Source organism: Pteronotus mesoamericanus, unplaced genomic scaffold (genome assembly GCF_021234165.1).
Source record: "Pteronotus mesoamericanus isolate MK-2021 breed Mesoamerican mustached bat unplaced genomic scaffold, CSHL_Meso_final contig_130, whole genome shotgun sequence".
Classification (NCBI taxonomy): domain Eukaryota; kingdom Metazoa; phylum Chordata; class Mammalia; order Chiroptera; family Mormoopidae; genus Pteronotus; species Pteronotus mesoamericanus.
The window spans coordinates 15,079,773-15,297,245 of NW_026555060.1; the positions used below are offsets into that span (position 1 = coordinate 15,079,773).

Below are 217,473 nucleotides of genomic sequence, written 5' to 3' on the forward strand. Positions count from 1 at the left end.
GGACAAGAGGAAACAAACAACTTGCTCTTGACTTTTTCTTTCAAAGTCTGGAGCCTCCTGGGGCTTATGCTGAGCTTCTGTGCAACAGTTTTGGTGTGAAAAGCTTGAAGGGACCAAAGTTTTGCCAACTGAAGCCGCTTTTTGGAATGTTGATTTTAAGTCTTTATTAAGAAACAAGAATCAGAAAGAAACTTTGACCCCTCCCCTCTACTTTCCTGCCCAGGAGATTCAGGCAGAGCAACCTGCTTCAGGGTATGGTAAATAAGAGGGCTTCAGGCAGAACTGTTACCTAGATACCTCCTGTGTCACAGTGCCTCTGAATCACCTAGCATGGATTTGCTTAGCATATATATTCTCTTCTTCCTCAATTATCTGTAAATAGCTTGTTCTCACTTCTGAAATCAAATAGTCCATCCCCCCCTTGTTTCTCCTTTGTCTAAAATGTCTTTTTCTGTCCAGTTTTCTTCCAGAAGACAACCATTGTAGCCAGTTTCGTTTGCAAGTTTTCAAATGTGTCATAGATAGCATTAATAATAACATACTGTTCTGCATCTTTCTTTTTTTGTAGTCATACTTAATTTTTTATTTTTATGTCTTAATTTTTATAGAATTTATTTGGATGACATTGGTTAATAAAATTATATGGGTTTCAAGTGTACAATTCCATAATACATCATCTGTATATTGTTTTGTGTGTTTACTACCAAAAGTCAAGGCTGCTTCCATCACCATTTATCCCTTTACCCTCCTTTACCTTCTTCTACCTTCTCCGCCCTTCTTCCCCTCTGCTAATTACCACATACCACACTGTTTTCTGTGTCTGTGAGGAGTTTTTTTTTTTTGCTTAATCCCTTCACCATTTTTCCCAGCCCCCAAACTCCCTCCACTCTGACAGCTGTCAGTCTGTTCTCTGTATCTATAAATCTGTTTCTATTTTGTTTGTCAATTTATTTTGTTCATTAAATTCCACATATAAGTGAAATCATATGGTATTTGTCTTTTTCTGACTGACTTATTTCACTTAGCATAATACTCTCCAGTCCATCCATGCTGTTGCAAAAAGAATTCCTTTTTCTTTTTCTTTAATTTAATATATATAACAGCTGAATAGTATCCCATTGTGTAAGTGTACCACAGCTTTTTTATCCACTGATCTACTGATGGGCAATTGGACCACTTTCAAACCTTGGCTATTGTAAATAACACTGCAATGAACAAGTAGGTGCATGTATTCTTTCAAATTAGCGTTTCAGGTTTCTTCAGATATATTCCCAGAAGTGGAATTGTAACAGTAGGTAGTTAGTTATTAACAAAAGAAGGGAGCAAATGACGTCAGACATAAAGCCTGAATAACTAGAAAATGACAGCTTCCCAGACACCCCAGAGGATAGCCACACTGCCCCGCCAAAGGGATTAACGCCTGTCCATCCCTTCAAGTAAGGAGAAAGGACTGGCTTTCCAATCACCCTAGGGAACAACCAGTCTTTTGATCCAGATTACCAAGAGGAGGGATAAACAACAAGGGGGAAATTCCTCTGCTGAGGCATGCACAATCGAAGCCATATGACAAGGCAAAACTATGAGAATTGAGCCAAAATAGTGACCATAAACGGGAGGAGTCTATCCTGGGAAGAAGATCAGAGAGGATAAAGACACCAAACCCCAAGAGATCCAGGAAAAGGATTGGATTGGTTAAGGGAAGGCACACATGTAGAGCTGGGAACATTCAGGGAAGAGACTGGATAGTTTGAAAGAAGGCCTGCTCTCTCCTTAGCCTATGGAAATATCAAATCTTAACAAAGGCCTCTCTTGGCAGCTCCCATACATGCTTCCTCTCTCTGTAGCAGCAAGGCCAACCAAAGTACTGTGCTGGCCATGGGCTGGACAAGAACAGAGACTAAGCTAGACTACTGAAGCCTCAGATACAGGAGGTATGGCACAGCATTCTGCACCCTAGCTTGGTGGGGACAAGTGTGAGCCTGCAGCCCCAGAGGCTGTACTTCTTCCACAGTAAGACAGAGCTGAGCCACCTGGTTAGGAATGAGACATCAGGCATGGTGTACCTGAGGGCAGTCCTTTGTTTTTGCACAATAAATCTTGTCACTACACCTCAAATCTTCCTATCTGTGTATCCTTGAAATGCATTTCCTGTAATGCTGTGAAAGAATCCTATTTCCTCCAGCAACAGAATCACTGGGTCTTACAGCAGTTCCATTTTTAATTTTTTTTAAGGAAACACCATACTGCTTTCCACAGTGGCTGTGCCATTCTACTTTCCCACCAAAGAGTACACGAGGGTCCCCTTTTCTCCATATCCTCGCCAACACTTGTCATTTGTTGATTTATTGATAATAGCCCAAAATGCCTTATATACCCAATGTTACCTCACTGTCTTTGGAATTTTCATGCTTATGTGAGTTCCCAATATGCATGCATTAAAACTTCTCCTGTTAATCTGTTTTTGTTAATTTGATGACTAGCCCAGCTAAAAGAACTTAGAACATAGGGAAAAATGTATTAATATGTTTTTACCCCCAACAGTTTGATGAGCCTTGACAGAATTCAGTGGCTGAAACATGGCTAACTTCCTGGACTGCTGCAGTTGAGAGATCAAAGACGTCTGCCCACAGCTGGCAGAGGTGGTAAGCATTTTACCTTGTCAGCATCCCTAATCATTTGTCTGCAGGGTATGGTGGAACTTGGAAATCATGAGTTTTTTTCTCTTTTCTAAATTTAAGTTGGCAAGAGAAAATATTTATGGAACTAGTTTCTTGGGCAAATGCGCTTCTGGTAAAAACTTAGCTTGAGTACTCTTATATTGATCCCATTCCCTCCAAAGATGGTCTATTATCTCTGCCTCCAGGATAATGCATATACATTTGGTGGGCAGTCTGATAGTCTATGGATCCAAGTTTAGGGGAGCTTAAACCTTATTCTATTCAAAGAGGAGAAAACACATGACTCCCTGTGTTTAGGTACAGCTGTTGAAAGACAGAGCTCCTCATCTTTCTTAGACTGTCTCTGTGAATGGACTGTGAGGGATGCAGCCTTTGCTTTATGCTGTTTATGCATTTTGCTTCCCAAGTTAGGACGTAAAAGGACATAAAAGGTTTGGGTTGCTGTTAAAGTCCTATTGTCTCCAGGCAGATGATGAATGTTTTGAATTGGAAAAAATTTTAAATTAAAAAAATTTTAGAGTCCTCTCACATTGGTATAATAACTAGCCATTAAGACACTCTTAATAAGTTGGAAGGACAAAAATTAGAACAAAAATCAAAGTCTACTCAGACTCCTTCCTATTTACCTTCAGATATTTGCAGATATTATAATAAATTAAGACATTGAAAGTACAATTGCCCAGCACTTTAGAAGAAAAAGAAAATAGCAGATACACCAAAATATAACATATCTTAAAACTTTTGAATTTGCTATTTAGTTTTTTGGGTTTTGCAGATGCTAATCAGGTTAATTAACATGAAATTTAAGGGGGGGAAAGGCAGAAGAGGAAGTTAGAGATTTCCCAATGAAATGAAAAAAATTTGTGGTTATTGAGATATGTGTATAAGAACTGGTATATTTGAACAAGTTCTAAAAGATTTAATGACTGATAAGAAATTTGAAAAAATTACAAGTTAATTTTTTTTAAGTCCAATAGTAATTTCTAAAAAGTTGTCAAGGGTAAATGAAAAATCTCGTGTCTGCTCTACAATTATTAGTAATTCTGTTTATTTTTATCTCTTTGCAATATCTATTTGTCTGTGTTTATATATGTATAGTATGATGTTTTCTGCCTCCAAATGATAGTACTAGTTTATAATATTTAATTGGCTTAAAAATTAAGTACTTATATAAGTTAGGAAGTAGAAACTAACACAAATACTTTTTAAGATCATATGATTTGAGAAAATATTTGATATTAAAGCTGGTTTAGGTTTGGTTTGATTAAATGGACTAGCCTTTTGGGACTTACTAATATTGAATATACTATTTTTTGTTTTACCTGTGTTTATAAAAATAAGATCATATTATCTCTGTTACAAAATTTGTGAAGAAAAAAGATTGATTGGGTAATAATTTGAAATAGCACAGAATTGTGAAGAACTAATTAATAAACATAATTAAAATAAAAGGTTTTTGATAAAACTTTTCAGCAACAATTATGTTATATTATACATGAGCTTAAACATAGTTTCCCAAATTCTTTTGGTAACTTGAAACTTTAGAGCTTTAATAAGTTCAGGTAAATGATAAAAAATTATTGATTATCTACATATTTCAAAATAACATGCTATACTGAAACATTAATTGTTAGGTTATTCTAAATTTACTTATTTTTGGCTTGTTATTACAGAGAAACTAAAAGATAGATTTGATTCTGATAATGAATATGGCTTGCACTTTCTTAAAAATATATGTACCTTAAGAAGTTGTGAATATAACTGCCAACAAAAGAGCCTATGTTTCTAAAGATTATAATATGTATTTATAAATTTGCCAATCTGAAGAATGCTGATTGTTTACTTTTTAGTTATTACTAGAAATTAAAATTCCTAAGAGTTTAGAATTCTTATTAAGATAGACAAAAAGTATGTTTTTGGTATTAAAAGATATAAGGTACACCTTTAAAAGAAATAGTTTGTACTAAAGTTGGTTATTTCTGAATGAATTTAGAAGCAGCAAAGTAAAAGGGCAGTGGAAAGCTGTGAAAAGTTTGTGAAAGAAACCTTGAAAGGAAATTTTATATATGGCTAATCTGAATAAGATTGGAATAAACATAATTGAGTAAATAAACATAAATATCAAAAGTAGGCTGATACAGAATCAGAGTTTTGTTCTTTCTCAGTTAAGAGGACAAAGCATCTTTTTGTATTATTATTCTGCTCCAGATACTATAAAAAATTTTTCTAAATAGAAAACAAAGATTTTATATTCTATCAGATATTTTGTGTTGCATCAATCAGTTCCTTCATTACTTAAGAAAACCATTTTCTCAATCCTAAGAATTAAAATTTTGCTAACCTGTATTTATGTTTGATACCTTGTATTGTCACTTTGGGTAAATAGATAATATAATATTGTTTCATAATGATATATGATCTTTTTGGTCAAATGTGTCTGGCAAACTTCTCTAGATTCAAATTTTAGGAGACCTCTTCTTACCCTGAAAATGGCTTTGGATTATTCCAATGGGCCCCTGGAATACCTCAAAGATTTATTCTCTCTTTATAAAAAAGAAAGTTTAAACAAATTAGTCCTATTTGATGTGCTAAAATTACATGGGAAGATTTGTCAAATTAATAATAATATTATCACTGAAATGAATATTCTAGAGATTATATAAAAATCTCCAAGTCTACAAAGTTCTGATATATTTTCATTTATAGCTCTAATTGTTATCTTAAAACATTATTACAGAAAAGTAAATTTATTTGTCAATTGCACTATAATCAGATATATAACTTGTGTCATTTTAAATTTTGTCATTAATAGAAATTCATTGTTTTACTCCAATGCTTCTGTAAATATTTATCTTCCAAAAGAACCATGGAGAGGACTGACTTATTCTAAATTACAGGTTTCTGAAAATAAATTTTAAGATTATAACTTTTAACTGGATGAAAACTTATAGAACTGTAAGGAATACTGGGTTCATAAAATGCTGACAAGTCATCAGGATAAAAAATAATTTATTATATGGGACTGAATGAACTGAGGATGATTATAATTTTATGACTTCTTATTTGAAATATTGCTGATTTTTTCAATTGTGTTATTTTTCCAGATAAGAAAATATGTTGCTCTTAGAGCAATTTGGTAAATTATACCTTTGTAAGCAGTAATGATACATATTTTTCTCCTTACTTATCCCTTCAGAATTTGAAAACACTTAATGAATATTTTTTAATGGCAATATGTTTGTTTGCATAAATTCAATAAGAATCTTTTTTTAATAACAGAACACAATTGGTCATTGGTTTTATTAACAATAGTTTGACTGGAATGTCATGTATGAGAGACATGCACAGACTCTGTCTGTCACCAGAAAGCCTTAAAGAATTAAGACTGACTTTGGAGGCTGATTAAAGCCCCTTGTAAAAATGGCCTGGTACCTGGCTTACATGTTAAGCATCAGTTTTTCCAGGTAAGAAATAATGGTTTCTTCTCTGGGAGATGGCAAAATAAGAACCTCAACACATTTGGGGGGACTTCAAGAACCTGAGGAATTCACCCAAATCTATAGGTACTGCAGGCAAAGTCTTATAGCAACTGTGTGGCTTGACTTCTTAGCCTTAGAGGGTAATTAAAGTTTAATCTGGAGATTTCCTATGAAATTCCCGCAAAGCAGGTTTAAAAGAGCCTATATGATGAATTACTATTCTTGTTGTGTTTATGAAAATAATCAGGCCAAATTTATTGAAACTAGACTTACGCAGTAAAATAGTCTTAATTTGGCTATCTTTTTTTTAAAAAGGGGTGCTTTTAGAGAAATTATGTTTCAGTAAAAAGTATAATGCACATTTGTAAATATTGGCTTCTAATGAAGTTGTCTTAAGGTCTTATTTTTCACCTGTAAATTGGACTGGATCCTGAATATTTCTAGTTTTCTTAAATATTTGACTATTACCCTCTGAACTAATGTTTCTTTTTTCTCCCATGCTTTGACTTGGCATTATTGAGACATAAAACTATTTTTTTCTGAAATTACATGACATCAGAAAAATTGCCACAACAGCTCATGCTTAAACAATCTCAGTGACTGATGCTGTGTAAACCATGTAGAATTTACCTGAGAATGTGATGATATCACCACAGACAAACTGCAGACCAGAATCTATCAGAATGTCACTGCCTGCCTTCAAACCAGCACAAAAAGATGAACCTTTTTAAAATCTTCTCAACTGACAGCCTTAGAGACTCAGAAACTGGTTTATAATTTGCTCTGATCATTAATCTTTGTCTTTCTTTTTGTGTTCATAGACATACCTCTTATTAAATACCTGATTGCTTACTTGCACAATATAGGTCTCTTTGGGGACCCATCTGCATCAATGCCTCCTGAAATAAGACTCAACAATTTGGCTGAACTGACTTATTTTCAGGATTGAATGATTGTATTACAGGAGTAAACAGGTTCTTCAGCAGTGTCTTGGGAAAAAGAATTTCAGTGACACTTGTAGAAGGAGTTTAAGTTATAGTTGCGAGATTTATTAGAGTGAGAAATGAAAGTACACCCCTGGAGAGACAGAGAGCAAGCAGGACATAGGGCTACTATTGCCCCCAGGTTCTTGCTAAGTTTTCATAAATTTCCTTGGGTTCAGGAAAAAGCAGGACTTTTATTTCAAGCTATCCAACCTCCTTCCTGGCTCCTCTTGGGCTTGTGCTTATCCTTTCCCCCATCCAACCTCTTTTTCCCAAATTTTCCCAAGCTAGTGCCCATTCCCTTCTTATGGTAACTATTTTGGCTTCTGTTGTGCATGCACTTAGTAGAATAAATTCTCCCTGAATGTCTTCTCCCTCCCCATCCTTGTAGTCTGGTAGACTCCCCAAGGTGACCAAAAAGCAGTCTTTCCCTGCTGCTTGGATGTTTTTGTCCATTTGGGAGAATGATGATGTTTACTTCCCAGGGTGACTGTTCTGTTCATCCCCTCCTCTCTCATTAATACCTAACTAACTGCCCACTCTAACAATAGGATCAATGAAATATGGAGCAAGCTACCATCTTAGCATCTCTAATGTGATACTTTAAAGGTTCAAAAATGGAACTGAAGAGAACCAAAGATTTGCCATCCTGAAGCTGCTTTGGGGGATATTGAAAAAAAAGCTGTTTATTAAGAAACAAGACTCAGAAGGGGCCTTTTGCCCTCCCCTCTTTTCCTGCCCAAGAGATTCAGACAGAAATGTGATTCAAGAAGGAGATCTTAGGACATTCACCTTTGCCTAATTTGAATTAAGTATGGTAAATAAGAGGGCTTCAGGCAGGCCTGTTTGCTAGATACCCACTGTGTCCCATTGTCTTTGAGTTGCCTAGCAAGACTTTGCCTGCCACTGTGTTCTCCTCTTCCTCAGCTACCTATAAATCACCTATTCTCACTTCTGAAATCTAATACCCCATCCCCCCTCCTTTCCAATCTTTCCAAAAGTATCTTATATACCTCACTGTCTTTGAAATTTTCATGGGATTTTCATGCTTATGTGAGTTCCCCATGTGCATATATTAACACTTTGATTTTTTTTTTCCTGTTAATCTGTGTCTGTTAATTTGATGAATAGCCCAGGCAGAAGAATTTAGAAGGTGGGAGGAAAGGTATTAATATTTTTTTCAGCCCCCGCAAGTCCCTAGACTGTTCTTCCTGCTGCTGGCATAAATTGCCCTTCTGCTGACTCTCACTGCCCTAGCAAAAGAATGTTATCTTTGACTACTGATCCCAGGGACCCCAATACTCTGCAACTTCTTTGCTAAAGGAAATCCTTGTCCCTCTTCCCACAGCAAATGCAGCTGGCAGAAGTTTCTCTTCATTTCCAGCCCTTGAATACTGTCTCTCTTGTAACCAACAGAAAAGTGTATAAAGATGTTCATGGAAAGCTCATCCCCATAAGCCAGTTTTTCCTGAGATAACTATTATTTTTTTCTGATCAAGAAAGGGTTCTCTTAATAATGAAGATACTGATTTATTCTCAACTCTTCCCTCCCCACTGATATTTGAAGCTTGGGGTGACCATAAAAATAACTTCACAAAGAAGACTAAGGATTACTCACTACTTATGTTCCTTTCTCACTTGTCCTCCTTACCAAGTAATCTCGAGTTTTTCCTTCCTTCCTTCCTTCCTTCCTTCCTTCCTTCCTTCCTTCCTTCCTTCCTTCCTTCCTTCCTTCCTTCCTTCCTTCCTTCCTTCCTTCCTTCCTTCCTTCCTTCTTTCCTTCCTTCCTTCCTTCCTTCCTGCCTGCCTGCCTGCCTTTTGTGGTTCATTAAAAAGTTGAAGGAAGCAGTAGAGAATGAGAACAGATTAGACTTTAAAATAAACACATTAATGTGTTTTTTTACAAGGTGTGTTCCCTCATCTAGTGATCATAGCAATATGAGATCTACTTGTTTTGAGCAAGTGTCTAGATAGTAGTAAGTTGAGCAAGGGTTGGGGGTGAACCAAAATAATGTACCTCTCAAATGTAATTATTGTTCTTAAGGGCTTCCAGTGAAAACAACAAGTTTAAACAAACATAATATAAAATATTTCAATGAAAAAAACAATCTATGAAATAAAATTCATAGAAATAAGTCAGTGATTCAGAACATATTTTCAAAACACTCTAAATTGGAAGTCCTCAGACATTTTTGCTCACAGCCTCTCAGCCCTCCCAAAAAGAGACTTTGGAAAAGTTATTCACTTTCTCACCTGTTTTAAAGATAACATCAAGAAATTTTCAATATAAGTTTAAATAGTTGCCAAGGACATAAATTTCAGCAGATTGTAAATGTTAATATATTAAACCAAAAGTACACATTACTTTATAAAGTATCTGATGGAATCTAAGTATTTGGACAATTTGACACTCATTTTCATCTACTTAAAAAAAAACATAAGCCTTGGCCAGGTAGCTCAGTTGGTTAGAGCATTGTCCCAATATGCCTTGCAATTTCAATCTTCAGTCAGGGCACATACAAGAAACAACAAATGAATGCTTCAGTAAGTGGACCAACAAATCAATGTTTCTCTCTCCCCACAAATCAATAAATTAAAATATACATGAAAATTTTAGTTAATATTTAGAAATGATATAGCCTTCATTTTTCTTCTTGAATTTATACCCATTCCACTTCTCCACATAATTTCATGCTAATATTACTTATATTTGTCCTTGAAAGTCTTTTACTAATAGTACTATCATACTTCTCTGTGACAAAATAGGTTTATAAATGGTTTCTGGCTAGGATATGGAAAGAAGTTGAGAGATAAATTTATGGTTAAGGAACTGAAGTATCCCCAGGAAGCACTCTCCAGCTTGGTTCACCATACTCAGCGTGGGAGGAGCACACAGCTTGGTTTCTGGGATACATATGGTTCATCCCCAGTGTCAACACTGAGAATTATTCATCTTACCAATGAGGAAACCAAAGATCATAAAATTTTGAGAAATTGGGGATTAGAAGTAGAACTTGGGTCTGACAGACTCTGGATCCTGGGCTCTTCTCAGCGCAACATAATTCTTAGGGAGAGAAGTCAATGTTAGGGTATCTTTGGGTCTTTTTGCTCTTTCTGACCTTTGGCACCTGTGTACAGCACCCTCTCCCAGCCAGCCCTTCACCTTCCCTCATCAAGCATCAAGCAAGGGCTCAAGGTTAGAGATAAGCCAGAGCAAAGTATCTCACTTTTCACAAAAGCTTCACATCCGAATCCAAAGTTAGTCATGGCCTTCCAAGAATACTGTGTCCATTTATAGAAAAGAATCAGATAAGAAAGGGGATTTCCTAAGGAGAAGGAAAAAGGAAATCTAGGGATATCACGTGGGCACATAAGGAGTCCCCTTGACCTATTCTGTGCACATGTGGAGTACTTGCTTTATTAGGCAAACTTGAACTTTTGCCTTGGAAACATTGACAACCAGTAATATAAAAGAGAAATATTGTGGGTCTTCAAAAAGGAGCCACTTTTATGTCATTTGAGGCTTGGTTGGTAAGGAATTAGCTCTACAACTTGTATTTGATCAATAGCTATGACTCCAGATCATATTCCCTTGATGCTTAATGATTTTCTTTTGTTTAAATTTAAATCCTCACCTGAGGATGTGCTTATTGATTTTAAGAGAAAGAAAGGGGAGTGGAGAGAAACATTGATGTAAGAGAGAAACATCTATTGGTCGCCTCCCATACATGCCCTGACTGGGGATTGAACCCACAACCTAGGTATGTGCCCTGACTGGGAGAGATTGAATCTCAAACTTTTGGTGTAGGGGATGATGCTCCAACCTACCAAGCCACCAACAGAACCTGGCCAGTGCTCTAATGATTTCCTTTAAAACCACATTAACAATCCCAGCATACTGTCATTTGAAATAACAACAATAACCATAGAAAACTCTTATATTTAAAATGCATGAGATATTATATTAATTTTAGTCTCATAATTACCTAATGAGCTAGTTACTATTGTATCCCCATTTGACAGATGAGGAAACTGAGGCATAAGAAATTAAGTATTTTTCCCAAAGTCACAAGACTTTCATCAAAGTGACAGAGCCAGAATTCAAACCCAGACAATTGGGCTCCAGGCTGGGTTCATAGCAACTGTAGGAAAGATATACTACTCTGAATTAGAAAGACATCCATTATAAGGAGACTATCAAATGCATCATCAGAAATATAACAGCTGTGGTGGTATCACAGTGTCAACATCTTAACTTTCTTCTTGCCTTTGCTGAAGTTGTTTTTTAAAAAAATGGAATTCAGAGTCAGGTATCCTTAAGATGCAGTAAGTAACATCTGGTCCCTAGGACTAACTACTCTTCACAATCTCTATATTTAAGTCAGATTTGCAGATTAGCACTCACAATGACTCCTAGCACCATATTTACTGGCCAGCCTAATTATGTAAAACAATAGATCTTTCTTGCTGTTAGCAACAAAGGAAGGGTTGGTAAAGTAAGAAACAGATAAGACTTAAGGCAAGAGGGAAAGGCTAGAATTAATTGATGTCATCTACATCATTTGCTTGCAGGAGACAAGAAGTTAAGTTTACTAAAGAGAAACATTATGTACCTAGTCTTTGTCCTGTTTTGAAACATTTCCCCGATAACTCCTTTGACCCCAAACTACAGCATTTCTGGCTTAAAAAGCTCACTCTAAAAGCTCTTTAGACTACTGATTAAATATTGTGGGTTTAACACATACATAATAAATGTGATAAAATGTCAGGAATTTAAAAAGATAAAAAGTCCAAAAGACCAAATGAATGATATGTGAACATATCTTTAGATTAAAAAAAAAAAAAGAATAGATGAGACATTATGCCGAACCCAGCCATTTAAATGCCTACAAGGGGGACAATAAGAGAAGCAGGTGAGTTTTGAATCAGCAAGTAATATGGAAGGTTGTGTGAGATATGAAACTAAAACTGTGGATGGATTACATGCATAGTGCAGTTTCTCTCATTTTCCTTGTACAGCCAGACAAACTGCCTTCCTCTCTATACACACAAACAGAGGAAACAAATTATTTCCAACCTGAGTCTCGAGATTAAAAAGTGCATGTTGGTCACCTACCACAAAAGACCCAAACCATAAATATCACTGGGACATCAAAAATAAAGAGGAGATCCTAAAAGTTTTCAGAGGAAAAATACAAAAAAATAGTTCACTTAAGAAGTACCAAGAATCAAAATGGCATTGAACTTCTTCATAACAATAATAGAAGTGATAAGTCAATGGATCACTGCCTTCAAAAATCTGAGGAATTATTTTCTGACGTAAGAATTTTATATCTAGCCAAAATATTAACTAAGTATAAATACAAGGGGGCACCCCAAAAAAATGAAATTAATATATAAAAAACTGAGTATTTGTTCTTACAGGTTTAAACTTCAGTCACCTTCAAAGTACTCACCATTTGATGAAATGCACCTATCGAGACTTTTTTCCCACTGCTCAAAACAGTTTTTGAACTCATCAACTTTGATGCCTTGTAGAGCTTCTGCCATTTTTGTTTGTTTCACCTCTTCAGCATCAGCAAAATGGTTCCCTTTGAGGACTTTTTTCATCAGGGAAACAAAAAAAGTTGCTCTGGTGAGATCGGGTGAATAGGGAGGATGGGGCACAGGAGTCATGCCATTTCAGTCAAAAACTGCTGAACACTCAATGTGGTGTGGGCAGGTGCACTTATAAATCACCCTTTATGAAAAAAAATTCACTGAAGCCAAATGCAGCCTCTCACAACAATGCCAGCTGGTACACTGATGCAGATGGGTTCCTAGAACACTCACTTAGCAGGGGAAGTCTGTACTACAAGGGGCCCACTCTCCAGAATATAATTCTGTTTTCTGCAGGGAGTCCCCCATGAAATAAAATATCTTGTTAGATATACAAGAGTATAAATCCTAAAATGTTTTATCCTTCAATGCTCTTTTTTCTTTTTTTAAAATAATTTTATTGCATATTTTTCATTACCATTTAGTCTCCTTATACCTCCCTGCTCCTCCCACAATCACCACACTGTTATCCATGTCTATGAGTTCTTTTTCCTTTTTTGCTCCATCCCTCCACCCCCTAATCTCCCCTACCCAATAGCTGTCATCCTGCATTCTATCAATGAGTATGTCTCTATTTTGCTTGTTAGTTCAGGTTTCTTTGTTAGATTCCACATATGAGTGAAATCATAGGGTATTTATCTTTCTCTGACTGGCTTTTTTCACTTAGCATAACGTTCTCCAGGTCTACCCATATTGTCACCGACTAGTGTTCCATTGTATAAATGTCCCATAGTTGTTTCACCCACTCACCTACTTATGGTCACTTGGGCTGTGTCCATATCTTGGTGATTGTAAATAATGAACATAGCAGTGCTTATGTTCTTTCGAATTAGTGTTTGGGTTTCCTTCAGATATATTCCGAGAAGTGGGATCACTGGGTCAAAGGGCAGATCCATTTTTAATTTTTTGAGGTGTCTCCATACTGCTTTCCACAGTGGCTGCACTAATCTGTATTCCCACCAACAGTGCAAAAAGTATTGTCTCCACATCCTTGACAACACTTGTTTGTTGATTTATTGATGATAGCCATTCTGACAAGTGTGAGATGATATCTCATTGTGGTTTTAATTTGCATTTCTCTGATGATTAGTGACACTGAGCATCTTTTTGTATGTCTGTTGGCCATCTGTATGTCCTTTTTGGAGAAGTGTCTGTTCAGTTCCTTTGCCCATTTTTTAAAAATTGGGTCCTTTTTTTTTTTTTTTTGGTGTTGAGTTTTACAAATTCTTTTTAAATTTTGGATATTAACCCTTTATCAGATGTATTGGTGAATATGTTTTTTCCTTCTGTGGGTTGCTTTTTACTTTGTTGATGTTTTCCTTTGCTGTGCAAAAACTTTTTAGTTTGATGTAGTCATATTTGTTTATTTTTTCTTTTGTTTCCCTTTCCTGGGAAAATATATCCAATAAAACATTGCTATGAGCTATGTCCAGGGTTTTGTTGCCTATTTTTTCTTTCTATGATTTTTATGGTTTGGTATCTATCATTTAAGTCTTTAATCCATGGTGAATTTATTCTTGTGTATGGTGTAAGAAAGTGGTATAGTTTCATCTTTCTGCATGTATCTGTCAATTTTCCTAACACCATTTATTGAATAAACTATCTTTAACCCATTGAATGTGCTTGCTTCCTCTGTCAAATAATAATGTAGGTTTATTTCTGGGCTTTCTATTCTGTTCCATTGATCTATGTGTCTGTTTTTATGCCAGTACCATGCTGTTTTGATTACCATGTCCTTACAGTGTAGTTTCATATCAGATAGCATGATTCCTCCAGTTTTATTCTTCTTTCTCAGAATTGTTGTTGCTATGTGGGGCCTTTTGGGGTTCCATATAAATTTTTGAAATATTTGTTCTAGTTCTGTGAAGTACATCATTGAAATCTTGATAGGAGTTGCATTGAATCTATTCCCAGTCATGGTATATGATCTTTTTGATACACTGCTCTTCATATGTTCTTTATCAGAAGAATGCTGAATGGTGTTCTTTAGAAAAATAAGGAAGAAAACCAAGCAATAGAAATTATAAGGACCACAAGATCCAACACAGAATGACAGCTGTACAGGACGCCTAGGTTGAAACATGAGGAGAGAAGGCTCCAGGGAAATTGTCTCTTGGAAAAAAAACAAGAAACAAAAACTTGTTTACACCCAATGTACTTGATTAGGTGTAAAATAGAATTGTAAGGCATATTAGAGAGCTATTGGAGTATTTAGAATTAATGATTGTATAAGTTAAGAGAAAAATTTAAAGTCAATTAATAACTCTGGGAATATTTTTTAAAATTGAATAAGAAAAACAATATAATCATGCTATTCTACTTAGCTTAGCCAAAAAATTTACATAGTCATAATAATGTAAGCTCTGAATGTTGATTTACTAAAAAATTATGATATAAATTAGGAAGAATGTGAATTACTATTAGATTTCTAAAACTATGTTCATGAGTTACTTTAATAAAAACAAAGACTAACTGACCTTAAAAGGTAGAGTACACATGCCATTCCAGGCATGTAGGATGGCAGAGGCTTTGTTCATGTTTGCTAAGCCTTACAGAGACTGCTATGTATGGTGAAGAAAACAATGTAGAAGAAACAAGTCTCTTGAGGTTAGCCAGTGGAAGTGTAACATTTATAAGACAAAATGTACAAAAATGAGAAAAACCAAAGCGTTCATAGAAAAGGTAACCAGCAGTTTATACTTGGCTTAATTACTGAAATAATCACAGAACAATTTACAAGGGAATTCCACAAATAGTTCAGTAATTTGGAGGGTGTATTCTCATACTATGTAGTGATCTATGTATAGAAAAGTAAGCATATTTTATATATGAATATGCATATATGTATTTATAGTCAGTTATATGTGTATGTGTACATGTAAATTTCACATATATTCCAACGCATTAGCAGCGGTTGGTATTATGATGATTGATATTATTTTGAATGATCTTGGATTTCATCTCTGTGCCAGTACTATAATAATTAGGAAAAACACAATTTTTTATTTTTTATAGATGTTTATTTTTTCAATTACAATTTATTTTCAGTATTATTTTGTATAGTTACAGCATAATAGTTAAATAATTATATACTTTACAAAGTGTTCCCCACAGTATTTCCAGTACCCACCTGTCCTTATACACAGTTATTACAATATTATTGACCATATTTCCTATGCTGTACTTTATAACCCCACATCTGTTCTGTAACAACCAATTTGTACTTATTCTCTTTGGTTCTTTCTCCCAATCCTCCAGCCTCACTCCTTTCTGGCAACCACCAGTTTTCTCTCTGTGTCTACGAGTGTGTTTCAATTTTGTTTATTCATTTATTTTTAGGAAAAACACAATTTTTGGCAGTTGTATAACTTTATTTGACAGTCAGCAGTTAGTTCTTATCCACATTAACTGCTTATAGATTTTTGAAAGTGGTGACAGGTATATAGGTGACCCACGTATAGAGCTTGTTTGGTGAAACTTCATCCTCATTATATTTTCTGGAAAACTGCACCCAGATACAGTATGGAACTGTATCCTTTGGGCCAGACAGTTTTGCTGAGCCTGGTGTCAGGGTGTACATCTGGAGTTCCCATTTCCTTCATGGCAAATTTCTGGGCCTCTCTGAGTGCCTGAGGGGCACACTTCTTGAAACCCACTCAATGGATGTGCTTGTGAATGTTGACAGTGTATTCTCTGGTCACTACCTCATTGATGGCTGGATGACCCTTCTTTTCACCATCTTTATTTGTGGGAGCCATTATGCCAGGCCCAAGTTTGAAAGAAAGAGAGCCAGGAAAAAAACAATTTTATGTGAGTTCTTTTTATATGCCTGTGTGTTTTCTGTTTACTTTTCATTTTGTATTTATAAAATTAAAACATTAAGAATTGGAAGAGACAGAAGATTGAATTAAGATGGTTTGCTGAGCAGATGCCTAAAAATGATAGAAAAAGATGACATGTTTAAAATCATAAGCCCACAATATGAAGGGAAACCAAGAAGAGATATTCTTGGTGGACCAAAAATAAGAAGGAATTCCTAAATAAGAGAAGGCAGGCAGGATTGGGAGAGTAGAGAAAGATGTTTTTCAGAAAGCAAAATGCTGTTGTAGAAAGAAGAAATCATTGTGGAATGTTCCAAGCCTTCAATCTCAAGCTTGGAGGTGGCAGTTACAAGGGACAAGAGGGAAGCCTACAGGCAAACCTACGGGTGACTGGTTATGGATGTCAGATTGGACAAGCTCTTACCCTTCCATGTCAAGTAGAGATGTCTGCCTACAGGCCAGAGCAATGAATGTGAGCTTTAGAAGCATCCAGAACTAATGGGAAATCCCTTTCCCCAGATGACTAACTACTGACAAATCCCACCTGACCGTAGGTAGCCACTCCCCTCTGAGAATGCCAGGAAGCAAAGAAATCATTTCCAGACAAGCTACCAGGAGATTCCAGCTACAGCAATGAGCTCACAGCTAAGAATGGTCAATCATTTGAAAAAACCAATATTCTGAAGAGAGGTAAGTGAAGGTTCCCCCTACTCAAAGACACAGAGGTAGTATCATCAGAAAAATAAGAGAAGATATTGCATCCCTGAAACTGAACTGGACCTTTTTTAAAAAATAGCATTTTTTAAAAAATCGATTATGTTATTGCAGTTGTCCCAATTTGTCCCCCTTCCCCTCCATCCACTCAGCACTCCTCACTCCCCCTGGCAATGCCCCCTCCTTTGTTCATGTCCATCGGTCATGCATATAAGTTCGTAGGCAACTCCATTTCCTATACTTGTTCTTAACATCCCCCTGCCTATTCTTTAACTACCAATTTGTACTTCTTAAACCCATCACCTTTTTCACCTGTTCCCCAGACCCCCTACCCCACTGGCTACCATCACAGTGATCTCATATCTATCATTCTGTTTCTGTTCTTGTTGTTTGCTTAGTTTGTTTTTTATATTGGATTGTTGATAGTTATATATTTATTGCCATTTTAATGTTCACAGTTTTGATCTTCTCTTTCTTAAATAAGTCCCTTTAACATTTCATATAATAATGGTTTCCTGATGAGAAACTCCTTTAGCTTTACATTGTATGGGAAGCACTTTATCTTCCATTTGATTCTGAATGATAGCTTTGGTGGGAAGAGTAATCTAGGTTTTAGGTCCTTGCTTTTCATCATTTTGACTATTTCTTGCCAATCCCTCCTAGCCTGCAAAGGTTCTTTTGAGAAATCAGCTGACAGGCTTATGGGAACTCCTTTGTAGGTAATTATCTGCTTTTCCCTTGCTGCTTTTAAGATTCTTTCTTTATCTTTAACCTTTGTCATTTCAATTATGATGTGTCTTAGTATGGTCCTCTCTACAGTCATCTTGTTTGGGACTCTCTGCTTCCTAGATTTATATGTCTATTTTCCTTCACCAAATTAGGGAAGTTTTCTTTTATTATTTTTTCAAATAGGTTTCCATTTCTTGCTCTTTTCCTTCTCCTTCTGGCACCGCTATGATGCAACTGTTGGAACGTTTGAAGTTGTCCCAGAAGCGCCTTACACATCCTCAATTTTTTGGATTCTTTTTTCTTCTTGCTGTACTGGTTGGATGTCTTTTTCTTGCTGTACTGGTTGGATGTCTTTTTCATTGATTTGATTCTTGTCTTTGTCCACTCTACTGCTGATTCCCTATAAATTTTTCTTTATTTCAGTTAGTATATCATTAATTTCTGCCTGAGTCTTTTTTATGCTGTTGAAGTACCTACTGATTTCCTTGAGAATCCTTATAACCAGTATTTTGAACTCTGCATCTGATGGATTGCTTATCTCCATTTTGTTTAGTTCTTTTTTTGAACTTCTATTCTATCATTTGGGCCATATTTCTTTGCTCATTTTGGCAGCTTCCCTGTGTTTGTTTCTATGTATTAGGTAGAACTGCCTTGACTCTGTGTCTTGGTAGCATGGCCTAATGTAGTAAGTGTCCCATAGGGTCCTGTGGCACAGCGTTCCCTATCCCCCAAGCTGGGTACTCGAGGTGCTCCCTCCATGTGGGCTGAGTACTCCTTCCTCTTGTAGATGAGTCTTGATTGCTGTCAGCAATCAGTGGAACGGATTCAATGGAAGGGATTTACCCAGTCTAGACAGCTGGTAGGACTGCCCGTGACCCCAGGCCAGCAACTACCTTCCTCCATGGAGTGCAGGGGTAGTTGGGTGGTACTCCAACTTTGTCTGTAACTGTCCACTGGGCATGCAGGCTCTGGAGTTTCCTGGGTGGTGCAGGCTAAGTTCAGCTTCTACCTGTGTTGTATCTGGGGCCTCTTGGCATAATCTATAAAGTGATCTGCAGATGGCTGCTGCTAGTGCTGGGCCTGGGGCCACTCAGCAAAAGATTCAGCTTTTGCTTGTTCAGGTGGATTTAGGAAGGTCTTGAGCCTTCACCTAGCCCAGCCCTTCATGTGGAAGAGCCACTGTTACCAGGGTGGGAGAGTTGCTTGGGAGGGTTGCTTGGGTAGGCCTCTCAGTTGGGTAGGGTGAACCCTTAGGTAACCATCAGGGTGGGGCTTACCATGTGAGCCAGGTTGATGGAAATCCAGATATCGTGCCACTGCTCTGTGTTTCTGTGTGAGGGAGGGCTTAGCAAAGGTACAATGGCCACTGTCTGCAGTTCTGTCTGTGATGACGCTATCCTCCAGGTTTTACCCTAATGCCAGACACTTAAGTTCCTCCCCATATGTTAGTGGTGCCCTTCAAGCAGCTGCCCCAGTGATGGAGCCCAGAGGGAGTGAGTCTGAGTAAGTCTATGTGAGGTGCAAGGCCCTTTAAGAGGAGGAGCAGAGTCTGTTGCAGTTTCTTCTGCCGACCCAACCCCCACTGGATTTTACAGCCAGAAGTTATGGGAACTCATCTTCCTGGCCCTGGAACCCTATTCTGGGTGGTCTGGTATGGAGCTAGGATCCCTCACTCCCGAGGTATCCCTCCATTTTATATCTGCCACATGTGAGTTTGGGACCAGCTGGTTCTGCATCTTCATATCTCCACCCTTCTGTCCCTTCTACCTGTCTAGATGAATATGGTTTCTTTAATTCCTTAGTTGTTGGACGTCCATACAACTTGATTTTCTGATGGTTCTGAGTGATGATTGTCCTATATTATAGTTGTAATTTTGCTTTGGTTGTGTAAGGAGGCAAGCTGCATTTAAATATGCCTCCATCTTGACTAGAAATCCTCCAATCAAAAAATCAGAACCTTTTTTGAATGGAAACTATTAGAGGCTTGGAAATTAAATTTATGATGATCAAAACTAGAATCTACAGGATCTGGTCTGTAGTTCCCTTTCTACAGCATTTCTAACCATCTCTGTGTTGGGAATTCACTACCTTTTCAAGCAGTCTATTTCATTGTTGGAAAGCTCCAGTTTAAAAGTTCTCTCATAGAGCAAGCTGACAGCCCTGGGGGTAGGTGGGTGTGGGGTGGAATAGAGCAAGAGAAAGAACTCATGGACATGGACAACAGTGTGGTAACTGCGAGGAGGTGGAGGGAGGAGGTTGGTGGAGGTGGAAGAGGTTATAGGGCTGTGGGGTCAATACATGGCTCTCCCACCACCCTCGTTGAGGGTTCACCATGGGGCCCCTGGCCAGAAGGAATGTATATTTTTTGGGAAATGGATGGTAACTTCTTCCTTACCACCTTCTAGGAGTGGCTTCCTATCTTGTGACTGCTTCTTGACTTTTTCTTTACACTGAGGTAATGTAGTTTAGAGTCACATAGGGTACATGCCTCCTCTGCCTGGGACCCCTTAAAACAAATCTCGGACACATGGGGGTGTGGTCCTGCTTGCCAACCCCCCACTGTCAGTGTTCCCTGTAATGGGAGTAATAAAGGCAATGCCTATTCCACCCAGTCCTCCTTGTGGATTTTTCAGCTTATCAGAATGAACAGTAGAGATTCCTGGGCTTGACTTCCTGCATTACAAGGTGGGATAAACTATAATGGAAAATATATGATAAAAGATGGTGACCACTAAAATAATAATAATAAATTAAAAGTTCTCTCATACTGATTTTGTCTCCTTGCCCTAAAACCCATGGTCCTGGATCTCCCTGTGGGGCTTCCTCATCTATAAGAAGCCTTTCAAATATTTACAAACACTTATTACGTCTATCTTTTTAGTCTTCTTGTCTCCAAGCTAAATAATCAATTCATTCAATTGTTTCTCACTTGACAGCTTCCAGAGTCTTTATTTTTCTGCTTACCTTTCCCCTGAGCTCTTTCTAGATTATTCCCAGCACATACGATAAAAACTACTTAAGACAGGCCTAGAATTGCTCATGATATTTTAGATGTGGCCTATTTTCCCACAACAGTATTATTACTTCCTCTGGTTACTCAACTACTATTAATAACATCTAAGCTGACATGATCATGGTGCTTTCCTTAAAGAACTCCAGGAAATGAGTAAGTAGGTCTGTTTCTCTAATGTTTAATACTAGTTTCATCTACCTAGTAAATATTTATTAACCACAAGCTGTGTTCTAGAGACTGTACTAGGTGCTGCTCTGCCTTCAAAGATGAATGTAGTATAGTAGCTGCCCCCAAGAAGTTTATAGTTAGTAGGAAACTCAAGTTATGTATAAATAACCTCCATTGTAGAAAGTGATATGGGACAGTAGAATAATAAAGACTTAGAGCTATGAAATCCAAAGGAGAAACATAATCTAAAATCAGAAATTCTTCCTGATAAACAGTATCTCAGGAATCTGGGATAGAGTTCCTACCGCTCAGGTTCCTTGACTTAAACCCAGTTTGCCCAGCTGCCTCTTCCCTATTCCTTCTCAGTTTCAGTGCTCAGTGTGTGTCCCTGTTTTTTCTTATTGTTCCCTCCTGGGCTTGAAAATGGTGTGGCAGGCCTACTTTTAAGAATTAGCATATCCATCCCTGACCAGTGTGGCTCAATTTTTTGCACATCATTCCTTAAAGCAAAAGATGGTGGGTTTGATTCTCAGTCAGGGCACATGCCCAGGTCACAGGTTCAGTCCTCAGTCAGGATGCTTACTAGAGGCAACTAATCAACGTTTCTCTTCCTCTCTTTCTCCCTCCCTCCCCCTCTCTCTAAAAATAAATAAAATCTTTAAGAAAAAAAGAAGAACCAATCCATCCCACTATCCCACTTCTGTGTAAATGCCCCAAAATATTGAAAGCAGGAACTAGAATAGATAAATTGTACACCCATGTTCATAGCAGCATTATTTACAATAGCCAAAAGGTGAAAGCAATCCAAGTGTCCATTGATGAATGATTGAATAGACAAAATGTGGTCCATACATACAATGGAATATTTTTTGGCATTTTAAAAAGGAAGGAAATTCTGACATGTGCTACAATATGAGTGAGACTTGAAGACATTATGCTATGTGAAATAAGGAAGTTACAAAAGGACAAATACTGCTTAATTTCACTTACATGAAGTACCTAGAGTAATTTAATTTATTGAACCAGAAAGTAGAATATAGTTTAGATGATGGAGAGAAAGGAGAATGAGGATACAGTGTCTAATGAGTACAGAGTTTCAGATTTGCAAGATAAAAATGGAGATGGATGGTGGTAACAGTTGTACAATAATGTGAACATATTTGATGTTACCGATCTGTACACTCAAATGCTTAAAAGTTTTGCACTATGTATATTTTACAACAACAATAACAATAATAATAATAATAATAGTCAGTCTCTCCTTAGCCCTTATATACTACATAATTCAATTCTTCCACCTCTTTTCCTGATTCACAACCTTGCCCTTCCTTCTAAGTACTGTGCTGATGTAGAGATACTCCTGACATAGGGCTGTCTCATGGCTGCTGTGGTTGTGACAAAATATTAGCCAAGGGAAAACTATGTACCCAGAGGAGGGGCTTGTCATCAGGGACCACAGCCAACAAATTCATGCTAGAATTTTCTGGGACAACACTCACATGCCACTTAGAGGCTCCTCTGCCCATAAACCTGCATGGAGTAGGCCCATGAATTAACCATGAGCTTGTTTGGCTCTAATCTGGATTGAACCTAAAGTGAAGGGCCCCCATTCCTATCCTTGCCAACCTGGCATTCTTCAAAGAAACTCATTTTTGAAGGAGGCTTTCTGCTAGCATTTCTTGCTCCACTCCCCGAAGAGGACCTCTCGTCATGGCCAGCAGCCACAGCACCTGCTGTTGGAGTTTTCAAGTCAGTGAACAAGCCAACAGACTTAAAGAAACTGAAATGACTGTGTCATGAAGAGCACTCTATTAATTTATTTTGACAAGCATTGTTTAATTTCAATTATTTATGATGTTTTATTGTCCACTGGAGACTGCCCACAATTCATTCAACAGGAGGCAATTGTCAGAGTAACCTGAGATCTTGTCTGCCTCTAAACTGCCAAACCCTTCTTACAAGAAATAGCCAGTCTTTTCAAGAAAGAAGAATTATTCATCCATTCAATAAATATTTATCAATATTGATATAATTATAAGGTATGTGACAATAACAGGGTTGTGATAATAAATGGGCCTGTGATTGATTAAATGAAAATTTTCTATGGAGGCTGTTTTACTGCAATCTTACAGACCCCAAGGCAATTGTATCTCCTGGGAAGACTGGGAGGCCACTGGTGGCGTTTTGTGGGCTGAAATGTGCTCCCCTCCCAATTCATATGTTGAAGTCCTAACCCCCAGTACCTCAGAATATATTTAAAGACAAGTTCTTTAAAGATATGATTAAGGACAAATAACGTCATTAGTGTGTCCCATGATCCAATATGTCTGGTGACCTTAAAAGAAGGGATTAGGACACAAGCACACACAAGGGAAAGACCATGTGAAGACACAGAGGAAAGACAGGCATCTACAAGCCACAGAGAAAGACCTCAGGAGAAACTAACCCTGCTGACACCTTCACCTTGGACTTCTAGCCTCCAGAATTACAAGAAAGTAAATTTCTGTTGCTTAAGCCATCCAGCCTGTGGTACATTGTTATGGCAGCCCTAACAATAATACACTCCATCATTGCCCCATCTCTTTAACTACTAAGTAATCCCATTCTGATCAGTAATATTGTATCCAAGACACTAAGAGTGAACTGTTTAGAGTCATGAAAGAGCTGAAGAAAAACAGAGCTAATCAATCTTCCTAGCAACACAGTGTGCATAGGAAGAAAATATGGTGGAAGGGGGTGGGGATGTACCATGCCACAGCTCAGCAAGCTGTTGCTCTAATAAAAAAGCATATTTGTTATTACTCTCATTTCCTCCCAGAGTAAGACTCTTCCAGTTCAGGAAGGCTTCCCAGAGTTGGCATTGCTGCATTAATAACTCAACAGTCAGGCATCTATTTAGCACTGTCACAAGTAGCTCACTCAGACTGGGCAGTCTCTAAATAAGGACCTTGCTTTGATTATAGTTTTCATGAACGTGAAAACCTGCAACCTTTAATCCCTAAGAAGGATACCATTTGCAGCAGTCAGAGAATGTAGGTGGTTAGCTCCTCTGGTGTACATTCCTAAATGTCTGCCTGGTGCTTCTCCCTCCACCACCATCTCCAGCACACCCCACTGAAGCCATATGGCCGCATGCCTACTCAGCCCAGCCATGCCAAGATTCAACATTACAGCATCCCGGTTGAAACAGCTCTTGACTCCAGCACATTTCTTGTGCTATGGACTCTACCTGTTTCCCATATTTTCTTGCTAGGATTTTGAACTATCTTCCCAGCTTTTCCCCTAATTTCTTGAGCCCTGTACCCAGGATGCTTCTTAACCTGTTATATTCCATTCTGGCTTTGTCCATGACTGCTTTCCTGACCCTTAGATAGTCCTATCAAATTTTTATCTGTTCACCTGGAAGGGGCTAATGGATATTCCTGTTTCAGGGTTATAAGTCTGATCTTGATTCTCTGATCTAAAACTGACACTATCTTTCCAGACCTAAGAAGAGCTCCCAGGCCAAACAAACTTTTTGTGCTTGTCACCTTTTAATTTCTCAATGTCTGTCCAACATCTAAATACTTCCCCCTTCTTCTCACTTTGTAAAAAAGGAATCTTTGTGCCTAATATAATGGCAAAATAATTTCAATATTTGTTGAAAGTCAGGCAAAAGTTTCCTCCCTACCCCTCTCTTCCAACAGCCTGCTTTCCAGTGGAATATATGTTAGACCATCAGAAAAAATTATTCACAAAATGTAAACTAAGAGAACAACACTTTTCCCAGTTCTGATTACAATCATCCCTTTCTGTTTTAGGGGGCCATCAGCTGAGAAAGCTTAACCACATTTTCTGAAATCAACACTCATCTAAACCCCTCAGCAGCTCTTAGGCTAGGTTACAAGTTTGTTTCTCTCATTTCGCTCCCCATCCTTCCTTGTCTAGTTAGCAGCATTCCTGCCATCCCCTAGAATGCTGGAAGCCTTTTGCTCTTCCATTTCTCCCTACTTTCTTAACACACCCCTTCTCCTTGTTCAAAACAGAAGGATTGTGTGTGCAGAGCTGTTTATGCCCAAGGCTGTGCGTGATATGCTGGGAATAAGGTGGATTCTGCAATGTGTATCATTGTCCTAACAAACATTAATTGTCACTCTGATAAACGGAGAAAGAAAAAAAAAAGTGCCTCAGGGACAATGCCAGGCCCATTTTAGAATAGAATCAATCCTTCAGGCTCATCTCCAGAAACATCAGATTTTTAAAGAAAACAATCCTTTTCTCTCCCCCAAATTTTTACTTTGGTTTCATCCTCCTCTCTTAAAACTTTCTAGGATAGTTCCTCACCGACCTGAACAGAGCATCTCAAGCTAAAACAAACAAAACAAAACAAAACAAAACAAAACAAACACAAAGCCCAGAATGATGGTCTCTGCTATCGTCAAATTCAGGATTAGCTGGAAATACCCTGCCTTTCTGGTCCTGTCCCCCTATCATGAAATGCCATTTTCCCAAGACATTCTTGTAATCCATTGTCATTCACCAATCAGAGAGCCCAGTGGGGTGATATTTAATTCATGTCTGTCAATCACGACACAAAGAAAAGGCCTTCAGCTGGCCACCGACAGAATCTTCTGCCCACAGAACAAAGAGTCGGCGGGGATCTGTGGTCCCAGCCGCTCAATGCGCTCAGGGGCGGGGTCGTCACCGCTGCCGGCGGCGGTGCGTGGTTTCGGAATAATTGAGGTGTTGGAAAAGGCAAGGCAGATTAAAGAGATTAAATCGGCAGTGCATCCCTGTAACAGAGTCTGGAGAGCAGAGAATACGATTGGGACTTTCATGTTTCAGCTCTTCAATCGCAGATCAGCATGTCCTTGGCCTTAGACCTCTGCGGCGAGTCCAAATATTTGAATTTTAGAGTAACTGCTGTGGCCTAACCTTGTCGACTGGGGTTGTATTTGCCTCGTAATTTTTAAACTGACGTATCAGCAAAACAAAGTGGTTGAGATATGAATCTAGTGTATGAAAATGAAAAAAGCTTCACTTCCATGCCTTGCATTTATCTTTGGAAGTTGGAGGGATATGAATAATAAATAAATGAAATGAAACACTTCCGTGGCAATTGTCGGTAACACAAACACAGGATTCGAAGGCAGCAGCTGGACAACAAAGGAACAGTGCCTCACGTTCAAGATTAGCTCACCAAAGTTGTTTTTTTTTCCCCCCCCAAAAACAGTCACTGGGAAAAGTACAGTGTGTTTTTCCTTCTCCCAGTCTCCCTGTGCTAATAGTGGAATCAAAATGGTTTTGTATGTTGACACAAAGTGTGGGGACTTCAACTGATGCTAATAGGTCATGCAAAACCTAATTTCCAGTTTCTCTTTACTGCAAGAAGCCTTTACATATATTTTACACTTTTCTCTTTCAGAATACTTCACATTGGTTCACTCACTCTTCACAAAGGTAAAGAATGTTTTAGCGTTCCCTTTCTAGCCCCCTTATACAAATGGAAAAAGCCAGTGAGGGGGGTGATGCGGAAATGAATGAGGGGTGGGGGTGGGGGTGGGGGAACAAAAACAAAAGCTAGTGAGTTTGGGGATAGGAAGCCCTGGTTTTGAATCTCAGTTCTTTCCATTTCTGGTGTTCTGACTTTGGGAAGATCGCTAACCTCTCTGATCTTCGGTTTCATCTCCCGTTAAGTGGAAATACCTTTCTCGTCGTATTCTCGCTACAGTTAAGTCAGATAACACAAGTAAGAGTTTCTGGTACACAGTAGGCTCTTAGAAACTGTAGTTTCTTCCTTAAGCCAAGAACACTTGACAGCAGGGTTGGAACCTCTGCCTCTGACTGGGATGCCTTGCCAGCTCCGTTTACTCTGGCAGCTGACTGGTGCTGCGTGCTGGCTTTGTTCAATCGGCTGGATGCTGGTCAGTTCCCTGTCTGAACAGCAGCAGTCCCTTCCAGAAATTTCCCTCTCTTCTTCCCTAGGATGTGCTGCCTCTCTCATGGAAACTTGAGATGGGAGGAATTTCAGAAAACATTAGCCCTGTGAGACCCTGGGGCTTCAGTGTACTACATGTTCTTATCGTCTTAGACTAGAATTCACATTTCAGAAGTAGAAAATCTCCAGGAAATTTGCTTCAAAGGTACCTGCTTTAGAAAGGAGGAAGCAATAACAATAATGTTAAATTTATTCTTTTTCATTTAAATGCTAGTCTATATAACCAGCCTTTCTTCAGGGCTTGGACTTTGAACTTGAAGACCTACTTTGCTTTTATAAAATCTCTGTTCCCTCAGTAATAAAATGAGGTGCTTGAATGAGAATATTTCTTGGTATGTGTTTATTCTTTATCTAGCCTCCATTTTTAACTACTGTAAAATAAGGGTAATAATACCTCATAGATGTTAATATGAGATGATATATGTAGGAGAGATAAATCTCAATCCACAAATTCTGATGTGAAAGAAATATATACACATATAAATTTTTAAAAAATTACATACTTTCCAAACCCTGACATTCTGAGTAACTAGAAATTTAATTTCAGATCTTCTTAAAGCTTTCTCACCCATATCCACAGACAGAGTTCCAGGGCCCAAGAAGTAACTGGGGGTGAGGGGTAAAGGATTCTTATCTGTATTTGAGATGCTTATTGCCTTACCCACCTTGGGCCTTTCACTCATTCTCCTGCCATGCTAGGGATGAGACAGTCTTTGATTAGCCTGAGAAGTCCAGCGCCTATGGTCTCTTTCCCTCTCTGAATGACGTCTTGTCCCCTCCGCAGGTCTCTGCCAGTAAACAACACTTATCCCCCATGGCTCTGAGACCCTTATCTTCTTATCGCTACAGTAAATTTTCTACTGTTATGCATGGCAGGAAAGGTCTTCATCGTCTGGTCTCCACCTGCTTCTCCAACACATCTCCTGTCATCTCTTTACATGTATCCTCTATGTGAGCCAGGCCAAGAAACTACCTTCAGCTCACCATGGCTGCATGTTCTCTCATGTTTTGTTGCTTTGCCTGAACTGTCCCTCCTACCTGGAACATCTTCCTATGCACAACTCCCAACCTGATTTAGCTGTTAGTCATTCTCAAGCTTAAGCTCACCTGTCACTTCATTGAAGGAGTCTTCTTTTCTGTTGCTTACAGACACTCCTCTTTCTGCTATCTGAGTGGCACTGGGTCCATTTTATTGTAATGGCCTCTACTTGCCGAAAAGCAACCTGAGTTTTATCTCTGTATCTCCAGCCCCTGCCAGAAACATAGCAAGTGCCCAGTGTAGATTCGTTAACAAGATTTCTTCTTAACAGCAGTCCTATCCCTTAGGTTTCCTAGTCTTCTCTCTTCTCCTAAGAACTCTGGCCCTCTGCACTTGAATCCATGGCAGCACTATCCAATTTCAGCCATTTGGGTATTAATATGACCACCAGACACCTACAGATTTTAATGAATTACCATGTTCCCTCTCCTAGCCTCCTAATTACAGAGCCAGGAAGGGATCTTAGTGGTCAGCAGTCCAACCTCCCATTTGTTGCAGGACTGTCCTTAAGGATGGCCACTCAGTCTGTGCTGAAATAATTCCTAAGGCTTTTCTATTAAGTGGATATAATGGAAGCTACAGACAGTAGCACGTGGGGTGAACATTACCAAGAAAACATCCTGACATGCAGGAGCTGATTCACTCTGTCCATCAGGACAAGACAATTCAGAACAGACAGACGCTGAGAAAAAGGGGATATTCTGTTTTGACAGAGTTTATTTTTCTTTCAAATTACAGTCCTGGTGAAAAGATGCTTGGCTGCCTTAATCTTGTGGGCTGTGTCCTGTGGGCTGATTTTGGCTGGAATTCTGCAGGTGAAATGACTGCCGTCTTCTGCTCAATCTGCGAGGAGCCTTTGTTATCTCCACCGTGAGTTTTGGACTCTTAACAGTTTTTGAAGAAGAAAAAAAAAAAAAGGCAAGGACAGTGGTTCTTTGTGTCTTTCAAAAGCAGCAGTGTTTTCTTGGGCTGGCACGGCCCGGGGACAATGTGCTTCCCTTCGTGCGAGATTGTTTTATTGCCCTGACACACGGACTGGCCAGTGCCAACCTTCACACAGGAGAGAAATGCTGGGTGCCCCCTGTGATGTGAGGACAATTTACAAAGCAGCAAATGGACCTGAGCTTCTGATGATGACTCTCAGTAATACATATTCTCTTATATCCCAGGGAAGCAAGTTTGGAGGAGCACTTCCTGTTACTTGGCTGATTCATGACTCCTACTGCCTCAGAGTCAACAGTGGTCAGAAGCTTAGAGGTAGAGTTTCTAAGGACCTCTCTCACATTTTTCTGAATTTAGATCCATTTTTAAAAGTTGAAAGTCAATGAACAGTTAATCTTTATAAGTACTTATCTGTTAATGCAACTTGAACTACTAGAGTGATTCTGCACCGCTCATTCATTGGTATGTTTAACAGGCATTTGTTGAGGACCAGCTCTGTGCTACCCACTGCGCCTGGTGCTGAGGCAGTGAGAAGGATCATTCCTGTTTTCAGTGAGTTTATAAATGAATGACCGTTCACTGCGATAAGTTACAAAGGGGCACTGGGAGCCACGAGAGCCCAGAGGAAGGGTCATGGAACACAGCCAGTAGGAGTCATGGAGGCTTAGCAATGAATGTAGAGACTGAGTCGTCATGGGGAACAAACAGAAGACAGCCAGGGTCTGACAGGGAGGAAGGTACACTGCATTGTGCAAGAAGTGAGAAAGCGTGGTGCATCGGGGAACTGAACTGAACTCAGAAAGGCTGGACTGTGAGATACACATTCCAGGAGAGTGGCAGGAAATATTAATGAAAATATAGAATAATTTTGAAGATAAACCTTGGGAGCCTTTGGATTTTATGTTTTATTCTGAAGGTTATTGGGTGCTTTGGAAAGATTTTTGCTGGATGGTGCTATGGTCAGGTAAAGCATACAGACCATGAGTCTGGACAATGAAGCAATTCCACACAGGGGACAGCCGCAATGCCAGCCCAAGAAAACAGTGCTGTCAGGAGAGACATAAATGCAGGTTTCAGAAAGCAGGAAATTGACCTTTAAACAGTGGTAGGTGCTCAACAAATGACTGAAGGATCGCTTCTCGGCATTTTGGCTAAGATCAAGTGTATTATCTGTTCTTATCAATTTAACAAATGACTGAAGGAAGGAGCAAATGAATGGTTCTGCCTTCTGGGAAAAGAGGAAGTGAGAATAATCTTTCTTTCATGAGATTTCATATCACTCTCTGACACTTTAAGATCACCAGTCTCATGTTCTCAGACTCCACATCCTTACATCTTTCAACTATTCTCCATGTGATGTGATTCTCCCCAACTGTCCTTTTTAAATTTGTTTTATTTTGCCATTGCCCCTCTGATTAAACTGCGGTCCTGAGAACTAAACACAAAGCTTCAGATAAACTCTGGTCAAAGGGAAGTCTCCCAGGGTGTTTTCATCTGATTGTTCTTTAACTCAGGTTCTTCTAGTTATTTTGGCAGTCACTTAATACTGATGACTCGAATTGTAGATATAGAAATATTTTCTATATGTTTCACTTCTAAGCCGTATCTCCTTCCACAAGAATAAAATAAATCATTAAAATATTTTTCCTACTTGATATATATGGTTTACACATTTCTGAATCAAGAGCAGGGTTATATATTTAGCTATTTTACACCTTAACTTGCTTTCTTGGACCCATTGTTGCAGCTTATTAAGGCTCTATTAGCTACATCTTCCAATCTGATATCATCTACAAACATGATTAGTGTTCAATCAATGCCATAATTCAAATGACCACAAGAAATATGTTCAACATACTGGATCCCTGCGGCATACCAATTAGGAACTTCCCTCAGGTTAATATATTTTAAGCTATGGTGGTGATCCTTAGTGGGTCATGAAACAACTTAGTGGGTTGAAATCAGCATTTTTAAAAACTAACATGGAATAGAACAGAACATGTTGGAGTTTATTGCATGCAGCAAAGGCAAATTATATGTTGTGAAACTTTTGTCTCAGACACACAGGCACACACATATTCTATTAAGGTCTATGTAACACAATCACAGACAGAAATAATATTGTCACATGAATCACATAATTAAAATGAGAATAAATCTTGTTACTTCTTTAAAACATATTAAATAGATTAACATAGAAATGAACAGAAAACTCCATTATCACCCTTATAATTCTTGACTTTTTAAAATGAAAACTCCCCTTGTTGGACAATTAGACAATTCCCTTCCTTTGAGAAGTGTTCTTGAAGCTTCCATGTAGGGTATTTCAGGCTTTCTGAAGAGACTCAGGACCACAACTGGGGTCTCTGAGACTTCAAACCCAGTTCAGTTAGCTCTCTTTTGTTTCTCTGTTTCCCAGTGTTATGTGGCTACATAAGATTTTACTTGGGGGATCCAAGGGGGATGGCAGTTTCCTCTGGATTAAAAAAATAAAATAAAATAAAAATAAAAGGTTGAAGTCTACTGACAAAGATCATACTTCCTAATAAAACTAATTAGAAAATATCTTTGACTTGCTAGGTAAGCATACAGAGAACATATTGGTAGACCAGGAAAGTTCTCCCTTAAGTTTATGTTTGGATCATTTCTCATGACTACTTGTACCCTTCTGTTCAACCTAAGTGATACATTTTCTAGATTCTAATGATAATGTCTTGATTAGCTGTCAGTGTGGAAGTTATCCTTTTGAAGTCAACAAACACATTTCAGTTGTTGGTATTAATAGTTTCCATAGACTCTCTTTACATGTAATCGTCCTTGGTCTATAAGTAGCTCTTCTTACATGTCAAATACACCAGAAATGTTGTGATAGTCATTAAAGTTGTTCACAAATACATATTCTGATCTTCTTTTTTCCAGGCAGACATATGGCATTTATTTGACAGTGCTAGATACTATAGTGCTGCCTCCCCCTTCCCATATTGATAGGGAAATAGTAGTGACAAAGACGAGCAAAGCCTTCTTGCAGACACACATGCCAGGCATATAACATGTGAAAAATAAAGCTTTATTGTCTTGAATACCTGAGACTTGGGATTTATTTGTAACTAGCCCATCTTAATATGTGGTTTATCATATATGTATTTTTCTGTACTTTAACCCATATTTGTTTTTGTTTTAATTTCTGTTTTTGCTCCTATAGTGCTGTCTTGGTTATTCTTCTTATGCATCTATAATGTTTATTGAGCTGTAATAATCTTCTCTTTTGAATTTCCAGTGTTTTTTCTTTTTCTGTGAAAGAGTCACATTGCAAGAATCTTGCTTGAATGAATATCAATAATTGGGCAGTTGGAAGGCATACTTTTTCATTATATTTGGCAAGAAAAAATATACTTCTTTTTAGAGTACCTCCACCCTACAGCTGCAACTCATTACTCTCTACCTAAATGCACTAGCCTAGCCAGAAAGCAAATGTTTCCCATTACAAATGACATTTATCAGCTAGTCTCAGGAATAGGTCTCCTTCAAAATTGATCTAGCTTGGGAGTAACAGTCATGACTCACTACTGGATCCCTCAGTGCTTTCAAAGTGAAAAAATGCAATGGATGATATGATTAACATTGACCTATTGCATCTTTTGTATGTATACATCAACCATAACATTTATTTTTCCAATAAGACACTTTTTTGGCTACCAGTATTAGAATATCTCCCTGAGTACATCTGGTAGTCTTCCATTTGAATTAGTACTTTACATTTTAAAGTTTTTTTTCATGAAACATATTTATTATTATATTTTATTTTGCATTGTTTCCCATAAACCGAATTATAATATGTTTGAATTAATAAAATTCAGACTTTAAACTTGACTGAATGATAGAAAGACCCCAACTTCCATGTGGGCTATGTTCTAAAGTCTACTTTTTGGAGTTAGGTTGACATTTCTCAGATATAAGTTTGAAATCCATGATTAGGTCCAACCTTAGCCAACCAAGGCCAATTTAACCCCTAAAGTAGTTGAAATGTTTGTGTGTGTGTGTGTGTGTGTGTGTAGATCATATTAGAAGTCTAATTGCCATATAACAATGTATGGGTTAATCAATTCTTTGGCATCAAAAAGGCACATACTTATACAGAGAAAATGCTTTATGAAAAGGGAAGGAATGCTTTTTTTTCTTTCTTCAGGTCATGACATCTATGGTTTGCTGACATGTTTTCTTAAAAAAAGAAAAAAAGAGTATGGAAGTATAGGAATATTTTCTCCCCCTTCAGATAGTTAAGGTGAGCCCCTAGAACATTCAATATGGTCTGAGATGGATGGTAAGACAAAAGGTCTTTTTAAGTCAGATATGTCTTTCAAAATACTCATACTTAATATTATATAGTAGCATAAAAGGTATAGATCCATGTTGAAGCAACATAATGCAAAATTAACATGAATGGTGCCTCACCTTCTCATTCTGATTTTCCAACCAGAAAGTATTGACCACAGTGTAATAGGAGTAGTAATCTAATAATATTTTAAGTGAGGTAAGCAGCTGCAAAATTTATACTTCAACTATTCCATCCCTACAGTGACATGGAGACCTAGATTTGAATGACTTTGAAACTCTTATATTTGGAGATGTGGAAAAATTAGTATCTGTTTATTTAGTGATAAATGGTAGGTGGACTGTGTCCTACCATCCTCATCCAGAGATGAGCTAACTCAGTACTGAATCCCCATGGATTTTGTTTTTAGGGATTGTTTTCTCTGTTTTGAAAACAGTAAAATGGCAGCCCACAAACAAGAGAGGAAAATCTGTGACCCAATAAGGAATTTATATGATTCTGCTTTTGACCATATAATACAGTATTATAAGCTCAAGAAAAATATTTTTTCCCTGCTATGAAAAAACAAAAGGAAATAGAGAAAAAGATCAAAACAGGGTTTGAATTGTTGAAATCTCTTAAACAGCTATGCTCCGGACATTTAGGAACACTGAATGCAAACATTTCCATCACTACTTGAACAGTTATAGAGTCAACCATGAGGTAAAATGGTCTTGAGAACATTACCTTATTGTAAAACTTCTTAGACAACAAGTGGAACTTTCTATATGTCTCCAGTATTTAACCTGTTTGCTAAATTGAATAGAGAATGCCAGGCAGTTTGAAAAATCTAGGAAAAGGTGAAGCAAAATGAAGTACAGTATAGGAGAGTAAACAGAGCCCTGAATATTGAGCGGTTGATACTGGTTTTAATTTCTCTTTTATACTAAGTTTCTGGTCATTTTGATGACCAAGACTTAGTTTAACCCTCCACAACTATATCTTATTAAACTACTTGCTCTCTAAGTATTTTTCAGCTTCAGTAATTCCATAGCTCAGTGATCTTTCATTGGTCTACTCAGTCAGATACAGCATTTCCAGATACTAAGGGGTGGCAGCATTTGGTCATTTGTGTCACTCTTTATTAGCAGTAGTAGGAACAGGCACAACTGCCATTCACTGAAAATTTACTGTGAGCAAGATTCTGTACTGAGTCTTTTACATGCATTATCTCACTTAATCCTCAAAATATAACTAGAGATTTTTATGTAATTTGCTCAAGTCCACCCACTATAAAATGACTAATGTGGAAAGAAGTAGTGAATATTGATCTGTTTATCATCTTCTGCTCATAAACTAACTGCCATAGCAGCTTTGACTGAAAACATAAACCTAATATACCCATTTTTACTGGAAATCAGATGTCTTATATGTATTGGAAACAGACTTTAGTTTAGGTAACATTTGGATCCATTCATGGGTGTTACATGCACTAAGTACATTCATAAAATTATACAATATCAGAACTCTTAGGGATCTTAAGTACCATCTAGTGATGTGTTGTCCAATATAGTAGTCATGAGGCATATGTAACTGTTTAAATTTAAATTTAATTAATTAGATTAAAAACTTATTTCCTCAGTCACCAGCCACATCTCAATAGACACATGTGGCTACCATATTGGGCAGTGCATTTATAGAACATGTTCATCATCATAGAAATTTTTCTGTTGGACAGTGTGGCTCTAGTGACTATATTCTAATTCAATATCTTTGTAGCAATTAGAATGCTTTTGGTTCCAAATAGGAGAAAACCTGGCCAAGACTGACTTAGCCAAGGAGTAAGAGTGGGACATTTATTGGCTCACATTACTGGATAATCCAGGCCCTGACCCAGAGGTTCTTAAGGCCAAGAGCGCCCCTACTCCTGTTATCTGTTTATCTCTCGCGCGTCTCCCCTCCCCTCACTTCCTTCTCTCCACTCAGTGCTTTGTCTTCAGGCCAGAATCCATTTGCGGTGATAGTGGCTCTAGTAGTTTTAGAACTTCTCACCCAACCCAGAGGAAGAATTAGCTTTTGAGGTAATTTAAAGGAATAAGGCAACCAACTTCTCAGAAGCCTCATCTATATCTAGTTATGTCTCACTTACTCAAATCTGATGATGTTTATCTCTGAGTAATCATTATGGCCAAAAACATAGGATGTTCTATATGGCTTAAGCCAATCAAGCCCATGCCTAGGTCAATCCTGCTATAATTACTGTAATTTCATGACTAGTATACTAGGGATTAACAAAGAGGTCCCCCTCCCCCAAAAAACCTCAGAGTACTTTAAGCAAAAAACAGAAGACATTTTTGATGGACAACCCCCAAAATTTCCACTACAGCTTTCATTTTTCCCATTTCCCCAAAATGGTGTATAGGGATGTATTTAAATGTCGTACTGTAGGTCATATAATTCAGGCAATAGTATAGCCTGGATTAGGTTTCCTAGGCAGCACACTTTCCACTCTGCCATGGTGGTGCCCCATCGTGATAAATGTATAGAAGATATACATCTTTGGATAAGTATCTTAGAAGGTATAAAACTATTAGATCACCACAGTAAAGGAAATTCAACTTTAAAATTCAACTTTAAAAGCTTTGCTTAGGCCTAAGAAAGATGGACTCAGTGAATGCATAACTTCTCATGTGTGCTACTATATAAACTTGGGTCATTCAATTAACCTCCACTAGTTAAGCTTTTATACCACATTTTTCATAAATGCCCTATAATGCAAGTCAGTACTGTAGCAAGTCATCACATGCTAGAGGTCTCTAAGTCTAAATTAATGTTTTCCAAAGGTCTTTGATACTCTAGACCACAGCGTGTTATTTAGGAAAAGAATATTGTTATCCAGTTTCACTAAAATTGGAAGGAAATACTGCCAATACTCATCAATTACATTTTTTTTCCAGTCTTTCTCTCAGTTCTTAATAAATATGAAATCTGGACCTTATTATTTTAAATTTTTAAAGGTTATATAAATATAGAAAAAAAAGGAATCCTCCAACCTTCTTCTTCCCCAAATATAAATATACAAAAGAAGAGTCCACACAAGTCTGTTTACAATTTAGAACAAAAAAAATAAATTGAAAAACTCATGGTGAGAGTCCAGAATGTCCAAGCCAGTTTTAAGGCAGCTGGCCTTTGAGTTGCTAAGTGTGTTTATTTTTTCCATTCTCTCCTGAAACCATAGTTGCTACAAAATTCCAGAAACAGAACTGCACTGAGTCTACAGAACTTCTTTATTCCATCAAACCCCAGTCACCAAGCTGTGATTAAATGGGTGTGAAGAGTAAAACAGCCCAAGATTCCTCAAATGTCACATATTTGCAATTTGACCAAAATGGAACCAAGCCTGTAGGCTTGTCTCATTACTTTTTGGCAACGGAAAAGTGACTATCCATGAGAATGCTCTTAAAATTGTCCTTATTTTCTTCTGAAAAATGGTACCAATTTATAAAGTAAATTTTAATCCTAGTTAAAGGGGTCAATAAACCCACTGAACAGAGACTCTCGAAGAAGAATCAACCTATCCAAACTTTTGGTGTTAAGATTATACCCTGAGTCAGTAGTTAGACAACTAAGCATACATTTCCAAACATGTTCTCACCTTTATTAGTGCATAATAGAGACCTCTCTCTCCCTCAAAGTGACTACCCCTTTTTTGTGAGGCATAGACATCACCCTTGCAGAACAATAATTGCAACTCTTCTGTGAACTAAATGAACCAACCCTCTTCATGTAATAGAAAGCATTTTAATGAGCATTGATTATGATGGAGTCAGTGCCTCCTATGTATAAATGTCCATGATAGAAATCAGTAGATTCAATATTCTACTTACCAGATTCCAACAATAGATTCTACAGTTAGGACAGTTATTTTCTTGTTTGTCTGTTTATTTGTTTTAGAAGTTTTCGGAGATGACAATAGCACATATTATTGTCTCATATTAGCTACTTATTTAAGACAGGAACCAAGCCTCTCAGCTTGATTATCTCCAATGTTTTTCTTCTCTCTTAGGCAAAAAAAAAAAAAAAAGTAAATTAGTAAGTCACTATCCTCTGAGTCTTTTCATCACTCCTTGCCACACACCTGTGATTTTCAGGATTAATACTTGATTTTAAGGAAAATAGGCATGCTGTTCTGGGCCTTACAGAGCTACAGTGTACTCACAAAAAGTTACTGGTATTTAAATATCTTTTTATGACTTTAAGATAACAACAGTAAGTCATTAATTAGATGAAGTCAGTGAATACATGTATGAGTCTTTAGTCAAGTTTAAACTTCAAGAAATATGAAGCATGTTTAGTTTATTTACAGAATCAAAGGGGAAAATTTGATATATGTCTTATTGTGTGATGCTCTAATAGAAAGAAAAATCTCCTAATACTGTTCACTTACCTATACTGTTACTGTTACTAACAAACAACACTCTATGATGGCAAACAAAGATTCTGAGCCTTACTCCTTCTAAGTTATTGACAACAGCTACTAATACAGAGGACATGGGATTTGAAAGACATGTAGAAAATAAGTGAAAGTTACAATACGCGCAAGGCACAGAAGAAGGCATAAGGAGGGATTCTAAGTAGTTCAACTTGAATGAAATTTTGATTATGAGTAGAGGATTTGAGAAAGCTAAAGTATCTCCATATATAATATATAAATAAAAAATTTCTGTAAAGGAGCCTTCTCTGATCCTCCAGACCAGGGTAAATCTTCTGATACAAAACTTATTTCTCTTTAATAGTGCTCATGATTCTGCCTAACTTTTTAAAAATTTATTCATGTAATGTTTATCTTTCATGTAATACTGAAATTACCTGAAGGCAGCAATCATGCCTATTTTACTCACTCTTGTACTTCCAGCATTTAATAATAAATATCTATTGAATCAATTAACAAACAGAATCAGAATAAAAAGTCTGAATTTAATTGGGGGGTCTTTAAAAGTACTTGTTTTTAGCAGAATGCTATATGCAGAGTTGTGCTTTAAGAAGATTTTTCTAGCAACATGTAGTGAATGAACTACAGGGAGATGAGCATGACATAAGGAGAGCAATGAGGAGGATACTGTGTTAGATAAGACAGGAGGCAAGGTGAGCCTGAACCATGGTAGGGGCATAGGAATTGGAAGGAAATGCATACAAATGATTCTGTATAGGGAAAACCAACAAAATATGGAAATCAGGGATGAGAAGAAATAGAGAAATACATTATATGCCTGATGTTTTAATAATGGGGGATTATGAGAAAATCGCGCCAGTCATAGAAATAGCAACCTATTAAGAAGAGATGGTTTGGGGAGGTAGCTGTCAATCATGAGCGTTGATTACCTGTGAGCTTTCTAATGGATCTATTGATGAGGCAATTGGAAACATCAGTCTATATCTCAGAACAGAGCTGTAAATTAGGGACATAGAGTGAGAATTATCTACCTAAGAGGAATAAAATACTTAGTTCTAGGGAACAATGAGATTGAGGGTGGGGGGGAGAGAGAGAGAAAGAAGAAGATGGAGGAGGAGGAGGAACAGGAGAGGGAAAAAGGGAAAGAAAAGGAGACGGAGGAAAAGGAGAAAGAGGAGAAGAATTAGGAGAAGGAAAAGGAGACCAAAGAGACGATTGTGAAGAATTAACTTCATAGGTGGCAGGAGTAAGAAGTCAACCAATGATATATATAAAAGTTTTCTGGAATTGGGAGTGGAACCAATAGAGTGCTATGTTATGAAAGGAGGGAGCTTGGGTTTACTTAACTGAATACACAGAAAGGTTGAGCAGCACAAAGACAAGAAAGGCCACTGGCTCTGGCCATTAGATAACTAACAAACTTCAAGATGACTCAATTTACTTGATTTTATTCTTATAATAATCCTTTGTGGCAAAAGGGTGGCATTATTATCCTTACTTTGTAGGTCAAGAAACCAAGTCTCAGAAAGTACAAGTGGCATTCTTGAGACAACACAGATGTGAAACATCAGAACTGGGTCTTTAACCCAATTTCATCCCTGACATTGTCTCCTAGTATCATGCTGCATCTTATTCTTTATAATATTCTTCAGAAAAATGTATTCATCCTGAGGCCTATATTCTATTTTTCTTCATTTCATTATTGTTTATTTCCCTAGGAGACTTATAAAAACGCTTGTCTTGGATCCTGTCGGTATAAAAAGCAATATTAGAAGTTGCTGAAAGTATTTTAAAGGACCCAAATTCAACTTTTAGAGCTAAAAATACAATGTATGAAATGAAATGATTCTGGATGGGGTTAACAGCAGATTAGAAATTGCAGAAGAAAAGATTAAGAAATTTGAAGACATAGTAATATAAACTATACAAAATGATATACAAAGAGAAAAAGAGTTTTTAAGATGGAAATATTTACATTTAATAACATAGAAAATATGTATAATATAGTAACCTAGTGCAGTAAATATATATTCAATTTTTTATTATTTATGCTATTACAGTTGTCCCAGTTTTCCTCCTCTGCCCCCTTCCCCCTAGACTCACCTTCCCACAGTCAATCCCCACACCATTATTCATGTCCACGGGTCATGCATATATGTTCTTTGTCTAATCCCTTCACCTTTTTTCAACCAGTCTCACCATTCTCCCCTCTTGTAGCTACAAGTCTGTACTTTGTTTCCGTGCTTCTGATTCTATTTTGCTCATTAGTTTATTTGGTTCATTAGATTCCAATTATAAGTGAGATCATATGGTATTTGTCTTTCACTGACTGGCTTATTTTACTTAGCAAAACAATCTCCAGTACCATCCATGCTGTCGCAAAAAGTAAGAATTCCTTCTTTTTTACTGTTGTGTAGTATTCCATCATGCAAATATACCACAGTTTTTTTATCCACTCATCTACTGATGGACACTTAAGCTGTTTTCAAATCCTGGCTATTGTAAATAACACTGCTATGAACATAGGGGTGCATATGACAAGGACTGTCCTGAAAAAGTCCAGCCATTGTTAACGTAACAAGAATGGTTTGCATGACATTGATGTAACCTAGCAGCCAAGGAGAGTGGAATGCACATACATGAATAATGATGACATCACTATACTAGTCAGTAGGGTCGGTAGATGTCATTGAGTGAGCATGTGTACCATGTGGCTGTCGCATTCAGAATGACTGAGCATAGAGCAATGAATGCATCAAATTTTGACTAAGGCTTGAACATCCCTCCACAGAAACTATTCAGATGATTCAGAAGGCTGCAGCTATGGGTAACTGGTGACGGGCAACTTCATCACGCTAACGTGCCTGCTCATGCATCACATCTCATGTAGAGCTTTTTGGCAAAACATCAAATCACCCAGGTGACTCAGCTCCACTAAAGCCTGATTTGGTGCCCTGAGACTTCTGGCTTGTCCCAAAACTAAAATCGCCTTTGAAAGGGAAGAGGTTTCAGACTGTTAATGGGACTCAGGAAAATATGACTGAGTAGCTGATGGTAATTCAGAAAACTGTGTGAGGTCCAAAGTGCCTACTTTGAAGGGGACTGAGGCAGCATTATCTTATGTACATTTTTTCTGGTATCTTCTATCACCTTTGATGTCTCTATTTTTAATATGGCTTGATACTTTCTGGATGGACCTCATATATTCTTTTGAATTGGTGTTTCAGGATTCTTTGGATAATACCCCGAAGTGGGATCACTGGGTCAAAAGGTAGAAGAAAAATAATTTTTTTAAATGAAAAGAGAATCAGTGAACTATGTGACAGCTTCAAGTGATATATGTGTAATTAAAGTTGCCAAAGAAGATGAGAGAGCTGAAAAATATTTGAAGAAATAATGTCCCCAAATTTTCCACATGTGATGAAAATTATAAACCCACAGATCCACCAAGATCAATCAATCCTTAGCACAAGAAAAAAGTTCATGCACAAAACACTCAAGTAAAAACTGGCAAAAATTGATAGACCTACAAGAATAAATAGACAAATGCAAAAGTATAGTCAGAGAACACTAGGGGAAGTTTTCCTCTTGAATCTAGATGTAAAAATACTAACAAACTTTTATCAAATTAAATCCGGCAACATATTAAAAGCATTATGGTCAGATGAGATTCATTCCAGAATTGCAAACTTGACTTAACATTCAAAAATCAATCAGTGTAATTCACTGTATTAACAATCTTAAAAAAGGAAAACTATGTGATCATTTCAATAGACAGAAAAAAAACATTTCACAAAAAAAAACCCATTCCTTCTAAAATTAGGAACATGATAAGATTGTCTGCACTTCCATTCAGCACTATACTAAAGTTATAACCAGTGCAAGGGGGAAAAAAGACATCCAGATTAGCAAGAAAGAAACCTAAAACTACCATTATTCACAGATGACACAATAGTTTATGTAGAAAATCCAATAGAATCTACAAAATAGAATAGAGCCTAGAAAGAGAAAACACATACACAATGAATTAATTTTCACAAAGCTTTCAATATAATTTAATGAGGAAAAGAAAATCTTTTCAACAAATGGCCCTGGAATTTCTGGATAAGCAAAAAGGAAAAAATAAACCTTGACAACTACTTCAAGCCACATACAAAAAATTAATTTCAGCAGATTGTGAAGCTACACACAAAGCTAGAACTGAAAGTTTCCAGAAAAACACATAGGAGAATAATTGGACTTTATAAAAATTAAAAACTACATTTATCAAGAGATAGAATTTAGATTTTAGAATTTAGAAAATGTAAAGAGAAGTCAGAGACTGGGAGAAATTACATACATATATTTATATTCTATATATTGGGTTAGCCAAAAGTCCATTTAGTTATTCCCATAAAATAAGAGACACGTTTTATTTTCAAAAATAACTTTATTGACTTGGTTATTTTGAGTATGTCGATAAGCTCCTGCTATTGACTTCTTGAAGGTAGAGGCCTGGGGTCCTGCTAAACATCCTCCAATGCATAAGACAGCCCCACAGCAAAGAATTATTTGGCCAAAATGTCAATAGTGACAAGAAACTTTGCAAACCACTTTTGACACGTTCAATCAGACACAGGACCTTCTCCATGTACTGCACAAATCTTTTTTTGTGTTTCAGTTGCACTCTTACCTTTCTTGAAATAATAAAAGGATAATATGCAGAAAATGTTGAGTATTTTCCTCCATTTTCAATATTAAAATGGCTGCGCAAAAATTCACCAATTTTGATAAGTTTTTTTAAGGGCATGCTGATATGACAGCTGTCAAAATACAATCTAACAAAATTGTTTTGAATGAAGTTAAAGACAACAAAGCACTACTAGGGCCATTGTATGAAAAAAGACAAATGAACTTTTTGGCCAACCCAATATATTTAACAAATATATATACATGTATATATTGTATACAACAAATACATACACATGTATATATTGTTATACATATAACAAATGTATATGTAAAACAAATTACTTGTATTCAGAATAATATATACATAAAAACAAACTACAAGTCAATATTAAAGATAAACAACCCTCTTTTTTAAATGGGCAAAAGTCTTGAGCAAACACTTCACAAGGAATACCTCTAGTAATGGCAAAAAACATGCAAAGATGCCCAGCATTATGTGTCACCAAGGAAATGCAAATTAAAACCACAGTGAGATGCCATTTCACATACATAGAATGATTAAAATTTAAAATGACAATATCAAATATTGACAAGATTGTAAAGCTACAGAGACTCTCATAGGACTATAAATAGATGCAACCACTTGGAAAAATGTAAGTTTTAAATAAAGCTAAACATATACCTACTCTGATTTAGCAATTCTTCTATGGATTTAGCCCAAAGAAATTAAACATGGCCACAAAAGGCTTGTATAATTTTATGTTTGACTTTATTAATAATAGCCAGGATTTCGGTCTCCAGTTACATATGTAAGGAGGTTTGGAGTTGCTAAACTATCCTAGCAAGTAAAAGTTAAACAGACTGCAAAATCAACAACTCTTTTTAGACTTGTAAGAGAGCGGGTGGACACACAAAACAAACCACTGCTTCAAGATTGGAGAAATAGACCAATACAGGGAGTGGTCTATTCCACTGGTTAGAGCTGGCTCAGGAATGGAAACTACTGTGAGAACCAGTCAGTGACAGGGAACCTGAACTGCGATTGACAAGTTGCTGGAGGCTCAGTGTGAACTACCATGAGAGTAAACATCTCCAGGAGTGGGGCACAAGATTGTGAAATTGACTTCCAAGATTCCAACCTGGTTTCCACAGTCCATACTGAAGGAAAATCTCTTTGTGCTCCCCACAGGAGGAAGGAAAAGGAAACATTTTGAAAGGGTTCTTAGTGCTCTGTTCTGAGCAATGCTTGCCCTTGGGCAGACCTAGTTAATCAGAGTCTAAACTGCTGGGGTATTATCTGGGCCTGACAACAGGGGGAGAGGAAATACTAACTTCAACTCCACCCTACTCTAGCCATCCTGTCCCACCTATAGTGGGATAAAAAAACAAACAACAACTGAGAAAATCTGTGAAGTTCAAAGTCCAAAGTTCATAAGCTCACTAAAGACTGAGACCTAATTATAAGTCTATAGAACACCTTCCAACCACATTTCTAAAGTCCTATCTACAGCAGTTCCTTTTTGCCCAGTACATGTCCAATTATCAAGAAAAAATTACAAAGCATACCAAAAGGCAAAAAACAAAACAATTTGAAGAAACAGAGCAAGCATGAAAACCAGACATGGCAGGAATGTTGGAATTATCAGATTGGGAACATACAACAACTCTGGTGAAGATGCTAAGGGCTCTAATGAATAAAGGGGATGACATGCAAGAACAGATGAGCAATATAAACAGAGAGCTAGAAACCTTAAAGAACAAAAAAGAAATGCTAGAGATCAAAAACACTATGACAGAAATGAAGACTGCCTTTGATGGGCTTATTTGTAGACTGAACACAGCTGAAGAAAGAATCTCTAAGTTTGAGGATATATCAGTAGAAACTTCTAAAACTGAAAAGCAAAAAAAAAAAAAAAACAAAGAGAGGGAAAAACAAAACAGAACAGAGTATCCAATAACTGTGGGAACTTGAAAAAGTATGTATCTTCAGCATGAACACCAGGGGAAGAAAAAGAGAAATGAACAGAAGAAATATTTGGAACAATGAGAATATCCCCAAATCAATGTCAGATATCAAACTACAGATGCAGGAACTGAGTGTATTCCAAGGACTATATATGCCAAAAATCTACATCTAGACACATTATCTTCAAATTACAGATAAATCAAAAAGTAGAAATCCTGAGAGAGCCAGAGGAAAAAAACCTTACCTGTAGAAGAACAGAAACAAGAATTACGTTTAACTTCTCAGAAACCATGCAAGTAAGAAAAGAGTGGAGTAAAATAATTAAAGTGTTAAGAGGGAAAAAAACCCCACCTACTTATAATTCTGGACCCTGTGAAATTATTCTTCAAAAGTGAAGGAGAAATAAAGACTTTCAGACAAACAAAAATGGAGAGACTTGTTGCCAATAGACCTGTCTTGCAAGAAATATTAGTTCTCCAGAGAGATGGAAAATACTATTGGTAAGAAATTCGAGTCTACATAAAGAAAGGAAGAGCATCAAAAAAGGAATAAGTGAAGGTAAAATAAAAATTTATTTTTTTATTCTTAATTGATCTAGCAAATAACAGTTTCTTGAAAATAACAACACAATCAATTATGTATGTTTATGCATATTGTCTTTTCCACATGTGCCTATATATACATATACATGCTTATAAATAAATGAAATTAATGACAGCAATGATACAAAGGATGGAGGAGAAATTAGGATTATTTAGCGATTATAAGGTATTGACATTAGCTGTGAAGTAAGTAGCACAGTGTTGTCCAAAAGGGGATTGGATTAGTTGTAAACGTACACTTAAAATAACCAAAAACTAGAAACAACCCAAATATCCAGCAACAGTTGAAGAGATAATTATATGGTGCATTCCATACAATGTAATACTTACTCAGCAATATAAAAGAAACTGCCAATATACACAGTATTGACCAATCTCAAAAACAACATATCGATTGAAAAAGACAGTTACAAAAGTGTGAAAACTCTTCCATGCATAAAGTTAAAGAACAGACAACCCTAATCTATGAAGATAAGAGTCAGGAAAGTGGTTGCCCATGGACGTTGAGGGCTGACACTGAAAGGAGATATGAGAGAATTTCTTGTTGTCTTGATTGGGGTAGTGGTTTCATGTGTATATATATTTATCAAAATTTATCAAAATGTATCCTTCAGATTTCTGCATTGTATTCTATATGAACCTTGCTTTAAAAATTAGACAAATATTGCTCTTGAGATCCGACCTACTTTGCAGTAAAATGGCTAAATGCACCAAGGAAGTCAGAATTGTCAGTAAATACGGCACCCATTATGGCGCCTCCTTCAGGAAAATGGTGAAGAAAATCGAGATCAGTCAGCACGCCAAGCACACTTGCTCCTTCTGTGGCAAAACCAAGGCGAAGAGGCGAGCCCTGGGGATCTGGCACTGTGGCCCCTGCACGGAAGCGATCGCTGGTGGTTCCTGGACCTACAACACACTTCTGCCCGTCACAGTAAAGTCGCCATCAGAAGGCTGATGGAATTGAAAGACCAGTAGAAGCTCTACAATTTGAAGCATTGCTAGCTGATAATAAATAGGTTAATTTATGCAAAAAAATAGACAAATATTAACCTTGTTTGGCGACAGGTTATGATTGACAGATTATAAGATTTGTTTGCGTTTCTGTGTATTTATTTAATTTTTTAAAGTAGGCTTCAAATTTCTACTCTGTAAAACATTAAATGCATATCTTTATATAGATTTAAAATGCATGTGTTTTTAAAAGTTGTATACATTTCTGAGCCTTTACTTAATCAAAGAGTTAAAATTTTAAGAAATCATGTATAAAGACTGAGAAACTATGAAACAAATATTACTGAAATGTTGAAAATGAGATGGAATGGACCTCAAGGCTGAAATAAAACTCCACAATAACAAATATAGAGAACACTAAAGAAAGGGAAGAATGATTAAAATTACAAGAATAATTCAACACCCTAAGATCAATCCAATAGAAATCATGGATGTGAATAGCCAACAAGCAATGATCCATTTGGAAGAACATAACTCAGGAAATATGCACTACAACTGTGAGCCCTGCAATGACCTTGGGTCCTGTTCTCATACCACGCATACTTCTCATTCCATGGGACATAAATATGCCTTTCATATTAGAAAGAGGACTATTTCCTATACACTCAGCCTTTCCAGTGGCCATCAACAGGCACAGGGACAGGCATTTGGACAGAAGCTACTTATTTTCTAAAACCTTTATTTTTTTTCTGGACAACTACATATTACTCTCTGAAAGTTTGTTCAGTGAACTCATTAAATGTTGCACTTGAGAACAAGATTCTAATATGAATGTGTAAGAAAATACAAAATTTGAGAATTAAGACCTGTTAATACAACGCAACTAGAATGGGGATGTCACGCCGGCTACAGCCTCTTTATTTATAGTTTGCTTTACGTTAAGGTTGTTTGTTTGCTCTACTTTCTCTATTCAGCTATAAGCAATGTGAGGGCAAGGACTGTGTTTTCCTTATCTGGAGATTAACAGTTATCTACTCTATTGAAATTAATTAAGTTGTCTTTCACTTTTTCCTCTGCATTCCCAAGAGCTCCAGTGTCTCTCTGGTACAGGTCCTCCCAATCTGGCTCCTTCATTACTCTTTTTAGTGTGTTTTAAAGGTGCTTTTTTTTTTTTTTTTTTTAATTCATTCACACATCCCTTACTGATTTCTTCCTTCTTTCCCAAAGAGTTCAACAGCTAAATAGATAAACGTTTACAGTTGAGGTCTGAGTCCTGTTTTCTTGATTTCCTCCAAAAGAAAGAGCAATAAATAAAAGAGGCAAACATGAGCTGTGTCAGCACAGCAAAGCACCTGCAGAACAACTCGAAGTTGACAAAGGCTTACGCAACTTTTTAATGGTTTGTCCCAGACCCAAGACTTTCCTGACAGTAACTCCCTCCCTGCCAAAGAGAGTGTGACTCTTCAATCTGGTAGAGAAGTTGAACATAATACTGTATTGTTGCATCTGGGAATGACAGAATAAAACATGTGGTTGAATCTTTGTCACAAAAAGATGTTGAATGCGGATTATTACAAAGGCAGAAAATGATAATGATGATAGCAACCGAGACATCTAATATATATATATTTGATTTACAGTGTGCAAAGTAGTTTTACATACATTATAAGCCCTCCCCCAACACACACACATTCATATAGCAAACCAAAGGGGGGGACTATAATTTCTTTATTACATAGATGTGGAAATGATCTCTGAGCAATGGAGGTGTGTTCTCAGTCAAAAAGTCATATTCCTCCTTGATATTTCTGACTCCTATGCATTAATTCTGTAATTTAATTTAGATGTCTTTCAATAAATATTTTTGGATCTATAAATTATACAAACATATGTATATAATCTAACTTTCTCATATAAAATAATTTTATATATACTACTACTTTGCACATCAGTGTACACATATTTATCTAATTCACTTTGACAACAACATAATAGCCTATTTTATAGACATATCATAGTTTATTTAATCAATCCCATAGGTATAGCCATTTAGCCAAACACCTGTTCCCTGTGGGGATAGCTTTGTGCATTTAATCACACTCATTTTAGAATCCTGTGTTCTATTTGTTGTAAAATAAATATTAAAATATATGAAGATGCTTCATATATAATTTGTAGATACCCCTTAAAGATTAGACAATGATTAGAAAGTGCTAAGAAATTATTATTATATTGCCAATAATTTGATTGTCCTTTTTTTGTCACCCACAAAAACCTTTTTCCATGTTTACATGGACACAGACAACAATGTGGTGAAGGCTGAGGGAGGGCTGGGTGGAGAGTGCAAAGAGAGAGAAAATGGGGGACATCTGTAATAGTGTCAACAACAAAAAAGTGTATTTTACACTTTAGAAAACATACAAAGTTTTAAATACTCAAAATATTATATTATTATCAACCTTAGAAGAGGAGTAAATGCTAGTAAACCTTGTTTACATCTTGAGTTTTGAATAGAATAATCAGGTTTAAAATGCTCTCACTTCTGTATAGTCCTCTCTTCTTAACTCCTGAAACAATTAAAGGAATTTAATATTCAGAATAATAAAGGAATAAAAAATAATAAAGAAGTTTAATATTAGTAAAGAAAGTGTTTCTTACATAGGCTTAGAAATTCAGAGAATCTGGACTGGATTTACCCTTGAGTTGCAGAAGCACTTGCATCTTCAGACAGAAAGAGTTTATCAAGTATTTATCAAGCATGAACATGGAGTGACGACAGCTGGGAATTGCAAGGAAAAATAAAAATCTCCCAAGTAACACTGACACACCCAGAAAAGGTTATTTAAAAAAGGAAAAATAGATTGGCATTGGAATAGTTTTTGGCACTATTAAGCATCAGAAGAGAATGATGCAAATATTAAAATTTGGTGAAACCATGTAATCAATTTTATAAAATGCATATGATTTCTATATAATAACTAAGAAAATTGATGCCTCAAAACAAGGTAAATGTTATCCCATTTTGCAGGCTGGAAAGCTAAGGAAAGAGAGGCTGCCCAAGGCTGCAAAGCCAGGGTTTGGACTTTGGCTATGCGAGAGCAGAACTTGTCATCTTAATTGCTACTCAATTTTGACCTACCATAAGACATATGTGGTACTTTTTTTCCTGCTGCTGCTAAATACAACTAAAACACTGGACGTTATGTATGAACATAAGAAGAGTATAGGAAGAGATGTTCCATATCTATAGCCATTAGGGAAATGCAAATTTAAACCACAATGACCTATTACTACACACTTAACACAGTCGCTACAATAAAAAATAATGGTAACACTAAATGCTGGCAAGGATGCTGAGAAACTACGTTGCTGGAGGGAATGGAAAGTGGTAGTGTCACTCTGGAAAACACTTTAGCAGTTTCTTAAAAAACATGTAACTATCATATGACCTAGCAATCACACTCCCGCATATTTATTTCAGAGAAATAAAAACTTATGTTCCCGCAAAAACCAGTACGCAAATCTTTTATAACAGCTTTATATGCAAAAGCCCAGAACTGGAAACAACCCAGATGTCCTTCATTGCGTGCATAATAAAACAAAATGTGGCCTATTCATAACATGAAATCCTACTCAGCAATAAAAAAAATAACAAGCCAATGATACACACAACAACCTGGGTGAATCTCCACAGAATTTTGCCAAGCGAAAAACGTATTCCTAGCAGGTTACAGGCTGTGGTTCCATTTATATAACACTCTTGAAATGACAAAAATATAAAAATGGAAGCCATGAATTAAGAAGGGGTTGGGAGTGGGAGAAAAGTAGGGGTCACTACACAGGGGATTTTTGACGTGATGGAAGTATTCCAGATATTGGCTGTTCCAGTGTTAATGCCTGGTTGTACATGATGTTGCCATTGGGAGAAACTGGGCAAGGTCACACAGCATCTCTCTGCATCATTTCTTAAAACAGCATGTGAATCTACACTTTTTCCAAAAAAGCAAGTTTAGGTAAGAAAGAGATAATGTTCCTAAATTTAGAAAACCTTACTGAGACTCAAGGACAACAAAAAAGACAAGTTCAGGTTTACCACTCTAGTATCCTTTATGGCTTGAGGGGTTGATATGGGTGTGGTGAAGTGGGGTGATGCCAAGGCTTAAAGAGGTTCTTCAAATGGAGACGTTAAGAAAATTGAACTCATGAAAGCAAATGAAACGCCTATTAAAAGACACAGCATAATTAATCAAATATTAAAAGTGTTGAAACTAAACATTTGATATTATGATGATTATCTCAAAATACTTCACCCACTAAATGATTGTAAAAACATATTATAGAGACCATTTTCCTCCTCACCTTACCTACCTGGGTAATGCTTACGGCTCCCAACTTGGTCCTGTACCAGTCAAGTCCTTCATACACTGTTGTTTCAAAACAGTTTTTAATTGTGCTTCAATATTTATTTCAAATGTCCATTAAGTTTATATGTTCCTGTGCATGAGAATAAGAAATGGAGGTTCATGTTTTTATTAAAGCCTTTGAAATATTAGAGTTTACTTTATTTCTTAATATAATACACACAAATTAAATTAAATCTTAGGTTTAGAAATATTTTCTATGGAAATAAGGGAGAAAGAAGGAAAAAAATCCCTTTGGAAAGGACAAATATCCTTCTGTACCACTCAGAAAATCAAAGCTTATTTTGATAAGTTTTAGTTGTTGCCTTACCTCATTTTTTACTCTATTCAAAACCAGAATAACTTCCTGTTGCATTGTCAGATTGTTGAAGTGATTTCATGGCGACATCGACCACACGTGCTTTCATGAAGTCTAAAGAGGACAGCTTACGTTTCTGGGCTAAATAAGAACTCCTAAAATGCCTTCTGCTCTAAAATACCAGAAAGCAGAGATATAAGGCCCTCCACACATTAAAAAACAAAACAAAACAAAACCCTGACCTGATATTTTAGAGAATGAAAGAGAGAAAGAAGGACAGAGAGAGAGAGACAGAGAAAGAGGGACAGAGAGACAGAGAGAAACATTGATGTGAGAAACATCATTCGATTGCCCACCTATGTGCCCCGATTGGGGATCGAACGAACAACCTTTGGGAGCATGGAACGAAATTCCCCAACCAACTGAGGAACCTGGTCAGGGCAGGCCTTTTACACTTTTTGAAGTGTCACAGTTCTGAAGCCGTCTGTGATGTAACTACACCTTTTTCCTCTCCTTGCTTCTAGAGCAGTGATTGGGTCTTAGTGTTGACTACAGGAGGGGATCACCTGAGAAGCTTTCAAAAATACTCATGCCTGGGTCCTCCCCACCCCCGCCCCGAGAGATGCATTGACCAGTTTACAATGTAGCCTAAGCCTCAGGAGTTTTTAAATCTCACAAAAGTTTCAAATGCGCAGTCCCCCTTGAGAAACATAAAGCATTATACATTTGATTAAATCTAGGTGCTACTTAATTTACACTTCTAAATCAACTCAACTCCTGCCCTGGCCAGGTAACTCAGTTAGTTGGAGCGTCCTCCTGACACACCAAGGTTGTGGGCTCGATCCCCAGTCGGGGCTAGAATCGTATAATATATAGTCAGGACATATAAGAATCAACTAATGACTGCATAAAAAAGTGGAAGAACAAGTTGATGTTTCTATTTCTCTCTTCCTTCCTCTCTCTCTTAAAAAAAAAAAAAAGAAATCAACTCAACTCCTAGTTTAATGAACCTACATTTTGCAAAAATGTAATTGGAATTCCAAATCAAATTTGCAACAAGATTCTAAGTTCCATCTTCTGTAATTAGTTCAATTTTAAATTAGTAACTTAGTTATCTTGGTGTTGGTAATCATTCCATGATGTACATCAAATCATCACAGTCTGCATTTTAAATATAAACAATTATGTCTATTTGTCAATTATTTGTCAATAAATTAAAAAATAAAATGTCCCTGATTTTGAGTAAAAATATTAGTAAATTAGATTTTGCAGCTTGGGCATTCATGAGCAAACATGTTGGAAGTTGTAATTTGGCTGAAGCACAAATTGAAATGAGGTGTGCTTCAAGGCTCGAAAGTCAAGCATCTACATCTCAATTCACTTTTGCACTATTCTGCTTGTGATGGATCAGTGCATTGCATAACACCTTTGTCTTCTAGTTAAAAGTGGCCTCCAAGTGGGAAAGCACATGTTGGAGAAAGAGAAAAGAGCAGTTAACTTCTGCTGTAAATAGATACATCAAAAACTTCCAATTGTAAACCATTTCCATGACTATAGAACTCATGTACTTACTTCTCCCCTCCCTCCACAACACACACAACGCGCGCTCTCACACACACACACACACACACACACACACACACACTCATTCATGTTTTCTATAGCCTTCAAGAGTTAATCACACTTCTATAGTATATTTGGGGAAAAAGAAATGCAGGTTTTTCTTAGGTTTGTTCCCAAATCATGCAACCATGTAGCTATGTCTGCACTGCCCTCTGTACCCTGCCAAGTCTTTCAGCTTTTGTGTTAAGCCTCTGTTCAATTTGCAGCTGGTTGTTGCTGAAAACCTTGGTACTACCAGCCTTCCTTAATAAAACATTCTACAGCCATGCTGGGCAGAGGGAACTTGGGGAAGCCCAAAAGTCACCTACTATCCCATCCTTTGGCTCTTCACTGCCCCAACCTGAGTACATGAGAAGATTTACTAAAGGTTTGAAGCTAACTGGACAGAATGATAATGTAGGCAAAGAACTTTAAACAGGAGGCAAAATATAGGTGTTTTAAGTCTAAGGCAAAAGGAAAGAAATTAAATGCTTCTCACAGTGCCTTTCTCCTGGCACAAAAGACAGCCTCCTGTTTCAACATCTACCTCTCTACCTCTGCAGAGAGGCCTTTCTCTAATTCTTTAGAATGCTGGAAAAATCTTTCCCTCCCTTTGAAATCACTCTCTCCCTTAACCAGGGCAACCCATAGCACCCAAATTCTCATAGTACATTTCCCAAAATAAAGTGGCAGCATGCATCCACTTAACTTACTCAAAGTCAGCTCTATGCTCTTCCTTAAAAAATAGCAAGCAATGGCGATGTGATAGTGCACATAATGCTGCCTACCTTTGTTTTAAAAAGCTTTGGACCAAAAGTGAAATGAGATGGGAGACATAAGTCTTCATTTCCACAAGCTTCTAATTTCCCTGTGCTAAGGATAATTCTGCTATTAGATATATGCATTTTTCATACAATATGGTCCCTAAACATATGCCAACAACTTCATCAGTCATTCAGTTGAAGAAACAATGCCATGGTCTATCACTGGAGGAAACACTGGTAGGCGCTTATTAGATGACAACATATTCATCTTCATTTCTTAAAAGATTTTCAAGGATAATGTTGTTTATATGCAATATTCTTTTTGGAAGTACTGACTTTAGACCAGGGGTCAACATATTTTTTAGGCAAAAGGCCAGATAGTAGATATCTTTGGCTTTATGGGCTATGTGGTCTCTGTCACAATTCAAGTCTGTCACTATGGAAGCAGCCATAGACAATATGTAAATAAATGGGCATGGCTGTGTTTTTTCAACCAGATTTGGCCCAGTGGTCCTAGTCTGCGAACTCCCACTTTGGATAATACCTCACAATGAGAGGCCAGTTAGCGGCCACCACAGAATTATCCAGCTGAGCTCCGACAGGCAGGATTGTCCAGGGTTGGTTTGGCACTTCAAGGTGCCTAGTCCTTGAGATGTTTGTTTCAAAGGGAGGTAAAAATCCTCATTACTAGTCCTCTTTGTGAATAACTCTGTGGAAACATGCTCAAACACACTCCTACAGAAACACACACCCTTATGTCCCCTCACACACATTCACACATTCTTCTCCCAAGGACAAACAATTCTCAGAGGCAGACAATAGTCTGCATCCACATTAGGAAAGAGAAATGGCTTCCTAGACGCAAGAATATCTGCACTGCTGCTCTGCTCAGAGTAGAGAGCACATTCTGCATTACAATGCAGAGATGTTCCAGTACTTCTCACTGCCTTCCTCTGGGCCACACCGAGGGGCCTACCTGTGCACTGGAAATGAGGTCCCTCAACCACTTGGCTAAAAGAACAACTGCCTGGGTTTTGAAATTATGTTTTCCTTTATTGTATACAAGGCTGTGCTCCACTCTAGTTGTCTCTGGAGAAGAAGAACTGTAGAAAATGTATTATCTTATCCACATCTCCACCCACGGTGAGCCCCTAGAGGTCATAGTGGCATGTTCCTCCAGCAGCACTTAAGAACTTGGGTATTGGTTAACCTATTAGCAGATATCTCTTGGGAATAGCAAGAGCTTGCCCTATTGATATTATATGGAAATAAGGAGCATTCTTATCTCTGGGACAAGGGCCTATACTCTTCACAGTAGGTTTTCTTCATGGGGCAGTGTGTGGCCCTTCATAACCCATCACACAGAAGAAACCCTTACCCTGTTTAGACAATCCTCCTTCACCCCCAATATTTCACTTTGATGAAAATATGCTAAAAAGAATCTCTTCTCTTTCAGCCATATCTAACCTCATCACCGCTCTGTCCTTCCTACTGATTTCTCTCTCCTCACCCGCCACTTCTCCCCACCAATCTCACACAGCCTCCGAACCGAAAATGGTCTCTGGGACTGGCCGTTATGCCTGATGGCAGAACCAAGACACTCTGTAATGGCCAGAAGATCTGGCAGCTCTGTGCCCACCACCACCCCTATTTTCCCTTTCTCTACACGAAAGAAAATCCAAAAAATCTCCTAGGAAATACCATTGTTCTTTTTCTGTTTTCAATTCTGGTGAATTAAATTCTGCAATGTAGTGCACATATGTTCAGTGTATGGGTATTTTCTTTAATGACTTGACTTGACTTTTCTCAGAATTTGGTGCAGTATATAGAACCTCTCACTTAACTAATTGCATGTTTGATTTAAACAAGATTAGTTTTTAAAAACTACAGATTTATTTAGTAAATGCTTGCAAGCATTATTCTGTGAATGATCACACATATTTTCCTTGTCCATTCACAACAAAGGAAAAAAATGCATGTATTTCAATTAAAGCAGAAGAGATTAAGATCAGATTGCCTCTTTTTTCACTTTTTAAATCAAATATTATTTTAATCTAAAATTAATACATATTCTTTACAAAATCCTATAACATTACAAAAACATAAAAAGCACAAAATAGCAGCCATATTGGCTTTCAACCCTCCTTACTTTATTTAAAAAATCAATATTCATAGTGAATATTCTTCCCAACACTGTGACCTGTTTTGTTTGTTTTGACTTAATTGTAATATATCATGCACATTATGATAATGGTATCAGGTTCATCTATATTTGGTGCTCCTTCCTAAGGCGTGAGCAGAAATATGTATCGTTTCCAAGCAAAAGCTTTGAAAGTCAGCTTAAACTTTTGTTATGTCTCTTTTTTCTTCTTTCATGTGGTCTAAATATTTAGGTAGAAGATGTTCCATCAGACTGAGTTCTAGAATTAAGATGATGTAGAGGTGATTCATGATGGGTATGTGAAGTGAGCAAGAAAGCAGTTTTTGAGATTTGGGAAGCATTTGTTACCATAGTATAAACTGTGCCTGTCTTGACTGATAGGGATATATTTACATATAAACACATATGACTATATGTTTTTTAAGCAGCTGCATGGTATTATCGCATTGTATGGATCAACAATATTTTATTTTACTTAAAAAATTTTATTTTTGTTCAGTCACAGTTGTCCCCATTTTTCCCTATTGCTCTCCCTTGTCCTGCCCATCCCCCTCTCTCACACTCAGTCCTCCTCCCAACAATATTTTATTTAATTTTCTGTATAGCTGTTCTAGAAGTTGCTGAGAGAGGGTATATTGACATCTCCAACACAAATTGTGGATTTATCTGCTTCTCCTTTCACTACTATCCATTTTTTGTTTCACATAATTTGCAGCACTGTTATTTGGTGCATATGTATTTAGGATTGCTAGGTCTTTGTTAATAGATTGACCTTCTTGTCATTATTTAATGTCTTTTTCTGACTCTGGTAAATTTTTTTGCTCTAAAAACTACTTTAATTGATATTAATATAGAAACTCTTGCTTTCTTTTTTAGTAATGTTTGCATAATAAATATTTTCTGTGGTATTTTACTGGAGCATTTATTGCTTCAAAGCTTTCTTTTTTATGAGGGTGCCCCTTTTCTGGTTCTTTGGTTAGAGCAGGCCTCAAATGGAATGGGACCTCTTTTGTCTGTATCTGTGAAGCCATGCAGTGACATGATCTGACTTAAGTCTTAAAAGGGTGACCTTGGGTCTGGTGTTGAGAGTGCACACTAGTCAAGACAAAGGCAGAATTTAGAAGAGTGATTAGACTGTCATCATAATCCAGGTGACAGATGACTTGGCCTAGCTTTGAATGATAGCTGTGGAGGTAAACAGGTTCTGGATATAATTATTTCCTGGGTTTTCTTGAGACTATCATTCGATGTTAAAGCTGACAGGGTTTACTGGTGAATTGCATGTAGGGTGTGAGAGAAAGAGGAGTCAAGTCTCCCTTGAAGATTTTGGTGCCTACCTGCAGAATGAACAGATTTGCCACTTAAAGTGGGAAAAGTAGATTAGGATGTCTTAAATTGGGGAACTTTATTGAATATCAAGGTGAAGATAATAGTCATTTCAGACTCTGAAGACAATCCATGGTGTGGAGCCTGAGCGACTCAAGTTGCCACTTACTGGTTTTATGAATTAATTATTTGCCACCTGCAGTGTGTAAGAGCTGCTATTTTAATCACCACTTCAACACTTCATGGTATCAGACTCATTTTTGCCACTCTGATGGGTTTGAAATGGTCTCATTATCATATTTATTTGCATTATCCTGATTTCCAGTGATATTAAACATTTTTTGTTATGGTTTGTGGCCACACATGTTTCCTCTTTCATGGAATGCCTATTTATCTTTTCTATTTTTATGTATTCATTTATAGGGGCTCTTTATAATCTCTCAGTATAACTCTTTGGTGGGCTATACCAGTTGCATATATCTTCTGCTAGTCTGTGGCTTTTCTTTTCACTATATTACTAATTATTTATTCAATAATTCTGCCTTAAATAATAACAAAATTATTTCCAGGACTCTTTGTAACCACTTTTTCCCTCTGTCCTTCCCCTTCTGCCTCTTAATTTTTTTTTGTATCCTTGTTTTTGTTCTAGTATATTATACTATTATTACTTTTCATTGTAGTACTTTTCTTTCAACATTTATAACACATACATTTTGTATTATCATAATAATAATTGTTGCTGTTTTGGTTTCACATGCAGTTCTTTTATATTTATCTTGAATCATCATTTAGTCAACTACAGCGTCATATATAATTATTTTGGCGAAAGGTGATATATTTCCCGAATATTTACATATTTGAGAGTGCCTTTCTGCTGCTTTTAAATGTTGATCACTACATGATTGGGTATGATCTTTAAGTCACTTTCTTTTTTCCTTCAAATTCCTTCTCACATTAATTAACACTGAGAAGAGCTCTGAGGCCAGTAATATTTTTCCTTTGGGTCAGAAGTCAGCAACCTTCTTCTGCAAAGTTCCAGATAGAGAATATTTTAGGCTTTGCAGGCCAAACGGTCTCTGTTGTAATCACTCATCTCTGCTATTGCAGTGCTAAAGCAGCCATACACATGTAAACAAATGAGGGTGACTATATTCCCGTAAAACTGTTACAAAAACAGGCAGCAGACTGAATTCAGCCTGTGTGCCACAGATTGCTGAACGCTGCTTTAGGTGATTCACTTTGATTTTCTTGTAGGATTCCATTCTTTATACCCAAAGTTTAATAACTTCCCCTAAGTAATTATTCTCTTTTAATGACTTCCTGAAACATGGTAAGTCCTTTTAATCTTTGGAATTGTAAAAAGTTTACACATGTCAGTTAAGACAAAGGCTGAGCTTCTGTACAAAAAGATCTTTAAACTACCATGATCCTTATACAAGGTGGGGCAAAAGTTGGTTTACAGTTGTGAGTACACAAAACAGAGTTAATAAAGCTATTGGAATAATCATAACCTGCATGTCTTTTTCCATACAAATAACTGTAAATCTACTTTTGTACCACCCTGCACATAGAAGTGGCAACATAGAAAGCTATGGTTTTTTCAGGAAACAAGCCAGAAGTAGGCCTGCTATAGTTTGTTTGACATCTTGCATATGTAGCTTCCATCTCTGAGTCAGCAGTGGATGCTCCCTTCTCACTATTTCCAGAAGGTTTCCCTGACAAAACATAAGACATCCAGTTCAATTGGAATTTCAGATAAACAATGAATATTCTTTTAGTATAAATGTGTCTCATGCAATAATGGAAATACACTAAAATTTTGTTTATCTGAAATCTAAATTGAAGTGGGCATTCTATATTTTTATTTGTTCAATCTAGCAATGCTCATTCCCAACCACTGGGAAGGCAGGAGAAGAAAGGGACTAGGAAGGCACAAGTTTTAATCCTTTTAAAGGAAATCCTCCAGAGTGGCAGACTCATTTCTGCCCACATTTTATTGCCTAGAATTTAGTCATATGGCCACACCTAGTTAGAAAGTAGACTGAAAAATAAAGTCCAACTTGTTAACCATGTGCCAGCTAAAATGCTATCCTTATGCAAGAGGAGAGAACAGATGTAGGGGGACATTTAGTAGTCTGCCACATTATACCTTTGAATATTTTTTTAGGTTCATTAGTTCTAAACTCTTTGTTAGAAATACCAGTTTCTCTAAATTTGATTTCTATTTTGTCCTCCTTATTTTTCATCTCCTGTCTAATCACTTTATCCTTTTTCTTTGTGTTTAATGTGCTTTTTAAAACCTGTCATCTATCCTACTAGAAATTTTCTATTTTCTGCCAGTTATTTTTTTCTTATTCTTCTTATTTCTAATTTATTTACTACTTCTGCAATGGTGTGATTTTTTTCCCTTTCAATATATTTCCTTAACTCTTACAACGACTTTTATATCTTATTTATTTTCTTGTCATTTCACTTTTCTTTCTATTTACAAGGGTTAGTTGTCTTCTGTAATACATTACTTCTTTTTCTTTAGAATATGCTCATATTTCATCTTCCTCTTTCCCCCACAATTTAAAATATTTACATCAGTTTTTAAAGTTTGCTTCCTAGTCATCTGTGATACTGATTTCCTATTTATAGAAAAACAGAGTGAAGAAGTTCTTCCTGAAACATGCAACAGCAAGCCCTTGAGTTCCTTGGGCTTGCTGTTAAAGCTAGCCAATGAGGAGCCACAGCAGGAGGCTGGAGGAGAGCAAGAGAATAGGTTCATAAACTATCGTTATGAGATTGGGTCCTTTCATTGTTTCAATGTTTACTTTTTTCTTTTTTATGTTGCAGTTTTAAAAATTAAACTATAAATGAAAAGGTATTTGAAGAAAATGCTATGCAAGCCTACAATTGCTCTACTTAAGCCCAGATGTGAATTGCTACATATTTTTCCGCAGTCCTTTCCTATCTGAACGAGGAACTTTTGGTTAGTTGACTTTGGATTAGTAGAGATTGCAAGCAATTATAGGAATAGAGGAATGGAATCCACAATGCAAGAGAGTATTAAAAGGTACTCAGAGTTTCCATGACCAAGGGAAATGAGAGGTCGTTAGATGTCTCTTCTACTTCTGCTACCATGAAGATAACAGGGAAAGCTAGTATATTTTCTTCATTATGATAAAAAAAAATTTGTTTGCTCTGATTAGGCCTATAATATCAAAAATCAATTGCTAGCACTGTTCCTAGTTAGAACGATTGGAATTTAGCATTCTGTTTCAAGATGATAGAAACATATTTCAGTTCTCCAGTTGTAATATGGGTTTCTATCCAGATTGTACAGTGTTTTCACAGGATGTTCCAACTTATATGTAATAGGGTGGGTAGAAATATTTTCAAAATTGATCTCATGTTTTTAAGGAAAATTGGCATGCTTATAAATGAACGTCGCAATTCTTGGGGTAAAAAAATTTTAAACATTTTTATTCTTACTATTTCTTAAATTGTAGAAATAAACTCTTAATGATGCAGATGTAGGTGCCACTTCCATACCATTCCATTTTAATTATGGAGATGTTGGTGCTGAAAATCAATTTGATTTCTGAAAAAATGTTTAATACATAATTATGGATAAATCATGGGCTGAACTTCTGTAATTACTTCCCAAATGCAAGTGATACTAATTTTGGGCATGGTACTGTTGCCACCAGATTTGAAGTTAGGTAAAGAGATAAAAGGTGGCATTTCTGGAAGTTGAAACCCATACCATGTGTTCTCTTTGTGGACACCTTTTAAAACTGATACTGTCCATTTTGAGCATGTGCACACAGACATGTATATATATCTTCCTGCAGCCTGGAGAGTTGTTGGTCAGCCAGGAATTGCTTGAGTATAAGTATTTATCCATCACAGTGACATACATCATTCATTTCTTGTGTAATTTTACAGATATTTCTATGTGTAAAAGCTGTGAGGGTTACTATGGGGGCCTGAAGAGAAGTAAAAACCTTAGGAATCTGTCCTAGAGAAGTTTATATTCTAGATAGATAAGGAGATAATATTCAATTAAAAATACAATATGATTATTTATGTTCAGGTAACTAATTAATAGCAACAAACAAAAAGAAGGACCAAAGCAGAGTGCTAGTCCACAGAAGGAAAAGACCACAATAAGCTGAGGGCAGAGAAATGACTCAAGAGTATCTGTTGTGTGTGGTACTTTGCTGGGGACTGTATACATTGAATAAAGTAGTGTCACTATCTTTTAGATTAGAAATTAATAACTGAAGATGGGCAGTAATTAGGTGGACAGAAATAATAACTTGTAAATCTAGCAAATGCAAAGCATTAAATTAGTAAATCACTTACATTGTTGATTTAAAGGGTAATGAAGGAAGAAGAATTTTAGAAATTTTCTATCATGGCCAATCAATCCCTTCTCATGATTACAGCAGTTGAATGTTTTATTGAAGAGGTGGGTTTTCTGTAGCTATTCAATTCAACAGGAAAGCCCTTTTTCCCCATAGAAATATTAGTAAATAATGTTTTCTGGTATTGTATGAATAAGTAATAAAGTCTACAGTATTTTCCTAAAACCAAAAAATGCTCACTCCTGTGAGGGCCATTAGTCTAACTGCCTCAGACACATAGTTTTGCAAATTCTTCATCCCATGTTACACACTTCATTTGTAGAATTCTTTGGCAAACACTTACACTTCTTAGAATTGCCAACTTCTATATTCAGAGTGGAAATCATCCATAGATTATCACAGAATGACATTAGACCAGGGTCTAGGACACTTTGGTTCTATTTCTGGCTTTGACATTTTTCCTTGATGATGATTCACCAAAACAATATTATTGAGTCACTAACAAAGTCAAAACTTAGATTTTGAGGATATAATTCCCAACTTTAAAAATGTCTTGCCTACATTGCAAGAATTAGAGTGTACGAAGTTTTCTTACAGTTATTGATATTGATATAGCTGCAGTAACTTTTGAGGCTCTTTCAAGGGAAATTCTAAGTTGTTAAATGATAGGAAAGCCACATATATATTAACTATGCTCAAAAGAGAAAAAGAAGCAGAACTTCAAAGTAACCAAAGCAAGAATAACTGTTAGCTCTTGCTTATCCATGATATTTGGGATAAAGAAAACTATCAAGACATTAACTGTGAAACTCACAGTTAATTTCAAATCTCTGTTCAGATTTGAATGCAATGATCTCCAAACCTGTTGTTTCACTAAGTTTCTTGGTGGAGCAATTAACAAGTAGCCACATGATGTAAGTTTGGCTCTTTTTCCTTTCTCTTGTCCTCCCTCTGGTGGAGGTGTTAATGAGTGAAATGCCCAGGATGGGCAGCTCAAGACAACTCTAAAGATCTGTGTCCCTGACTAGGTATACCAATAGCATTTGGACTGGGGAATGACTGGCTGGCTGACGGCTGCCATTTCCCAGAAGCCTAGAGGCATCCACTTTAGTCAATTCAGAATTCATCTAAATGAGAACTCACACAGTTACCAAAACATTATTATTACTCATGCCTTCAAAAAGGAATAGACCTAATTTTAACTGGGTTTATATGTTCCTAATAAATATCAGTGAGACATTATAAAGAGCAGCATTCCTGTTGGGGAAACAAGACAATTTCCTGCTTCAAAATAATATTTTCATGAGAATATTGTTTTTACCTTTTTAAAGCTCCTTTACCTGTGTTATCTCATTTGACGCTCTCAAGAGGCCAGCAAGATAGACATAATCTGAGGTCCTAGTAGAGAACTAGGACCCAAGTTTCTCAAATCTTAATATTGTGTTTTTGTATTTCTCTATTCAGATATGTTAATACACATAAGATTTGTAGGATAGCAAATTATCGTAAAGGTTTTTAAAAACAATCCCAAATTTTAGAACATCATAACCATGCTGTTACTAGGCATTCCCGCTTGGGGCATTCTATTCAAGAACAAGAGGTGGTTGTTAGGTAGTTTTATTTACTTGCAGCAAGTATGGGAGACTGGGGATTCATATCCAAAGCTCTGTATACCCAAAGGGAAGCTTAGTCATTGTTTATATACACTATTTGGATAATTACATGTTATTTCTTCTTTGCAGTTGGCTAAACTTATCTTCTTGGGTAGGGTCAAGCTCATCTGGTTTCAGCTGCTTCTGCAAAATATTGTGCTACATTTTAACATTTAGCATGAACCACCCCATACCTTGAGACCCTTTGTTCTAACAATACCTACCCTAACTCAGGTAAATTACATATGGTGGTAACTTATCATAATGGTTCTTAGAAACATTCCCAAATACTGCAACATTATACTCATACTGATCCCAGGGGTAGGGTTAAATCAGTACTCACAAAGCACAATAATTAGCATATAGTAAGCTAAGTAAGTATGAATTGTTGTTACTAAAAACCTTGTTAGAGGTAGTACAGCTGTAAAGCAAAGCATGGACTGTGAAGCTGATTTGCCAGGCTTGAATCCTAGCTCTGCATGTCTGTCTCACTGAGTTGTGTGTAAGCTTTTTGAGGAAAACCTACCACCAAGGCAGTGCCATATGGATGGTAGTTACTATTATTATTTGGTAGCTCTAGTACATATACATATAATAATTTGCCCTATGTCACATGGTAAATGATGGAAATAGGCTGAAATCTAGAGCCATCTACTTCTTGTAGAAATGTCTTTCTTGGTTATGCTGTTTTTTTCACAATTCCTAAAATATGTTTTACCTCCTTTTTATGTCATGAAATTTGTATTTCCTCTCCTTCACCAAGCTGAAAACCCTTTTCAAAATCAATTTATAAAGATTTCCATTACAAAAATCTTAACCCTAAATGTACTCAACTGTTAGGTATTCATTTTATGCCATGCATACCCATTGGCATTTGTAAGGAGCTGTTTCGTGCTTAAAATTGCTTTTCCTTTCTAGACATATAAGTCCAGACATATTCTATAAGCCCACTAGAGGTCTGCTACTTGAGCACTGCCTTTCTATTCATTTCTTGTTGATTTACTCAGCAGTATTTGGAACTGGATTCTGCTATAGCCCAGTGGGCTGTTCAGTAAATTACCAACTGACTGGCAGTCATACTCTCTAGTTCATTCTATTTTTTTTTTTTTTTTTGTTATTTGCTGACTAGTTTCGTTAGGGGTTGTCAAGAACGTGCACGTTTGATCATATAAAAATGATCTAGTCAAAGTCTTTCCTCTAGTTGAGGCTGAGGATTCAGTTGTATATTCTAAATGTTTGGCACATTCCACTCTTAGGAAGGACTAAAAACTAAGGCACAGGTATTCAGGTTCCAGGGAGTGTTTTTAGGTTTTTTTTCTTCTTTTTTTTCCTCATCAAGAAACAGGACGCGAGACGGCGGGCAGCGTGAGGGATGGGAAGGATGGGAGTAGGGCGGGAACGTGTCTCTAAATCCACTCGGTTAACGTGGTAAGAAAGAAGGAAAAGATAAACAGACTCCATAGCTTCTTGGTTTTGTTCCTCTTTTTTTTTTCCCTCAGATGGTGGAGGCAGTGGATCAGACACAATAGCTGGCAGTACCCTAGCCTGAGTGAGGATTAAAATGACGCTCTACAGAACCAGCGGGAGAAAGGAGAAAGGGAGGAGGGGTGTGGATGGGAGAGGGCGCAAATGAGAGCAACAAGGTGACAAACGCTGCCCCCTCGGCGGGCTTCTCTCTCCATTTCCACCCTGTGAGGATGGGAACTGCAAGCGGGCTCCTCAGAGCGGGGGTGGGGTGGGAAGGGGAGACAGAGGGGCGGTGGCTTTTCCTTTTGGGGGGCGGGACAAAAGGTGGAGGGAAGCCTGAGTCAGCAGCTCCTGACTGGCTCTTGCTGTCTCGACGCGTCTCTCGATTGGGCCATTTGCAGCGGGAGATGTTCTGAGGCCCGGCGGGGCGGGGCAAGCCGCCAGGGGTCTGTGGCCAGGCCGGGGAATTGGGTTCCGTGGGGCCGGGGTGGTGAGCTGAGCTCGGCGGCGCTCTGACCTGTAGTGTGGAGCAGCGGAGCAACTTTTCCTCCGTTCCGCCTGAGCGCCGAATGCGTTCAAGCTGCTTTGGAGATTTGAAAGGGGAAAAAACTGAATGAAGAACGCTTTGCTGCTATCCGCTTCCTCTGTTACCAGAAGCTATTTTGCCGCTGGGCATGAACAGACACTCCCTTATCTTGAAGTCCCTAAGCGTCTGGCAGCCTCTTTCCCCTCCCGCTGAGAAAAAGGGAGCAAAATTCACCAAGACTTGTCCCCCTCAGTCTTCGACCTGTGATCCCTTCATTCTGCACATCTAGCTATATAATTGTCCCCCTCTCCGACCCTGACGCCGAACACCAACTCTCTTCCCAGTAGCCCGGTTCCTGGCCGCTCCCGCTCAGCGTTCGGGAGATCGGAGAAGGCGGGGAAGGTTTTGTTTGTGTCTGGCCTTAGGGTGGTACCGGGGGGTGGGCAGTGAGGGCTTCTAGGTCCCGAGACACATTGGGAAGGGGGTGGCGAGCAACCCCTCTCCCCTGCGACCCCAGGCTAATCCCCCTTCTCCAGCATCGGTTCCCGGGACCGAATTATTCAAGACAAAATATTCAGCCCCAGAGCCTCCCCTGGGGAGGGGAGGGGAAGGAGGTGGAGTGGGAGGAGGTGGATCCAGGGAGGAAGAAGCGAGAAATCCGCCCCCGGGAAACAGCTCGGCGCGGCTGCGGAGCGAGGCGCTTCTGTCACTTAGCGATCGCGGGCGCTCGAGCGCGGCCCCGGCCCGGCCCCGCGAGGCGAGGGGAGAGTCCGGCGGCCGCCGCCCCGCCCCACGCCCTCCCGCGGCGGCCGAGAGCCCGGGGCCGGCCGGGACAGGTCGCGGCGGTGTCTGGGAGCGGCCGGCCGGGGGCGGCGGCCTCGGAGCGCAGCTGCGGGCAGCGCCAGGTCGTCGTCCGGCTTGGACCAGCTCGCGCTGGGCTTGCGGGGCGCGCTGTCCTGGAGCCTGGTAGCCCCCTGGAGATCCACTAGCCCGATTCCTCCGGTGCGTTTCTGTTGATTTTCCGCCTTAGCCGAGAGGGTGCAGAGCCCGCGGGCGGGTGGAGAGCCCGGCTTGCCGTGGGTTCCTTCCCTTCCCGCCACCTCGGACCACCCCGCCTGGCTGGTGCTGGCGCGTGGCCGGAGGAGAGCCCACGACAGGCGCCCGGTGGGGGCGGAGGGGCCGCACCCGCGTGTGCGAAGCAAGGGAGAGCTGGCGGGAGGAGGGAAGGGCACAAAGGCCGGCGGCGGGCGCCGGGGTCCGGCCGATGGCCGTGGAGGAGGGGCGCCTCCCGGTCGCTCATGAATATTAACCGAGCCTGCGGCCTAGCGCGTCCCGGCGGGGCCCGGCGCCCAGCCCGCGTCCCCACTCCTGTTCGCCGCCGCGCCCAGCGGGCGGGAAGGGTGAGCCCCTAGCTTTTTGTCTGCCCCCCACCGGGGTCCCCACACCTTTTTCAAAGTACATATTTGGGCCGCCCTTCGCCGGAGATCGAGATCACCGACCCGCCTCTGGAAGGGGCGGAGGAAATAGTGGTAGGTGGGTGGTGGTTTTCTTTTTCCGATTTTTTCCCCCCTAGGTGGCCACAGGGAAAGGGAAAGATAATGTCGAGTAGTAGCTTAGAGAGCAGCAACTACATTAAAGTTGCTTGGGTTGCAGCTTCATTTAGGTAGCTCCGGAATCATGCCCCGGAGAGGGAGCTGCGCCGGAGTCCCGCCCGGCCCCGCGTCGTCCCCACCCAGCCTTGCCGCGGGCCAAGGAAAACAGCCGCCTCCTGGGGGACACCGGCCGGGGCGCGGGGGCAGGCTGCGGGCGCCTCGAGGCACCCAGCGGGCGCTGGCCGCGTCCGAGGCTGGTTTTTTTGTTTTTATTTTGGAGTGAGTGGGAGGGGAGCGAGGAGGGTTTTTGTAAAGTATTATCCCATTTTAGTCTCTTGGAAAGGAAACTTCCCTTAAGTGTACCTATCTGGGTGATGCGGAAGAACGTCTATATTCCTTCACTTCTGCACAGAAAATTAATTAAAAGCACTTGAAAAGGGAATGGTTTTTCTTGAAGGCTGCACAACAGCCAGGCGTCTTTGTCGCAACCACCATGCAGTTCTGATGTTTCTTCTTTCTCCCGATTTATACATTTTTTCTTTCTTTCTTTTTAATATGGGAGGCTTATTTTAACTTTAATTTGTTAGATTCATCAGCATGGATCGAATTATTTTTCCAGGTGTTGGAAATGCGCGCTCAGAGTAGACGTGTGGGCAAGGCTAAGGTCAGCGTCTGGAGAAAGTTCACGCCCTTTAACTTTTCCCTGTTCCAGGAGCGATCTCGTTGGGAGCTGACTCTCGAGCCTTCACGACCTACTCAGATTCCAGTTGGACTCGGAAGGAAAGGGACCGCTTTCTACATTTGGCTTCACTAGCTGCCAAGAAGCCTGTCTTTGTTTTTGAAGTCTCTAGAAATGGACGGAGACGGTGCAGTCAGTTGAAGTCCGAAGAAATCATCAGGACATCTTGCAGGGGCTTCATAAAAACATTCCTTCTCTGGCACGTTGCTTCACCAGCCCTGTCCCTCCTCGGAGCCTGGTGTGGAATTATTCCCTTTTTTAAATTTTTTTGCTGCGTGGCGGCATTTACCCCCCAATGTGGACTCCAAAGGGTTGGTCCCTTCTTTGTGATTTGAAATGAAATGATGGCCACACGTCGGACTGGTCTGCCTGAGGGAGATGGTGACACACTCAAGGCCCACGGGTCCCCAGCCTGTGAGGTAAGTGCAGAGACAGCACTCTAGGCCCCCTGTGGCCTCTCGAGCGTTGGGGGGTACTTGTCACTGGACCTAAGAAGAGGCTTTTGGGGGCTTTGAGCTGATCAGTGGGAGCATCTCTGCCTGAGCACTAGCAAGGTGAAGCCTCATTCATTTTTATTTCCAAAAACTGCCAGTGATTCCTTTGCAGGAATGTTTCCCTCACTTTGAAATGTCACCATCTTAGTCACCTCTGAGTGGGGAAGTCTCCCATTTCAGTTGTCTGGGAATGCCAAAAGCCTGTTTTCCTTCAGTCCCCATCCTCTAGTACTTTTGGAGTTGGGCTCGTTAGGGGGTGGCTTTGTGGATTTTGTGTGTATCCAAGATTTATTCTCTGAGGTGGTAGCAGTTGGTTTGTTTTTTGCGCTTGAACCGTCAGCTCTCTTTGATACCAATGAGTTTCCTGGCTGCTGTTGGTGTGGATCTCTGTTTTGGGTAGAAAAATAAGTCTTTTCTCTTGGCCAGTTTAGGCTCAGCCTTGGAAAACTACTTTAAAGAGTTGTAATTCCACCTCTGAAAAATCTCCTCCCTTTACTGTTCTTTATTTGGCCCTTCCTTTCGCTGCTCAGAAGACCTGTGAGCTGCTCAGGGGTGTCAGGTGGCTTGCATTGCCTTCAGACCAGCATCTTTGGAAGGGCCCAGAAGATTTTATGCCAGGCTTCTTGAAATTGTTTAACCAGACAGAACAGAAATTATAGATCTGTTGATTTATGACACCCATATGCCCTGTTGTCTCTCATTACCTTTTTCCATTATGTTTGGACTTTACTTCTGTAGCGACTATATTGTGTTTAATTTGTTATCGGTAGTTTCAGTAATTTGCTAAATATATTGAGTATTGTTATCCTTACAAACTTTATTCTTGAGATGCCTATATTTTTATTGAAAGGTTAAAGGTTACTTTAGATAGCAGTAACGTTCCCTAATGAGCCTTCACTCATACTCATTTTGTGCCTTGTAAGTGTTAAATTTTAACTTTGTGGTCATTGAAACAAGGTCTAAATATGTGAGTTTTGGCATTTTAATAAAAATGAATCAGAAGTTAAATTTCTGTTTGTAGAGCATACAGAGAATATTACATCATTCAGCTTACTTCATATTAGATTAGAAGGTTTAAGCAGAAAATAGGTAGGTACAGTAGAATTTATTAGACAGAACTATAGGTTTACAATTAGAATCAGTGTTTTACTCTTTGACACCTGTAAACACCTGCTTGCAGGTAAAAAACATGATTAAGTATAACACCACAATCCTCTGATCATGGTAAACCATAATCACTCCTTTTGGAAGGCCTACCTACAGCTTGGTGATTGCTTAATGTGTATTGTAGTTACATAATAATATGTACTGTGGTCCTAAAGCCTTATTTGTCATTGTCTTGTGAATACTTTAATTAGCATTCATTTGCATTATATTTGCAAGGACAACGTTATTTGAATTTTTTTTTTTTTTTTTTTTTTTTTGGTCATTTAAAGGGTGTCCTGAAACTGAGAATTTATAATAGACACATCTTGTTCTTGGCTTACAAGGCAGTGTTTCCAGTTGCAAACTTGACTTTTATTAACAATGACAGTTATGTATTTTTCAAGGGCTGTGAAATTTGTTTTCACTTGGTCCTTACTGCTGGCATGACCATATTATTTTAGTCTGGGAACCAAGAAAACACTATATTGTCTGTATTTTGCTCATTTAAAGACTATATACACATTTGAATTAGTATTAAACTAAGATATTGCTTGGTATTTTAATGAATAGGTAGATATTTGCTACTGGAATGCTTCGAGTATCAACTTTGGGTTGATAATATTAAAGTCTGAACACTGCGTTTAATTTTGGTGCTTAATTTTATCAGAAGTATTACATTCTAGAGTTGTACTGTCACTATTTAAAAATTTTTAAAAACCAGTAGCTAGGCTTTAAATGTAGATTTGAATAATAAATTTGTGTTTTTACCTAATGAGATGAGATGATCAAGAGATGAGCATGTCTTAATATTAATCAGCCAAAATACTTAACTTTGTAGAACAGAAGAAATCTATATAGCGAGTTAATAGGATTCGCTGTTTCATGCCTTATCTAATTAGCTACCTCCACCTTCTATGAATGAGTTGTTGCTTTGTTGAAAAATGATCAAATATTTCCTGTTCATTTTAAGAATCAGAATCTAATCTGTTGATAGATGTAGGTGCCCCTCCCTCAAGAATATACTGTAAGGTTAAAAAACAAATAACAATCTTATTTTGTAATAAAGAATTGTGACAATCCAATAGACTATATCTAGATTGGCATTATATAGTGAGGATGACACTATGTTCACACAAAATTATATACTTTGCACAGTGATAGATACAGTTATCAAAACTGGTTTCACTTAATCTGAGCCAGATAAGTGTTTTTTTCGGGGGTGAGGTGTGTGTGTGTGTGTGTGTGTGTGTGTGTGTGTGTGTGTACACAGTTTGCTCTATAAAGTATGCTGATACCTAGCCTTGAGTAACTTGGCTCACAAAGTCACTTTGTATAGACTCTGAATCCTCTGATATTCTCTCCCACTATATGAAATCATATAGTATTTGTCCTTTGAGGTTCAACTTGCTTTTTATTATTTATTTATTTTTTTTAGCCAAAGGTGCAAACTTTGGTTTTCAGTTTTCTATAACAAATTATTTTTCCCACTTATACCATTCATTTTGCCTTTTATCAATAGTTCATAATGTTGTTCAAGTGTTTAGCACTTTTACTATCATTAAAATAAATTTAATTACTAATGTTAATTAATTTATGTTTTGCTTCTTCGCCTGGGCTAAGATTATCCTATGACTAGAATGTGTTATAGCTGATGAAAAATATTTGTTGGTTGATTGTGGAATAGTGTAAATAATAAGGCACTTTCTGTGCATGAATTCATATGAAAATTTATACTTTTGTCGTTTCTGGAATACATACTATACACTTTGCTTTTATCCCAGATTCCCTTGTTCCCCGATCCCCACCCCATCTTTCTCCTTCTTACTCTTTTTTTCAGGGTTCTTCTTCCTCTGCTGCCCCCTTTCTGTTGGTTTTAAACGGAGCCAGGCCCTCCCAATTAATCTGTTCTCTTTTCTCATTTCCTGGGTTTTATTTTACACTTTCCCATGGCTTTAATTTATATGCCAGTGATTCCAAATTTACAAGTCTATTTCAGATTTTATGGTTTGTCTCTAGGCCTATATAGCCAATTGTTGTGTACCAGCTTTTGTTTTGTTTTGGTTTTTTGGATAGACCACAGGCATTTCCGACTCAGCAAATTGTTCCCCTACTATCAACCTGTGTTTCTTCTTTTAGTGAGTAGCACCACCATCTCCTTATTTGTCCAGGTCAAAAACTAGGTTATCATCCCTGGCTCATCTCACTCCTTCCTCCTATCCAAAGTCCTACTGAGGGCACATTCCAAATCCCACTGCCACTACCTGAGCTAAGGTCAGCTGTATCTCCGTGACAGACCCCAGGTGAGGCTTGTCCCCTTCCATTGCTCTGTCTTTGCCATAGACTGCTCCTCTTGCAATAGAAAGCTGATCATTGCATTACCCTGCGTAAAACAATTTTCTGGTTCCCCGTTGCCTTGGGAATAAAATTCAAACTCCTGAGAAGTCTTAAAGGACAGTGATAGTCTGGCCTGCGCATCTCCTGTCTTATTTATTTTCTCTTCCTGTGTATCCTACACTAAACTGCTTTCAGTTCCCTGGGGGCATCAGTGTCTCTTCACTTCAGGTCCTTATAAGTGGTCCTTATAAATGCTGTTTTCCTTCACCCTTCCTTCAGTCTCCTCTCTCTCTGCCTCCACTTCTCCCTGGCTGATTTTTACTCCTCATTTTGGTCTTTTCTTCAATATTCCATAGGAAAAACCTTCTCTGACCCTCCAGGGTTGGATTTGTTGCCCCTAGTGCATCATCCCCAAACACCCTATACCCTGGGAGGAATAGCACTTAATTTATTGTCCATATTCTCCTGGATTGCAGGCTCTGTAAGAATAGGGACCCTGCTTGTTTCTGCAGCAGTTGGTACATAGTAGGTGTTCAATAAATATTTGTTGAATGAACGAATGGATATGTAGGAAAGGCTTTAACTTCTATTAAATGTTTCCCTGGATATAATACACTATAGTCTCTTGCCCTCTTTCTTACCTCATTATTTCCTCCATCTTAGGCTCTTTGACGTTTCCTCAACTTTGTGACCTGTTAAATCTTTATATGCCTCAGGGCTCAGTTTGACTCTCTTTTCCTCTTGTTATGCTTAGTTTCATGGTTTTAAATATGAAGTATTAGCTGCTAATTCATATATGTACATATATACTCATATATTTGTGTGTGTGTATGTGTATTTCCACCCTGACCTATCCCTTGAATTCAGGTTTCTATATCCAGTTGACCTGACTGCTCAGACTCCGCTTGGATATTCAAGAGGCATATCCAAAACCAAATTCCTGCTTCTCCATATCCACTCCCCCTGGTCACCTTCCCAGTTTGCTCCTTTTATAGTCCTCCTCGTCTTAAGCAATAGTAATCCCACCCTTCCAGGCCAGGCATCTGGGAGTGATCTTTGATCTTTCATTTTTTTCAGGCATAACATGTAAATCTAGTTGACTGGTCTCTCAGCCTCAGTCCTTGCCAGCCTGAAGTCTGTTCTTCACACAGGAATCAGAGTGGACTTTTTATAAAACAGATCATGGCACTGCTTTGCTCAAATTCCTGTAATGGCTTCTCATTTGCCCCAGGATAAAAGCCAAAGTTCTGACTTCCCTATAAAGCCCTGTATGGTCTACCCTGCCCCTTCCCTGACCTCAGCCTCCGGTTACCCTCACCCTCCTCACTCTGCACTGGCCTCTCTGGACTCTTGGTCTTGTGCACACACACTGCACATGCCATTCCCCAGAGCCTGTCCACTTGCTATACCCTCTCCGTGCAACAACCCCCACCCCAAGGTGTCTTCACAGCTGGCTTCCTTGTCTGCTTCTGGTTTTGCTTAGAGATCATCTCCTGAGTGAAGCCTTTACTGGCCATTCTGTTTATTGAATACCTCTTCCCTGCTTCTGTGAAAAGACCTGCCCTCCTTCTTTGCTTTATTTTTCTCTGGGTTATGTAATCTCCATCTGACATGCTTATCCTCATTTTGCTTATTCATTTGGGTAGATAATGTATCTAGAATGTAAGTGTGAAGTGCAGTTTGTCTATGTTCACATTATATTAACATTTCTTGTGCCTAGAAAGGTACTTAGCACATTGTAGGCCCTCAGATGTTTTTTTTTCCAATGAATGAATGAAATGGGGACTAAGAAACACTTTCCAAAATGTTATTGAGTTTCTATCTAAGTATGTAATATGTCAATACTTAATTTAGATTATACAAAAATATCTAGAGTTTGAAGTATATGTTCTTTCTTAGGCCTGTATTTCCAGTACGACTGCTGTTAACATTTTTGGTGCCTTTTTTCTTTGCATCCTTCTTACCTTTGGGAAGCTGGTAACCTAGTAACAGTAACCAAGACGGTGTGTAGTACAAACTTACGAAATAATTTGTATCAAGAGGTGAGGTAATAGTAATTAACAGACTGGTGGATGGGGAATTAGACTGGTGGAGAAACTATAGAAAGAAACTGTCTGTATTGACTTATTCTTTTTTTCTTAAAACAAATGACTGGCTAGTTAGGAATGCTCCTTATTATTATATTTTTGATTTTTTAATATCAAACATTTCATTATGTGATAAAAATGATCACAACATTGACAAAATGTTGACAGCTGTTAATTCTGAATGATGAGAAGTTGGAAATTATATTATTTCCATATTTTCTTTTTTGCTTAATTCCAAAACTACAGTGAAAAGACACATTTACAGATTTTAAAAATATGTACTTTTTATCAGTGTGGTGAAAATCTGGTTTCTCGAAAACCTCTGCTGAAAAGAAATGGTTAAACACTTTTTGAAAAGGGTACATACTACTAAAACCAATATTTAAAAATTGTTTTAAAAGCCAGTGTTTTCCTAATTGGAGGCCTAAAATTTTGCTGATCTAGTTGTAGTACAATATAATGTAACACTATCATTTGATTGTAAACGTGTATTTGTTCATGTTCTTGAATCTGTCAGAATGCCATAGTGTGTCAGAAGCTTTATGCTGCAAATTAGGATTAAAGGTGAAGCTTGTTGGAAATAAGAACAGCAGCATGCCAGCCCCGACCAGCATGGCTCAGTGGGTTGAGTGTTGTTCTACAAAGTGAAAGGTCAACAGTTCGATTCCTGATCAGGACACATTCCTGGGTTTTGGGCCAGGTCCCCAGTTGGGGGCATGAGAGAGGTAACTGATTGATGTTTCTCTCTTGCATTGATGTTTCTCTCCCTCTCTCTCTTCCTTGCTTTCCCCCTCTATCAAAATAAATAAATAAAATCTTAAAAAAAATTAGAATAGCAGCAAGTATCTTTAGGTAACATTTCTGCAGAAATCTGGATTTGAATGTGTGGAGTGGGACCTATCACTAGATAAGGGCCATCAAGAAAATGAGCTTCCAGGTCTAAAGACAATTTCCCCATCTATTGTTAGTGATCCATAGCATTTATTTCTTTCAAGTTAAACATATTATGAAGTCCTTGTTCCTTGATTACATAATCTCTGATCCTTCATTGCTTTAGTTATGATCAGGTCAAATAATCTAGTACAGAAGTGATGTTCAATTTCTTTTGTTCTTTGCTTTGTGAAGGGATTTGTCATCTTATTATATTTAACAATATGTTGATTTAAGTATGGGTACTGCTAGTGTTGATAGAGATGCACAGATGCTGTTATTGAAAGCAGCTATTTTCTATTACAGAAAGACCATATGGTAGGCACTTATTTTTCTTTCTGGTCGATGTGATTAGATTAGTAGAACAAAAGGTTATTGGACTTAAAAGATTGTCCAAGTATTTATCTAATTTTAATTGACTATAAGGAATTAAATATGTTTAGATATTACGAGCCCTCTAAGTATTCTGTTGGTTTAAGTAGGAAGATTTCTTCAGGCATAAGCTCAATTTTGGATTGCTTCCACCAACATAGGTTTTTTGCTTTTTTTTTTTTTTTTGGTTGGAGTTGTCATATTCTTTAAAAAACTGAGTATTGGGCAACTAGTGCATTTCACAATAAAATCTGGAAGGTGGCCTTTTGTGCCTGTAAAATAATCTGAGAGACAAATGGATACTTGTACTGTAGGTTAAAGAAAATGTGATGGAAATTATTTTTTATGTCTTCTTTTTTTCTAATTTTCTGTGAATATGCATGTTATTCCACTGTGTAGATTGTGAACAAGAGAATAGATTTAGAAACCAAACTTGATATTTCTAAAGAATTATCTACTGGGAAAGTTTTTAGATAAACCAGAACAAACAATTATAAAAAAACTGCAAGTTGAGTTTACTTTTCCATAGTCAGACTAGCTGTTGTTGAGTTTTCTGTTTGACATTGGGCATGTTTTGGATTCAGAATTGATTACTTACTCCCTTTTCCCCTTGTTGTCTATCTCTGTTATGAAGAGACATCTGGCATGGTTATGAGTAATGAGATGTACGCTGTGTTGCTTATAACCCCACACCTTCTTTTTCTTTTTAACCTAATGAAGACATAGTTTTTTAACCTCTGTTCACTGTATTAATCTTTAACATATCTTGACAGGACTTAATATTAAGAACATTTTGATTTTCTCCTTACTTAAAATGAGGCGACTATCCTTAAATATCAGAAGATAGAATGATTACATTTCTTCTGGATATGTCTTAGCTACTATGATCTTGGGGATTAAGACATCATTTTTTTTAAACCTTGAGAAATGTAGACATCTTAATCCCCAGTATTTTGTAGTAAATAAAAATTCTGTATTTAAAAGAACTTGTATTAGCATGATTGAGACCTGCTTTCTCCTCTGGGTTCTGTATATTGGCTTCTGGAAATATATTTTATATGTGAGAGGAGGGATTGTTCTGGGCACCCAATTTAAGTCAGATCTTTATTGTAATGCTTTTAGGAAACTGTTTTCAATGTATTTTCTTTTCATTCAATAATGTATTTGAGATACCTTTCTCTGCCCATAAGGAGATGGAGATCTACCGCCATTTACAGAATTATATCTATAGATATAATATATATACAGTGTGTGTGTGTGTGTGTGTATATATATATATATGGTTTCTTTGGTGTATCTTGTATTTATTTGTTCATGTTAATTATCAAAAAAAATAAAACTTACACTGGAAGGGGAAAAAATACATTATTCTTTACCTAAGTATACATTGTCAAGAGTTTCAGAAATCATTCTAATATTAATAGTAAAAAAAATCATTAACAGAAAAATTCTCTCTGCATACCCTTTTTCCTTTAACACCAGCAGTTATTCTGTCCATCCATTAAATCAGTCCTGCCTTTCAGTCTCACTGATTGTATGATGCATTGGCTAATACAATGCACATACAATGTAAACTAATTACAGAGTCCAACTGCCAGTTCTGCAGTAGAAGCAGGATTTCTTGACGTCAGTGAGAGTGATGTTGGAGAAGGAGCAAAGCCACTAACAAAGAGAATCTGGCAGAGTGAGACCAGTGGACAAATGAGGAAAGCATAATCAAGGATCAGCATCTTAAAAGAGAATGATTTGAATTTAAAGGATTAAGAGGAGGCTTTGAGAAAACGGATGTCCTTTAATGTGATTGCATATGAGGGGATGTATTCCTTTTCTTTTAGGAAGTGATGTTCAGTTTGGACTCCAGTGATTATGCCACCAAGAGTTGATAGGAAATCCTAGCTTCTCTAGTTGACTTTGAAATAAGGCGGTTTAAACAGAGGTCCAGGGGTAGCTTCTTGAAAGGTCCTACTCTTAAAATAGCTCTTAGATGCCCATATATTTCAGAGTTCTGAACATTTTAGATGACTTCATTTCTTTCTAAAATCCCTTTATTGGGATATGATTGAAAGGTGAACAACTGTACATAGTAACAGTATGTATCTCTGAGGTTGTGGTTTCAACACCCATGAAACCATCCCCACCATCAGGGCCATAAACTTACCGATCACCTCCCAAAGTTGCCCCCTACATCCTTTATTATTGTTATTGTTATTACTATTACTTTGTGGTAAGAACACAACATAAAATCTACAGCCTTAGCAAATTTTAAATATAAAATATGGTATTGATAGTTATAAGCACTGCACTGTGTAGTAGATCTCCAGAACTTGTGTATCTTGCGTACCTAAACCTGGGTGCCGTTTGACTGTCACCTCTCTGGTTCCCGCAGTGTGCTCTCTGTTTCTATGAGTTTGACTATTATAGATTACACATATAAGTGAGATCATACAGTGTTTTGCTGTTTTGCCTTTCTGTATCTGCCTTATTCACTTAGCACCGTGTCTTCCAGGTCCATCCATGTAGTTGCAAATGGCATGATTTCTTTTTTTATTTTAAGGCTGAATAATACTCTCTTCACGGTCCTGATTTCAGTTCCTTTGTGTAAATATGCAGAAGTGGGATTACTGATTCATGTGATATTTCTATTTTTTGATTTTGCAGGAACCTCCATGTATACTACTGACTGTACCAATTTACATTCCCATCAACAGTGTGCCCAAGGTTCCCTTTTCTCCACATCTTCACTAGCACTTGCTATCTTTTGGTTTTTTAGCAACGGCCATTCTAAGAGGGTGAGATGATATCTCATTATGGTTTTGGTTTGCAGTTCACTCATGAATGGTGAAGTTAAGCACTTTTTCGTAGAAAATATCTGTGCAGGTCCTTTGCACGTTTTAAAATTAGATTATTTCTTTAGTTTTTTTTTTTAGCTGCCTTTATTTATTATTAAAAATCATACTAGTAGCAACAATTACTATTACCCTGTAAACTCAATGGAAGAGACCAGGTACCACTAGGAGTCTTCCTTGGGGTGGTATGATCCGCACAAGAACTCTTAGCTGAAGACATTACTAGATCATGTTAGTTTATGGCCACTGGAAATACATCTCCTCTAGACAGGGGTAATGCAAATTCTCTTCAGTTTAGAAGAACTTGGAAAAGAATAGTTTTTCCCTGTTTAATGGTTGGCTATTGCTTCCAGTCTTGGCTGTCTTTTTATTTAGCCATCAAATCTTTTCATCTAACTTTTACTTTCAAACAATACTGAAACATAGTGTTGCAATCAAGTGGGATCACTAAGCAAAGGGGACGCAAATATTTAAATCCCTAAAATATGCATATGTATTCAGAAAGCATAAGGGTACCCAAAATCGCATGGCATAGAAAGCGAATGCTACTGGACATCTCTAAAGTATGGTAAAAGTTTGGTGTATTTTTGATAATAAAAAGTATCTTCTTTTCTTCTTCTTTTTTATTTTTTTAATGAGCTTTATTGAAATACAATTTTTACACAATAAAATTTACAGATTTTCTTTTTAAAGATTGGCATTACTTTTAATTACTTTTTTAAAAAATATTTTAATGTTTATGCTATTACAGTTGTCCCATTTTCCTCCTTTGCCCCCCTTTACCTGGAGCCCCCCTACTCCCTCAGGCAGTCCCTATACCGTTGTCCGTGTCCATGGGTCATGCATATTTGTTCTTTGGATGCTATACCCCCTATGCTGTACTTTAAATCCCCATGACTATTTTGTAACTACCAATCTGTACTACTTTACTTAATCCCTTCACCATTTCTCTATCTGACCCCCGTCTATTTGGCAGATGTCAAAATGTTCTCTGTATCTGATTCTGTTTCTGTTCTACTTGTTTGTTTATTTTGTTTTTTAGAATCAATTGTTGATAGATATGTATTTATTGTTATTTTATTGTCCATGTTTTTCATCTTTTTAAAAAAGACCCTTTAACATTTCATATAATAGTGGTTTGGGCGTGATGAACTCCTTTAGCTTTTTCTTATCTGGGAAGCCCTTTATCTGTCCTTCAATTCTACATGATAGCTTTGCTGGGTAGAGTCATCTTGGTTGTAGGTCCTTGCTTTTCATCACTTGGAGTATTTCTTGCCAACCCCTTCTGGCCTGCAAAGTTTCTTTTGAGAGCTGACGGTCTTTTGGGGAGTTCCCTTGTAGATAACTACCTGCTTTTCTCTTGCTGCTTTTAAGATTCTAACTTTGTCTTTAATCTTTGGCATTTTAATTATGTTTCTTGGTATAGGCCGCTTTGGGTTAACTTTGTTTGGAACACTCTGTGCTTCCTGGGCTTGTATGTTTATTACCTTCACCAAGATAGGGAAGTTTTTCATCATTATTTTTTCAAATATGTTTTCAATTTCTTGGTGTCTCTCGTCTCCTTCTGGCATTCCCATGATGCAAATGTTGGTGTGCTTGAAGTTGTCCCAGCGACTCTTTACACTATCCTCATTTTTCTGATTTCCTTTTTCTTCTTGCTTTTCTGATTGGCTGTTTTTTTTCCTTCCTTATATTTCAAATAGCAGATTTGATTCATCCACTCTAATGTTTATTCCCTGTAAATTATTCTTTTTTTTCAGTTAGCGTATCCTTCATTTCTGACAGGATCTTTTAAATGCTCTGGAGGTCCTTACTAAGTTTCTTGAGCATCCTTATAACCAGTATTTTGAATTCTGCATCTAGTAGATTGCTTGTCTACATTTTGTTTAGTTCTTTCTCTGGGGTTTTGTTCTCTTTCATTTGAAGCATGTTTCTTTGTCTGCTCATTTTTGTAGTCTCTTTATATTTGTTTCTGTGTATTAGATAGAGCTGCTATGTTTCCCAGGCTTGATCGAGCAGCCTAATGTAGTAGGTACCCTATAGGATCCGGTGGCACAGCCTCCCCTGTCACACAAGCTGAGTATGCGAGGTGTGTCACCATGTGGGCTGTGTACACTCTCCTGTTGTAGTTTGAGCTGTGACTGCTGTTGACACTGCCAAGGTTAGCCACCATCTGTGTTCTGTCTAGGGTCACCCAGCATAAGCTACAATGTGATTTGCAGATGGCTGCTACTGGTGCTGGGCTTGGAGGTGTCCAGGCGAGGCCAAACTGGGGCCATTAGCGAGAGGTATGGACCTCACTGAGGACAGATGCTCCTTGTTTGGGAGAATTTAGGAAAATTTGAAGCATGAGCCAAGACAAGCCACTGGTAGGAGGGGTGGAGACACAGAAGGGGCTGGTCCCATATCCGTATGTGGCAGATATTAATCCGGAGGAATATCTCAGGGTCCATGGGTCCCAGCCCCACACCTGAACCCCCAGTCCAGGATTCCAGTACCAGGAAGATAAGTTTCCATTCTTATGGAAAAACCACAGAAACAGCTTGGGTGGGCCTTAAGGTTGGGTGGGGTAGAGCCCCAGGGAATCACCAAGGTGGGGCAAACAGTGTGGGCCAGGTCGATGGAGCCTCAGATATGGTGTCCACTTGGTGGCTCTTTGGCTCTGTGGGCTGAGGGCTCAGAAAAGGAACCATAGCTTCTGATAGCACTTTTGTCTGTGAGAAAGCTGCTTCCCAGCTCTTGTCCTGATGCGGGACAATTCAGTTCCTCCGCATATATCTTTTATGCCTTTCAATCGGCTGCCCCTGTGCTGGAGCTCAGAAGAAGAGAGTTTGAATAAGTCTGTGTGTGGGCCCCTTAAGAGGAACTGGCTGGGACTATAGCAGTTTCTACATTTTAGTCTTCTACAGCCTAAAACCCTGCTGGTTTTTATAGCCAGAGGTTATGGGGATGTATCTTCCTGGTACTGGAATCCTGGGCTGGGGGTCCAGGTGTGGGACTGGGACCCATGTATCCTGAGACATGCCTCTGAATTAATATCTGCCACATATGGATATGGGACCAGCCCCTTCTGTGTTTCCACCCCTTCTACCAGTTTTGATGTGGTTTTAAAACTGGAAAAGTCAGCATTTATGCTCCCTGTCACTACCGGAGGCGATAAATAGAGACAAGGATTGACTCTTTATGGGCGTTTTATTTAGATGGTGGTGATCTGAGAAGATGGGGGGTTGTGTACCCTTGAAAACCATCTTAACAATTCATGTCAAGTTAACCTTTTTATAAGGAGAAGTAAAGAGTAGGTAGGCAGTTTGGAAAAAAGTTTAATCAGATAAGATTTGCAATCCAGTGGTGATTTTCCTGGTATTTCTTTATCTGCTGATCAGCAATTCTTTATCTACATCTTTACCTGGTTTCTTCCCTGGAACACACTAGGATGCCGTCTGATGGGTGGCTAGCAGGCCCCCTGGGGCACAATGGTTGAAATACTGTAACCTCTGGAGTCATGTAGGTCAGTGCATTCCAGTTCTTGGAATAACAGCTTTTCATGTACATTAATCACGTACGCCTATCAAGTATAACTACAGCTATAATCTTTAATTCTTGAGTTCCTCTATCAGTTTCTTCTTTAATTCTCTAGTTGTAGGACTTAAATTGAGCTCAATTTATGGCAGTTCTGAATGTTGGTTGTTTTGTAGTTTAGTAGTAATTTAATGTAGTTGTGCAAGGAGGCAAGCCATGTTTACCTATGCTGCCATCTTAAATTGACCTTTGTTTTTAATTAAAATTATTTTAATTTTTAAATTACAGCAGATATTCAATATTATGTTAGTTGAATGTGTACAGCATAGTGTCTTTTGTAGTTGGCTTTGAATTGACAGTATATCAGGTAGGGATCTTACGTTAGTTTCTGAAAAGGATTTTGAACTTCAGAAAACAGATTGTATGATTAAGAAGATGATAAAGTGCCAGTATCAGGAATAAAAAAGGAGGCATCATTCAGAACCTACAGACATTTAAAAAGATAGAAAGGAAATGTTATGAACAACTTTATGCCATGAATTTGATGACTTAGGTACAATGGGCAAATTCTGTGTAAGGATCCTGATACCGGTTAGGTTTGTGAGTGTGTGGGGGTTCCCACACCAGACAATTCTCCAACACCAGTTGAGTGTCCTACAATTCAACTTTCTGACGCTATCTACCCAGAGCATCATAGCATCGGATGCCACAGGTTAAAGGCTTAGTCCACTGAGACTGCCCACCTTCACTTCAGCCACAAATAGCAAGTCTAGATAGCCAGTCACCTGTACTTCTGACCTGCCAGGCTCTAGATGGGAGTTTCCAACAACCCCCTTCTTGGGTTCAGTTAAGTTGCTAGGAAAGTTCACAGAAGTCAGGAGGAACATATTAATTACAAGATCACCGATTTATTATAAAAGGATATAACTCAGAAACAGCCAGATGGAAGAGGAATATAGGGCAAGCAAGCTGTGGGCAAAAGGGTTGGAGCTGCCGCGCCCTCTCCAGGAGCACCGCTCTTCCTGCATCTGCGCATGCTCACCAAACCAGAAACTGCGGACCTCCTCCTTTTGGGTTTTTATGGGGCTTTATTACATAGGCATGATTGATGGAATCATTGCCCATTGATTCAACCTCCAGCCCCTCTCCTTTCCCAGGAGGAGAAGGGGTTGGAACTAAAAGTTTCAACCATCCAATTATCTGGTGGCAACCATCCTTTATTGTAGTCCAAAATTCACCTTATTAGCATAACAGAAGACACCTTTGATGCTCTTATCACTTAGTAAATTCCAAGGGTTGTAGGAGCTCTGCGCTAGAAATGGGGATGGGACCAAATACCTATTCATTATGAATCACAGTACCACAGCTTAAGAGAGTCAAATTACAAAAACTGCACCAAGAAGAAATTTTTTAAAAATTCTGACGAGTGCCATATATGTTAAAGAAATTGAGTTTGGAAATAAAAACCTGACAAAGAAAACTCTAGATCTAGGTGGTGGCATTGATATATTCTATCACCCATTCATGGAGGAAGTCATACCAATTCTATGCAAACTCAAAAAATAGAAGGGGAGGGAACACTTCCCTTCTCCTTTTTATGAGAGTGACAGAAACCTGGCTGTTGCAGGCTGAGAGTATTATAAGAAAAGGAATTCAGACCAATAACTCTCATGGTTGTAGATGTAAAAAACCCTTAACAAATTGTTAGCAACTCAAATCTAGCAATATATATATACAAAGGCTAATATATCATGATTAAGTAGGAGTTATCCCAGGAATGGGAGGTTAGTTTATCATTTTAGCGTATTAACAGTTTAACATATTAAGAGAATTCATACAGTTATCTCAGTAGATGCAGAAAAAGCACGTGATAAAATTTAACACTCATTTATCATAAAAACTCTTAGAAAACTGGGAATATAAGGAAACTTACTCACTTGATAAAGGGGCTCCTTACGGCGATTGAATGTGGTGAAATATTGAATACTTTCTTACTGCTGAGATTAGGAACAGGAGAGGGATGTCTGCTGTCCACACTTCTGTTGAATTTCAAACTGGAGACCCTCTTTAGTGCAGTAAGTCGAGAAAAAGAAGTAAAAGGAAGGAAGGGAAAAAGGATGGAAGACAGAACTCTTCTCTTGTAGACAATGTGATTGTGCACACAGAAAGTTGTAATGAATCGCCCTGGCTGATGTGGCTCAGTTTGTTGAATCGTCATTTCATGACTGAAAGGTTGCAGGTTTGATTCCTGGTCAAAGCACATACTTAGGTTGTGGGTTAGATCCCTGGTCCAGGTGCATAGGATTCCCCGGTCTAGGTATGTACCAGAGGCAGCCAATTGAGGCTTCTCTCTCACATTGATGTTTCTCTCCCTCCCTTCTTCTCTCTCTAAAAGCAATAAAAAAAGTTCTCAGGTGAGGATAAAAAAAAAGAAAAGGAAAGAAAGAAAATTTTAAGGGATCTAGCAATAAAATTTACCAGAACTAGTAAGGTTGCAGGATACAAGGATACAAAGATACAAACATTACCATACAGAAATTAATATTTTCTATATACTATCAACAATTAAAAAATGGAATAAAAATAATAGTATTATTTTAATATTTTAGAGATGGCCTAAATAGAGAGATATACTATGTTTATGGTTTGGAAAACTCACTATTATTAAGATATGAGTTAGCCACAAATTGCTTTGTAAGTCCAATTCAATCCCAGTTAAAATTCCAGCAGGGTTTTAAATTTTTTTGTTAGAAATAGACAAGCTGATTCTAAAATTTATATGTAAAGGCAAAAGGACATAGAGTAGTCAAAACAATTTTGAAAAAGAACATAGTTTGGAGGACTTACACTGCTATTTTATAACTGTTACTCAAAATGCTACAAAAATCAAGACGGTGTAGAATAGGTATAATGATAGATATACAGAACTATGGAAGAGAATGCAGAGTATGATCATTTGAATTCAGTGGGTGAATTCAAGTGGTGTTGGAAGAAGTAAATATCTTTATGGACAGAAAGGAACCTCCATCTTTACCATACATCATCCAGAAAAGTTAGCCCCAGATAGAACACTGAAGTACATGTAAAAGCTAAGACAATAGAACTTGTAGTCAGGGATAAAATATGCATAGCTCTGGGACACACCGGTTCTGAGACAGGACACACAAAAAAAGTTAGCCAGAAAAAGAAAACCCATGATAAATTGGAGTTAACAAAATTAAGAACTACTGCTCTTTGTAAAACACCATTAAGAAAACGAAAAGTCAAGCCACAGATGGGGAAAACATATTTGCAAAACATGTATCTGATCAAGGACTTGCTTCCAGAATATTTAAAGAACCCTTACAACCCAATGATAAGACAGACAGCCTCTAAGGGGAATCTTAAAGCCTAAGTCTCCGACACAGGTGATGGCAGCGTGTTTCAGGCAGAGAAGACAGTATGGCCAAAGCAGAGTGAGAATGGTTAAGAAGGAAAGCCACCAAATTAAGGAAGAAAAGTCATATTACAATAAACACTTGTTATTCTATGAATCAGTTTCCATATAAGATTTTCTGTGTCTTTGCAAAGGTGATATGGTTGTTGAAGAACTGAATAGCTTGTACTTTTTTTGTTTGGAAATATATAAATCAAAAAGTTATTTAGTAGTCCTTCAACTTCTGGCATGCAATATATATTTATTTGTCTCTGGTTTTGAATGTCACAGCTTTTTAATATTCTCCTTTCTTGGTGCACTTCAGGTATTAATGCTATTGCTATTTACTAGCCCTAATATTTATTGACTCATAATATACTGTTTGTAGGTGCTAGGCTATAATGTGTTTTCTGGAAACATACAGTGGTATAAAGGATAGTTTAGGTAATTATTTAGGGTTTTAAGAGAGAACGTTAAACCCTTTTTAAGTACTTTACCTCATTTTATCCCCATGACAACCCCACGAGGTATGTATTTTTATTATATCCATTTTAAAGATGTGGAAACTTAGGTACAGAGAGCTTAATTCAACTAAGTAAGGCTCCATGGCCAGAAGAGGAATATAGTGATTTAATGGATAGAGTGGTAACTTATGATCATAATTGCTTTACTAAAAGGAAGAAAAAAAACTTCCGATAGAAAAGTCTTTACTTTGATCTAGATTTACCACTTTTACCTAGATTGAAATTGTTTGTGTTCTGTTACCTAAGTGGTAAGCAGTTTTATGGAAAATTAATGGACAGCTAGGAAATTTGATCAACCCTGTATTGTCATTTGGCAAACCAGGAAACTTGATGTTTTGACATCTTCAAAGTGTCAATTTATGGTACGCAAATGACTGAAATCTTCTGTTACTTCATTGTGTTACATTAGTGAGCAAAAGGTATATGCTATGTTTATTGTCTCAGAGTTGGTCTCTAAGACTAAGGTTTGGAAGATAATCATCTATAGGTGTGTTAAGGTACCACTTATCATTTCTATAGAATGGTAGATTCATCATATTTTATAGGTTTTTCTGGAGAAAGCCTGTGGTTCATTTAAAGGTAAGCAACTGTAATAAGATTTAAAGTACATATACTTCTTTCACATAATGTCTTACTGTCCAACATAAAAACATTCACTCAAAGCAAATGGCAGCTTCATTGTCCCCTAAGTATACATGAAGTCTGAAGTGTTTTCATGTTTGCTCATGTCCATTTTTGCTTGAAATGCCTTTCCCATGTCTTCTTCTTTATGTAAATCCCATACTCCCTTCAAAGTTTGATTTGAATTTTGCCTGCTTGTAAAGCTTTCTTTCACCTTAGTGACCCTAGGGAGAAAAGATGTTCCCAGACCCATGGGTGATGGGCAATGGTCTTGCCTCGTGTATCTTTCCCCTCATTCTTTTCCTCTGAACTTCTGCTGCCTGGGAACTCTTATCTCTAAGGTTTGTGCAGATCTATAATTCATTATTCAAAGTGCTTGGGGATTTCAGTATTCAAAAGTTTTCGAATTTTAGAAATGTAAGATGATGCAGGTTCTGTGATAGCACCCCGCTGTTAGAGTAATTTCTGCTGTAAATGCATGAATATTTATACTATGGGGAATAAACAGATTTAGGAAGAGCTTCTTGTTAGCTCAGGGAAGGTCAGGTTATGCCGTCAATGAGTTACAAAACATATTTTGACTTTCAGACCTGTTTGAATTTCGGAAGTGTCCATATAGGATTATAGATAATGTATTACTCAATGTTTTTCAAGTATGAATTGTGTATAATGGGGGGGGGTGTACTAATCATATGACACCTTATGATTTCTTTTTTGCTTAATTTTTTCCCTTTATTTTTAGAGCTAAATCAGTTCAAAAGATGACCTATGTGTACAACATGTGTGTCTATCTTCTATCTATCTATCTATCTATGTAGTAGTATTAACTGGTAGGTATAAACATAAGTCGTATGCTTCAGTTGTTACTGTAGCTCCAGTTGTCCCATTTTTGACAAGTGGTAGTCTCTTTGAGTTTTCTCCCAAGTCTTTTAGACATAAACCCAATTGTTTTAGGTAACTTCCTCTCCAGTATGATTTTCTAATTTATCTTTTGTGTATATTTCCTGACCAAGACCGAGAATCAGCCATTTTTTAAAGCTTCACATTCTTTTAGTGATCACTGATATTTCAGGATCACATCTGGAGGTTAGAGGTGTTCATTGCTACTAGGTTGTAATTGTTCATGGTCTTTTTCATACTAACTTTTTTATTTTGAAATAACTTTAGACGCACAGAAATGTTGCAGAGTAGTATGGAGATATTATTATACTACAGAGAGACCTTGTATCCTTCATCCAAATTTCCCTAATATAAACATCTGTTAAATATCCATAGTACAATAATCTAAACTAGAACATAAATATTGCAACCATATTAATATTAAATTACACAGTGTGTTTAAGAATGATTTATAAAAGCTTGATATAGTTGTACTTTTAGTCTCCCAAGTCCTTTTCTTCTTTGGTATGACTTTTGTTTAGTGGTTCTAAACTACTAAGAAAGCTCTATCAGATCAGATCAGATCACCTGGGAACTTTTGAATATAAGATTCCTGAAACCCTTCTCTCCCCTTTTCCAGATTAGTTCAGAATCTCAGGTGGGTATAGCATAGAGAGTATCAGTGTAGATATATAAGGATTTTGCTAGAATTCCATCTGCCCTAAAAGCTTAGTGAGATAATTTTGGTAAGGAAGCAACTTGTGTTTGCTCACAACTGGTAATAGTGACCCCTTGGTGCCCAAAATAAGTTATTTTATCTTAAATGATTCAAGTTTGATGCTTCTGGGGCCAGACTTTCCTACCATACTTAGAATTGTTCTTCCACTTTGATTATCTCATTTAACAAACATTTATTGAGCACCTGCTTAGTGCCAGACACTGGGGATACAGCAATGAAAAGGTACAGACATGTCTGGTCTCTCCCTTCATGGATCTACATGGGTAATGGGAAGTGCAAACAATTGAGCAGTTGGATTATAATGGAGTGCAACGAATGTTATTTTAGGAGAAGATCAGGGAGCTCTGAGAAGCAGACAGAGCTCACCTAATGTAGGCATCAGGGAAACACTTCGTGGAGAGACTGTGTTTAGCGTTGTCAGGTAGGAGTTAGCTAGATAAAAAAGAAGAGAAGAATGTTCTGGCACAGGGAACAACCTGAGTTCCTGTATATGTCTAGTGGCTGCAGCTAGAGAGAATTTTTAATGTCTCATTGGAGAAAAAAGTGTAAGACCACAAGACCAAGGAAGGGGAAAGTATGGAAGTGAGCTACTTACTTTTCAAGTGAGTCTTTTCAGAGCATTCCAATTTTCATAGAAATAACTCTCATTTTTACTCATACTTCATTAGTTTCCATATCATCTAAGTTACATAATAACAACACAAATCAAACTGACATAAAGAGGTTTGTGGAAAAAGGAACAGACTGCTGTATTTTGCCATGTAAAATGCGCTCCCAAGTATAATGCGCACCCACTTTTTTGGCCCAAACTTTCAGGAAAAATTTTTCGTTTTAATTTTTTAATCCCATTTTTTATTTATTTATATTTAGAAACCAATTATTGTATTCTATGGTATTTTGCATATGGATATTATTGCTTTCTAGAGTTATACCTTTAATGCATAGGCATAAACAAAAGAATTAAAAACATTTATATAGATAGAGTTAGTACTACCCATGTATAATGTGCATCCTTATTTTTCCCTCAGAGATTTAAGCAAAAAAGTATGCATTATACATGGCAAAATACGGTATGTTAAGTGTGAGTCTCATTTGGTGGCAGCAGACGTAAGTGGCTGGAGAATATCTTCCTAAGCATAGAGGTGAACTTGCCATGGGATCAGCCAGTGTTCACACTCCAGGAACTGAGCATTTTGGTTTGTCTGGCAAGCCAGTTAGGCAGAGGTCAATTAAGCGAATATCTACAATGACAGTTTTGGGAATAGATGAGCTCACTGAGGGAGATGAGGAGAGGAGGGCCAAGGGTGGAACCTCAGGGAACAGCACCAATTAAGGGACAGATAGAGGAAGACAAACCAGCTAAAGATGTCAAGGACTAGTCAAAAACAAGCTTCTAGGAGCTTCACTATTCAGATTTTGAGGCCTTTGAATCTGACCTTGCAACTTTACTCTTTTCATTTAACCTGGCTTTTGGCAAATTTATTTTGCCATTTAAAGACTTTTCTCATTTAACTAATTCATATTCTGTATTCTGTAGAAAAAGTAGGAATGGACTTTGGGAAACTCTGCTGGAGGCAAAAAGGAGCAAGGAAGGGATTTAGGCAGGGTAATCATAATTAGCTTGTGGCTTTGGAGATTCTTTTGGTAGTCCTGTGGAGGTGAGGTTCCAGAAAGGAGTTTGGCAGGATATTTGGGAGATCATCGCAAGGCCCTTGTGGTGGTCCAGGAGAAAGTTGATTGGGAGACTCCCATCACTTTAGGCCGTGACAATGGAGATGGAAAAGACAGGTTCGGTATACATCGTAGTTGAAGTGACAGGACTTGGTAACTAGATGTGAGGTAAGGAAGAGGATGTCTAGCATCTCTGGTTTCTTCTGTTTGAGTGACCAGGGGGATGAATTGTGCTGCCCTCATGCAGATGGGGGCTTGCAGAGCTGGTGCAGTTTGTGAGAGGGAAGATAAAAGAGTTCAGTTTGGCCATGAGGTATGTATAAGGTATCTAGGTGTATTAGCAAGAGTCTAGACATGCAAATTTGGAACTTGGGAGAAAGGGTGGGGTAGAACAGAAGTTTGGAAGTAACTGCTAATGAAAACCGTGCGTCTGGAGGCTATCATCTAAGAAGAGAATAAGAAATGAGATGTAGAATTCTCATTTAGATAGGGAGGGAAACCCATTTTACGAGTATTAATGACCTTGATTTATTAGGTGTCTGTTGTAGATGTTATTTTATACAAAAGTAAATAAATAAACAAACCAGGAAGGCAGGTGTTTCTTTACAAATGAATGAGTAGTTAAGCCCTTAGCTTCCTGTCAGACATCTGGAAGATAGCGGGTGAGGAAGTGTAGTCTGTCTTACTAAGGTCTGGATTTTCTCACTTCGCTACGGTGCATCTTTCAGAAAGGGATGGTTTGAGAAGTAGGAAGAGAACAAAGCGAGTGGTAATATGGTACCCAGGGTGAGAGACGTTTCAGGAGCTGTTAGCAGTGTGACATGTACTGAAAGACTGAGAAAGGAGGGTACCCTTTTGATTAAGTACAGTGTGTGGGTCAGGGAAACTGCCACAGCCTTGTGTTCAGAGCTGGTTTGTTGTGGGAACAGTTGGCGTGATTTATTTTTTAAATATATAATCTTTATTATATTTTTCCGTTACCATTTAGTTTTCTTATTACCCCCCTCCTCCAGCCTTGATTGATTTATTATACCACCTTCCCAAGTTGTGTTCTCATTGAATGAATAAATGCTAGCCTCTGGTACCCAGAGCGAAGATAAAAGCAATAAAAAAATTAAATAATAATAAATGTGGAATAAGACTTTTATGCAAAGTCTTTCCTTTGCGATCTAATAATTTGAATGTACCAGTGTTTAGGAAGATGATGTAGTCCTGCCAGTCAGCTCTTGCTGCTGAGACAGGAAAGGGAGGGGAAGATCCTATTCGTGGATAACATCACTGCGGAGCTCTTGTAACAGCGCCCCGGTGCTGACAAAAGCTGAGTCACAGAGGACACGCAGACTGAACGGTAGCAGGCATGGCCCAGTTCAGGATTTTAGACTGCATGATCAACCGCAACTGGAGTTTACTGTGCAATCTGTATTGTGCATGGAGCAGTCAGGTTTGTTTGATAAATACATATATATATACAAATACATATATATATATGTTTTGGTTTTTAATTCAAAACTGCTATAATGTATAAAGCAAAAAAAAAATCAGTGAAAATGCTGGATATGAAACCACTGTCTTCTGTAACAAAAAAAAGTAATCTTTTAGACTATTATTTTTTATTAAAATACTTGTGTACCATGATATAGCTCAACCCTGATGATCTGAATTTCTCTAAAAGAATTAACTCTTAAACTGCATTGATGAGACTTTATTTGTAAAGCTTTACTTGGTGGGGGAGGGGAAATAAAATTAGCAAAAATGAAAGCAATAACATTTTAAGATAAGGTGAATGTTACATATTTTTGGAGACATTTTCAGTGTTTCATCTTTAGGCAAGATTTTGGAATGAGTTGCTTTTCAGCTAGTTTTTCATTTTTAATAAAATTTGGTTCTCGATTTCTTTCATTATAGAATTAAATGGAAGCTCTTTTTTGAGCTTAATTCTTTTACTAGTCTTTTGAGAAAGTAGTTATTTTGCAATAAAGGAAATTTGCTGGTTCTGTTTTTCATGATAGTTATATGTTTTTGAGCGTTCTTCTCTAAGAAGCAAAAACTCTTTATTTTTTCCTTCAACCGTCAACAACATGGTTATTATCAGGTGTAGACTGCTTTTGTAAGTCTTAAGTAATACTGTACATATTCGGCATAATGGCTTCTCTTTAGAATAGAAAAAAACCTGTGTGGTAGCTTTTTGTTTCACTTATCAGTGAATCTTTACAAATTATGAATTATTTACCTTGTAGCATTATTCATCACTTTGTGTGTATTTGTCTTCCTTATTTAAAAAAGTTCTTTAGTATTGTTTGAAATTTAAAAGAAAAACTAAATTTAAAATATTGAGAGCAATGAATGATAAATGATATGTACAAATTCCCCCTTCGTATACACACATACTGCCATTTATTTCCCAGTTCTCCCATACCCAATGAATGAACAGATGTTTATAACACATAAACTTAGTTACAAGTGGGACTTTTCAGTTTACAGTGCTTTCCTTTTTGTCCTATTCCCTCTATCCTAGAATGGTGAAAAGATATTTTCATAGTTTAGGTTGAGTGCAATAGACTGACATATCAGAGAAATTAGAAAAGGAGATCATTTAGTCCATATTTCTTCTAGCATAAGATTGATCTCTCAGTGCACTTTCTAGTTCTCTCCCTAATGGATTTACATTACCGTAAAAATATGGATTTCAAATGGCTGCTTAGAGAATAAGAGATACAGCAGTTATCTCAGCATGTAAAATTCATAATATTGGGAGCCTGTTAAAGCAGAAACAAAAAAAAACATAGTGTTTACTAACTATAGTTTGCAGCTATTACCAAACTCATTAATTAGTTGGCCTCATCATCAGAAAATGTTCTAATTTGAGGTCCTGGACCTTATAAAGTCTTCTTCATTCTGGCTAATCCCAAAGGAATATTTGGGTTGCAACAGAATTTAGGGATGCGTTGATCGAGTCGGCCAGTTATAGTACGTTCCTGTGGACATGCCTTGGCCTGGGGCTTTGCAGGACTGCTGATAACTACTTACTTATGGTTTAGATCCAACAATAGGTCATTTTGTTGCTAACACCTCTCAGAAGAAGAGTGTGTAGAATGTAGTGTTAAGTAAAAAATGGCCTGTGGCTTTTATGCCATCACTAAAAGTATTTGGTGGAGGTCACAAACTCAATGCTCTTGGGGCTAGACAGGTTCTGTACTAAAGTGAAGAGAGGTGAGGAATCAGGTATAAGACAACAGGTGCTGATAGGGACTGTAGCTAACTGGGATTCAGTTTCAAAATATTTATCCTATGTTGGACTTACTGTTGTCATATCATTTAATATTCTGGAGAAACTAAAATTTTGCATTTTTCTAATATGAATTCATCCTAATGTTTAAATGTTTATGACTAATTCAAGTTTTTAAAAATACTGTGTACAGATGTAGCTCAGGCTTCCAGTGTGTAACTTCTAATTTGTAGAAAGACTTAGGGTAGCAGTTGGTTTTATTTGAGTTTTTACTGTTGAAGCTAAGCAGCGACCAAGGATGCTGATGGATATCTTCGGAAAGTTTATGGTATATATCAGTAGGCAAGAAGTGTGAGAGTAAATAGAGGAGTAAACGAAAAGGCTGGATGAGGAACGAGGGAAGCTGACTGAAGAAAGAGACAACATAGTGCTATGAGGGGAAACAGGAGAGTGCCGCAGTTGGCAAAGACCTCAGTAGGCACCTTTCTGGCATACTGCTACGGAATCCTGACCAAGGTTTTGTTTATTAACTATTTCTGCACTGTTGTAGGGAGGGAGCATAGTGTTTTAATGAAGAATGAAGACTTTAGTGCCTAAGAACTGGCTTCCTACCCAGGGCTGTCCTGGCCCGGTGATGAGTCTGGTAGTACCCACTCACCTCTGCTTCTTCATCCCCAATAATAACTCCTACATCATGGATTTTTATGAAGATCAAATGAGAGAACTTGGATGCAGCATTTAACGCAGTGCTGTCATCGACAAGCGCTTAATATGTGCTATTATGATGAACATATTCTAGGTTGATAATTGTATACATATTGGTAGATGAGATTTTTTTTTTCTCCCCGTGATCATTTTTGGTAATAATTTAGGCTGTTTTTCTAGTCAACTCTATTTTTTTTTAAACAAATTTTTTTCAACTACGGTTTACATTCAGTATTACTTTGTGTTAGTTTCAGGTGTACAGTGTAGTGGGTAGACAATCCTATACTTTACAAAGTGTTTCCCCTGATACTTCCAGTACCCAACTGGCACCATACACAGTTAATACACTATTATTGGCTATACTGTTAAATTAGATTTATTTTGGAAATAAAAAGATGGGAGTAAAGAGGTTTCTTTAATTTTTTAAATTGTAAATAAAATGCACAGTCACTTGTAAAAATTAGAAAATTTAATTTAAAATTGATTTATCTAGTTCAGTGATTCAAGTACAAATCCTATTGATATTTTGATATATGTTGCCAGTTTTTTCCCCTATGCAGAGTGTTTTTCCTGTGTGGATATGTGTGTATTTTACAAGTTATAATTATATTATGTACATTTTGCCATGTTGTAACATTTTTAATGGTTGCTTAATATTCTGGCTATAAAGGACATAGATAGATATAATGTTATTATATTTTTATTTATATTAAAATATGTTTAATCATTTATCTGTTGAACATTTTAGTTCTTTTTGTTGTTATAAATAAAGTATGGTGAAGATCTCTGTGATTAAAATTGTTTTCCTTTTTAGGATTATTTTCATAGGATACAATCTCAGAAATGAAATTACTCGGTCAGAGTGGTAATATTTTTAAAGCATGACTTTTACAAAATACATTTCTATAGTAGTTAAGAAACTCTTTGAGAGAAGAGCATTTTTAGATTTTGTGAGAGATGAGTAAAGTTTTAAATTTTATAGATTGTCATACTGTATATACAGGGTCCAGCAGAAGTAACACCTACTTGAGTGTGGTTGTGGTTGTAAGGTAATAATATGGGTGTAATAACTTATAGTTTTAATCTGAACATTTCACCTAAAATGTCATGTGGTGTGCTTGAGTGTGATATTGTTATGTTACAGAATTACATGCTTATGATTTTGTAATAAAAAAGAGGCGTTACTTGTGCTGGGCACTTTACATTGTAATATCACAATACCATCAGGAAAAGAGAACCCTGTGTTGCTCTCTCTTTTTTCTACCTTGGTGTATGATAAATTTCAAATTCTAATCATTTAGAACTAAAATGGTGATAGTGGAGTCAGATATAAGAAGTTAGACATTAAGTTTTCATGTATAGGGTATGTCCTATAATCTAGTCTTTGGGTTTTCCCTCAAATCCAGTGACAATTGACACTGCACAGCCACATCCATAGAAAACTCAGAGGTAATACTGGGAGGACCAGTCATGGGAGATCTGGGCATTATCATTCTTTGCATATATTTGTATGCAGCCTACAGTCCGTTTCTAGCCATGTAGCCAGTGTGATCCTATTAAACATCGGAACATGTTGCTCCACTGAAGCCCCTCACAGATTGCCTGTGTCATTGAGCATAAATGCCATGAGGCCTTATGTGAGTTATTTCTCTCCCTCCGTCATCTTCATGGCCTTGACCTTATTTCCACATACTCCTACGTTTGGGCTACTCATTCTTCTTGAATGACACTGGGCTCTTTGCCATTTCAATTACAGTGTCTTTGCACTTACTGTTTCCTCTTCCTGAAGTGCTACACATGGCCCTTCTCAATGGAGGGTTGTGTTCAAACTTGTTATCAAATATTGTGAAAGGAAAATAATTACACCATAAAAGAAGATACATTTTTTTCCTTTGAAAGAATATGTAAAAATGATAGGAAACTTTATTAATTAACAAAAATAGTCATTCTATATCAGTCCATTTTAGGGAAGAAGAGCCAGAGGAATCCTAGATTGCCTTCCTTGAATCATAAACCAGGAGATAGCCATACTGAGGGCCCAGGGGGCAATTTTTCCTCTCTTCACTGGGGAAACCAAATGAAAGCTAGAAAGAGACTGTAGAGAACATTTTTAAAAATTTTTTATTGCTTCCCCCTTGAAGCTCCCCTGCTCCTTCCTTTATTGGTAAGAAGCAGTTGTAGCCTAGGGCTCACTTTGTTCCTTAGAGCTGTTAGAACAGGCCCTGCTTCTAACACCTTAAAAGGAGGCTTTAAATTGGTAAACTAGGAAACTGGGAATAGGCCTTTTGACACTTAAGAAACCTTAAGCTCTTGCCACTCTAAGTGTGGTCCACAGACCAGCTGTCTGCATGATCTGGGAGCTTCTAAGAAATGCAGACTTTCAGGTGCCACCGCCAATTTATGAAATCAGAATTTTCATTTTAACAAGATCCTTAGGTGCTTTTCCTGCCCATTAAAGCTCTGACTTAATCTCTGACTTAAATAATGGACAGATACAGTTTGTTTTTTTTTAAAGAGATGCTTCATTTAATTATTTTTCTTTAAATATTTACATTGTTCTTCCTTTAAAAATTAAGGCTCCCTGGCTGGTGTGGCTCAGCTGGTTGGAGTGTCGTCCCATACACCAAAAAGTTGGGGGCTTGATTCCTGGTCAGGGCACATACCTAGGTTGCAGGTTCAATTCCTGGTCTAAGTGCATATGGGAGGCAACCAGTTGATGTTTCTCTCGTACATCAATGTTTCTTTCTCTTCTTTCTCTAGTATCAATAAACATATTTTAAAAATTTAAAAAATTAAGGCAAATGCACAGTACGACAGTGTTATCACTTACTAGGTTCTTTAAATAATTACATTTATAAAACATTGTAAATAGTTACATACTTCTTTTTTTCTTATAGGAGACCAATGAATCCAGAATGCCTGAATATTAAAAGGTTAAAGACCCTGAGGATTTGCCTTGCTAGGCACAATAGTGAAAATTAATTTTTTTTTCTTGGCTTGACCCCAAGAACAACTGTCTGTGTAGCTTTGCGGTGTCCTCTCCTCTGGAGATGCTCAAAGTGGCATAGGAGAAACTTGTTGGTAGGTCGGATGTACCAGGGATTAGCAGAAACGCTTACGTATGCAGGGATACAGCTAACATTGCCAAAATGCACAGATGGCTCATTTTCCACAGGTAGAGTTAGCAGGTGAAATGGGGGTGCAGTAGGGAAGCTGAGAATGAAAGGACAGAGGCTTTTTAATCGTTGTTAGGAGAAATCCACATAGCAACATCTGCATTCCACCAGTAGTATTTGAGAACTGTTGACCTACAGCTTCAAAAATGTAGCCGCCAGAATTATTGGCTTTAGATAGAGGAGGAAAACCACCGCTATGCCCCATGACTAGCCCTTCATGACACCAAGTTTCTGAAATGCTGACAAATGTCACAAGAGCTTTAGTTCAGTATTTTGTGAGATAAAAGTAGGTAACATTAAGTGAATACTTACTATGTGCCAGACACTGTGCATTGAACCTTCTGTAATTCTTTTAACAACCCTATGCAAATAATACTACTTTCCCACTCTCATTTATTGTCAAGGAAACAGATGAAAAGAGGTTAAGTCATTTGGCCAGGGTTAGATAGCTAAGAAGCTGCAGAGTAGGTTTCTAACCCAGGTAATCAATCCTTAATGCCTACAGTATACTGAAGGATATAATACAGTGGTCAATTCATCATCTTTTAAAACTAGTAATTCTACAGCCGTATTAAGAATGCAGAGTAAATGATAAAAGTTCTGTATATATATTTCCAATTAATGGCCAATATAGGGAGTAGTAGAGAAAAATGGACTGAAAAAGGAGTAGGGAAAGGAAAAAAGGGATAGGAATGTTTGGAATGATAGATACATAGCATTGAAGGAGAGATACAAGGTTGAAGAGCAAGCTAAGAAAAGAGAAAGAGGGAGAACTAGGTTTTGCAATACCTTTTGTAATGTAAGCTAATTGGGTAGTCACTTTCTTGGCTCTTCGTTGAAATTGAAACCTTTAGCATTGCTGATGTACATATATGTATGACTATATTGTGAATTGGTGACCATGTTATATAAGCAGTGTAATTCTAAACATTAAGCCTATATGAGCAGAGTTTAATGTTGAAATAGTTTTTTTATTATGGTTTAATCGACATACAAAGTTATATTAATTTCAGGTGTACAACATAATGATTTGATATTTACGTATATTGGAAAATGATCACCACATTAAGTGTAGTTAATGTGTGTCACCATATATAGTTATAGATTTTTTCTTGTGATGAGAACTTAAGATTTACTCTTAGCAACCTTTAAATATGTGATACAGTATTATTAACTATAGTCATCATGACTTACTCATTTTCCAACTGGAAGTTTGTACTTTTTGACCACCTTGCCCACCCTTACCCCACCTTTGGCAACCACCAATCTGTTCTTTATATCTGTGAGACTGGAGGTTTTTGTTTGTTTGTTTTTAGATTCTACATATAAGTGAGATCATACAATATTTGTCTTTCTCTATTGACTTCATTTTGCATAATGCTATCTAGGTCCATCCATGTTGTTGCAGATGGCAAGTTTCCCTCCTTTTTTTATGGTTGAATAATATTCTATTGTTTATGTGCACCACTTCTTCTTTATTCATCTATTGATGGACACTTAGGTTGTTTCAATATCTGGGCTATTATAAGTAATGCTGCAGTGAACATAGGGGTGCACATTATCTATCTTTTCCAGTAAGGTATTTTTTGTTTTTTTTTTTTTGGATAAATACTCAGAAGTAGAATTCCTGGATCATCTGGAAGGTCTTTTTTTAATTTTTGAGGAATCTCCTAATTGTTTTCCATAGTGGCTGCAGCAATTTACATTCCCACCAACAGTGCACAAAAGTTCCCTTTTCTCCACATCTTCAACACTTGTCTCTTATCTTTTTGATAATAACCATTTTAACAGGAGTGAAGTGATAGCTCATGGTGGTTTTGATTTGCATTTCCCTGATAATTAGTGATGTTTCGCATCTTTTCATGTATCTGCTGGTCATCTGTGTGTCCTCAGAAAAATGACTGCTCAGATCCTCTATTCATGTTCACTTGGGTTCTTATTTTTTGTTGTTAAGTTGTATAAGTTCTTTATATATTTTGGGGGTTTTTAAACCTGATACATGATTTGCAGATATTTTCTCCTCATTCAGTAGGTTGCCTTTGCATTTTGTTGGTGGTTTCCTTTGCTGTGTAGATGCTTTTTAGTTTGATGTAGTCCCTCTTGTTTATTTTTGCTTTTGTTGCCTTTGCTTTTGTTGTCAAATCCAAGAAACTATCACCAAGACTGATGTCAAGGAGCTTACAGTCTATGTTTTCTAGGAGTTTTATGGTTTCAGATGTTACATTCAAGTTCTTTAATCTATTTTAAATTAATTTTTGAGTGTGGTGTGAGATTGTGATCTAGTTCCATTCTACTACATGTGGCTGTCCAGTTTTTCCAACACCATTTATTGAATAGACTGTTCTTTCCCCATTGTATACTCTTGGCTCATGTATACTCTTGTAAAGAACCAAGAGTATACAATGTAAATTGTATACCATATTTTCTTGTAAATTGGGTTGTAAATTGATTAACCATATATTCTTGGGTTTATTTCTGAACTTTCTTTTCTGTTCCATTGAGCCTCTTTATGCATATATCATACTGTTTTGATTAATATATAGCTTTGTAATATAATTTCAAGTCAATGATCATGATGCCTCTGGCTTTGTTGTTTCTCAAGATCGCTTTGGCTGTTAGGGGATCTTTTGTGGTTCTATACATGTGTTAGAATTGTTCTATTTCTGTGAAAAATGCCATTGGAATTTTGATAAGTATTGAATTGAATTTGTAGATTGCTTTGAGTAGTATGGTAATTTTAACAATACTAAGTGTTCTTGTCCATGAGCATGGAATGTCTATTTGTTTGTATCTTTTTCAGTTTCTTTCATCAATGTCTTACAGTTTTCAGTGTAAGAGGCTTTCACGTTTTTGGTTAAATTTATTCCTAGGTACTTTACTTTTTGATGCAGTTATAATTGGGATTATTTTCTTAATCTCTCTTTATGATAGTTTGTTATTAGTGTGTAGAAACACAACAGATTTCTGTTTATTGATTTTGTGTTCTGCAACTTGATTTATTCCAACATTGAAATAGTTTCAAAAACTGGCATCATTAATGTCTTTTAACAATGTGTAATTGCTTATGTTCTGAAAAGTGGTTAATTTGAATGGTTAGTAATTAGTTTACTATCCCATTCCTATTGATGGTTAACATCAACCCATCTGCTTCTGGATCTGTAATTTAGGGCCCAGTGACTAACCCTCTTTGTCATACCCATTTTTGACTTTGGTATTCTACCTGGGGACTCTGGTTGATTGGTGAAATCAGGCTTAAATGAATAACAAAGACAAAGTTGAAGTATGTGAAAAGGCAGATCACAAAAGGACAGACTAAATGGTATGTGGATGAATGGAATGGCAAACCCAAGCTGTTCTGACTTCTTGATGATAGTGGACATAATGTAAGGAGAAAACCACTTAAAATGGTAGCTTTCAAATGTTACCTCCTCCCCAGCTTTGGGGGAAACCAGTTTGCTTGCAAAGTTGGATGATTTGGTGGAGAGAGTCTTGACTAAGAGTAGAGGGCCTTGCATACTCATCTGTTCTGTCACTGCTAGGTAGTGTGATTCTGAACAATTGTGTGAATTCTCTGTTTTTAACAGGTTTTAGTGTTTGTACCTGTTAACTGATTAGGTGCTTTCTAGGGTTTCTTTCCTCCAGTTCTAATAAAAAGTGATTCTCAGAAAAGTAGGCTATGTCTTATATAATGCAGTATACTTGAGGAATAACATTGTAACTCCTATGTTACGCCATGTTTATTTGACTGATGAGGAAAATTACTTGGTAGGATATGGTTTATAGTGACTTTTGTGTAGAGGATGAGTGTGAAAATCTGTCATTTAATACAATCTTTATACTAGGTGCTTTGACGTATACAATACCTGTTTTTCCCAAGAAGGTTCAAACATAAACAAATGTAGGAGCAACAGAATTTACTAGTTTTATCAAAAAAATGCTTAGAATTTTCCTCCAAAATATAATAAATTTAGCTCTCAATTGATACTGCCTCTTAGTTGAAGAATTTAGTGTTTAACTCATCAACTTCAAAAACAGGAATTATAAAGCTGTGTTCAAAATACAGCTGTATATGAAAACATACTTTTAATTGATGGCCATTTTAGGGAGTACTGGGGAAAATGTGGACTGAGATGGGACTAAAAGGAGTACAGAGAAAAGAAAAGGTGGGATAGGAAAATGGGCAGAAAGAGCGAACTAGGCAAAAAGGTAAGGAAATTGAAAGCTGAAGTAGGGTTTTTCTCTTCTCTTGTGAGAAGGCGTCCCTTCATTTGCCCCTGTTGTCCCCATACTCCCTCTTGCTCCTTCGCCCAGATCCACTTTGCAAGGCCATTTCATCCCTCTCCCAGCAGCTGGAACTATCTGCACCCTTCTTTAGACAGTTTCCCTTGGCTTAATGAGATATCTGTTCTGGGATGTTACATCTGCCTTCCACAAGGACAGGTGAGCACCAGCAGTGGACTGTCCCTAGGAACAACATATTTTAGTACCCATCTCTGTAGATTCTGGGCCAGGTACCCTGGAAGCCACTTTGATTTTGATACTTATACTTAAATTTCTCCACCTTGACTCTGAATGTTAAGTGCTGCTGTCTGGCCTCTGCTGACATCCTCACTGCTTCTCAAGAAGCCTGAATCTATAGCAGTATCTCTTGTTCTGACCTGCAGGGGACAGACAGCACCAAGCTTCTCAGAGGAGCTACTCAGCCTGCATCAGGACTCTCTGTATTGTCTCTGTAAATAGAGTGTCCTCAGGCCTCCCTGAAGAACAGATCAGGTTGGGTTTCAGAGCTAGTGTATTAGATGCACTCTAGCAATGCCCACTTCTCTTAGCTTTTAGTTATTATTATTTCTTAAATTATATTTTATAGTATGTGCTATTACAGTTGTCCCAGTTTTTCTCCCTTTGCTCCCCTCAATCCAGACACCCCCACTGCGTCAGGCCATCCCCACACCGTTGTCCATGTCCATGGGCCACACATATCTCATTTGGCTACTATATTCCCTACGTTGTGCGTTACGTCCCCATGACTATTGTGTAACAACCCATTCGTACTTCATAATCCCTTCTCTTTTTTCGTCCATCCTCCCGACCACCTCCCATATGGAAACCATCCAAACATTCTCTGTATCTATGATTCTGTTTCTGTTCTGATTGTTCATTTATTTTATTTTTAGATTCAATTTTTGTTAGGTATGTATTTATTGCCATTTTATTATTCATATTTTTGATCTTCCTCTTCTCAAAGAACACCCTTTAACATTTTATGTAATACTGGTTTGGGAGTGATGAACTCCTTTAGCTTTTTCTAATCTTGGAAGCTCTTTATCTGTCCCTCAGCTCTAAATGATAGCTATGCTGGGTAGAGTAGTCTTGGTTGTAGGTCCTTGCTTTTCATCATTTGGAATATTTCTTGCCAATCCCTTCTAGCCTGCAGAGCTTCTTCCAAGAAATCAGCTGACAGTCTTATGGGAGCTCCCTTGTAGGTAGCTAACTGCTTTCCTCTTGCTGTTCTAAGATTGTCACTTTGTCTTTAACCTTTGGTATTTCATTTTTTTAGTATATTTTATTGGTTATCTATTACAGTTGTCCCATTTTTTTCTCTCTCCTTTATCCTCCTCCACTCTGTACCCCTCCTCCCTCCAACATTCCGCCCCGCCCCCACTCCCTTCATGTCCATGGGTCGTACATGTAAGCTCTTTGGCTTCTCCATTTCCTATACTATTCTTAACTTCCCCCATCTATTTTGTACCTAACAATTATGCTTCTTATTCCCTGTACATTTTCGCCCATTCTTTCCCCTCCCCCTCCCCACTGATAACCCTCCATGTGATCTCCATTTCTGTGTTTTTGTTCCATTTCTAGTTGTTTGCTTTGTTTGTTTGTTTTTTAGGTTCAGTTGATAGTTATGAGTTTGTTGTCATTTTATGGTTCATAATTTTGATCTTTTGCTTAGATGAACCCCTTTAACATTTCATATAATAAGGGCTTGGTGATAATGAACTCTTTTAACTTTACCTTATCTGGGAAGCACTTTATCTTCCCTACCATTCTAAGTGATAGCTTTGCTGGATAGAGTAATCTTGGATGTATGTCCTTGGCTTTCATGACTTTGAATACTTTGTTCCAGCTCTTTGCCTGTAAGGTTTCTTTTGAGAAATCAGCTGATAGTATTATAGGAACTCCTTTGTAGGTAATTCTCTTCTGTTCTCTAGCTGCTTTTACGATTCTCTCCTTATCTTTAATTTTGGGAAGTTTAATTATAATGTGTCTTGGTGTGTTCCTCCTTGTATCCAGCTTTGGGACTCTCTGAACTTCTTGGGCTTGCATGTCTATTTCCTTTGTCAGATTCGGGGAGTTTTCCTTCATTATTTTTTTCAATAAGTTTTCAATTTCTTGCTTTTCGTCGTCTTCTGGCACCCCTATGATTCAGATGTTGGAATGTTTAAAGTTGTCCCTGAGGTTCCTCAGCCTCTCCTCTTTTTTTTTGAATTCTTAGTTTTTCATTCTCTTCTGGTTGAATATTTATTTCTTCCTTCTACTCCAAATCATTGATTTGAATCCTGGCTTCCTTCCTTTCACTGTTGGTTCTCTGTATATTTTTCTTTATTTCACTTTGCATAGCCTTCACTTCTTCCTTTATCTTGCATCTGTACTCAATCATTTATGTGAGCATTCTGATTACCAGTGTTTTGAACTCTGCATCTGATAGGTTGGCTACCTCCTTGTTGTTTAGTTCTTTTTCTGTAGTTTTGATCTCCTTTAATTTGGGCCATATTTCTCTGTCTTGGCGTACCTCTTGCATTGTAAAGGGTGGAGCCTTAGGTATTCACCAGGGTGGGGCAACCCACTTCGTTGCGTTGTGGTGCTATATGTTGGGGAGGGGTCATAGAGGGAACAGTGCTGCTTACTGAGCTCTCGCCCTGCTTTCAGTCACTTCCCCTGCTACCCACAAGTGAATTTGGCCTTTCTGGTGCTGTTTCCTGGGTGGGTGGGTTTGTGTACATTTTAGGACCCTGTTGGTCTCAACAGTCTCTCCTGTGAGACTCGGAGTTTCTCCTGCTGCCCAACCCCCGCAGGTTTTTTACAGCCACAGGCTTTATTTCCCCATGCTGGAACCCTAGGTTGTGAGGTCTGTCTCCCTCCCCAGTTGTTCCTCCCAGATTATCCACACATGAATGTGGGACCACGTGGTCCGCCAGCTGCTGCCTCACCTGCCTGTTCCACCAGCTGCCACCTTGCTGTGCCTTCTCTTTGCCCTGACTACCCATCTCCACCCCTCCTACCAGTCTGGATGACTGTTTCGTCTTTAACTCCTTGGTTGTTGGACTTCCATACAGTTCAATTTTCTGGCAGTTCTGGTTATTTTTTGTTTTTAAATTGGTTGTTGTCCTTCTTTTGGTCATGCGAGGAAGCAGAGCATATCTACCTATGACTCCATCTTGGCTGGAAGTTAACCTTTGGCGTTTTAATTGTGATGTGCCTTAGTGTGAGCTGCTTTGGGTTCATCTTGTTTGGGACTCTCTTAGCTTCCTGAACTTGTATGTCTATTTCCTTCACCAAGTTAGGGAAGTTTGCTGTCATTTTTTTCAAAAAGGTTTTCAATTTCTTGCTGTCCCTCTTCTCCTTCCAGCACTCCAATGATATGAATGTTGTTATGCTTGAAGTTGTCCCAGAAGCTCATTACACTATGCTCAATTTTTTAGATTCTTTTTTCTTCTTATTGTCCTGATTGGGTGTTGTTTTTTTTTTCCTTGTGTTCTAAATCACTGATTTGATTCTCAACTTCATCCATACTGTTGATTCCCTGTAAATTGTTCTTCATTTTAGTTAGTGAATCCTTCATTTCTGACTGTGGGGTGTTTTTGTTTGTTTGTTTGTTTGTTTTTTTATAGCTTCCAATCCCTTTTTTATGCTGTGGAAGCTCTTGCCAAGTTCACTAAGCATCCTTATAACCAGTATTTTGAACTCCGCTTCTAGTAGATTGCTTATCTCCATTTTGTTTAGCTCTTTCTGGAGTTGTGTTCTCTTCTTTCATTTGGGGTATGTTTCTTTTTATCCTCATTTTGGAAGCCTCCCTGTGTTTGTTTATCTGTATTAGGTAGAGCTGCTACAACTCCCTGGCTTAGAAGAGCGGCCTAATGTAGTAGATGTGCGGTAGGGTCCAATGGCGCAGCCTTGGGATACCCAGTATCCGAAGCTGGGTACTTGAGGTATACCCACCATGTGGCTGTATACACCCTTGTCTTGTAATTGAGCCTTGATTACTGTTGACAGGTCAATGGGAGTGATTTACCCAGGCCAATCTGCTGGAAGGCCTGGATGTGATCAATGACTGCCAACCTCCGAACACCATGGAGGATCAGCTGTGCAGGGGTCGACTCCACAGTGTAGGATTTACTTCAGCAGGGCTCTGGTGCCTGCTTAGTCTGCCCCTTGAGTGTGTTGCTTATGAAGGCGGTAGGGTGGTGATGCTCTGATGTGGCCTGTAGCTATGTATCTAGTGTGTTGGCCCTGGCGTCCCCCCCGGGAGGTACAAGGCAACGACAGCCACTGCCTATGTTCTGTTCGGGGCCACCTGGCATAAGCTACAAAGCGATCTGCAGTTGGCTGCTACTTGTGCTGGACTTGGAGGTGCCTTAGCAAGTCCAATGCCAGCAGCTACTAGTGCTGGGCCGGGGGCCACTTAACATTAGGCATGGGCACACTGAGTCCAGATGCTGCTTGTTTGAGAGAGTTTAGGAAAACCTGAAACATCAGCCAAGTCAAGTATTTCTTACGAAAAAGCCACTGCAAACAATTTGGGTGGGGCAGAACCTCAGGGAATCATCAGGGTGGGACAGACAATATGAACTAGGTTGATGGAGACTCAGATATGGCCCTCTCTGTTGGGGGAGGGCTCGGAAAAGGAACAGTGGCCTCTGCCTGCAATTCTGTCTGGGAGAAAGCTGCCCCACTGCTCTCACCCTAATGCCAAACACTTCAGTTCCCCTCATATGTCTCTGGTGCCTTTCAATCTGCTGCCCCGTGCGGGAGCTCAGAGGGTGTCACCCCAAGTTAAGTCTGTGTGTGGGCCCTTTAAGCGGAACTGCTTGGGACTCTTATCAGTTTGTCTTCCACAGCCTCAGTCCTTACTGGTTTTTACAGTCAGAAGTTATGGAGACTTATCTTCCTGGCATGGGAACCTGGGGCAGGGGTGCAGAGGGGCTAGTGTGGCATTGAGACCCCGTGTTCCCAAAATATTTTTCCTGGTTTTTGTTTCCCACAAATGGGCCGATACCAGCCTGTTCTGCATTTCCGCCCCTCCTACCAGTCTCTACATGTTTTCTTCTTTAATTCCATAGTTGTAGGACTTCCATTCAGCTCTTTTTCTAGTGGTTCTGAATAATGGTTGTTCTGTAGTTTAGTTTTAATTTTTATTTTGATGTCGTTGTGCGAGGAGGCGAACCATGTTTACCAATGCCACCACAATGAACAGAAGTCTGGCTCTCTTAGCCTTTAGATATGTCTCTTCCACCAGAGCCTGCCATAGCAGCTCTGGCATCTGTACTTCATTTAATATGGATCTCACTTTTCAAGCGTCCTAGAGCTGTCCGGGTAGTGTATTTGATCCTCTCCTGTCTTAGCCCTTGCCTCAGTGTTAAACCCCGTGGGCAGTGAGTGCCCCATCTCAACCTTCCCTCACCCTTGTTCCCTACCCTGATCTAATACCCACAAAACCACTCCCAGATGCACTCTCCATTTACTGGTATGTATGTTGACCTGCAGTTCCCTTGGATATAATTCCTTTCCCTTATTTTTTTTGAGTCTTGTGTTTAGGCTTTATTGCATGAGACCAGAGCAGCTTATAGTCTAATGCTAACCTTACCTGGCTAGTGAGGCAACATACTTCGGAATGTTTTACCTGGTACGCCACAGATGAGGTTGTTCCTGGCCTGTGTGAGTTTCTGGGATTGGTCCCATGATTCTTTTGGAGGTTCTTTCCCCCCGGGTTTATCAGCTGATTGGGGAGACCCCTCTGCACATCTCCAGAGCTCCCTCTCTGGGCTGCTTTCTTCTCTCTAGTACTTTTACCTACTCTTCCCTGCGAACTCTAGCCATCTTGGCCTCATTCAAGTTTAGGGATACTATCAGGCTCTGCCTGAGTTCCCCTTCCTACAACCATGGTCTTGAAACTCTGTATGGTAATTATGGCAGTGTGGCCTATTTGTTTTTTTTGTTTGTGTTTTTTTGTTGTTGTTGCCTTTTTTTTTTTTTTTTTTTTTTAACAGATCACTCTTCTCTGTGATGTCTAGTGTCTGGAAACTATTGCTTCTTATGTTGTCTGACCTTTTTAGTTGGTTTATGTGGTAGGGTGTGTTAGTAATCTATTGCAGAATAGTAGTGACCTAAAACAATGACATTTATTATCTCACAGTTTCTGCAGGTCAGAAATCCAGGTGTGGCCTCACTGGGTCCTCTGGCTCAGAGTCACACAAGGCGGCAATTGGGGTCATCTCGGGGCTTGCCTGGGAAGGATCTGCTTCTGGGCTCCTTGATGTGGATGCTGGTAGGACTCATTCCTCACAGGCAGCTGGTCCGAGGGCCTCAGTGATTTGCTGGCTGTTGACTGCCCTCACTTCTTGTTCCTGGGGCGTCTCTAGAAGGCAGATCACTACACCGTAGCTTATTTTATAACCTACCCATGGAGCAGGGCAGAAGGGCCAGAGACAGAGTATGGACAAGACAGATATCACAGTCTTTTGTTATCTAATCTTGGAAGTGACATCCCATCACATTTGCTGAATTCCAGGCATTAGAAGGAAATTAGGTCCAGCCCACACTGAGTGGACGAGATTGCATTGGCATGAATACCAGAAGGCAGAGATCAGCATTCTCCTTCTCCTTTTGTTTTTTTCTACAGTTGTGATTGATTGCAATCCATTTCAGAATTGGGAATGTGTTGTGGATCCCCCAAACGACCCCCTGGTTCAACTATTTGCTGACAGGACTTACAGGACTCAGCCAATCGTAGTATTCACAACTGTGGTTCCTTACAGCAAAAGGATACAAAGCAAATCAGCAAAGGGAAGAGGAATATGGGACAAAGCTCAAAGAAAAAAAAACAAAAGCAAAAACAAATAAACCCATGCCCAAGCCTTCAGGATTTACTTAATTCCTCTAGCATCAAATTGTGACATGTGTAATGTTGTTTACAAACAAAGCTTATTTGAGACAAGGTTTTTTATTGGGGGCTAGTCACGTAAGCACATTCTGACTAGCACGGACCCAAATTCCACACTCCCACAAGGAAAGCAGGTGTTCAGCATAAACTACATTGTTTGCATAAACAGTTTAGGCACAGTGAGCCACTTTGAGGGAAAGGCGAGAACCCTCCAGAAATACAAGTTCCCAGATGCCAACCAAGGACCAACCTTGTAAGCAGACCTTTCTAAAGGTAGCAATCTTAGGCCTTCTATGTTAATGCTTTGTGCACAGGAGGGAATGGGAATTTATGTTAAGCTTACCCTAAATAATGGTGGTCAGTCAAAATATTTTATTTATTTATTTAAATAAATAAATCACTATTTATTTAGTGATTATGGCCTACACATACTAGTGAGGGAAAGTGGTGCTTTTTTAGGGCCTGGCGATAAGGAGCTTAATTCAGGCTACAGCCCTAATCCCAACTAGGGTGTTACCCTGCATATTTGTAGAGAGCTTAGAAAAATGAAGTTTTTAGTGGTGCATTGAAATATATTATTTGCTTCCATGCATATTAATTCAGTACCTGGTTTTAGCCCAGCTACTGTGCCAAGTATTGCCTGTGAAATGGTGAGCATGTACATCTGCATTCTTGGAGAGTATAATCGAATGGAGGAGACAGATATTAAGCAAATAAACACAGAAATAAGTATATTATTACATATATAAAAATTTCATTTTTAGGAAAAGGAAACTCACTTTCTATTTATTCATTACATTTTTGTGTGTGCCTGTGTTATACTACTGTTCTTGTGTGAACAAAATAAATTCCCTGCTCTTGTTAACCATACCTTTTAACTGGCGGGGGTGAGGACAGACAATAGATAAATAAATAAATATATGTGTAATATTGTTTCAGATAGTAATGAGTGCTTTGAGAAAAAATAAAACAGGGTAGAGCCACGGGGGGGCTACTTTAGATATAGTAGTCAGGGAAAGCTCCTCCGAAGTCACTTCTCTGAATAGGTGATGTTTAAGCAGTATCCAAATGAATTAAGGAAGCAAGTCATACAAATGACTTGTATGGAATTGTAGAGGTAAAGTCCTTACAATGGGAAGGAGATGGGTTGGAGGCAGCCAGGACATTTGTGCGTCAGGAGCCTGTGAACAGGGGAGAGGAGTGAGGGAATAAGGTCCAAGTCCTATCCAGGACCAGGTAATAGAGGGTCTATAAAGAAGGGTTTTGGATTTTCTTCCCCAATCTGGGGAAGCCTATCAGTAGGGTTTTTAGCATGACAGTGATGTAATCAAATTCATGTTTAAACAAACATGAACAAGTTTTGACAAATGCGTAAACATTTTAAGTAGAAATATAGCAGCATATAATGTAAATCATAAACGTATAGCTTGGTGAACTTTACAAAGTGAACACACCTGTGGATCATTGTTTCTGATCAAGATATAGAATATTAATAGAACTTGTCAGTAGCCTCTGTTATGCCCCTTGCAGACAGTCCCTTCTCTGAAGATAATCATCATGTATTGGTTTGCTTGTTTTTAATTGTATTAAAAATATTACCATATTCTATATACCTTTTTGTATTTGACTTTTTTCACAATTATCTTTTAAATTCATGCATGTTGTTGCATTAGCTGTAAGAATTTATTTATGGTAATTCATTGTATGAATATACTGCAGTTTATCAATAGTACTCTTCATGGACATTTGACTTGTTTCCAACATTTGGCCATTATAAATAATGCTGCTATCAATATTTTGCATATGACTTTTTATTTATGGGTTTCTGTTGAGTATATACTTAATTGTGGGGTTACTGGGACACAGGGTAATTCATATTTTATGGCCAGACTTTAGCAGATACTACCAAGCAGTTTTTCAAAGTTGTTAGCACCAGTTTACTGTCCCATCAGCAGAATTAGAAAATTCTTGTTACTCTACATCCTTGCCAATAATTGATTGCCAATTAAAAGCATTATTTTTAGCCATTTTGGTGTGTGTATTTTATTATGCTTTTAATTTGCATTTGCCTGACAACTAATGAGGTTGAGCATCTTTTCTTACACTTTTTGGCCATTTGCATTTTCTCTACTGTGAAGTATCTGTTCACGTCTTTTGCCCATAATTCACTATCTGTAAGAATTTAGATATGTTACTTAATTTCTAGGAGTACAGTGTTAAAAATCCATGAAATAGGAATAATGTCATATAATTTTCAGTTTCCTTGAGTAGTCTTTATTTGAGTAACCAAAGCACTCAGAAGTCCTTAAGAACTACTTATTAAATATTTTCTGCAATGATGACATCTACTTGAATATAAAAATTTTTAAATATAGAAGATCCAGAGGATGAATGGACTAGCTATGCTACAATGGATATAGAGAAATCAAATTTTTTTAAAAAAGACTATAAGAAGACAGACTCTTATTCCTTTCTGTGGAAATTATAATTATTTAATGAAAACTTGAATTACTCCTATACCAACAATATCATTAACAAAAATCTGGAAATTTATTTGAGAGTTGATCCAGACAGCTAGTGTTTAAAAGAAATGCCCCACGGCATTCAATGTAACCATAAACATTTGTGCTATAACCAAAGCAAAAGAGTAAAGGAATGTAAAAAAGCCCTTTTTAAAAATATATAATTCCCTTTGGCTGTTCAGTCTGATTGGAATGATTAATGTTTCTTATTTCTAACTTACAAATTTTTAGTAAAATTTATGGTATGTTGGATGTGTATTTTTATGAGTATTGTATGTACTTTATAAGACTTTTAAGATCCTCCTTGTATAATATACCGCTGGTGTATTTATGCTTATTTTAAAATCTTAACAGTTTGCACTTGTAAATGGTTTCAGAGGTTTGTAATTGTAGTAGCTTTGCTTTTCTGATATATTTTGAATTATTTATGTGTTTTAATAAATTAAAGCATTTTCTCTATGTAAAAATATTATTTATTAAAATGATCCATTTTATAATGTATTTAGCAGAAATACATTCTGTTGAAAGACAGTGTATTTATAGGGCATAAATTATGGCATAATTAAAATAATTTGTTGCTTTCCAAATGCCTTTATCCCAGGGTTCCTTTAAATAGCACCACAATGCCTTTAAAATGTGTATAAAATACTTTTTGATATTTAATCATAACTTTTCTTGAACATGTTCTAAAATAAGGACCTCCTGCATTGGAAATTTTTTATTTAGCTGGGATTTTGGAACAAATAAAACACAATTGAGATCAGCCTGGAGACAGTGTGCATTTGAAAGGGCATAAGTGGACTGTGCATCACCATATTAGCAATTGGATTGCAGTGGAGTTGCTCCATCTCCAAGCCCTGTCTTCCCCCAGGGACTGTGGATGTTATTAGCTCACTTCATGTCATTTGTCTTTGCTGAACACAGACCTGCTCTCGTGTCTCTGCCTGAAGTGAGGGTACTAACTTGGTGTGCTCATACTAATCTGAATTTGTATCCACTGGACCCTCCCTCTTTGGGGGAGGGGGATCGTCTGTTCTCCTATATCTGGGGGCAGCTTCCCCAGAAGGTCACCTCTGAGTTTCTTGTATTTTAGATCTTCTTTATAGTTCCCAGGGATTTTGATTTGGTTTCTGTTACTGTTTTAAGATGTTCCTATGTGTCCACATTTATAATTTTGTATGAGAAGTATATTCTGAATTCCAGTGACAACATGCTCTTTTGTAATTCAATCTTAAACAAGCTAGAGAGCTCTGACCGCTGTGGCTCAGTTGGTTTGGGCTTTGTCCCACGAAGCAAAAGGTTGTTGGTTTGATTCCCGGTTGGTACACATGCCGGGGTTGTGAGTTTGGTCCCTGGTTAGGGCACATGTGAGAAGTGACCAGGGGATGTTTCCCTTTCGTGTTGATGTTTCTCTCTGTCTCTCTCTCCCTTCTTCACCCCACACCCCATCTCTAAAAATACATAAATAAATCTATTTAAAAAAACAAGCTAGAGACCATCTGTATGTTCTTTTCTATATTATTTATATTATAGATCTTTAAGAATTGGATGTTCCATGCAAAGATGTTTAGCTTCACTAATGAAACACAAATTAAAATAGGAAGAACCATTTTTCATTTTAGCATATTTGTAAAAATTAAAACATTACTCCCCATGCTTTGGTGGGTGTGGCTTAGTTGATTGGAGTGTTGTCCCATGCACCAAAGGGTCACTGGTTTGATGCCCAGCCAGGGCACATGCCTGGGCTGTGGCCTAAATCCCCAGTTGGGACGCATATGGGAGGCAGCCTATGAATGTGTCTCTCTCACATTGTCTCTCTCTCTTTCCCCTCTCTCTAAAAATCAATGAACATGTTCTCGAATGAGAATTTCAAAAAAACCAAAACTACCCATGTTGGCTAGAATATGGATATAGCAGTCTCATATGCTGTCAGTGGGTTTGTAACTTTGTTACCTATTTTATAGATGACACTTAAATTTTGTGTATAAAACTAAAAGCAAAAAATAACTATTTGACCAGCAGCTCCATTTTTGGGAATTTTTTGCTAACAAACTATTTATGATTTTTCAGGGATTGGTCTACAAGGTGGTTACAGTAATAATAAGAGTGCTAGTAGTATAAAAAAGCTTAATGAACAGTATACATCCCTAGATGACAGAGAGGAGTAAATAAATAAATCTGATTTATTCACATGATAAAATGCCATGCAGTCTTGAATGTGTAGCTATATATTATGTTAGCATGGAAAGACTCTCTTAACATATTTAATAAAAATAAGCAGATTAGAAAGGCATTTTTCTAAACTGTGTATTTGTAGATGAGGTCTGTCTGGAAAAAATCCAGCCATTGTTAATATAACGAGGTGGTTTGCATGACGTCAGTGTAACCTGGCAGCCAAGGAGAGTGGACTGGAATACACATGCGTGAACAGTGACAACTTCGCTGTACTAGTCAGTGGGGTGGTAGATGCCATTGAGTGAGCATGTGGACTGGGTGGCCATTGAATTCAAAATGGCAGAGAGTAGAGCAGCATATCTGCATCTAATTTTGTGTTAAACTTGAACATTCCTTCACGGAAACTGGATGATTCAGAAAGCCACGGCTATGGGCAGCTGGTGATTGGAAGCTTCATCACACCAAACCGCCTGCTCATGTATCACATCTTGTGCAGAGTTTTTTGGCGAAACATCAAATCACGCAGGTAACTCTGACCCCTGCAGCACAGATTTGGTGCCCTGCAACTTCTGGCTTTTCCCCAAACTAAAATCACCTTTGAAAGGGAAGAAATTTCAGATCCTTGATGAGATTCAGGAAAATATGACAGGGCAGCTGATGGCACTTGGGAGAACTGCGTGAGGTCCCAAGGAGCCTTCTTTGAAGGGGACTGAGACGTCATTGTCCCCTTCTTGTATCTTGTGTCTTCAGTAGACTTCTCTATTTTTAATATTACATGGCTGGATACCTTCTGGGGAGACCTCGTATGTTTGTTAAGAAAAGGTCTAGGTAGATATGTATATACACCAAAGTAATGATGCCAATTTTCTCTAAAGGGAGAATAGTATATAATTAAATTTTTTTTTTTTTTGCTTAGCTTTGTTTTCTAATTTATCTTTAATGAACATATGTATCACATATATATAATAAAAGGAAAAAGAATGGTTAATTACCCATTAGCTATTATGCCCAAATTGCTAAGCCAATGCATTAGTGGTGTAGTGTAGTGAAAAGTTCCAGTGTCAGGAGGCTGAAAACATAGGTTCTGGTCCAAGCTGGGTCACTAACTAGCTGTGATACCATCAGGAAGTCTCTGGGCCTTAGTGTCTGTATTTGTACAGTAAATTGGTTGAACTAGATTTCTGATTTGTAAGCTCTTTAACAGACTGAGTTGCTGAGGAACTGACAGAACAGAGCAGGTTTCTGCACATACTCCCCTGCCTTTCTCCCCAAACAGGGCAGTCTGTAGTTTTGATATTTTATATATTGAATTTCTGTTTTAAGCTATCTTTCAGCAACAGGTAAGGGAAAGAAAAAGGATCTTCTGTTTCTAAGATTCAGTAATTCGAAGTACTTGTCATGCTTTTCTCTTTAAGTTCCCCATCTTTTTCCTGTTCACTGGGGTGCAGATTATGGTAGGTCACCACTTGCCTATTATCAGGACACCCTTGCTCTCCTGGGAATATCATACTATGATTGTCTACATCCATTGAGTACTAGTGAGTAAATGAATAATTCATGTCCGTTATGGGGTGCCGTCACCTAAGCTGACATATAGAGACCTATATTTTTGCACATATAAAAAACCATGTCAGCATCTTTTATGAATTGTTTTTCCATTTGCCCTGATCTCCCTTTCTGGTCTGCCCTACTTTAGTTTGGACCCTACTGAATATTTTTGGTCACCAATAATTGTGTAACTTTTTGCAAGTTACTTAACCTCTCAGAGACTCAGTATTTTATTCTATAAAATGATGAAGTTGCTTTATATTAGCTCCAAGTTTCCTTCCAGCTCTAAAGTTCCAAGATGTAATCTAGTCTAGGTCTGTAGTTTAGGTTAATGAAATTTAGTCAACTATTAATAGTTTCCAATATAGTGCCATTGATAATCTAAACTTTACTTAGATTTGGAAAACTTATTTGTTGCATATATATTTAATGAGATGAGTCTCTAATTTTCTAGATTACTACAATGCTTCCAAAAAAAAAAAAAGGTACAACCTTTTGACATGGGTCTGACCTTCTGTACCTATCCCTGTGCAACCTGTATACGTGCTCAATATTGCTCATGTCTGCCCACAGGGGACTGCATGATTTCATTGGTAGCTAGAATGAACTGAAATATATGCTTGACTCTTAATTTGGAGATTCCTGTCTGCCCAAAGGATAGGCAGATCATTGTTTTTAACCTAAAGATACAATCTGTTCTCTGTTTCAGAGTAAACAGATTTTATTCGTATCAAAAGACAAGAAGCTGAAAATAACTATTATATTACCTGGTAATAGAGCTTCTTTACAGGAAAACATGTAAAAAAGAGTCACCAGCAGCAGAAAAACCCGTATGAACAGTCAACTTAGATGAAAGATTTTATAAATAAATATCCAAGTAAATAATATACTTAAATGTTAATGTTTATATCAGTATTTTTATTTTTTATTTTATTTTTTTAATCCTCACTTGAGGATTTTTTTTTTTTTTTTTATTGCTTTGAGAGAGAGAGAAAGAGAGAGGGAGAGAGAACATTGATGTGAGAGAGAAACATTTGGTTAGCTGCGTTTTTGTAGGTGCCCTGACCAGGAACTAAACTGCAACTTGGATATGTGCCCTGAACTGGGAATTGAACCTACAACCATTTTGTCTATGGGACAATGCTCCAACTGAGTCACACTGGCCAAGGCTAACAGTTATATTTTTAAAAATTAAGCTCAGGTGTGTAATTTGAAACATTTTGGACTAAAATCTTCTAGATTTTCAACTTCAAGTCATTAGAGTGTTAGAATTTCTTTGGTCATCTTTCATGCTTTAAATATTAAAGTATCCACTAAAACCAGAATTAATTCTTAGAAAAATACATCTGGATATTCAACATCGAAGTAGTTCCAATTTTTATCAACTTGGAGTAGCCAAAAACAAACAAACAAATAAAAGCCAAATCTTTACAGACTCCATTAACAGAAGCTGAAAGTAAAGAATTGCCAGGCATGCTTAGTATATTAAAAAACTTTATTCAACAGTCTTCTATTTCAAACAAACAATAAACAAATCTTTTTTAAAAGAAGAATAATTTTTTTTATTTATTTTTACACAGAGTGGAAGAGAGGGAGAAAAAGAAGGAAAGATCAATGTGTGATTGTCTCTTGTGCACCCCATACTGGGGACCTGGCCCACAACCAAGGCTTGTACCTTGACTGGGGCTATCCTTTGGTTCACAGGCTGGTGCTCAATCCACTAAGCCACACCAGCCAGGCAGAAGCAAACAATCCTTTTAGTTAAGAATGTCAGATTTCTACTTGTGCTGAAATATTTTGCAGAGAAATGCCCCATTAAAGAAATTCAGTATGCGAGAAATAATTTGCTGTAAGAGTAATTATGTGTGGCATTAGGACTGTGGAGAAAGTAGTTTAAAGATAAATAATATATAAATGTTTAAAATCATACTGTTATTTCCTTTCCACTTGTGGTGTAGAGTGGACAGATTGGGGGAGCTGTATCATTTGTAAGCTGTTATTATTTTTTTGACAAATTACTCAACCATTGTGAGCCCATTTCTCATTTAGACTTAATGGTATACCTAAAAATGTAGTAAAAACTTTTATGAAAGTTCAAGATTTTGGCTTTCCTCAGACAAAATTGTATTTTATACATTATTTTCCTGAGATGTGAAAAGTGTTATTGTAATCTATTTTTAAAACGAGGCTTTATGTATTGGTGATCTGTGAGGTTTTTTTTTTTAATTTTTATGTAGTGCTTACTATGTGCAATGTACTGTTTTAAACACTTCACAAACTTTAACCCATTTAATCTTTACAGGAAACATGAAGTGTATGTATTGTTATTATCATCCTTGTAGTAAAGATGAGTAACTGAGACACAGACATGTTAGGGGACTTGCCCAAGGTCCACAGCTGGTAAATGAAAGATGAAGGCCCCAGGTAGTTTGGCTGCAGAGACCATGATCTGCCCCCTCTTCCCCGTGCCTGCCAGCTCCCCAGGTAATAAAAGAAAAAAACATCAAGCCAGATAATAGTCATAACTATGCTAGTTCAACCGTTCAACTATATAAAAGAAAGAAAATTCCTAAGGGCCCTCACATTCAAATCCTGTGTTGTGCTTTCTCAGGAAATGACATCTTAAAAGGTGTTGCATCACCATGAAAAAGTCTGACCCTAAAATAAGGACGGAAACCTTACTTTAAGGAACTGGTAGTACTACTATTATATAACAAATGTTATATAACAAAATATTTTCCAAAAATCCATAGTAGTAAGGCTCATAATCTTAGGTATGTGATGGAATCTATATTAAAGTCTTTCAGGTTGAATACAGAATACTTTCTTACCCTCCCTCACAAATGATTCCTGGAATACACTAGGAAACTATGTTCATTCTACTTAAAGTACACATAATTACAAAAGATAGCTTAGGGGCTATATATGTATTGTACATACAGGCATTTTTTCCTAACTCGTGTTTACTTTCGTGGCAGCCTATGTCTTTCACCTCTAGCTAGCATTTAGACTATTTTTTTTTACCTATGAGAAGTTTTTTAAAAAATGTCTTTACTGAAGTACAATTTACATACCATAAAGCTTATCCATTATAAGTGTATGTTTGACTAGTTTATAGTAAATTTACACAGTTGTGGAACTTTTATTACAATCTACTTTTAGAACATTCCTGGAAGGGCCCTCTTGCCAGTTCGCATTCCCTTCTGTGACGTTTTTATTACCTTTATTGTTATGTGATTAGTGTTTCCCCCTTACGTGTTGTCTCACTCCTCCTCCAGATTGCTTTGTCTAGTTGTTCTATCTAGTTATTATGGAGTCAGTTTTTATCCTTTATTTTGGTTTCTTTTAACCTTGAGTTATTATTCAACCAAGTGACTTTTGTTGTGAAGATTTTTTAAGGGAATCAAATGACTGTTCTTAGTCCACAGGAATTTAACTGCTGTTATTCCAGTCACTTCATGGCTTCTTGCACTCTGATACTGTTGGTGCCTGAATGGGTGCTCACGGAGGGAAGGTGCGACACGTGTAGAGAGTTATGTGTTAAGGGGTCTTCTCAAGCAGAGAAGACCTGTGACTGCTGTGTCTCTCCCTATGTGCCAGAATTTGCCCTTGTTAGAAATCCAGTAGACCAGAAGTCTCTGTGGGTAAGTCTGAGTGAAGAAGGCACACATGTATATTTCTTTTCATCTTTTCTCTCTATGTAGAAAGAAGTATTACCCTTCCTTCTTTCCTGTAGGGAAAAGTGAGGAGACTGGAGAGGACTGAGTGTGGTGCTCTGGGGAGGATAGAATAATTGGGACACCTGAGCTATGTTGCATTCAAAAATCTTAATCTTAGTTTGCAGGGAGCAATAAAACAAATTGCTTTCTCTTCCTCTCTTCTTCTCCATTTTTGTGAAAAAATTAGTAGAGCAAGACACAGTAGGCTCATTTCAGAAACTTGAACTATGAAACCATCATCCAAGAGAGTTATCTGCCTGATTCACAGGAAAAGGAAAGAAAACTTGAATATATTTGGGAGCTGGGAGGCCAAGACATTACTAATATACCAGAAATAAATTTAATACATGTGAAATTTTTATAGTGCTAAAATTAGAGTCCTGCAGAAAATGCAAATTAAAAATATGATAAATTATATCAAAGAGCGATGGATTTGGGAGAGAATCTCTGCAAACTACAGAACAGAGGATGAAAACAGGGGAAATATTCTAGTTTCAGAGTCAGAAAACCATGATTTTAATTCTTGCCCTGATACTGGGCTAACCAGATTACTTAAGTGATTTATTCAGTTTTCTCAGGTGTAGCATGAAAGGTTAACTTATCTTGATTAAACATAAATATTCTTTGTAATTTAAAATTATATAGTGAGGTGACAGCTAAGCACATGAAAAGATGTTTATCCTTAGTCATTAGGGACGTGCAAATTATAATCACAATAACATGTTCACTACGAGTAAAATAAAAAACGACACTGCCAAATGCTATTGAGGATGCAGAGAAACTGCATCAGTTAGACACTGCTGGTGGGAATGTAAAATTGTACAACCCTTCTGGGAGAAGTATGACAGTTTCATACAAAACTAAATGTACAATTACTATACAACTCAGCGATTGCACTCTTGGACATTTATCCCAGAGAAATAGAAATTATGTTTACACAAAAACCTGTATGTAATACTTATAACACATTTATTCATAATAGCCAAAAACTGGGGGGAAAAACAGATATGTTTTAAACAACCTTGTGCATTTATACCATGGAATACTACTTAGCAATAAAAAAGGAATGTTGCATGCAACAAGAATGCTGAGGGGAAAAAAACAACCCAAAAGTTTACTGATTGTATAACTCCACTTATATAACATTCTTGAAATGACAAAATGATAGAAAGATGAAATAGATTAGTGGTTGTCTCGGGTTAGGGACTGGGTGAGTGGGGAAAGAAAAGAGTAAGTATGGTTATAAAAGGGCAACAAGAGTGATCTTTGTGGTGGTGTAACTTTTCTGTATCTTGACTGGTGAAGGATACACCAATCTGTCCATGAGGTAAAACTGCATAGCATAAGCACATAAACACACCGCTGAATACAAGCAAAACTAGTGAAATCTGAATAAGGTGGATAGATTGTATCTAAGTCAATATACAGGTTATGATGTTATACTGTAGTTTTCTAAGATGTTACTGTTGAGGGAAACTGCATAAATGTTACATGGGTTCCCTCTGTGTTATTTTTCACAACTACATGTGAATCTATAGTTATCTCAATATAAGAAGCGTAGTTTAAAAAAAATTAAACTTAGTGCATATTTCATTCACCCGTAGTAGGATGAAACTGTGTGTGGACCTGTATTGAGTCCATAGTACGTAGTCAATAAATACTCATATACTGAGTGAATAAAGAGAGAGAGCTATATATAAAATGCTTCTCTTACTTGGATCACAAAAGGAGGATCCAGTCCCTATTTAAAGCTTAAAGAACCTGTTTGGGAAATTATGCCTAAAATAATTAACCTTTATGCTACAAATTCTACCTGATCACTGACACAGTTATTCTGGTTGCAGCTTAAATCACCCATGTTGATGTTTGTTTTATCCTCCCGTTCCCCCACTCCATGCCTTCCATCTGCAAATCCTAGAAGGGAGGATCAACTAAAATATACTTATGATACCTTCAGATATTCAGTCTTGATTATATTGAGTTGGCCAAAACATCTGTATGGTTTTTTCTGTAAAATAAAGAACGTATTTTTCATTTTCACCAATAAATTTATTGACCTGGATATCTGGAGTATGTTGGCTATTTTCCCATGTGGTATAATGCTGATTGTTCTCAGTTAATGTCTCGATTTGATTGCCATCAACTTCAGCTGGTCTACCCAACTGTGAGCATCGTCCAGCAAGAAATCTCCAGCATAAAACTTCACAAATCACTTAAAACACATTTGGTCAGTCACAGCACCTTCTCCATACACTGCATTAAATCCTTTTGTTTTGCACTTCAGTTGCATTTTTACCTTTTTTAAAGTAATAAAGCATAATATGCCAAAAAATGTGTATTTTCTTCCATCTTCAATATTAAAATGAAGTTTAGAAAGAGCTTGCCAACTTCTGCACAGAAATTTTCTAGGATTTTGATTGGGATTTCATTGAATCTATGTATCAGTTTTGAAAGAGTTGAGATTGTAACAATACTGAGTTTTCTGAACCATAAACATGGTATCTCTCTGCCTTTATTTAGATAAATCTCTCAGCAGTGTTTTGGACTGTATGTTTACAGGTTTTGCAAATCTTTTGCCAGGTTTGTTCCTAAGTATTAATGTTTTAAATGGTATATATTTTTAAAATTTTTTCAATTTCCAGTTGCTTATTGTTAGTTGGTAGAAATGCTGTTTCTTTTGTACATCACGTGTGACTGTCATTTATATTTAATTTACTAGCATTTAGACACATCTGCCCCTACTGTACGTTTGACTGTGGAATGATACTAATGATCTGTTTTCCCAGAAAGAAAAGAAAATGAAATAGACCAATAGTTAAACTAGTTATACCAGCCCAAATACTGACTGTGTGATGAAAACATTCGGGATTTAGAAATCTCTTGAATTTACTTTCTTCACAGTGAAGTATGTTTTTATCATGCAAAAATTGCTTTCAGTAGCATTTTTAAGTTTTAGTACCTTCTTACGTAGCAACCATTGTGAAGGAAAAGATAGATTCACTAGTAGAACATAATAAAAACTTTAATAGAATAAGAATATAGAAGTATTTGCCATTTGGTAAAGGTGACATTTCAAAATTGCTGAGATGAACTTGGGGTCATAATTTAATGCAAAATCGTGGCAGCAATGAAGACATGTTAAGTTTGGCATACCTATTAGATTGGAGAGATGTCTGGACTAGAGGTAAAAATTGATGAGTTAATTTGTTCATAGGTGGTATGTAATGCATGAGACTGTATATCTCCAAAACGCAGGCTAGATGCCTGAGTCCTAACTCCCAAGATCAGAAATTTAGCAGATGAAGATGCAGTGAAGGAGACTGGGAAGGAGCCATGACTCAGGAGGAAAACCAGCATGGGAAGTCAAGTGGAGAAAATCTTTTGAGGAGGAGATGATCCTTGTGCCAACTTAAAAATCAAAGATTAAAACGACTCTTTGAAAAGAGAATCGACTCTTTCTTTTAGCCAGGTAGAGGTGACCTTGACAAAGCAGATTCTAGTAGTTACGGAGGCAAAAGGCTGATTTAAGTGGAATCAAGAGAAAATGGGAGGAAAAGAATTAAAGATAGTAACTAGAAATTTGTTCTAATGAAAGCAGACAGCCCTGGCTGGTGTGCCTCAGTGGATCGAGTGCCTGCGAACCAAAGACTCGCCTGTTTGATTCCCAGTCAAGGCATACGCCTGGGTTGTGTGCCAGGTCCCCAGTAGGGGATGCACAAGAGGCAGCCACATACTGATGTTTCTCTCCCTCTTTCTCCCTCCTTTCCCCTCTCTAAAAATAAAAAAGTAAAACCAAAATTTGTTAAAGGCAGACATAACTGGGGAGGACTGTATGGTCAAGAAGTTTTTGTTTTGTTTTTGTTTTAAGATTAAGGAATTTACAAAATGTATATATGCTGATGGGAATGATACAGTAAAGAAGAAAAGACACAAGAGAGTGGAGAATTGGGGGAATATCTTCAAATAATGAGAAGGAGTGGTATCTAGTACACAAGTGGTAGGGTCTTAAAAGGATGGACAGTTCAGCTGTTGTAATGGGAGGGAAGAGAGGAGAACAAAGGCACAGTTACAGATAGGTGGGCCATTACGTTGTCATCTTATTGCTTGGGTTTTTCAGTGTAGTTGAAAGCAGGGTCATCAGCTACTAGTGAGAATGAGGGAGAAGGGATGAATTCGTCATTGAGGATGAATAGACTGGAGAGATTTATCATTGACAGATAACACTAACGACTCTTGAGATTAGTGGTCACGATCTTAGAGTGAAAACAGTCGCAGTAGTTTTTTCCTCCACCCCTGTTCATCTCCATAGGTGCAGGCCCAGAGTAGGCATTATTGATTTATCTAGGGTTAGGTGACTTGGAGGAAGTTAGAGAAAGGCAAAGGAGTGAATTGAAGCTGGCTTAAGAGAGAAATGAGGACAGGGGGTGGGGGTGATAAGGAACGGGGAAAAAGTGGTAGGGTCAGCTCAGATTGAAGAATGGTAAGGGTTGGGATGTGAGAGGGAATGAAGAATGGAACCCTTGATTTGAGACTATGGATGGTTTTCAGTCATGATCAGATAAAAGCCTAGAGTGGAGAAGAGATCAAAGAATGGTAAGGCCAAGGTAGTAGAAGGATGTCTGTGTGGATACTGAATTTATGCTCATAACCCGAAGGCCTTATCTATTATTTGCTAATATCCTTTGTTGCTGTTGGACTCTCTGGTAACAGTTCTAGAATTTTTACTTGGTAAGAGTTTCATGTCTCTTTGTTCATTGTTTCTTAGTCCTTAGTGCTCTACATGATTTTCTTGGTGTTATCTTTCATTTCTTCTGTTGAATTTAAATTTTAGCTGTTAAAATTTCTAATTTTCAAGAGTTCTTTCTTCTGATTAACTTTTCATAGCATCCCTTTCTAGAAAACAAATTGGTTTTTGATGGTCTGCATGATTTGTGCTAATACATACACAGTTCATGCACAAGAATATGGTTCTTTTTCTCTGTTAAGATCATATCTGCACTCAGGTATGACGTTTTTATATATAATTTTTTCTAAGTGAGGAGGTATATTGTATTAGTAGTTAACATTTCAATATCTTTTCATTTTAGGTATCAAAAAGGAAAGATGAAAAAGAACAAAGTGAAACTGTATCACCATCTGAAGATGAAGCATTCTCCTGGACAGGTCCCAAAACAGTTATGTTGAAAAGAACATCTCAAGGTTTTGGTTTTACATTAAGGCATTTTATTGTTTATCCCCCAGAGTCTGCAATTCAGTTTTCATATAAGGTAAGAGAAATAATTAAATTAACTTGAAACAAAAACAAGGCTATTACTATCTCTTTCTGGTCTTCCTCTCACTCTCCACTTCTGTCTCTTTCTATCTTAGAAGTATTATATTTTAATTTTTATTATATTCTTTTAAGTATTCTTCTGTCTTCTAGAACAGAAATTGTAATCTTCTCTGAAAGGTTATACTGATTATTAACTCCAAATCTTTTTCTTTTTAGTATTTTTAATTCTGAATCATTCTACTTTTTCTATCATGTTGCTGTTTTTCTACTATTTAGAAGGGTGGTGAGTTTTCTGGGCATAGAATGCAGAAGAAATAGTTTATTAAAATATTCTGACAATTATAAAAAGTTATTGGGATTAGACTAATACTTGACTTTAAGATGTATAATATAATGGCAAATCAGAATCTGAAAACATAGCTTCTTACCAGGGTGAATTACATTTAAATACGTCAGTGTAGCGTAGTAACATGGTCTAATGAGGGGCAGCATGGAATAAGTATAATGGCAGCTGACACACTGAGTACATACATGTTCTGTGTTCTTTACTGTTCTTTATGAGCATTACCTCACTTCGTTATTAGCCCTGTATAATGTAACTGAAAACTGATCTGAGTCACATAATGAGTAAGTCATAGACCTAGGATTTTAACTTGCCAACATGAATGCCTAATACTTAGCTACTGTACAACAATATAAGAAAGAACAATATTTATAAGAGTTATGAGACCTTGGCCAAGCCACTTAACTTCTTCTGTCTTCTAGATTTCCATTTTAATATGAAGGAGTTAAATGAGAAGATTAGAAAACCCTTTCTAACTCAAAATTTCTATGACTCTAAGCCTGTCTTTTAAAACATAATATTAAATTGCCCTGGCTGGTGTGGCTCAGTGGATTGAGTGTCGGCCTGTGAACCAAAGGGTCACCTGTTTGATTCCCAGTCAGGGCGCATGCCTAGGTTGCGGGCCAGGTCCCCAGTCGGGGGTGCACGAGAGGCAACCACACATTGATGTTTCTCTCCCTCTCTTTCTTCCTCCCTTCCCCTCTCTCTAAAAATAAAATAAATAAAATCTTAAAAAGAAAAAAAGACTATAGTGTTAAATTGCTTCTGGCGACCACTTCTTTATTATATCTTTCCAGTAAAATGTCTCAGAGGATAAGCTTTTTAAAATATTAAATAGTTTTTAAGAGTTATAAATAATTGCTACTTGGGAATTAGTATTTACCATTTTGGGGTTCCTGAAATGTCTATAAAACTACTGAGCACTGGATTTTCTAAGAATCTACTCTAAAATGTCTAGCATAGTATTCCTTATGTGTTAGTTCGCATGTGAGAGCACTTGCTAATTTAGGAGTCCCTTCCTTTAACTCCATATGAAGACTGAATCTGTGTTTTTCTTTCTCTTTGGTTTTGTTTTGAAGAAGAGTTTTTGGTCATGGTGAACATATAGTTAGTATAATTTTATAAGAATTTTACCAAACACAGCTTAACGATGCATTATTATTATTATTTCTGTTACTGGAAAACACTTCTAGAAGTTTTAGTAACAGTATAATTGTAAACAGCATAGTTATTGGAGACAGAAGAACCTGGGTTTGCATCCTATCTCTGCCCCTTGTTAGCTCTGTGAGCTTGGGTCAGACACCTAACAGACAATAACAGCATCTTTCTCACAGATTGTTTTGTTGCTTAAATGATATAATATATGTAAAACACTTAGTACAGGAATTGGAATACAGTAATCACTCAATAAACTTTAGGTGTTAATGTTAAGATTGTGTAACATAGATATTCTTGCGAATAGGTCTTTCTTATACATTTTACATGGAAAAATATATATTGAAATCTTTTCCTTTTTAATTTTGAAATTTTGTTCATTTAGTTCAAAGGGAATTTTTAAAAATTCCTATTGTGTAGCTTTTAGAAAATGTGCAGTTAATACAACAATGTTTTAATTATGTCACTTAGCTTGCAGTCTTACCAGTCTCAGAACAGAGCTTATAACCAGAAAAAACATGCAGGGTGGGGTAAAAGTAGGTTTACAATTGTTCATATGGAAAATAATACAATAATTAATCACTAATAATACAAGAATAAACTGTGTTTTGTGTACTTAACAAATGTAAACATACTTTTGTCCTACCCTGTATATTTGGGCAGCTAAAATAAAGGTCAAAGTTATATAATAAATTATCAGCCCTACACTAATGTCTTTTTTCTTTCTACAATAGATTGTAGCTTTCATATAAGAGGCTCAACAAATGTTTGAATAAATGTATTTGTATACTAGTTTTCCAAAGTTGCTTTTCTGATTTCCCAGCTAGAAATAGGTAAATAGCAGCAGGACAGCCTGGTAGCAATGAGAAAGATAAACCTCCAAATGGAATACAAGAAACTAAATAAAGAGCATTTTGGAGCCACTCATTTTATATAAAGACAGTTCTGGGTCCTATAATAGACCCTAAAGGCACATTTTGTTAAAGGGTAGTACAGTAAGTGGTGACCAGCCTGGCCCTCTCTCCCAAGCCATAGGTTCATCTCTCCAGATGCCTGCTTTTGACCCCTTCGCTGTGGGTATCTCCACACTCAGTGTCACAAACTGAACTGATGTCTTCCTTCTGAGTTGGCCTCAGCCATACTCTTCCCATCTCTATTTATGAAGATCCCATCCTTCTGGCAAAAGGCACTGTTAACAAGACTGTAGTTGGCACATTTTGGGGAGGGCGGCTTGAATTGAATTCAGTCTTGCTGTGATTTCACTAGGGTTTATAAATATGTATTCATACATGGATATATATTTTTTATTTTGTAGGATGAAGAAAATGGCAACAGAGGAGGTATGCTATAAAAGTTGTGATTTTTCTCTGAATGTTTTTCTATTCATTTCTTTCTGTTCTTTAAGTAATATTAAATAAGATTATACGGTTTTGGGTGTTAAATTATATCACAGTTCTTGGATGTGAGAGTCATAGAAATTAAGTTTTTATTGTAGATTCAAAGTTCTATGAATTCATTGTCTCATAATTTGAGCAACTGATGATTTTATTGTTAATTATATATTAGTGTTTATGGGGGGAATATATCATGTGATTCTGAGGAAAGTAATTCTGACATTGTTATTCAATTAGTATTCTCACAGTTACATTGAGTTAAAATTTACATGCAATAAAATGCACCCATTTTAAAATCTTTTCATTTTAGATAATTTTAGACTTAAAAAATTTGCCAGAATATGTACAGTTTTCATATATACTTCCTCTAGTGTTAAACACTTACGTAACCATAGTATAATGATCAAAACTAAGAAATTAGCATTGGTATGATACTATTACCTAAATTACAGACTTTATTTGGATTTTTACCAGTGTTTCTATTAGTGTCCTTTTTCTGCCCCTGGATTCAGCATCACACTCACTTGTCATGTACCCTTAGTTTCCCCAGGGCTTCGTCTTTCCTATATTTCATGTCTTCGATACTTTTGAAGAGTACAGGTCAATTATTTTGTAGAATGCCCTTTAATTTGGGTTTGTCTGATGTTTTCTCATCATTAGTTTGAAGCTACACATTTTTAGCAAGAATATATGAGTGTAATCACCTGTGTAAAGTTTTATAACTATGTCCTTCCACATACATTAGAAATGTACTTCTGCAAGTGAAGACCAGCACGTGATAGGCATGAGACTGTAAATGCTGTGTGTTCAGGGGGTTGTCTGGGCATCGGCACGTCATTCTTTAAGACGATAGGAGAACAGAGGACCCACGGCCTCTTCGCTCTTGCTGATCCTGGTTTTATAAATTTTCCCTTTCCCCACTAATGCCCATTTCTGACCCATGCCAAGTAACATTTGGACTTCATCCTGAACCCTGGTGCATGACAGATGGTGAAAGAGGAGTGGCCCATCTTGCACCATGACACTGTGAAGGGTCCTACCTGGACGTACACTTTCACTACTTTTGACAATGTTGAAAGAAACTATTTTCTCTCATTTTAACTCTTAACATAAGCATTCCTACATTTTAAATCTGACATGAGTATTACAAAGGTTCATCAACAGGTGAATGGATAAACAATTTGTATATATCCATAAAAGGGAAAACTGCTCAGCAAAAAAGAAGATAGTATTATTAGTACCTATACATACAATGTAGTGGATCTCAAAAATATCATGCCCAGCGAAAGGCACAAAAGAGCACATATTGTATTATTCCATTCAAAAGAAATTCTAGAAGAGGCAAAACTAATCTAGTGACAGAAAGCAGATTAGTGATTGCTTAGGACCAGCAGAATACTGACAGCAAAGGGGCACAGAGAACTTTATGGAATGACAGAGAGGTTCTTCTTTGGTATCATTATCTTCACTGAAATGATGGTTTCACAAGTTAGGCACTTAAAATAGGTGCAGATACGTAGTACCTGTAAATGCATGCTGTAGATTCTATACTGTTACCAAAGATGGGCTCTAAATTTGCTTTTAAGCTTTTTCAGTGGCGAAAGACAAACTGAAAATATGGTTAGTCAAGGCTTTACAGTATCATAGAAAAATAACCCTGTTTCATTGAGCTCTGAGACAGATTTCTCCTTTGGGCCCCCAGAATGGAAAACAAAGAGTAACATAGTAGATCATATCCGCAGTACCATCCCTTCATATGGCTCTTTTTAAACAGATCCCTCAGTGTAAGCTAATTTCAAAACCCCGAGGTCCAGTTCAGTTTAAAGGGCTTCTCAACTGGGGACAGTTTTGCTTCCCAGGGGATACATGGCACATTGTAGACATTTTTGGTTGTCACAGTTGAGGGGAGGGTGCTGTGCCACTAACATCTAGCAGACCGGAGATGGTGAACATCCTACAATGCACAGGATAGCACCCCACGACAAAGAATTATTTGACCCAAAATGTGAATAGTATGGCTGTTGAGAAACCCTGAATTACAGTGATAGATACCAACACATTGTGGCTCAACTGTATGGGCCCCCAAGAGTCTGGCTTGATCCAATGGCAATAGTCAGACCATTTAGGAGAATGGTTATTCAAGACCATGTCTCCAGTGACCTTTTATGAGTATTATACCTTACAGCTTAATTTCGGTCTGAATCGAGTTACAGCTGTTGTTTGCGATTAAATTATCTGGCTCTTCTACTGGTATTGCATGTTGTCTGTGAAGGGATAATCATGACTAAGGAAAAGGTTACATTTTAAGAAAATATGGAGTCCATATAATACGTACGTATAATGACAACTAGAAGGTAATTGAAATGTAATAAAAAGTTAACATCAGGGACCTGACAGATTGAAGGAAAAAATAATTATAGGCTAGGTTAACAAAAAATTAAAATTAATAATTTAAAAGACTAGTGGAGGAATTAAGATAATAAAATTACGGCTTTAAAATAAGAGAAATAGAAATTTAAGCAACTACTTCCTGGCAAAGCAAGATCCTTATGAACCCTAAACATTGTACTTTTTCTTTCTAAGAATAAAAACACTTGAAAAGGCATAAGAGTAACTGCAGAAATTGTTCTGGGCACTTTATCTCTATCAGGCATCATAATGCATGTTATTATCTGATTTAGTCCTCACTGTAATGCTGTGAGATGTGAGACAGTACTACTTCCCATTTTATTGATGGGGAAACTGAGGCTGAGAAAGATGTAAAATAACTCACCCAAGACCACATGGCTGAGTTGCAGCTCTGTGTGTCCAAATCAGGTGTGTCTAACTTTAAAGTCCATCTTCTTTTAACTTGGGCATTTTACTTCATTCTCTTAAAGTTTCTTCATTTCTTCAATTTTCTTTTAAAAATGTCTTTAAAAATAGTTTGACTTACATAGGATCAACAGTTAGTGAATAAAAATAAGGTATATTTAGAATGTTAGGAAGTTAACTTTGTAAAATCTCTATGCTCTGTGAAAGTTAAAAATAAGGAAACTTGATTGATATTTGTGAATACCCAAGGACAAAGAGGCCACGTAAATGTTAAGGATATTGGAAGTTTAAAGGCCCTGAACATCTTACAGGAACTACCATCACTTGCTCCTTACTATGGAATATGTGGCTAGAAGTGTGGACCTGGGAGGTTCGAGATTTAGACTTACTAGTGCCTTTGTCCTGGTTTGCGCTTGCTATCTCAGTTGGCAGTGGGGGTCAGAGGCTAGTGCACAGAGGCCTACTTAGCTTAAGTATAGTACTTGTAATATATACCATTCCAACCACACTGACCAGCCACCGGAACATAGGCTGTGTGAGAAAAACTTCTGACTTCTGCACAATTCTTAATAGATCAGTTTTTAGAATGCAACATATTTAGGGACAGGCTACATATAATTTATTATTTTAATTGAACCACATGTTACGGTTTTTTAGTAGCCTCACTTCTTTTAAAATTTCTTTTCAAACTTACTGAGAATACGAAATCCTTTTATGTGAATCTTGTTTTAATTAAATAGAATCCGAGCCTCAAGTGTAATGGTCCGAGTCAAAGCCTAGAACCACTGGAGAGAAAATTAATTGCCAGATTGTATTCAGACTTTTAAGAGATACTCTTGTAATGCTAGGATTCTGTGAAACAATGGAAAGGTTTTATTTTGGTATTCTTTCTTTTTGACAACAGACGGGAATCTCTTTGCCACTTAATTTTCTGATTATTCTCCTTACCCAATTTTCCATTCTGTTTCTTATATCCTATATAACTTTCTTGTTTTTTTTAAATTTTTTTCATTTTTGTTGGTTAGTTTTTTGTACAATAATGCAAGTAGCATTTATAAGAAAAAAAGCTGTTAGGATAGAAAAATAGTTTTTGGTAATAGTGGCTTGTGGAAAATTGCTCTCTTGTTGACATCCTGTTGTTCTTAAATGTGTGGAGCAAATATTCATAAATAATTAAAATAGAAATAATTGAAAGATTATAATTACTATTATTTTTTATTCTTCCATGAGTAAAAATTTTCTTAGTTTAGTAATAAGGGTATTTCCAGTGTTCTAATACAGTGATTTTCAAGCTTTTTCATTTCATAGCACACATAAATTAATTACTAAAATTCTGCAGCACACTCACCAAAAAATATATTTTTTGCTGATCTGACCAAAAAAAAAAAAATAGGTGTAATTTTGATTCATTCACACTGGCTGGGCATTGTTGTGTTGGCTGTTATTATTTGTTCATTTGACAGTTGAAGGGAAAAGAGGTCATTGCCCCTAAGTATTCAGGTATCGCATGTTTTAAAAATTCTTGCAGCACAGCATTTGAAAATTGCTATTCTAAAATGTTATGTCATTTGTTACTGCTTAAATAACTACTGGATTTCTACTTTGGCTTTAAAATTTATATTCAAGCATTCTAATAATAGAAACAAAAAGTAACTGGGGACTCTATAAATTTTCTTAGTGGTAAAAATTTATATTTTGTAAATTATATTTTCTGAATAAACAACTCCATAGCCTATTGTTGTTTTCTAATAACCAAAACTCTTTTAGTGGCAGGAAATAGAATCTCCCTCAAACCACCTCAGGAAAGATGTGTTAATTCTAAAAACCAACAGGGCATTTCCAAATTCAAAGCCAAGCGCTGTGGGAAACTCAGGGAACCACAGACACTAGAACTGGGTCCTGGAAAGCTACTAAATACAGAGGAACAAGAACAACAACAAAATCTTGGCTTTTGATCTTCCAAAAACTGAAACTCTGGTATTTATAAGGTGATTTAAATGACTTTCACAGTTAATTTTGCTTATACATAATTTTCTCCTGAGCTGACTTATGTATAAGGTACAGTCCTTATTATATTTTTTTCCCTTCCTCTTTCATTATTATACTTCCAAATTCTTGAATGAGAAATCTGATTGGCCCACTTCGTCATTTTATACCAGCTGTACAATACCCGCTGTGTCTGGATATCAGATGTTCCTCATTTTAATGAAGAAATAAATTCTGTTAAGCTGAGAAAATATGGTATATTTAAAGCCATTAATTTTCATTCACAGGTGAATATTCCCTCAAATTAATATAACACTAAAATATGGACATAAAAATTTATTGTGCGAAGATATTCTTGTTATGGGCAGGTTTAAGTCTGTGGTGCAGTGGTACAGGATAAAAATCATGCCGCATTACTTCTAAAATTTAGCAATACTAACAGCTCTGTGGATATTTTTGATGTCTTTGGGAAGGATCATTAACTGAATCATTTTAGGATCCATTTTTAACTGTATTGATAGTTTAAACTATTTTAGTTCCTCTGGTAGTTAGGTAAATACTCTCATTAGTTGCATAGTTTTATTAATTTTTAGTACTTTTCAGGAGAGTAACTGTAGGTGTCTGAAGATGTCTTGAACATTTTTTTTTTCCACTTTATGCCCCATGGCTCCTAAATTCTCTATTTTGGGGGCTACATTTTACATAATCTCTTCCAATATATTTTGATAATTTTCTTCTTAGCTCTTTGAGTTTTAAATTTTTATTATTACAAGTCCTCTAGAGTACCACACCAAACGAGCTCAATCATTTCTCATAGTTTTAGGCTTATTTTTCAAATTTCTTCAAACATGGTAAGGAGCATTGTTTATAATGTGTCTAGTAATTCCATTATCAGGAGAATTTGTGAGTTTGTTTCTCTCTCTCTCTTCTTTTTTTTTTTTTTGCCTGTTCTAGCTTGGAGTGGGTTTTTATTTGTTGTGTATATTTGACTATTTTATTTTGTTGACCTTCAAAAATTACTACTGAAAATTCTTTGAAGTTGATTGGTATTTGCTTTTATCCAGAGCCAGGCTATTACTTGATTTGGCATATGTATCTACATAAAGTTTGGCCTATCGTCATGTCTTAGGGATTGGTCTTCCCTTCCTCCTCTGCTCCCTTTCCTGCGTTGTGTAGCACCAAGGTAGCCGCCGAGGGTAGGAGCATCGTCTCCAGTTACCTTACTCATAAGTGTGGGGAGTGTCTCCTAATAGAGTCCTAACTGGATAGGACTTGGGCTTTTTCTTCTGCCAGCTGAATGGAAAAGCCCTTAAAATGGAAGCTTATGTTCACTAGCCTGGACATATGTTATATTATTGATATTAATAGTATATTGAGGGGTAATTTTCTAGTAGCTTGGCATATGTATATGTATATGCGGTACTACGGTTCAAATATAAATTCAGCATTTCTTTATACTAGCTCTAGTATATTGATACTTCATTGGATGATTGGCTACTTATGAATTTGTCTTACTAAAATGCCTTTAAATAATCTTATGAATGTAGTTATAATAAAATCACCAAGTTATTTGTAGTTTGCTATTGTGGGCGATGTTTCCTAATGTAAAAATATGAAAGCTTGTATACATACACACATACATTCATACACACATATATACACATATACACACACAAAGATAATAAGTGATTCTGTATGTTGCTAGTAACAAGTTAACTTCAATATACTTATTTTGTACTTCTCCATTGTATGGATGGGCACTAGGGTCTTCTGATTAACGTTAAAACACTTGGGAACCTCAGATGTGAAGGACAATGATGGCAAGGTTATATGTAAATTTTGAAACTATGATATGTATTTTTTTTTTAAAGACTGAAGGAACTTGAAACTTTGTTTGAAAAAGAGATGTTTGGAGGAAAAAGTGATAGCTGTTTTTACATGTTTGAAAAGATACTTTATATAAGACAAAGTTAGATTGTTTGATATTTTGCAATTAGTAAAAGATACAGATAAATTATTTTCCTAATTCTCTGCCAGAAAATCCCTACTCATATTTTGGAGACAGTTCATCTGAGTAATTGCTCACACCATGCGGTAAACAAGGAGACACTTTCTGCCTCCTAAAATACCCATTCCTGGGAGGTGGTGGCGGCAGCACGAACCTGATGTGGGAAAACAGAAGAATAAGGGAGTGATTATATCTCTTGTCCAAAATTGGTCGTTAGAATATGCAAGGTACAATTTTCCTACATAGTCAGACGATTTATGTTGTTTATAGGAAGAAAAGTTTTTATGTAGTACTTCAAGATCAAAGACTATTAAGTATGGAAACTGTCTTTTATTGTTGAATTTTCAGTGCGGAGTAAGTCCTTGATAGGCAGTAGGAGCTGAAATATTTGTTGAGTGAGTGACTAAAGGGAGGTGCCACCACCTTGACTTGGCACCACTCCAGAATAGCTGTTCCCAAAGCTGCAGAAGTTAGCATGTTAGCATCTGCACTGCTGCTGTCGAGGAATAACTTCTATCTCTGCTGCCTTTCTCCTTTTCTTTCCCTTTTCTCCCACCAATCACCTTCTAACACAAAGTGCCAGTGACACTTTTTAAATTTAGAAATCTTATTTCACATAGCTGCTAAATGGGTAAGCTAGAACAACGATAACAACAACATGATACTTCAGGACTTCAGTAGGAATTTGTGCTTCGTTTTTGTAAAATACATTGGTAAGGTAGTCAAGTTAAATGGGAGGCAAAAATAATTTTCTAACTTCATTTTGGAAGTCCCAGGAAACCATATTTACAGTCACTTGAAATGAAGGCAGTTTGATTGGATTAAAGTAGGCAGTAGGCATTGTCAGAAATTCAATGTTTTTGTTGTAGATTCAAGACTTTGAAAGACACACTAAGTAAAATTTGTCAGGGTAAGAGGATAAATGCAATTAAAAAAATCTCTTTAAGCGTTCTGAACCTTTAAGAAATATGACGTCCAGGATTTCAGAAAACTAAGTGGGGTACTGAGCAGATAGGGCTAGAAATATGAAAAATTCAAGGAAAGTACCTGGTTGGAGTATTAATGTCCTAGACTGTCTTTGGAAATAACTTCTCTATGAGAAATGTTCAGAGGTGACTCTGTGATTAGGTGATTGTGAGTTGTCTTTCTTTTCCTTCCTGCTCCATAACTTAGGACCTTGAACCGCCTAGCTGGATAGTCTCATTTTTTTTTTTTTTTTCTGATTGCTCTCCAACTGGTCTGCATTCAAAGTATGTGATTCATATTTCCAGGTAATAAGTTAATTTTTATATACTATACTGTCCTATCCTATACTATAACACAATATAATATAATATAATAGTTATGGCCTCTGCTTCCAAAGTTTAACTGGTAACCGTTTGCCTTTGGTGTAAAACTAGAATCAAAATATTACAGTATGAATGTGAAATACATTAAGTCTTAAAATATGTTTCCGCTTGTTTATTCATTCGCTTAGCAAACATTTGTTGAGTCACTGCCATGAGCCACTGACTAAACTATTTGCTAGGAAGGGAGCAGTGTGGCTTCTCATCTCACTTCCTTCAGATAGTTGTTCAAATGTCACGTTAGAGAGGACGTCCCTGGTCATTTCATACTACAAAAATACTACAGCTCTGCCTTTCACTTTCCATTCCTTCTCATTCTCTGTGACACTTGTCACCGTCTGTTACAGTATTTCTTGTTGAACATTTGCCTTTTTCAGTTGGAATGTAGAGCAGGAAGTTTATTTGATTCATTCCTTTTTCCTTAAAACCCGGAACAGTTCCTGGCTTGTATATGTCATGAATAGATATGACACAGGCTTTGGCTCCAAGAAGCTCCTACTCTGGTGAAAGAGGAAAGTATGAAATAATTACCTAAGTGGGAAGTATGTATTGTACAATCCTTGCGGGATCACAGCACAGGAATTATCTAACCACCCTGGGAGGGTTTTCATGTGAGATGTCCTTTGTGCTATTGACAAATGAATAGGATTTTATCAGGAAGAAGGAAAAGCAGTATTCCAGAACAGACCTCAGATATTAGACGTTATGTTTACCGAGGTTTGGAGGTAGGACTTGGAGATGGATTATATGTCGGCAGTTAAGGATAATTTGTAGAGGATTATGCTGAGCTTTTCTGGCATGAATGAGATGGAGATGGAGGTACCATTAACTGAGCGATGCTGGAGGGGAGACGTACCCACTCCCTCCCCTGGAAAAATGAGTTTAGTTAGGGATAAGGTGCATTTCTGATGCTGGTAGAATGTTCAGTACTCACTTCAAAATTTGGGTGCGAAAGCTCATAGGGGTTGAAAATAGATTTGGGAATCATTATATATGCTATGATTAAGTCCTAGGCATAAATGAAACCATTCACAGAGATCATGAAGACATGCAGAATAAAGATAAGACCCTAGAGAAGGCAACATCTGTGAGGTGGTCAGGAAGAAGAATCAGAAAGGAAATCTGAGAGGAAGTTTTAAAGGTATGAGGACAACCAGAAAAAGTTGGTGGCTTGCTAATTAAGATACTATTTTAGGAGTGAGTGGTTAACTTGTCATTTGTTGTAGAGAATTCATTAGGCTGGAGACTCAAAGCTACTGGTGGGCTGGACGTGACAAGGAGCAAATTGGTGAAGTAACTAAGAAGACTTCAGTACAGTGGACAGAAGGGGTGAGGAAACTAAGCATTAACAGTTTGGAACATAAATTAGAGCAGTGAACCTCAGTGAGGATGGGAGTGGGGTAGTGGGTGTGCAATTTTGCTACTGCCATGCCTGGGGACATTTGTCAGTGCCTGAGAGACCCTGAATTAGAAGAGAAGAAAATGCAGATAAGTGAGTATAGACTGTTCTTTCGAGAAGTATGAAACTGAAGGGATGGAGAAGGACATGTGATAACTATGTAGAAGGATAGGGAGAAGTTTTGTTTTTTTAAGTTTTGAAAACGTGTGTCCGTGAGATCTGGGGAGAAGAATAGCAATTGATTGATGTTTACAGATGAGAAGAGATGTTTTAGGGGAGCAAGGTCCTGAAGAAGGCTGGTAAACAAATTATCACCTGAGATAGGACAAGAGGAAGTAAGGATGGGCAAAAATTTAAAAAAAAAATGAGGATATAGCAATTTAGATACAGTTAAGTAAGAGACAAGGTTATCCAAATAGTGGGGAGAAATCAGAATGGAATAGCAAATTCCAGGAGGCAACCTTCAAGGAATGGAAATTAAAATATAAGCCAGAGCCCTGGTTGGTGTGGTTCAGGTGGTCGGATCGTCGTTCTGTAGCTGAAGGGTTGCAGGTTCGATTCCCAATTGAGGTACATACCTAGGTTGCAGGTTCAGTACAAGGTCTGGATGCATGCGATGCTTTTCTCTCACTTTGATGTTTCGGTTTTCTCTCCCTTCCCTCTAAAAGCAGTGAAAAAATGACCTTGGGTGAGGATTGGAAAAAAAAAAAAAATACAAGCAAGAGACTTGGGTGAGCAATGTCAAGAACTTAGCTGAACTGGGAAACTGTAAATCAGTGGGGTTATGCAATTTCATTTAGCTGCAGTAGAACAAGAACAAGAGCAGGCAGCATATGGTTAGAATTCTCCACAGTTGGAGATTGGCAAATTGAATGCTTTTTAAGGTCAAGGGGGAGAGGAAGTTGAGGTTTCTGGTGAATTTTGTTGAAATATTGATGCCTGGGTAATCTTAGTAAGAAAGAAAGTGATTTCTGGAGGGAGACTGATAGTGCTGGAGAATAGAGAGGGCCAAAGGGAATGGAAGGTCTTGGTAGAGTTGAGGAGCAAGTTAAATGGGTTAAGTGGTGGGGCCACAGTAAGGTCAGAGATGGAAAGATAGCTGCTGGTGGTTAGAGCACTGTAACAGACTTTTCTGGGTTTGCAGAGAAAGTAAAATCTAGCACAACAGAAATAACAGAGCTATGAATTGAGGCATGATACATAGTTTGTGAAATTCCTGAAACTTTGGAGAAAAACTTCAAATACTCCAGAAGGCAGATCCCAGGACTTCTTTGTTCATTGTAGGATAATTGGCACCTGGCAACATGGCGGGAGCTCAGTAAATATTTGTAATGAATAACACCCTTCCAGAATCTTCGTTGCTCAGTAGTTTATAATGCCAGAAAATTTTGATTCATGTCTGACACCTAGTGGTATTATACTCAAATTACTATTAAATGGCAGCATTTCCCTTCTACTATTTGAAGGAAATTTTATAGATCAGTTGTAAAACAGTGGCTTTGTTCCTGAAACAAATCTCCAAGTTGGTTTGGGGCAGTTTTACTGCTAGCATTTTCTAGGGCTGTAATTTGAACCAGCCAGTAATAGATATTTATTGAGTATCTACTATAAGCGTGGCACTGTTCTCTGTGTTGGAGATTTTCATGGAGGGTATGTTCTCCTGCATATACGAATTCACTGAATTTGAATACATAGCCTGAACATTCGGTTGAGAACTGAATTTAGAGTACTATTGTGACTTAACATGTGAAATCTTTCTAAATTTATTTCATGGCTCTTGGTGCTATTATTTCTATGTCATGACTTAGGACTTTCCTTAATTTTAAGTCAGCATTTAGGAAGCTGAAAGTAGGATTGAGTTTGTTGTCACTTTATTATCCACCTTGAACAGAGTATATAGTATTCTCTGGAGAACCATGGGAGAATTTTGTTGTCTTTCCTTAAAAAAAAAAAAAGTAAAATTCTTTTTTGTTAGTGGTGCATGCTAAATATTTAAAGTATTTATGAATGAGTAGACATGATATTTGGGATTTGCTTTAAAATTTTTTAGGAAAATAAAGAGTAGTGTAAATGAAACAAATTGATCCTTTATAATTATTTAAGTTGTGTTCATGAGGGTTTATTCTGCTGTTTTTTTACTTTTGTGTATTGACCATTTCCCACAAAAATTAGATGGGTGTGGGTTAACACAAAGTTTATCATGATTAAGTTAAAACATGTTCCGCTTTTAAACAGACTTTATTTCATTTTGTCATATTTTGTATTACTTGAAAATCAGATTGAGTAGTGAGATGGTATGTGATTTTCTGTAATAGATACAATGTGATTGAGACCTGCTAGTGTCCAGATATTATTAGAATTTTGGGTCTGAAGCTCATGATAATTGTACTGCTAGTGTACATAGTACTGCTAGTGTCCAGATATTATTAGAATTTTGGGTCTGAAGCTCATGATAATTGTTAGAGCTGCAGATTGGAGACTTGGGAGATAAAAAGTACTAGTCATCACCCTGGAAATGAGAGCCTCTAAAATGGAAATTTGGGGAGTGCTTAGATTTAATAAGCTGGCATATACAAAGTCTGTCCCAAAAAAAGTCCAGCCATTGTTAATATAACGAGGATGGTTTGCACAACATAGATGTAACCTGGTAGCCAAGGGGAGTGGACTGGTATGTGCATGTGTGAAAAATGACTTCACTATACTAATCAGTGGGGGCAGTAGATGCCCTGAGTGAGCATGTCTACTGTGTGATTGTTGCATTCAAAATGACTGAGAGAGTAGAGCAGTGAATCTGCATCAAATTTTGCATGAAGCTTGAACATTCCTCCGTGGAAACTATTCAGGTGATTCAGAAGGCCACAGCTACGGGTAACTGGTGATTGGCAGCTTCCTCACGACAATGCTCCGGCTCACACGTCACGTCTGCAGAGTTTTTTTGGTGAAACATTAAATTACTCAGGTGATTCAGCCCGTCTACAGCCCAGATTTGGTGCCCTGCAACTTCTGACTTTTCCCCAAACTAAAATGACCTTCAAAAGGGAAGAAATTCAGACTATCGATGAGATTCAGGAAAATACAAAAGGGCAGCTGATGGCGATTGGGAGAACTGTGTGAGGTCCCAAGGTGCCTATTTTGAAGGGGACTAAGGCATCATTGTCCTGTGTACAATGTTTCTTGTATCTTGTTTCTTCTTCAGTAAATGTCTCTGTTTTTCACATTCCAGACTACACACACACACACACACACACACACACACTTTTTTTCCTTACTGCATCTGCCCTTTGCAAAAGGAAAAAAGTACTTAATATGTGACACATTATATTAAATTGGTTCTGCTTAATTATTTAACATATAGGATATATTTGTCATACACTATATAAGGATTGTTTTTTGTTAGGCACTGTGTCTCTGTTAGTCTCTTGAGATAATTTTGTGTGCCATCAGCAAACCTAACTCACAGAATAAAGATTAGAAGCCTGTTTTCCACAATAAAAAAAAAAAATGACAAAATATTTCAGGCAAACAAAATATAGGGGAAAATGTAAGTTCTAAATACTTGCTATCTATCTTAGTTATCTTAACATTTTAGCATTTCTTCCCCAAGCCTCTCACACACATCTTCCCTGCCTGCCCCTAGACATAAATAGCTATAAATATGTATTTCATACTACTCTCTCCTATTCTTTTCCCCCAGAGGTAATCACAAGCCTAAATTTGGTGTTTAGTACTCCTTCTGTCAGTTTTTTGCTGTAGTGGATCCTTAATTCCTAACTTTTGCTCAATAAATTCTTTTATATGCCCCCTTTTTCCTGTGGCAATCTCTTATCCATCATAGAGAAATAAAGATCATTTTCCCTCATTCAGACTCAACTTTGATATTATTTTAATCTCCCTTACAGTTTCAATTATTTTTGGTCTAAAAATAGGTATTAATTTCAATAAGCTATTTAATTGATTTTCTTTAAATAATTAATGCCTGGAGCTCTAATATTCTATTATGTGATGTGCCTCTTCAGCATTCCACCTCTGTAGAGGGTATACTTTTTCCAGGGCTAATTTATAACTTTCACATTGAAGCACAGCTTAATCTCGGCTGCCTTCTCTTGTATAGAGATAGAGTTGTTTTTTTCCTATAACAAAGAAATTAATAAATAGAACACTTTAAAAAAACTCATAATAAAAGCAGAGAAAATTTGGTTCCATTAAAAAAATTAATAGCATGTTTGAGAACTCTGAGAGAGCAGAGGGGAAAAAGCTTAATTTTAATGATAGCCATTTTCTATTGCTTTACTTTTGGTTAAAATATGGGTGTTTCTTTGTGTAAAGGATATATTTTTTCAATCTATTAGGAACTGCATTTCTCTTGTCCCCAGAACTCTAGGATCCCTGACTTAGGTTTACATGTTTTTCTGTGCAACTTCATTACAGGGCCCTTTTTGTAATTGGCATAGCTTAAATTTTGTTATTTCTTAAAATAATCTATTTGCTTTCATCCATTTGCTTTGTATGCTTAGTATTTTAATTTCGAAATAATTTAAATGTTGCAGGTGATTTTGACTTTAGTGCTCTTCAAAGAGGAGGGCCATTAGTGATTTAAATCATCTTTCTAACTGACAAAGCCCAAAGCCTAGAGATGAAGCACTCTGGTTTTAGACCCCAGTCTCTTTGAAGATAGGTGTGTAGTTCCGGTCAGCTACTGGAAATCTTCTAGTACAGTTTTTCTTAGTTTCCCACATTCTTTTCTTTAGCATTCTTTTTGTTTGGTCTGTATTCCTAGGCTTGCTCTTAAGATGACAGTTAAGGTTGTATATTCCTTCGACCAGTATTTATCAAGCACCTGCAGTGTGATGAGCACTCTGACCCTGACCATCCCAACAGGTACAAAAGCCTTCTGAAGGTTCATCATCAGCCTAGCATAGTAATAAGTGCACAAGACATGATGTAAGCATTTTAATGGATTATCTATTTTAATACAGCAACCTTGCTGGATAGGAATAAATGAATCATTTGTCTAAAATCACTTGGAGGTAGGGTTGCTAGATAAAATACAGGAGGCCTGATTAAATTTGAGTTTGTGATTGACAATATTTTTTAATACAACCATGTACCACATAGTGCAGAATCTAGAAATACTACTTGGAAAATAAATGGCAGAGCTGAGATTTTTAAACCATGTAATCTGGTAATAGGGCCCATACTCTGACCTACTGCATTATACTGGATATGGAGAATAAAAATCACATCCACCTAGAACTTCATCCAGTGTTTGGATGGCAGTTACTCCAACTAATTATACTTACAATAATGTAAAAATATGCATGCGCTTTCTGATTTAAAAGTCTAGAATTCAGCTTCAGATGAATTCCTGTATAATTTGTTGGTTTCTTGTTTAAGTCTTTACTAATTTTATATTAAAGAGCATAAAATGAGGCTTTTACTGTACTTGGTAATTTTAGCCATTTTTGTCCATGTCAGATCTGTATTTTTACTTCTTTTCTCAAATATAGAAAGATTTAATTACATGTGGGTGCTAAAAGGAAACATTTTCCTTTTCTTTTGATAAGGTCAAGGAAATGACACATAAATAAGGTATTTAACATGTCCTGTGTGTTTTTTAAAAAAATGGGAAATTATAAAATACAGATGTAGAATTGAAAGAGGGTTTTGCTAAGAATTGCCAGGAAAGCCATCAGACTCTGCCAAATGATCATCCAGGGAAGTGAGGAATCATTTTTCCTGGGCAATTGCCAGGATTAAGGATCAGGCTTTTAGTTTTGCATATCTAGAAGATGACTTACAAAAAAATAGAGACACAAGAGATAGAAAAACACATATTATAAATTTGATACCATTGATTTCCAGTTCTAGCAGAATTGCAGACAGCAAGTATTAAGAAGGCACTGTTCAAATTAAGGAACTAAGTGTTTACTCAAGACTAGGAGTCAAAGAATATGGAAATTGATGAGAAGTATATTTCTTAGTGAACCTGCCTGTAATTAAGAGGTATCTATGGAAAATGCTTCTATTGTCCAGAGGAATTGGATAATACCTAGGTAGTAATAGCAAGTCAGAATTTTGGAGAAAGCCCAGAAACAAGAATCAAAAGTATAATTCTCAGCAGGTATTATAGGACTGGCCATAGCATTGGCTTCTTTTTTAGTGTAGTCTGTATGTTTTTTAAGTCTACTCATGTGTTTTCTGGCATAGTGTATTGAGAGATTTGTTGATGGCAAAGTGTCATTTTTTACACTAGCAGTCATTGCAAAATCAGTTTTTCCTTTATGGAAATTAAAACTGAATTATTTTGAGCTACATACAACCTGTTCTGTATAAGTGAAATTTTCTATCAAAAATTTTCAAAAGTCATTATGTTGCTACTCAGCCAACTTTTTCTTATTTGTAGAACTCATTAATGGTCATTGACATTTTGTATTTTTAAATCTAAGTCTGGTATTATCACCTTTGGAACACAGTAGATTAGAAAAAATTAATAAATGTTTCTTCTCTTTTATTATATAAATCTTTTCATGAAAGCAATGAGTTGATGCAACAAAACTTATTAAACCCTCAAATCTCTAGCCAAGAGAAAATAGATGGTGTTCCTTATGCCAGCTGTTGTAAATATTGAGTTGGCCCTGGAGGGACCTAGCCTGACTACCAGTTTGATTGGAAATGAGTATCTGTATCCTTTCAAATTAATTGTTAAATATACTGTCTACTTGTATTTAGTAAAGCTTGACAAATGAATAAGTAGTTTAGTTCCTTCTGAAGCTGCATAGAACATGTTTGGAGTCCAACCTGGGTTCAAATCCTTTCTCCGTCCCTTTGCAAGTACAAGGAGTTAGTCTCATTTTTTTTCCTCAGTACAGTGGTGATAGGCGGATCATAATGCCCATCTTGAAGACTTGTGAGAATTAAACTAGACAATACATTTAAACTGATTAATTACTTATTGAATATTTGCTGTGTGTCAGATATTTTAAGTGTCATGGATATCAGGGAACATGATAAAACCCCTGCTCTTCATTTTAGTGGGAGAGACATACAGCCAATATGTAAGCAAATAAAGTAATTTTAGGCAGTGAGTGGTAATGTGTATGAAGGAAAATAAAGCCTGGCACATACAGAAAAATTCCCCCAGCATTTAACAAAAAACAGTTTTCAAAGTATAGCAAACAAACGCTGTTCATCCTGATGGAACAATTAACCTGTTGCTATGTTTATTTTTCAGTGCGTGTGTCTGGGTGTGTGGGTATCTTGGTTTATTTTTTCCCCCCAAACCATTTGAAAATGAATTTGCAGATATAATTAGTCCCTAAGTACTTTAAGAATTAGGACATTCTTCTGTGTAGCAGGGATTTAACTAATGTTTGTTGTCTTTTTGCTCCTGCATCTCATGGAGAAAGCAATCACAGCTGTCTGTTATAGCTGTCATCGCTAATCAGAAGTGACATGTTCTTTGAACATAGAAGACCGTATGAAGTTTTTTTAGGAAGATATCGGTTATATAATTAATGTAGATTTATAGTATTTAAAATTGAATAAGAGATACTTTGCAAGGATGTTTTTATAACTAATCGAAATTTTAATTCTTAAGAACATAGAAATAGGACAGTAGTTATCCTCATTTAAGCACTATGCAAGGAAGAGTGGAAATATACATTTACTGAGAAATTACGCCAGTTACTTGCTATACCAAGTGCTATTCCATATTATCTCATTTGGTCTTCATAGAAACTCCTGAGGCGTATAAAAACATAGAATAATTGTCTATATTATAGAAAAAGAAGTAATGATTTCTTTAAGTAAAGAAGTTTACTTAACTGCAACTGGACTATCAAGTGACAAAGCAAGGATTTGAATCTGTGTTTACTGGTTTCTAAAACAGAAGCAATTTTCACTAAACCTGTTGATTTTTTAGTAGTTGAGTTAGCTGCTCACTAATTAGAAGGACTTCTTTCAGTATAAATAGCTAAATATGTAATACTGATCAATATTCCTGTACTGGGAAGCTACTTTTGAGACACCTTTGTGATACACCATGATAAAAAATCAGTCTTATATGGCATTCATTATGAAGCCTTTGTTTTTGATACACAGTCATTTTCTGCCCAGCATTGCTGTTTAACGAGTATTATTAACCATGCACGTTTTCTGTTATATTCTTCTTTAAGGTCAGGTCTGTGATTCTCAAACTGGAATGAAATGAATCAGAGTTTCTGATTCAGCAGATCTGGAGTGAGGTCCACAGATTTGCATTTCTAACTCATTTCCTGATGATGCTAATGCTGCTGGTCTGGGCGCCACTCTTTGAGAACCACAGTCTACCTTTTTGTTCTCCCACAGTACTTACCGTGGTGCTTATCATTTGGCTTAAATGTCCTCTTATCTGTGAATCTTTCCCTAGCTTCTATTTTACTGAAACTTAGTTTTGTGTGTATGGTTCACCTGGAAAACTTGTTGACACAGCAGATTTCTGACTGGACCTCAAAACATTGATATTTAGCAAGCACCTTAGATGTTACTGCAGATGGTTCATGGACAGCGATTTGTGAAATACTTGACTCACAGGGGGATCATGGGCTCCTCACTGTTGGGATTGTATGTTTTTTACGCCATAGGGCCATTCTTTGTGTGTGTCTCTCCTACCAGAATCCCTAAAGGGGAAGTACTATGTCTTGTTCATCATTATAACACAAATCTTAACACAATGCAGTGTTAAAAAGTGGTGGAATACTGCCTGTATTTTATTGACACAGGAGAATTTATTTAATCTCTCTGGGTCTCAGTTTCCTTTCTTTATGCAATGGTGATAGTAATACTTGCTATGGAAATTAGCTCTTAGCTCTAGTACTTAATGTAGTAATTTACATATGGAATGTACCCAGTAAATGGAAACTGTTACTGTTGTTGTGGTAGTTGTCGTATGGAAGAAGCAAAATGAATTTTTGAATTAATGAAAACCCCTAAATTATGATTTTAGCATCCAAATTCAAATATTTAATACTTCATTGAGAATCTTTGCTTAATCGTTTCAGTTAAATGTCATTTTACATTTTGATATTTAATAAAAGATTGTCAAGTAAAACTATGCCTTGGGCTTTTTTTCCTCCCACAGGAAAACAAAGAAACCGCTTGGAACCCATGGATACCATATTTGTTAAACAGGTGAAAGAAGGAGGACCTGCCTTTGAAGCTGGATTATGCACAGGTGCTGATAGTCTTCTTTAAACAACACTTTTTAATTTCTCTTCTGCTTCATTGTTTTCTTTTTCCATATTATTCCTTAGCTATCCTTTTGTATGTTTCTTTTTTTCTTTTTCTTCTTAGCTATTATTACTGTTTTAGAGACCCTCATTGGTTATGTTTCTTGGTACCCAAATGGATAGTTTTGAACAGAAATAAATTAATATAAATTATAAATTGTGGGCAGTTTTGGTTACACTTAGATAATGGACTCATGGAGGCCCTCTTAAAGAATTTTTTTTGCACACATTTCATTTTGACAATAGATTACAACATAGGAAAATGATGAAGATATTTATTGACATAATTGAAATAATCTTATTGGATCTCCAAGTTCTGAAAGTACCTGACCTGAGTTAGTTAATTTGCTCCACAAAAAGTAGCTTAAATCTCTACTTCAATGCAAGCCTAGCCTCACGCAGGTATCAGTGGATATAGTCTGAGAGCTGCTTGTCCCAAAATATTTTGTGATTTTAATAAAAACTAAGTAGATATTTCATTTCAATTAATGCATACTCTGAGTTACTCTTTTCTCTTGTTTTTAAATATAAAATAATTTAAAATGAGTATTAGTGAAAAACTACCTTTTATTGCCTTTTGAATAAAATGTTGTCTTTTTTATCTATAAGTATGTTGTCTAAATAGCTATAGATATTATCAAATATCAGTAAGGAGTGTCATTGCTAAGATTTTTGACCTACCTTTATTACCTACCTTAATTATCTTTTTTATCATATTTAAAGTAAGCCTAATTTCAATAACATTAATATATAAAATGTGCATGTCAGTGTACAGATGAGATTCCATTTCCTAGAATGTATTACCTATCATATTCTAAGTATCATGAAATTAAGAAGATGAAATACAGATACTGTGATAAGCACATACAAAAGACAGTTTTTCCTTTGTTCCTCTTTCACCTGTCCTTTCTCTCCCAATCTTTTCCTTTCTATTCCCCTGAGTTTTTCTGGTAATCCAAATGTCCATTTCTCCATTAAAATGAAGGACAAGTTAATATGTGTAAACATCAAAACCTTATGAAGACCAATTTAAGTTGTAATAGAGCACCAATCAATAAACTTTATTCAGAGAGTACTACAAGGGAATCAGCTGGACTAGAATTTGAGGACACTGAGGTACTAAAGCATAAAAGCAATCAGTTGAGTAAATCTATTGAATAATGTTTCTCTATCACAGGTGACAAGGTAAACAGGAAAACTACAACTCGGAAAATAGCTAATAGGGGCATAAATAATAAATAGTACAGTAGAGCTGTGGTTACTTGTTGATTATATCTCTTGAGGTGTCCAAATTCATCAGTGACTGGAACTCTTATCTAAAACATGGCCATATTTCATAAGAAGCTGGATATATTAAAATTTAGATTCAGTTTTTAAAAGATACGTTAAAAAACAATGAGCAAGGATTCATTTGAAAGTATGTTCCTCAAGACATATTTCAAAAGTATTCACAAGTGACTTTCTTTAGGAATTCCTCATGTGATTTTTTTTTTATCCTTTTTTGAAGGTGACCGAATTATAAAAGTCAATGGAGAAAGTGTTATTGGAAAGACCTATTCCCAAGTAATTGCTTTAATCCAGAACAGGTAAGATTCTTTACATATGATTAATCTTGGCCAAAGATGGGTTTCATGAATCAGCAGAGCGAATAGATTTAATACAGCATTGCACTCCTGTAGCGAATTGGTGTTACGCAGAGCTGTGGAACCTGAACTGCATAACGCACTTGGGGGTGGCCAGGAAGCAACTGGGAGCTTTGCTTTGACAGGATTTGCCAAATTTGTGGTTAAAGTTCTTTAGAGTTTAAGGGGCACGTATTTTAGATTTTCTGTAAGTTTTCCACTATTTGAAGTGACAAGTGTTAATTTATTAGTAGTAAATATATAAATAAATGTATTCATAAACAATTTTAAAACCTCTTACTAAAATAAGTTATCTTTAAATAACTCATTGAATAATAATAGTCTTGGCTCAAATGTATTTATTTCTTTTGACCAAGACAGAAAGAAACTGTCTTATAATTCATTTGTCTGTCTACATTGTACAGAATGATAGTATTTTGAGTTTTAAAGGTGAATAAATATTTGTCGAGTGACTGTCTATGAGACCTCAAAGATAATCTAGTCCTACTCTCTTTCTCTTTACCACACACCTAGAAGGTTTTTTTTTTAAATTACAATAAAAAAATTGAAAGCCAAAGAGGTTACCATATTGAATTTCTGTCAAGAGTAGGCATAAATTTGGGGTCCGGTTTCTAGATCATCAGTATTGTAGGAGGTTCTTCCCAGATGCAAGTACAGTAATTTCTGGATTATATATTGCTTTATATTAACCATACCCACTTATCTGTAATTAAAATGAAGTTTTTTTTAGTTTGTAAAGATAATTATCAAGCTTCTCCAACCACGTATAAAGCAGCTTATGCTATAATCTGTTTTTTACACAAATGCCCTAATGCAATGTCGTTTTGACAATTAAATGATGTGATCATGATTTATTGATTTCAGAGTATTCTTAATGTTTTACTATATAATGACATTCTTAGAGAAAGAGGATCTTAAATCTATCCTCTAATGTTGAATTCTAGGTGTTTCTTATAGTGATTGCTTTTAAAGTATTGAGGAGGCTTGGGGGTTGGTGAAGCATTTAAAGTCTCTGGAGAGGCAGTGGGGAGATCCACCCAAAATTTCTCTTCTTTAAAATAATTTAGATTATAGTAAATATATCAATATATTTTGTCAGTCTATTATTTGAGGACCTTTAGTGTATTTGTTAACATCTTTTTAAAAAATAATATTTTCATAGTAACCATAACTTAATCTTTGGTTTTCTCAAAACCCAAATTAATTTTTTTGTTACTGGTACAGTTCATCTTTCAGAGTAATAACAGTTTGAAATGATAGTTTTAATTTTTCAACAAATAAAGCAATTTGAAAAATAGAGAAATACTGTTTTTTCATATTATTTTCCTAAAAAAATCAGTTGTTCCCTTTTGTCTGTAGTCGATAGCAAATGGACAGTGCAGCGCAAAGCCATTGAGATTCTGCAGTGTATTAATGTAAAAATGTATCGTTGTAGAAGAATTTATCTAAACATCAGTATGTATGTTCTACCAATCCTAAATATTGACATACACATACCTACATATTTTAGTAGTTACATTTATTTGAACCTGTGGTTCTTACTGATTTTCTATTCTCTTAGCATTTATGATCCCCCCAATAAAGGTTCATATTTATAAAAAAGAGATGCTGGTAAATTAGTAGATTTTGTTTTCTTTTTTTTGTTCGTTTGATTGCTTCTTTAATCTCTTCATTGTATTGGAGAAAATTCTCTGATATTGTTAGATTAGATATTGAAGCATCAGTGGGGACAGCACCACTATTCTCTAAATGCAATTCCAGGTCATGAGACTAAGTATAATTTACCCCTTTATTTCTTCAAATGTAAAGAAACTTTATTATTTTGAAGAGGAAATTTACAGTACCAAAATTAAATGAGACTTTGAGTGTTCTTAGAAGGGCTCTAAAATTAAATCATAGAGAAGAAAGCAAATACAGTAGTTGAAATGCTGTATCGATTTTAAAAACAGGGTGATAGTGAACTCTGATTTCATTCACCTCTGTGGCCAAAAGGGATATTTCAAATGATAATGCTAAATTAATATTGCTTAAAATGTTGAATTTGCAGGCTCTTTGGTTATTTTTATGTTAATGTACTTTTAATTTGATAAATAGTGAGACTATGTGCTAAAAAGGTGTGATTTGTTCTGTTACTTGAAGTAAAATAATAACATTATGTACTCATGAATTTTCATCCAGGACTATGTAATGTAAGTAATATACTTGGTTTCTAAGTTAAATTGTTTCTAAATAATAAAGAAGTCTTGACTGATTATGAATAGCTCAAACATATGGCAGGGTGCTCTCTTTCATATATAATTAGCATATATGTAAAAGTTACTTCATTTCATTTTAATGGTTTGCATTTGAAAAGTAAAGATTTAAAAGAAAAACAAAACAAACTCTTAAGCAATTTAAGAAATATTTCTGAGTTAACTACTTTTTTTTTATGACTTTTTTACACATTCCACCTCCCCTAAAATAGGATTTTTATATATTTAATTTCAGTGATACAACATTGGAACTTAGTGTTATGCCAAAAGATGAAGACATTCTCCAAGTGGTAAGTTTTAGTTATTCAAATACGAGTTGTTTTTAGTCATGAGTATTATTAATAAAAATAAGTTTAAAGAGATTTTAAAGAGGAGGTAGATTAAATTTTTTAAAATTCTAGAAAAAACCCCAAACTCTCTGGTTCAATTAATAGAGTCTGGAATTCTCCACATTTTACAAACAAGAGGGGGAAAAAAGAACCATTGTCAATATTTTGCAATTAAGTGACATGAAAATGTGTTATTTATTCCATAGTGAACTCTTCTTACTGTTGTCCTTTGGAATGAGATCCCTAGAGTTTATCCCAGTGTTGCTTCCTAGACTGAAAGCTAAACCTTAGGGTACTAATGCATATCCCCGGGAATTAGAATCTTTTCTTTTTCTATTATGAAGAATTTTTTGAAAGCCATTTCTTAGTTTTCCAATAAGTATTACTGTTTTTGTAAATTAAGTTGGCAAGCAATTTTGTTTAACACTATCAATTTACTACATTAGTAATATTTACAATTATTGGGATCTACAACTTAAGGGAAAGATATATTAAGGTCTTAGAAAGTAAATGAAACTTATTATTGAAAACTTTAGCATTTAGTTTAAAATATTGTTCTTATTTTTAAGAAAATTTTATCTATCTATTTACTTATTCTAGAGAGAGGGGAAGGGAGGGAGAAAGAGATGGAGAGAAACATAGATATAATAGCAAAATATCCATCCTGAACCAGGGACAGAACCTATAACCCAGGCATGTGCCTTGATCAGGAATCAAACCAGTGGCCTTTTGCTTTGCAGAATGATGCCCAACCAACTGAGCTGCACCAGTCAAGGCTGAAATATTTTTCTCATTTTCAGAAAGAAAATAAATGGAATGGAATATTTACCTCCTTTATTAAGCTTAAATATTACTAAAAGTAAAAAATGATAAAATATATAAATTTCATTTAAGAACCTAATATTCTTCCTCAATTAACTTTGCAGTTCTGTGGAGTAAAACAGTATGAGCAAAACTGTTTGAAGTTATACACTAAAAGCTAACAATTGGATCTAGGAAATGGCAATGATTGCTAACGGTTTTTTTAAAAATTCTTTTTAGTGAATAATTGTTTTTTTTTTGTTCAAGAAAAATGGGGAACTTATGCAATCTCTGTGGTGGAAATGGAAATGATTAAGTAATGTTTTTCATTAGTTTGTACTTAGCTCAACAAAAGTGCTAAATAACCTTCTTGTAAACTTCTTTTTTACAAAATGGGTCACCAAAGCTGATCCTAATGATTCAACTTATTCACTGATGTTTAAATATAGTTAACTGAAACCCATGGAGCTCAACCTTGTGTTTTCAAGGCGTGTTATTTTATTCAAGCATGGCTTTTTACTGATAGCAGATTGCCCATCTTCAGTACGCAGTTCTATTGGGATTGGGGGGCCTCAGTAAGGAAGATGCAACTGTCCAAGGTAATTTTTCTAGGCATGTAGAGCTAGCCGGTAGCGTTCCTACCCTGATAATCAGCAGAATGAGAGAGTAGCAGACATAACTAGCACAGTCAATGGAAGTTAACCAGGTTAGAAATAAATAGGGGGCTTCCTCTAGTGCTCTGCTGCTGCAGAGGATTAGGAGATGATAGATAGTAGGGAAGGCTCTACCTTGAATCCTCCTTGCAATCTGATGACTCAAAAGACAGAGTGCACTTCCAAAACAGAACTGATTTTTCATCTTCAGTAGACAATGTTCCTTGCCAAAGTGATGGCACTGGTTGGACGCGTTTTCGAACAACGCGCATTTCACAGAATGGCTGGCATCGTACTAAATGTTTAAGGAAGGAAGCAGGCACAAATTACTGTCAGAGCCTGCTGTGTGGTTGATGAAGAGCAGCAGTGGTGGAAGGAATAATTTTCTAATGATGTGATCAGTGGAAAATTAGGTTAATTAGTTTGTCTTGTTATATTCTGTTTAAGATAAATAGACTTAAAATAAAGATAAAATACAGAGTTTTGCAAACAAAGGGAAAAATTGGTTCACTAGAGTGACATGAGTATGCAGATCTTCAAGGTTCATCAGTAAAGGGTTCTGGTATATTGTAACAATTCATTTACAAAACGTGTTATTTGAATTTTAAGACATAAAAGCTCATACCTGTAGTGATAAAAGAAAACCTCACTCTAAAACCTGGCTTTATTCACATTCAGATGTACTATACTTCATTAGGAAATTAAAGGAGTATATAATTAATGCACACCATCCATTGTTCCATAAAGGACACTGACACATGGCAACTTCTTTTCTGTTTGTTTTTAGCTAAAATGTCTACAAGTGTCACTTTTTCAAGCTATTATAAAACACAAATAGAATCTGGGATTTAAAAAACTGCATGTACACATATTTCTAATAGATTCTAGAACTAAAAAGTTCTATAAGAGGCCTTCACAAGTATTTATGTTGGTCTTAAATCTAATGCCCAAAATATATGCTTTTAAAGATGTTTGTCCATTTAAGGTTGAATCTTCATTATAAATAAAAAGTAAACACGAACATTTTTACAGCCACTGTAAAAATTATTTACTCAAGGGAAAAAAGCCTGTTGTAATTTGCGTATATTTGCTTGGGCAACAGCAGGTTGGATGTCTATGCAATTGTGTTTCTAAAGTGATACTAGGTTGGCCAAAAAGTCCTTTTTTTTTTGGTAAGATAAAAGGCATTTTTTCATTTTCACCAATAACTTTATTGATTATCTTTGTTGACTATCTCCCCCATCGTATACTGTTCATTGTCTCAATTTGTTTGCTATCAACTGCAGCTGGCCTACCTGTCCATGGAACATCGTCCAATGAGAAATCTCCAGCACAACACTTCACAAACCACTTTTGACATGTTCCATCAGTCACAGTACCTTCTTCATACACTGCACAAATCTTTTTTTGCACTTAAGTTGCATTTTTACCTTTCTTGAAATAATAAAGCATAATACACTGAAAATATTGCTTATTTTCCTCCATTTTCAATATTAAAATGGCTACACAAAAATTCACCAATTTTGATGTTTTCTTAATGCACACCGATATGACAGCTGGTCACAATACAGCCCACCAAAATTATTTAGAATGAAGTTAAAGACAACTAAGTGCTATTTCAGCCATCTTACAGGAAAAAAACAAATGGAACTTTTTGGCCAACCCAATATATGGACTGCATTGTTCTAGACATGCTCATGTCATCTCTGATAGGTGATAGAGAAAATGTAATTTGGTTTAAAACTTGACTCATATAAGGACAAGTATATAATAATAAATTCTATAATTTACAGGTGACATTGATAGAATATTCAAACACATCAAGTAAAATTAAGAATAATTCATTATGTTATTAACTAGTGCTGGTCATAGTTCTCCTATGCTTGGCAACCTCATTTTTTAAACCAGCACATATTTTCTAGGTTAACAATAGAAATAGTATAACTAATACATTCATGTTATTTACTTTGACAGTATTTTATAATGATATTTTAGACTGTGATATCTTAGGTTCATATTTATTATTACAAAATAAAAAGCATTTTCTGTTTTTTTTTTTTTTTAAATGGTTTTGTTAACTTCTCAAATGTCTGTGTGTGAATGAAATAGCTACCACCCATCAAATCACCTAAACAGTGATGCTGGCTGATTAAAGTACTTTCTTGAATACACTGATAGGAGAACTCAGTTTGGGCATTCTTTTCAGTGGATGCCTCAAAATATTTTGTGAAGCATTTGGCTCAATAGGCTCAAAATTAAATTTTAGGTTGATCAGTTCTGATAGCTGTGGAGGTGCTTGGGTGTATCTAACATTTGACCAGGGCATTTTGAGCCTACTTGATGCTGGTCTGGATTAAACACAGCAAGGTGAAGCACTTTTTCTAGGGCAGAAAGTGTTGGCACTAGGATTTGAACTCAGGCTTGTCAGAAACTAAAGGCTGACCTCTAAACTTGAGTACCAGTGGGGAGTTAGGGTGGCTTACCATGGTCGCACTAGTTAGTTCAGAGGTGCCCTTCTCACCCACGTCTCTGGGCTCCGAGAGTCCAGTGCTCTCCTTCCCGCTGCATGAAGATGTGATATAACTGAAAGATGTAACTTAACCCAAGTTTCCCTTAGATTTATTAGAACTATGTATGGTGCCTGGTGGGTACTGGAAATACCAGGGGAACACTTTGTAAAGTATATGATTTTCTAACCACTATGGTGTACACCTGAAACTAACACAAATAACAATGACTATGAACTGTAATTGAAGGAAAAAAATAATGTCTTTCAAAATAGTCATTAATATGTTTTATAATCAGTAGGATATTCTATTTAAAATAAGACATCCATATGTCAAGTATGGCTCAAGGTGGTCTTGCCTAGAGTAAGAAAAAGAACAGTAGGAATTCTGGAGGGATTCATTCACATTTGGCAAGTTTATAGCAGTTACTTTGTTCTTTTTTAAAAATCTATTTTTACATAATGTGAGAGTAGTGCATGCTTGTTAGAAAAGTTTCAAATAATTTAGAAAGGTATAAAATATCCACACCATCCCCTTCTCTCACACCCTGTTATGGCATGGTTGGCATGTATTTTACTGAACAGACAGACCTGTAGTTATTTTTGCTTATATCGTAGTTAATAGCATTAAATTAATAAGTCAGCCTGTTAAAGTGAAATGGTAGTCAGGAATTTTATTTTTACCAGTTTATGTATTCTGCAGGATTTTTATTTGTTTTGATGTTTGTTTTTACCATTTACTAGATAGTATAAGTATCACTGGTAAAGTAATAGTGATTTCGATGTGACTCTCCTAAAACTGAATTGCAAGATTATTTTAGGATTATTTAGTTATTGTTAGGCACTGTACATATAATAAAGTTCCAGATTGTTAATGTTAAATGATATTTTTATTTATTGAAACCTTAATATGTCAGACCATGTGTGTCAATGAAAGACTTGGTACTTTTTGACCAAGCACTAAAGGGAAAGTGTTCCACAGTCACAGAGATGAGCAAGTTATAGGGTTTTCAGTTGTATTCCTAGAATATAAAATCTTATGGGTGTGTTCCATGGTCATCTCAAAGAGTTGCATATTGTAGTTCACTCCAGATGATCCACCCAGGGTTTGCCCAAGTCCTGATGAACACTCTACTCCTTGAAGGAGTCTAAAGTGTGCCTCAGTAGGTTGTTTATTTTCTAGTGGAACACTTAATGCATCATGGGAAAAGAGGATTCCTTAAAATGCATATTGCCTATTCCTAGTTTAGTTCCCTAAATTTATTTGAAGGCGATTTGTGTTTGTACCATACCATTCAGAATAGCCCATAGAAGTTACAGAATTATTCCCAGGTATCTCCATGGCCTACTTGGAGCACATGCTAATAATCTATAATGGTCTTAGGGCATTGCTAATTTCCCTAGGGATGATAATTGAATGGTACTGGTTTCCAAACTTTAAGAGAATGAGGAACTTTTAGATAGATAGCTAGATAGCTAGTTAGCTAGCCAGCTTAGATAGGTAGGTAGGTAGGTAGATAGATAGTGATAGACAAGCTTTTTTGGTGTTTATGAACTGAGAATATGTGAGGAAATTCAATAATGCTCTGGAATGAATTAATATTTTATTAATTGCAACTATATCTGCTTACATTAGACAATAGTCCCTATGTGTAAGACATTCTATTTACTTAGGCCGCTGTTAATTTATGGTGCATATGGATGTGTTTAAGGACCCCTGGCTATAACTTTACCTAGAAATGGGAACCCATGAAAATGAAGTATTTTGTATTTAGGGTTGCTATATAGGAATCTTAGTAATGTCTGAAGTATGTCATATAATTTTTCAAATATTTGTTCCAGTCATACATTTTAAATTAAAAGATAAATTCTTCCCCAAATTTGAATAAAGGAGGCATCTTTAAATTATTAGTTCTAGAACAGTATTTTCTAGAAGAAATTGTAATCATGTCAAAACCCTTAGAAAAAATGGGTTCCTTGGCCAAGTACGTGTATAATTTCTCTTTTGAGTTTTACAATGTACATTAATGTAGTAGAGGTCTTGAGAAGTCAAAAAACTTATCAGCCAACCTTCCCCTACATCTTAGACCACAGAGAACACTCTCCTCTACCCCCTTTCAGGTGATAGCTAATAAAATTGCACAAACAGGCTACGAGAAACGCTGTATCAGAGAATTCAGTCAGGCGGCAACAGTTTTCCTTTCATGGAAAAGTATTGGTACGAATATAATCAGCATTTAAAAGAGGTTTGTTATGTCAATCCAAAATGTATATTTTGATTGACTGTATTCATGCATTAAAAATTCTGTAGCATGCACATTTTCTTTTATCTGCTTAGCTTTAATTTCCCACTATAATCAAGTTTATGTTTTAGAATATTTATTATAAAAAGATTACTCTGGCAGTAGTATTTTTTGTCTGTGCAGTAGTCATTTTCAAAATAAAGCAGAGCAAAAGGTGCAGTGTTGAAAGATCTTAGTTTTTGAGTGAAACCTATTTAATAAAACAGTCATTCTTTTTTTCCAAATCATAGTGTAAAGGCAGCTGCAGTCAGCTGACTGCTTGTGGTTTTGCTCTGATTTACAGGGGAAGGAGGAGGAGGTTGTACTATTTTAAATGCATAATAGAGCATTCGTTTCGTCATCTGGAAGCAGAGATGGAAGCAGCTCAGGGGAAATGAGAGACATCAATGTTGCTCTTGTGGAAGGGAAGCTTTGTCGCACACTGTCAAACAGCAGTGCATATCGAAGAAAATAGCTGTTAAGCATGCATGTCACCAGATGTATTTTGCTCTCAAGAATGGTAGACATATCAAATAAGAACCAGAAAAAAGCCTGAGAAAAAGATGCTTAGAAGGATACTGAAGTTATTCTTTATGCTTCACTGCCCTTTACCTCTCTTGGTACCTTCCAGAGAAGTCAGTATAGATGTATTTTTAGCTTGCTGTTTCCAACATCAATATGACATGGTTCTGTCTTTCTATCAGTAAGCAGCTTCTACTATGTTTTCCTATTTTCTGCTAGCTACAGTTTACAAAGGATGTCACAGCTCTGGTAAGAAATGCACAGAAGCCATTTCCTTGCTTTTTAAGTAATGTTTGGTAGAGATTTGTAATAAGCCAATCGATTAAAACTGTTAAGTTTGATTAGAGAAATCTCTCCATAGTTTTAATCTTACTAACTTGCAGAATGTGTTTGTTTGTGGTATATGGTTTTCTTCATTGTTTATTGGTTGTTTTGGTTTTTTTTTTTTTTTTTTGGTATCCTGTGCATAACTGGTATTTAAAACATGATGTTTAGCTGCATCTGTATTTTTTTTTTAAGTATCTCACTCTCCTTTTTCCTTAGTACTTTGCTGTGATGTTGTGTTTGTGGCTGCACTTGATATTTGCGAGCTAATGCAAAGACAGGATATGATGATAGCCTTGAATTCAGTCTGTTTTGATTAGGGGAGGATATGTAATATGACACCACACCTAACTGTCTCAGACGCTGCACAGTCCTAAGTTGCATTGATTAGCTCTGTTTTGGAGACTGTTTAATTTCAGTTTCTCTTAAGCTTTAAAAATATTGCTAGATAATTTCACAAATAGTTGATTAAAAAAATAATTTGGGCTGCATGCCTGCCTGTTAGTAATAGAGATATGTCTCCTTATAACAAGTAGAAGAGACCAAATAAATTTGTACATTAAAATTTTGCATTAGCTTAAAATAAAAAATAAGAATTATATGCAGAAAGGTGAATTACCTTTTTTTCATATTCTTATGGCTTTATGTACTTACTTTCTTAAACATGCCTATTCCTCTCATTTTAAATATTAAAATATTTAGCATGGCTGTTGAAAGACCTATTTATCAAAATAAATTATTTTCTGGGACTTGGTAATCATTAATTGGCAAGATATCTAATTTATGATAGCAGTAGTGCTTAAAATAAAAATGTGTTTGGTTAAGATTTTTAATGTTTTTACCTCTGTTCTGGCAAAAGATCAGAATCTTCTTTTGTGGAGATTTAATAGGCAGCCATTTAACCTGTCGACTGCTGAAAAATGATAAAACTTAAATGGGGGAAATTTTGGGAGTAATCTGGCTATATCTAATTGGTGGGGAAAATTTTGGGTATGTTTCTGATCCTTCGAGAAAAAAGGCAATTGTAACTTTTATTTGTTGCACATCCTACAATTTATTTGATTTCTGAGATGCTAGCCCTTTTCTAAATTTGTGTAGCACCCTTATGTTGCATTTGCTTGCATGCTGTAGTGAATGCCACTCAGGAACAAGGTAGGGCACAGTAAAGTAAAACCGTTGCCAGAATGGGAATTGTTGTTCTTTTAATGAATTTTTAATGACATTGCTCTCTCATTTCCCTGTAGGCATATTCTCAAGATGCCTACCTGAAAGGCAATGAAGCCTATAGTGGCAATGCCCGCAATATCCCTGAACCGCCACCAATTTGCTATCCCCGGCTGCCATCTGCCTCATCAGCCATGGCACAGCCAGCTGAAGTATCTCCTCCAGACTCATCATCCAGCAAACAGCAAACCAGTACTCCAGTACTTACCCAACCTAGCAGGGCCTATAGAATGGAAATACAAGTGCCTCCATCACCGACAGACGTTGCAAAGTCAAACACAGCAGTGTGTGTTTGCAATGAGAGTGTGAGGACTGTCATTGTACCTTCTGAGAAGGTTGTAGATTTGTTAACTAACAGAAACAACCATACAGTTCCTTCCCATAGAACCGAAGAGGTAAGGTATGGCATAAATGAGCAGCCCTCTTTAAAAACAGTGTCAAGAACCACATCACCATTGTCATCCATTCCCGCTGCCCATCTAATTCATCAGGCACCAGGATCCAGATCGTTGGAAACTTCTGCAGTTTTACTGAAATCTAGCAACTACAGTGGACATTCAGAAGGACTCTCAAGCAGTAGATCTCAAGCTGCGGATTCTCCTTCTGTATCTGTTAATCACTATTCTCCAAATTCCCATCAGCACATAGACTGGAAAAACTATAAAACTTACAAGGAGTATATTGATAACAGACGATTGCACATGGGTTGTCGAACAATTCAAGAGAGATTAGATAGTTTAAGGGCAGCATCTCAGAATACAACAGATTATAACCAGGTGGTACCAAACCGCACGGCTTTGCAGGTACGACGCCGCAGCACCTCTCATGACCGAGTGCCCCAGTCTGCCCAGATCCGACAACGCAGTGTGTCCCAGGAGAGGCTGGAGGACTCTGTGTTAACAAAGTATTGTCCACGGAGTGCCTCACAAGGAGCACTGACAGCCCCACCTGTTAGTTTTAGCAATCACAGAACTCGTTCGTGGGATTATATTGAAGGACAGGGTGAAACCTTAGAAAATGTCACTTCTGAAAGTCAAATGCCGGATTCAAACGGAGAACGAAAACAGACTTACAAGTGGAGTGGATTTACTGAACAGGATGATAGACGAGGTATTTATGAAAGATCTAGGCATCAAGAAATCCATAAATCATTTCGAGGTTCCAATTTTACTGTGGCTCCAAATGCTGTTAGTTCTGATGGTAGGCGAATGAGTGGCAGAGGCATGGGATCGGGGTCTCAGTTTATAAAAATTCCACCAGATCTGAAAACACTACAGTCAAACAGGAATTTTCAAACGACTTGTGGAATGTCACTCCCTCAAGGTATTTCACAAGACAGGTCACCTCTTGTGAAAGTCAGAAGTAATTCTCTAAAAGCACCTTCGATGCATGTCACAAAACCATCATTTAGCCAGAACTCATTTGTTTCTATCAAAGACCAAAGACCAGTAAATCACTTGCATCAGAACAGTCTGTTGACTCAGCAGACACGGTTAAGAACTGAAAGTGCCCCCGATCACCAAGGGGAGACGGGGAAAAACCTCTGTTTGTCTGGAGCTTCTCTTAAGCCTGCCCCTCACATGAGTGAGAACTTGGGCACTGCAGAAGTAGAATTATCTGTCACTCAAAGGAATCAAGACTTAAATTTACAAGAGGCTGAAATTCAGCACTCAGATACTTTGGATAATAAAGAAACTGTCATCCTAAGAGAAAAACCTCCATCTGGTCGCCAAACACCGCAGCCTTTAAGGCATCAGTCTTACATCTTGGCAGTAAATGACCACGAGACGGGGTCAGACACAACCTGCTGGCTGCCCAACGACGCACGCCGGGAGGTCCATATAAAAAGGATTGAGGAAAGGAAGGCCTCAAGCACCAGTCCACCTGGTGACTCCCTGGCTTCCATCCCGTTCATAGGTGAGCTCATTTATAGTCATAGGCTGTATGTCCAATATTTATCACATCTTTTTAGAGAAGTATTATTTCTAACTTGACATGCACAGAAATTTTGCACTGATTTTAAAACATTTGTTCTGAATTTCCTAATTTGTGCTAAAACCAGAGCCATAAGCTTTTACTCTCCTTTTCATTTTATTTACTTATTTTTTAGACTTTATATATTCAGTTCCTGTTTTTTATTTTTGTTTAAAAGAAACAAATTCCTACTTTCTGGGGCCAAGGTACTCAGCAAACAAAATTGTATCAAGTTGGTGAATTATCTGAATTGAAAACCAGGCAGCAATCAATCTTTCACATAAACGGTGCTTTTTACTTTCTAAAGCTTGTTTGTAAATTTAACTTGAGCTGAAAGGAAAAAAAAAACAAACCTTCATTGTCATATTAACTACTGGCATAGATTTGTGCCCCAATCTAGAACACCTAACGCATGTAATTAGTCTTTAGTCTGCTCCCACACACCCCAGGGATCTGCTCTACAAGGCAGCCAGTGTAATATTTCAAAAATGTAAATCAGATCATGCCACTCCTTCGACCAGAACCCTCTGTTTACTTCCTGTGTTACCCAAAATAAAATCGCAAATCCTAGGTGGCCTGCAAGACATCCCATGATCTGCCTCCGGCCCCATGCCCTGTCTCCCATGTGTGCGCATCCCACCTTCAGCCGCGCCAGCTGTGCAGTCCTGGGTTGTGCCAAGCTTGTCCTGCTCCAGGGCCCTGCCACTGCCAATTCCGGGGGTTGCTCCCTGACTCGCCCTCTCTCACCACATAGGACTGCTCAAATATTACCTCATAAAAGCAGCCTTTCCTGACCAGCCTTTCTGAAATAGGTACGCATACACAGAACCTGGCAATTCTCTATCCTCATAAGCTACTTATCTTCCCATCACTTCTTTCCACTTGACACGCTTTATTTTTTACTACACATTTCTTTGCTGAGCTAAAACATAAGCTACATGAGAGCCAGGGTTTTAGATCTTTTGTTCAGTTCTCGGTCCTTAAATGCCTAGAACATTGCCTGGCATATGGAAGACACTCCATAAATATTTGTTGAAATAATAGGTAAATAATAAATTTGAAATATAGTTAAATGTATAGCAGAACCCCCCCCAAAAAGTTCTCATCATAATTACTTTGCAGCTCTAAAACATAATCTGCTAACAGGATTATCAGATTATGATATGTCCTCAGAATTATCTTCATTTAATAAATGGGAAATTTTAGTGATGGAGAGGTTAAGTAACTTGCCAAAAGTCACACAGCTAGTAGTAGAGACAAGAACTGTAGGCTTCCCTGATGCAGCCACATCACAGAGCACCATTTATATAGACTGCATTGGGAAGAGCGCCCCCTGGAGTTGTGTGATGCAGGGGCCTTGCTTTGAGGCCAAAGCCCATTCTGTTACTGTTACCCCATAGGTTCATGAAGAGTTCTCCGCAGTTTGACAATATAGTGTGCTTCTCTTTGAGTAATATTTTAGTTTTTCTTTTCTAGGGAAACTTTTTAAAGCTCTTAAACTATTAGACTGTCAAATGATACTATCAGAATCAGCTTTAAAAATATTCTACATAACTTATTTTTTATAAATATGATATATTCAAGTTGTACGCATTGTGGGGAATCCCAGCCTAAATTGTACTCTTGTTCATATCTGTACTCATAAGACCAATCTCAGAGAATAATAGACCTTTACTGTAGGTCAAACCTTATGCATCATCTAGATGTTTCACAAACTTAATGATTGTTTTATGATTTTTTTAAACGTAAAAAGTCCTACAGCCTGTGGCTGTGTTTCATAGGCCTGTGAGATCTTATCAGAATACTGGCATCCTAATTTCTTCCTATTTAATAAGAATAATATAATCAGATTATATTGGAGTAATAAAAATATACTAGTTATAGCTGTTAATATATCTTCCTACTTACTACTAAGAAAGGAATAGATTCAAAAAGTCAATTGTTATTAAAGAGAGAACTTTTGCTAAAGTATTAAATAAAAATCTATATAATTTTATATAGATTTAGAAAAAAATGACTAGAATAATTTTCTTTATTCATTAAAAATAAAAATGCTCAGCCCTGGCCAGGTAGTTCATTTGGTTAGAACGTTGTCCCAATGTGCCAAGGTTTTGGGCTCGCTTCCCATTCAGGGCACATATAAGAAACAATCAGTAAATACATAAATAAGTGGAACAACAAATTGGTGTTTCTCTCTCTCTCTCTCCCTCCCCCTTTCTGTCTCTCTATCCTTCTCCATCTAAATATTTTTAAATGCTCACTGATTAGATCTGATCAGATCTTCCTTTAGGTACTTATTAGAGTATCCTTCATAGTTACTGGTCACCCAGCACAGAAATATTTATATAGTTCATTTATTTCTTATGTGCCTCCTAGAACCTTAATATATAACATATGATTACTAATGGCCTCAGTTTTACAGCACCAGTGGAATAGCATAGAATAAAGAACTGAAATTAAAAGAGAATTTATTTCACTGCTGTATATGTGAATGTCATCTGTGGATATAAGCATTCTTAAAAATTTCTAGGCCCTGAGATTGAACAACACCGATACCTCTTAGGTTTTTATAGCATTGTCATGGTTTTTATAAAATTGATTGCTGTTTGAAATAAATGTGTGGAAAAGAATTTAGTTATAGTATTTATCTAATTTTTAGAGCAAATATCAAAAGTATATTTGCTATTGCATAATATACTTATCTTTTTACTGCGAAAATCTTTTAAGTCTTTGATTAATTGAAAATATCTTACTGCAAACTTGAATCAAGTCCAAAAAATACAAGGGTGGGCAAAAGTAGGTTTATAATAACAAATAATATAATAAATAATAAATAATAATACAAGAATAAACTTTCATGTACGCACAACTGTAAACCTACTTTTGCCCACCATTGTATTTATTGTCTGTTCTAGTGACTATGTTGTTAAATATATAAATAACCAACCAATAAAAGAACTTTCAGCATTTCATTAAATGTTAAAAAATTAAGTATTGAAATTCTTTTATTATTGAGCTTTAAAGTTTCATTTTTCCAATGTAGTATTTTTTTAAAATACATATTTTAGTGAAGTAAGTGCCAGCACTGAAATGGAATAAATTATTTGCAGTTTTCCAAAGTGTTTTTCAGGAACACTAATTCTCTTTGGTTAAAGAAGAAAAAAATTGTCAGTAATCCAATAAATTGAGAAATGCTGTGTTTAAAGAGTTAAACAAATTTTGTTCATCTTTACCATAAGACTCTCACAATCATTAATATATTATTATACATTGTGAATTTTTTAGGCAGGATGTAATTTTTCTCAGAAGTATTTGACCATGAATCCTTTTACTTAGAATATTTCACTGTAGTGTACCATAAAACACACTTAGGGGTATGTTGCTCTATATTCTACACTATTTTATGGAATATTTAAGGGAAAAAAATTAAGGTTTGCTTTTGTATCATCACACTCCAGAATATCATATTCTGTGACTTTAATAATTATTTTGTCTTTTGAAAACATCATACACTAATGCAAAAAATAATAATAATTAAGTGCCTTGGATTTATTCCCAAAATATCAGATAATGGTGCCAATTCATTTATGTACTTATTTATAATAAGAGCTAATGATGTGTCTACAGAAAGAAAACATTCCAACATGTTTATACCTTTAACATCTTAATTATGTCTATGGCACAAAGATTTAGAAAAATGAAGAAAATAACCATTTTATTTGTTTTTAAATTAGGAACATCAGTCACATAGTATTTTGTTTACCCCCTCCACACACACATATACTTTTTAAAGCTTCACAATAAGTTCTGAAAATAAACTTTAACTTTTTTTCAGTTTTTTTATTATTATTATTTTCTTTATAAATCATGTTAATTCTATTACAGTTGTCTCAATTTTTCCCCCTTTACCCGCCTCCACCTATTCCATCCCCATCCTCCGCTCCCACAGTCAATTTCCACTCTGTTGTCCATGTCCATGGATCATGATGCATGTTCTTTGTCTAGTCCCTTCCCCTTCTTTCCACCATAGTCCTCTTTCCTCCTCTCTTCTGGTCACTTTCAGTCTGCTCCATGTTTCTGTGCCTGTGGTTTATTTTGTTCATTAGTTTATGTTGTTGAATAGAGTCCACGTATAGGTGAGATCATATGGTAATTGTCTTTCATCAACTGGCTTATTTCACTTAGCTTAATATTCTCCACTTCCATCCATGTTTTCGCAAAAAGTAGGAGTTCCATCTCTCTCTCTCCTTTCTTTCTTAAATGCAGATTGATTTTATTTATTTTTTTAAATGTCAAAGTTAATTATAAAATATTTTTAAAAATTTTAAACTATCATAAAGTCTCAGCAATTAAACCAACATGACACCAGCACAGAAATAATCAAGTACAATGAAATATAATGGACATTCTAGAGACAAACGTATATATCTGATTGATACATGTATGATTAAGTTGATACTTCAAATCAATGAGGAAAATAAGGCTTATTCCACAAATAAGGTGCATGGGCCACTATTACTTGAAATAAAACAAATATAGAGCCCTATTTCACACATTATACAAGAAATATTCAGGAGAGTTAAAAACCAATATGCAGAATCTAAGGAGTTTTAGAAGAAAATAGAACTAATATTTTTCATGACCTGAAGTAAAATAGTCAACCCCAGAAGCTATAAAGTAAATATTGACAATGTGATTATATTAAACATTTAACTAAATGTTTATATAACATACTACTTACATAAATGTTAGTAGTAAGTAATATACATGTAAAAATTTAAAGGACAAGGAATAGAAAAGTATTTGCAACACATCTAAAGCATAGTTAATAGGTTTTTTGTTTCTTTTATTTTATTTATTTTATTTTTCTTAGGGAAAAAAGTTCTACAAACCTTTAATCAGTAAATAGGTAAAGAATACCAAAAAGTCATTTAAAGCTTTTTCTTTTTAAAAAATAAAAATAGGCAAGAAATATACTAAAACAGGTTTAGTTTCAACAAATAGTAAAGGAACAATTAAAATAACACCATTGTCACAATCAGATTAATGAGTATTAAAAATATTGGTAATATCAAGTATTGACAACTGTGAGAGGAACTGGGTATTTATAGAAACTTTTTTTTCATCTTAAAGCAGTCCCTTTAGCATATTTTGCAGTGCTAGTTTGGTGGAGGTGTATTCTTTTAGCCTTCTTTTGTCTGGGAAACTCCTTACTTTGCCTTCCATTTTCATTGAGAGCCTTGCTAGGTAGAGCAGTCTTGGTTGCAGGCCTTTGCTTTTCATGACTTGGAATATTTCTTGCCATTCCCTTCTGGCTTGCAGTGTTTCTGTTGAGAAGTCAGATGCTAGCCGTATCGGGGCTGCCTTATATGTTACTACCTGTTTCTCCCTTGCTTGCTTTAGGATTCTCTGTTTGTCTTTGATATTTGCCATTTTAACGATGATGTGTCTTGGAGTGGGCCTCATTGGGTTCCTCTTGAATGGGACCTTCTGTGCTTCCCGGACTTACGTGACTTTTTCTCTCCTCCAGTTAGAGACATTTTCCAACATTACTTTTTCAAACAGGTTCTCTATCCCTTCCTCATCCTCTCCTTCTGGTATCCCTATTATATGGATAGTATTACATTTCAGGTTGTCCTGCATTTCTCTAAATGCCTCTTTATTCTTTTTGAGTCTTTTTTTCATTTTCTTGCTCTTTCTGAGGGCTTTTTTCTACCTCGTCCTCCAGCTCGCTGATTCGATCCTCAGCTACATCTAGCCTGCTTTTGATTCCTTCTGCTGTGTTCTTCAATTCAGAAATTGTATTCTTCATTTCCTCTTGTCTCTTTTTGATAGTTTCTATGTCCTTTTTCATGCTGATATAGTTTTCAGTAAGTTTCTCATAGTTTCCGTGTAGTTTTCTGTAATTCTCTCTGAGCTCCCTGAGCTCATTGAGCTTCCTTAGAACCGTTGTTTGGAACTCAATGTTTGATAGTTTACTTTCTTCTCTTTCATTTTGTCTCTTTGTGGGGATTCCTCCTTTCGCTTCGAGTGTGGCGTATTTCTTGTCTTCCCATTATTTGTGAAACTCTTCTTTTTGGCTTCTGCTTCTTAAATTGATCTGTCTTGATTTCCTGACTGTGGTGTGAACTTCTATGGTAGGAGACCGCTATTTTTACTTTCTGTATCTGCCTTCGATGGTGTCAGATGTTGACCCTGTCTGACCTTAGCAGTCTGTTCGAGGCTTCCAGGAGTCTGCTGTCTGTGGCTTTCTCCTTCAGCTGTTAATCTACACTCTGCACTCAGCAAGGGGCCTTAGACAGCTAAGGGCATGGCGGAGTCCCTCCTGGGGGCGGGGTTATTGGGTCCTTTCATGATGCTGCTGTATGGGGGAGGAGTCCGTACTGGGATCTTGCTGGCTACTCTCTTTGTTCTCTCCCCAAAGCCTCCATCCCCAATCTCTCCTCAAGTGTTTCCAGACCTCTCTACACCCCCTTTATCCAGGGATCTACTCTCTTTGGCTACCACTCTGCACTCAGCAGACAGCTTAGACAGCACAGGGTGGGGTGGAATCCCACCTGGGGGTGGGGCTATGGAGTCCTGTGACGCTGGTGCTGCTCAGGGGGAGTGGTTTTTGCCTGAGCAAAATGGCTGCTGCCACATTGGGGATGAATCAGCACTGAGATCCCGCCAGCTACTCTCTCATTTCTCTCCCCAAAGCCTCCTTCCCCAGTCTCGTCATGCATCTCTAGCCTACTCTGCCCCCGCCTTTGCAGGAGACCAGGGTAACTGGCTGCAAATAAACATTTTGCATTGGTCCTATAGGAGGCTATTTGCGTCTCCAGCCGCCTGTCTCTGGCAGAGAGCAACCCTGCCACTTTTTGCAGCTGGCTGTTTTCTGTGTACTTTTTAGGCTCTGGTGCTGTGGCCTAGAGATCCCCGCTTTTGGTTTACACCTCGCTCTTCTCAGGAGGACCCAACTGGTCGATTCAATATCCTTCTGGTGCTGCCGCCCGTGGGCACCCCACCCGCCTTCTCAGGTCTATGCCGCATTCCTTACCATTCAGATTGCGCTAAAGCCGATTCTTCTGTCTCTGAGGTTACAAGGCTCCTCTCACGCTACTGTTCAGTTGTTTGTTCCAGGTGATTTCTCCACAATTTAGTTGTAATTCCAGGTTGGTCCTGGGAGGAGGTCAGTGTGACTTCCACTCACTCCTCTGCCATCTTGAGTTCTCATAACTTCTTTTACAAATAAACACAAAACACCAAATGAATGAGTTTGTAGTAAGTTGACATTTAGTAGCAAATATTAAGATGTATTGTACAATCTTGACTTTGTGCATTAATTTATACTGCTCTCAACTATAAAGGTGAAGAAACTATAGCTGTGTTACTTATATCCATAATTCATCTCATATTTATTTTCCCCTTTTTTTGCCATCTTTCTAGTACTTTGTTCTCGTCACACCAAAGTTGTTCAATGTGGTGCATACTTGTTTTAGCTTAAGTGAAGTTGAATTAGATTGGTGTAGCCTTATTGGCACTGCCACTTTAAACCAAATAGAAGTTTTAAAGCTTGTAAATGACAGTCTCTGTTCAGGTGAGCTTAGCTATCTGAAATTTATCCAAAAGGAAATGTGTCACCTTATACCCAGCTTCTCCTTTTGGGAGCTCTAGTCTTTAATGCCAACAGTGATATTGTAGGAGAATACACTGAGTATTCCAAACCCTCTCTTATACTAAATACATACTAGTCTTTTTGCAAAACAAATCTGTAAAGAGAAAAATTGTACTCTATCATCTATAATTTGTTTTCATATTCAACTTTTCCAAAAATGTGACTCCACTGGTTTTTTAATCTTTAAATTTTTTTTACTTTAAATGTTTTTTTTTGTTTTTCAATTACAGTTGACATACGAGATTATATTAGTTTCAGGTATACATATAACTAAGGTATCACCCCGATATAGTACCCATCTAACACCATACATAGTTATTAGAGTTTTTTGCTTAATTATTTGAGTGATGATGTGAAATAATTTTTAATATAATAAAAGCAACCCAAAACTTCTGTAGTACTTTATAACCTATTAAGTATTTCATGTACCAGACCTTATGATAGTCTGGTAAGAACTTTAGGTCAGCAATACATAACCCACTTTATGGACAAGGAAGGCTCAGTATATTGCCTAAGGTCTCTCAGCTGGTAACAGAGAGAGTTGATTTCCTGCTACTTCCAGATCGCGAATTCTTTTGACAGTGCTCTGAAACTGTGTTGCATTTAAATCCTGCCTTTTTACTCTTAAATCTTAGCCTAAAAAATAATTCTGAATTTAATATTCACCATTTTTAGCTCAGATTTGGAATCTTTTCACTAAATAAATTTGTTCCAATTAACTAAATTGTTCACCACAGGATGATTTTAGATGCTCATTTATCTTCCTTTTGATAGTAACACTAGCTTTTATCCTAAAATATTTCAAATTTATCTGTAGCACACCTTACAGAATAATGTGCTTATTTATTTAGGGAAATAATTTTTTTAAACTTTGCGCTTATAAAAACTATGCAAATATTTCCCAAAAGTATATTTTCTAGATTTTCAGCTATTCATGTTGAAAATAGATACAATAGTAACTACACTGTCAGCCCCATCTGTCAGTTTATAAAATAGATACAAACCTGGAAAGCCCCCTAACAAATCCCTTGTTTAGAAAAATCTAGGGTTTTATATTACTATAAAATAAATACATAATTTTACCCCTTTAGTGGATTTATTATTCTCAGCCTCTTGAACTAGAGTTGACCCTCCTGATAATTCTAGTGCACCTTCTTTATCTTATAGGTAATAAACTTAATACCCAGAAAAGTTAAGTGGCTTCACAAAGTCAAACAAGATAGAATCAAAGCCTCTTGATTTCCTGCTCAGTCTTCTCCATTGCCAGCAGTTTTCTTATTTTATGTGTGAAAATTAATAATTTTACAGATTGATGAAATTGGTGCATTAAAATTCTTTTTAAGTAAATGTTGCATTTCTCAAAATGCTTATTTGCAGCATTTGTCAGCTGGCAAGCTGGATCATTTTTCATACACACATGTCCCCTCCCATAGATGCAAACCTTCTCTGATCAATGGGACCGCAGAAATTCAGCAAAGTAATTGTAACCCACCATCTGTGACAGATCTAAAAGTAATACTTCCACTTGACCTTATAAAATTTAGTGTACTTACTGTTTTAATACAGTGCATCCTACCTTGTGGATGAGCTGCTAAGCCCAGAATTGACCATGGCATTGCACACATTCCTGCTTTTACTCTTATTTCATCATCTGCCTTTCACATTTCTACTGTTATAGCAGTTCCTCTTGAAACCCCTCTCCCTTCACTTCAGTACCAACTGCCATATGGTCATAGTAAGTATGAGTCAAGTATTCAAAATCCTCCTCCCTTACTGACCTTTAAAAAAATCAGCTATCTAGTAGGAAGATACAGCGTTGAATTTCTTAGTTAAGATAACCAGATCTAAAAATGTCTTTCAAAAAGCCAAATACTAATTTAACTGTGTGTTTATTGAGCTGACTATTAAAGATGCTTGGTCTTAATTAAAAACCTGAATTCCAGTTTGATGAGTTGAATTATTATTATAAAAAACGGAAATATTTGAACTAGATTGATGGTACGCCCTTACCAGTTTATGTAAAAGGTAACAGGACTTACTGCATCACCCCAGCACTTTTCTTACCTAATGTTCACTAATTGGTGTTAATGGGGTTGGTTAAAATTTGCCTAGGGAGTTCATTTTTTTTTTTTTAGGATGACTTTTATTTCATTGGGTTTAAATTTAATTTAGATTGAAAAAAACCTGTGGTATTGCCAAAGATTAAAAGATCGAGATTGGTAAAGAAAGAGCTCACGTTTCCCTATGGGAAAGATAATCCCACCTTACATATCAGACTGCACATGAAAAGAAAGGAAGTTGTGTCATTGAATTTCTTTTAAGACAAAAATCCATTAGCAGTATTTATTTTCCTTTTCCATAAGGACAAGGAAAAATATCAAAGATTTTTAAATGTGTTTTGTTTGAGATACAGATTGACTTTTTAGGTCATTTGCAGTGAATGTCCCTTCTTGTAGGACTTGGAAAAGAAACAGTTCAATCCATATTTTTAGTAAAAAAATAAAAATACATATACATGTTCTCTTGCTGTTTTGGAAACATGAATTTACTTTCATAGTAGTTACTGTTTCTTCCAACTTAAATTGATCCCTCTTCATGTGACGTATAATTTACTCCATTATTGAATACTATAGTGTTAACATTTCTTAAATAGTTATACTGTGGTTTGAGGAGTGGTAGCATCACCTGTTTCAAGCAGAAGTGAAATAAAAAGCAAAATTACGTCAAGGAATTGGTTATTCTACAGCCTATGCCAAAAATTCTGATAATTTCACTGAGTTGTATAAAATTGTTCTCAACTATAATTTATAAAGTACAAACTACACTGATGATGTGTTCTTCTTGAGTAATTATGTGACCTGTGAGAAAAATTCCACCTAATCCAGCTCATTTTAGAAGGGTCCTTTTTTGCTCTTTGTTCTAATCTGTCATTGGACATTGTTACAGATGCTTGCACAGATGTGTATGATGCTCGTTTGTGAAAGGGAGCTAGAAACACATTGCATTCTACTTCTGTATTGGTCAGAATTATCTTGGTTACAGATAGTAGAAACGTATTTCAAATGAGCTCATGCTAAAAAGGAACATCTCCTCACAGTGGGGAAGTTCTAGGGTAGACGTACATCAGGATACTCAGTGATTTGACATCAAGATTGTCATTTTTTTCCTCAGTTTTGATTCTTTTATTCTCAGATACTTTTTCTCCAAATAGTGAAAAAGATGGCCACTGGCAACTCACAATTTACGAATTGTTACAGTTCTTATTTCCTGAGAAAAGGAAGAGAAACTGTAATTTTCTCAGTGTCTGTATATCAAATCTGAGATGAAGATACTATAATTAGTCCTGACTGGGTCATGTTCTCACCCCTGGGCCAGTCACTGTGGACTCAGAGGGATAGGGCCCTGGGATGGGTCAGGCCTAGGTCAGGTGCCCTTCACAGGAAGGTGAGCCACCCCAGTGAACTCCAACAAGCCTCAGAGATAGGTGGACAGCTAAATGATGCATATGCACTACGGTCATCTTGGAGAATACCAAGAGGAAATATTAGAATAAGAACATCATGAAGTGAAAATATTTGCCAGTTTATTAGATAAAAAAAGGAATGTTATCACTATTTTATTTGGTTGTTTCATTAGTAGTCAGGTTTTCACAAGTTTTTTTCTCACATTTTTATTAGGCGTTTGCATTTCTCCCATGAATTGTCTTTGCATGTGCTTTCTCTTTTTCTGCTGTGATTTTAGTGGTTCTTATTTACAAGAGTTCTCAATGTATTTTAGGGCTTCCATTCTTTTTTCATACTTTATTGCTTGAAAAATAACTCATAACAGTTATACATAAAGTTTTACAATATGCTTCCTTGATTTTGTACATGTGTACACTTTTCTTGATTTGTGAAATCTTTTAGTTCTAAAATTTCCATTGATAAGGATATATATGAAGGACCCAAGACATGGACAACGCGGTGGGGACTGACTGTGGACGTGGGGGTCGGGCTGGGTCGAGGGGTGAAGGGGGGAAAAGTGAGACAACTGTAACAGCATGAGCAATAAAATAAGAGGAAAAAAAGAAATAACAGTAGTAGAAATTTCTTATTCAGATATGAATAATTAATTTAAATAGAATAACATAGTCTCCATTTGGAAAAACCCATATTTAATTATGGAAGATATTTGGAAAACACTGTTCTCCAAAAATGTATAACTGCTTTGACATACTCTTTCACGTTTTAAAAGTTTGTTTACTTAAGTGAACAGAGTTAATTAAGGCCTCACATTACTTGTTTGATAATGTAATTCATTTTATCATGAATGATGATGCCTCTTGATAATAGCAAGTATAGCCCTAAGAGTTCATAATATGTGTTTTGCATGCATTATTTGGTATCTTAATGTAGCATGTGGCATCCTAGGACAAAGATAATCAGCTATTTTCATCTGACAGAATATTTAAGTTTATTAAAAAATTTAGAAATTCATTGAAAATCTGACGGCACAGTCTTCGAAATTTTTTGTTTTCCCTTTGGTCAACTAAAGGTCTATTTTCTTACATTGGAAAATGAGATAAACCTGAATTATTCTAAGTTCTATATAATCCACACATTGGTAATAATTAAAACAGTAGAAAGATTTTCATATTTGTGTATTTTAAAAGTATACTTAGGTTTTTCTTTTCTCTTTAACATAGTAGTAAAAATATTTATTCTAAAAAATGCAAACAGTACAGAGTATAAGGCAATATTCTAGCCTTCTGCCTACACCTCCTCCACAAACTCTTACCATCTAGAACAGGTGGGTGTCTATCCGCTGAGTGCTTTTGCACTCATATACTTGAAGCAGAGATTGTCATATCCAGTGTGTTTCAAAAATTTCCTCCAAAGTGTAGTAACTCAGAAGATAATGAATGAATGAATACCTCCAGGAAATTCAGAGTCATAAAAAAGTTGCTTTTGAAATTTTGTTTTAATGGTTACTCCATGCACCGTTTGAATTTCATTCCATGATATTTGATTTTACATAAATAAATCTCAAAATGTTTTAGATTACTTTGCAAGGTGTAATATCGATTCGCTTGAGAGACTCTCCTGCAGGACCTTGTAGACATTCTTTGACATGTGTGATAACCACATATCCCCAGAGGGAGGGTTGCTGTGCTTTGAGAAACATTGTTTCACAGGAGTATCATCTCCTTTTTTAAAAATGCCTTTCTAAATATTTTCTCTCTATGGATTTATGCAATAGACCTAATCTGAACCAATCTAGTGAGTATTTTTACTGCAGAAATCTCTTCAAACAATTAATACTACATAAGCCAGATAACTCCTAAAGAAAACGGTATTTTCCCATTCATGTCAGTACTCATGAATCCATATCAGAATTGTGGACCAGCAGATTCCATAGACCAAACTTACTTTATACATATGTATCATTTGGAAAAAAAAATTTGTTAATTGTAGTGATTTAAATACTAATGCATTTTTAAAGACTGGTCAGCCTTTAGTAAAATTAAACTTTTGTCCTTAATGAAGTAAAAACCTCAGTTATCTCCTTGCTTTGGGAAAAGAATGATTGCATTCTGACTGTCATGGGCTTAGTAAAATTCATTCACAGAGAAATATTCAAAATATTTTCTATTGCTAAATTTTAAAGAGCTGCTTTTAAAGGAAATTGTATAAAAAAACAAAAAACAGAAAATACGGTAGTCTGAATTTACTTATTTTAGCCATAAAATGGAAATGTTATAATTTAGTGTCATTATTTTCTTGCTATAGTGCTAATCATTAAGATGGTAGAGCATTCTTAGGATTGGTCTAAAATAAAATATTTGACCTTTTATACCAAGGAGTCAAAACTCTGTTTTATCATTTATATTACACCCTTTAAAGGTTTTTATTATGATTTTCTAAGGGTTAAGGCATTTAGTTTTAAGGATTATAGGTCTTGCATCCTATTAAATTACATTCTCTTAGCCTAAAATATAATTTAAACTCCTGAAATATTTACAAAAGTAAGAATTTTGAACATAACTATTGTTAGCCAATTTGGAAAACAAATATAATTTATACTTATAGAGCAGGAACTCTGGTATCAGACTGTCTGGGTTCAAATGTAGGGCTTGGTAACTTACACAAGTTGCCTATTTATCTTGGTTTTTTTAAATAGTATTTCTATAGAACAATCTATAAAATAGTACTTTATAGAATTTCGTAAGAATTAAATGAAGTAATATATGTAAAGTATTTAAAATGGTGCTGGTACCTAGTAAGCACAATTAATATGTTAGCTATTGTTATTATGCATGCATGTGCATTCACATATACAATTCTGCCCATGGCAGTCTTTTGAGAAGGTTAAAATTTATAACACCTAAAATATTTATATTTTAAAAAGAGTACAAAGAGGCAAATGGTGATTTCTCCTCTGAGTAAGGGCCTACATCTCCCTGGGGAAGAGGTCCTTTTCCTGATTTGTACTAAAGTGCAATATAAACTAGCAGTAGCTGTCTTGGTCCATTCAGGCTGCTATAACAAAAATACCATCAACCGGGTGGCTTAAGTAACAGAAATTTATTTCCCACAGTTCTGGAGGCTAGGAAGTCTCAAAGTCGAGGTGCCAGTGTATTCAGTATCTGTTGAGGACGCACTTCCAGGTTTACAGGCATGTTCTCATATCTTGGAAGGAGCAAGGGAGCTTCCTGGGGTCTCTTTTATAAGGTCGCTAATCTTATTCATGAGCGTGAAGACTGATCACCTAATTACCTCCTGAAGGCCCCACCTCCAAACACCATCTCATTAGGTGTTAGGTTTCAACATAAGAAATTGGGGGCAGAGGGGCAGAGGTGGGGGTGGGGTGGGGAGACGCAAACATTCCATCCATAGCACTGGCCTTGAAAATGTGTAACTTCTTCTGGCAACTATATACTGTCCTTTCTTTTTTCCTACAAAAATTGAAAATACACTTGAGAGTAGGGGTGGAGAAAGGTAAGATTTTAGGAACTGATACTTCGAAAGTTACCGTATTTTGCCGTGTATAATGTGCTCCTGTGTCTAATATGCACCCATGTTTTTGGCCCAAACTTTCAGGGGGAAAAAAAACCTTTCATTTTAATTTTTTAATTAATTAATAAATTAATTTATGTTTAGATACTTGTTTTTTATATTATAAAGGAGTTTTAGCATTTATTTTTGAACATATGGATATTGTTATTGCTTTATAGAGTTACACTTTTAACACATAAGCACAAATAAAAGAATTAAGAACATTTATATAGATACAGAATTAGTACTACCCATGTATAATGCCCATCCTTATTTTTCCCTCAAAAATTTGGGCAAAAAAGTGTGCAATATATACAGCAAAATACGGTAAGCCTCAGCCAATCTCTAAGCCTTGCTTAGCTGCCTGAAATGATAATGTGCAATGAATTTAAAATTTGGAAAATAATTATTTTAGGGTGGTGTGTGATTGCTCTGCTTTTATAGGTTTAGGTTCTGAATACCTATAAATTCTGGTATCTTGATTATCCATTAGCAAAGGTCTTGGTTGATTGGTAGAAGAAGCAAAAGAAGCAACTTATTTAATTTCTTATACCATATTCTCAGAATTATTTGGAATTACTGGAATGATAACTGTATAAGTAGATTTTTTAACAGGCTGAATATACCATTTATTGGTATTTTAGTGGTTAAGTGTTAAAATCTTTATCTGGTTCTTTTAATAATGATAAATGGTTATTTGTTCTGTTATTGTTATTAATAACAATTAGGTCATTCAACATTTCAATTTTTATTTTATCTAATAGATGAACCAACTAGCCCTAGCATTGATCATGATCTTGCGCATATTCCCGCTTCTGCTGTCATCTCAGCCTCTACCTCTCAAGCACCCTCTCTAGCAACAGTCCCTCCCAGCCTTACAACTTCAGCTCCTTTAATTCGACGTCAGCTCTCCCATGACCAGGGTATGTTTCAGTGAGTGCTTATGTAAACCATCTCTCATTCTCCATTTTCTATTTAGAATACTTTGATGCACTGTGATCTTGTCACTATGAAAAGAATCTGGAAAATCTTTGCAAATGTCTAAATGTTGGATTTTAATTCCAGAATCCGTTGGACCTCCCAGCCTGGATGCCCAGCCCAACTCAAAGACAGAAAGATCAAAATCATATGATGAAGGCTTAGATGATTACAGAGAAGATGCAAAATTGTAAGTCTCAAGCATGTTCTTTTTTATATTTATTTGTGGGTGTTCAGCATCACTTTGATGTATAAATATTGAATTTAATGATGTCTTTTATGTTTTCTGAGTTTATTACATTAGAAATGTAATCAAAGTTCTTACTATATCCTAATTGATTTTTTAAATTAATACTTAAAAGTCAGTAGTATACCAACACAAAAATGTGTATTAAGTAATCACTTCCCACTCTAAGCCTCTAGCTACCCACTTCTACTTTTACATATTACTATATTTTGTTTTCTTTTGTATAATTTCCAGAGTTACACTATGCATAAAACTGCACGCGCAATTTACCTATGCTTATGTGTCTATTCCAATTATTTTTTATAAACAAATGAGAGATAGATGCTGTATACACTGTTCTTGGAGATAATTCAATGCATACATTCTTGACTCATTCTTTTTCGTGATTGTTTAATTTTCCATTGAATAGTTGTACCATAGTATATCCAACCAGTGTTCTATATTCTATTAATAGACTTTTAGACTGGTCAAATCTTATTCTACCACAAACAATACTTCAGTGACTATATCTGTACATCATTACATGTGAAAAATATAGTTGGTAAAGGATTGTTACATGAAGGGGTATGGATATGTTTTGCATTCATAAGAGCACAAGAGAGCAAATGATGATTTCTCCTCTGAGTGAGGGCCTGCATCTCTCTGGGGAAGAAGGTCCTTTTTCTGATTTTCACAAAGTGCCAAATAAACTAGCAGTGGCTGTCTCAGTCCATTCGGGCTGCTACAACAAAAATACCACAGACTGGGTGGTATTTCATTGACACCATATTTGATTTATAGAAATTTATTCCTGTTATTTATTCTTCAGTTGCTCACCATAAAGATTATACCAAATCATGTGCCCACCAACAGTGTACAAAAGTCTCCCTTTTTTGCTCCCCTAATCAACACAGCATGTTATTCATCGTGTGGTTATTTTGTAACTCTGATGGTATCATATTGTAGTTTTAATTTGAAAATTTCTTATTATTAGTTGAACACCATTTCATGTATACTTAAGAGGTATTTATTTATTTTTCTGCGAACTGCTTTTTCATGTTTCCTGCTGGTTTTTCTTTACTTCTGGGGGCTCTCTAAGTAAAAGAAACTAGCTTTTTTTTTTTTAGATAAGTATTGCAAATCTTTTTCCAATTCATTATTTTCCATTAGGTTTTCTTAATTTTTTAAACCATGAAAAAAAAGGTTAAACATTTTATTTTTTTGCAGTCAAATTTAGGAATGTTTTTAAATGGCATTTGGATTTTGAGTCATGCTGATAAAAAGTCTTTCCTCCAGAATTATAACAATTCTTCATTGTTTACTTCTCAAATTTGTATTCTTTTCTTTCTCTTTTTTGTATATTTACAACTTTGATTCACCTGAAATTTATTTTATTCTAATTAATGAAATAAAGAGCTAACTTTATATTTTCCATTGTCTCTCAGTTGTCCCAAAATCATCTCTTGAATGTTATATTGAGTGTTATACTTTCCACTGATATTTCATCTTTATTGTATACTAAATGTTTAGATATATTTAGTTTTATTTTTAGACTTTATTCTGTTCAGTTAATTCATCTTTTTATTTGTGTATACCAAATTCTGTTAATTATAGTGGTTTTATAATGTTTTAAATTATATGGGGATAATTACTTTGTAATTTTCCAAATTTCCTTGCTATTTTTATTCTACTATTTGAACTTGAAAATTAATTTTCTAGTTCTTAAACTCTTATGAATATTTTCATTGACACCATATTTAATTTATAGATTAGTATAGGGAATATTGACTTCTTTATGATGTTGAACCTTCTGTCAAACAACAGTTTGTCTTTTTTATTATAGTATTTTTATATATAGATTCTGTGAAGCTCTTATTTGATGATTATTTGTATTCCAATAAAATCAGTTCTTCCCATACCACCAATTTTTAAATTTAATTGAATTTTTAAATTAAACTTATCAGGGTAACATTGCTTAATAAGTTTCTACATGTTTCAAGTGTAGATTTTTATGATACATAATCTATCTATTGCATTGTGTGTGCACCAGCAGTTTGAGGAAAGTTGGTGTGAGGTGTGGCCATCGTAGAGATCCACGTGAGCAGGAATTTTTCTGATGCAGGATTTGATTTGTGAGCTCTTTTAACATTTACTTCTTCCTCACTGAAAGATATCAGTAACTGCCTCATTTCAGAGTCTACCCTACACAGTGCTCCTTGCAAGATGGCGAAACTGAGTGTTTCATCCTTAGTTCTCACCTTCCCTGATATTCGTGGTAATAAATGAGGCTCCTGTCACCAGCAAAAGCACCCTCCCTCCCATTGTTCCAAACCAGGGACGGTAGATTGGCTCTCTCAGAGAACAGTGCTGTATAGTTTTGTTTGAAGTGTGTAACCAGTGGCGTCCTCTCTTCCTGTATTAATTTTTTATTTCATTGCAGTTAACCACCTTCCTACATATATTGTAGTGCAGAACCTACAGATGTCTCCTGATAATTGTTGGAGATTGAGTTTATATATTTGTTTCTGGTAACCTTGTTGTTTGAGGTGGTTTCTGAGAGGACAGGACAGTGTCATCTTAAGTTACATCTTAAAATAATAAGTTCCTTAAATGAATTTGGAATTTTTTTAAAGGATTTATTTATTTATTTTTAGAGAGGGGGAAGAGAGGGAGACAGAGAGGGAGAGAAACGTCATTGTGTGGTTGCCTCTCACACGCTGCCTACTCGGGACCAGGCCTGCAACCCAGGCATTTGCCCTGACTGGGAATTAAACCGGTGACCCTTTCGTTTGCAGGCCAGCACTCAATCCACTGAACCACACCAGCCAGGAAGAATTTGGAATTCAAAAATAACAAAAAAATTACCCTAACTGGCGTAGCTCTGTTGGTTGGGCATCATTTTGCAAGGCGAGGGATCACCGATTTGATTCCAGATCAGGGCACATGCTTGGGCTGAGGGTTCGGTCCCAGACCTGGTGCGTCCAGGAGGCTGCCCATCGATGTTTCTCTCTTGCTTCGATGTTTTCTCTCCCTCTTGCTTTCCCACCCTTCCCCCTCTCTAAAGATAGGTAAATAAAATCCTCTCTAAAAATAAATAAAATAGCAAAAAACAACTTTGTTCCCTCAAGTTAAATAATTTCAAAGAACAAAGTAACTGATGTGACTCTATCTTCTGAAGCCTTAAGACTTTTTAGTGGCAACAGCTGTTCTTACTGAAATCTCCTATAATGTGTTTGGAGGGGCACAGTGGCCCCCGGACGAGCACTGGCAGCGCTCTTCCTGCCACATTTAGGGCTTAGGGTGCACAGGCTGGATGGCTGTAGACATGCTGTTCTCTCCATGTCTGACTATTGATGGCAACTACTTACCAGTGATTAGCACTGTGGAAATCTTCCATAGAGCTTTGCAACTCTGATTAATGACTAATGGAAAGCTCAGTGTTTAGCCTGAGCAGTATTCCTTTGATCTAAAAAAAAGGATAAGAAAATCTCACACTTTCTGTTGAAATAGTTTTAATAGTTACCAGCTCAACTAAGAAAGCTTCTTTCATTGTATCAAAAGTTTAAGTAATTATAAAATTAGCTGTTTTTCTCACTTGTATTGAATAGTGAACATTTAATATGGAAATGATGAAATGTCAGCTCACTAATGAAAGGTTAGTAGTATTATACAAACTATTCTTAACATATTTAAAGTATTTTATGAACTATTGAAAATATCTATATACTTCTTTTCCAACAGATCTTTTAAGCACATATCCAGCCTAAAGGGAATCAAGGTCAGTATTGAATATTTTAAAAATATAAGCAAATGATAAATGTTTCTATTTACCTTAGTTTACTTTAGCTCTTAACAGAGAATTATCCCTTTTATCTCTTATATACATTTCATAAATCTTTTGTTCTATAAATTTCAAGTGCATTTGGAAAATATATAAAATATCCTTTTCTAATTTCTAAACATATTATACAGGTTGGGGCAAGAGTGGGTTTACAGTTGTGAGTACACGAAACACAGAGTTTATTCTTGTATTATTATTTATTATTGTATTTTTCATACAAACAACTGTAAACCTACTTTTGTCCTACCCTGTATACTACTGTACACACATGCTGATTTTTCTCACTTTATCAGTTTATGGCCCCAAATCGAACTGCTCAGCAGTCCTTCTGTATTTTGTTGCATGTTTGTTTTCCTAGCCTCAAAATTATTATTTCATGCCTTTCCCCTGCCCTCCCTCCTACAGTCTACCCTTGTCCTCTCTCATCCTCCCTTGTCATACTTCATTGGAAAAATAAAAGCTGTTAGACAGGAATTTCCTTATTTTACCTTCTTCCACCAAAATATTACCTACTTTCATTTATACCCACACTTTCTGCCTGCCTTAGTCTTATCTTTTTACTTGGAATATTATCCTATTAAAAACCAACACCCACATTTCTTCTTTGGGTTCCATTGCTTCTCATTTTGTCAGGTCCTCTTTTCTGCAAAGTTGCTCTCCAGTGGCTTATTCACCATCATGTATAAGAATGCTTTACTCTATAAGCATGTTCTAAAAACCTTCCTTGAATCCATGTTTCTCCTGTTTTTTCTATTCTTAATTTCTACTATTCACTGCAAAACTCCTAGAAAAAAAAATTGTCCATAGTTTCTACTTCTTCGTGTCAAATCTTTCTCAACCCACACGCATAAGAGTGACCTTGCTAAAGCTAACATTACTAGTGACATTCTGGTTTTAAAACAAATGGTTACTTAGATTTTTAACTTAAATGACCTTCCAGTAACATTCAACTCAATTTCCCACTCGCTTTCTGAAATACTTTCTTCTGCTGGCTTCTCTTTTTGAAGTGTTGGGATGTGTGGAGCTGGTTCTGACCCCTCTTTCCTCTCTATCTGGGCTTACTTCCCTGATGATCTTACGCAGAGGTCTCCCAAAGATTCCATTGCTGACGGTGGCCTCTTCCTTGAACTGCAGCTTACACAGACTGTGCCTACATACCACCTTCATTTGGATGTTTAATAAGCAGTACAAGGTTTACATGCCCAAGAGACCGCCATCACCCGCACTCCATCCCCCCAGACACGTTTATCCCCCAGTTTTCCCCGTCTCACCAAATCCAGTGTCATTCAGGATTTAGCCTTGTTTCTTCTTTCTCACTGTCTCACGTATCGGGGGTCCTGTCTCCACTACCTCTTGATGCTTTATACTCCTCCCTGTCTTAACTTCTGCTACTTGAGTCCAAGATGTCATCGTCCCTCACCCGGACTCCTCCAGTAACACACCTTTGTCACGGCTGTCCTTTCAGAATCCATTCCCCATGTAGCAAGCAGTGACCTGCGTTGATTACATAATACCACTCCCCTGATTCATTCTCTAATGGCTCCCTTCAGTCTTCCTACCAAGGCCTAAAAGACCCTAAGCAATCTAAATTTTCCATTTCTCTAACTCACATTGAATAGTGACCATTTGAAATGATATTGATAAATACCGCATTTTGCCATGTATAATGCGCTCCCGTGTATAATGTGCGTTCGTGTTTTTGGCTCAAAGTTTCAGGAAAAAAATCTTTTGTTTTATTGTTTAATTCAATTTTTATTTATTTATATATAGAAACAAAACTGATCATTGTATTCCAGGGTATTATTTTGCATAGAGATATCATTATTGTTTTCTATTGTTTTTTTTTTCCTAGAAAACAAACTAGAGCTTTTTTTTCCTTTAATCAACCTTATATCTTTTATTAAAAAATCTTTTTGAAACTTTTTATTAAATAAAACACAAAACACATACTTCCTTCACTTCAGTATGTGGTATGTTGCATTTTCCAGTTTGTTCAATGCTTTAAAGCTCAAGGATGCTTCCGTTTTCAATTGTACATGGGCCTGAAGCATCCTAGCTTTTGGCAAGCAGGCAGGAGACTCAACAAAAATCAAGATAGGAACAAGGCAGACTAAATGCAGGGCATATCTGTAAACATATTATACATTTGAAAATTATAATATCAGTAAAAGTGATACAGTTTACAGGTGAAATGAAACTATCTCGAACTGACCTACCACAAGTTTCTGAACCTGGACTGATACAATACAATAAGTTATTTTTACACACACACACACACACACACACACACACACAAAATGTATAAAAAGTTTTGTTTACAGCAAGTGGAATTGGCAGTCCATGCTTATACTTTTAAAATCTAAGTAGGGCAGAAATCCAGACTATAAAGATATTTATTCTGTTGAGTCCAACAGCTTCTATCAGAAACTACTTGTTAAAAGCCTCAGTCAACAAAACAAGGAAATTCATCCATATTATAGTTGCTAAAAACTGGTCATCCCTTAAGCAAAGGGGATACTTTTAATGCATAAGCATAAATAAAAGAATTAAAAACATTTTTCTAGCTATGAAATTAGTATTACTCATGTGTAACTTGAATCCTTATTTTTCTCTTAAAAATTTGGGCAAAATGATGTGCATTATGCATGGCAAAATATGGTGTGTACATTCATTAACTGTACATTTTCCCTGAACTTTTCTTTCCCTGATCTTTCATAGTTGGCTCTCTTAACAATTTTTCCTCCAGTTTTAAACTTAAATATTCTTTCTTCAAGAGGCCTTGCCTCAGCACCACCAATTTATAGCTGCTGCTGCCATTTGTCACTGCACCTCACTGTTTTTCAGTCTTCAGACGCCACTGCTCACAATCTGATCATTTTTTAAAATTCTTCTTTGTCTTTTTGCACTAAAATGTGACCTCTTGAGAACAGGAAAATTATATTATTTTCATAATTTCTTAATAATTACAAATTCCTTCAGATGACTTAAAAAAGATGTCAGTCAATTTACATTTTTTAACAAGGCAAGAAATTTTTCTAATGTAATTGATAAAGTTAGGATTTTTCAAAAATAGGCTTTCACTTGGAACATTAAATAAAAGACTTTCAGCAAAGCAATTTCATTGTGCAAATATTTATAAAGGAGAAAGCTGACATTTTGCTTTTTTATTTTTAATTCCTTTTGGCCTTTTTTGTAGATCACAGACAGCCAAAAGTCATCAGAAGACTCTGGATCCAGGAAAGATTCTTCCTCAGAGGTTTTCAGTGATGCTGCGAAGGAAGGGTGGCTCCATTACCGGCCACTGGTCACCGATAAGGGAAAGGTAGTGCATTTTCTTAGTTCCTGTAAGCAGGAGATATGCAGGCACTGAAAACTAAAGCATGAAGTCTGTATGTAAAATGACAACATATCCAGAATAAAGAGGGGAAAACATCTTTTATAAGCACTTTTTTCTATATAAAGGGAGCCTGTATTTTTTGTAATTTACATTGTTTATTGTAATCAAAATGCGACAACTAAAAAAATCTATATATCCAATATAAAGGAACATTACTTTTTTAAAAATTTGTATCATATTTAATTTTCTAATTTTTGTCCTGTGTATCATCCATGGAATATATTGTCTTATATTTTGGTAATGTAAAAGATGAAGTATTTAAGAAGAAACTTTGCTTTTATCATTAAAATTTATTAGTTATAGATTATCACAGAGTAGTCCTTTAGAGAGTGGCACTTCTTCATTTTAAAATTTTAAAATTTTTATTTAACTTTCCTTGGTTCTTTATTTTAAGTTGTCTTTATGATTTCCTCATTTAATTTCATAAATCATAATCCTAAATTATATAAATGACTATAACAATATCACTATATGTTTCATTAAGTAAATTCCAATAAAATGAAACTTTTGCCATAAAATGTCCTACAATATTCAGGCTCCTTTAAATATATCCTAAAACCTTAAAATGTAGTAAGATTTTAATATTGTCAAAAGAGTTTAAAATTTTAAGAAAACTCACTTTGGATGTGACTGTTGTTACTTGATCGTACAAAGTTGATTAATTTTGTTAATTCATTACTTAAATATATTACTTTGGGACATCCTTATGCAGTGTTTTTTTTATTTTCATGACCTATGACTTGTCTTAAGCCTGACTTTGACTCAGAAGAATTTTCTGGCTGACTTTTTTCTTGTTTTCTATTCATTTAGCATTTTAAATATATTTTACTGTGCTTGTTTTTATCTTAATTACCCTGTTTATTTTCCTAATCAAATTGAAGTTGAGATTTCACTGTCCTTGATTTTGATAGGAATACGTTGCCTAACTTGTTTATACTCCATGAGCTTTGTCCTTCCTCTCCTAACAAGTATATATTGAAGTAAATCAGACATCTGCTACATTTGGCGTACATTTATGCTTAACAGCGTTGCTTATTGTGTTTATTCTGTCACTGCAATTTAGCCTAGGATTAAGTATGCCTGACCTGTTTCATGTTTTGTAGCGAGTTGGTGGAAGCATCCGGCCATGGAAGCAGATGTATGTTGTACTTCGGGGCCATTCACTTTACTTGTACAAAGATAAACGAGAGCAGATGACTATATCTGAAGAAGAACAACCCATCAGTGTTAACGCTTGCTTAATAGACATCTCGTACAGTGAGACCAAAAGGAAAAATGTGTTCCGCCTCACCACACCAGACTGTGAATGCCTCTTTCAGGCTGAAGACAGAGACGATATGTTAGCCTGGATCAAGACCATCCAAGAGAGCAGCAACCTAAATGAAGAGGTGTGGGTTCAAAATAATGTTGATAAAATCGGACAAGTTCGCTCACATTTTTCTTTCTTCTTTTTTTCTTTCAGAAGACTGAAAGAACCTGATACATTATTTTTTAAACATAAAATAATAGTAATAAAAATAGTTGATCGAAAGGAAAACTCAATTGTACTATTTTTTATTATTATTTTTGCTTATTGGAAAGAACTAGAAAAATAGATTATTGATATACTCTGCATACCTTCTCAGAAGCAGTGAGCCACAGATCAGGAGACTTTGGTTCCTAGTTCTGGCCATTGCCTTTATGACTAAGTAATTCCAGATCTGTCTTCTTATCTCTAAAGCAGGAATATTATGTGGCTTAAGTAATAGTGACAATGCTTATGAAAACAAATTGCTATGTAAATGCAAAGAAATAATGACATGATTTTTGTTAGTGGAATTATGCAGTTAGGAATATAATTTATCATCTATCATAATATATTAATTGGTTTTTGAGAAAACTTTATAATGAACAGAAATCATGTTATAAGCCAGTTTTTCTTTTTAATAAGAAATAATGTTTAGGACCTTAAAGAGTTTCTAGCTCACAATCATTAAGATATTTTTACAACATGAATTTTTTTAGCAAAGGTAGTTTTTTAAGTGTATATAACTAAATTTTAAACTACAAATTCAGCAGTGATCATGTCTAGCTTTTAACTGAGTACCTTTTTCGTGTCACTGGCACAGTTTTTCTAACACATTGTTTTCACTTTGTGTGCCCATCATTATGACAAAAGGGAGAGGGCAACTTTCTTTTCTCTTACTTTTTCTGCAGTACTCGGAAATGAATACATTAACTATAAGGTTATGCAATTTATATCCTTCAATTTTAGTCATTTCTATTATATCCAAATTATGGAAATTTATGCCTGTGCTGTTTCTCTGATAGTTTACACCCTCCCTTGTTTGTGGTTAAAGGTTAACACCATTATTGTATCAGTATAACCTTTTTTCTACAATCACTACTACAAAGAGAGTACCAGACCTGAATTTTTGGAAAGAAACAGGGAGACTAAGAACTTGGATGTAGATTTCAGCTTTAAGTAACAGTCCTGTTTTAGAAGCACCTGCTGTGTGCTAAGCATTGGTAGAGTGGCTTGTTAAACTTCCTTCAGATGACTTTGTCTATAAAACATAGAGGGCTGTTTTAAGGACTTAATGAGATAGTACATAGGAAAAACTAAGTACTTAGGAAAAACCAGGCATGCTGCCTGGTAGATAATAAGCATTTACCTAGTGTCAGCCATTATCATCCAAAGTTAAGACACAGGTATTTTTTCCTGTTTTATAAATAAGAAAGTCATAATTCACTGAACATACACCATATAGCAGACACTCTTTTAAACATTTTACATGAATTAATCTCACAGCCATATGAATGTGTCCTATTATTATCATCATCACCATCTCACAAACAAGGAAACTATGTGGCAAAGAGAGGTTATATAATTTTCCCAGTGTCACAGAGCTGATAAGGTCAAGGCTGAGATTTAAACAGGGAAATCTTATCCTCTAGATCTTAACCATACGATCTCTGCTGGGAAGTGAGAAAAGTCATTTTTGAATTCGAGATTGTTTGACTGCAAAGCCTGTATTTTTTGTAATTTACATTGTTTATTGTAATCAAAATGCGACAACTAAAAAAATCTTTTTTGAGGGCACATGCCAATGTATGTGGAATTAATAGGAAAAAAATCATCACTTTACAGTCAACTCTTAAGTTTGCCATATAGTATATTATAAAAGTTAACTTCTTGAGTTTCTTTTTTTTAAAAAAAACTGTTTTGAGCTTTTCTCTTCTGATAATCTGTCACTTTTGGCACTTAACTGACCCTTTATCTCACTACTCCTATAACAATGAACAATTTTGGCAGTATTTTTTCATCTTTGATCCAACTGAGTGTTTTGAAATGCTGATCATTCTTTTCTGGAATTAGAGAAAAAACTGGCTCTCTGGTTCCCAGTCATTAATTAAAAATGACAGGTTAATAAGTTGAACACTTAACTAATCACTGGTACTATTCTAAGTATTTCTGTGGTACAGAAAATAAACAGAAAAACTCTCTCAGTGAGGGCGGCCCTTGGAACATTTGTCACATCGTGACCGTGGGAGGTGATGTGGAACAGGGGTTCTACAACACCACCACTGAGAGTAAATATAGTGTCTTTATTGAATAAGCAAAGTATGACGATAGGGAGCCTCAAAAAAAATAGGGATTCCTACTTTTAGAATTCACTCTCCAATTTTACCTTCTTTTTATTCTTCAGGACACCGGTGTTACTAACAGGGATCTAATTAGTCGGAGAATAAAAGAATATAACAGTCTGATGAGGTGAGAATTCCACCATATGTATAAGTTAATTTGGATATGAAATACATAATTTTTAAGAAACATGAATATAAAATATGTAATTGTTAAGAAACATTCATTTCTTTCAGCAGCAAAGCAGAACCATTGCCAAAAACACCTCGCCAGAGCCTCAGCATCAGGCAGACTTTGCTTGGTGCTAAATCCGAGCCAAAGACGCAAAGTCCACATTCTCCGAAGGAAGAGTCAGAGAGGAGACTTCTCAATAAAGGTACTGGATGTTGGCATTCTTAGATAAATTTAACAAATGCAATGATTTAAAATTGGAATTTTAAAGGTATTTTCATATTTTTCTGTACTATTTTTGCTGACCTCAGCCCAGTGTGCACTAGCTCAAAGACCACTGTGGACCTGGTCTAGGCCAGTGGGGCCTTTCCCGTTAAGCTGAGGTCCAAGGTGCCAGTTCTCGTGATAAAGACAAAGTGAAGGAAAGTACAATGCATACATCTATGCTGCAAATTTGATTAAGGCAGAGGATCAGGCCCTGTCATTTTGAGATAAATTGTGCTTCTTTCTATAAAATTCTAATTACGAAGTTGTCCCATTGATTCTATTTTCTTGACTGTTTTAAAGAAAATCATGGTACAGAGTGTAAAAAGGTAAAGATGTATAATTGATAGCCACTAAATTATATGAAAAGTTAAAAGGAGTGATGTTTTAGGGAGAGATGATAATACAATATTTTTGGTAAATATAGGATATATTACTTACAGTACAGGAGAGATGTGTGTAAATATTGATAAAGGATTTTATAAGTCATGATATAAACATTCACATTTTCATTGTCTTTCTTATGTTCTTTTATTTTGAATAACAATCAAAAGATGATACCAGTCCCCCAAAAGACAAAGGCACGTGGAGAAAAGGCATTCCAAGTATTATGAGAAAGACATTTGAAAAAAAACCTGCTGCTACAGGAACGTTCGGGGTCAGATTGGATGATTGCCCGCCAGCTCATACAAATCGGGTAGGAGACACCAGCCAGCAGGATTTCCTAAAGTCGTTCATTCCATTGTAGTCATAATAGGACCTGTGTGCACAGCCATTCAGATAACAGAGTACCTGTTGATTTACTGAGCATTTTCCTCTTTATAGCTTATCTTGATTTCCCTAAGCTTTTCTGATCTGTAAAGGTTTGTTGAGTAATTCTGTCTGTAATGCGTTTTTCTAATGTATTGACTCTGAAATAGAATAATTATTCAGCCATTAGGGATGTATCTGAAATGATCAGTAAGAATTTATTTTCAAATCATGTGTGTTTCTGCTTTTAGCATCATAAAGAAGGATGGGAACGAGGACCTGATTAAGAAAGTATAATAAGTGTAATTGTGTGTGTGTGTGTGTGTGTGTTTACAATACCCATGTTAGGATTCATACTATGAGCTGGTTGATGTTATTCCTCCCCGCTTCTTTTTTTTACTTTATTCTTCTTTATTCAACTGAACTGTTCTCACACTCCCCTTACTTGCTCTTGTTTCCTGTTTAGACTGTTACCTCCCTGTGGACCCTTCCTTTCCTGTTTCAACCTGTTTTCTTTTCCCACTGTCTCAAGTATCTCTTGCTGGTTTGATCAGTTCCCAGTTCTGTAGTATTTATATTCTTTATTTTCTCTATTAAAAAGCAGTAATTTATGTATTTTCTTTTAGATGAAATGGCCTTTTAGCTATGGTATACGTATACTAACTAAATATAAAATCAGTGTTTATTAAATAAAATGTTTATTTCTTGTTTTGCAGTATATTCCATTAATAGTTGACATATGTTGCAAATTAGTTGAAGAAAGAGGTCTTGAATATACAGGTATTTATAGAGTTCCTGGGAATAATGCAGCCATCTCAAGTATGCAAGAAGAGCTCAACAAGGGAATGGCTGATATCGATATACAAGATGATGTAAGTTGTTTATTTCTATGTGGGTAACTGTGTTTTCTTCCTTTGGTGGTATTGACTGCAAAACTACTATATTTCTGTTTTGCCACCAGAAATGGCGAGATTTGAATGTGATAAGCAGTTTACTAAAATCCTTCTTCAGAAAACTCCCTGAACCTCTCTTCACAAATGGTGAGTTAATGCCCATAAAAGAAACCAGATGAAACAGTTAAAAATTACATTGTTGGGAAACCATGGAATATGAAATTGAAGGATGAGAAAATATTTTTGTCAAAGGAAACAGGAGGTTTTGTTCAGTTCTTACTTATCTATAAGGCATAATTATGTGCTATTTTTTGTCATTTGGATTTTTTTCCTCCTGGTAAATATTAATGAAAACCAGTTTGTAAAAAATTGTTTAGGTTCAATAAAATACATATTATCCTGTTCATTCACATATTGAACAGGATGTATATGATCCTGTTCAAGCAAAAGATTATTTTATTGTTTTCAGTCAAAACCTTTCAGACCCTAATAAGACACAATAAGTAGAAAAAAAAAATTTTAGTCAAGGCAGATATTTGACTTAAATAAGACACTGTACTAGATGTTGTGGTATGGGGGAGAAAGAAAAATGTACAAAGTGTATAAATACAGGATGGTATCCTCAGGGAACTCACATCATAGATAATTTCCTTTGATGATAAGAGTTAAATGATCATTAAGAATTATAGCAGTTTTAGAGACTTATGTCTCAAAAGCTATTTGGGATCTTCCCTACATTTGAAGTTGTGGTTTGAAGTTGAACCTTAAAGGAAAACTAGATTATAACTCACCTAAGCAACTTAAGATAAATTTGCTTTATTGTTCTTACTGTTGTTGTCAGATAAATATGCTGACTTTATTGAAGCCAATCGTAAAGAAGATCCTCTAGATCGTCTGAGAACGTTAAAAAGACTAGTAGGTATTATTTTATATTTCTAAAGGTATACCTAAAATTCAGCATCTAAATCCATTGTGAAAATAATATGTTTCAGATTCATGATTTGCCTGAACATCATTATGAAACACTTAAGTTTCTTTCGGCTCATCTGAAGACAGTGGCAGAAAATTCAGAAAAAAATAAGGTATGTAGAAAGTGCACACTGAAGTGATGTACTTCCAGTGGCTTTAGGTGAAAAGATACGCTTCATTGCTTCATGCTAACTAACCAAATATAGGGATATAATTCAATAAAAGCTCTAAAATACATCATATTGGCTGATCAGTACCCCTAAAAATCACTCCTAAAAGCTCCAAAATGTCGGTTGTCACCAGTATTAAGAGACATTTCTGTTTTCATTTATCCAGGAAGAAAAATGAAAAAGCCAGAAATTTCGTTTCTTTTATTTTTATTTTAATTTAAAATTTATTTTAAATTAAAATAAAAAAAATTTTATTTTAAATTAAAATAAATAAATTTATTTTAAATTTATTTATTTTATTTTTTGTATATCCTTTGTATTGTTCTGTTTAGTTTTATGCACAAAAGACCTTTTCATTGTTGTTTTTAACACCATCACATTACCTTTATTAAACACATCCAGATTTTTGATTCCTTAATGTTATCTAATACTCAGTTCATGTTCAGTTTTTCCAGACTGACATATGGACATTGTTTGGATATTGATATAAACAAACACCTGTAAAAATGTGTCTTTAAATCATTATCCAAACAAGTTCACATATTGTGGTTGATACATTGTAGTCTTTACTTTTCACCATTCTCATCACTCATTGGTGATTGGTGTCTCAATCCATTATATCATTAGAGGTGGCAAATGATGATTCTGACTCTCAGGCATTACTTCTTAAAATACTTAACACAGGCTCTTTGGTTTCTGGAGAGAAAATAAAAAACAAACCAGAATACCACAAGCTCAGGAATACTGCTGTCAGTCATTTTTCTAAAGATGAGAATCGGCTTAAGGTAGAGAAAAATGCTTTCATTCAAGTCAGTTCAGTGGCTCTACATGTTCTGGAAGATAGTTGTGCACAGTGGTAGTAAGGCTGGATTACGAGAACAGTGTCAGCTCCTGTTACCTATAAATCAACAAGATCACAAGCAGTGTTATAATTTCCTTTAGACAGTCAGTTTCCTCAAGTGATAGGGCTAAAAAAAAGGGAAAGAAAAGAAAGCCTATATTAATTGATTGTACTGCTTCCAGAAGTTCATCAAATAGGAGCCAAAAAATTCTCAATGTAATTAATAGTTGAAACGCTTTCCTAATTATTTTTTAGCATTTTACATAGTACATCATTCATCAGTTTTACTGGATGTTAGTAGGAGTTATGGGAAAATAGTGTTTGATGGTCTAATTAGTTTAGAAAGCACTGAATTAAACAAAATATAACTGATTTCTTTGCTGCAGGTATTTCAGAATCTTTAACATATTAACACTGAGTCTTGAGTAAGGACATAAGACATTTCATTCCCCGGACTTATTTGACTACATGTTGTAGAACATCTTTAAAAAAAATACAGAATTTGTTTTAAATAATTAATGAATTCATGAACTGTGAACTACGTATGTTAGTTTTATAAGGAAACCAATGAAAACAGTATACCCACATAATAAATATTACTGTATATATAAAATAATAAGGCATGTTATCATTAGTCTAAAATTTTAACGGAATCATAGACAAGAGTCTAGTAAAAATTTTACGTAAGACCTTTGAGATGCTGGACTTTTATTTTTTGACAGAAAGATGAGGTGACTACACCTTTTAGAGGGAAAAACGAGAACCGCGCCTTGTGTGCCCAGTTTAAGTAAACCCTGCCTGCAGTCATATTTTCTGCCACTAAGTCAACTTCCTATGGAAATACTGACTTCAATTCCATGTTAAATGCATACAAATTGCTTTAGAATTGGGAAAGATCTCTGGGTTTTCCACTTTGTACCCTATCTGAGAGGTGTGCGTGTGCATGTGTGCATGTGTATAGTAGTGTTCTCCAAAGAGTGTGTTTTTTTTTCCAATGTGGCTTTTCACATCTGTGGTCATTCGTAACCCCTTGGTATGTTTTCAGGGTTGCTGAAAGTTACTTAACATTTGAATCCAATCCTAAGTTCAAAATATTACTGCAGACACTGTAAGACATAACAAAAGAAAATGAAAGATCCACACCCTTGATAATTGCATAATTTAACAAGGAATAGAGATATCATGGAAATGAATATACAAACCTGTAATATTGAGGCATTCAGATTGATGCAAGGATAGGCGAAGAACTTCAGAACATTTGGTTGAAGTAAAAATTGATTCAGAAGGAAAACTTCCAGACGTTTGGTTTTACATATTAGCGATTTTGCTATACTATTGGCGCAGATTTGGAAAATTGTATATATCTTTAAGCAGTTCTTTTTAGTTTTTGAGAGGAGAGGGTTTCCATGTTATTTTCTAATTTTTTTTCCCTTTGATGTTGGTATTTTTGTCAGTTAACCTAGCTTCAGTAATACTCATTTTGAACCACATCAGTTGCTTTCTATCAAAGACTCCTTGTAAGAAAAGAATGCCAGTTAAGCATTGTACATTGTTGTTAAAACAGGGGAAAAAAAAAGTTGTGTACAGGTTAACTTGTGGAAATTGTAACTTGGAAGCTTTTTTTAATTTTACACACGTATCAATCAACAATTCTTTGAATTCTTTTTCACCAAAAGAACCTGTCAGAAATAAAATGCCAACCATGCAATGGAACCATAAATCTATTTTCTTAATATCCTCCTTTATTTCAGATGGAACCAAGAAACCTAGCAATAGTTTTTGGCCCAACTCTTGTAAGAACATCTGAAGATAACATGACGCACATGGTCACTCACATGCCAGACCAGTACAAGATTGTAGAAACACTTATCCAGCATGTAAGTTCATGCTTCACCTTATCAAGAAAATTCTTTTTCTATGAGCAACTGATAGGACAGCATTTGGTTATAGTATGTTTTTTTTTGAGGTAATTACCTTTTTCTTTATTCTATGCTCCAAAATGCAAATCTATCTAGGGGGTTATTTAATTACTCTTTCTGCCTTTTTTATTTTAAATTTTAGCATGACTGGTTTTTCACAGAAGAAGGTGCAGAAGAGCCTCTTGTAAGTATTGTCCAGCAGCATTTGCGCTCTATTGTTTTCATTTGGAACACCAGATCCTGACACAACAATGTCAGCTTCCTGCTTTGTATGCTCTTGCCCACTTTGTGCCCTGGAAGCAGGTCTCTAGCTCCTCAGTTTCTAAGCTAAAGAAAACAGAAGTATGATGCTCATTGCATAGTTAATTATATGTAAAGAAGGTAAAAAATTAAGCCCATGCGCTTCACTCAGTAATGTGTCTGTTATTAAATGTTGCTTGGATTTTTAAAGAAAGTATCTTTGAAGAGATGATGAAGAAATCTTTGTTTATTAACCATAGACAACAGTGCAGGAGGAAAACACAGTGGACTCCCAGCCAGTGCCCAACATAGATCATTTACTCACCAACATTGGAAGGACAGGAGTGTCCCCTGGAGATGTATCAGGTAACTCTTGCTGGGCAGTATCAAGTTCTAGGTTAAAAGCTAAATTCTTATAACATGCAAGAACAAATCAATCATAAGTAACAATTCACTATGATTTTTTTCCTTTTCTTCTTTTTTTCTTTCTAATAAGAAACTTAATCTCCCTTTTCTGATTAATCTTAATTATCTTCCAGTGACTGTAATGCCATTTTATGACTATAATGCATGGAGATACAGTGCTTGTCAGAATGGAAACATGAGGGAAATGAGCATGCGAACCACTGTTTTGTTCTTTTCTTTTTTTTTTTTTTATTCACAGTTTCCATGTAATAGTCATCACAAGGTAAAACAGATATATGCTACTGAATATGTGGTTGCTGTGATGGCAGAAGTATGGTCTTTCTAGACTGTATAAGTAGTTCTTGTTCTCGGGCTCGACATTCTGTTTAAAAGCAGCAAGGAAAATATGTTGAACTGCTAATGGGCACCATTTTCAGAAATACAGTATATTATTTGTCACTATAGATGTCACGGTAAAAGTCAACCTGTTTGACATTTTCTTCTGTTTTCTCTTGCCACCCTAATGTTTGGTTAAGTATTAGTTCTTGTAGGCTCTTTTGATGAATATTTTCTCCTGCCAAACTGTTGCACTAACCTAGCATGTTGTTTTACACAATTGTTCTCCCTTTGTCTCTAGTTCTTGTTCTAGTCCTAAAGGGTTTTTTCAGCACTTACTGACACAGGCAAATCTATACTGATGTTGAACAGGCGAAGTGGGAGGAGTCTATCACACGGTAATGTCGCTAGTGGATTCTGTGGTGTCCCTGATGGACAGCTGGAACTGTAGGAAGAAGGAGGATTGCTGTCCACACTGTAGCTGCCTTGTCTGCAGAAACCCCCGATTCTTGTAAATGCAAACATCGTTGATCTGTGGTGTAAATTTTCTCTTAAGATTCTTGTAAACAGATCAATACTACTTTCTTAAAAGTTTTTCTGCTGTTTCTTGTTATTTCTGAAGCAGACCATGAGGAGAAATAGCATGGTATGGTCTACCAGTTCTTAAAGTCATACAGCATTTAGCCATGTGTTGAAAGGGGCGTGGCACGGGGCTCAGCTCATTAATTTTGAAAATCAGTTTCCCTAAAGTCAAAACGTAAAATTTCAAAATTGGTATGATCCGAGATAGTGGAGCCCCTTCCTACCCTCTTTATTATTGTATAATCTGAGTTTTTGCCAGAAAGTAAAATTATGGTCTCCATTTTTCCATTTCCATAATAGCATTTGTTAGATAATTACAAAACTGGTAGCAATTTAAACTAGTCAAAAGGATCCCTGACTGCACAGATATGAAACTGGGGTCTCAAGCACAAAAATCAGCACAAAAGTCAGCATTATTTAATATAAAACAAAAGTGACCTGGAATGGGGTTATCCTGATGCCTCTTTTGCATCCATACGCATATAATATGTGCTTATATGATTTAACTTTGACAGTCTGACAAAAATCAACATAAATACACCAAGTATGATTGTCTCAATTTGTAGCTAGGGCAAAAAAGAATCCTAAAAGTTCTACATTGTGTATCAGTTTCAGATACAGGATGTGGTACATACTCTTAAAAAGGTCTTCAAGCTTCTTTATTGCTAGATTTAATACTAGGAAGTTTAATGAGCACTAGCATTTCTGTTTTTGTTAGTACAGGGCTCCTTTGCCATCCTCTCATTGAGCTGGTTCTGCCTACAATTCACAGCACTCTCTCATGGCGGTGGCTTTCTGTGGTGCAGCTTGCATCTTTGTGAGCTCTGACTATCCACTGTGTTCAATGGTTTTGTTTGAGTTTTGCTTTCCCATTTTGTTCTGTGCCTGTCTTTTCCATAAGTTCTGCATTGTTTGTTGAAAGAGGTAAAGTGGATTAATACTGACCATGTTTTATTTAACTTCTCACAGATTCAGCCACTAGTGACTCAACAAAATCTAAGGTAAATTGTTTTATATGGTTGTGAAATATTACGGGGGGAATTGCTTTTTGGCTAATTTATTATGATTAGTATACAAATGCATCCCTGGTCTCATGAAGGGAAAAATTAATTCTAAGAATAGAATATGGTAGAAAGATACTGGATTGTGAGTTGGAATGTTGGGTTTCTCTCAGCATAGTTTGGCATAATTCAAAGAAGTAGGCTTTACTTTCTTATTCTTTAATGTGAGAAATTTCAAAAATACAAAAGTAGAGAGAATAGTATAGTAAGTTCCCATTCCCCCATTATCCATTCTCCACAATTAACTCATGGCCAAGTTTATTTCATCTGCACTCCACCCAAATCCCGCATATCTATTATATCTATAAATATTTCAGTAGTGATAACAGATTTTTTATTATTATATATTTTTATAGAAGTTGTATATTTTATTTCAGCAAAATCACTAATTTTTTTTACGATCAATATTTTTAATTTGTGTTCCACTGACAACACCATCAAATTGCACCATTTTTTGAGTTGTTTTTAGAAAGTTTTTATATAAAGTTCTTGGAAAGTATCACATTAATTTAATCTATTCAACCTTTGTTTTACTGAGACAGTAGCAACTAGAATTGTCAATACATTTCTTAAAACATTTTTATATTTGGAAATGAGATATGAATTTTACTTATGTTTAAATGTCATAATGGGCTGTATATGATTAAATTATAATTCTTGCAGAAAATATTATAAAGTATTATAAACATATTATTCATTGTCACTTATATTGTCATTTTCACCATCTTTTTGCCTTAACCTTTTATTTTGGATAATTTTAAACCTACACAAAAGTTACTAGAATAATAGCACCCAAAACTTTTACTGTAAACTCATCAGTTGGTAAATGTTGATTATATTTTTTTCTGATTCATTTGAGAGTTACTGAATAGACATGAGAACACCTTACCCTAAATATTTCCCCAATTGTTCTGATACTGTTCTTTATTTATTTTTTATTTCTTTATACAGGATGCAATCAAGGATAATTCCATGTATTTAGTTGTCATGTCTCTTTAGACTTTTAAAATCTAGAACAGTTTCCCATCTCTTTCTTTTGCCAGAATACACAATTTTAGATTTAGATTTTAGATTTCAGACCTCTTGGAAATTCACACCTTCCCTGTTATTAAATGCATATTTCTTAACCTGTTGTGATAGCCGTCTCTTTATCTTAATATAGGTGGTGCTTATGCCATGCCTGTAAAATAATGGATATTCAAATGGTATCCAAGAATTCTTTGTAACAGTCTCTCAATTGTAAAATAGTCATTTGCCTCAACACATATTTTATGGTCATACAATCATAGAAGTTTAAAGGGATTCCTAGTAAATCTCAAAGAAAACATAATCTTATTTCTTCTTACCTAAATAAATAATGAAATTGAGATGTTTAAAGGTGAATTACTTGCTCGATGAATCACTTTGCTGCAGGTAGGAAAGTCTGGTCTCCTAATTCAGAGCTCTGTCCCAACCATTATCCATCCCCTACAGTCTAGGCAGAATGTGTGAAAATGTGAATGACCATTAGAAATGTACAGGATAATTATGAAATTCTCTATAACTTATCAGAAACCAAGTTAATCTGTGATTTCATGTTGGTGAATTCTTAATATGATAGCCTAAATTTTTATTTTTCAAAAACTTCAGTACAGTAGTTTTGGCGAGTCTAAGATTTTTATGACAGTAGAGAAATGCACTTCCTGTTACTCAGCATGCTTCCTGCCTGCTTGCTTGTATGAAATGGTGTCTGGTAACCTCAGCAGAGGTTATTTAACCCCTACCACCACCATTTACTTAGCATATAGGCATTATGAACAAATTGATTGAATAGTTGTCATCAAGAATCTGTTGTATATAGCTAATTACAAAGCTCTGTAATCTGCACTATAACTTTACCAATAATAGTGCACTAAGTGTTTCTTTGGTAAGGACTCAAGATCTTTCATTGACCTTACATTATCTGAATTTTCCAATTTTGTTATTACCTTGAGATAAATGAAGACACTACCAACCTGATTTGCCTAGCCTGAGGCTAGTTCTGAAGTCCAGCCTTGCCAAAATAATGGAAGACCAAAAAGTCCCTTATTTTAATGAACTGATCAGATATAGTATCTGTGTCATATGCTATCTGTAATCGGAAAATTGAAGTCAGTCATGAGATTTTAGTAACCTATTTCAGAATACTGTATTCAGTTATGTTGGATAGAACCGGAAGAATGTCTGAGCACTGCGGAAGTAGGGAAAGTCAGTCAGTACAGGAAAATAACAGGCATAGGAGAGCTGGATGGCACTGAACACAAAATACTCCTTTCAAAGATAGATTCTTATGAGCTGTGACTTGGCAGTTAAATAACATCTGTATGACTTGTCAGTAAATACTACTAGGCAAGAAATGGGACTAGTTAGATAAAAAGTAAAATTTACCCAAAATTATCTTTCTATATAGGTTAATAAAAATATATCTTTAAAGGAGGGATAAAAAAACTAACTACTTTTGTTAGTGCTTCGAGCTTTAGTAGGCATAATTCAGTAAGAAATATTTTGGGGGAAAACCCTTCAGAACAGGAACTCAGTAATGTTCTTATGCTTAACATCTCATTTCTGATTGCTTCTCAGGGTTCTTGGGGATCTGGAAAAGATCAGTATAGCAGGGAACTGCTTGTATCCTCCATCTTCGCAGCCGCTAGTCGCAAGAGGAAAAAGACAAAAGAAAAAACACAACCTAGTAGCTCAGAAGACGAACTGGACAGTGTGTTTTTTAAGAAAGAAAATGCAGAACTGTGTCACAACAATACTAAAGAAGAATCCAAAAAAGAGAGTGAAACATCAGGAAGAAAACAGAGGATCGTCATTTCCAAAGAAAATAATGCTAAGAAAGACAGCAATGCAATGAAAGATGAAAAGACATCATTGCAGAAAGAGAGTATGGCATCCGAAGAACCCTCACCCCCACACAATTCAAAACACAACAAGTCACCCACTCTGAGCTGCCGCTTCACCGTACTGAAAGAGAGCCCCAGGTCCCTTGTGACACAGAAGTCCTCCCACTTTGAAGAGACAGGGTCAGACTCCGGCACTTTGCTTAGCACATCTTCTCAGGCTTCTCTGGCACGGTTTTCCACTAAGAAATCCACCAGTCCAGAAACTAAGCGTGGTGAGTTTTTGGCCAATGTCAGCACCATCACCTCAGATTATTCAACCACGTCATCCACTACCTACTTGACCAGCCTTGACTCCAGCCGACTCAGCCCCGAGGTGCAGTCCGTCGCAGAAAGTAAGGGAGACGAAGCGGATGATGAGAGAAGTGAACTGATCAGTGAAGGGCGGCCTGTGGAGACAGACAGCGAGAATGATTTCCCTGTTTTTCCCGCTGCTTTGACTTCCGAGAGGCTTTTCCGAGGAAAACTGCAAGAGGCCTCTAAGACGAGCCGGAGAAATTCAGAAGGAAGTGAAGTAAGTTGTACTGAGGGAAGTTTAACGCCCAGTTTGGATAGCCGAAGACAGCTCTTCAGTTCCCATAAGCTGATCGAATGTGATACGCTGTCCAGGAAAAAATCCGCCAGGCTCAAGTCAGACAGTGGGAATCTAGGAGACTCCAAGAGTGAGAAAGAAACAACTTCAATAACCAAAGTATTTGATGTTATGAAGAAAGGGAAGTCAACAGGGAGTTTACTAGCACCAACCAGGAGTGACTCAGAAAAACAGGAACCCACTTGGAAAACAAAAATAGCAGATCGGTTAAAACTGAGACCCAGAGTCCCAGCAGATGACATGTTTGGAGTAGGGAATCAAAAAACGAATGCTGAGACTGCTAAAAGGAAAAACATCAGACGTCGACATACACTCGGAGGGCACAGAGATGCTTCTGAAATCAGTGTTTTGAATTTTTGGAAAGCGCAGGAGCAGTGTGGGGAGAGAGAGCCTGAACTCTCAGCTGTGACTCGGTTAAAGCCCAAATGCTCAGCCCAGGACTTGTCCATCTCAGACTGGCTTGCAAGGGAGCGCTTACGCACCAGTACATCTGATCTTAGCAGAGGAGAAACGGGGGACTCCCAGCAGGAGAGTTCTGGCACATTAGAAATTTCCATGACAGACACACCCATGTCTTTTCAGTCCGATGCAGGCTGTTCTTCCAGTACCTTGGCTTCAACTAATAGGCCCCCTCTTTCCATACCACCACAGTCACCTGACCAAATAAATGGAGGAAGCTTCCAGAACATGAGCCAAAATGCTAGTTCTGCAGCAAATGCCCAACCTCATAAACTGTCTGAATCCCCAGGCACTAAAGCACAGCTTCATCCCTGTCTTTAATCTGGGGGTATGTCCACTATAGCAAATAAAAAGCTACTGTTACACGTTCCAGTAACTCTGTAAATATTTTCTTGTACCAGAATTGTTATTATGCAGCCCTCATTTGGGCTGGTTTTATCATTTTGCACTGTGAAATAGCTTTACAGTGCATTACTACAGCCAGAAGAACATATATATATATATATATATATATATATATATATATATATTTAAAAATATATTGGATAGTTGTATACAAATGAGTAAGGTATTTGTTGCAACTTACTACATAGTGTATACCCAAGATTACTGAAGAAAATAGCTGGCATTAGTGTGCAGCAAATTTGTTCTTTTGGTTTCATCACTAACAAAAGTGCCTCATCATAAAAATCCATTTGGTTTTTAGGGTGCCATACTGTTAAAATTAGATAACTTACATTGAAGAAATGAATGTGTTTTATGGGTAACAAATTTCATTACATTTACCGGGTTTAACACAGGTTGATACAGAACTTCCATTCTTTAGTCATTCCAGGTGGATCTCTGAGTTTTATATTCAAACTTTTAATACAGTTTTTGAGTTTTGTGTGACTTGAATTTTTAATCTTTCTGTAAAATACGTAACTTAAATGAACATATTATATGTGTATCTTTTCTTCAGATACCAGATTTGATATAAATGTTGTAACATAGGTATGTAGATAGTGACCTGGATAGAACTGGCTTCTTTATTGAGAAGAATATAATTCTGCATGAGGACTTAATGAATCCAAACCCGTGTCATGCCTGTGTGCATACCCAATTAAACACTGGAAATAAAAATTGTTTTGGTGAACTTTGCATGGCTTGAAACTTACTGTAATATATTTTTAATTGTGATCCATTTGTAACTACCTTAATTGGTCCTGACTTTAAAAAATGACCTACTCTATTTATATATTCTCTCTCTTTCCTCTTTTTTGCTGTAGTTGGCAGGAATCTCTTATAAATGTTTACATTGGCCTAACCCCACTTTTGTACACAGATACTTTTCTGGCTAAAGTAATGTAATAGTCACCACTTCATCTGTGGAAGATATGTTCCGAGAGCCCCAGCATAGTACCAAACCCTAATCATTTCTACTACTCTGCTGGGAATGTGGCAACAGCTTCTTTAATGGCAGACGGCCTCTCCAGTAATCTTTATATCTTTCTGTTGAAACCTGTTCCTGAACCTGTGTGACCATCCTTTACTTGCACTAATGGCTTGCTGTCATTTGTCTCAGGGGATCCCTGCTGAACTCTTTCTATAAGCTCACTGTTTTCTGGCGCAGCACATTGCCATCAATTGCACACATTTCAGTTCATGTCTTCCACCCACAAATTTAATGCCTTTTCCATTTTAACTTACTAAATCAGAGAGCATGGCAGTAACTTCAGCAGTTGCAGGTGGGACAGCACAACTATAATACATTTCTTTTTCTTCACAATTTCATGGATGAAAGATGTGTTCTTACCACAGATCTTAGCAACCTCGGCAAATGATTTTTTTTCTTATCAAGGTGAAAACATTCACCTTTTCACTAAAAGGAAACAGTTTTCGGCTTCCCTTTGGCATCACTACTCTAGCACTTTGGGGCCATCATTAAGTAAAATAGCACTTGGGGCACAAACACTGTGACTGCTGATTGGGTAAGCAAGCCTGTGGCTCCCAAGTGACTAAGCGGGCAGGGAGAATCTATAGGGTGAGACTCGGGGCCAAGGGGTATTCAGGTCCCAGGCGGCATGGAGTGAAACAGCGAGAAATGTCGTCGTACTACTTGAACATGAAGCAAATTAAAACTTATTTTTTATTTCTGGATTTCTCTAATATTTTCGGGTCTTACTGGACTAAAGATAACTGAAATCGCAGGTAATTGGTGGGGGCAGTTGTGGACAGTATATGTTTACCTTTTCTTGGAGATAACTGAGTGAAAACAACATGAATTTGGGAGTCAAACCAACTCTGTACTTTCTAGATATGTAAACTCAAACAAATTATATAACTTCTCTAAATGTATTCCCTCACAGAAGCACTGACAATAGTATCTGTTTTTCGGGCTTATTTGATTTAAATGAGATACTATTCCAGACATAGCACCTGCTGCATGCCACTTGCAAAACATATCAAAGCTCTGGTTAGAAATAATGGGTGATTAAAACTCTTAGAATGTTAAGACTGAGAGGGCCTTAAAAATCATCAGATCCAGTGATTCTCAACCCTGTCAGACCCAGTATTCTCTTTCTATAAAAAATACTTTGTAACTTCATTTCTACTGTTTTGAAATGAAATTCAGATATAACAACTATATAATAATCTACATATGTAATGATATATTTTCAAATATAGAATATGATTCTCATTAGAAAAGAAATAAAAAAAGTTAAAAGTAATAATTTCAATATGTGAAGTAGATGTTTGCAGCAGTATATAGTCACTAACACTGCAATAACTTCATGTACCATAAATAGTTTTGCTGTTGGTGATGTGATTTTTCTTAAATGATGTATGATTTTTGGTATGAACAAAATAAAGTATATTTTTTTTCTTAGTTTACATTGTAGATGTATTCCTGGAAAAGTCAGTGTATTATTAAAACCATAAAAGATATATATAAAAATGAACTTAGGTTCAAGGCTCAAATACATTTTATTCATTTTTGCTCTTATATTTTTATTTCCTTTGATCATTTCTATTTGCTTAGATCATTGATTTATCAGCCTTTCTTTTTTTCTAATTTCCATTGTGATTTTTCCTTTAACCTGTAAGTTATTTAGATGTGTATTATTTAATTTCCAAATATTTGGAGGCTTTCAGTTTCTAATTATCTTTTTAAAAAATTGATTTCCAGCATAATTCCACTCTTTTCTGTTGTTTGAAATTAATTGAGACATTTATTATAAACTAGCATATGGCCAGTTTTGATAAGCATCTCATGTCCATTTGAAGAGAATATGTATTCTGTCATTATTGGGTTCTCTATTCTGTTGATTAAGTCAGCTTTTCTAATGTTTTTCAGATCGGTATCCTTACTGATCTCTTACCTGGCTCTTCTCAGTTGCTAAGAGGTGATATAGTCTTGTGTTATGGTTATAGCTTTATACACCTCTTCTGTTGATGTTTTTCTTACATAGTTTGAAGTTAGTTTCTTAGGTAGACATAAATTTAGAATCATTTTCTCTTCATGATGGGTTGACCCTTTGATCATTATGGAATGCCCTTTGTTATCTCTAGCAAAGCTGCTTGTCTTAAAGTTTATTTTATATGATATAAGTGTAGGTGTGTCAGTTACTTGTGCTCAGTGTTTGCATAATAAATCTTTATCCTTTTACTTTTAACACTTTGTACATTTTTCAGGTTATCTCTTGTGGCAGCATGTTTTTTTTGTTGTTTTGTTTTAATCTGGTAATTTTTGTCTTCTAACTGTAGTATGTAATCCAGTTAGATTTTTTAAATCCTCACCCTGTGATATATTTACTGATTGATTTATTTATTTATTTATTTATTTATTTATTTTTTTTTTTAGAGAGAGAAAGGAAGGGAAAGAGAGAGGGAGAGAAGCATTGATCAGTTAGTTGTTGCCTCTTGTGCAGGCCCCAGACAGGAATGAAACCTGAAACCTAGATATGTGCTCTGACTGATGATCAAACCCACAATCCTTTGGTGTATGGGACCTGCTCCAGCCAACCGGGCCACCTTAGCAGGGCTAATCCACTAGTGTTAAATGTAATTACTGCTGTATTTGGATTCACATCTGCCATCTTAATACCTGTTGTCTTTGTTTTTTTTAACTTGGTCCACAAGTTTTATGTACCTTTTTCTCTTGTTTCTTGCCTCTCAGATTAATCAAGTATTTTTATTATATGGTTTCCCCTCTCTGTAGCATATTATTTATTCTTCTGGGTTTTGTGTTTTTTTATTTTTATTTTATTTTTAGTTACATCCTTCACTTAATAGAATCTAATTTAAGTTAGAACACTTAACTACTTTCCACATGTTGTTTATTGTTGATATGGATATTACCTTGTAAGGCATTTTTGTTTTATGCAGTTGAAAATTCACCTGCATTTACCAACAGTTATTATTTCTACTGCTTTTCATTCTTATATCTGGGATCTTTTTTTCCCCTTCCTAAAGAACTCACAATTATATCTTTTAATACGGGCCTGTTAATAAATTCACTCAGCTTATATTGTTTGGAAATGTCTTTATTTTGCTATTTTTCCCAAAGAGTATGTTTACTGCCTGTATATAGAATGTTAGGATTTTCTTTCAGCACTTTAAAGATGTCACTCTATTTTCTTCTGTTTTCTATGTGACTGTTGAGGATTAGCTGTAAGTCTTACTGCCGCTTTGAAGGTGACTGTCTGGGAAGCTCTGTAACTGCGGGCGGGGACAGAGCTGGTGGAGGCAGGATCGCAGTCTTTGTAAGGCTGAGTCTGTCCTCCGGTTCAGACCCCCTCAGCCCCTTGAGACCAACCTGCTTTCATTCTGCTGGCATGAAAGGGAAAATGACAAACTATAATGTTCTCTTTTTAGAGTTTTCAGGGATTTTGTTTCAAGTCTCAGTCGGCCTGGCATCCAGCACCCCTGGGCTTCTCTTCCTTGTTTACTCCCCACCGCACCCCAGCCCAGGAAGGTTGTTGAAAGCGTACTCCTTAGACCCTTCTTTGCCGATGCCTAACTTTAACTTTAGCTCCTTATCTTAACTGCCTTGACAGCTCTCCAGTTTGTGTCTTTGTTTATTGATTGATTATATGTATTTTATTCAGCTTTTCTAATTCTCAGTAGGAGTGTTCATCTGCTGTGAGCCATTCCTTTTTGGTTAGAAATAGATGTCCCTTAAACTCAGATCATTTTAAGTAGGCTTTTCACCTACAAGAATGCCAGAACATTTAAAAATGTGTAGGATATTACATCATTCTTTACTATTTGCAGATTTTGACACTTGGAGCTTTTAAGAAAATATGTTTATTCTAACAATAAAGGAATATGTACAAATACTTTACATATTAAAGTATTTCTAATATATCTTAGAAACAATGGATTCTCTAACAGCACCCCAGTAGGCAATTAGTACCTCTTATGTAATCTGATATTATCTGCAGAATTCAGTAATTTATGGTCATTCAAACTGCCCCCCGGTCTCTCTAAGTTATTTTGTTCTCACTTCAGTAAAAATGTAATCGTTAGAGCAGCTTATCCCATAGAAACTAAGTCTCAGGTTTATTTCTACTTTTTTTTAGTCCTTACCCAAGGATATGTTTATTGATTTTAGAGAGAAAGGAAGGAAGAGACAGAGAAAGAAACAGATTGGTTGCCTTCCATATGTGCCCCTACTGGGGATTAAACCTGCAACCTAGGTATGTGCCCTGACCAGGGATTAAACCTGCGACCTAGGTATGTGCCCTGACCAGGGATTAAACCTGCGACCTAGGTATGTGCTCTGACCGGGATCGAATCTGCAACCTTTTGGTGTATGGGACGATGCTCCAGCCAACTGAGCCACCTGGCCAGGAGTATTTCTACTTTTTAATCAAAATGTTTTAAGGATTATTTAATCTTATTTTAAAAATAGCTTATTATGCTTCTTTACTCGGAAGAGACCAGCATATGTATTGGGTTCATTCGTTGATACCTTTATGAAGTGCTTGCCCAGGTACAATTTCTGCCCACTAAAGGAGTTTACAGATGAGAATATTATATGTTTAAAATCCCTACTTCTTGATTTTTTTGATAAGGGCATATTTTTTAAGACTTAATCTACATACAATGCTGCACAGAACATGCAAAAGAACAGGTCTTAGCTATGACCTGGCCACTGACCAGCTGTGTGACTTTATGCAAGTTACTTCTCTGGGCCTCAGTTTTCCCATGTGTTAAGTCAGAAAAGATGATCCTAAGGTAATTTCAACTGCACCATTCTGATTCTATCATACTGCAACTCTCTAGACGGCAAAAGTGTTCTCTTAAAGAATAAAAATCGAAAACAGAAGGATAATGTAACACTGTTTACATCACCCAGGATTAATAAACATTAACATTTTGTAGTATTTACATCAGATCTTTTTTAACAAAATATTTCTGATGTTTTTACTGTTACCCTTTTTCCTCCCATTCCTTCCCTTCCCACATAAATCATAAGAATATTTTTCCAGTCCCAGTCCACATTTTACTTTTATTATATACATAGCGACAATTATTAGTGTTATATATTTAATTGACGTGTCATGTCACAGGATAATATCTAACTTGCTTTTTTTTTACTCATTTTTTTGAGATCTATGTTGACACATGTAGCTCTGTTTTCCCATTTTGTTAGAGGTGCTCATGATTAGGGAAGAGGTTTCTTGTACTGCCTCCTGTGCACACAGCATCTTAAAGCCTCTCCATTGAAAAATGCGCACATTTTCAACTTGACTAGGTTTTGTCAAATTCATCTCCAAAGCTGTATCAGTTTAGACCCCTTCAGCAGTGTATGGGTTTTCTCATTTCTGTACATCCTCTTGGACACTAGATAGTTTAGCGTTCTTAAACTTCGTTTTTACAACAAAACACGGGTGTGAGATGGTATCTCACTGTTTTGCATTTCCTACATTATTAGTCAAGAATTTTGTTTTCTGTCATTCGCTTTTTTTTTTCAGAGATCTGTACATAATCTGGATACTGATCTTTTGCCTGTTGTATAAATTTCATATACTTTAAGTCTGTAGCCTAAACTTTGTGTAATTTATTTAATTGTATAGGTTTTTAATTTTTAACCAGTTACCAGCTTTTATATATACATTTTTGAATCCCACTTAAGAAACACTTTCGTATCCACAGCCATAACTGTATTTGTTTTCTAATAGATTTAATGTGTGGTTTTCACTTTTATGTGTTTATGAATCTGGGCTTTATTTTGTGAAAGATGTGAGGTAGGATGGCAGCATTCCCTGCCTACCCCCACCCTCACTTGGGAGTTACTGCTGAGGTTTTGGCTGTAAAACTTCAGATCCAGGCAGCCTTAAGCAAGGCAACAAAATGTCCCTACATGCCGCTGAACTGCAAGGTGAAGAAATGATCTCCGCTCCATCAGGGAGGCATTGGAAACCTGTGTTGGGCAGAAGGAGAACAGACGGAGCTGGTTGTACTGCAGGCACTCAGCTGGCTGCTCAGAAAAGAAGCTGTGAGAGCGGAGTTGCTCCTGGGAAAACATCTGCTACTGGGCTTCCCAGCACCCCTGCTGTAAAAGCTAGAATGCAAGTTAGACAGTAACTTAGAAAAGTAAAAAGAAAAAGAAATCTTAGTTCTGCCTGCCAAGGAGAGGATTGAGACTTTTTAAGATATGCTAAAACTTTCCAATCATAAAGCTGTTAGGGAAAATATTGGGAAATGGTGATAGAGATTTATCCATTGCCAAGTTGACTGTGGGTTTCTAAAGATGCTTTCTTACTGATACAGAAAACAAGCACGATGCCTTGAAAACCTACTAAAAAAAATTAAGCCAAGCACCAGGGTACTCATGCTTTGTGCTGCATTTTACATGTATTAGTCAGTATTAGAGTGTGCAGATAAATTTCCCCACCCCCAAATTACTATGCTTTGGTCCTGGACTGCACTGTATACATAGATTTGGGTAATCTTAAAATGATGTTCATAGTTTCATGGTGGGTTTTTAACTTTAAATATTGAAATCAATGATAATTGAAGCCAGCCTGTTTTTCTACAGAATTACCCAAAAAAGATTTTTTTCCTAAATCTTATCTTTTCCACTTTAAGCATTCTAATTGCTTAACATGGGAGAGTGGACAAAAGTTGCAAGGAGGTGGGCTTTATATCCATATGAGGAAGAGAATTCTAACTGGTTCTCACTGTTTAAAAATCAGCTATTGAAATATTCACAGATTCTAGGGATTAGGGGACTAGGATGTCGGTATCTCTGGGGGCCTGTGGCCTACCAAAAGTATTTAAATTTCTATATTCTAATGACAGTTTTTCCTACAATAGATTATTAAATGTGCCAAACAGAAGGAGGCAGAGCCAAGAACTTGGCTAGTCTTATTTTCTCCTTAATGCTTAAGATTGACTTCCAACAGCTGCTACTATGGCAACAGGTGTTATATATATATATAGGAAAGAACTTAATGGGCAGCATCAGAATAAGTTTCCAACTCATTAGTCCTTTTCTTTAGCACTCTCTGAGCCCTAGAAGATCATCTTAGCAGCATTTCTCAATCAGGATTTCTTATCTGAACTGCACAACACAGAAAACGATACGGGTAGCTATTTTCCAAATTATTCCGAGGTGGGATGGTATGTGTCTAGTACCATTTAAGATTAATAGGAAGTAAGTTAGTTTATTACACATAACGGATGCCTAAGGATCATCACACTTGTCTATTTAAGCAGAAATATTGCAAAGCATACTCTTCACCAAAGTAATAGTTATGAAGGGACAGTATAATACAGTGGTTAATAGCAGGGATTCTGAGGGTAGACAGAATAATTCAAATCCTAGCTTTGCCACTTACAAGTAATAACAGTAGCATGTACCGAGGATTAAATGGGTTAATGTTAGGGCTTAGAAAGTGGTGCCATATATGTTAGTATCTACAAGATTATAGAAATCACATGACCATATAATTTATTGTCCAAAACTGGACACTTTGAAAAATAAAGGATCTTGATCCATGTGGATTGATTTTCATGCATGTCATATATATATATATATTTTATCCTATGATCCCAATACCATGTACTGAATAGTGCCATGTTTTTCCACTGATATGCAACACTAGACCTGCCATATATCACATTCCCATATATGTAGAGGACTGTGGAGCTTGTTACTCCGTTCCGTTGGTCTGCTCTAATCCATTGGTCTGGACTAAAACATGCTTTATAAAGTTTGATAGGGAATTTTCCCTTCCTGATACTTATCCACAATATTCTACGTCCTATGACATGCGACATGAGTTTTATAATTGAGTGCGATGTCTTTAATTTTTTTCTTTCTATTGGGGGATTATGCTCTTTTTAATTTCTTAAAATGAATGCTTAGGCTAAGACGAACTCATTTTCAGTCTTTCTACTATTGTAATATAATCATTTAAGGTTGTACATTTCCCTCTAAGTGGTATGTGCTATATCCAACAAGATTTCATGCTAAGTATTTTAAATTATTTTTTAAATTCTATTGTTTATGCTACTACAGTTGTCCCAATTTTCCCCTCATTGCCCTCTTCCACTGAGCGCTGCCCCACTCCCTCAGGCAATCCCCACACCATTGTCCTTGTCCTTGGGTCATGAATATATATTCTATGGCTACTCTATGCCTTATGCTATACTTTACATCCCCATGACTGTTCTGTAACTACCAACTTATACTTCTTAATCCCTTCAACTTTCTCACCTATCCCCTTGATCCTACTCCATCTGGCAGCCAGCAGAATGTTCTCTGTATCTATGATTATCTTTTTGTTCTGTTTATTTATTTTGTTTTTTAGATTCAATTGTTGATAGATAATGTTTATGGGCACTTTATTTTCATATTTTTGCTGTTAAACAACTTTTAATATTTCATAAAATACTGGTTTGGTGGTGATGAACTCTTAGATTTTTCTTCTCTGGGAAGCTCTTTATCTGCCCTTCAATTCTAAATGATAGCTTTGCTGGGCAGAGTAATCTTGATTGTAGGTCCTTGCTTTACATCGTTTTGAATATTTCTTGCCAGTCACTTCTAACCTGCAAAGTTTCTTTTGAGAAATAATCAGTCTTATGGGAGGCCCCTTGTTGAAACTAACTGCTTTTCTCTTGTTGCTGTTAAGATTCTCTCTTATAAGGGACTCAGTTCCCCGAAGTCCTCCGGTTCACTGTGGGTGGAAGAAGGAGCTATTCAAGACAGTGTTTTGTCTGCCTGTCAAGGAAAAGGGAAGGCGATTCTCTCTAAGGGAGAATGCCCCGAGCCCCTGTGCTCAATGGCTTTTATTGAGAGGGTTACAAGCGGGAGTTAGGTAGCAGAAATGTATAGGTAATCTAATTACATCAGTAACTTAAGCTTGCAGAGAACAGGTGATGTTTAAAGAAGACAATGGCAGGGACATGCCGAATTGCTTGGGTCCGAGATGAGCAAACATTAGGGCGCCAGGTGGAATTTGGGTCAGAGTCCAGGAATTTTGTAAATTTCTTTCCAGCCTTGAGCTGGTTTTCTGGTATAAGATTAACAGAGCTTGAGGGAGAAACAAAGCCTGCTTCAAGGAGTATAACTTACTTCTAGGCCTGATTTCCCCTGGGGGCCCTCAGAGTTATCATGTCCTGCATATCAACCACATCACTGGTGTTGCATCCAAGTCTTCTAGGCCCCAGCTTGCACGGGACTACAGTCCCCAATACCACTCAAAGCAGCCCCCTGCACTGTCTTTGTATTTAACATTTGGCATTTTAATTATGATGTGACTTGGTGTACATCCCTTTGGGTTCATCTTTTTTGGGACTCTCAGTACTCCCTGGATATGTATATTTCCTTCACCAAATTAGGGAAGTTCTCCGTCATTTTTTCAAATAGGTTTTCAATTTCTTGTTCTCCTCTCCTTCAAGCACTCCCATAATGCAAATGTTGGTACACTTGAAGTCCCAGAGGCTCCTTACACGATCCTCATTTTTTTTGATTCTCAGCTTCCTCCACTTTACTGTTGTTTCCCTGTAAGTTGTTCTTTATTTTAATTAGTGTATCCTTTGTTTTTGACTGGGTCTTTTTTATGCTATTGAGATTCTCACAAAGTTCATCAAGCATCTTTATAACCAGTGTTTTGAAGTTTGCCTCTAGTAAACTGCTTGTTTCTGTTTTGTTTAGTTCTTTTTCTGGAGTTTTGTTCTGTTCTTTCAACTGGGCCATGTTTCTTTGTTTCTTCATTTTGGCAGCCTCCCTGTCTGTGTTTCTATGTATTAGGTAGAGCTGCTACATCTTCCAGGCTTGGTAGAGTGGCCCGATGTACTAGGTGTCCTGTAGGGTTCCATGGCACAGCCTCCACTATTACCCAAGCTGAGCACTCAAGGTGCACCCACCATATGGGCTGCATATACCGTCCTGTTGTAGTTGAGCCTTGATTGCCACCACCTGTGTTCTGTTCGGGGTCACACAGCGTAGGTTACAAGGCAATCTGTAGATGGCTGCTACTTGTGCTCAGCTCAGGTGAGGCCAAGCTGTGAACCAAAACTGGCTGCTGCTTGTATAAGAGGATTTAGGAAAATCTGAAGCATGAACCAAGACAGGCCATTTTTATGGAAAAGCCACTGGAAACAGCTTGAATGCACCTTAAAGTTGAGTGGGGAGTAGGCTTAGAGAATCACCAGGGTGGGGTAAACAGTGTGAGCCTGGTTGATAGCTTCTCAGATATGGTGCCCACCTGCCAGCTCTGAGGCTCTGAGGGTGGAGGGCTCAGAAAAAGAACAATGGCATTTGCTGGCACTTCTGTCTCGGAGAAAGCTGCCCTACAGCTTGCACCCTGATGCCAGACAGGTCAGTTCCTCCCCATATGTCTCTGATGCCTTTCAATCTGCTGCCCCTGCGCTGGAGCTCAGAGGGAGTGAGTCTGAGTAAGTCTGTGCATGGGTTGTTTAAAAGGAACTGGCAGAGACTCCAGCAGTTTCTGCCTTCCACAGCCTCAATCTCCGCAGGTTTTTCCAGCCAGAAGTTATGGAGACTTATTTTCCTGGGACTGAAACCCTGGGCTGAGGGGCTAGTTTGTGTTGGGACACCTCACTCCTGAGATATCCCTCCTGATTTTTATTCACCACATGTGGGTGTGGGACCAGCCTGTTCTGCATCTGCACCTCTCCTACCAGTTTCTTTGTGGTTTTTCCTTGAATTCTGTAGTTGTAGGACTTCCATTCAGCTCAATTTCTGACAGTTCTGAATGATGATTTTTCTATAGTTTAGTTGTAGTTTTGATGTGGTTGTGTGAGAAGGTGAGCTGTATTTACCTATGCCATCATCTTCCATGATAAGTATTTTTAAATACCTGTTACGATTTATTCTTGACACATAGGATGTTAAGAAGTATGTTTTAAATTTCCCAAAGAAATGGGATGTTTCTAGCTTTGTAATTTTTAAAAAACTAATTGCCTTGTGATAGAGTATGTATATAGTGTTTATGTTCCTAGTTCTTTCATTTCTGCTCTATGTGTGTTTGAAAAAGGTATATACTCTCCAGTTACAAGGCACACACCTTCCGTGTAGGTCTATTGAGATTTTCAAATGTAAACCTTTCCTGATTTTTAGACGATGAATTTCTCACTTTCTCCTTGTCTTATCATTTTTTATTTTGCTTTTGGAGAATTTTCAAGTCTATCTTACAGGTTTAGAATTGCTATGACTTCCTCCCTCCTTCTTAAGACACATTGTGGTTATAAAATAATTAAACCTTCATCAGTATCTGTGATTTTTTTTTTAAGATTTTATTTATTTTTATTTTTAGAGGGGGGGGGAAAGGAGGGAGAAAGAGAGGGAAACATCAACGTGTGGTTGCCTCTCTTGCACCCCCTACTGGGCACCTGGCCTGAAACTGACGCATGTGCCCTGACCAGGAATCAAACCTGCAACCCTTCAGTCGCAGGCTGGCACTCAATCCACTGAGCCACACCAGCGAGGTCTATCTGTGATTTTTTTCATCTCCTTTTTACTTAAACCCTATTTTGTATTCTGTCTTATGTTTTATAGCTACTTGAGCTTTGTTTTGGTTTGTATTTGCTTATTTTTACCATCCTTTTTTCTTTAACCTTTCTACACCTCTGTATATGAAGTTTGTCCTTGTAAATAGCACATAGCTTCATTTCTTTCCCTTTTTTCTTGTTTTTACATTAGTCTGACAAAATAAATCATTAACTTGCATGAGTTGTATTTTTTACATTGACAGGGCATATTGATTGCTATTGAATTGCCTTTCCTTTTTTTAAACTTTATTTTTAATTGAATTTATTGGGGTGACATTGGTTAATAAAATATAGATTTCAGAGGTAAAAATTCTGTAATACATCATCTGCATATTGTATTGTGTGTTCACCACCCAAAGTCAAGTATCCTTCTGTAACCATTTATCCCTCCTTTACCCTCTTATGTTCCCCCACCCTCGTTTCCCTCTGGTAATCACCATAATAGTCTATGTGTCTATGAGTTTTCTTTTTTTCCCCTTAATCCCTACGCCATTTTTTGCCCAGCACCTCTGACAGCTGTCACTCTGTTCTCTGTATCTATGAGTCTCCCTCTATTTTGTTAATTTTGTTCATTAGATTCCACACATAAGTGAAATCATATGGTATTTATCTTCTCTGGCTTACCTCACTTAGCATAATATTCTCAAGGTCCATCCATGCTGTTGCAAAAGGTACGATTTTCTTCTGTTTTACAGGCGAATAGTATTCTATTGTGTAAAAATACACCAGAGCTTTTTTTATCTGCTCATCTACTGTTGGGCATTTAGGCTGCTTCCAAATCCTGTGTATTTGTAAGTAATGCTGCAGTGAACATAAAGGTGCATATATTCTTTTGAAGTAATGTTTTGGGTTTCTTCACGTATTCCCAGAAGTGGACTCACTGGGTCATGATATTTTCAGGTGACTCCATACAGCTTTCCCAGTAGCTGCATCAATCTGCATTTCCACCAACAGTGCATGAAAGTTCACTTTTCCCCACATCCCTGCCAACACCTGTTTGTTGTTTTATTGATGATGGCCATTTTGACAGGTGTGAGGTGATATTTCATTGAGCTGTTAATTTGCATATCTCTGATGATTAGTGATCTTGAACACCTTTTCACATGTCTATTGGCCATCTGTATGTCCTTCTTGGAGAAGTGTCTGTTCAGATCTTTTGCCCATTTTTTAACAGGAATGTTTGGTTTTTTTGGTGTTGAGTTATAACTTCTTTATAAATTTTGGATAGTAACCCTTTATCAGATGTATTAGTGGTGGATATGTTTTCCCATTCAGTGGGTTGTCTTTTCATTTTGGTGATGGTTTCCTTTGCTGTGAAAAAATGTTTTAGTTCAATGTAGTCTCATTTGTTTATATTTTATTTTGTTCCTGTTGCCCAAGGAGTTAAATCAGAAAAAATATTTCTGTGAGAAATGTCTGAGATTTTACTGCTTATATTTTCTTGTAGGATTTTTATGGTTGTGCTAATTTTTAAGCCTCTAACCTATTTTGAGTTTATTCTTGTGTATAGTGTAAAAAGATGGTCTAGTTTCTTTTTTTCTTGCATTTATCTGTCAAATTTCCCCAACACCATGTATTGAATAAACTATCTTTACCCCATTGGATGTCCTTCTCCACTTTGTCAAATACTAATTGACCATAATGGCATAGGTTTATTTCTTGGCTCTCTGTTCTGTTCCATTAATCTATATGCGTGTATTTATGTTAATTCCATGCTGCTTTGATTACTGTGGCCTTGTAATACAGTTTGATATCAGGTAGTGTGATTCCTCCAACTTTGTTCTTTTTGTTGTTGTTATTTTTTCTCAAGATTGCTGAGGCTATTCATGTATTTTGGTGTTCCATGTTTTGCAATGTTCTAGTTCCGTTAAATACATCACTGGTATCTGGATACGAACTGCTTTGAATCTATAGATTCACTGGGTAGTAGGGGCATTTTAATGATGTTAATTCTTCCTGTCCGTGAACATGGTATATACTTCAACTTATTTGTATCTTCTTCAATTTCTTTCTTCAGTGTCTTATAATTTTCCAAGTACAGACCTTTTAACTCCTTGGTTAGATTTATTTCTAGGTAACTTATTTTATTTTAGATGCAATTGTAAATAGTATTGTTTTCTTAACTTCCCTTTCTGATAGTTCATTATAGGTGTATAAAAACACAAGTCATTTATGGATATTTAATTTGTACCGTTCTACTTTACTAAATTCATTTATCGGTTCTAGTAGTTTCTTGGTGGAATCTTTAGGGTCCTCTATATACAGTATCATGTCATCTGCAAATAATGACAGTTTTACTTCTTCCTTTCCTATTTGCATGCCTTTTATTTCTTCTTGTCTGATTGCTATTGCTAGGAATTTTAGTACTATGTTGAATGAAAGTGGTGAAAGTGGACATCCCTCTTGTGTTCCTGATCTTAAGGGAAATGCTTTTAATTCTTGCCCATTGAGTATGATGGTTACAGTGGGTTTGCGATATATAGCCTTTATTTATTGAGCTATGTTCCCTCTACTCCCACTTTGCGGAGGTTTTTTTTTTTTTAATTATAAATGGGTGGTGGATTTTATTAAATTATTTTTCTGCATCTATGATACGATCTTGTGATTTTTATCCTTCATTTTGTTTATGTGATGTATCATGTTCATTGATTTGTGGCTATTGTATCAAACTTGCATCCCAGGAATAAATCCCTCTTCATCATGGTGCGTGATCTTTTTAATGTACTTTTGGAAGGAGTTTGCTTATATTTAGTTGAGGATTTTAGCATCTATATTCATTAGGGATATTGGCCTATAATTTTCTTTCCTTGTAGTTTCTATATCTGGTTTGGGGGTTAGGGTAATGCTAGCATCATAAAATGAGCTTGGGAGTCTTCTCTCCTCTTGAATTTTTGGGAATATTTTGAGAAAAATAGGTGTTAATTCTCCTGTGAATATTTGGTAAAATTCTCCTGTGAAGCTATTCAGTCCAGGACTCATGGCTGGGAGACTTTTGATTACTGTCTCAATTTCACTAGTTGTATTCTGCCTATTTAGATTCTCTGATTCTTTCTGATTCAGTTTTGAAAGATTGTATGTTTCTAGGAATTTATTCATTTTGTCCCAATTGTGCAATTTCTTGGCATATAGTTTTTAGTAATATTTTCTTACAATTTCTTATTTCTCCAATGTCAGTTACTTTTCTTTCATTTCTGATTTTATTTACTTTCACTCACTCTCTCATTCTCTCTCTGATGAGTCTGGTTAAAGATTTACCAATCTCATTATTGTTTTAAAGAACAGGCTCCTGGTATTGTTGACCTTTTGGGGTTTTTTTAGACTCTACTTTGTTTATTTCTTTTTTAATCTTTATTATATTTTTTCTTCTACTCACTTTGAGCTTTGTTTGCTGTTCTGTTTCTAGTTTCTATAAGTATAAAGTTATTTATTTGAGATTTTTCTTGTTTCTTGAGGTAGGCATGTAATGCTGTGAGTTTTCCTCATAGGACAGCTTTTGCTGTGTCCCATAGATTTTTGGGTTGTTGTTTTCACATTTTTATTTGTTTCATGATATCTTTTGAATTCTTCCTTGAACTTGTTATTAACTTATTCATTGTTTAGTAACATGTTATTTAGCCTCCATGTCTTTGTGTGTTTTTCAGGGCTGTGTTTGTGTGTGTGTATGTGTGTGTGTGTGTGTGTGTGTGATTACTATCTAGTTTCATCCCATTATGGTCAGAGAAGATGCTTGATATGATTTCAGTCTATTCAAGCTTTATGAGACTTATTTTTTATCCTAACATGTTGTGTAGCCTAGAAAGTGTTCTACTTACACTTGAAAAAATATATATTCCACTGGTTAGTGCTGAAATGCTCTGAAGATATCAACTAAATCCATCTGCTCTAGTGTGTCATTTAAGGCTGCTGTTCCTATGTTGATTTTCTGTCTCGACGACTTATCTATTAACGTCAATGAGATGTTAAAGCCCCCTAGTCTGACTGTATTACTGTCACTTTCTCCCTTTATGTCCATCAAGTATTACTTTATATATTTAGGTGTAGCTGTGTTTCCATTTTAAGTTTATAGCTATTTACTAGGGTTATAGCCTCTTGTTGGATTGTTCCCTTTATAATTATGTAGTACCCTCCTTTGTCTTACTATATCATTTGTTTTAGTGTCTATTTTTTCAAATACAAGTATTGCTACTCCAGTTCTTTTCTCATTTCCATTTTGCATGAAATATCTTTTTTCATCCCTTTACTTTTAGTCTGTGTTTATCTCTCTTTCTGAGGTGGGTCTCTTGTAGACAGCATATATATAGGTTTTGTTTCCTTATCCATTCAGCTACCCTATGTGTTTTTATTGGAACATTTAAGCCATTTATATTTAAATGGATTATTAATAGGTACATATATTTTATTATTTTTACTATGTTTCTCTGTTGTTTTTTTCCCTTTTCTTCTTAAAGCAGGCCCTTTAACCTTTCTCATAATAGTAGTTTGGTGGTAGCAAACTCCTGATTTTTTTCTTGTCCTGGAAGCTCTTTATTTCTCCTTCAACTTCATTTAATTTTATTTTTATTAATTTTCCCCTTAGGATATGTTCATTGATTTTAAGAGAAAGGAGGGAGGAGAGAGGGAGGGAGGGAGGGAAAGAGAGAGAGAGAGAGAGAGAGAGAGAGAGAGAGAAGAGAGTAACATTAATCGGTTTCCTCCCATATGTGCCCCAACTGGGAATCAAACCTGCAGCCTAGGTATGTGCCCTGACCAGGGATCAAACCTGTAACCATTTAGTGCACAGGATGATGCTCAGACCAACTGAACCACCCAGCTAGAGCATTTCTCCTTCAATCTTAAGTGATAGCATTTCTGGATAAAGTAGTCTTGTTTGTAGGTACTTGCTTTTCATCACTTTGATTATTTCATGCCAATCCCTTCTGGTCTGAAATGTTTCTATTGAGAAATCAGCTGATAGTCTTATGTGAGCTCCTTTGTTGATACCTAACTATCTTTCTTTTGCTGCTTTTAAGATTTTCTCTTTGTATTTAACCTTTGTCATTTTAATTATGATGTGTCTTTGGAATCATCTTGTTTGGGACTCTCTGTGCTACCTGGACTCGTGTGTCTTTCCTTCACCAGATTTGGGAAGTTTTCCCTCATTATTTCTTCAAGTAGGTTCTCAATCCCTTGTTTTCTTTCTTCTCCTTCTGGTACACCTATGATGTGGATATTGTTACACTTCAGGTTGTCCCTTAAACTATTCTCATTTTTCAAAAATATGTTTATTTAGCCTTGGCTGGTGTAGCTAAGGGGATTGAGTGCCGGCATGTGAAACAAAGGATTGTGATTCAATTCCTAGTCAGGGCACATGCCGGGGTTGCAGGCCATGTTCCCAGTAGGGGGCGTGCGAGAGGCAACCATACATTGATGTTTCTCTCCCTCTCTTTCTTCCTCCCTTCCCTTTTCTAAAAATAAAATAAATAAAATCTTACAAAGAAAAAAATATGTTCACTTAGAGAGAGAGGAAGTTAGAGAGAGAAGATGAGAGAGAGAGAGAAAGACATCAGTGTGAGAGGGAAACATGGATTGGTTGCCTTCTGTTTGTCCTCCAACCTGGGATTAAATCCAGTATGTGCCCTGACTGGGAATCAAACCCATATCCTTTTGGTGTATGGGGCAATGCTCCAAACAGGTGAGCCACACCAGCCATGGCTAAACTACCTTCATTTTTTATTTTTATTTTTTTCATTCTGCTGCTCTTATTGGGTGTTTTCTGCTATCTTGTCTTTCAAATCTCTGATTCAGTCCCCTGCTTCATTTAACCTACAGTTTATTCTTTCTAGTATATTTTATATTTTTGTCTGGTTCTTTTTTATGGTTTCTATGTTCTTTTTCATGTTGTTGAAGTTCTCACTAATTCCTTGAGCATCCTTATAACCATTGTTTTTTTGAACTCCATATCTGGTAAATTGCTTGATTCCATTTCATATAGCTCTTTTTATTTTCCCAGAGATTATTTGATGTTCTTTTATTTGGGGAGTGTTTCTTCGTCTCCTCATTTTGGTTGTCTCTTTGTGTTTATTTCTATTTCTATGTATTAGATAGATCTGCTATGTCTCCAAGTCTGACGTAGTAGGTGTCCTGTGGGGCCCTGTGAGATGATCTCTTTGATCACCTTAGCTGGGCGATCCAAGAATGTACCTTGTGTGAGTTATGTGAGTCCTCCTGTTATAACTAAGTCTTGACTGCTATTGGCCCATTTGTGTGTGGGGTCAGCCTCAGGCTGGCTGATTGCGATGATTGGCCCCGACCACAGTGTATGAGTTTCTGTGCAGGTGCTGATCACAAGAAGCAGAATTTGCCTCAGCTGGGTCAGGTGCCTACTGCGATCTCTCTCTGGGTATGGTGCTTGTGAAACCAATATGGTTCTGCTCTGATGTCTGAAGCTGGCAACTGAGCGAATTGATTCTGGGAACTCTGGTACAGGTCAATGTTAGTACTGCCTGTGACTGGTTCTGGGCTACCTGTTTGGAGCTACAAAGCAATCCAGAGTTTGTGAATGCATCTGCTGGGCCTGGGTCTGTGTGTGAAGGACCAGGTTGCACACTAAGCCCTGCTTCCATCATCAGTGTGCCTGGGTGCTGGTCAGTAAAAAGCCCAAGACACCCTGAGGTCTACCTCTGCCTGCCTTTACCTGCTGGCTGCCTGTTAGACTCAGTCTCTAAAAGAACCTCTAGCAGTACTCAAGTTGCATGAGAGGTTCTCAGTGAGTCACCAAGTAGGGAAGAGTAGTCTGCAGCAGGTTGATATGGGTCAAACTCGGCACTAGTGCTGGGTCTGAGACCACTCAG

General features: G+C 36.6%; 1 protein-coding gene and 3 pseudogenes across 6 annotated transcripts; 3 read left to right on the plus strand and 1 right to left on the minus strand.

Moving 5' to 3' along the window:
• Positions 1–16,150: 16,150 nt before the first annotated feature.
• Positions 16,151–16,496, minus strand: LOC129084254 (60S ribosomal protein L31-like; annotated as a pseudogene).
• A 13,776-nt stretch (positions 16,497–30,272) lies between these two features.
• On the plus strand, positions 30,273–30,434 carry LOC129087742 (uncharacterized; annotated as a pseudogene).
• Positions 30,435–45,842: 15,408 nt separating this feature from the next.
• Positions 45,843–46,120, plus strand: LOC129084259 (60S ribosomal protein L37a-like; annotated as a pseudogene).
• A 19,329-nt stretch (positions 46,121–65,449) lies between these two features.
• Positions 65,450–200,107, plus strand: ARHGAP21 (Rho GTPase activating protein 21). Of its 6 annotated transcripts, none has more exons than XM_054592589.1 (26): positions 65,452–65,670; positions 66,973–67,418; positions 121,896–122,075; positions 124,894–124,918; positions 143,644–143,736; positions 145,299–145,377; positions 147,922–147,976; positions 154,999–155,028; positions 156,348–158,244; positions 173,757–173,915; positions 174,058–174,160; positions 177,938–177,974; positions 181,234–181,359; positions 182,538–182,822; positions 185,124–185,188; positions 185,296–185,435; positions 186,049–186,191; positions 186,961–187,116; positions 187,206–187,284; positions 187,979–188,052; positions 188,130–188,219; positions 190,869–190,994; positions 191,179–191,220; positions 191,537–191,642; positions 193,569–193,600; positions 196,259–200,106. In XM_054592589.1, exons 2-26 carry the CDS (start codon positions 67,341–67,343, stop codon positions 197,951–197,953), a joined length of 5,895 nt encoding a protein of 1,964 aa, XP_054448564.1. In that variant the 5' UTR covers positions 65,452–65,670; positions 66,973–67,340; the 3' UTR covers positions 197,954–200,106. The 6 variants fall into 6 exon arrangements, with proteins under 6 accessions (XP_054448579.1, XP_054448564.1, XP_054448570.1 ...); XM_054592595.1 differs by having other exon boundaries at positions 185,299–185,435; XM_054592593.1 differs by lacking the exon at positions 65,452–65,670 and adding an exon at positions 66,079–66,201.
• Positions 200,108–217,473: the final 17,366 nt, after the last annotated feature.

What these genes read in the sequence shown, in the direction of transcription:
- ARHGAP21 (XM_054592589.1), top strand. Translation starts at nt 67,341, where the DNA reads ATGATGGCCACACGTCGGACTGGTCTGCCTGAGGGAGATGGTGACACA. An exon ending in TCAGCTCTCCCATGACCAGG is followed by an intron (nt 173,916 to 174,057) that starts GTATGTTTCAGT and finishes TTTTAATTCCAG; the next exon opens with AATCCGTTGGACCTCCCAGC. An exon ending in TACAGAGAAGATGCAAAATT is followed by an intron (nt 174,161 to 177,937) that starts GTAAGTCTCAAG and finishes CTTTTCCAACAG; the next exon opens with ATCTTTTAAGCACATATCCA.